The sequence below is a fragment of the Macrosteles quadrilineatus genome, unplaced genomic scaffold (genome assembly GCF_028750875.1).
Source record: "Macrosteles quadrilineatus isolate MER2022 unplaced genomic scaffold, UCM_ALF_1.0 Scaffold_9__3_contigs__length_116548681, whole genome shotgun sequence".
Classification (NCBI taxonomy): Eukaryota; Metazoa; Arthropoda; class Insecta; order Hemiptera; family Cicadellidae; genus Macrosteles; species Macrosteles quadrilineatus.
Genome location: NW_026542602.1, coordinates 57,796,211 through 58,084,568, shown reverse-complemented (window position 1 = coordinate 58,084,568; position 288,358 = coordinate 57,796,211). Strand labels below are relative to the sequence as shown.

Genomic DNA, 288,358 nt, shown 5'->3' with positions numbered 1-288,358 from the left:
GTTGAACTAATGCTATTAAGATAGGGAATAAATGTGATATTTTTAAGAAGATATTTTATTGTAAACCCAATCAGGCAAATGGAAATTCGCTTAGCCTGCAGGTTTGGTGCGGCGGGGGTATTTTGTATATATATACTATTGATATTAAAGATACAATAGTGCATCTTTGTTGACATACATTGTTTAAATACAATACAGTCCCCATAATCAGCTCAGTCACCTATTTTCTTTGTTTGTTCTTTTGTTTGTTTTGTCTGGTGTGCTCGTTTATTTGTGTTTGTGACGCTTCTTCTCAAAGTACCTAATAATAGTACAGTATTGTGTTTTGCATCTTTCAATCCGCATGAAAAAGATCTTTGTTGTTGCAAGATTTTCTGATTAATCGGAATCAAATGATACTCTCGGGTACATTTTACCAATGATAACTGTAGAATTTCAAGTTTGTAACGCGTTTTATACTTCTAAATTACAAGAATAACAGGGAACTATTTGTAATTTACTTCCGGTTGAATAAAACACATTATTATGCATGAATGTAGGTTTATTGTGAAAAGGGTGTTTTTTCTGTATGTATAAACAATGGTGGATGTAACTTGAATGTGATGGATGTATGCTAGATCATTTCCTTTCATGTTAGATTTAGGCCTGAATTGGGGTGAATATTTGTTAGATATATCTGTATATTTGCTGTATATGTTCTATGTACAGCGAGTGTTGAATGATTACCTAGTGATTATACGGTGTGTGGTCAATGTATGCCATATATGTTGCAAGTATGGTAAATGTACGTTTGGATGTTCCATGAATGTATGATTTATTTATGCTAAATACTTTTAAGTATGGTGGATGTGCATATTACTTTTGATAAATACATTTATGGGTTTCGTTGTAAAGTGACTACTAACGTCAATCTTACTGGTACCAGGATTACTCATGTGTATTTAGTTGTAAAGACCAGAAGAAGTGCGTATTCTCCCCCTCCACCACCGGATGGTCTTATGTCCCAGTGCAACACCTTGGCTTTCAAAGTCAGTGTAGTGTTAGGTTAGTGCTGCTGACGATCTGTTCGTATAGGAGAGGGTGTTTCACCTTGCCGAAACTAACAGGTAGTGATTTATACATTTAACCAATTCCATCAACGATAATCTTTGAAATTTCCTTTAAAACCAAAAAAGATTGTTGTGTTCAATGCTTTGCGTTGTTTAATTTTGAGCTTAATTCGTATGGGTTTAATTTAATTATTTTTATGGTGTATCGTTTACAGTTCTTTAAAGTCTACAACGTTTAAAACTGACACTGATGACGTATGATTCTTGAATCCCTATCTTGTAACCTGAAATAATCCTAAAATAATAAAAATATATATTTAAAGAAATTAAACTTTCCCTGTCTTATTTATACTTAGATAGTATCTTTACCTAATCTTCTCAGCCGAACATTATAGAATACTTATTTTTAAAGTTGCTATAAAATATCTATCCCTAAGATTGATTAAGGAGTTAATATTTTCAGAAATCAATGGCATAATTAATTGTAAACTAAGGTTATTTTCCGTATAATTGTACAGTATCCAATATAATGCTTATAAAAAGACTATCACAGTGTAAAATCAATGTAAGCAACACAAATCATAATTCTCTAACTTATCACATAGCTTATAAATTAATAATCTGCTTGGCATGAAAATTTTAAAACTTCAATATTTCAAAGTAATTGAAATTCTCCTATTTCTTTATGACATTGAATTAACCCATATATTTAAACAATAATATACCAACTGGGACGATTATTTTCACTAAGTTGCGTGGTTATGAAAGAATTTTAATTCATATTTTGAATAAATTTAAATTAAGAGATTCACTACCTTTTTGCATCCAATAAAAAGTATTATCCAGTAATTTCATTACCTTGTCGTAGAAGTGGCATTGTGTGCATTATTTTTGAACATGATAAAAAATGCATATGATGACGTCACAATATTTAATTATTTTTGCTAGTTACATCTGTTTCACCGACGGGTCTCACTATAATTACCTCATCAACAGATGTTTGGGTCGGCAGCGAAAAATCAATTGCGAATGCGTCATCTGCTGTCGTTTCACAAATCAATTTGATTGTTAATTAGCAATCAAATGTGACAGTGACAATGTTTTTTTAGTCAATTATAAATTGTTTTCAAAAAGTCCAAGAAAAAAGTGTATCATTTAACAAAACATACATATTTTGCTGTATCCATTTAATAAAATATTAATTCAACATTTTTAAGACCAAGTTATTTTTTTATAACGAAAAAACTTTTACCGTACTAATAAACAACGAACAGAGAAAGCTTAACCCAAAACATAGGGACTGCAAAGATAAACGATCCTCTGAAATTCCTTTTGTAAGGTAAATGAGCGCTGATGTACACTTCCAAGTCTTCAATGGAAATTCAAATTTTCCATATCATCTTTGTGAACATTTGTATTCAAAGTGTACTCTGTAATAGGTATTGTCAAATGAGTTTTGTTTTCCATACTACCAAAAGTTATTAATTTAGCAGTTTATTTTATCTAAAGCTATTTGTAAAATAAAACAAATGTCCTATTACTATTAGAAAGGGAATGGTGCTAAAAAATCACCCTTGCTTGGGAAACCTATCATTTTGTATATACAGGAACCATTGCACAAAGTGGGCTCAAATTTAATGAGTAATTGTCGCATTACATAGCACAAACCTATTGGTATTTAGTGGGATTTTAACCCGTGTCATAGAGATAGAAGGCCCACGCTCTGATCAAACCAGCAGCACCTCTTAAAGATAATTACAATCATAAATAATACTAGCTCATCATATACTTGAATTATACCTGTATAGTTTTCACATCCGAAAGCAGTTAAATAAGTTAGTTTACACTTTTTTAATTGGTTGTATTATAACAAGTGATTAATTGGAGTTTATCGTCGAATAATTGATGTTAGTTGTTTTAACTAACAATTTCATGTCACAGTGGAAAACACACCAATTATATTGGAGTCGTAAAAGTTAACAGAAGAGCTTTTCTGTAAATCATTGCAGTTGTAAGTTCTGCCCGATTAATGCATTACGAATTAAACGAGAGCATGAAGACAATTTTTTACAATGGTCTAACGATAAAGTAGGCAAGCAGAATATAAAGAATATTATAATATATACAAGGTGTTTCAGAATTCGTGACGGATATTTTAGGGTATTATTCCTGAGTAAGAAACATATCCAAGTATCATATTTAAATTGTCCGGAAGTCTTTAGTTACTCACACAGCCACAATTTTTTTCACTTATTAACTGTTTTCTAAAAAGTGGTAAAAATAAAAAAATTAAAACTTTGCACAAACGTTATGACAACTAGACAAACTAATCAGCTGATTTTATTGTTGTCTGAATATGTTATTGTTTATTTAAAGTAGTCAGCTCCTCTAACCTTTCATACTCACTTTTAAAGTGTACACTCAGTGTAAAAAGTTAGTGGAATTGACTACATTGAATAAACAATAACATCTTCAGACAACAATAAAATTAGCTGATTAGTTTGTAAACAAGTACGTTGACTTTCACCACAGCTAATATAAAAAGTTTGGGTGTTTTGTGTGAATTTTAAAGACAGTAAAAAGGTGTGCAATCTTTAAGCCATCTTAATGGTAGATAATTGATAAAAAGACACTATTGGGGTTATGTAATATTTTATTATTGTTTGAAAAATCTAAAATCGCTTAAAACAACTTGCAAAGCGGACGGAGACTTTTGCATTGTTGTGGCTGACTTATAAGCCGCATGCCTCGGCATCCACTACAACTAACCTCCAGAGGTCACGTATTACTAAAGCTACCATATCTTAGTTAATATTCGTTCAATATTTAAAAGTAAGGTGTCAATCGATGTGTAATTAAATTACCTTAAAAAGTTATTCTTGTAAAGTTATGTAAAATCAACGGGTTTTGAATTTTTTTATAAACAAAATTTAAAATGTCCGCCATTTTGTTTTATGAATTTTAAAACTTGTCATTGTTTTGTTGTAGCTTTCTCTAGTTGTCATAAATGTTTGTGTAAAGTTTCAATTTCGTATCTTTTACCAGTAGGCCAGTTCCTGTTCAATTTGGTGTATAACAAAATAATGGACAACTAAATACATTACCCATATTTCTTTTCTTTTGTATCTTATTTATTAAATTAGTTTTAGAATGCATACGAAACTTAGTCTAATATTTCGCCTTTCTAAACAGAAAACATTTGTCAGAATATTTAAGAGTTTATTTGTAACTATTATGAATAGTAATGGAAGAAAATGTATATAAACTCACAAACAAAACGAGCTAAATGCTTATGCTATGCTTTAACTTTGCTGTTAGTGGATGAGTATAGTACTTTCTTCTATAGAATTTACAGACTTCTTGTACGATGTTCAAAACTTATTTTTTTCGTCCACAACACCTCGACTTAGGCTGGGCTATTCTTGGAAAATGTACTCTACCAGTTAACACTTCAATGAGAAGTAAGAGTGAGGCAACGTGTTAACATGTCTTGCGTACAGGTGCGTATGGTAATGTGTGACAAAACTTATGTCTTCTGAAATACAAAGTATACAAGGAATAAATATACAAGAAAATATTTAGTATACAAAAATATACATCGTGTGTATGTATATCACATAGTGTTTACTAAAACTACTCAGAAGGTACAGCGTGATTTAGAGACGCATTTCAATGTAATTTATTTCGTTTTTTTTTTATTATAGTGGATGAAATTTGAATACTAGGGTAGACTAGACATCCCATATGGGCCAGCTGTAACCAATTGTTTTATTAAAATGTTAACACTTAATACTCTTATATGAGCAATGTTTGCTTGTATTTATGTATGTATGCTTGCTTGCACAAAGATCTCTAAAACGGCTTCGACAATTTCCTTCAAATTTTGTAAATAGTTTTTTTTTCTGTTGTTTCATGCAGTTAAAACTTTCAATAAAAATCTAACTACGTAAAAAATAAAATTGAAATTTTAAAAATATTTAACAGTGAGATTTAATGCTTTAATTCGCCTATTCTCTGTGGTTAGGGTTACTACTTTGGCAACGAAATAACAATGAAAATCGTAAACATCAACAAAAGAAAATAAATAAATATAACAGCTGATTATAAACAACCCTTAAACCAAAGAGTTTCTAAATTTACGCCTAGAGGACAGTGAAATGCTTACTTACTTTCGGTGTCTGGAAATCAGACTTCGCTTTTCCAAAAATTAGCTACTGATATTTGTCATTCGCTTGTAAAATATAATCTATTGTGCAAGACTGGTCTAGGCGTGGACAGATCAGCAGATGGCCAGGAAACTTTGATCAGAAGATTTCGAAAAAAAGTGAGATGCTATCTTTATAAACTGGAGTTAGCGCGTAATAGTAAACCGGCGCCACCCTTAAATCAAATTTCATCAAAATCGGACAATAATTACTCGTGTTTCTCTACTTTCCTATAGGGAAATTCGCTAAAAGTACTACGAAGACGAGGGTTTGAACTGTTACCTTATAAAAAAGTTACAAAATACAACCTATAGTGAAAAAATATACATAATAAACAAAGAAGCTCTCTAGATAAGTCTGACACTAATATTTGCCTTTACCTAATCCTCAAGGACGGTGGATTAAGGAGTATGTTCATGTTAACATCTACAACCAACCCGCACAACATAAATGCTGTTTAGAACCGTTGCGACGGCAGCAACAAATTGTGCTTTGTGTCTGCGGCGAGGAACGGAAGCAAATCAAAACACGTATAAATCATCGTGCGTGCCGAGCGTTCGCAAGCGTTGTCGTGCGTCGCGCGCCTTCCTAATTGCCGTGTTCACACTCGACTCCGTGTCAGGGTAGCCCAAATCACTTCCGCGCCTCACATTTAGGTTTTGTATTCTCATTTGTATTGTTTCTCGTGAAGGTTAAAATATAGGTAGTGAAAAGATTATGCATATAGTCGAAGGTAAGGGTTTCAATGAACAGTAACATGACTGAAAGTGGAACTGAAGAAAAATAAACATTCAATTATTGTACGTAGTCATCCGAGGTTGTAAACATAAGGTTGTATTTTTAATATTCAACAGTTTTTCACCTGCTTAACTACTTAACCTTAACCTAATTAACTTAATTTAAAATTACTAGTAATCTATTGTTTTTCCTTCTGTATCATACCAAAGTTAGAAGCTAAAACCTCAAATCGACTCTAAAACAATAGATACATTTTAGACAATATGAATCAACGCCTATCAACACACTCAAATATCACCAAGATGAAACAATCGTCGAAATTGGCTTCATATTTAACAATAGGATGGTTTGTCTACTTGCTCTGCTGTACTAAATCCTATGAAAGTAGAGAGAGGTTCCATCTAAATAGACTAATAACTTCAGTCAATATTTCACTGGAATAGCAAATAGTTAAACAATCCATTTACGGACTGTGCTACTGTCGAAATTGTATGTTTTCCTCCAGTTTATGATAGTTGGTAAAAAAAAATTTAACAAAAGTTCACAATTAAGTTTTCCTGTTAATCCATCATCATTAATAAATATTGGCATATGTGACAAAAATCAATACTGGCATCCTCTGTTACAGTTTCGATTCAATTACGTTTATTTAACAACCCAATTAAAAATAAATTGTGTTTTCCTTGTACGTGGATGCTCACGTTCACTAATAATTGAGTTTCATTCAAAATTCCTTAACGATAGTAAGATACAATGGTTATTGGATTTTGAATGCTTAATTAACATCTTGCGAGTAGTACACAAATATCTACATATTCTGAAACGTCTAGACATTTAATCACGTCTAAAAATCGTCTAAATAACTCCTTGGTCATCATTTTACGTGTTTGAGCTACAATACAAATATAACATAATCTGACACAAGAATAGCAAATTTCACGTGCAAGGTAAAGCCGATGGTTGGAATAATTGGAGCTAGCCGGCAAACCATTTTCGGTACAAGCTATGAACGGTACTTTTCATCAAGACGCTTAAAATACTCACATATAGAGTTAGACTTTAGACTTAAAATTAAAACTCACATCTCATTATCAACTTGTCGTAAACTAACAATTTTTATAAGAATTAAAACAAAAAATTCTGCCTATAGCAAACCTACATAACAGCGCAAAACATTGATGTTCAAGGTAAAGTTCATTATTTTTTATTAAACCACAAACTGCAAGCTAAAATAATAAAAAACACCATAGCTAACTTAATGCATATTCTTGTTCACACTTGTAATGTTAAACAGTAACAACAGCTAATATCATTAACTACAGTTGATTTAAATAATAGACCCATATTGTAAACAAACACTAGCGCGCATAGTGAGCAAATTGAGAACTGATCGAGAGCAAGGAAAAGTAAATTTGGATCAAGGAAAAATCAGCCGATTTGTTTCTCCTTGCTGTAAATTAGAGCTTAAAACATTTACTTTCCTTAAAATCATTTGTTGACGGAAATAGTTAAGTTACATAGGTTAGCTAATAGCATAGACAAAAAGAACTAATAGTAGTTTACGCAACGATCGCATAAAGATAGTGTTAACGAAACGAGTACAAAATTTAAGATACGAGCCTTGGCGAATGCTTTAAAACTTCTACGAGTGTCGTTATAGTAGTTTACGCAGCGATTGCGTAAAGATAGTGTTAACGACACCGGGAAAAAATTTAAGGTACGAGCCTTGGCGAGAGCCTTAAAAACTTTTACGAGTGTCGTTATAGTAGTTTACGCAACGATTGCGTAAAGATAGTGTTAACGACACCAGGAAAAAAATTAAGGTCCGAGCCTTGGTGAGGGCCTTAAAAACTTCTACGAGTGTTGTTAACACTATTTGCGCGAGTCTCGTACACTACTTTACCTACGACAGTGTTTTAGTTACTAACAATCACTACTCATAACTTCTAAGAGAGGTTATGTTTTCGTTTATAACCTCTCATCGCCACTGACTGTGATGCAACGAAACATTGTACCAAACACTAATTACACCACTCATTGACAATTAAATTTGTCTAAACAGCTGATTAGTTGACGCTCGAAGCATTACAATTTTACTTCTTCTCTCTCAATCCTTGACCCTCATTGGTCCATTGCCCGTGTTGTTAAGTAAAACAACAATGCAGTTAAGTGCATCTTTTCAATTCTAAGAACTGAACCGAAACGGCTACATTAAAAACTGTCGTAGGTAAATTAATTAAACGTATTTTTATTTGTCTAAAAACTTAACACGTGTTTGAATTTTCCTTGAACACGGTTCACGTGTGATCATAATGGCAAGCTTGTAATTCACCATGTGAATGTCAAGATCAGTAATTGTAGTGTGGATAGATGAACCGCAAACCTAACCTTAGACTAACCACAGAAGTCCGATGAGGAAAGTCATTTCCAATTATAACAACACTGATATTAGCGGGAGAGGAAATTGGCCTTCACATTATCCTGGTCAAAAAGTGATCAGTTTTTTATCAAATTTCTTCCGTTTATTAGATTTATGGTTACAGGAAGTTTTCAATAAGGAAAGGTTGAAGTGTTTACTTCTTTGGTGTCCTTATTTCTTATCAGTTACTGTACTGCCTCCAGTATCGCACGGTCATGTTGGTGCTGCCAGTTCTGTTGGGTCTGCTGCCTTTGCTGCTGGTAGTTCTCTACCTACAGTTCAGATGGCGACATAGACACATACTATCTGCTGCTAACAAGCTACGGTCGCCGCCGGCGCTTCCTCTTATAGGCAACGCGCTCTACTTCCTTGGCGATATTACAAGTAAGTAGGCCTATGTACAGTGTGATTGAAAAGTCAGACAAAATTCTTAAATAGCAGCATAGGTCGAGTTTGGTATCAAATTAAAGGTCTTAGTTAGTTAAACACATTGCCGTAAACCCGAACCCAAAAGGACAATCGAGTCGAAAGATAAAAAGTAGAAATAGTATAAAGTAGAAAAATAAATTGCAAACCCATTATAAAATAGAACATCATAGTTTTATTCACTTTGGATTGGGTATCCAATTTTGTGATCATTGTACTTTTTTACTAAGTATTTATAGATTAATGTGACCATTATAAGATCAAGATTGTAATACTATTGAGCTATTAGCTTTATACACTAAGTTTACAATGTGGTAGGTTTATTATTAAAGTATTTTTTTACACAATGTTTGACTCATTTTTTACCGTAATGCAAAACAAATAGAAATAAATCTAATGTATATTTCCATTTAGCTATATGCATTTTAAATTATTTTTTTAATAACCTTCATTAACTTATTAAAATATTTTCATACGATTTGTAGACTGTCGCTTTAACGCCAAATCTCCACAAAGTTTCACAACTAGAAGAATATCAATTTATTCTATCAATATTTACAGTTAATCACTTTTGACAGGATAGCTGCATGCTACCTATTTTTATACATAGTGTACGAACATAACTAAACTGTCGACACCGATCACTTTTCAATTCACTCGGGTTTCATAGCCAAAAACAAGAGAACATAAAATGTCGAATGCTCGAATTTAAACGTTTATTTTATTCAAAATACGTTTTTATGCTCAATTAAGAGAGTTTTGTGTATTATTTCAGGTGTAACAAACAACATAGTAAAGTTCACCACTCAGTTCAAAGGACTTTTCTGCCTTTGGGTCGGTCCAGTTCCAGTGTTTGTGGCGACGGATCCGAACGATGTTCAGGTAAAAATCTTGCGAATAATGAATAGTACTAACATAATTTAGGCCAAATCTAACGTAATTATTGCACCTTCAGATGGAAAACATTCATTTCGATACACAGTGAGAATAAAATGTAGTTTCACATATGTGTTGCGATGATAATGTAAATATTTTAATAGCCAGGTAAATAAACCAGCAGAGTCGAGAACGTCGTTCCCACATAAACACATTTGTTACGTAAATACATTTGTTTGATTTTCAGTCAAAATATAACTCACAGTTCAGTTCATAATATTAGTTTGTCTTTATAAATTTAGAAAAAAACACAAGTTCGTTACAGAATATTGTGTGTGATTAATTTACGACCAAATGCTACGATTGTTGCAGACGGTGTTGAACAGTTCCAATACTCTGGAAAAAGACGACATTTATGATTTCTTAAAGCCCTACTTAGGAAATGGATTACTCACAGGGCCTGGTAAGTGATGGAACTCTACTTATAAACTTGTAGAAATACAGTTTCTCATTGGTAAAAATGAATATAGTTTTGTCATTAGAAGATGACTTATAATGAGAACAATGACGGAACGAGCTTTGAAAACATTTTTTTTAGATAGTCACAATCTGTGGCCAATGGCTATGTACTTTTTAAAATAATGTTTTTATGTTGACAATTTTCCATCTAAACCGGAGGGTGGCTTATCAAATAAGTTAGACTTCAGTTTAAGAAGCAGTACCAATATACAAAATCTGACGTTATGTGTTTCAAAAGAGAGGAAATATCTTTTAGTACGCAGTCTACCGAAAGTCATTCAAAAACTGTACAACTAAACTAAAATAGGTTTACGAATCAAGCCTTATTATTATTTAACCCAAATCATAGTGTTTATGTTTTTATCCAATACTGAACTTGCAATCTTTTACTAGAGGATAAGATTTGTTGAATTAAAAAATATTGTGTCTGGAAATTATGTTATGTTCAAACGTATAACTGACGTGAATATAAAATAAATAGCACACAAAAAGGTTGTCAATCCATTTTTATTCAATATACCCATCACATGTGAAGTTCTTTAAAACAGAACATTCACTATGAAATAATTCAAAATGACATGTATTCTTTAAGGCCGTTCAAAATTTAATCACAATACGCTCTACCTATTTTACCGTTAGAAAATGGGAGTGCCTTGAAAGTATGTATTTACCTGGGGTCCACAGGCACGACACTATTGTTAAGGAATTAGAGAAAATCACCAGACTGGGAATCACGGGGATACAAGAGAATAGAATTGTAAGGCAAAACACCCCTTGAGCTTCCAGGGGCCATAAAAAAAGGTATCGAGGTAATGTTTTCCAATTAGATTAAATGTATCAATAGTAGTAACTTATACATTTTGATTGCAGTCCACCAGTGGAAAAAGCAACGTAGGCTACTCAACCCAGTCCTCCACCCGTCCAACGTAGACAGGTTTCTGCCAGAGTTCAACGCCGTTGGAGAGGAGTTGGTGCGGCGGCTTGGTCAGACTCCTGGAGAGGTTGACCCTAGGAAGGGGATATTCAACGCCGCTGTAGATGCCGTCATGAGTAAGTCAAATCAAATCAATCTTTATTTTTTACAAGTAATGATGCAGTACAATATAAAAATTCTAAAATTATTACATAGGCTTCTGTCTGTGCGTGATAAAGAGTTTACACTGGCGTCGTATTGGTTACTTGATTTTAGTATCACACAAAAAAACACAATACACTTTTTAGTCTATTATAAAATAAATACATCTTTGAGGCATCGATTGAGAGCTGTGGGATTAGACAGTAATCAGACTCAGTTTCTTTTGTCAGCCAATCTGTAAATATTAAAAGTTGTACACACTGGATACATAAATTTTAAAAATAATTTACAATAAAAGAATATTAGCATTATTTGGTAGAGGTGAATTTATACGGCAAATGGGGGAAACATGTATTTTAAAAGTTCCATTAATTTCGTAATAACATGGAGATCAAGGGTAGTTGAATTTGCGTGAGAAAAGCAGAATGAATTGTAATGAAAGCAAGTCATGTTGTAAACTTCACAGTGAGTATTACGAGCTCATAGGTGAATCGGCGAGTATACTTTGAAAAGGTAGTGTTTTGGAACTTAGGTCAACAAATCACCTAAACCTATACATGGTAAACTAGCCTCAAGGGATAAATGCCAGATATTTGAATTAAACCCTATGTTTGTAGTAGTAACATTTTAATAGCTTACAGGTGTGCTTACAAAATCAATACAAACGTAAATTAATTTATTTCTCTAACGATACATTACTTTAACATTTGATAAATTAAGTTCCAAAGGTACAAATTTGATATTTAAATAAACCTTTTTCGTAGTTAGAAATCGTTTTATGGGTTTTAAATATACGTTACCAATAATATATTCACTATACAAATTAGGGTACAACAAGCAATACTTTACCACCTTAACAATGTCAATTATTTTATAGGCACCGTCGTGGCAAGAAAACCTCTAACAAAAGAAGCAAAAGAAGATATATTCCATCTTTTAAATAAGTGAGTATACAGTGATGACTTATGTAAAAAAAGTTAAGATGAATGTTTCCTCTCTGAGCTATGCCTTGAATATAAGGATTCCATAAACCGTTATTACTGTCAAAATACATCCAAATGTATTCTAACTAATCGCATAACACGAGGTAAATGTGTCTCAGGTAAAAAAAATAGTAAACAAAGCCCAAATTTTATTTCTGGTGTATTTGAAACCACGCAAAATAAATGTGGTAATTTCACGGTAAAATAACGTTAAAGCAACAGTATACTCAATATTATTTTTATAACTTTTATTAGTTTACTTGCATAAAGTTAATGAACCCAATGAAAATCTAAGCCTTTAAATGTTACAGTGTTGGCAGAATGTTCACCTATCGCTTGTTCAAAGTTTGGCTTCACATTGACTGGATCTTCAATGTTCTCTACAGAAGAGAAATGAAAGAGGCAAATGAGAAATTGGCAGCGTGTGTTCGAGTTTTCAACGAGGTAAATATTTTGTTGGAACATTTCAGAGCACAACACATTGTTGTAGTTGTAGTTCGTCCATTTTGGTTGTATTAGGTGACTAAAATATTCAGTTAACGTATTCTACATAGTGTCTCAGTGAAAATGCTTGTACTCAACACTGAAAATAAAAAACTTCAATTATAACTTACATTTGTTGCGAAAACGTTACCAGAATGGGCAACGAGTTAGTTTTGCCAAATCCACTTCTACGCTATAAACGCTATGGTGGTCAAAGAAAGTGGAAATAGCTCAAATTTTCTGTAGAGAAATGTATACATCTTACTACAATATTTACATCATAATCAAAGATTTTTTACAACGTAAATTTTAGTAAATTTTACTCAACGAAATGCTGTGCTATTTATGTAGGCTTCTATGTCCTCGTAGTTATTTTCTCATCAATTGTTTCAGCACTGGGACGAAGCAGTGCAAGACCGGACCAAGGATGGTGTGGTGAAAGTTGAAAATGAATCAGAAGGTATCATTGTTGTAACTAATCAAAACTAGTCATAATGTTAAATAATTCTTTTAACTGTTGTTGAAAAAATATGAGTTCTGTAAATGTAACTATGGTGGTTGTAATTACTATAATTTTGTTTTATTTTCTCGTTACCAACCACTATTGAAATTAAAAAGCTTTACCTGAAAACTTCACTTCCGTGAAGCGTAGCCTAACCTAATTTTAATGAGATGAATAGACCTGAGTAAAGTTTCATCAGGTTCCGTAGCTTTTGCGTTCACAGACAACAAACACACATACTTCAATGAGAAATCACCTCTTCATTGTAATACATGAGGATGAATACACACTAACGTGTAACGAGTACCTAGTCAAACAACCAATAAGTTGACCGTTTGACTATTTCATTTTCCCATTGTTATGACGTGTCACGTAGTTAAGGTCAAGAGTCACGTCAAGGTCACATGTGACGTCACGTAGAACACACACGTAGCACAGTCTCACCGTTGGAATGTTTGATGAGTTGCGTCATATTTTCGGAATTCAATGATTAAAAATAGTCGCACAGAAGTTAGGGGAGGTTTACAATACTTAGTGGGTGTACAATGGAGAGAGATTATCTGTGTTAGCTTTGTTACTGGCTCAGATCAGCTGTTTTAGGATATTTGTAGTGCCAATTATCAAGGAAATTCTACTTTATACGCTCTAACACACTTAAGGGTTTTAGCAAATAGTTTTACTAACTCTTGGAATATGAAGTAACTTTATAAAACATTTCCTTATTTCAGGATACGCACCGAAGAATATGGTTGACGTCGCTGTCGTCCAGGTCGCCAATGGTGGCTGCAAAAGAGAGTGGTTTGATGAAGTTACAACTATGATTGTTGGGGTAGGTAACCAATTGTAACAGCAACGATTAAATTTAAACATTCGTTTTATGTGTGGTTTTGATTCACAAATGTTTGGATTGGCCAAGTAAATAATATTTATAAATTAATTTAGTTTAAATCAAGTTAAATGTAGATAGCAGGAGAGATGATTCCACTTCCTGTTTCATTATATCTGAATACAAAAAATTATCTAATAAACTTTAAATACGAGATCAGTTTGCAATTTAGACAAAAAGTAGCTCGTTGTGGAATGTTTGCTTGAATACTGTAGCATTCTTTAATATCAGCGTTAGCAGTGGTTAATTATAATATTTCTTACATATTCAACTACTTTTTTATTCTAGACGTGTTTTCTGACGTAGGCCTACACTTTCTATATTTTGGACTAACTTCCAATTTTGATTTAAAACCAATAAATTTTATATTCTAGCTAAACTTATGATTTAATAATTTTATCCAGCAAGATTCACTTTAATTTTCAAAGGTTTAAAACAAATGTATTGTTTATGGTTGAGTTTAAACTCAACCATTAACAATAAATTGTAAAATTGAATAACATTATACTTCTGTAATATTTTTGTACTATTTAAATATACGATGATTCTTTTCACATCTAGGCAACTGACACGGTGGTAGCAGCAATTTCTTTCCTACTGTTCACCCTAGCCAATCATCCAGAAATACAGGTAATTCAAATTATTAACCAACAAGCATGTATGAAAAGTTTAACGTTAGCACGGTAAAACATCTTGATCAGAGCACAGATACGTTTTTCTCTATGTAGTTTAGCATTGCAAGTGTATCAGTAAAAAGAGGATTGAAACTGTATCCAAACAATGCTATGGTTAAGTACTCACATTTGAGTGTGCTAATATCGACTAGATATTTCTCTCTTGTTGAGGACAGATATGAAAACTTTTGGTCTCATACTGGTTTTAATATTATGAAAGAATTAATATTAAAATGATGTTAAACTAAGTAAATAAATGTTACGTTGGGTGGTAAACAGCAAATTGGACATACATGAAAATTTACATTATGTGTAATTAAGAGATTATTGCGGGCTTTAACAAGCAGCTTAGGTTAATTCATAATTTTAATCTTAAGGAGTATTTAATCATAATAAGTTAATCATAAGGATAAAGTTTTTATGAAAATCTGTGGTTGATCGTGTCATCAAAATAAAATGCTGTTAACAAGTTTTGCCATTGAAATAATATTTTTGTGATTTAAACCTGAAGGTTCTCGGAATAAATTTAATAATTACACTGTACAATCCATTACATTAGCCTCAAGCCAAGTTTGCATAGTGCATCACAATATTTTCCAGATGCGTCATAGGTTTTCCAAGGGAAATCACCTGACGCATGTATCATGTAAAACAGCAGCTCTTCCATGTGTACATCTTACAACAAGCAAGGGACTATTTTGAAGTATCCAAAGTCCTGACCATTTTCAGGACAAAGTCCACGCTGAGATCCAGGAGGTCCTGGGAGATTCTGACCGTGAAGTGACTCAAGATGACCTTCGCAGGATGACCTATCTGGGCCAGGCTCTCATGGAGACTATGAGAATACACGGCGTGTTCCCGTGCATCCTGAGGAAGGTCACTAAGGACATAAAGTTGTGTGAGTTAAAAATTACTCAAAACATATGATGGATATATTTCGTTGTACTTCTTTCACATCCTAGGATGATGGTCAAAACAGGGACCGCTGAAGTTAGGTACATGGGTTGCTAGAGCTATTGATCATTGGCGAGATTTGAACCCGGAACCTTGGAGACCGAAACCCGTGTTTACGACTAGACTTGCTCCCTAGTGCTGACTGATGAAACAGCTGATCTTAGTTAGTCACAAAGCTCATATCATCTCACAACATTCTACTCTCTTCCTTTAGTCATATTTGGGTTAAAATACGCACCTAGGTGGCGCCCCCATCTCATAATTATAATATTAATTTTTTCCAGCATTACATGACGTGGGCTCTAGTCCTTTCACATTACTTTAGGCTAGGCCTAGAGGGTTGCAGCACAATCACTTAGACAAAATCCATTTCTGATGGCGATTTAAACCAGAAACCTAAGGAACCAAATCCCTGAACTCTACCACTAAACCAGCTTAACAAAATTTCTAAACAGTTTTATTACATTTTGTCTCTTTCTGTAGCCGAATTCACGTTTATTCATTACTTTTGCACGTTTCTGTAGCCGTTTCACGTTTAGCAATTTACGTGTTTTAGCCGAGGGCACGTTGCCGATTGGCAGCAGAGTGATGGTTACGCTCCACGCCATGGGATGGAACCCTGATACCTTCCCTGAACCTCACAAGTTCGTCCCTGAGCGATTCTGTCCTGAACTTCAGCGAGATCCTGACCACAAGAGACACCACTGCGCTTTCTTGCCCTTCAGTGGGGGACCTCGCAGCTGCATAGGTAAGGGTTTTAAGGTTATGGGTTATATGTTCCTAAGGTAATAGGTTCTTTATATTTACAAGCCATATGTTCACGAGCTATAAAATAGGCCAATAGAACTCGTCTACTATGAATAAAGGTATATCAGGTTTTGGGGACATATATACTTGAGGATTATCATGATTTTAATTATATTTACTTAAGGTTTATCATGTTTTTTGTCAAATAAACTCAATATAAGATCAAATTTAACTTAGGGATAAGTTCTCTAGATTGAGGCTTATTAAGAGTTTATCAAATTTTTGGGTCACAACGTTCTCCAAACGTTTATGAGACTTACGAGATATAGATAAGCTAAATAATAATTTTCAGGTCTATGAGACATATTAACTTACAAGAATTGCTTAACTGGAGACATAGATTGTTCTAGACGCATGAGTTATCCCTACTCAGACTAAAAGTTCATCATGAGTTATAATTTCACGGAATCAAGTTTGTCATAAGGTTGTGAGCCATATCCAATATCCATTCTGCGATTTCAAAAAGAGTTAAAGTATTCTTCACCAAGAATAAAGTATCTAAATGTGCAACAAAATCTCAGGGTCAATAAAAGGTGTCAATAAAATATACTAATTTAAAAACTTAATGATATATTTAATGAACTCTTAATCAACTATCAATTTCAGAACACATCACTACTAAATGTTTATTTTCATGACAACTAATTACATCCAAAAGGTCTTCGAACATTTTGATCCCTCAACTATTTCAGTTACGTATCAGTGATGTCACACACCTATACTAACAATACATATTCAAAACAACCATTTGCAGGCAAGGCGTACGCCATGCAGATGATGAAGACGGTGGCCGTCCATGTCCTCAGGAGGTTCAGGGTCAGGACGAATGTTCGTCTAGAAGACATCCAATACGAGCTGAAGGTTGTCATGCACAGTCGAACACCGCTGTTGCTGAGTTTCGAGACTCTCCAAACGTCTATGGTTTGAGATCAAAAACACGACAATTCTTTCATTGTTAGATACAACGTTCCTTGTGGTTTTGTTGACTTTTGCGGTTTGTTTGTTGATTGTTGAGGGTTTTTGCCACAGTCTTGACTCCTAACTTTATCAAAAGACATATGTATCAATACTCGTATTTATCTAAGGAACTGTCGTGGTTTATAGGCTAGGTTGTTATGCACAGACTATCTAGGACGTATAAGTTCATTTAGCATGAGATAATGCATAGTTTGTAAACTATCACGGTTTCTTGGTAGAATAACCTTCGTGGAAGCCCAAATAATTTGTTGAAGATTAATTTTATTCGTTGCAAGTGTATTGTGAAAAAAATAAATGAAAGTAAAAAAGACTATTGCTCATATTTGCGTGAATACTTCGATAATCGTGGTGGTTTTGTACACAAAGATAGTGGTAAATAAGTGAACATGATTGGCGAGTCCGTGGCTGGATCAGTAATAAAAATGGTTGTGAACCCAAATCACGTGGTATCCCGGTGCTGTCTATAATTCGTCAACGCGGTTAATTAATTATTGCTCTATGTCAGATAAACCCTTGTTTTTATGTTTCACATAGAATATTGATGAGCAAATCAAAGGACATTTTAGGTCACTAGCTTTTTTCACAACTAAAAGAATTGTGTGCAATTTTATATTATAATACAAACATACAGTAAAATACACCTTGTAAACCACATTTTTCATGTGTCGATTTCGTAATTATTTTATGTAAAAGTGTTTTTCAAGCGTTGCAGTAAGGTATCAATTTATCAAGGTCAAAAATATGAATTTCAAGTACATTTTTGAAAATTTTTAATACATTGTATATAAAAGTATAAACTTGATCATAAGTAAGTCTTTAGGCAAACATTTACCCAGACTTTAACCAGAAACAAAATGTACAGTGTTATTTAATTTAATTATAGCTTATTTAAAATAGTAAGAGCTAACTGTTATTTATTAAATAAAACGTTAGATATGAAATATATTGTTATTTACAAACACGATTTACTCTCTTAATTTATGATGCTATGTATTATTGTTTCTTTTAATATCACGGGTTGTTATTTTGTGGGTTAATAGGAGATTCCTCATGGGTTTTTTTATACTAATCCGGGGCTTGATTCTTTAACACTCCCTTAATAGCAATTTTGCACTCAGGTATCTGAGGCCTATGTGGACAGGTAAATGTAAGAAGACAATAATTAGCATCTATATAAATTTTAAAAATCGTATAAATGTTTTGAAATATTGAAAAGCCTATGAAGTTTTTGAAAATATCCAAGTCTACTATCCATAATCAAGTAGACCTATTTAAAGTTTAAAATTACTACCAAAGGGACTTTGTCTGTTTTGTGTACGAATTTATAGTCCGTTACTAATTGACCGAGTTGAGTTAATGACCGAAACTGGTGATCCGCCCCTGGAGTGACCCTTTGGGACATTTATACTTTCCAAGCTAGGAAACGCTGATTATAATACACTTTTGTAAACTATGTTATTGGTTTGTCTTTTACACTTTTAGTTTTTTGTACATTTGGTTTAGTAAAAAAAATGAAAACGTTTTTAGTTAAAGCAAACTTATCAAGATTATATATTTTTTTACTACAAAAACAACGTGTTGTTATTTATTGGCAATTTCATCTTTGTTGAAAAAAAACACCAAAACTCAGGTCCAATAATATTGTAAAAAAAGTAATCTTTTTAATGATTCAGGCCAAATACTTAAATGGGAGTTTAAACCCGGATACTCAAGACACTAAACCTTATCAATTCAGTAGAATAAGACCATTTATCACCCTTATGGACTAGCTTATGACATGTCTCTGATTTTATTTTTTATGTATTTATTTATTGTAATCTCACCAACATTATAACTAGTTTGACATATGGCAATCTATTTGTATTAAAATAGATACTAGTGATAGTCCTCTATTATTATACAAAAATAAGGTTTTAAATCTCACAAGTCAACGTCAGTGTACGAGATATTTTCAAAGTGAAGCAAACCTCAAAGTGGGTGTGAGAAGAATTAGCATTTGGATGTTTTTTTGTTTTGTATTGAAACTACTCAACTTTATTAAACGAAGGTTTTCATCGCAATGGAAATAAAGTGGTGAAAGAAAATCAGCCCCTTTAACCATTTATAAGATTACAATCGCGATCAATTTCATAAATTACGTCGGAACTTTGAGGGTGTATTTCGTCACGAAATAGTTTCAACGCCTTTTTTCGCCTGGTTGCATGTTCACATGTTATCTTGACATGCCATGTTGTAGCCTACGACATTATATAGCTCTATATGTCTACTTGATTTAGTCTATATAAATCTTTTTATTTTTTATTTATTTTTTTTTACAAGTTTTGCCGGAGGCCAAATTTTTTGACGTAAATCCCTTTAGGACGACACCTAATTTTGAAGGTCTCGACAAAAGAATATTATCAGCGAAAATTAAATGTCTCTGTCTCAATTCGATACAACTTAGCGTATTATTTCAATAATACGCCTAAAATACTTCAGGCTAAAGAAAATTTACCAAACAAACCACTCAATAATTATTAATAATTACTGTCATTATTTTCCGACATAAAATACTCTATTTTACGAATTCTAGAATTATTATTTATTAGTAACAATGTAGGCTAAACTAGGATATTACCAGCAACCAAACAACTAGAATAATTGCAGAGTATTGCATAATCTTCTTTTGTTTTTGTTTCTGCAAAAAGTAAGCTCGTTAAATAAACCTAAGTAATTAAAAATACCCGTACTTACTGCAGTGAATCATCTAGTTGCATGTCGTCACAGGAAAATCAGCCTAAAAATATCACAGAATACGTCACTTGAGACTAACACTTTTAAGTAAATGCCTACTAAATCACACTCACAAACTAACCAGACATACTAACACTAACTACACGATCATTACGAACACTACACACGTAATAACATGAAAATAGATCATACAGTTCAACGACGTGAAGAAGAAAAAAATTGACCAATAAGAAACATGCAATTAGAGTGCTAGTGATCAGCTGTCAATAATCAGCTGTTTTTGGTTCGTATTAGCCAACATCTGAATACGCTACAACATACTGTATATAATTACTTGTTGCAATTATACTGTATAATTACGTGTTGTATTATACTATATCAATCAGTATAGCATGAAATAGGTAGGGTTATATAGCTTATGATGGAAAATATATTTTCGTTTCAATTCAGAAATAGTCTAGAGGCTTCATTGGTATTTTGTCTCCTATATTAACTATACTCAATGCATTTTTTTCTCAATTCCTAGTGTTGTCAATAATATTATTGCATATTCATTGATGCAGTACAGCATTAGTACTGTAATTCAAAGAAATGTTCACTTTAAATTATTTAGGTTATCTTCGTGCATAAACAGATCAATATATAACGATTATTACAATCAAAAATCTATGGCAATTTACTTGAAGCAACCATTTTAGATGGTAAGTAAAAAGGTGGATAGGAAGAACGTGGGTATACTGACATAGTTTTTACAATCATTCAATTTCTTTTACAATTCAATGTGTCACCCTAAATATGTGAATAGCTAGATTGATTCGTTACTAGAATGTATTAACAGGTCAACGATCTCTCATATAAAATACACAGAGATTCGTAAACAATTGACAATGAGTCGCTACCTCATTGGCTCAGCTACAATCGGCTTGCAATAAGCTTATTACGGTCATATTACTGAACAGCGATCCCTGCCTCAGAGTATCCAATCAAATGGTCACCGTACATAAAACACACCGAAGATTATTTCTATACGTAACAAATTTCAAAAAGAATTTTTCTAGAAAAGATTTAGGTTTAGCCTTAAGGTTTAGAAAACGATTTAGCCTTAGGTTTTCATGAGATCAAAAATTGAAACGTCGTTTGTTATTTTAAAATATAATTTAATCATATTAAATTACGTACTATTATCATACAAAATTCCTTATAATGAAAAATATCAAAGAAACAAAGTGGTGGAAGAAAATCAGCCACTCTAACCATTTATGAGATTACAATCGGGTTCAATTTGAAAAATTACGTCGGAACCTTTGAGGGTGTATTTCGTCACGAAACAGTTTCAACGCCTTTTCTTTGCCTAATTGCATGTTCAGATGTTATCTTGACATGCCACAGTGTAGCCTACAGCATTCTACATAATATTTATGACAGTTTTGATATGAGAATTCTAACAGATTTAATGTATACTAATACAATTTTCAGCCTTTTTGTTTGAAATTGTTATTTCAATTACTATCATCTCTTTTCTACTGTATGCATAGATTGTGTGTAACATTTTTTTGTAAATGATTGACTATGTTCAGTAGCTACGACTGAAGGTTTTTCAATTCTGTATGCCTTTAGCACTGTGGGAGTGCCCCTGAATGCCAAAAATAATACATATGTTCAGAAGAACTTCGATATTGCTAAAGGTATAATTTAATTAATTATAACACCTAGCTCCATTTAATGTGTAGCAGCTGGTATGTTTTTAGAGCACAGTAGTTCTCTCATAGCTCACCGACCATCAATGATTTTGGCAACGCTATCGTTCTTGGCACTCGGAACCTACCCAGAGCTATGAGTCGACCTTTAAAGTAAAAAGTACAGGTCTTTTGCAAGCAAAGATAACTATCGTCAATTTAAGACATCTGTATACACAAACAACCATCTCATGATAAAATTGTTATATGTAATACTGTATTACGACTTTCACATCCTTAAAACTATCAACTGTTGATGCTTCGCCGAGTACACCACAATGAAGCTCTGGGATTACTTGAAGGACTTAGTGAGATCCGGCTTAGCAGAGGACACTTCTGAGCTACAAAGTAAACCCTTTAAACTATCACTTATAAGTTGGTAAATTTCCCTGGGTTTAAATGCAATTTGTTCTATTTTATGTAATCTCTTAATTTGATTTTTGATTCATTATCATACATTATTTCATTATTACTCATTAATATTCATGATCACTTTGTTTATTTATTTCATTTAGCCCTATTTATTCATCAATTTATTCATGGTACTCTTTTGTATAGTTTTAACTTCATCCAGTAAAAGATGTTTTTGTTGGGTGTACAGTATTGTTGAATGATATAGCCTAATGATAATACTCTCACTCATGTTTTAAATTTATGTTTTCAATTTCTCACAAAATTTGATTGGAATTTATAACTGAGCATTAATTGGAATCTACTTGTAAGTCACTTTGAGATTCAATAGGAAAAATCTAAATATGTTCAATAAAATAAATCAGTACAGTTTAGTTAATTTCTTTAAAAAAAGTTGTTTACGGTTGTTTTTAAATTTTTATATGGTTACTTAGTTACAATTTTAACAATGCAATTTTTCATTACATTATTCAATACAATGTGTAATTTTACCTTTATTCCCACCAAAATTGTATTTTATATTGTTCATTTCATGACCTACCTCTACTTTTACCTCAATCTGTCAAAGGGTTTATCCTTATTTTTATTAAAATATGAAAAGAAAAATAGTACCTATGGAATTAATTACAATAATGGAATATTTTTGTAATTTATCACTCTACGCTCAGTGAATATCTTTTAATTATTATTGATGATAAAATGTTACGAATAACCGTTAATGACTTAGTGCTTCGTTGGGTTCAATTTTTCATCAGATAAATCCAATTAAAATACATAATTAATTACGTCAGATTTGTTTGTAGTATGGTAACAAAGTTATATATCAGCTTAGTTACTCATTGTTATGTATATACAATAAATAATTGAGTATTATGTCTCATATATTTTTCTCAAATTTAAAATTAAGATTGATATCACATTCTGAGTTACACTTAAAGTTCCTACTGCAATATTTAAGTTTTGTCGTGAGAAGGCTTGAAAAATAATAAAAAATATATAGAAACAAGAACTTGCATTTCGAATATAAGCGTCGTATATAACCGTTTATTAAGATATAGGCACTAATCGTAAACAGATAATTTATACATACGATGTAAAGTAGCAATAGTGATTCTTGATACTCTTTTCTATATAAATAAGATGGTAACATACACAAGTTACGCCTTCAAATGTCAGAGACAAGAAGTAGCCATACGTTTATATTGAAGGCGTGCGTTAAACATTATAGGCGTCCTACTGCATCATCATATCCCGTTTGCATTTGAACAACTATATGTTAAAAAAGGCGCTTTCCAAATGTAAACTCAAACATTTAGTCTAACCAAGAAATTCTTAAAAACAAAAAAAAAGTTATCAAGAGTCAAATAAATAGAAAATGAGTAAGGTGCCTTTTGCAGCTATTTACTGACTGAGATCAGCATTTTCTTTTGTCAAACTACTTATTTCAGTCCAATGATCAGAGACAGCTGTGTCCAGTTCCCCTCTTCTGGGGCTTGAACTGGTAGCCTTCTGATTTTCCAAGTAAGCTCGATAAACGATCAACTATTCAGGGTAAAGGGTTAGTAATTTCTATTTTTTTAGATAAGTTTGCATATGATACGCCGAAAACCGGCCTTCTAAGAAGAAACTTCTCAAAGTCCGTTGATCCAAATAATTCCTCTTGCTATCAGCAGAACTTCTAGAGTCATGTATAACTTAGTATACTTTTATATTTCCTTATTTTATCATTATTTAATGAAAATACCTAATTCTTGTTTGAGTAAAAAATTAAGCTAACGTCCATATATTTGGTGGCATATAAAATAGATGATTGGTTATTTTACAATGTTTAACTTTCAACAAATCAACGTAAGGATTTAAAGTTTGAATCTACCTCATAAATAGTATCCAACCTCCATCCTACATAATGTACGACTGTTTGTTTTTAACTTCACTAGCCCAAACATGAAGGTATTAATCTCATTGGAAGCTATCCAGTTGGACGATTTGTTGGAAAACAAGCGTAATACGTCATCATTGGGTTTGTAACTTTCAAAACCACGGCCAGTTATATTTTGTGCTGTATACTTTTAACTGGTACGATGGGTAGTAAGTTCAGGGCTTTGATGGTATATCAGTAGTATAATGTTTTGTTACTTTAAAAACCACGGCCAGTTATATTTTGTGCTGTATACTTTTAACTGGTACGATGGGTAGTAAGTTCAGGGCTTTGATGGTATATCAGTAGTATAATGTTTTGTTACTTTAAAAACCACGGCCAGTTATATTTTGTGCTGTATACCTTTAACTGGTACGATGGGTAGTAAGTTCAGGGCTATGATAGTATATCAGTAGTATAATGTCGATACCAGACAGTTCACTCAACAAAGCCCTCTAAAAGAGGAATTCTCATCATAGATTATGTCCTTGTAAGTCCTTTTTTCCAGTTGTTTACAAATTGCACTATTATTTACTGTTTGTAAAGGTCAAGAGATAAGTAAAGTATAGTTTGATTCAAACCTATGTTAGGATTATTTCCTTCTAAGGCTTTTAGACCGTCTCATACGTTCAATATTCTGAATTTAAGTCTCCTTGTATCATTTATCAATAAAGCTTAACTTTTATACGATATTGTTGCAAACCCAGAAATCCTAACGTCTACCAAACTAAATAGGTTTTAAGTCGTAAAAAATTTTTTTTATTCTTTACATTTAACCGATTTTTAATTGTATTCAACAAAGGTACTATTATTGTTGTCTTCTTGTTTTTCATATTACAAGATCTCCAATAGGTCTACTCTAATAAAAGGGTGGTTCCTTGGTTTGTAGACCTAAAGCTTACAGGCTTTAAGCTAATTATTTAGGGCATGTTAACAGTGTAGTCCCAAAATAATAAAATCCCTACCAAAACTGATATGTAACCCTATTAAAATCCACAGCAACCTTTATATGTCAAAAAACGTATCATAGTGTCAAAAAGTAGAAGAGAAGAAGAGGACATAGAACTTTGACAGTAGCTCACGTTTTGATTGATTCGTTCTAAGTTCTATTTGGATAATCAGTGACAGTTTTTTTACTCATGCTCATGTTAAAATCAGCTAAGTATGGCCGAACATAAAAAGATACTTTGCAGCTACTGTATCAATAACATTACATTACTACTTTAAACTTTAATTTTACTAAACTCTTCACACTCTACGACCTAAAGCTGAGTATCCAAAACACATTATTCAGTTTATGCATGACAAACCCTGAATTCTGAATTCAACTCAAAACTGGGCCATCAAACCCGCAAATAGAATCAGTCGACAATGAAATCAGTGACCATGTTCTAAAGCATCATGTGCTTGTATTTGTACAACAGAAGATTATTCACATTCATGAAGACTTAAAAACTTTTAGTAATTTCAGTATAAGGTAACTAACTCGTATTCAGGATTAATGTGTAGATATTTTAAAATTTCATTTTAATATTATGATTTGTTAGCCTATTTTATTTGCTATATGTATTCTTTTATAGTTATTTTATAGTATTACTTTTGTTAATATTTTACTTACGAAAATAAATAATATGATTATTTACACACTGGAAATATTATGAAAGGAATTTAAAATATGTTTATTTATACGTACAAAGAAAAACTCTTACCTCTTGCATGGGATTGAAAATTATTAAATAGGATTCTTATCACACTTTTATTATTTTTTAACTTTGGTTATTTGTTTAGCAATTTCTTTTAAATGTTAACTTATTAAACATTGTTCGACAGAAGTACAGAAAAGTATGTTTGAAGCATAGCAGCCCTTTTAGGCTTGAGAGATGGAGATCGCGGCAAATTTTCAAAATTACCAAACACCGGAAATGATCTTAGTCACGGACAGGTTTCAACTCCTTTCATTTACTTAAATAGCCACTGTTACCAACAAACAATACGATTGACTTTGGATACTGCAAGTAGACTTTTTAACCGTTGTTCAACAAAATATGGAGCCTGTTTTGATGTTCGTTTCACGACCGATAATGTTTAAATGCCCTTATGTCGTCTAATCGGTTTCCTCTTGAGGTAGGTTTAAAAGTGTGGGACTTCATAATTGCTTTAAGTTTCAGGGAGCAATCCATTCTTCCTCAATATTTTTTAATTGTTTGGAAAAAACTAACAAGAAATAAATAATCAACATGTGTCAGAAGGAAATATTCCTTTAAATTGTCTTCAGCTTAAGGATTATAAGCTTTTAAGCTACTCAATAACCTATTTATCTTTTTCGTTTGGTGTACAAGATTTGTCACATTTTAAAAAAGATCATTTAAAAAATACATTAACTATGTGAGGTTGCACCTGAAATAATTAGGTTTTAATGTTTTCGTGCAAACATAATATTTAAATAACGTGTCTTAAACAACTGTAGCTGTTGCTAGTAATAAGTCCATATGTTTAGTCGATTACAAAGTAAGTAGGTCACAACTGCTATTACAAGACTACTGTTAATAAAGCCAACACAATTAGCACAATACCTGTTGTAATATAGTTGTGACTTTTTATATAAACAGTATTTCATGCTAAAAGCACAGTTTCAGGGATCGTTTACTTTTAACGGTTGTTTCATATTGTGAAGTACTCCCGGAGGCGGCTTTTACGTTTAGTTACTTCTCTTGACAAAAATATGTCTTATATGAAAAAAGATAATAACACAATTTATGTAAATGTGCAATCAGAACACTTACAACTGAGGTATAAGATAGGTAATATGAACATTGATATTTGAAGACTATCTTTAAAAAATAATATATTTAATTGAAGTTATTGATCTAAATGGAGTAATAGTTTTAAGTAACTTGTGTATTGAATCAATTATGTCACTATTTTATGTTCAGAAAATTGTCTTTATAAGACCTTAGAATAATATAATTTTTCGTTTTAGAGTGCCTCAGAAGCCAAAAGTCCGTTCATTCCGAATGCGAATCGGTTACCAAACCGTATGCAGACACGTGATGAAATGTTTGAAAGAGGAAGGAGGTTTCTGATAAAAATTGGGGGTTAAAGCTGTATACCATAGTTAAAAATGTTCACAATTATTACTTTACTGTTAAATTCAGTTAGAGCAGAAAAATACTGCACATTACATTATTAGGTACTTTGGTATTATACCGACTACCCCTAAATTGGGTTAGGTTACCACAACTAGGTTAGATTAGGTTCGGATAGGATACCCGGAAGATAACCTAACCTAACATAGCCTATACCAACCCCACCTAAATTGGTTAACCTTAGGCTAGGTTAGGTTAGGATAGGTTAGGTTAGGACAAGAGGTTTGGTATAACACCAAAGTAAGCATTATTATTCCACTGATTATACTGAGATAATGAAGAAGTTCACATTATGTTGATTATAACAGCTCACTTGTCAATAGCTTAATAGATCTAAGTCATTTTAAGACATGGAGAATGGAATCTCTACTTCACAATCAAAACTGACTTGGTATTTTACTATTTCAGTATTCTTTTAATTTATTTTACAGTCAATAGTAGTATATTCTATTACAGAGTGTTTAGGCGTTGATTATAAGCAGTCATATCAGACGGAAGACAATGTTTTGCTTTATTAAACACAGCACGTCGTCTGTAACCAGAACATTCAATCTTCTTTGCATCATAATAAACTGTAATGAACCTCTGGGAGTTATGAAGCATATTGTGTTTGGTGAACATTAATTAATGTTTTATTAGTCGTAGCTATCAGTGTAGAAAGTGACAGTTTGTGATACAGTAGTATTATCAGGGATTCACTGTATTATTCATTGTTTATTCTAAGAGGGAAATTGGCTTCCTACTAATGACTAAACTTAAATATATGGTTAAATCATCAAATTTTAAAGAGCAAAAAATAGTGGAAATTCTAGTTTTGAACTACAGTACTCATTTGTTGAGTATATACTTACAATTAATTATATTCTCTCTTAGTTATCAATTGACAACCTAAATTAAAGGGCAGCTGTGTCCTAGGACGTAATGAAAGGGGCTTGATGTCGATTGCTAAACTATTCTATTTGATACCACGCTATATGGTCATTAGAAGTAACTCAAGACAATAGGAATGGAGCTTTAATAAAAAGAGGTGTAATACAATCAATAAACGATATAATTTTTCATAAATTTATTACTAATAATTTTAGTATAGGCCTATACAGTATCGTTCCTAATGTTCACTGATAAAATTAACCTACTTCATCAGTTGAAGTAGGTTTTCTAAGTAGTAATTTATCCTAATGACCTATAAATGAGATTTAAATGAAAAAATCTGTAAATTCCTGCCAAAGGAAGCACGAATTTATAGTTGAAAATATTGCATAAAAAGGACTATGATGAAAGCTGAAGCGTTATGTTCTAAAAATTAATGTAATCAGTTTAATTTTTGAATGGCGTTTGTTAACCTGTACAAGAGTTTTTTTTTATTTAAATGTTGTTTATGTAAGGTTGAATAATTATTTAAATATACCCAGGCCTACAACCACATGTAATGGATTGCAGCTTTCTTTTTTTTATTGGAAAGCTAGTCAGTTGCAACAATAAGCAATCTTTACTTTGTTTAAAAAGTGATAAAGGTATTTAATCTATATAAGAGTAAGGCTCATTAGGAGTTATTAAACACATTTTTTCTAGTCTGAAAGAATATCTGACTAAATAAGTTTCAGATTAAGTAAGTGAAGAAACTATGAGCCATTGCATTCTATAAGAAACATTTAAGAAATATTTTCTCATTCCAAGAATTCACAAGATTTGATAGGTTTTAATTGCATTCTTCATCAACTTTGTCGCAAAACTTGAGATTCCAAGTTCTTCTTCTTTCTCTTGCATCTAGTATTATTTAAGAGCATCGAATTTATGTAATGGAAGAGGCAAGGTAAAAAAAAAAACCAATCACCAAAGAATTTTCTATAAGTCTTAAGTATTTAGGAAACGAATAGTATTAAGGGTATTTAGTCCAGGTGATAAAATTGCCTCAATATTAAAAATCCATTCAAACATTTAATTTACGTCATTCTGCAGTAAAACAGTCGTTTTAAATAATGGGAAAGTTTGTCAAGAATTTAATTCCAATTAGATAATTCCTATAAAATTTGAAACTAGCCACTTTTTAAGACATTTTTTACATTTATGGATTGCCATGATGGTGTCTATACTAAAACTTGAATGTAAACAAAATATAAGACGTGTTTACCAACAAGACCATATACGACCTAAATACAGTACAAAGAAATAAAACATTGAAGTGAAGCTCATAGCTCTGAAGACTGACAGATTTACTCAACGAGATCAGCTGGTTCTTCAGTTAGAATTGCCCCATGAAGTAGTTTTGGGATAATGTATGTAAACATGTGTTTATGAGTGTATATACAACATTATATAATTAGCCGAATGTAACGGATATTTGGTATAAAGTCACAGATATTAAATATGCATTTACTTATATTGTTCCGTTTAATCAATCCAAACCCCATGGAATAGCAAAAAGATCCAAACTTACTTAAAACGGCGAACTATTTAGCAAAATCTTCAAACAATTGAAACCCTAAGTAAAGTTACTAAACTGTCCAAATTTCTGTAAAAATGATGAGACTTTAAGTTCTAATACTTTGAAAGTAACGAAAATATTGCAAATCAACCTAACGGAATACATCTTACTGAAAACTAGTTCGTTCCTTTTAAACAACAAAGTAGTAATGAAATTACTTTTATAATATTTTGTCTGTCTATGTCGCTCACTACCTAATCAAACCCGTCAACCATTAACTAATATAAAACCCATTACAGGATTTTAAAGTGCATACGTATCTAGATGCGATGTGCAATTTATGTGTAACATTTCATTTCCAAACAAGCTGGTTTATTGCTTATATTTAAAACACAGATCGGAAAGAGAGACATGTTGTGGCAAGTTTGAGCAAAACGCAAGTCGGATATATGTAATGCATTATTCAGTCTCAGCTGGCAATATTCACCGTATCAGACTCGTCTATGTCGGATGCTGCATAATTGAATATAACCGGCGAATCTGAGGTTTTCCGTCAAAAATCTTTAGTATTCCGTTCATTATTAGTGAATTTCCCATATGGGGAATGAACAATTGCCGTAGGTCTCATGGTAATACCCTAGAGTCGGGACCGATTCGCTTTTTTATGTCCCCTGAGGCAAAACACATCCGTTCAAATTTATTATACATGTACCTAAAAATGTGTGGATGTCCATAACGGCAACTTGAGTGATCATCGATTTTCACTGAATCTGGTAAAATCGCGTAAACCTACTTTTTTGTAACATGATTGGACCATGTGTACTTCATCTATGGTACGAGGTTTTATGTGGGTAAAAATAATGTGTGTTTCTAATTTGTTTACCCTCAAAACATAGCATTTTGTTATTCAAATAAATCCATTTCGTAGACTTGTAGAACTTAATAACTTAATTATTTCGCACATTGAAGCGTTGTTGTAGCCTACAGTTAATGATTGCCGAGGAAATTCAAAGAAAACTGTACATATAAATTCCCATGTTATTGTTATGGAGAAAAAGAAACTGTTATATAGACAAGTTGCCTTTTTCATAGACATATTCTGATTAAATGTCTCATTTTATTTCATAATCTATTGCCGTTTCATAAAAAAAACCTTTTGTTAGGTAACAAAAGGTTTTTTTTGTTACCTAAAACATGTCCGCGATGATCTGTCAGATGTTGTGGCTTTCTTTTTTTAACTAATTATAATTTTAACTAAGTATAACAATTATAAAAATTCAAATGTAAGTCTTTTTTTAGAGTATTTTAAGAAATAACATCTTAAATCTCTGGTTTGACGATTAAGGTGAAGAATGAATAATGCAATCAAAACTTGTTAAATATATTTTATCTCTAAGAATTCATTGCTTGAGAGTCTCTGGCAATTTTCTGTCGAATTGGCTGTCTTATAGAATTCTAGATTACTCCGTTTGAAACTAACTTTCGACTTTTTATAACATTTTTTTCATCCTAACATCTTTTACTTGTAGATATTTGCTGTCTTGTTTTGCAGTATTAGGCCTAAATCTTAGCGTGAATACATAGAATAGTTTTGGAAGACGTATAGTATTTAATTACTTTGAAAACATAGTGTAGTAATAATGAAATCATGACATACAAATAATGCTGACGATAAAATAACAGCGAAATGTATACAGAAATAATCAAACAAAAATAGAGAAATTTCAATCACATGTTTGTTTACAGCGTAGAGTGAAAACAGAGAAGTCTTTACATTACATATTTTTGGTCGAGTTTTCGACCACTGGACGACTTCTAGTATAAAATATCTAGGTAGCCTAGTGGTTATAGTGTTCACCTTCAACAAAATTTCAAAGTTTGATGGTTCGATTACAGCCAAAGTCTTACAACACCAAAGTTAGGACAATTAAATTTTTAAAAGGTCTAAACAAATACTAAAAGGCATTAAAATACACAAAATACAAACAGATCTTCATGATTGAATCACATATTTTTTCAAAGCAGCCTATTAAAAGCTATCAAGAAAGTGGATCTTTAAACAACCTGGATCTGAAAAAAGTTAAATTAACCAACCACAAACTTAGGCTATCAGGTAAGAATGGCAATTAACCCTGCTTTTGTTCGGTTTGTCGACATTTAGATGAGATCTCTGGAGAGAATACTGGGCGGGTTTTAATTACGTTTGAGACAGTTTTTATAATCAAGTTTTAGATGGAATTTCAAGGAATCGTAATTGCTCAAATATCTCATTCATTAGACAAATTAGATTAATAATTTGTTTAGTCAAACATTAAAATGTAATACTTTAATATACAAAAACTAAGTGCCTTTGCATCTAATATTTGGCCTGTTGGTGTTATCATAATGTATACAGGGTGTCACGTAAGTAATCAGACGAAATGGTTCTATGGTTTGAAATAAAGAGAAAATTAAAAATGAATTCTTCAAAAATCGCTTCGTTAACCATACATCCACCATTTTCTGTGTTCACAAGGCATATTTATCTTTAGATTTTTTCAATCTACCTGTAAGAAACTTGGTGTGTATGTTAAAGTAAAAGATACCTACGTTAGAAAAAAAGAACATACTTGGTTTAATTAAAATTTTCAAAATGGTAGCTATTTTAATTTTTATAATTAAAATTATAAACAAGTGGATGGTTTTATAAAAAAAAGTCTGGACACTTTAATTCAGCGCTTTGAATTTCCTATCAAACAGCACCAAGTTTTAAATGGTCAAATTAAAATAGCTATAACGATTTTTAGTTGTATTATGAAGCACAATTAGATTAAACCTGACTAGCGTAGATTCTACATCATTTTACAACTAAAAATCGTGATTCAACTACTTTTTACTGACATAAATTTATGTTTTGTTACGGCTAACCTTGGTTAGTAACGAAAAAATTCACAAGTCATCTTATTACTTTACACACTCGCCCTGCACTCATCCTCATTTCTTTTCAAATTACGCAATACTGTTCAATGAAATGGCGACCATACATAGTAGGTATTTTAGCCAAGTATGAATGGAGATGAGTGTAGGATGAGTGGCGCGATCTTGTAGTCTTGTTAGTGACTAAGGCCGACATTCCTTAGACACAGCTGTTAATTAGCTGTTAATAGCCCATACAGCTAATGGCAACTAAGGGACCTACAGTTTATAGTGGAATCCGAACCACAATTATGTTTGTGTCGCTGACAAAACATGTTGATTTTTGTATTACGTTATCGTACTCACTATCGTACTCTCTTATTCTACAAATTATGAAAGCCTTTCATAAGTTGAAGTAGTATGCATGGGCGAAGTTGTGGGTTGCCGCAGTGTTGAAAACCGATGCCGAGGTTTCAGTCCATTGTATTTTGCACCCGGAGTTGACCAATATTAGTTAATTACAAAGTTAGTGTCATGCTCAAACTCGCGCAGTTTCTGATGGTAAAGTTTCCTGGCTGAAAGTGTTCGAATATCGTATAACGGTTTGTTGATGGAGTAACTTCTATTGGCGAAAGTTGAGAATATTTTGATAATAGGTTATGGTAAATAAATGCAAATAATTTTAGGAGTTTATCATTTTACTCATTTCAACAATACTATTAGGTAGGCATATCTGTCTAATTTAAGATTTTCGGACATTCAAAGCTGCTGTTAGTTCTATACGATTTTTTTTAGGGTTTCATGGAAACCGAAAGAAAGTTACATGCATGTAACCTATTACCGTGTAGAAAACACATTACAACTGGCATCGTATTTTACAGTGGCATGGACAAACTACTTTCAGTCCCAAAGTCAAAGTTCCTAACTAACGAAGCCGTGAAATTTATTACCTTTAGAATATGGTTAGTAATTAACTTTACAAATAACATTAGAATAAAGTAATTAAAATATATTGACGTATTTTTACAAACAAATATTTGTCAAATGACAGTTCAGTTCAGAAGCGAATGATTAAAATAATTCTTCCGTCAATTAGAAATTAATTAGATATCGATTGCATCAAAGATTGGCAATAAGAGACTAGAAGGAATAATGTTTTATCATCAGACCTTGTTTTCAACTAACTAGCTTTAATTTGACAACAAGGAAGTAATACAATTTTCATTCAGTACAAAAAGTGTAGATCTTTGATCCTTATGCAATTTCATTTCATAAAATTGTAATTAGAAAATAACTACTGAATTGTATTGTTATAAGAATTCCCAGTTGGATAAGACAAGAAAGTATAATCTATACAAAATGCCAGGACTTTTTCTGGTACAAATGTTTTAGCTTTAAATTTATTTCAATTTTCTGGTTTTAACACGCAAAATATCTTTTAAATATATTGGTCAAAGTTAAATAGTCCCACTCAATGAATAAGGAAGAATGTTACCTATAACAAGCACAGGGACCATTTTATGTATGTTCCTTTAAATGCTACAATAAAATAAATTATGTATTATAGATACAGTGTGTTACTGTGTGAGCGTCAAAATAAGATAATTACGTAACGACCTTCAACAACTTAAAATTATAATCTTATCGTAATAATTATAGTCTTTGATCATATTTTTAGCTCAATCTTCCTAGTAATCATATCTAGAGCCTAGGTTTCTTATGTTCAATTTACTGCGAATACTTGAATGGAACCGATATCACCATCTACTCATTACTTTAAGTTGTCATTTTTATCTTTGTAGATTAGTAACTTCGAGTGTATACAAGTACTTGTAGCTTTCAATTTCCGCTAGAGATGAGTGGAGAGATCCGGTCATTAAAATCTTCCACGTCACCACCTGCATTTCACCTCAGGAGCAACTTTGTCAAACTAAACAGCTTCTGAAGTATCAAACGCCATCTCATTTTCTCATAGAAATGCTTAGTATTTAATTGCACACAGACTTAAATTAAGATTGAAGCTTATCCCATCAAACCGTATTTACATGAGAGAGTTACCACCATTGCCACCATTACCGCCATTACCGCCATAACATCACTCAATTTATATGAGAGACTTAATGTCACTCTTACCATTGACAATTTTCTGTTTGATAATGTTATGACCCAGGGGTTCAGAGTCCACCTATGCCTAAATACCCACCTTTCAAGTAAACATGTAATATTTCCCTCCCCCCTCTTAGGAGGGAAAGCTTTCTTTTACGGAAATTGCCCTTTGCGAAAAGCTATTAAAAAAATAGTTTGGATTTAATTAATTTTTTTAAAAATTTAGAAGGTGGCCTTGTAAGAAAGCTCTGGTCTATAACAATATTAGCTCTTGAGAATTCTTAATCCTAATTTTTGGAATTTAGCAAAACGGAGTCTTATAGGCTATACGAGAATATAAACGTTGAAAATATTGAAGAAACATTTTAAACGTATAGATTTTATTACTAGGGTTAACAAATACGTTAATAGTATATTTCTAAATTTTTTAATCAACTTTAGCGCAACTGTAAAATTTTGCTTGAAAAAATATTGAAATGAAATACTAATGTTTATTAATTTAATGTATTATGTCAACAAGTTAACAACTTTAGAGTAAAGCACTATGATGGAGGTCTAGCCTACTCTCATACAAATTTCTAAATTTAAAAAAATTTCCCTCGAATGTCAAAATTTTCCCTAACGTCAACGTTTGGTAAGGATTTTGAAGTTGTAACAATTTCGAACAAATTATTTTATAACGTAACTCCTGACTAGTATGTTTTCCGTGACGGAATTGCATTGAGTGTGTTCAGTCTGGAGTCCGAAGGGAAATAAAGGCATTGTTTACAACAGTTTTCATCAATTCTTGCTGTTCCAACCGTAATATAGATATTTCCAACGGTAAACATGATTTCTTGGCTTCGTCTTAAAATTTAATTTATAGAAGTTTACTTACAAGGATTTTATATTAAATCATTTAAGAAGTACGTATTACCAGGTTATTTAAATGTGAATGCTTTAGTAAGTGTATAATTTAGGAAGAATCTTGAGCCATTAAAGTGTTGAATCATGAAGCTTGTTTTTAAGATAAATGCATAACACATATGAATCGTGATAGGAACAGTGTGGAACTCAAACCCATTAAAAATTCTATGGGCCGCGGGAAAACCGGACATAAGTATTTTTGGATGACTTGCTTCATGTCCCTGTGTCTTCTATAGAAAACCTAGAAGTCATCTTGAATCCCTCCGCTTTGAAGGATGACTGCCTTATCTTCTTCTTCTTGACCACGGTGTGTCACAACTACAGAGGAAAACCTAATACAGAACAAAACTGTTATTCTATTTTGAAATGTTATTAACGACTTTAAGAACTGCTAACTGTGATTTTATTTTAAACCTGCATAGCTTTTAGGGGCACATTCATAGTTTACCCGTATGAATATATTACAAACCCCGTACTGTTGAATTGATGTTTGAATTAAAAGAACTTAGTATTGGTAGGGATCGGATTATTTTTTATTTTTCCGTATGTAAATACACTGTACACATTTGGTATGCCTGGATAAAGTTCTGATAAATTATGACACAAAACAATCAACAAACTAACTTATTATTTTCGTCGATTCATCAATTTACTTGCTAAGAAAGCAATACCTTTAGTATTCCAAGATATCAACATCATGCTTTAGTGATCTGTGAACGACGTAAGCGGTTTATTGAAACTCGATACATGTTCAGGACATATTTCAAAGTTATCGTGTGGAAGGTTCAGCAGTCTGTCGTGCATTTACATATCTGTTACAGCTGAGCGGTCCATGAGATAAGCGTGGGATGGCGTTATTTTGCTAACTTTGGCAGGTTATTTTAACTTAATGGATATTTAAATAGTTACAAGAATCCTTGCCCTTTCATTGCAGGGATATTATGGTCTAACGATGGAAAACTCAATTTAAAACTGTAAAACAAAAAAGTTTCAATAGTTCTAATTATTTTCCATATTCAATGGCATCACCGTGCAAAGTAGAAAAGGAAGAAGAATAATGAGACGAAGAAGGAGAGAAAGAAGAAACATACGTCGTACAAAGAAAAACAGAAAATAATTGTTTGCAAAATATTCCATTTGATCAGTGTCAATAATCTGAAGTTACTGGAGTGAAGCGTTCCATGAGTTGTCTAAGAAATATTTAAACAAATTGTTAATCCATCTAAAAAACTATCTGTGGGCGATAGCTTTGATGTTCAAAGAATTGTCTACAAAATTATAATACAGAAACCTCATATTTACAAATAACAGATTTCCAAAATCTGGCCACCCTTTTAATTTACCAACCAACTTATAAAGATTACTTATCTAAATATTTTTTACTTATCTAATGATCGAAAATTGAAATTATCAATGCTAAAAGTATACAAATTGAATGAGCAGAGTTAAATATAAATTAAATTATGAAGGCACATTCACTATTATATTTTTGATTACACATTGCAGCATTATTCACCAATAGTTATCAAAAATTATATTGATTTAACCTTAAAAACTACATAAAAATCAGTGATGTGATAATATGGTGATTTTTCGGTTATCTTTTAAGTTAAACTATAAAATTATAAGCCAACGAACATTTAACTCTATTAATTAGCTATGATTTATAAAATCTGAACAAAATAAAAATAAACTCAAGCAATATTTTTTCAGCTGCTAGTTTTAATAATTTATACAATACACCTAAGGGAGTACACTTTGTCCACATGTAGTCTGGCCACAAAAGTGAACTAGGTGAAACAATTTGTAACTGAATGTCCTGAGGGGGCTAGCAAATAAACCTTCGAAACTAATAAAACAGTGGTCGTGTCTGTTACATAACAACCACTATCACAGTTTCATGTAGAATTTTTTTTAAATGTCATATACATTGAGTTTATGGACAATATTATATCGTATTGTAATTAAAAGCTAATATTGTTAGCTAACAGGAAATTATAAGTATGACTACAAAGCTCAATAAGATTGGTAAAGACGAATTTAAACTTGCTTCAAGGTATATAAACTGATGGAATAAGGAAAATTGAATATTTCAATTAGGAGCTTTAATTGAGTTGGTAGAATATTTATTAAACGTTTCCTTTAAACAGCTATCCGTCTATGATTTATATTATTAAAATCTACCTATCTATCTACTTAATGCAATGAGGATTTTCCATGTAACATCCCTTTTCCAGCTGTCCTACTTAACTAATTTTTACGAATCCATGTTTAAAGATCCCCAACTTTCTTTATAGCAGTTAAAATGTGAATTGTAATTTAACAGCTGCTCCTTAGCAAGAGGAGGAGGCTAAACAAATATGCTGCTTTTAGCGAATTTCCCATATAGGGAATAAGCTATTTTTACTAACTGTGATCTGATTGAGGTAGGTAAATCAGCCTTTGTAGATCCAAAATAAACAAATTTATTATATATTAAAAAAATAGTAGTTGTATTCACCTAACAACTATTCCAAACAAACATAATCTTTAAAAGGTAAATGAGTATTGCACTCGATTCATTTTGCCACGTAAACTAGTTTTTTGTTGCTGTTAAATTGCGCAGTTTGCGAACCGATCCCCTCGTTTTTATTTTGTTTTCACAACATTACAATTAAAATTAATCTGAAAGCCTGGAAACCAAAAACTCGATTTACATAAGATAAACAAAAAGAGATGATATTGTTTTCTCAGTCATCTTGTTGCATATTGATTTAACAAATTGCTTCTGTTCTTTAGGTTTATGAAATTAAACAAACGCTTAGATAAACCCGTTTTTAAATAAACGTACGCTGTTTATTATTATATATTTTATTGTTCCTTTAAGTTAATTAATTGTGTGGAATATTTTTCATAAACATCTGTAGAAGTTAAAGCTAAAGCTCTATGAATGAAAATGCATTTTATGCGGTTTAAACTATCAATTAATTGAGTGTTAAAATTGTTATGTTTATCACTTGTTTCGAACAGAACAAAACTGACGGTATACTGTAGTGGATTCTTTAATACAATAAATAAAACATTACCTTAGCCCAGCAATGAGCTGAAAAATAAGTAAAATAGCGAAGTAGTAGACTTTCTTAAATCGGAACTATTCTTACGACAAAAGTAGTGGACGAAGTTTACAAATGAGAAAGAAGAACATGAACTAATGTCATTGACTGCAGTTGATTCTCCATTACCCTCAGTAATAAAAAATCTGTTTAGTCCTGATATGCATTTGATGAAAACATCAATTTTTGCTGGTTATATTTCGGAAAGTACTTACATATACTACGTCACGTTCAATATAACCTATGGAAATTGTATTAACCAACCAATGTTATCTTATTTTTACAGTAATTAGAAGACCATTGTGTAAAAGTTTACAAACTTAAAACTACTTGTAACCAGAAAACATATAAAATGTGGACACCATTGTCACAGAGAATGTACATTTGATTTGTTATTCAATACAATTTCATTTCCGTTTGGGTACAAACATCTGAATTGTGTTATGCAAATGAGGTGTTGAAAATCACTGACTGGAATTGTGTGGGTTGTCAAATTATTTTATGATTCCCAAGCCGTTTTTATTTTGATTTTTACTCAATTAAATCAAATATTTAAGTTTACAAAATTTGTTCTGAACATCCACTTGAACATATTTGTATGTCAACATTTTGAATGTCCGTGTGTAAAACGTAGATAAAAAATATTAAAAGCCCGTTTTATCCTGTAAATATTTCCTCCTACCGAAAGTTTGTGTTTCAATATAAGTTTTCTCATCCCTCCACACAACTTTGAAATGTATGAATAACTTACAAAATGGGATATCGATCAGTATTCAATGTTCACTTTGCTTTCGTTATCGTGTTTACAGTTATTTTAAATAAAGAAAAATAATAAAATGTAGGTTGAATTTTGCACACAGATTACATCATGACTGATTTCTTAACTATCTACAACACAAATAGTATTTCATACATTGGATTAATGCAATTTTGGATGTTTGGATCCAAGCTGAACGACTAAATTTTAATAAAAGACAATGCAACTATCTATGATGGTTAAACCACAAGATTAAATACGATTTGCGTTTCCAACAGTCTGGATCTGGTCCAATTGTAAGAATATTTATAACATAATACCCAGAATTCTGTGTGATTGCGGGAACTAATAAACTGGTCCACACGAGTCGTGAATCATTTAAACTTGTTCCTTTAATTTGGAACAAGTGCAAAAAAGTTGTGACTTTGTTTAATGTGGGCGATAAAAACCTCTGATAATTTTAAAATGTGTAAGCTCAAATTTATGCATAAACAAAATGGTGGATACAAACTGTGTCGAACGATAATCGATATTAATTAGGCACCTCAATTAACATCATGCCCAATTAGATAGCATAATTCACACATGTTCAAGCAGCAAGTAAAATACAATAATTGCAGGTAATGTGGCTCCATTATGAGAGAAAAACGAACATTTCTAATTGGCTGTTACTAATTATCTGTTTATCTTTTTTGTTATGGATTCAACCAATTCAAATCGAATGTTACTGTTGAGTATTTACAGCCAATGCTTCAATATACAGTATTGTACTCCTAGTTTATTTGAGCCTTTGAAATTAATATAATCACAATGTTTGAAAGCTGCAAATGTGTATCTTTTATACAAGTTTAAATGGAAACCACTCATTAAAAACGGTACTTGAAAACCAAACTAGTTAGTCACCAATCCAATATAAAAATACCCCCGTCACAGCAAACCTGACAACTAAGCGAATTTCCATTTGTCTGAATTGATTTTCAATTAAATATATTTAAACAACATTATAGGTCGAGTACCTAGGTTTGCTGCTACAAGGAAACTAATAAAGTGTGTTTTTTAGTAAAATATTAATAGCTTAGTACAAAATAAATAAGTTTGCCAAGTTTGATCAAAATATATCCATAAACAACCAAACTACAACATTTTACAATATTCTCCATAAGAATAACATGGGAATTTTAAATTTACAATTTTTTAAATTTTCTCCGTTACCAATAACCGTACAAAAATACTTTTATATACTAAATTATTTGTTTTTTTAAGCTCTTTAAAAAGGTATAAAGAGAAATTGTGAAACTTTGTGTTTTGAGGATCAAAAGTGAGAAAACCCAATTTTTACCCCATAAAACCCCCCGTAAAGCCCTGTTCCCATGGTCCGATCATGCTGGTTCGCGAACTCATTCAAGTTTATCCCGCTTTACACCTTTAAACCAAATTTCATCAAAATCGGACAAAAATTACTCAAGTTATCGCGTTCACGGACACATATATATATATATAAATCTATATATATATATATATATATACATACATATATAAAAATTTGAACGAATGGTGTTTTTGGCCTCTGGGGACATCAAAATGAAAAAGTAAATCGCTCCCGGGCTTAGGTCTTACCATGCCACCTACGGTAATAGCTACTTCCCTATAGGGAAATTCGCTAAAAGAAAAAAAAGTGTATTATGTGTGTGTGCTAAAGTGTATTATGAGCGCAGTTGACATTTTGTGATATTGTTATTTGTATATGTTATATTTTGGTAATATTTATTTTGGTTATATTTTATATAAATTATGTTATATTTTGGTAGATTTCTAAACAATGTACCATACACTTTTGTAGTTTTTGTTTTTGAACAAGTGAAATTCTTAACTGTAGACTCTTAACTCCTTTACCCGTTAATAACATTATTATTTACTAATAAAATATTATGTTTTCAGTCCAAACGATGTTTTGTACATTAACTACAGCTGTTTAATGTGGGTGGAAATAGATTAGGATGTCTAGCTAATAATTATCCGTTGTGGATTTCCTGAAAGTATAAATATTGTGTGGATTCTGTCAGTTAAAATGCTTAATACTAAAAAAACAAAGCACGAAACATTTAACAATACTGATCTATCAAACATTAATTTATTAACAGACGCGACGCCGATGGAAGAAGAGTCGCGTCTTATAATGAACCCATAACTAGGTCTTACCATGAGGACTACTATAATAGCATAGATTAAAAGAAGTAGACATGTCTGTACTCCTTTTATCTATGATAATAGCTACTTCCCAATGCAAATTTACCAAAACATTTGATTAGTATGACGCCGTCAAACCAAGATGCGTATTTGGCTGATGTGAGTGAAGGGTAAGATTATAATGGATTAGATGACAAAGCTGACTAAGATTGACTGGTTTTCCAAATTCACTTAAAAAACTCAATGATCAAGGATTATTTGCAGCGACAGAGTTGAATCGAGATGTGACGTGGTGTGGTCCATTTTGACGGTCACGTTCATGTTATACATCTTAGTTTCATTTCCGGTGTTCACTGGTAACTGTCATTTCCGGTTTGGGTTCACCTTGGTTTGAACGAAGGAAAATAATACTGTAAAAAAAACTACTTAGTTGTAACGCCCCAGAAACACAATTTGAATTAGTAGTAATGAACAGTATGTGATTATGGTAGAGAAACTGCTTACTTTAAGTAAAGAATACTTTTCAAACTAAAGTAAAATGTATTTTTAGTTACTTCAAGTCTTTTTAATCCAATTGTTTACTCCAGTGGTAGGCTATCTCTCTTAATACCCTATTAATTTTTTCCCCCGAATTATTGAACCAATTCAATTGAAAAAAAACTATCATTTAAGTAAATGTAAGTTAAAATAATACTGTAATTAGTTCAGTCATAAGAACATATTTGACAATTTAAATGCGTTAAAACTTCAACTACTGCCAAAGCAACTAATTGCCGAAGCATGTTTTAATGAACAAATAAAAATAGTTTTGGTATTGTTACAGGATACTAGATAATATAATATACCTATATATTATATTAATAGTATATTGTATTACCAGGTAGGCCTAGGTAGGATATATTGTAATACCCAAAATGAATCTTAAGATAGGCCTCTAGTGTCCAGTTGGTAGAACTTTAAGACAAACTTAACTCCTTATCTAGCAATAATCTATGGCCTAAAGTCTTAAACAACAATATCCTAATACAGTTAGTAATCCACTATCACAAAGGTTCTTCAATTTAATGGTTTGACCAAACTATTCTGGAAGTTTGGCAACTTCGGTTTCAACCTTACCGAAGTAGTATTTAACTTAAACAAATAATTTTCACATGACGACCAACGCAACTAAACGATCAAACAAATTCTCGACAAATAAGATTTCCGTATTTATTTCAAAAAGACAGTCGAATTTTGCCTGAAGACAAAATAATTTCGCCGAGTGGGTGCGCTCAAGACAGCAGCAAACCTAAGTAACTCGTTAAACCTAATTTTATTTAAATGGAAAATAAATCTGGCAGATTTAAGGAACTATTAGAGTAATAATAAAATCAGGCAAATGAACATTCACATAGTCTGCAGGTTTGCTGCGGCGGGCACATTTATTAGTTTCAAAATAAGTAGTGGTTTGGATAAAATAAGATTAGTATTGGTTCAGAGGTCTCCGATAGGATAGGTAAACATTTATTCGCATCTATTGCGGACCAATGACTGGAAGCGGATATACGAAACAGATTGTTAATATTTCCAAGCAATAAACCAAAAGCATGATACCACAATGAATCAGTTTCACATGAACGGATAGGATTTATTCGGTTTGGAAAAGTGCTGTATGTATTCAAATGCGGAAAGTTAATTCTTATGGTAAAGTAAATCAACTGAATGTAATAAAAAGTCTACGAACAAACTATTTAATCATGTGTATACTTAAAGATGTTGTCGCAAAGCCTATTGATTTTATGGCAACAAAGGAATTTCGATTTACTAATCTTAATTGGAGTTTACACAATAAGATAATAAATAATAATGGCAACTATACTATTGCTAAGTAATTTTAAAGTGACTAAATAAAATTACTCAGTTCTCACATACACTTAGGTTTGTAGTAAATTATGAGGTAGAAATATACAATATATATACATTATTTAAATTAAACAAATATCAAATTTGAAAAAAATAATGAAGTTTGTATATTTGGAAATTTGTAATGTGTGATAAATAAAATATAACAATAACGATGTCTGCAAATAACGTACATTATTTATAACATATTTTGAAATTATTTGTAAAACAAACATTTTGCCAATTATATGAAACCAAGTACTTAATCAGCACACAGCAGTTCAGTTGAAAGCTTTGGTTTGCTCAGCAATAACCAAGACCAATACAACAATCTGATGAGTCAGTCATCCGAAGTTATTGGTTACCGAGATGTGTTTCTGCGAACACTCAACCCACAATTGAAAAGGTATTTGTCTTACTCAAATACAAATAACACGTGAAATAGATGTTACTAAAGTAGGATAAATTGCACTGTTAGTTTATAAAAAAGGTGTTGTTCAAACTGAAAAATTTAGTGTATGTGACAATTTAATGTTGATTTTCTTACACGACATATCTTATACTATTGTTTACAAAATACACTGTCAAACGGAGGTATATGGGGAAGTATTGTCTTAGTTTTATCTACTTTTTGAAACATCAGTCTGTTGAATTATCTCCAAATATTCCAGTTGGCAGATTATATATGTCAGCTATATATGTAAAGAGGCAGTAATATTCTACTGGTTGTAGGATTTATAATTTTTTTAACTTGCTGTTATTCACTTCATGAGAAAACTCCAATGCTACAGTACCCGGTTCAAAATTTACACGTCATACAATCCAAACTTCTGTAGTACCAAAGTATCTGTAGTATCTGTAGTACTATAGTTCGGCCGCTTTGAAAGCGACCTGCGCGCTAATGCTAACCAATGCTAGAGGAGGTCGCTTTCTAAGCAGCCGAACTATAATCAACTGGTATTATTGGAAGTAGTGGGCTAGTATCTGGTACTAATATTCCATATTCCCCCACCACAACAAGCCTGCAGACTAAGTTAATTTTCACCATCTCTGGACCTTTGAAAATGAGTTCTAGAAATAAATTAAACGCCAGAGGTTCGAACTCCTAAAAATAAGCTTTTTAGTTACCATTATTCCCTCCTCTGGATCATAAACTTAAAATTTATACCTAAACTAGCTGTAACCCGCGGGCTTTGCCCCGTTTAACTTCTTAATTTTCAAGATTATCTCGTTCGCATGGCTCAATCACGTCCTGGTTGAAGTTTGTTCGCTACGCTCACTCACCTTTAGGTTGGAGCTCGTTCGCTACGCTCACTCACCTTTAGGTTGGAGCTCGTTCGCTGCGCTCACTTGCCTTCAGGTTAGCTCGTTCGCTACGCTAACTCGCCTCCAGGATGAAGTTCGTTCGCTACGCTCACTCACCTTTTGGTTGCAAATTAGCTGTTGTCATAAATGTAAAAGAAATAATAGTGCTGCACCCTGTTGGTAATCCTTGTAACTTTAATGCTATTGAACATCATAGAACAGAACCAACTTGTTTAATTGAAACAGCTGTTAAGATTCAATAATTCCATTTCTCATAAGGTTAACATGGGAAACTCCAGAGCCACTGGGGCGGAGCCCGAAAGGATTTTTGAAATAAGAATATGCCTATATGTTAATCGGGAATGTGAGCTATCATCATGCCAAATTTCAGCCCAATCCGACCAGTATTTTTCGAGTTTACTTTTCCCATACACACATACACACATACAGCAACCACCTCTTTTTTATAATAGGACTAGCAGAGTACCCGTCCTTCGTACGGGGTTGGCATATAAGTATCAAATGCTTATAGCAGTTATGAGTGAGGACATGGTTTAAGAAATTTAGGTTCTTTTTGAAGTTTGTTCGCTACGCTCACTCACCTTTAGGTTGGAGCTCGTTCGCTGCGCTCACTTTCCTTCAGGTTAGCTCGTTCGCTACGCTCACTTGCCTTCAGGTTAGCTCGTTCACTACGCTCACTCGCCTCCAGGTTGAAGTTCGTTCGCTACGCTCACTCACCTTTTGCTGTTGTCATAAATGTAAAAGAAATAATAGTGCTAGTGCTGCACCCTGTTGGTAATCCTTGTAACTTTAATGCTATTGAACATCACAGAACAGAACCAACTTGTTTAATTGAAACAACTGTTAAGATTCAATAATTTCATTTCTCATAAGGTTAACATGGGAAACTCCAGAGCCACTGGGGCGGAGCCCGAAAGGATTTTTGGGATAAAAATATGCCTATATGTTAATCGGGAATGTGAGCTATCATCATGCCAAATTTCAGCCCGATCCGACCAGTAGTTTTCGCGTTTACTTTTCCCATACACACACACAGACACCACCTCTTTTTTATAATAGTATAGATAGATAGAAGATAGTAAACATCGGTTAAGTAGGACGGGCAAAGAGTGGATGTTGCAGAGACTGTATTAGGTATACAGATAGATGATGAGTGTATTTTGTAATGTATGACATATATTGACACTTTTTATATATAATAGAATAAATATATACAGCAATAAGGCTGAACATCACTGACAAACTGTGGAGCAGATATCCATTACAGCCCCGTATTGAATTCAGGAGCTGTCAACACCAGATTGTTGGAATGAACCCAAAGATTATTCAACATATGGCGTTGGCAGGTAGGTAGTAATTCCTGAGCATGATCTACAGTTGAACTTGTCATCTTCACACTACATTAGACGAGTTTCTCGTAAAGTAATACAAAAAATCATTTTACACTGTTAAAAATGTAATTTAAATTTTAAAGCCGATGAGAGGGATGTACAGGTGTGTTATTCAAATCACTAACAAGCCTTCAGGCTTGTAATATATAATTATTTACTTTGCTTAATTAGGAGGTTTTCAATTTTGTAACAGCTTAGTACATACCTACTTTAACATTTAATTACTGAATCACCTGAATACTTCTTTATTTCGTAGTACCAAATAAAACATTCGTGGTCCAGGATTTGTGTAATGAGAGGTGGTATATTTCTTGTAGCATCAGAAAATAACACAAGTGACAAATTATGTACCTGCTTCGTATCATTATGGTGTAGTCTAACAGTGTTTCCCAGCCACTTAATACACGGCCACCTTAAACTCCAGGCCGCTGCATTCGAAGTGGCAACAAGACTCAAGAATCAAGAATGTATTTGACCATTCAACAATTACATGCTATATCAGTCTCGTCATAAGAAAAATTACAAAATGTTGTAAAATACATAATAAAAGTTAAGTAACCTACAACAAATAAATAACGTCTGCATCATGCATCACATACATAAATTACAAGGAACACTGTCAGTATGATAACTGTTTAACAATGTGAATAACATAACAAGTTACGTGATTGAATGACGGGGGGCCACCTATGTGCCATGTTGGCTTATGGGACATCTGGCTCTAAACCATTAAACACTACTTGCGACGTTGCCAGGCCGCGGCCTATATATGGCCGTGGGTAATAAAGTGAATAAAACCCTACACTTTTATTTGTTTCAGGAGCGAGCTGGCGTAGTGGTTAGAGCGCGGGACTTCAGTCCCTGAGGTCCGGGGTTTGATCCCCACCAAGTCACCAATGGATTTTATCTAAGCGATAATGCCGCAACCCCTAGGTCTCGTCTGAAGTAATGTGAAAAACAATCCCAGGCTCGTGCCTAGCGTCCTGGGATAAAAAAAAACTTAGTTTTGTTTATATATACCGATGACGTCAACATAACACGCTATTGTCACTCACATTAGTGTTATGTTGTAATGTACTGTGGGTGGATGGAGCTTTTCCCCTTTTACTTTCTCCTCCTATACCGCATATGGAGAAAGTATTGTTTTCGTCAACATTTTCGAGTTTGAGTGGATGTATCTAGTCCAGTCAAGGAATGAGGTGTAGAGTGCGTGAGCAGGTAACTAAGCGATTCCTTCAGAAACTTGTTCAGGGGGCTTAGGGTGTTAACATACCAAAAGTCCTGACTCCTAGGTGGTGAGCCAGGGGGTGGAGGGGGGGGAAAGGGGGGGGGATAAGGTACGCGGGTGTAGGCACATGCACCAGGCTTAATCCTCTTAATCACGGTCGGTTGACCTGTCGGTTCTATTGGTTCTAGGTTGGTGTCGAACGCTTCCGCATCATACCGTGCGTAGCCGAACTGTTCGCTTCAAATTGTTAGCTCTATTACTGTCGCTGTCAAAACGTATCGTTTGTCGGTTGAATTTAAATTTAATTTAACTGTCATAACCTAACCAAACTAACCAAACTTGCTGATAATTAAAAAATCGAATGAAGGTTTAATAAAAAAATAGTTCTGTTCATAAAATAAAACTACAAATGCCTAAAATTCATTTTTATAATTTTTAAATTATTGTAAAATTAAACTGTCATAACCTAACCAAACCAACCAAACTTGCTGATAATGAAAAAAATCGTACAAAGGTTTACTAATCGAAAAATATTTCTGATCATAAAATTATAAACGCCTTAAATTCTAGCAAAAGATGTACAGTTAAGAAGTAATCGCATTCTAAGCGAAATCTTTGACAAAAAGTTAACGCCTCCGGTGGGATTCAGAATTCTCGATTCCCCACCCCTCCACTGGTGACCACTACCCTCAGGCCACAAATCAGGGGATTAACCCAAACAAAGATCTGGGACGCTGTCCGTCTCCCAAGGTACGCATTTTGGGTTTTTTGATTATATCTCGAAAACTATCAACTTTTTGTATACTATAGTAAATTATAAAATTGAAGAAGATTAAATTTTCTACAAGAAAAGTATATAATGTGTTTATTTTGGTTCAACAGATTATGAGTTATAACTTATTAATTGATATCTTATTAAAATCTTCTTCCATAAGAAATACATGTAAATTAGTATGCGAAATGGGGCGAATCCTATCCGCCCAAAGGAAATATAAATGATATTCTGGAAATCTTGACAAAATTTCAAGTAATTTGACACTTTAATCATTAAAATTGATCCAAAATTAAGGCGAGGGCGAGGTAACAAAATTTCGAGTTTTGGTGTTTTTTTATTGGAAATATAAAAAAAACCTTAAATCATCGCATTTTTAAACGCTCACCCTCGCTTTAATTTTTGACAAAATTTCATGATTTAAGTGTCAAATTACTGGAAATTTTGTCAATATTTCCAGAATATCAGTTATATTTCCTTTGGGCGGATAGGATTCGCCCCATTTCGCATACTAATTTACATGTATTTCTTATGGAAGGAGTATTTTAATAAGATATCAATTAAATAAGTTATAACTCGTAATCTGTTGAACCAAAATAAACACATTATGTACTTTTCTTGTAGAAAATTTAATCTTCTTCAATTTTATAATTTACTATAGTATACAAAAAGTTGATAGTTTTCGAGATATAATCAAAAAACCCAAAATGCGTACCTTTCCCCCCCCTTTTCCCCCCTCCACCCCCTGGCTCACCACCTAGGAGTCAGGACTTTTGGTATGTTAACACCCTAAGCCCCCTGAACAAGTTTCTGAAGGAATCGCTTAGTTACCTGCTCACGCACTCTACACCTACTTTTGGATCATTCATTGGCTGGACTAATCCGTTTTGGGGCCCCCTCGATCCAAAAAAGTGGTTTTCAAAGTGTGTGTTTGTATGTGTGGTACAGCGAATGTGCCTATTGGGTCTGATGATGATTGGATTGTCCAATCGAAATCGATCACCACTTACCATGTACGTCAATTTAATAACACGTACAAGAAGTTATTTAATAAAAAGTGCTCACCGGCCGGCTTCTACTCCTACTACTATAAACAATTTTGACTTTTCATCACTCACTCAAGGGCTCGAGTTTGAGTGGCTTCTTCTACTTCTTAATTTTAATTATTCTCAATTCTGAGACTGGGCGTTGGGCGTTGGCTGGCTCTTGATTGCGAATTGCGATATATTATCTTCTTCTTATCATCTTGTCCTTGCCGCCGTCCGTGTGCAAAGTAAAAGTAAACACCCCCACCACCACCGGCACCGGCGGCACCACTCCCTCCCGCTTCCCATCCCACTGTCACTGTCATATAAGTTCAAGTTAGTGCTGCGTCATTTATTTCATTATTTTATAACTTTTGAAGTTGTCCACAGTAAATTTACTCAGATTTCAGGTGAGTTACGGTAGCTGTAAGTAGGCCTAATCATTAGAGCTAAGGCACTAAGTACTGTGTCCAAATCCGATTGCCACTGTTGTTAACCCAACCCTCAGAAAATACAAGGCCCCACGAAACACTTGTTACAACTTGTAACTTGTAATATCCATTAGATTTACATTTGGCGATCTACTGATTTACTAATTATTAGATTGTAGTTTATTATGAAACAGACCCCTGGACATTTAAAGCTATTAAGGCTTTGTTGCAGGGCCTATAGTTATCAACCTTCAGCCTAAGTTAGAAACAATTTGCAACAAGGGGAGATATTAAGTTTATCTCAACACCACTGTGGTGGCAAAAACTTAGTGGTTTAGTATTTACAACTTTTCAAGCATATTACACTTAACTTAGCCCTTTTGCAGTCTTAGGCCTACCTTCTTAGGTTTAGCCTGAAGAAGAAACAAAGAGCAAGTGAGGCCTAGCCTATTTTATTTTAAGCCCTGTTTAACTTACACTAGAGTTTGGAACAAAATGTTTGGAAATTGTTGTTGGTAACACTTTTTTTTAACAAAAGTTTACAACAGATAACTTAGTGCATGTTATTTAATCACCGTTCCCGAGAACACGATGTTAGTCCGTGTAGTCACGTGGTGGTGGGTTGGCAAGGGGGTAGCGAAGAAGAGTCATTGTGGAAGGAAAATACATTAGGTGTGCTATTCCTGTCATAGGTGTGCGTCGCTGGTTCATATAAATGAACAATTTTGTACTATTGCGGCAGCAAAGTGCTAACTTAGGCTGCACTTTACTTTACGTCCTACACTCATTCGAATGAAACAACCAAATGAAAATATCGGTTTATCGAGCGTTTCATTCGATATATCGTTTGGTTAGTTAGGTTAGGTTAACCTTACCTAACTAACCAAATGTTATATCGAACAATCGATATATCGATCGATATTTTCATTCGAATGAGTGTAGGACGTAAAGTAAAGTGCAGCCCTAACTTATAACAATAGAAAATTATATGCCTATTGTGTTTCAGATAAGACATGGCACCGAAATACAAGTTGTCTTACTTTAATGTGAAAGCTCTTGGAGAGCCTATCAGGATGATGCTTTCATATATGGGCGAGGAATTTGAAGATCACCGATTTGAATCTGATGAATGGGTTAAAATCAAGCCAAGTGAGTTAAGCCTTCTGTATGCCTACTTAAATTCTAGGGCCTGAAACTTAAAAATCTGACTCCTTTGGCTATCGAACATGAAAGTAAAACCAACTCGATTCGATCAATAACAAAACTTTAAATATCGATTGTACCATTTGATATAAATATGATGGAGTAACTTAGGATATCAAAGTTTTGTCAAATTATAAGTTACGAGTGCGACTGTTAAATCGTAAGTTATTATTTCTAAGAGAAAGCGTTAAAATGTATCGTACCTATTGATTGATAGCCCAATAACAAGTGGGTCCACAGTCGATCCTGTTTAGGATCAAATCGATGGAATTTTCCACCGATTCAATGTTGAGCCTGAGAGAGCATTTAATTTTAGAATCGTGAAAACAGTATCAGCCAGTAGTAAGTTAGTCTTCGTTGGTAATATTTCCAGGTGTTCTCTCCAAGTAGCCTAGTCCTAACCGTACGCTCTCTCATAACCGTCTGTTATGGGACTGGGTCTAGGTCAGGTCAGATAACTCAAAAGGTCATTTAAAATATACTATTATGTGAACACCTCAAATAGGCGCTGTAGGAATAGCACAGATGTTTGGTTCAATGAAAAACCTTGTTCATTTCATTTAACGAGTGTGTGATTTTGTTGTTGTTTTCTAATTTTCAAGAAACAATAACAGTTGCATTCATGCACTTTCATACTAATTCCTTTAGTGAGTTTCATGTGTGGTTCCCAACAAAACACCAGCTTGGTCATTGTTCTATTTATTGCTGTGTTTTGGATAGAAACCGGTATCTCTAAATTCCTAAGGTATAGAGCAGGTAAGTCAACTGCTATTCGTTTTTCTATCTTGTTTAAGACGGTTAATCGTAGTGGCTGATTGATCCAGGGTTGGTTTAGAGAGAATCTACCGTACATTGTTAGGAGCAGTGCTCGATTTGCGGTGGAACGGAGTTCCGGTACTTCTCTTCTGGAAAGATAAAAATATTGGCATAAATAGGTACTGATCACATTAAATAGGTCACAGTTCCGGCAAACAAATTGAGCACTGTTTAGGGGTAAAAACAATGATTTAATGCCCAGAGTAGCATTGGTCCGTGTTCAACCAAAAATTGTTATCTACCTTGTGTTGTTACAGCCACTCCATTCGGCAAGTCTCCTGTGTTGTACGTGGACGGCAACCAGTTGTGTCAATCTCGATCCATCACTCGCTATCTCGGCCGCAAGGCTGGTCTAGCTGGCAAAGACGAATGGGAAGATCTCCAGATAGACATGATTGTTGATGTGATCGATGACTTCAGAGCTGGTAAGTGTTACCATAGACAAAAAGAAATAAATATAGACTGTCAGCTGTGCTGCGGTTAGCGTATATTCCGGCGCCGACCGCTAGGGCTAATGTGTAGTTACAGCGCACACCGCTGCAGCATCAAGCGCTAGCGACCGTTTCCATAACAACTTGGTAGTTGGGAGTAGTGTTGCCAACTTTGGAGGAATTCCCCGGGATTGGAGTTTACTGACTTATTTAATATTAAGTTGTAAATTAATTTAAATGCCATAATTTATGGTTTTTTTAAAACATATATTTGTTATACTTTAGTAGTTTCATTACAATGATTCAAAGTTTTACTTTATTAATCCATAATTTTAGGAAGTGGTTTTGGAAGGTTTTGTTTTATATTTGCAAGGTAAAATCTAATTAACCAGGGTGTCTAGTAGTCGGGGAAAACGGGAATGTCAGGTATTAGTATTGAATTTCAAAATGGTCTTGAAAAGTTGGGATTTAGTCCTTATTTGATATCAAAGTCGGGAAATTTAATGATTTTACCGCGATCGCGCTAGACAACGATCACATTTCCGTGATGGCGCAAGACGATGATGACACGACCGCGGGAGATGTTCTTAAACCGCGACCGTGCTAGACGACGTTTTCGTGACCGCGGGAGAAATGATCACGTCTTTTCTACGATCACGCAAAACGATAATGTCTACACGGCCGCTGAAGATGTTCACGATTTTGCCGCAATCGTCGACGACGATGACGTTTCGGGACCACGGCATTCAATGATGATGTCTACACAGCCGCGGAGGATGTTCATGATTTTGACGCTATTGCAGAAGACAATAATAGCGATATAGTAAGCATTTCGTTTGCAAGAGTGGTAGTGCTGGTAACAGCTGGCGAGTAGTCGACGATGAAACCGAATAGAATACCGATAACCGATATCGAACGGCGATAACGCTCTAGCGGCAGATCGCAAAATCTTTCTTTGACAGTCTATATTTAGCCTACTCTATTGTCTATGGTGTTACTTGACGTAACTATCTTGAGCAAGTAGCCAAGGTGAATGACTGACCGAAAATTTTTAGGTTGTATTGTATGTGTACATTTGCCTCAGTTAGTATTGTTTTGTTTTTTTTACCAGCTGCTTTCTGTACTCATTTTAGATCAGAAATTCGTTCAGTGTATAGTGTATTCGTTCAGCTTTGCAATAGACTACAACAATGCTATAGGCTTTTGACAAAGCCCCCCCCCCCCCCCTCATCACTACCACACCCACTGCAACAATGCTAATATTTTGTTAGTTTAAACGTCAATAACTAACTTAACGACCATTGTGTAGATAGTAGTTAGTTCCCAAACTATGGATTGCGACCCATCAGTAATTTTGGTGGGTCGCAAGAAGAGGCCACACATTAAAAGTGTTTTTATCAGGACTCATGATTTTTCATGATTGCCAGGATATGGTCTTGTGAGCCCCAGAATAGTACCAAGTGGGTAGCAAGGGGCAGGCTGTACATTAAAACATGTACTACACTCATCCTTCACTCATATTTGGGTTAAAATACGCACATAGTGGCGTCCCCATCTTAAATAATTGATAATTGATAATTAATTGATATTTTCAGAATATTCACTGTTAAACGTGATTGATAAGTATGTCTTTTAGCTTAAAACTAAGAACCAACTTAAATTACTAATCGTTTGGGAAATTTGAATTCTCAATTTTATGTAGGAAAATAGGGAAGGCTCAACTTGTCTTCATTTGTGTAATAGGTTCACAAAAACTTATTTGGGTAATCTCCTTGTTGTTGAGAGTAACGTCCTTAAAAAATTATATACAGAAACAAGTCTCAGATTGATATGCCTAGTTAACAAAGTAGGCCGATGTTCTTTTTTTTAGTAAAAACAAGACATTTTCTTTCATCAGAACCAAAAATATCAAATTTTAACTTTGATAGCCTAGATTGAGTACTTTTATTGTAAAGTGGTGGAATGGTGGAACCGTTTAAAATAAAATAATTAAATAAAAGTACTTATAAAATTTTGTTTGTTTTTACAGAACTGGCAAAGTATGAGTATGAGAAGGATGCACAAAGGAAGGCAGCTGTGAAAGGACCTCTGTTCTCTGAAATCGCTCCATTCTACTTGAAGAAGATCGATGCAGTCATCAAGAATAACAACGGTTTCTTGGCCAATGGAAAAGCAAGTTAAAATTAAATTATTTCATTCCCCTATTTTAACTTGATGTTTCACAAGGTTTGATTCACAAATAGTAGGCTACGCACACCTTACTCTTCTATTTTGTGTACAGTAGACTCCCTCTTATCCGGACACCTTTTAACAATATTTCCGATTATTTAAATGATAAGTAAATATATTTTAGTTTAAGCTATGTGGATTTTAGTTTTGTTATGTAACTTAGTGTTTAAGATCTCTGACAATATCACCTGTTTCACCAGCTAACGCTGGATCTGTGAAATGTTTTTGTGATAATAAAGTAATATTTCATTTCATCTGTTACACTCGGCAGAAATACATCTCTTTAACCGGACAATTTTTATCAGCACATTGGTTTAACCGGACTAGATCGGCAGTAAGTGGGCAGTACTGAAACAACTGTTCTCGTGGGAAAGATTTGAGACCAGTGATCTAAATACAATGCTCTCCTAAATTTAAGTCAAATATCACTGTGGCCGTTTACGAGTTTTTGGAGACATCGGTTTAACCGAACCGTTATTCGAACTGGCCTCGGTCCCGAGGAGTCCGGATAAGAGGTAGTCTGTCTACTGTACATCTAATTCACTTTTCAGTTGCTAATGAGAATAGAGACATTGTTGTAAATTTAAACCAAACATCAATATATTCTCAAAACTCAGTTAATTACCTTGGAATTGATATAGATTGGCAACTTAATTGGCAAACAAACATTAAGAATCTATCAAAGAGACTAAGATCAGCTATACTTGTTCTTCGGGTAATTCGACATACTACAAATTTAGACACACAATTAGCAGTATACCACGCTTATTTTTCTTCCATTATGAATTACGGTTTAACGGTATGGGGTTCTTCTAGTCATGCCGAACAAATTTTTATCCTCCAAAAAAGAGCAGTTAGAGTCTTAGCGAAAGTGTCCCAAATTACTCACAGTAAAGAGTTTTTCATTCAGTTTAAAATTCTTACTTTGTATAGTTCTTATATCTTTAAACTAGCTTTAATGGTTAAAAGTGATTTTGACACATTCATGGAAGATCAACATGCCCATCCTCACAACACTAGATTTAAAAACAATATAAAACCAGTTCAACACAGACTTAAAGTATTCCATTTATCTCCTCAGTACATGGGCCCAAAAATATATAACAAATTACCTTCTTCAATTAGGGACACTGATTCATTCCCTAAATTCAAAAAGAAGTTAAAAAACTTTCTTTTGGAGAAGGCCTTCTTCTCATTGGAGGAATATATGGAAGCTATGTAGATGTTTAAGGCTCAACATATGAAATTTATTTTAGTAATAATTTTAGTATAATAGAGACAATAAAATATTGTAACAATGACGAATCACCTGTCTGAATATGATGTTATGTGATTATTGGAAAATAAATAAATAAATAAATAAATGGCTTGTGAGGAGAGCGAGCTGGTCGAGTGGTTAGAACGCGGGACTTTAGTCCCTGAGGTCCCGGGTTCAAATCCCACCAAATCACCGATAGATTTTATCTTAGTGATAATGCCGCAACCCCTAGGTCTAGCCTGAAGTAATGTGAAAGACAATCCAAGGCCCATGCATAGCATTCTAGGAATTGAAAAATGGTTTGGTAATTTGTTTATATTCTCCTGTTGACCTCATCTTCTGTTACAGTTGTCTTGGGCTGACGTATATTTCTTGGGAATCAGCGACTACCTGAGCCATATGTATGAATCGGACATAGCTGCCGACTATCCCAACATCAAGGCTCTCCTTGTCAATGTTTCCTCGCTACCAAAGATCAAGGCTTGGATCGACAAGAGACCTGCCACTGATTTGTAAGCTGTTCTTCCACGACTATTAGGGTCCACAGATTGTCTTCCCTCAAAATTATATTTTGATGTACGTAAAAGTTTATTAAATTTTGTTTTCATTATATGGGTTTTTCATTTACTACCTATAATATCTTTTTAGTGCAGATTATGAGGGTGGTTTTTGCAGATTTTTTTAAAAAACAGCTTCATGTTGATATTAGCTTATCTTCTAAATAGCCTACCTAAATAAACGATATCAGCAACCTTACGCATACGTTCTCCCATTAGGTTGTCAAAAACCCATAGGCCTAATGGGTAAGGGCTGAACACAAAAATTGAAACAACTTTTGAACCCTATTTCTTTATAGCATTAGTAGTTTTACCATTTTGTTTAAAGTTAAATGTGTAATAATACTTAATTGTGATAAAAATATTACCATGTTTGTGATTGTGAAAATCCAGTTTTCCCGGAAAAACAGGATTCCTGCGATTTCATGGAAAATTCACCATTAAAAACCAATATTTAAAAACACAGGGGTAAAAGCCGAATACCAAATTAAGTCAAATCAGACCACATAATATATTGTATATATTATATAAATGTTATCAATTGTTTTTGGCCTCTGGGGACAATGTAATGAAATGTAAATTGGTCCCCAGTCTAGTCTTGCCGTGCCGGCGTAACACCTACGTTAATAGCTACTTCCAATCAGGAAATTCGCTACCTTTATATACTCTTAATTAAATGTGGAAGTGATATAGGTATACAGCGGTAAGAAACCTTCTTTAAACCTACTACTACTAGTTTCTTTTTAACTTTTACTTTTTTTTAAATTTTTTAAGTATGACCTGTCTTATTAGAGTGTAAGAGACAATAAAGAATGGAAAGTAAATAAAAGATTCGTCTTAAAACACTTAAAACATATATTTACGCTTATACTGTTATTCACAATACGGTAAATAATATACAAAAAGGATGGTAAGTGGTGATCGATTTTGATAGGATACTCCAATCATCATAAGACCCAATAGGCGAATGTCGATCAACATCTATCACCTCTTACCATCTTTTTTGTATATTTACCGTCTTGTGAATAACAGTATAAGTGTAAATGTTTTAAGTATTATAAGACGTATTTTTTATTTACTTTCCGTAAATTTAACAACACGTACAATGCTGATCAAGAAGTTATATAATAAAGAAATATAAAAAAGTATCGTGTTTTTTTGTGATAACTGGGGAAAATTGAATGTGTAACTTGCGTGTTTTGCTGCACTCCATTAGGTATTCCGAACTTTTCTTAAGCAGTAAAATGCCATTTTGCACACTACGAGGGTAGTTTTTTTAAGGGCTGTTTTTGCGTATAGCTCTGTAGTTCCTGTGTACGCCACAACGAGGCTCCTCACCACTTACTGGCCTTTGAAAACATTTACCTTTGTGGTCTCCTGTGAGAAGTCTGGGTGCCCATGGACATTTTTACACTCCCTAACCCATTTATGCACTCATCACACTGGCCATAACATCTGGCGGTGAATTTCGGAATTGGATATGTTTCTTGTGGTCAAAAAACATTTCACTAACTTTATCTTGCATGCCGGGAGAGGAAATCATTTTAAAACTTTTCTTGACGCACAGTGAAGCGTACACATCAGCCACAGAGAATCAAATGGTTTTATTCTGTTCACAAATAATCGCAATAAGCAGTCAGAGGTCTCGTTATTCTGGAATTTCGGAGCCATACACAAAAACGGCCCTTTAGTTTATGTTTCACTACCCTGGTATTTACGGAAATAACTCTATTATTTGTAAATCCTCGTGCAAATCACAACTTCCTCTACTTCAAAACACCAACTATCATGAGATCAAATGGATAGTCAAAACACAAAACAATCAGTATAAACGTTGTATTTGCTATGTACATAAGCAAGGCTAACAGTCCAGTGCTTTTGACACTTTTAGTGGATTAGTGACTCGGCTTGTTAACTTACAAAATCTACTGTGCATTTCACATTTAATTACAACGCTTTTCAAATAAACGATTTCATAACGAGAAATTCAACCAGGTTCAATAACGTGTTCTTACTAACCTGACTTAGCCAATGTTACTTGTGATCGTGTAAACCTAAAGCAGGTCATAAAATAAAATTGTACAACGATTTGCAATCTCTTTTAAATTTGTTCTAAAAAATATCGTCTTTCAATAGTTACTGTAATTTTAATCGTTTCACAAACATATTTACAATTTCTGTTCAAGTTTACAAAGATTTACCTCTTCTAGTGCCATTACAAATTTTATATCCACTAATGTAACCCGTTTGTCTGATATCCATTCAGGAACATTCTTTACAATGAACAACCATGTTTTGAAAATTGGCTCTCGATCAACCATTTCCAAAATTAAAGTAAATAAGATAAAATGGTCACACAAATTTATTATATGTGTTTCCGTCGTAATTAGAATTAATTAGTATATTTCATCACTAGGGTGTAAAGTGAATCTTTTCAACCCGAGCTAATGTTTTACAATTGAGGCGAAGCCAAGGTCGGCAAATGAGCGATGGTTAAAAAGACACTTTTTGTCCGTATGATGAACTATATTTTTCGTCATATTGCATCACTTATTAACAAACTAAGCTAGAAAACAAAAAAAAACTGTTTTTGTAAGGATAAACTCTCAAAACGACTTCTAGGTTTTCAATTCAATAAGCTGAAACCTAACCTAATAAATCAATTGATAATTAGTTTAGATCCATGTGATTGCTACGATCGAAATTTACATCTGTATAAAAGCTGATTTTTACTCCCTAGAGAGTATAAGAAGTACTTTAGACCCGCAACGCATGTATAAAAAACGGATGTTTTTGCTGCAGTATGACGAAAAAGGTATTATGAAGGGAGAAAAAATCTCACTGTAAAACTGTTGAGAAACAATAAATGCATAAAAGATAAATAAATATTTCCCACTAAAGGTTTAATCTGAAAAAACGTTTTCTTATTGCCAACCTTAGGACCGTTTTATGGTTTTTTACCCTACATAGAAACATGATATGTCAAATGTTAAAAAAAGATGTGACTTGTAAAAAAATTATATCCGAAACGCCACAATTTTGATTATCATAAAATAAATTTTTTTAAATTAAACATTTTAGAAAAATTTAAAAAAGGCACTGAAAGAGGTTAACCACATGACATGAGATTATGAAATGATTAAAGAGGTTTGTACATGTTAACTATCACACTGTCTTTTAGAAAACTGGACTACTTTGTACTCAAGTGTTTTACTGTACAGCAAGCATTTGACACGAGAAATATATTTTGACAATTTAATTTACACATAAAGTTGCAGTTTATTTACAATATATCAATATCAAACAATTTTTGAATATTTATATAAATTTGACAAAAGCTTTTGACACTTAGATAAACTAGTCAATATTCTGGTAGTTTGATTGTGGGGTCAAATAATTAATTGTAGGAAATTATCTTTTCCTACAGTTACCTAACAATGTACATGTTCTCTCACTGATTTGAGAAAGCAAAGTGGCCAATTCGCTCATCAGTGAGACAATGTTAACATTGTCTCACTCCAGATTTGCAATGTGAAGGCACGAAATAGTGAGCGCGTAACATGCAGACAAGGTCGTATGCGCGCGAAATACGTTGGCAGCACTGGCTGTAAATCAGCTGGTCAGCTGTTGTATTTGTCACTTCACATTAAATGTTATATTAAAAGTTCACTTCTGTGTAAAAATATTTTACGTTTCTTTACTAATTAATTTGTTTGCCTATGGCCTATGGCTCGTGAGTAAGGATTTCTCTCGAATGAGTCAATTGCTCACTTTGCTCACTAGTTGCACAAATAACTATTTTCTACCGTGGACATTTATTTATCCCCATATAGATTTAAAATTTTTATGGATCAGCAGAAGACAATTCAAGACTAGTTTATGTTCAGCGAGTGTGTATTTTACTCACTTTAGAAATATTACGACCAAATTTGATCTACATGTAAGCTACTCAATTATCAATCATTGAGATGGGGACGCCGTCTATGTGCGTATTTACCCAAATATGAGTGAAGGATGAGTGTAGAATGGAGTGTGATGATCTGTGTAGCTTTGCTCAGCTGTTATTTAACTAAGACCGAGAAAGAATTGTTACTGAACAGTCCACACTCGAACATGACCAGACAAGAAACAATCATTGATACAGACTTCAGATTCTGCAATAGGATAAGAAGTCTACTTGCAGCAAAAAACAATGCCAAAATAGTAAAAATTAAAGAGTATTTTCCTTCAAATGAGGCAAAACCCCAAGTAGAGAATCTAAAACAAAAACAAAGCATTTGACACCCACAGTTAATACAATCAGTACATTGACCAGTTTTATTTTACCATTTTAAAGTGTATTTTTATGATATGATTATATAAATTACAAGGAGTAAACATTGATATGAAATAAACTTGGAAGAAAATGAATTAAAATGGGTGGATAAGACAAAGAATGGAAAATTTATTTTGCTAACTACCTTAAAATGTATAACACAAAAAAATGATTTATCAGGAAATGATTCTTTTTTTAATAAATACAATTTGATGAAAAACTGGAAACTTCTGATGTTGTACAATGTATTACTGAAAAATTGCACAAAAAAATAAGAATACACAAAAATCAGAGTAAGTTTATAATTTGATATCTACAAGGAAATAAATAATCTTACAATAATCTTAACAATTGTTTAGGCTAAATTCAATTAACAAAATATATCACATAAAATAAATAAAAAATCTTTAATACACGTCTCGACTTTTTACAATAAATTAACAAATTAGTTTGTCCGAAGTTGTCATGTCCCCTCCGAAATGTTATTTGGTTACTTCTGACACCAATTAACAGTGTTACGATAGATTACAGATGTATTAATAGAATATCCTAGTATAAAACGTATGTCTATATATTAAAAATCTCTCAAAACATCGGGAACTCATATAAAAACTATTACCTAACGTTGCTTTAACAGTGTACAAAAGACGAGTTTTACTCGATGTTTGGTGATGGAGATCCCTCGACAGTGATGACGTCTTATTCTACTTGGTAAAGAGGAATCGGCCAATCACAATGCACGTACACTGATAACAGCTTCGGTGGCAAAATGAAGAACTATCATGATGTGTCGCCCACCTGAGAACAACATCTTGTTATTATTTAGGGAGTGGGGAAAGTATGAGAAATTAAAATAAAACATTTGTAGGCCTACTCATTTTAACAAACTTTCAAAGAACCACAAGGCTACTTAAAATTTTGGAAAAGGTTTTTTCCTTAAACCTACATACCATTTATAGTACAAAATTCACAAGAGCTGGTAATAAATAAGGTCACCATAGAGTTCTTGACGCCAAGCAACCTTATTCAAATCCAGTTGACGGACAAGAATTAAGTAAGTGACGGACGTAAAAAATGTGCGTAAAGGGTGGAGGGAGTTTGGAAGTGGTCGGATAAATTAAATGTTATGTAGACAGCATCATCCTCTTCCGCGACTGAGGCAAAACACTTTTTTTCAATTGCTTCGCAGATCTTTGCAAAATACTCCAAATTACAATAAAATCTCATCAGCAAAATTTCTGACTATCCTAAAGGGGTATGGTCGCAATTCACTCATATAACTGGAGTTGTACTGTAATTTGCTTTGTTGCAACCGGAGACCTTCATTTACGGATCAGCCTTGTAGCTCACTACAATTGCAGCTGAGAACAAAAATAGGTTTTAAAAAACAAGGCTAGAGGAATAAATCGCTATATGATAAATCTTTTATTTAACTCTGTGAGTACAGCCCTTCAATTATGTAAATAGCCTCAGCAAATATATTTCTATTTGAAATAAATAATTGAACAAGCTGCAACTCTGATAATATTTACCTGACGAGGGGCGAGACATGCCTGCTACAAGTCCTTGAGCAAGGCAGACTTGGCGTTCTTGAGCTTGTCTAGCCTCCTCTGCAGGTGGGAGTGAGAAGTCTCCAGCTCCTCTACACGAGACTGAGCTTCCCTTAGCTACAACAATATCACAATCACTACAGGTATAACATGTGACCAATCAATCAATCAATCAATAAAATCTTTATTCAAAACGTACAGATACATTGTACATGAATGCGTCATTATGTTATTTTTAAATAACATAAAGGAATATATTACATAAAGTTAAAAGATTTTTATAATAACAGTTTTTAGATAAAATAATACATTGCTTAAAGTTAGATAAAATTAATACATTACTTAAAGTTAAAAAAATCATCCAGACTATAAAAAGAATTTCCTATTAAAAATTGTTTCAGTTTCTTTTTAAATTTAATTGTGCATTGCTCCTTCCTTATGCCATCTGGGAGTTGATGGATAAATTTAATGCCAATATACTGAGGACTTTGCTTATATTTTTCTTTTTTATGATTTTTAATTGTGAAATTTTGTTTATATCTAGTATTGTAATTGTGGATATCCTGTTGTCGCTCTAATTTTGATTCATTATTTTTTACATAAAGAACTGTTTTATAGATATATAAACACGGAACTGTTAAAATTTCCAAATCTTTGAAATATTTTCTTAAAGAATTTTTGCTAGAGGTTCTTTCTAAATTTAGGATGTGTCTAATAGCTTCCATTTGTAATAATAAAATTCTTTTTAAATTTTGATTACTCGTACCCCCATAAATTTCAATGCCATAAGTTATATGGGAGTGAATGTGGGCATAGTAAACTGTTTTAAGGGTTTTTACATTGCAAAAAGGTAAAAACCCTTAAAACAGTTTACTATGCCCACATTCACTCCCATATAGACAGTTGACAAGTTGTTGTTTTCACAGCTGTGGAGGCTCTTACTAGACTCTGTAGGGTGGTGAATGAATAAACGAGATCTTGTGTGTTATTAGCCTCAAGAGGTCAGGTGTTGTCATGAAAAATAAAATGTTAAACATCAACTTTAGTTCGGCCATTTCATTTTAAAACTGAATGCACTATTTCCGGACATAACTTAAATTTATTACATTGTCCCTGTAGACTTCAAACACTTGACGATAAATGTCTAAAGATTTTATGTTTATAACCAACAAAAACCGTGTAACAAGCAGCACCTAACAACTAGCGGGATTTTCAGTTGCAGCATATTTTTTTCTTTAATATAACATGCAGCACAACCACACTTACACGGTAGGCTAGACAATCGTTGAGAAGGCGAGTGAGTTTGTACTAGAAAGAAGTGTGCGATCGGTCCGCACCTTTCGTTGTGGCCCATAAACATCCCTTGCAAATTTACCATTCAAATTTACCTTCACCACAACTCCCTGGCTTTATTGTAAAATTTCAGATATTTTCAAAACAATTTAAATCAAGTTTATTTGACATCCAGTAAGCAAGCAGCAGAGTGAAATTAATAATCAACTATCACGGAGCAGATAATTTAGGAACACAAAAGTTAATTTTGATCTAAATAAAAAAGATTTATAAACTCAATGTAAGACAGTAAGACCTTTCTTCAATAACTACAAAACTAACTATTAGAGCAATGGCAATGGTAGAGCAATAAACAGGCTTACCTCTCTTTGTAATTTTCTCTTTTCTAATTTTAACTCGTCTTCTAATTTTTCCGAAGTTTCGGCAATAGATTTATACCGAACTACTTGGGTCTCCAATCTTGCGACCTGAAAACCAAACCACATTGAAATACTAAAATACAATGAATTATTTCATTAATAAGTTCTATTCATTAAACCATCTTTTAGACAAAAAATAATTAATAAAATTGTGCTAGGTAAAATGTTAATGACTAAAATCATTGCTGTGGGGTTAAACTCAGCACGTATTTATTCACAGGGATACTAAGTATGGCTTTAAATAACACCTTTAAGCTTCATGAAATATTTTGTATTTAGACAAATATATAAAAGAGATAAACAGAAAAACATATTCAGTTATGTCAAGGCATTGCTGAATATGTTTTTAGGACAAGCCCCAAAGTACATATTTCTGTCCTGCAATTCCAATGGTATAACCTGTGATTCAACGAACTCAAATAACCTTTACTATATCAAGATCGTAACAAAGATACCAAAAGTAGTTTGACTCACATTGGCCTGTAGAGTGTTAACATCTTGTTCAGCCTTCTGCAGTTTGAACTTGTAATCACCTAGTAGTTTGTTGGCTTCTCCTGCAAATGTAAACAATCAATATAAAAACTATAAGCAGGGTGTCTAGTAGTCGGGAAAATCGGGAAAGTCGGGAATTAGTATTGAATTTCAAAATGGTCTTGAAAAGTCGGGATTTAGTCTTAAATTTGATTACAAAGTCGGGAATTTTCATGATTTTGGCGCGATCGTCGTCTTGCGTTTACGTAACTGCGAAAGCCAATGATGATGATGACTACACAGCCTCGGGAAATGTTCACGATTTTGCCGCGATAGTGGACGACGACGATGACGTTTCCGAAACCACGAGAGACGACGAAGACGTTTCTGTGACAGCGGGAGAAGACGATGACGTTACCTTAACCGCAGGAGACGACGATGATATCTGCTCGGCAGCGGGAAATGTTCATGATTTTGTCGCGATCGTGGACGACGACGATGACGTTTCCGTGACCGCGGGAGACGACGATGATGTCTACACGGCCGCGGGAAATGATCATGATTTTGCCGTGATCGCTGACGACGACGATAACGTTTCCGAAACCACGAGAGACGACGATGACGTTTCTTTGACAGGGGGAGACGACGATGACGTTTCCGTGACCGCGGGAGACGACGATGATATCTGCTCGGCCGCGGGAAATGTTCATGATTTTGTCGCGATCATGGACGACAACGATGACGTTTCCGTGACCGCGGGAGATGACGATGACGTTTCTGTGACCGTGGGAGACGACGATGATGTCCACACGGCCGCGGGAAATGTTCATGATTTTGCCGTGATCGCGGACGACGACGATAACGTATCCGTGACCGCGGGAGATGACGGTGATGTCTAAACAGCCGCGGGAAATGTTCATGATTTTGCCGCGATCGCGGACGACGACGACGACATTTCCGTGACTGCGGGAGATGACGATGACGTTTCCGTGACCGCGGGAGATGACGATGACGTTTCCATGACCGCGGGAGACGACGATGACGTTTCCGTGACCGCGTGAGACGACGATGGTATCTGCTCGGCAGGGGGAAATGTTCATGATTTTGTCGCGATCGCGGACGACGACAATGTCGTTTCCGTGACCGCGGGAGATGAAGATGACGTTTCCGTGACCGCGGGAGACGACAATGATGTCTACACGGCCGCGGGAAATGTTCATGATTTTGCCGTGATTGCGGACGACGACGATCACGTTTCTGTAACCGCTGCAGTCAATGATGATGTCTAAACGTACGGTACGCGGAAGATTTCATGATAATAAAAACCAAATTTTATAGTTAGAATTTGTTATTGCTGCATTATTCTTTACTTGAAAACACCACATTATCATAATACTACTTTATGACATAGACAGGGGTTGATGTAGTATTAGTGTCGGTATCAAGAATCGCGAATCGATACATTTTGGTATCAACACCCACTAATTGTTGAAAAAACTAGTCTTGAAAAATCTAGAATTAGTCTTGAAAAGTCTGGAATTAGTCTTAAATTTTATAATGGAAATAAACTAGACACCCTGTATAAGACAAAAATTAAAATTTAATAATTTAAATGGGAAATCTACATCACCAATCAATAAAGGGTTTTAAAGTCCAAAAATGTATGTGTGGCCAGTTAATGTGTGTTGTGACCTCAAATGGGGTATGTGAAAACTGAAGATTCTTTTATGTGGGTCAAAATACTCTAGTTAAATAATAATGTTCTTACAGATCTTTTAATTTTTTTAGATACAGCTGTAAACAATGGAAATTTCTTTAAGTTATTTATAATGTTTCGTTTAGACAAATTTAGTGGTTTTTATTTTCTTGATTTTAGAAGATTTTTTTGAACAAAAAATTACAATAGAATATGACTTTTATTTACAGTAGAGTCCCGCTATTCCACATTAACTATGCAATTTCATGTAAGCATTGATGCTTTGTACTAACGTCTTAAAAAAATTATAATTTCCAAAGTTCAGTTCTGAATAGGCGGATTTCCAGAATAGCCGGGGATATAAATAGTGAGACACTACTGTTTTGAGTCAATTAGAAAACTAGATCCCATCATGTTTACTACCTCAAACAAACGACAGGTAACTAAATACAAGATTCAAAATTTGGTTTTACAGTACATCTAAGAGATTCGGAGGACTTTCAGACTCAACACATCACTAATACTCACGTTGTACGTCGTCCTGGTCGTCGGTGGGTCCGTTGGCATGGCGACCTCGGGAAGCTCTCTCCTCCTCCAACTCCAACTTGACTCGTCGTAACTCGTCCAACAACTCATTGCGTTCCTCTACAAACCGCTTCAACCGAATATCTGCAATAAAACAATCGTGATGATATGGGCGAAATCATAAAGATGTATTGTTAGATGATGTTGTGAAAGTTTGGAAATGATGGAAAACAATATCTTGTTCTGTTGAGCAACAGAAGGCTATTGCTTCAAGTGGGTCAGTTAATGGTGGGATGTGGACAGTAGGGTAGGGCAATACTTTTAAGTTAACAGTGTCAGCGATTGACCATTAGAAGCATGGGGGCAAAACCCACTCGGAAGTCGGAAGGCATGGGGATTTGTTATGAAGATTACATAAATTTATCAACATATCCCATTTTGGGAGAATGGGGTTGCCCTGATATGCCCCTCTTATCACCTTGGTCACAAATACAAACATTGATACTTTGTCCTATATTTAGGATGACTAGCGTCCCATCAAAATGAAAATCAAGGACAATTCCATCTTAAATATCATCTTCTTGATCAGGGTTGTACGTGTTATTACATTTACGGAAAGTCAATACAAATATGTCTAATAACACTTTAAACATATATTTACAATTATAGTGTTGACTCACAAGACTAAATTCACCTATCGGGTCTGATTGTAGTGTCCAATTGTAAACGATCGCCACTTACCATCTTTTATGTGTATTTACCGTCTTGTAAGTCAAGAGAATAAGTCAAAATATACGTTTCACCCGTAGGCTAATTAATTATTGCGGTCTCCTCAACACAAGGGATCATTTTTCTACCACGTTTGTTATCGCGACAAAATTTGTAATGATTTCTCCCAAGTTCATACAATGTACGTGATCATTTCTTGCAATCACAAATTTTGACGGCGTAAAACAAGAACAAACTGCTATTTTGGGCGGATATTTTGGTGATCGGTTAACTTAAATTTTCTGGTTCCATACAATTTAAGGATTTTGTCCCAGTCATAAAAATTCAAGTACAATTCCTAGATTTTCTGGTTACCAAGTCGGCTAAACACCGATATGATTTCATCAGGAAGCAGATGGACTGAAGATGTATTGGGACAAAATATCAGTGTTATGTTATTTGAGACATAAATTTTGACATCCTGCACAGTAGACTTACCAAGAGACCCAGAGCCGTGTTGTAGGACGTCCGCTACCTCAGCTGAGACCAGAGCCTTCCTCGGAGGTTTGGTCCTTGGTTCTCCGTCCTCACATTCGACATCTTCTTCTTCCCCTTCCACCACTACCAGGCCTTTCTCCTACAACAAACACCTCAAATACTCAAAACTGTATTGTATTTTGTAGCAGTTGACTCGTATAAAAATAGTAAAATATCAGTGAATATTTCTACTTATAAAGCGGACGGAAAGAGTATTAGTAGTGAAACACACTATTGTCACTATTGATTAAAATTAGCGACTTGAATGGAAAGCACTAAAGCAAACAGACAAAGTTACTAACTTTATATTTACAAAAATAATCACAAAAACATTCTACATAGTCCTGGTAAACAATATCATTGACTTTAACTGAAGTAGATATCCCATCTATAAGGACCATCTGTAACCAGTGTTGGGGAAGCTACTTTTAAAATGTAGCTAGCTACAGCTACTGCTACATTTTCAAAAAAGTAGCTTAGCTACAGCTACTGCTACATTTTCAAAAAAGTAGCTAGCTACAACTACAGCTACAATAAAATGTAGCTATAGCTACAATTTTAGCTACTTTTTCAAATATATTTTTTTACTCTACGTACATTAGCTACAATTGTAAAAGTAATTCAACAATGCATAAAATAAATTGTGGTACTCCAAATCATGTCCATCTCCTCACACATAATTAAAAATATACTGGCTAAACCTTCTACTACCTTTATGTTTTATTCTAAGAAAGTTCTTTTGGAAGAATTCAGTAATGAATGACAGACAAATAAAAATTTCAAATGAAGGTAAGGTTAGAGCATGTTGAATGAAAATACACTCCTCTTTTTGATGTTTTTAATTTACAAACACCTAAACCAAAAAGTGAGATTGTTCTTATCTTACTTGGAAGAAAATACTTATTTATAAATTCTGTTTGTTGGCTTCTTAACCTAACCTAACATAAAAACAAAACAACTGAAATAGTATAGTAGTATACCAAAATATTTATTTGTAGCCTAGTTATTTTGTAATATTGAATTACAGTACTTAAAATCATCTTATATCTAACATAAATAAATAAATTGAAGTTTAAACGGACATAAAATAAAACAGGCCTATACATAAAGCTTTTACAAAAGTCTTGTGTAAATAACTACAAAAAACACTAAACATGTAAAAATCTAAAAAACAAATCTTTCTGTGTTAAAGAGTTTAGCCTACTGATGTGTAGTTTATCTTTCTTTATTTATGGCTATACTTGTTTAGAGACTGGTATAGAGATTTATTGTGTTATTATTTATTCATTTCACTTCATTTTACATTATGCAAATTGTACTCCACTTGAGTGCTCAAAAAGGTCCTGAAAAAGTATTTTTTAATTTAAATATTCTGAAAATTATACTTTAACAAAAGTTGGTGCTCAAAGTTGCAGTCCGTTAATTTGGACCTTCGTGACCCAAATACATTTCCACCTGCACTGAACAGCCGTTCGACTGAGGCGCTAGAGGGAATTGGTGTGTTCAATTTGATGGATGTTTCCATAATAAATTTATAACCCTGCAAACATTTAAAGGACTTGACACCCTCTTTGAGAAATCTATCAAGCTCCTGATGCCAATCGCCTGGCCCTTCAGAGTGATCTTCAAACGTGAAAAAGCTTTTGCCAAGGCTAGGGTCAACAAGATCATCATCTAAAACTTCTGATGAGGTTTCTAGGGGTTCTTGATGGGTATGTCCAGGATTCTGCTGATTTAAAAACTCCTCCATCCATTTCCGGGCTTCTTCTTTTCTTGTCGGGTCTTTAATCCAAACTAGCTTGAATCTAAAACCAAACAAATATTTTGTCTACTTTCATATGGAGGGGTGGACAAATGTTAAAGAGAACTTTTTAAAATTGGTGTGTATAAGGATGCATTAGTCATTAATTTACCATAACTAGATAAATGTTGTTATGTAATACAAGACCCAATTTGATGCATTTTTTTTTTTATTCTTGACATTTTTGAAAAAGGTGTGCCACACAGAACTATGACAGTGTTGAATATGTATAGCATTAATTATTTATAGGCCTAAACCTTATTTAAACTTATTTCATCAACTGCATGTGTTAAGTGTTTACAAAAACAATCTGTAAATCACTCAGCTATGAATGATTATACATATTTGATTTGAGTGAAAATTTGTTTAACCACCATGAACTGTTTTCTGTTTACGTTGTTTACATGTCAGTAGTTCGTAGCCTGTATACTGTAAATTGCCTGCATTATTTGAAAAAAATATTAGGTATTTAGTTTACGAAAATTATGTGTAAAATCGCTTGGCCTGCATATCTGGAAAAATGCAAAACTTGTTATGCAAACAAACCAGGTTACTGTTCTGAATTAATTAGATTTAAGCTGACTAAAATAGATCCTAGTCTGTATAATGGTCATACTTCCAGTAATAACTATAATAGTTAGTAAACTACAGCTAAGCTACAAGCTACTAGGTTTATACTGACCTTGGATGAAAACAAGAGGCAAGAACTAGGTCCTTGTTCCATAAATCACTGGCAAATCTTCTATTTACACCATCTTTCACAGCGTTTGCCAATACTAAACAATATTTTAAAGTTTGGGACCTGACCTTATCATCTAGATATTGCAGCAACTGATGAAGCGTGGGAAGTAAATATCCAATAGAGATATTCTTATCACCTTGGAGGATGTCAAGAGCTTTAGTTAGAGGGTCAAGAACATCAGCATATTCCTGAAAAATGTTTTATAACTTTTAAAAGCTAAAACTCCAAGGATAAGTTTGATGCCACTGTAAAATTTAAAACTTTTTTTATATGGGCAAAGTTAATCAAAATAATAAACAAAGGTGTACTGGCGTTCTGTTTGATATCATTAGTGAAATTGTTTATGTGAATACTGAGTAAAAACTACCTGGAGTGCAGATATCCAGATAATAACTATTAATAAAGAGTTTAATTATTTCTTAGTTTAAAAATGGGGTTTTCCATAGTGCTTGGCTAAGTTAAGATTGCAAAAATACCAGAAAATTACAGGTTAACAAGGGATCAGACAACCTCCTCTGAGAATATAAAGAAGTAATTACTATATAACTTGTAGTAATGCCCCGAAACAGAAATAACATTTAAGAGCTTACAACTAATTCAATAATTAATGAAAAAAGAATGTGAACGTGTAATACAAACCAATACCACCACAACTTACTTTTAGAAACTCCATGTCAGTTGTTTTAAGTCTTGGGAGACCTATTTCGTCGCAAACCAAGTTCATTTTATCCATATTTACCCCATCACAAAGTTTGCAAAGCCAAGATATTGAGCTGTGAAAAGAGTGCCATCTTGTTACAACTGGTACTTTTAAGTTTACACCCAGGTGTTGTCTTATAGTGTCTGCAGCTTTGGAACTCTGTCTAGATTTGTTCCACAAGCTCTGGCACTTGGAGAACACAGATCGCGACATCTTTTTGTATGCTGCGTCATATTCTGTAGCTTTCTCCACATCTTTAGTTGCAATTAAATTAATCATGTGAGCCGCACATTTTCGATGCGGGGGTAAGGAAATCTCACCAAAGCTTCCTTCGTAGCTTTCCAGAATTTCATTTATAGCAACAGGATTAATGTCAAAGTCATCGCCTTCATCTTCTTCTTCCTCTAAGCCTCTTTTATTCAAATCTTCACTTTCATAGGTCTTGAAGGCTTTGATAAAGTTTGAGCCACTATCAGTTACTGCCATAAGAACTTTGTTTTGGATTTTAAAATCCACCAATGTATCTGAGATGTTCTGTCCTATAACATCATAGGTATGACTACCAATGATACGTTTACATGATAAACCGACATTTTTTCTTTCTAGGGTAGATGGGTCAATCCAATGGCATGTTATTCCAATGAACGACTTATAATGTGCAGTCCAGCAGTCTGCAGTGATGCACACATGATCCACTGAGGAGAGCTTGTTGTTAATGTCATCAATCATGACTTTATATGACTCGCCTATCTTTTTGACTAATGTTTTACGGCACATTATTGGAACATTTGTTAATGTTGACCAAAGCTTTTTAAAAGATGGCCTTTCGACTTCAGAGAAGCAATGCATGCCATCAACTACCCAGTCAACTAGTGCATTTTCGACAGTGGTTTTGCTCGCTGACTTACATGTACTCAGCATACCATCATAGAAGCTTAATTTTGCTTGCTTCGGAATTGATTCTTGGTGACCTGACTGACCCGTTTTACGTTTGGCCTCTTTCCATTTTTGTAAGCTGTCATTCAACTTGTTGATTTGACTGCTGTGTTTGCGCTGAAATAGTTCTATATTCATAAAATCGGTTCATAAAATATTTCCTTTTTTTTAATTAAATTAAATTAATTTTAACCTAACTTACCCAGACAAAGCCCATTGACCAGGTAACAATAACATAAACTTAATTCACTTTATTTCCTTAGAAATAAATTGATATCCTAGAGACAATTTATAAACTGCTGGTAAACTTGTCCACTATTTAGTAACAAGTTTGAGTTGGTTTATGAGTTAGAATCATTAACAAAATTAGCAAGGGATACCGGATTATGTTTAAAATAAACGATGGATAAAACGATAAAAGCTACTGAATCCGGCTTCGTAGGCCCCCAAAGCTAGGCCTACCTATTTTATTTGGAATGCAGCCTGCCTAAGCTAACCAAACTCAATTTTGCAGCTTAACTTAACTACCGTAGGATGGATTTTATTTAGTAGGTACTGCTGAAACTCTACTTGATGTAGTAAAATAAAATCTACTTTTTAGGAGCTTTAACAGAATCCCTGGAACTAAACTTAAATTATAATTTTATTGCATCATAGCCTAAAATTTGCTTCATAGTGAACATTGGCACATAAACCTATTCAAATCACATATGACAGTCCACTCCACCTATTAGGCCTAATGAGCCTACTGGATATAAATAAGGTTACGGTAAATATGGAGATTTCTCAACATTACCTATAAAAAATCAACTGGATGTGACTAGACTAACGGTTAACATCTTGGACTTATTATTCTCATAATATTTCTCAGAAAATAAATAAATAAACATTTGACAGGTTTGGTTGGTTTCCAATTTAAAAAAGTGTTGAAAAACTTTAATAATAAAAAATAAATATATTGCACCATAAAAAAAATAGGCCAACAAAAAGAATGTTTGTTAAAAAATATCTAGCCTATATTGTAAAAAAAACAGATCTGTGGGAAATATGACATCCTAAGTAGCCTAGGCCTATAGATTAATACACGAATCCATAATGAACATCTCTTAACTTAGTTCCACTTTCATTCCATCAAATTCTTAGTTAGGCCTATGGCCTATCTCAAAGACTTAAAGTCCTACATAACATTAACTATAAATTAAGCTAATCGGTTTAGGAACTTTGTAAATGTCGTGTGGATTGCACAATTTTTATTTGCCTAGGCTTGGCTTACCTCAATGTGAAGTTTCATGTTGAAAGGGGAGTTTTTGGTTACACTTATCGTGCAGTTCAAACACATCTTACATTTCATTAGATAATTACCCTTTTCGTTTACTTTATTAAATTTAAAAAACTCTTCATATGCCGGCCAAGGAAGGGGAAGGGTTTGTGATGAATCACAATCAGTAGCGGTTGATGGACCAGCCTGTTCATCGTTTGAAGATCCTGAGTTTGTTTCCATTGAAAAACAAAGTTAAAACTATTGACTCATACAATTTAAAAATAATTGATGATGTAGTGTCAACTCCAACAACTGTCAAACTCGCAAACGTTCAATAGCCTGAAACTGGTGTTCTGTTCGAGGTTCTGTTCTAATAGTTTTAAACGTCGTCTGCGTCGAGCGGTTTGGTCTGATTCGTGACCATAGAGTAGCGAATTAAAGGAATGAGAGTGAAAACTGCCTTTAACATCAACATAATCAATACTCTTTGCCCTCCATGTCCATGCAAAACTACAAAGAAAAATAATAAAACAGCTGCGACTTGATGTTGGCTTCACACAAGTAAAGTAGTTAAGCCTTTTTTTTAACTTTAGTCCAAAAGACGTAGTTGCTGAAGTAAGGTCGTGATCAATTATCACTAGCTCCATCAGTATATAAAAGTAGCGAGGAAAGTAGCTAAAATTCCGCTACAGCTACTTAAAAAAAGTAGCTCGCTACTGCTCTTGCTACAAAATTTGAAAAGTAGCGTAGCTACAGCTAACGCTACAAAAAAAGTAGCGCGCTACTTCCCAACACTGTCTGTAACCAATTTCTTGTGGAAAAATAACATTCCAATGAGCTACACAGAGTATGCTTCAGTCTAAAACTGTATTTTCCCGTTTGGTTTTTGTTGCTGTGGTATTAGAGATGTTCTAGTTCATTCAACAAACATTGGATTGAAATTTACATCAGTAGGCGGCTCAAGTCGGCTATAATCAATAATCACATTTATTCTATAACAGGCTACAACGCATGGAAATTAAACACAAGTTCTCACCACAGTCTAATATAATATCCTGTAAACATAATTTTTTTACTGAACCTACCAAAGCCAGTGGAATTTATAGACGTTTTTTGTAAGGGAACAGTCCAAACCCTGGTTTTGTTACTATCTAACGTCTCCCTGTTGTTAGAAAGCATCATAACCTGATAGCCCAACGACCAATGGCATCTGGCTCTAGCAACGATCTCGCTTTGATCGAACCAACGACCTCCAGATAAGAAGGTGCGCACTATAATCCTGCTGAGTTGAGTCTAGAACTGCTCAGTTTACCTGGATCAGCTGCAATAACTCCTCCAGCTGAGCTCTTGACACGTCCAGATCCTCCTGCAGTTTTGTCTTGCTACGTTTGGTCTGTTCAAACTGTCGGCAGGTCTCTTTGTGCTCTCGCTGTAAGTGAAAATGTCAACAATTAATTGCGATCATGGCACACGGTTTGAAATTACAGTAGAGTTTCTTAGCCAAACCAGAATTAACTATCACTCTAACTAATTAAGCGCCTCAGCTGGCAGAACAGAAATCTCTTGATTCCTTGTAATTTCACTGTTGATTTCACAAGGAATGTAGAGATTTCTGTTCTGATCCTTACTATTTTTCAATCAAATCAATTTGTGTATGTGCAAGTATGTTTTTGTTACTTCCCCCTCAGGCAATGTGTTGGCAAGTCAGAGGTACCACCCTGGGTACCAAGAGCCACAGGACTAAGTGAACACATAAAAAACCTGCTAATCCGACATCCAACAGTTTGTCACTTTTAATAACCCGGAATTGGTCTAAAGGTTCAATGTATACTATTTTAACCCATTTTAGTTTGTTCGGCAGACATCAGTTTCTAACGGCTTAAAGGATTTCAGAAGTGTTTTACTTCTATTTCATTTTATATGACCGACTAAGAGAAAACACAATAAAACACAAAATAATCGCTCGCTGGTCAATAATTTCCTACCACTCTATATTTAGGAGCCCTTGGAGGCTAGGGGCCATCTTGGATGATTTCAAGCAGCAGCTGAAGAGTTATTTATCGTACAAAATTTTTTTTCAAATACCAAAGCGATTATAATTTAAATATCTAGTAAACTGTGGGATTAGAAATGTTCTTTGTAGTTTTGAATTGTTCTCCAAGGGCGTCCATGGAAGCTAACGGCCATCTTGGATTTGTCCGCCATAAGAGCAATGTTAATTTTGTTAATTTCAAACAGCCTCTGAAGAGTTGTTTACCATCTCAAAATATTTTTTCAAACACCAGTGTGATTTTGATGTAAATCTAGTATACTGTGAGATTATAAATTTTCTTTGTACTTTTTTAATTATTCGTCTACATTCCAAGGACTCTTAACGGTGTTTCCACTAGCCTCACAATAACAACTGTTTCTATAAGACGTTCAGTCAAAAGTCAGGCACTGCTAAACACCCAAACGTGTCGAACAAGCAAACATTTATTGTAGCTTGTTTGTTTTACAAAACTTGATATTTTTTGTTAGCAATACAGCTTATCTATTTCTCCTCACCAACAACTGCAGATGTTGTTCCTCCAACTCCTCGTGTTTGTCCTTGAACAGATCCACCTGATACCCGAGTGCAGCCTTCTCATTGTCCAGCTGGGCATTGGCCACCATAGCCTTGCGGAACTTCTCCTCACACTCCCGCAGTTCCATCTGAGACACAGAAAAATTCAGCAGAGAACTAATGGCTATGTTGAATCAATTAACAGTTAGGGCTACTATTAATTCAGTTAAGTTATACTGCTTGCTTACTACCATCTTAGAAAATTCAAACATTGATTTAAAGAAGTAATCTTTATGAGAGTAGAAAAATGAAGTCGGGGCAAATGAAGTCCACGACAGTGGCATTCTGTACGTAAGAAAAATCTTTTAGAGAAAGCGGTTAAAAAAAAAGCTTTGTGGATATGCTTTGAATTGAGCCCTTTGTTCTTACACCGAATTCCAAAACACTACCACAGCTAGCAACATACCCACTTAATAGTAAGTATGCAAACATTACAGGGTTTTAACTTTCAACGATTCATCAATTTGTTACTGTTTCTCACCCTGACATCTCGTATACTGTTGACCTCCTCCAGAGAGTCTTCAGAACTGCGGCGGGACGAGTGGTAGCTGTTGTTGGAGGACAGCAGAGTTCTGGGGTTGGTGACGGAGCTGGCTCTAGCGGGTCTGGTGCCTACCCCATCTACACACAAAGCAACTGTCAAAGTACAGGATGTGGTAGTGAAGGTTGATAAAACAAGGAGGGAAGGAGAGAGATCTGTGCAACTAATGTAACCTAACCTAATGCCTGGCCAAACCATATACCTTAGAATAAAACCTTTAAACCCAGTTCTTAACATAACTTAAACTTTTGTCCAAAATAACATCCAAGCGCTTAAGTCATAACCTAACCTAGCCTAATACCTTACCCCACCTAATACCTTACATAAACTAATACCTAACCTAGCTCAAGGGGGTATTGATTTACAACTTTTGTGTTTACTGACGCTACACATCCGCACAGGTCACCTTGGGACAAACTTTTGGTCATCAACCCAGCGTTGCGAAGTCCCAGGGTTCTAAGAAACAAATATGGAAGGTTCTGAAGCAATCCTGATAAGTTCTGGTGAATCGAAATTAAATTTTTGGTTGTTTCTCTTTCCCTATTTTAAAATTTGTCTTTGTAATATAAATTTTTTTCTCTTAGAAAATATAGAATTAACTCAACAACTGAGCAGTCTATACCCCAGCAAGGAGAAAGATTCATAGGTTGACAGAAGAAATCACAACTGATGTGCAACTAGGAGTTTACCAGTTTGTGGTACTTGGTAGGAGAGATCCATCTACAATTAACAGTGAAAATACAGAATTTGACGAGATTTTTTTATGAATTACACCTCAAATCAGGCACTTTTCTACATTTGTTATCCTTACTGTGAGGTGTGAATCCATAATGTGTTTTTCAAGATCTTTTTGACTGTTCATAGAATGAGGGAAACATATTTTAAATATAACTAAATCACTGATTGAAGAAGTTTTAAGAGTTTAGGTAACACCAACACACCTGGAGTGGAGTATATATCGTAGACCTTATCGTTATCTTCGTTGTCCCGCTGAAGTCTCTCGAGTTCCCTCATTCGGATCTCTCTGGCCTCAGCTCTCGCCTGTCGCTTGGCGGCCAATCGAGCCTCGGCCTGTAACAGAACACCACACCGTGTAACCGATTAAAAAGTCATAACTCAAATCTCAAGTCTTTAGGTGTTAATTTATCAATACCCATTAACTATCTCTAAACACGTTGAAACATCATAAACAGGCTAATGTGTACCTCTGAAAAAGCAATTTTTCCTTCAAACAGTCCATATGCGCATTGGACATTGTATTCTATTTTACATCCTTGTACGAAGAGTCAATTGTCCCCTCAGTCTGGAAACACTGTAAAAAACTGGATTCCTTACAAATTATTATGTAACGTAGTTAAACAATAAACATTCTTCACGACAAACTTATGAATCATTAAGGAACAAATAAAAATAAATTGAAAATATAAATGTCTGAAAAATAAATTATCAAATAACAGAAAGAGTTGAGGAAACGGTGTTATCATGGTTTAAAGTGGCCTTGGTGACTAAGCCATTTGAGATGAGGGCTTGGCAGCTGTTAACTTGATAAGCCGAGAGTTAACTCGGATAACAGAAATGCCTACGTGAGAATGGCTTTGGTCTAACAAATCTTACTTGTAAGATTAAAGCAAGGTGTAGAAATTTGAAACCAAGTTCATTCCAAACCTAACCTTAAACTTATGTCCCTCAGATGACACTTAAACAAATTCCTATGAGAAACTGTGACTATTGTTTTGTATCTCAAACTGTGCCCATCGAATTAAAGTACACGGTGTAACACTGCAAAAGATAAAAATCAACTGCAATTCTAACCAAGCCTTAACCTAACCTAATCTGTCTCATTCAGTAACAAATATAGGGCCTACCCAAGGCATTTTACTCTGTTTTACAATAACTAGGTAGTCATTAGTATTTTAGTTAAGTATCCAGTTGTATCCCCATCTTAAATTGTAAAAATAATAATATGTAGAACAGAAATAAAATCCGGTCATTCAAAACACACTAGCAATAAAATAAGTCAAAAGTCAAAATAGACTGAGTTTTGTATTCAGCTTTTTTACTTATGTATCAAAAATTTACTTTTACAATAAAAGTGTGAATGTAGGGAAATTAGTGTAGCAAATTCTATTAAAAAAATCGGCAATGGTATAGTCATAAATTGAACACTGACTAAGACTATAACATTGACGTCAATTAACAACAGCTGATGGCATAGAAATGTAACAGCTGATCAAACACACATGGAATTAACTTGGTTTGGCTTGAGCAACATATGTGGAATTTGTGACAATCTACTAAAGATTAAACATGCCACATTGTGGATCAGCTGACATGTTTAACAATGGTTATACATAAAGGGTGTGTTTTGATGATCATTAACAAGTCATACTGATAATATTACGACAGTAGTTTTTGACAATGATGGTCAATTGGAATAATTTTGTTTCCTTCTTTCGTTAATAATACATTCCTTTTCTTTCAGGATATTTATTGAGTTTAATTAGTTAATACAGGATGCAAATTTTTGCGTTTTAACCTGAATATAAATGAAGGATGAGTGTAGAATGGAGTGAGATTACATGTGTAGCTTTTTTACTGAATTTTCTTCTAATGGTTCGCTGTTTCTTAGCCAGAACCATTATTAAAAAACCCATTGATTAAGCACAGCTGGTTCCAGTTTTGAACCATTCAAAAGCTTATTGACTTTTTCAGGATCGAACCAACGACCTTGATTTCTAGGCGAGCACTTTAATCACTCAGCTACCGAGCAATACAATTTCCACAGGTACAATACAGTCCCAGTGCTAAAAGCTAATATCATCGAGTTTTGTTATACTAAAAGTATACATCTCATTTAAATAGACCATCTGTAGCCGATTAATTATTTGAACATAATCAAATTGGGCCACTGACATAGTTTTAGTTTAAAATTTATTTGTTATTACAGTATTTGGATATTATATTTCTTACAAAACATATTTCCAAGCAAATTTCTCCTAAACAAATGTATTGGTACCCATTCTCTTGCATTAAAACTTCATTATTTTCAATAGCTCTGAATTTCAAGATTAAATCTACTAGCATAACTTATTTTTAATTCCCTTCTTTGGAAAATAGGAACTAGAATTTAAATATTGTTAGTTTAATTGATCAAACCCGTTGGACAATAAAAAATATAATTGTGGATTAAGGAAGCAGAACAAAATTTCTTACCTTGTATTAAATCTCAACTAATGGACATAAAATTTACATAATTAGAAAAATGAAGTTAAGTGTATTCAAGCAATAGAAGTACTGCCTTATCATATCTGCCCCTCCTCTTGTGTTATCAACAATCCCATGATAATTACACAACAAAACATCCTACCTATGGCCTCTTTGGGTCTAATGGAATAATGGACATTACTATAGGTACTATGTTTCTTTTTTAGTATTTTTCCCTATTTTACTCAACAAAACTTGTTTAATCCTGACCGGTCTTAAATTTTAACAACTATTACAGTTGATATGAAATTTTTCACTAAAGATTTTAGTTTTTAAGTAATAACCGCTAGGGCATTACTCAACTATTAAAACATTCTACACCAATTTATGAGAAAAAATTCTAAAATATTAAACTTAACTAAGGACATTTTATGCCAATTGGTGGGAATTTTCGCAATCATGCTATACACAACTATTAGGCCACTTTACACCCAATTTGACACAATTCTGCAGAGCATTGTGCTCAACAAAGAATTTTCTAGTCTACAAAACCACAAAGCCACATCAGCCGTTTGTCATCGCTTATTGTGCAATTGTGAGTCTGAGTCAGAACTACGACACATCAATCTTGCTGATTCTGATTAGCACAAGTATAAAGTTGACAACAACTTCCCCAGCCAGAACAGTTTATTAACTTGTATTCAATAAATGGTATATTTCTGAACTGGTTAAAATCATCTACAAATCAAATTTATTGGTGCTAGCACATAAATCAACATTTAAATAAATGTATAATTGTTACATCTTTATTTTTGTTTAAACAAGTTTATGTCAGGCTTAGGTATATAGGCAGTTGCCTTTAAAAGGTAGAATAGAAGTGAAAACAACAGGTTTGAACCAGGATGACTGAGGACAAAGTGCATTGTTATCTTTGAACCAGTTTTCTCCATTAGCTGCAGACAAGCCAACATTTCTGGCTTTTGCAAGTTATAAACTTTTGCATAATGTTAATATATATCAAAAATATTTAAAAAATATGGTAATGGTTTATTTTTAACGTTAAAAGTTCATTATATTATTATTCAGCAGTAGAGCAACTTTTCATGGTGATCATTGACGATGAGACAGTTTCAGGTTAAGCTTGGTTTTTTTCACAAAGGGGGGGGTTATACAGATTAAGAATTATTATGAATCTTCAAGTCACAGTATTTTTAAATAGCAAATAATCATTGGTTATTGACAAAATTTTATCCTGAACCTATGATTCACAAGTAAAGAAGCAGTAGAACATGGACATAAAAATATTAAAATGAAACACCTGGCATAGTGATAGAGCATTGTGAATACAATTTTGATTGTTATTACATTGTCTATGAGTCTAATTTAATTTCATTAAATTAGGGAAAAAACTTTAAGCTGAATGAAGAGATGTCCAAGTTTTAGGAAAAGTAGACTACTAATTTATTTTAAAGGAACCTAATGCTATACAGATATGGTCTCAACATTTTTTTTTCAATCCCTCAAAATACCAACGTAATAAAAATGTGATCAACAATTTAAACCCATTGATTGGTTGAAGTAGTTAAAATAATAAAAGAATAAATTAATAAACTAGACTAAATCATTACGGTAGATGGCTAAGTCAGCATCTAAGACACTGTTGTGAGTTGTTCCAGTGTTGCCACTAGGGTACTATTTATTAGTGCAATTCATTCTCATACTGCATCGTCTCATCCCTTGCTTTACTAACAGCAAGGTACAACAAGGTAACCCTGCTTTAGGCAAGTATATATGTGAACGTAGAAAAGCAGAGGTCAAAGAGACCAACAATCTCAAAAAAGCTCTTTCAAAGCATACGTTTAAAATGACCCAACTATAATCATACAATATTTTATACAAAAAATAAACAACAAATAAGTTACATACATCATCGTTGACTTTCCCCAGGAAATAAACAATGGACTGATCCTCTCCATCATCCTGTATCCAATAGTCACTGCTGTTGCTCCGTTGTCTTTTCAGCTTCTCAGGAACGACGGATTCCAACTCCTCTTCGTTCAGTATGAACGACTCGTTCAGAATGCTGTTCTCAAAATCCGGGGGTTCCTGTTTGTTGAAAGGAGTCGAACACCCATTAGGAACGCACACCATGGTATTCGACACAGGACTTAAAATGATCGAGCTATCCTTGAGATTCAAATCAATTCCGGATTTCGAGAAATCCAACGCTTCGCGACCAATCTCACAAGATCTGTTCAAATTCAATCCTCCGTTGACCGTCAACCTACTCACTGAGTGTCCGTTTTCTGGCGTAACGACGATCACACTTTTATTTACATCGTCGTCTACCAACATTTCGTTGATTATTATTTCGTTGCCTCGGAAATTCACACCGTTCAGTTTGACTTGTCCGTTCACCTCGACGTTTTGATTGGATTCTTCCTTGGTGATATACTGAGGAGACGTGAAGCTTACGTCTACGATCGAGACGTACTTTGAGTCGCTTTCCAAGCTATCGCTCAAATGTCCGTTCCCATTGACGTAGTTGTTGTTCTCGTTCTTCTTGTCGGACCCAACTTGCTGGTTGCCCATCGTGGACTCACTGACAATCCCTCCGTCCATGTCTGGGATATCAGTGTTATCACACATTAACACTTATCACTAGAAGGAAACATGTCTTGATACAGTTTATAACTGATTAAAGCAGCACTGCAAAATAAGATTATTGAAACTCATTGCTTGTAAAAATATTTTTATGTCATGTAACTTTTGCAATTGTGAATGACATGTGTTTAAAATGTACAAGTCGTTGTTTTGGTGGTTATAAATTGTATTGGCTTGTGGCAAAACAAATCTATAAAGATAATGTAAGTAATGAAATGAACTATTTATTGGCATTCTATATGTTGGTGCTGTTCTTCAAACATAATAAAAAAGTTTTCCAATACTTATTTAGTTTTATTTGATATTAAACTCCTTTTTCTGTCAATATGTTATCTAGGCCTATTTTTTTATTTTTTTTTATTAGATAATGTCAAAATATATATATATTTGAAAAATATAGCTCCATTACTGCTCAAGAAAATTTACATGTAGGTAAAATAACATGCACAACCTTAAATTTCCTGAAATCAATAAATGATAGCCATTAAAGCCATGTAAGGTTTCATTTTTTTTCGTTAACTATACTAGTAATGAATTATATAACTTAAATAGGGAAATTCTAATCCAAAACATAAAACAAAAAAAAACTAAAAAACAAACTTTTTTTGCTATGAGCAGTAGGCCCCTACCATTAACTGAGGACTAAAATTGAAAGGCGTATCAAACTTAGCAATTGATTACCAAATTGTCAACGTCGCTTGATTCTGCAGGTAAAATATACCAGGACAATAACCATATTGTCACACTATGGTGTGATGTAAACTACCGTGTCGGATGGTGCGTTCACCCTGCAATCATTATATACAGTTGACCGTCAAGAAGGCTGAAGAGGACAAAGTCCTACAATAGCCCCAGTAGGATCATCGACTCAAACCCTTCGGAAAGTCGCTCGGTTATCCTGCGATTATAAGACCAGAAGAGGATCAAATCACCGATATCGCCGTGCGACCAAAAACTTAAGTCTTGCAAAAGTCAACTTGTGAAGTCTTAGATACTTCTTGACTATTGTATGTTTGAATAAAACCGTGTTTATGTTTTTTTTTACGGAGAAAAATTTAGATTTAGCTCATCAACTCTAGATTTTGGCTTAGTCTATATTTCAATTGAATTAGGTCTGAATTTCGTTCAAATCCTTAAGAACTCAGGTTCACAATTGATATAACCAAATAAAACATGGTAATGACGACAATATCATTGTCGTCAAAGTGAGAACCGCATCATATTACACGTAACTTGATCTGACGTTTCGGCCTCGTTGCAGAAGCCATCTTCAGGGCAGAATTGTACCTACACCACACTATTGGGGTAATTGTAACCGTGGAAGATCTACTTTTTGTGTTGAAAGCAAAACAAAGTCGCGAGAGTTTCTTTATGTTTGTAAACGTAACGTGTAAATGCAATTATTAAAATTCACTAATTAGATCACGGAATCTTATAGAACACGGGATTGGAAGCAAGATTCGTGTCACAAGTAAGTAGAATCAAATCGTACACAATATACGTTTTACCGATGTATGTATACGACATATATATGGGCCGATTCAACGCAATGTCTAATTACCGAGTGCTTCGGCCGATTATAGTCTGTATGATGGAACCTGTATCCATCGTAGACGGCGTGACAGGAGGGTCAGGAGACAGGTTCCACGGATCCACCATATTAGCCTGCTGTCGAGGATAAACATTGTCTTTTGTCCGTGACGATCGACGAAGCAAGTGCGAAATACACTAATCTGACAACCCATACAACCAATAATTACAATTTTAATTATAATTTTGTTCTTTGATAACAAAATAGCCTTCCTTACTTCCGTTTATAGTACAAATATTCAACGAAATTGTTTAAATATTATAGGCTAGTTTCGTTTTAAGTGCAACATTAAAGCTTTCAACACATTACATAAAATCAAATAGTTACATAAAAAACTACATACAACACGAAACAACAATACCGCTACAAATATTTACAAACGGTTCCAGCGATGTCAGTAGATTCTTTGTTAGTTTTGAGTAACGTTTGTGTTGTGAGTTGTACCACTACATTGGTGGTCTAATTGTCTGTGACCGCATCTATTTATTTTTTTTCTGCGCATTTCAGGTGAATGTTGACTTGACAACAAAACTAGTCATCACCTTTTGATTGACGAAAATTTGAACTGCACAAGTGGAAATGTATTTTGGCACTTACCTTCGCCTTAAGGCACCGGAAATTTACGTCCGGTCAAAGTCACATATTGGCCTCATAACTAGGCTACTATATAAGGAACTGCGACTCATAGGACGATAACCCCGACCGAGAGCACTTTCAATATCACGTCGTCGCTCGTCAGCGCGACCCTGTGTACAAACACACGGACCCGGCGACAGGGTTTTCCTCTAATACAAACGACGTAGAAAACAGTTGGAAGAGAAGTTGTACATAAACAATATAAGTTAGGTAAACAAAACCTGTAGAAACTACGAAGGTTTCTGTGAAATTTGATAGTGTACATCCTATTGTTTCGTGAAAATGTGGGAAAAGCACTAAAATAAACCTGTCTTGTTATGGATAAAGTCACGGTTAAAACCCGATCGGCAGTCGTTATAATCACCTGGATAATGCCGTATTTTTGTGGTTTTATCAGATTTAAAATTTTATCAGCAATGTTTACTATACTTGCATTTCAACATTAATCGTTATTGGAATTGTTAATGGTAATTCCGCTATTTACGGTCCCAAGAGCTTTTTCACTGGGACGAATTCACGTACAACCCGGAACGGATGGAACCCTTCTGTCCCAAAACTTTAGATGTCGTTTTCCTGTATATTTCCTCAAATGGCTGTAGCTAGAACATTATACGACATGTGTACTAAATAATCCAAACTGTTCAACAACGATGCACAAAATTGTACTATTATTCTACCGCTAGACTGTGTTGCTGTGGTAATTGGGTAGCAGGAACTGGTAACGGTAAAGTTTCGCAGAGCATGGGACCGGTAACGGCGGTAAGCGATGACTCAGGGGCTACTGATATAGACTACTCGCCGAGGGAGACCTGAACTTGACATGAAATGTTCACACCTTTTTTGTGGTTTGTTTTGATCGATTGAAAACAATTAAGTCTCAGCAGTAGGGTTGGGAACATTTTAACACACAATTTAGAAAATCATAAAACGATAAAAGCCACCTACATAGGCCTTAAACCGGATAGAACAAATCTTCGCAACGGGATTAGAAACTTCGCATTTAGTACTACAAGGTCTATATGTTTTTTTTTTTTTAAGTTCCGCGTTTCTAACAATTAATTAGTGGGCCTTTAAAAATTTGAAACGAAAATGTCTATCTATTTATGTAAAATATTTAAAGCTACCCAAGTGTTTTCTAGAATTGCTTTATCTAAAAGCACACAATTCTCCAAACCAAACCTGAGACAACGAACAATTAATGTGAAAATAGTAAAATTTAAAATTGATTAGTAACCCTGTGTAGAACTAACAACTTTATCTTCGTTCTTTATTTTATCTTTATTTCGTTCCAATACGAATCTGCCTAATAAGACTGTACTGAGAATATTTAAGCAGAGGCAAGCCAATGTAGGCGTTAAATATAGACTGGATTCCCAAAGAGAAATTATAATTCCTTTTAGTGTTGATTCGTCAGGCGCCAAAGATGGAGAAAATATTCCACTTGAACAATGCAGTCAGAAGTGTGTGACGTCAGCAATAATTGCATAATTATAAACGCTGACTTTCGTATCCGGTGGTGCTTGAGTCGAATATGTTTCTCGATGATTTCAGGGTAAATTTGACAGCCTGTTTTTACACCATAGGGGAAACGGTAGTTAACAAATATTTATCATGACGAAATAAATGTTAGGTTAGTGAAAGCAAAAACAAAAACAATAACGTTTCCGTACATAAAGTACTTTAATTTTGTGATAAGGATAAAATAAAGAGTACGTTTATTAGAATTAGATTTATCATCTTTGAGTATCAGTTTGAGACTATTTGAGGTCAGTTCTGCCTGGTTTCTATAGGTGTACGTTTTTACTATATTTTGTTTTTTTAACCAGTCATAACTGAATATGTGCGAAATCTACTATTTTTCTCCACTTTTATTTAACCGAAGACGAAATCACAATCTACAAAGTAGACGACACAGGAACACACAAACGTCCCCAAAATTCATACACAGGCAACAAAAAACATACCAACACTGGCTTCCGATTTTACATTACGACAAGATGCCTACTTTTTTAAAGTCTTTGTGTAGGCCTACATTATAAATAGATGTGGCATAAAAATAATTAAGTTTACAATAAGTCGTCAGTTTTGCTACGTCACTCATCGGTTTATATGACAGAAAACTGTAATTGACAACATATTTTGTCGGGGAATCAATCAATCTACGTTTATTTTCATTCTACAACTGGTTAAATTTTAACTTCATAATGGTGTTTCTAAGTTGTCTCCTCATTTGAAAAATGCATCAGATTTCAAATTCCAAAACATCGTGAAACATTCCGTTAACTAAACTGTATTTCAAATTTCCTAAACTACTTAGAAACAAAACCTTTCAAGTCTATCCAAGAAACACTTTAGTAGAAACCCATCACACAGTTTACCGACTCAAATTACAGCTGAAACTAACGGTGTACACGTTGTTGCAATTCTCAGATTCCCAAGCGTCAAAATCAGCTGATTACCTTCGTGTGTGTGACCGGCAGACACACCGAGGTATGTGTCGTGTGTGTGTGTGTGTGCGTGTTCACTGCTAAATGTCAACATTCCACTGACGTGGGAAGACGTTGACACTTAACCCTACGTTGAACATCAATTTACCATCAACTATTACACAATGGTTCGCTGGATCAATAGTGTTCAAAAGCTGAGACATTGGTTAGCAAAGTTTCATGTTAAAATAAATTACATCAGAGATCGTCCCAAATATTGGAGAGGTAAAAGTGGAGAACCTTTCGAAACTGAGACGTTTTTGTATAGATTATACGCAATTTTGTATGAAACTATCTTTTATTGTTAACAATGTTGCAAATAAAAATAAAAATAATATTATGTTTTTTTGTAAAGTATTCCTACATTTCTGTAGGAAATTTTAACCCCCTAAGATAGGTTAGCTTAGGAAAAAAGCTACACAACAAATTGTTTAATTTCACTATTTTATAGCTATATGGTTGTTTATCTCGGTTTACAGAACATTTTTAATAAATGCGGAAATACTCAAAAAATATCTGAAAATATTCCTATTGACAACCCTACTGTGACTCCATACGTCTGACATTTTAACAAAGTTAGCTTTGACTGTTTGAAAAATAAACCATCATATTCGCAGGTTAATTTGAACCACCGTTGCGTTTTAGAACTTTCTTGTGCGTTCAGTAACACCAGAACAATACAACAATTAGGTTCACTTTACAATCCCACTCCCACACTTTCGGCCAAGGCCTTGTAATACGTAGGATTCGCGACAAGGCCTAATTGTGGTAGACAATGTTACAAAAAGAAAAGTGAGTAGGGAATCGAGCATGAATCGTACAAATTCAGCAGCGATTTGATATAGGCTTGTTTAGGCTTTTAAAATATCTAATGGAAATACGCCATTTGAAAACACAGGTGTAAAAGTTGTGATAATTAGGCTACGTACTGAAAATCAGACTGAACACAAAACAATTTGTGTGGATGATTGCTCGTCACGTCAAAGAGTATTTTTAGTTTAAAATTATTAATGTTATAATCGTTCTAATTCGATCAGAGGTCGTTTAGAGATAAACAGTCTATACTCAATACAGTAAACCATTTTCATAAAATTGTATGCATACCTTCGACATGCAATCATAATACACAGGTGTGCAAACAATACTGTAGAGCGTATCAAGAGTGGAAAATTAACAACATCGACAACTTGTAGGAAATTGATAGCTAACAAAATGTACATAAATATATGTATGTACTGTCAAACGGTTGCTAGTGTCTATCTATCGGATCGACTGACTGCTTCTAATGTCAGTAGGATTGTCTGACGATTGCTAAAGTCTATAGGATTGTCTGAATGTTGCTAATGTCTATTATAGGATAGTATGACTGTTGCTGATGTCTATTATAGGATAGTATGACTGTTGCTGATGCCAATATGATTGTCTGATGTTGCTAATGTCTATAGGATTGTCTGAATGTTGCTAATGTCTATTATAGGATAGTATGACTGTTGCTGATGTCTATTATAGGATAGTATGACTGTTGCTGATGCCAATATGATTGTCTGATGTTGCTAATGTCTATAGGATTGTCTGAATGTTGCTAATGTCTATTATAGGATAGTATGACTGTTGCTAATGTCTATTATAGGATAGTATGACTGTTGCTAATGTCTATTATAGGATAGTATGACTGTTGCTGATGCCAATATGATTGTCTGATGTTGCTAATGTCTATAGGATTGTCTGACGATTGCTAAAGTCTATAGGATTGTCTGAATGTTGCTAATGTCTATTATAGGATAGTATGACTGTTGCTGATGTCTATTATAGGATAGTATGACTGTTGCTGATGCCAATATGATTGTCTGATGTTGCTAATGTCTATAGGATTGTCTGAATGTTGCTAATGTCTATTATAGGATGACTGTTGCTAATGTCTATTAGGATAGTATGACTGTTGCTAATGTCTATAGTATTGTCTGACTGTTGCTAATGTCTACAGGATTGTCTGACTGTTGCTAATGTCTATAGGATTGTCTGAATGTTGCTAATGTCTATTATAGGATGACTGTTGCTAATGTCTATTAGGATAGTATGACTGTTGCTAATGTCTATAGTATTGTCTGACTGTTGCTAATGTCTACAGGATTGTCTGACTGTTGCTAATGTCTATAGTATTGTCTGACTGTTGTTAATGTCTATTATAGGATAGTCTGACTTTCTAATGTCTATAGGATTGCCTGACTGTTGTTAATGTATATTATATGATAGTCTGACTGTTGCTAATGTCAATAGGATAGTCTGACTGTTACTAATCTCTATTATATGATAGTATGACTGTTGTTAATGTATATTATATGATTGTCTGACTGTTGTTAATGTCTATTATAGGATAGTATGACTGGTGCTAAAGTCTATTATAGGATAGTCTGACTGGTGCTAAAGTCTATTATAGGATAGTCTGACTGGTGCTAAAGTCTATTATAGGATAGTCTGACTGGTGCTAAAGTCTATTATAGGATAGTCTGACTGGTGCTAAAGTCTATTATAGGACAGTCTGACTGGTGCTAAAGTCTATTATAGGATAGTCTGACTGGTGCTAATGTCTATTATAGGATAGTATGACTGTTGCTGATGTCTATTATAGGATAGTATGACTGTTGCTGATGTCTATTATAGGATAGTATGACTGTTGCTGATGCCAATATGATTGTCTGATGTTGCTAATGTCTATAGGATTGTCTGAATGTTGCTAATGTCTATTATAGGATAGTATGACTGTTGCTGATGTCTATTATAGGATAGTATGACTGTTGCTGATGCCAATATGATTGTCTGATGTTGCTAATGTCTATAGGATTGTCTGAATGTTGCTAATGTCTATTATAGGATGACTGTTGCTAATGTCTATTAGGATAGTATGACTGTTGCTAATGTCTATAGTATTGTCTGACTGTTGCTAATGACTACAGGATTGTCTGACTGTTGCTAATGTCTATAGGATTGTCTGATGTTGCTAATGTCTATAGGATTGTCTGAATGTTGCTAATGTCTATTATAGGATGACTGTTGCTAATGTCTATTAGGATAGTATGACTGTTGCTAATGTCTATAGTATTGTCTGACTGTTGCTAATGACTACAGGATTGTCTGACTGTTGCTAATGTCTATAGGATAGTCTGACTGGTGCTAAAGTCTATTATAGGATAGTCTGACTGGTGCTAATGTCTATTATAGGATAGTCTGACTGTTGCTAATGTCTATTATAGGATAGTATGACTGTTGCTGATGTCTATTATAGGATAGTATGACTGTTGCTGATGCCAATATGATTGTCTGATGTTGCTAATGTCTATAGGATTGTCTGAATGTTGCTAATGTCTATTATAGGATAGTATGACTGTTGCTGATGTCTATTATAGGATAGTATGACTGTTGCTGATGCCAATATGATTGTCTGATGTTGCTAATGTCTATAGGATTGTCTGAATGTTGCTAATGTCTATTATACGATAGTATGACTGTTGATAATGTCTATTATAGGATAGTATGACTGTTGCTAATGTCTATTATAGGATAGTATGACTGTTGCTGATGCCAATATGATTGTCTGATGTTGCTAATGTCTATAGGATTGTCTGACGATTGCTAAAGTCTATAGGATTGTCTGAATGTTGCTAATGTCTATTATAGGATAGTATGACTGTTGCTGATGTCTATTATAGGATAGTATGACTGTTGCTGATGCCAATATGATTGTCTGATGTTGCTAATGTCTATAGGATTGTCTGAATGTTGCTATGTCTATTATAGGATGACTGTTGCTAATGTCTATTAGGATAGTATGACTGTTGCTAATGTCTATAGTATTGTCTGACTGTTGCTAATGACTACAGGATTGTCTGACTGTTGCTAATGTCTATAGGATTGTCTGAATGTTGCTAATGTCTATTATAGGATGACTGTTGCTAATGTCTATTAGGATAGTATGACTGTTGCTAATGTCTATAGTATTGTCTGACTGTTGCTAATGTCTACAGGATTGTCTGACTGTTGCTAATGTCTATAGTATTGTCTGACTGTTGTTAATGTCTATTATAGGATAGTCTGACTTTCTAATGTCTATAGGATTGCCTGACTGTTGTTAATGTATATTATATGATAGTCTGACTGTTGCTAAAGTCTATTATAGGATAGTCTGACTGGTGCTAAAGTCTATTATAGGATAGTCTGACTGGTGCTAAAGTCTATTATAGGATAGTCTGACTGTTGCTAATGTCAATAGGATTGTCTGACTGTTGTTAATGTATATTATATGATAGTCTGACTGTTGCTAATCTCTATTATAGGATAGTCTGACTGTTGCTATTGTCTACAGGTTTGTCTGACAGTAGTTCCTATAGGATTGTCCGTCAGTTGATATTGATAAGGTTCATAGAATCATCTGACGGTGTCTGACAGTATGATAAGAGATTGCACTTAAAGACTGATTACACGTTGCTATTTTACGTTGCAATCCTCAAGTGCGTGACTAACTTTAAAACTAAATAAGATCAATTTGACTAATTTCCCCACTGATGCAAGTAAATTGTGAGTGCTGTCAAAATTGTGACTAAGCCAATACAATTATAACCACCAATATAGAACGTGTAGACACTTAAAGAAGATTTCAGTAATCCAGTATGAGCGTGATTGTATCAAAAAATTAAACTCATCACTCGTTATCATTAACTATAAATACTATTTTTGGCAATATGCGTAGTAATATTTTTACAATCAAGCAAGATCTTGTTAAAACATGACACTACAATCACTCATTTCAGCAAATTACCTATACACTCTTTACACCTTGTTTTATCACTGATTAATTATAAAAAACACACACTGCACAATAACCGCACTTGCACGATCACTTCACTTAACCGGTGCATCTAACTCACGAACTGACTTCACCGACTGACTACTGACTAACTGACTCGGTTCACCCGCATGTACCGACGTACCATGCACCGTGGTGGGGAGGGCGTGGCGTAGGTCTGCTGCAGCGGGGAGCCACAGCTGACAGCAACCGGTTGGCAAGGTCACATGCTACAACCAGTCTTCTGGTAGACGAACCTCGCGAATAACAGTTTCTGGGTTCATATACCATCAGACCGAGTATAAACATGTTTGTAGAGCATGCACGTGGGGAATTGATTGGCCGACAGTTGATTCAGGGGAAGAGTCAACGGTTGTGAAAAATGAAATCAAAGATTTTCCACAGAAATTTTTGTGTTATAACGTCGAAACTCCTACTTAAAGCAAAATATACAACATTTGCAATTGTAGGGAGACAATTAATGCCAGGGTTGTCACCTTAGGTCAGGAAAAAACGGGGCATTGCCTCCATCCCTCCTGGATTAACATAGGTTTAAATACGGGCATAAGGAACCAAAATCGGGACGGGTAGCAACCGATTAATGCTGGGATGCTGCTACCAGTAAAAGGTCGACATGAGAGTAGTAACAAAACAATATCGATGTTTCCTTACAAAAACACCCTTAAATTCCAATAGGGTAGTAAAACGCAAAATAAAAATAAATCTTACATTCTTCTTTGCATCCACTAGAAGATGGATTATGTCACGAAACTCACTTTCAAAATACATGCCTATATAATTTTTCATTTACAATTTAAAGAAGCCGAAACATCCCTAATTTTGTTTAGCCTTGCTCCAGCAAGAAACTTTGACTTCCCTCCTAAATCGTTCAGTATCACGAAAGTCCAGGGAGCGTATGAAAGAACAAGTTCTGTTGTACATGTGGATTTTGAGAAGTCCGTATAAATGGCTAAAATTTTTCGGGAACAAAACTGAAATTCAGTAATGAACTAACACTCGATGCTTTTAAGAACTATTTCTGGTAACAATATCTACAAATGAAAGATGTAGAGAACTCGTACGCTTGAGTTCAAAATTTCCTGACTCGTAAAAAGAAAGAAAAATCTATTTGAGATTCAAAAACAGATTCGATTACGAACTCATGATGGAATAAAACCAACGAAAACTTTGCAACAAATATCCAGCAAGAGCAGTTATCTCCAACAAAAACAATCTCCCTAGTTGATTCAAAAGAAAATATTCAATTCACCAAGACTTGCTCAACGATAATGGGAGCGAAAGATTGGAAATTTCACCAGCTATTTGACTCATTTCGTATAATTTCCAATGAAAACTATAAACCGTTAAGAGTCCAACGGTGCCCAAAAATCGTGAAGAGACTTATATCTACTATCTGATGGAAATGTAAAAACCATTTGTGAAACACTTCGTAAAAAATTTAATTTTATGTAACCTTTTATGTACTGTAACCTAGTTTACAATTAATATTTTAACCCAAAAAGTAAAACCTACGGTAAGAAACCTTTTGTTAATTTGGAATTACAGACGAATCGGTTAAAATTACATATTAGACTAATACTATTAACAATCTTAACATCAAAACTATAATAATAAAACGTAATACGAAAATGATAAAATTATCAATGCACTTGTATCGGTAAGAACATTTTCTAAACAACGTTGTATTCTAAGTGCACGATATATTTTTAATTGATTAAAACAATCTTCAGATTTTGTACAAAACTCACCAACGCCAAAAGTAAACGGCAAACTTACCTGCAAAAAGATGTAACAATTAGACACAAAACATACAAAGTTTTCACTTCACAGACTACTCAGAAAAAGTTAATCAGATTTCCATTGAAATAAATATAACAAATTAATTTGGGATTTTTCTGCCACTCCAAGTACAAAATCTTCAACTGTAAAAAGGACGAAAACTACCAATCAAAGTACCAAAATAATTAAATGGTTATAGAAATTAGTAAGTAAAAATATCACAATCATTTAAACGGAAGGTTTGAGTAAGCTAGCCACCGGCAATTTAAAAGCTTAACAGTATAATCACGTTTCTCGGTAAATAAGTAATTAACAGGTTTTCTCCTTCTCAATAAAAATACCAAGAGTTAAAACACAACAGTGAAGAATTCGACTCATTCAGGATAGCAATGCCAAGGACATGATGTGGTCCTGCCTTCTCCATACCATTGACTTTGGACACTGCTGCAATTATCAATATGCAAGGTTAAGCTTATTCTGGCTATGTACGTATTCGTTGGTTCAAGTGTGTAATTCAATATTTTTATGTAATATCGAGTTTTTCTATACTCTCCGTAACCTTTAATGGTACACTAACGCTTCGATACACAATATTTTTTAAGCTCTACACGATAGTTTTAAATGAAATTATGACACTTGTATATTAAAGGGTAAAAATTGTTTAAATAAATTTTCAAAATCAATCCTCTATAACACCCAAAATGGCCCGATCTTACTGGTTTGCAAACTAATTCAAGTGTTCCAAAAACCTTACACGTTCCAAATTTCACAAAAAAGTCAGCCCACAATTAACTAGAGTTATCGCATTCACGGACACACACGTACAAATTTCATCGAATATTGTATTTGACCTCTGCGAACATCAAAATTAAAAAAATAAATCGGTCCCGGTTCTACAAGTCTTGCCGCGCGGACGGTAATAGATTTATCTTTATTGGGAAATTCGCTGATAAAAAAGAATCGTGTTTAATCAAAGGTAAGCTAAAGAAAAGGCTCTGTACAATAAATGTTTAAATGCATCGAGGTTGCACCACTTCGCTGTACTTCTCAGGATACACAAATTGCGAAACTTTGATTTCTCTACGGAACTCTGTTGTAACAGAATTACTTTGTCTTTTACCGTCGGAAGGAGTCAAGATTTAACATGGACCTTCGCGGGTTCCGTTCCTATTTCACAAGACAGGAGTTCATCCGAAAATACACTGTATAATTTGTTTGCAACGTCCTACCAATTAAACCTACACCTGAGTACTTTAATAGGCCTGTTTAATATATTAGTTTTGAAATAGTAATTCTAATACAAGTATACACTATAAATGAACACTTGGTCAACATAATCGCATTTAGGCATGACCGAATATGAAACACAAATAAATACCCCCGCCACTGCAAACCTGCAGACTAAGCAAATTTCCAATTTTTCTGATTTGATTTGTACCAAAACATTTTCCCAAGTGTACAATGCCGCATGCCTGTAGAGGCTCCGGGGTATCACAGGAATCACCTGGACGCCAGATGGGACATGACGTCACCACCGTTACCGCCACAAGGACGATGACGTAATTGTCTTCTCTCACTCCGACCACTTGTTATGTTAACTACGAGACGAAACTAAGAAATTACGGACATTCATGGGGTAACGTTCCGCTCAAATAAATATCAAATATAATTATTTACAGTTTTTAGACTTCAAATAGAGCTAGACTCAATTTTTAACATGTTTGTTTCAACAGTGTTAAACAAAAATGTCTGAGAAATGTTTCATTTGCTTTTAATTAATGTAGGCCTATAATGTACTGGTGGAGTTAATATATAGTAACAATACAATGTTGTGAGTTTCCGAAAAGTGGGTTAGTTGATTTCAAAAGAAATTCTATACTTCTTCGTCGTTTTCTAAATACATTTATCAAATACACTAAACAGTTTTATTTTACATACAACCGTATATTTTGATGCCAGCGTTAATTTCGTACACGATACGAAGGCGATTATGTACATTTCCGTATGTTATATCATAGCATAGACAAAAATCATAGATAACATATACCCATCTATGGTTATATGTAGTGTATAATACGTTTTTAGTATATTAATTTGGGTGCCTAATTATTATTTAACCAATTTTTTTTCATTATTTTGACTAAAGAGAACGATCTTCGTTACGAACAAGAAAATGTATGACAGTTACAATTACAGAATTAAGGACATATTGTAATATTTCCCCCAATAAAAAGGAAACATGTATTCGAAATCAACGAACCAAAAAGAAACCAATATCAAACATACGTCAAAAAATCATAATTAAAACTTACAGTATACGAATTCAGTAATAGCGATGGTTACTTATTTAAGTTATTATTAAAGCAAGTTATTAGTTAGTATGACCAATGATAATTATATCCTTAGGTTAGTATCCTATGGTTTAGTTGTTGCCGTCAAAAATAGGAAAACATTTTCTCGCTTCTGTCAAAATTGAAATGCAAAAAACGGGAAAGTGTGTCTGCTTATTTGTAGTTTAGAAAAAAACACAATTAAACAATATTTTCAACGACAGTCTACTAATAAATTGTACAATCGCTACACACTAAAGCACAATGTAAAAAATACAACATCTTTAAACAGTCTTTTGTGCCAGATTTATATCTGCCTCGATTCAATTTGTCAACTCCAACGAACCAAAGCAATATTTGGCTAAACAACAGCAAAGACAGCTACTGTACAACATTGCGTGGGGCTGCAAAACGAATACTGTACGTTCAACTCAGAGAGCACAGAATGGGTTCAACTGTACTGTAATTTGAGACTTCTATTAAATAAGTTAGTTAAGTAAATAATTTAGTTAATTAAGTAATTTGGTTTAAGTTCTGTAAACCTATTGCAGCAACAGGCATTGTTCATATTTGTAAATGTTTTAAAAACAAATTTGGCGTTGTATTCATTCATACCGATAGACAAACAGACAAACATTTGAAATTAATATTTTAGGCTTTCCTACGTTGCAAAAACAACAAACATTAGGATAAACTCAAACAATCTGCAGACGAAACTGTTATTTTATTCACATAAGAGATTACTACTTTCGATCGTTCTGGTTTTGCCTAGCGCTAAAACACAATAATGGCTATTGTCTAGTATTTTCTAGTTTTTCTCCTTTCTTCCCAAAAACCTCTAATGTACTCAATAAGTGTGTTTCTCTCTTCTACTTCTATCCCATTCCTTTGAGTGTTTACGTGATTATTTAACGCAACTTAGCTTACAACTCCCAAACATAATGTTTAATAATAACATCCGTTGTTTCGCTACCCTACATTTAATTTTGAAACGGTCCTCTGATTTGATTTTGAAATTGGTAGAATTTTAATTTTTGGAGTTGTTTCCTCGGAGCAGCATCTTCAAAACTGCCCTGGGGCCTCGGGCAGGTCACATTCCAAGCAAGACTGCGCGAACCCCATGATCAAACGTCTGGCACAACTATAGTCTATGTGGTGGAACCTGTCTTCTGACCGTCCGTCTACCTGGTTGTTTGGACTAGGCTTCGTCGTCGTGCATTTCTAGTCCAGGTAGCTAAGACTAGGCTTTAAACCATTGACCAGGTAGACCTCCAGTCGGGAGACAGGTTCCATCTTACAGACTATATAGTCGTGGATAAGGGTTAGTTCCCTGTCTCCAGCTTATTTAATTAATCTAGGTATATGTTGGGACAATAAAAAAGAACCAGTAATACTGTAGGAGCATGGCCTGGTATAGGGGTCTTTTTTACACAATGCTGTGTGTAAATATCGGAAATGCCATCCAAATTGAATATATTTTCATTTAAGAATTTTTTTTTATATTTGTTTGTTAGTGATTTTCAATCAATTTCTTTTGTAACAATGATATTTAAAGTTGTGTCTTGGTAATTAAATTTCCTAACATTTTCAGACCTAAACTTTAAAATCAATACTTCACAGAATGAACGAGATTCCGATCACTGCATTTTGTAGCTTGTAGCAGCTTATACAATGAATTATACTTTGTATTGTTATATTAAACAAGTTTACTGAATATAATTTTTGTACATGCACTTGGATGGTACAAAGCAGGGACTTTATCGCAATTTTAGCTAAATTATTATTATTTTGCAGTTATTGAAGTGTCAACAGAAATCAAGCATTTAAAATCTTAGTAAACTAAACACAAAATACAACTCAAACTTTACCAAAAATCCTCACTTACATGAAAATGTTTACGTGAAGGCACAGTCACATCGCCATCTAGTATACAAGCCCAGGCCGCCCTGTCTCTCATGCTATGTCTCAGTCTTTCATGTTGCCTATCCCACTCATGGAAGTTCCACACATAGTGAATAGCGTTAACCACCAACGCAAACATTTCCCCCCCCCGTCACCAGAAACGCACAATTTTCAGAATGTTTTTAAGAAAAACTTTTGGAATACAGTTTTTGATATATCGATCAGTCTTGAGAATTTGTTGAACAGTCTTGATTGAGTGTCTTCATGTTGATGTCAACGAAACACTGTATTCCATAACACTCACTTAGGGTATCTATTTAATAGAACTAATACTTGTCTAAAGTAATAATAATTAATAGATTTTTGTATAAAATAACTTTTGGGGGAGTACCGCGGTTCAAGAAATCTATATTGTGTTCTACTGGGGCAAAGGCTGGTGGAGTGTTTATGTCAAGGGACCTCTTTCTTCAGACTTTAGGTTCTAATCTTACAAATCACCAATGTTATTTAGGTTTAGCTATTTGTAAATTATAATTGCACCATTTGTAATTGCAGCCTTAAGCAGGTAAGTAAGCTTAAGCTCTCAGTGGCTTCGATTGAGCTATATAAGATCCTCTTTATTAGAAAACAATACTCCCGTCGTACAAACTTGCAGAATAAGCAAATTTTATCTTGTCTCATTGTATTTTAACTCAAATATTCCCATTAACAAGTCACACTTATTCCCCATTTAAATAACAACTTAACGAATACTTAGTTTCGCTGCTACAGGGAAGGGAAACAGTGATTTTTTATAAAAGTTTAAAAATGTAGGCCTATCCACAACCAAGTAAACTACGTAATTTTCCTTTTTCTCCATAAGAATAAAATGAGAATTTTAAGTGTACAGTTACCCTGTAACCTTTAATTGTACAACAATGCTTCAATACAAAATTGGTTGTTATTTTGTGCTCTACATTATGGTTGTACCTTATAAATATTGGGTATTTCCATGTTTTAAAAAGGTAAAAAATTTGAAAACCCCAATTTCAAAAAATTCAAACCTAGGCTATAAACCTTGTTCCCATGACCAGATCTTGCTGGTTTGCGAACCCATTGGAGTTTATTTAGCTGACGATGCTGCATTTACGGCGAAACATGTAGGTTGTTAACCTGACAATCAACATTTGGATTACTTTACGAGTTATTGTAGGTACCATAATTATTAGTACCTAGTTTATTCAGCTCTGCACATTCTTGCCAAATTTCATCAAAATTGGACCAAAACTATCTGAGGTAACTATCGTGAACTATTGTTCACGAACACATTTAAAACATAATCTATCCTATATATTCAGGTATAATCGACTATTTGACAGAGGTATGTAAAACCTATTTTCGTCTGAATTTTAATTTTTTAATCTAGCTGGAGTGATTTCTGTATGGCCCTAATAGTTCAAAAACTCTTGAACACTTACTATAATTTCCTGTCCTTAAAAATGTACTATCTTGTAAAATTTTTAAATCCATATATAAAAACAATTGAACAAATAGTGTTTTTGGCCTCTGAGAACATCAAAATGAAAAGGTGAATCAGTCCCTGGTTTAGGTCTTTCCGTGTCACCTAATTTCTTATTACCGTGGTAATAAGTACTTATTAAAAGTGTTGACGCAAGTACACTCTCTAAAAATATGTAAATAAAGAATATTGTCCATTTTTTATATTATTAGCTTCATCCCTATAGAGAAATTCGCTGAAACTAATAATTATTTTAGGCACAGAATAATGTCATAAATAGAAGAACACCCTCCCCCTCCATTCATTATTAAAACGATAAAACACTTTTTATGGTATAGTCTCTGGATCACTGAGTTTTACAACAAAAGGTTAAAATTACCTGATTGACAGATTGAATTAGCTTGACAGATACAGGTAATGTCAACCTTTTGTTGATAAAATACTTCTTTCAAGAGGCGGTTCAATCTATTTTACTACACCTATAATCATAAAAATTTTTACAAGTCACCTTTGACGCTAGACACAAGAACAAACAGGGTTACAGTAATTTTGACATGTGACATTACAACACCAGACAAAGCAGAAGATATTTGACACCTCTGCATCAAGTTTCACAACACATGGTCTGTTCTCATCCCTGTCCCTGTCCTTGGGTGTTAGATTCCAATACCACAAGACTGGTTGAAAAAAAGAGAATGACCTTTTGATATTTGCACTACCTAACAGCTGTTCATTCTGCAGTTTGTATACAATTAACTGTATCTGAGAACTAATAAAAGTGAAAAACTGAAATAAAGTAAAACTATCCTTTTAGCCAATACTATTGAAATATATTCCAATTAAGGTACTATAAGTTAATTTAACAAACAATGGGATGGTAAAAATTGTCATTTTGTTTTTTGCCACAGCAAACCTGAAGACTAAGTGAATTTCCATTTACCTGGTTGGATAACATTCAAATTTTCCCTTAAATTATAACTCGTTTTATTTCCGATAATATAATATATAATATAACGATTTAGTTCCTACAACAATAATATCAGTGAGTACTTAGATTTTATGTTAAGGGGAGGTAATAAAGTATATATATATTTTTAATAAAATTATAATAGCTTAGTTTGAAATAATAAAAGTAAAACAGGTTAATATATGTTCATAAGAATAACATGGGAATTTTTAAGTTAAAGTGTTTAGGGATTTACTCAGTAACCTTTAGGCGTACAACAACGTATATCTACTATTTATTTTTATTCCACAAAATAGTTAGTAGGCTTAAACAAATTGCAAAAGTTTTTTTTTTTTTTTAAGTTAGAAAAACAAACTTATATTCCATAAGTTTGAATAGTCCAATCATGCTGGTTGGCAAACTGGTTAGAATAAATGTATATTTACAGGTTTGAGCAGAATTTCATCAAAATCGGATGATTTTTACTCGTGTTATTGTGCTACGAGCATGTCATATGAATTTGAGCGAATGGTGCTTGTGGGCTCTAAGGACATCAAAACGTTAAAGTAAATCGGTTTCCGGATCTATACCAGGTATCCATCGGTAGGTCTTACCATAATGCTAACGGTAAAAATTAAATCCCTTTAAAGGAAATTCTATAAAAGATTAGTTACAATCCAAAGAGTATCATGATCGTTTAAAAAAGATGTGAATTAATTTCTTCACTAGTTTAAAGTTGTTTAAAACTTTCCCTTGAAATGTTCGGAAGGAACTAAACTAGTCGTCATACCAACCACTGTGGTTGGATAAGGTAATCATTTTATTTTATCAATATTTTTGGATTTATATAATAATTTACACTTATAATCAAATAGGTAAATTGTAAAAGACATTGTCAATCACACTTCTACAGAGGTGGTCCAAACTACTACATATGTATAACCATTTAGCCTAGCAAGCTTTGTAACACAGGTAGGAGAAGTGTTGGAATGTGTGTGGCACTAACCCAAGTGTTGACAACATGGACCACTCACTAGCATATATCGTTTCTTCCCCTTACTCACTCATTCATTGTATTTTATAATCTTTGAGCAAATTTCCCAATAGGGAAGAAGCTATTTTAGATTCATTCAATACATTTTTTCAAACTCTTTCTCATAAAAAAACTTTTAAGTAAGCATACAAGTGTTAAAAGGAAAATGCTGAAAATGTTTCTGATGTTTCCCATATAGCTTATGGGGAATCAGCTTTTACCATTGGACTCATAGTAAAACCTAGTAAAAATGTATGAAATTTGTAACGTGTAAACCTACATTTATCTAAGCATTCTGCGAACCAGAATGATCGGACTATGGGAACGGGGTTTTATGGGGTAAAAATGGGGTTTACCCATTTGTGACCCTCGAAACATAAAACTTGACAATTTCTGTCCAAACTACAGGGTTTTCATAAAATAATGGTGGGGTTTAATTATTAAATAAAAATAAAACGAGAAAGGATACTAAAAATCTACTATCTTTGTTGGATTCCTGACATCATAAAGATTTTATACATAACTAATAAACTTAAACATGGTCACCATTTCTTGCATTACAGATGTCCAGACGATGATCAAGTACAGCCCGTTTATTGTGCAGCATGTATTTTTCTTACATCAGAATATACAATTAATTCCTGTACATATTTAGTAGTGTCAAAATCCGTTAGGTCTAAATATTTCTGTATAGAAAATAGCCAAAATAAATCTGATAAATTTAGAGCTCAGCCTCTACAAGACAAGATACTGCAGATTGTACACTTTAAGTTTTGCTTTGTGAAATAATTTTGGAGGCTGGATGAGGTATGATGTCGGCCAAAACATACTTAAGCCAAGCCATTGGCCTTCTATTAATGAATGTGTTATAGCTGATATTTGATACTGTTACAAACACATGCTATGATAGTAAGCCACCTTTCCATTTAATACAACCAACACCAATAATTATATGTGTTTGCAGTTCTTTGTTCTATATTTCATACGTATACAACAAGTAGAGAGAATGGATTTCATAGTTTGTTAAATTTTTATCATTATCTCATTACAATACTAACATTTCGTAAGCTCAAGGAATTATCATTTTTAACCGACTTCCCCACTACCAACAAAGGAGGAGGTTCTCAATTTGTTTGTGGCGATGTTTTTTTTTTCTATGTATGTTCACCAATTTCTCTGTGATTCTTTTACCGATCAGTGTGGTTCCACCACCAAAATAACCAGGAGGATTTCTATTTGGTACCTTATATATTATGTTTAAGTATAATATTTGTTTCGGTGAAATATTCTGAAAACCTTAAATATTCAACATTTGTTTTGTTTACATTTGTGCAGATTGTTTACATTTGTGCAGAGAAGGCAATAAAAATAATAATAACATTCCTACAGCTGTTAGTTGAAACCATTTAATTGAAGCCACAGACAATTCTTCATAAAACAGTTGCTTCATACTGATCAATAAACTATTTCTTGCCATGGAGCCTTTGAATTACATTGAGAAAAATGCATTTTGTTTTGGTTACTATAAAAAATGTATTTTAACGTTTGACCTGATTTGTGTATACAGTAATTCTGTTATTAGTATTGAATATTCTGGCTTACAAAAACATATATGTTTCAGTGAATAGCTGTATGATATTGACAAATAAAGGTGTATTGTGAAAACCAAAGCATTCGTAAAACAGGTCTAAATATAAATTAAATGCAATTATTCCTTACACAACCTAAGAAGTGTGACAGTGCATAATCGTCAATTGTCTTAAAAGTGATAAATATTTTAATTACTAAACATGCATTTGCAGATGTGGAATGTTTATTGGTATTCTCTACCCAGTTACTATATCATATCAATACTATTATGCCTGCTTCGGAAAGTCCTAGAGGAAGATGATTTGCAATTTCGACTAGGCTATATCTTGATCAAACAAAACCACCTACATGGCTTGCACCACTTTTACCTGAACCAATCTTTCATATACATATTTCATTTGCAGATGTGGAATGTTTATTAATATTCTCTACCCAGTTACTATATCATATCAATACTATTATGCCTGCTTCGGAAAGTCCTAGAGGAAGATGATTTGCAATTTCGACTAGGCTATATCTTGAGCAAAGAAAATCCCCTACATGACTTACACCACTTTAAGCTGAACCAATCTTTTATATAATATTTTCCAAAGGTACTATACGTGTTAACGACCAATTTTCCACTTTTGAGAGATTTTTTAGTGCTGGTAGCTGAGGAATAACTTTCATTCCAAAAGGCTTGAGACGTTACTGTATTTCTTTTTATAATGTAGAAGTACACCGATTGCAGGAAACGATGATGTCTGACATGTCAATGTATCTAGAAAAGACAATTAGTTTTTCATTAGGCCTAATGTAATGGACAACTCTTTCTTTCTTAAGGAATATCTAAAAATGTTTATTTTCATACCCATTGATTATGTAACCTGAACAGGTGACTCAAGCAGTTTTAAAATAATGATTGTTCCGTGGAACTTTTGATTGTGTCAAACAGTTTTGCTTATCAAAAATCCTCAAGTAATTAATATATAAAAATTATACAGTCACTAAAAATCATGAAATAATTTATTTTTGTAAAAAAATACAACCGACTTCAAACGCTCTAAAAAGAATGAAATAATTTCAATAAAGTAAACTTTTGTATTAGGCAAGCTCACGTATTTCAAGTCGGCGCGGCTCAAACTGCAAATATGATTGAAACTAAATATTGTGTGTGTATTTTGAAAATTAATAAACTGTAGCTGGATAACATAAATATATAAAAAAAACATACTGAACTGTTTTGTTTATATATTAAAGGAAATATCTTCTTGGATTTTATGTTTAGGCCTACTTCAGAATAAATGCATTATGAAAATAACACACACAAATGTTCTATATGAATAGGAAAATAATTTAGTTTGATATTATGATAGGGAAAAGAAGCTAGTTTAGTATTAAAACGTTACTTTTCCAATTAAGAAACATTTAAATGCGTTATACGCTTTTTAAAGATACTCGTTAATACCACTATAATGCCGATCTCTGATTACGGTAATAAAATAACACTTAACGCATAACTATGAAAAAGACATGCAGATTAACACCTTTAGTTATATATAGTCACCTGCAATATGGACACCCTCTTTCAATTTTGTATCAAAAATCATCATAGAGCCGCGCCGACTTAAAATACGAGAGCTTGCCTAATACAAAAGTTTACTTTATTGAAATTATTTCATTCTTTTTAGAGCGTTTGAAGTCGGTTGTATTTTTTTACAAAAATAAATTATGTTTTGGTGGTAAAATCATAACATTTTTGATATTTTTTGTTTTTCCCTCGAAAACTTTCAATTAGAAGCAATAATATCTAATATTACAATTATTTCAACCGTTTTAGAGAATTTCCCATATAGGGAATAAGCTAATACCGTAGATCTCATGGTAAGACCTAGACCCGGGACCGATATACTTTTTAGTTTTGAGATTCCCAGAGGATAAAAACATTATCCTTTCAAATTCATATACATGTCCCCTAGTGCTAACTCAAGCAAAAAGATTTGATTTTGATTAAATTTGGTACAAACATGTTTAAGCCTATGTTTATTCAAAAAAGTTTGCAAACCTGCATGATCACACAAAGGGAAGGGGTGAAAATTGGGTTTTCCAAATTTTTAACATAAAAACAAAAAAATTCAACTTCTTCCAAACCTTTTTGTAGAGCTTAAGAAAACTAATATTTAGTACTCTAAAGGGTTGTTAATAAGGAGAAAATTGCATTTAAAATTCCTATGTTTTTCTTATGGAAAATACGTGAACTGTTGTAGTTACTTTATGAACCAATTTTGATCAAATTTGGAAAATGTATTTACGATGTATTTTTATGTGGGCTATTTATGATATTTTAGTCATATAATGAGGAAAATGAAATTCGCTTATTCTGCAGGTTTGCTGTGGCGGGGGTATATTTATAAATTAGTAAAAGATTAAAATTTCCAACAACCTCTCTAACAACCATCTCACCAATAAACTGTTTCTTCTAAAACAAAAATCGGTTCATCTAATTAACCACAAGACATAAATTTCACAGGAGCGTATGCAATCAGGAGAACAAAGACGGACGAGAGGAAAGACTAGACCAGTCTACATTCCACGGTCTATAGACGCTCAAAGCTATTATGGAGGAAAGGGGTGGTTATTTCTGTAACTGTCGATGCAACCATCTTGGAGATGCAACTCCGACTAACTCGCTTTACTTTTGAAAAACCATCGGTTTCCACAGATAAAAAATGTTCTTCTTGTGAAAAAAGATTATCAAATGCATATGTTGGGGTTGATAGAGTGATTGATTTTATTCTTAGGGTAAAAATAATCAGCTGGAGACAATCAGCTGGATAAGGACAAACTGTACATTTTTCACCTGTGAAAATCGTCAGCTGATTAAGTTTATAAGTCATTGGTTTGCTTGCAGTGCCGATCCTATCTCTTTAGACGTTGTGGCACAATCTGTTTACAATTAACATTCGTTTTATATATAAAAACATATTTTAGTTGATAACTGGAAAATAGTTTTGGATAAAGTTGTAATTTTACAGTTTGTTAGAATCACCGTCCCTTTAAAATGATACTGTTTGACATAAGATGATATTTGGCATTTTTTTGTTTTGACTATGTTTAACTATTTTTTAAACTAACCTTGATTTAAAATAATCTGAATTTGATGGAATTTGGTAAAATGTGAAAACCTACATTTATTTGAAAGATTCCGCAAACCATCATGATCGGACAATGGGAGTTTCTTTTTTCCCATTTTTTACCGTAAAACATAAAATTTTACAATTTCTTTCAGGACTAGTACGCTAGAGTAAAAAAAAAACAAATACAGTAATTAAGTATATTGATGTTGTTGTGCACTTATTGATTATGGAGAAAATTCCAAAAGACTGTAACCGTAATTAAAAACCGGGTTTGCTACTACAAGTACTCATTTGACCTAATGATATTTATGGAATAAATTTGTCATGTTAAAGAAAGTCTCCTGTTGAAAATGCAATCAGAAAAAATAAATTGGCTTAGTCTGCTGGTTTGCTGCTATAAGGGTATCTTAGGTACAACTTGAGGAGGGCTCTAAACCTCTTGAGTCACTGTACATCTATCATTAGCTAAAAGCTAAATCAATTTAGAGGTTAACTGTAAGAAAGGACCATGAGGTCCTAAGTTTGTCTCAATAAAGAAAGATTTTCATTTAATTTCAAAAACCATTGCTGATTAGCAGGATTCGGACCATGAACTCTCAGCCATAAGTTCCAAGTTTTAGTCACTAGACCAGACGTACTTAAATCTTTGAATGGTAGAGATTGTCTAAACATTGTTAATCCAAACGTTATTTCCTATAGTTACTATACAGTAGTTTAATTAAACTCTAATGAAGTAACGGAAATGACTTGAACACAGTCTAAACTAAAAGTTTTATAGTAACAACTAAATACTGATTTGTTTAAAGTAAATTTTTAGTAGCAAGTTTACTTTGTTTGAGAGTATTTTGTGGACCTTTGTGTAATATTTTTTATGTTTTAAGTACAGTACATTTAAATCTGATAAGGAACCTGAAACATTGGTTTGTCTAATTGCGGTGGAGGATGCCTGTTTTATTCTAAAAATTACAGCTTCGATCAATCAATTATTTTTGAATTATTATAAATAAACATTAAAATTGAAGAGTGTACATGTATAGGAATATACAGGAGTGTTTTTTATTTCATATTAATTCGGAAAAACTTTATTTTCTACTGTTATAGGCCAAAATATATTTATGAAGACAACTTTCTTAAAAGATTTAAAGAAATTAAATTTTAAAAATTATAAAGTAGTTTTTAGCAACTGGCATTTTTTTTTTTTTTTACAAAAACCTTTAACTTTTAGAAATGATTTTGAAAACAAGTAAATCTAGTTAATGTTTAAAATAGCAGCAAAAATAATTCACTGAAAATATCTAATATATCAACAGCAAAAATTTTACTTATGTACATCCAATAATCCCACCACTAAATGCTTTAGAACTAATCACAATTACAGTATTATATATAGTTTTCACAGATAAAAATCTAAATATTTCAACACTATTTTTAAAGAATACGATTGCGGGTCGCGGCACAACACTGATCACTGTTTAAACCTTCTGGAGACCGAGAACGAAGAACGCGAGATTAGAACTGAAGACACGTGGAAACATTCAGTCACAACAGAGGGACAAAACACAAAAATACACACTCTCACACATACACACTACACACACTAACACATGCTACTTGCAGGTATTAATACTGAACGCTCTGTTAGAAAGACGGTTGACTCATTCCATCTCATAAGAACCAGAAATACTTTGTGTCTCATTATTAGATGTGAAAACAACATTTTTGTTAGAAATCTGGCAAAACTCCATTTTGCAGGTTGCTTATCCAGGGTTTATTTGATTCCATAAATAATACGTCAAAAATACTGAAGCAAACATACAAGTTGTTAGTTCTTCACATTAATCACTTTAAAATTGAAGATATTCACAGATAAGAGAAAATAAAAGTGTTTCCTCGAATAAATAATGATATAGGCCTGCCTATTGAATAATAAATTATATTTTTAGCAAATTTCCCCTGTAGGGAAGAAGCTTTTGTTATCATAGGTGGCATTGACTAGACCTAGACCCGGGACAAATTTCCTTTTTCATTTTGATGTTCGATTAAAGAAAAACACTATTCGTTCAAATTTTTATATCCATCTATACATTAATCGGCAAGCATGTTTCTTTAAATCCTTTTTTCTCAGCTGGTGTGCATCACAGGGAAAATCTACGCATACTGTTAGAAAGATATTTGCCTGTAGATGTGCAAAATCCCTATAGATTAAAATAGGCCAAAAAATAAGCACAAAAAATGAATTTACAATTTTCAAAAAATTAACATGGGCTTTATGCGTTGCCATGCTAGTGATGAAATAACAACTAAATATAAACAGAAAATCAAAACAAATGAAAGAAATTCCAATCACATGCTATGAAAATACAGAAGTTTGCACTTTTGGTCGAGTTTTCGACCACGAGGTGACCACTATCAATACTTACACACAATAGTGGTTTACTCTGTACCTAACATCATCTTTTTTACCCACCCTACTCAACAGATTTTTACGATTTATTTGTCATTAAGCTTATGATCTAGCAAAGTGACAAATGGTAACTGAAACGGGGAGGATTTCTTTTAGATCTTTATCCCCCAAGAGTTTGATTTATTTCTAATGTTTGCTAACAGAGATCTAGTGATTCTGACCAACTTTCTTAATAGTGTGCTTAAAGTAAATTTTAATTTAACAGATGACCGTTCAGTTAAATGTTTGAGTCAGATTGGAAACAAGAGAAGAAACAGTTTATGAAAATGAACAGCTGGGTCTAGTTTTCAACCATTAAAAAGCTAGTGACTTTTCCCAGAATCAAACCGGTGACCTTTTGATTGTGAGGCGAGCACTATAACCACTCGGCTACCCATCCAATTTTAACCAGGCTAATTTTATTATGATTGTAGCCTGATCAAAACAAAAAAGTAAATCGGTCCTGGGTCTAGTAGGTCTTACCGTATGACCTACGGTAATAGCTTATTCTCTTAGAAATTTGCTTGTGAGCCAATACAATAACAAACATAAATTAAAAACTTCACAAACATACAAAAAGAGTTATCTTTTGAACAGACTCCAATAAAAATGTCATCGCTAGTCAGATCTGATCTTCAATTAGATATGCACAATTCATAGGTAGGCCTACTTCCGATTCCACGGAACAGTATGTTCCGTTCCACAAACTGCAATGCTCTATAAACATGCCTAACTGTTCTACATGTAGATAATTGTTGTCCTTGACTTATTAACCTGCTAATGATAGTGCTGTGGTTACTGGAACTCTAATCTCTATAAGCACCCCCACCAAAGCAAACCTGTAGACTAAGCGAATTTCCATTTTCTTTATTTAAGTTTCAGAATAGTTAGTTTTTTTTCAGAATTACGTTTTAAAAACGTTTTTATGCCCAGTGACTATGTACCAAGTTTTGTTGCTCTATTGTCATTTTGGAATATTTAACTGTTTTGGGACTTCTTTCTAGCCTGTATTATAAATACCGGTACCGTAAATATATATATGAATGTGAACAGATGGTGTTTGTGGCTTCTGGGAACATCAAAATTAAAAAGTAAACAGGTCCTAGGTCTAGGTCTTACCGTGCTATGGTAATAGCTTATTCCCTGAATGGAAAAATCGCTAAAAGGTGTATGTCGTTTTGTAATACAAAAACCACCAAATAAAATTTAAGAAACTTAGCACAAAAATAATCTATGTATTTATGATTACTATAGGCCTGATCCGCCTTGCTATCACTGCAGGTTTTGGACTGAGATAGAGTTTTAGGAGTAAATACTGATTGGTCACCAAGGTACAAAATTAAAACCACTAATTTAAACTAGGGATTAATGTCAAACAGATGTCTGGATAAAACAAAGTCCCTAATAATGGGGTGCAGATTAAAAAGGTTCACTGTAGGAAAAGATTTATAAAACGCTTGGCTTACATGATGACAAAGTTCAATCAACTAATTAGTACTTATGTAATTAATTTTTTAATAATAATTAGTAAATGACATTCAAAACTTATGGATGTTAAAAGTTAGTTTATGTTATTTTATGCATAAGAGAAAGAAACTATGTTAAGTTCCTGATAATCATTTTTACACAATTATTCAACTCAGTCCTAATCGAAACTTATCTTTTTCACTTGATGAATTTTCTTTGTTGGATAAAATACAACCAGTTAAATAAAAGCTTAAGAATAAATTTCCTGCATCTAGAAAAAATACTTTAAAATAATATCCAACTGATTCAAAGTAATATGTAATGATTGTTTAACATTTTAATCAATTAATTCAATTCTACACATATGAGGAGAGCCTTACAGTTTTAGACTGCACCAAGTCTTACAGTGGAGTATAATAACAGCATCAGCAGTTTTGAAGGAGTCTCCAAAAAAGCCTTTGATTATATTGCTTAGAATCCAGATTTTGTTCTAAACCGTTTTGTTTGTAGATTATTAATTGATAATTTTAAATTATATTATTTTATCCTATATTTGGGATTTATTAGTTAGTTTTAAACACATTCAGTAAGAAAATAATAATTGTAACAAATAAAAGCACTTAAAAATTACATATAATTTCAGGGACTTGTTGAACATTAATCCGATAAAAAATATGACAATCAAGACAAATTATTTGAATCCAGCCTCAACAATAAAACTTAGTTAATAATTCCCCTGTTACGCCTGTACTTTATTTATCTTACAGAAAGTATTGTGTGTTTAACTTAGGATTAGTGAAATAGTTTTCCAGAGTAACTATGCAATAAAAATGTATTCTAAAAACAAAATGTTAGAGCATTCACAACATCAGTGACATTTTTTATAGAATTGTGAGAAAAAATTATAATTCAAAATATTTTTTACAGTACCAATTTACTTTTACAACTTTTACTTTTACCAACTTACATTATCGTTTACATTTTCATTGTATAGAGTTGTGAGTGGTTTAGTTTTGGCTAAACGGGACTGTAAACTAAAAAAATTAATTTGGTATTTTTTATTTTTATTTTTATATTTTTTTAATAAATTTTTAATTTTCTTTTGAGTTATTTTGTTTGCAAATTTTAGGGATTAAGGCATGTCCTCCTCTAATACAAGGCCAAGTAAAGAAAAAAAGTGGCAATGTCACACTCCCAGCCTACCAAAACAGCTGTTGCACTAATTAATTTTTTTAACAGCTGTCTATGCAATGTTTAAGTTTACATGTTTGTTCCTTCTGTTATTTCCATGGAAAAAGGCCGGCCACACACCATAGCCACGGTCTTGTATAAGAGGAGGCTATGATTAAGGATTATTTATTCACCTAAAAAAATAGAAATACCAAAAAGTGTTAATGGTGAGACATTGCTGTATAATAGTAAGCTATTTCAAAAAGTTCAAATACCAAATTCCATTAAGTATTGAACCCCTAATATCAGACCTCGAAATTTCCGGTCCTCGGTTTATCCGGTCACTTCCCAGAATCAATACCAAAAATATTTCCCACAGCTGTACACGTAGTCTCCATTATTTGAGCATTCTCACGGTTTATCTGTTTCCTGTTCAATACATTTTTAATGGGTTCACTACTCTGTTGAGCTAGTAGATTCCCAAAAGAGACTTAGCCACTTCTTTTAACCAATCACAAGTTGTTATTAGACACAAATTATCGTTTTAATGGTTGGTTTATCAGGCAAAAATGTTACCCGGCCCAAGGGCTCGGTCTCACGTAGGCCAGATATGAGGGGTTTTACTGTAGTCTTTAGCTGTGTACATTCATTCAACATCAATTTTAGGTCACTGCAATTTTAGGTTAGACTCAATTTGATTTTCTAATTTCACTAATAATTCTCTCCAAACCATTCAATTTACACTAACGTCTAATAGTATTATGAGGTTGATACGTACATCTAGAACTTATTAAAGTACTTACATTCTTCTTCAAACTAAAGCGTAAATTTGTTAAGTGTGAAGCATACAACAGACTACCACAAATAACACTAAAACACAGTCACTGTTGAGATTTTAAATGACAGTAAATGACAGCTAGAGAGCTGATGGACTATTTGGCCACAAAAAGTGCACTCTGCTTATCAACAGATAACATTGAGGTTAGGGACACTTCCGACTGCTGCATGCGGTTGAGGTTTGTTAATGTTGAGATAAAATATAAAAAATAAATAGCCTATTTTAGAACTACGTAAAAAGCGCTACTGAGAAAATAACATAAATTATCACTCAACAATTTTCTTAACATTGTCAGCTTTATTTTCTATTTAAATAACATTAAATATGGACATAACAATACTAAGGTTTAGTATGATGTAAATAGATTTTATTAAATGTTAACGAACTAACAGGCAATTTGCAACAGTTTATGAAGGGTACAGTACCTAACGTGGGTATTTAATTTTTTTTTTTTACTTTTCTCTGTAAGACATAAGACATAAGACATATTTTATTTACACAATACGTTCTTTATAAAGTACATTTCATACATAAGAACAGGTGTTTCGTCATAGTGATGTATTTTATAGTAAAATTAATAGTTAAAATAATTAAAATAAACTCATGTAGGATATCAGAGAATTTTTATCTACATTATAGGGTTCTCCAAAAATTCGTCAAGTGAATAGTAGGCTTTCTCAATTAATTTATCTTTTATTTTATCTTTGAATTGAGTAGCATTTAAATTTTTAAGATACAGGGGTAATTCATTGTACAATCTAAGTCCCATATATTGAGGGCTGTTCCTAAAAGTCGTCAATTTGTGATGTGGTAATCTGAAATTATATTTATTCCTTGTATTATAATTATGTGTAAATTTGACTACATCTGACAAATTTTCCTTAGTGTTATGTATCCAATTTAGAATTTCATTTATGTATAATCCAATAATGGTGTGAATTCTAAGATTTTTAAACAGGTTTTTACATGATTTTCTCCTTCTTGATTTGGTTAAGATCCTAATAATTTTTTTCTGTAAAATTAGTAGGGATTTGACTTCTGTTGACACTCCCCACAGTATGATTCCATACCTCAAGATGGATTCAACGTATCCATAGTAAACTGTGATACATGTATCCTGAGGTACACAGTTTATCAGGTGAAAGAAAGCAAAAGAAATAGATCTTAGTTTGCCTTTCATCTTATCTATGTGAATCTTCCAATTAATATGAGTATCAAGCAATACACCCAAAAATCTATGAGATTCTACTAAATTTGGAATTTTATCAAGAATTACATTGTTTTTTAAAGAAAATTTAATTATATGAGTTTTGTCAATATTCAGCTTTAAACCATTATCTGTAAACCAATTTTTCATACAATCCAAAGTGTTTTCTATTGATACAATTAAGTTATTTACTGAATCCTCTCTTATGATTGCTGTTGTATCATCAGCAAATAAGATTAAATCTCTGCCAATAGCTTTTGGAAGGTCATTAATAAAGATCAGGAAAAACAGAGGGCCCAATATTGACCCTTGAGGTACACCATAATTAGATAAATTCCAGTTTGACATATGTTTCACACCGTTTTTGGTCACTATTGTTCTATACTTTCTGTTCTGTAAATAAGAGTCTAATAAAGAAAAACTTTTACCCTTTATACCGTAGTCTTTTAATTTAGAAAGCAAAATTGAATGATCCACACAATCAAAGGCTTTAGACAGGTCACAGAAAACACCAGCAGTAGTTTCAGACCTGTCCAAAGCCTTTGTAACATCATTAATAAATTCAATCAGTGCACTGTTGGTGCTGAATGTCTTTCTAAACCCAAACTGTTTTTCATAAAACAAATCATTGCTGTTAAAATAGTTTACTAGCCGGAAATTGATAACTTTTTCAAATATCTTTGAAAAATTACTTAAGACAGATATTGGGCGGTAGTTATTTATATCGGTTCTAGCCCCTTTTTTGTATATCGGAGTAATATGAGAGTATTTCAATTTTTCCGGGAAAATACCACATTCAAAACATTTATTAATTATATCTGAGAGGGGTTCAGCAATTTTATTTGCTACTGCTTTGATGAGTGAAATGGGAACTTCATCCCAACCCACCGATGTCTTATTTTTCAAAGAAAATATTATTTTTAAAATTTCATTTTTGTTGGTTGGTTCAAAGTTGTACAGTGAACACCCCTTTATATCCACAGATATTTTCATATTTGGATGGACACCCTTTACAATAGGATTTGGCAAGTTTAAGCTATTAACAACATTCAAAAAAAAAGAATTAAAAGTTTTTGCAACAACATTTTGGTCTTCAATTAATTCATTATTAGAGACTTTTAATGAAATATGATTGCCACAACTATCCTCTTTTCTAATGCCTAATTCGTTATTTACAACTTTCCACATAGCTTTTGGTTTATTTAATGCATTATTTATATATTTGCTGTTAGACCTTTTTTTAGAACTGTTTACAACTTTACGAAAAATCTTTTTATAAGACTTTACATAGTTAAGAAAAATTGGGTCTGTACTGGTTTTGGCTTGCCAATGCAACTCACGCTTTCTTTTGCTAGAAACCTTGATACCTGTTGTTACCCAATCCAATATAACAGTTTTTATCTTAGATTTCTTTTTTACAGCCTTTAGTGGGAAATAATGATTCAACTGCCCTATAAAATAACTCAAAAAATGGTTGTAACTATCATTAACATTACAATTATCCAAACATAATTGACTTTTGTCAATTTCAAAAGCTTTTACATATTCGTTCATAGCATTTTCACTAAAAGTTCTTTTATAAAAAACCTTTTTGTTGTTGTCATTTATCAATTTGTTAGGTAGATTTATAAACAGTGCATTATGGTCAGATACACAAAGACCAATATTATATTTACAGATAACCTTGAGTTTTGTTTGAGTCGCAATGTTATCAATGCAAGTGCGAGAGTTACCTGATATTCTTGTTGGTTCATTGAAGTTTAGATTAAATCCATTACATTCAATAATATCATAGAATTTTGAAATTAAGTTGTTACTTTTGAGAATATCTATATTGAAATCAGAGGCCAGTATGATAGATTTAGTTTTGTTTTCATTTTTTAATTGATTCATTAAAAGTTCTAGTTTAGTGAGGAAAAGCTTTCTTATGTTTCTGTAGGCCTAGACCTAGCCATATAGTGTACAACGCTTTAAAGTACCGGTACTAAATTATTTGTTTTGTTATTCTAATCTCTACAAAATTATTTGTAAATACATTGCTAAATTTTATGTTTTGAGGGACAAAAAATAGAAAACCCCTATTTGTACACCCCATACTTCCTATAATGATCAATTACAAGCTTGTTTAAATAAAAAAGGTCCAATCATTAATTACCAAATTTCTTCAAAATGGGATAATTTTTACTTCCGAGTTTTAGACCCATATATTAATTTAAACATGGTGCTTTCGGCCTCTGGGGACCTCAAAACAAATAAGTAAATCGGTCCTGTGGTCATAGAATGATTTTATAGAATTTACCTTCACTTTACCAACTACCTACTTCATCAGTAACAAGGCTAAGTCTTCGGTTGAGGTAATTCATTGTAAAGTTAATTCAATGAGAATCAAAATCAATCCACTCTAAACTCTACCCTGTAATTTATTTGCTCTACGTTATTTTTATAAGTGGACTTTCACTTCATACTTTAGGCCTATGTCACCGAAAACTGTGTGTACTTGTGTAGATTACAATTTCAACATTTGTTTTGAAACCACCCTGCAGATAAGTACAGATAATAGGACGAGAGGGGGAGGTTGCAAATGGCCAAAATAAGTATCATTTTGCTAGTACAACTAAATTCATGTTTAAATTAGGCCTACTTACACTGCAAACACTTTGCAATTAAATGTCAATAGGAAAACAGTTTCTTGATTTCTCACAACTTTTAACAGCACAGTACCAAATCTACAGGTAGGTACAAAGCAGTCACTGTCCATACTTTAGGCCTAACTTGAAAATGAACTTCCTCGTTATTCCTGGGAAATCCTGTATTTCTTGAAATTGAGTGGGCTTATTTTGGGTACAGGTGGTATCACAGCAGTATAGGCCCTACATCAGAAGCAAATTGAAAAATACTCAAAGCCATGTTCAGACAAAAACCAACAAAACGATCTGATGCGGTTAAATTGAGTAAAGAAACACATAATATTTGTAAAATTTTAATTTCTGTAGTCCAATTAGCGAATTTCCCATATAGGGAATATTAGCGAATTTCCCATATAGGGAATAAGCTATTACCGTAGTACTCATGGTAAGACCTGGACCCGGGACCGATTTTTTTTTTCGTTTTGAGGTCCCTAGAGGCCAAAAATAGCATCCGTTCAAATTCATATATATATATATATATATTTATATATATATATATTTATATATATATGTGTCCGTTAGCGCGATAACTCGAGCAAAAATAATCCAATTTTGATGAAAATTGGTAAAAACGTGTAAACCTACGTTTATTCGAACGAGTTCGCGAACCAGCATGATCGGACCATGGGAATAGGGGTTTATGGGGGCTTTTATGGGGTAAAAATGGGTTTTTCCCATTTTTGACCCAAAAAACTTAAATTTTTGCAATTTCTTTCCAAACTATTTTGTAGAGCTTAAAAAAACAAATAATTTAGTATATTGAAGCGTTATAATGCGCCTAATGGTTGCGGAGAAAATTCAAAAAAATTGTAAATTTAAAATTCCCATGTTGTTCTTATGGAGGATAAGTAAACTGTTGTAGTTTGCTTATTTATTAACATATTTTGCCCAAATTTAGAAAATGTTTTTATTTCTTACTAACTATTAACATTTTACATAAAAAAACACTTTAACGCTCCCTGTTGCAGCAAACCTAAGTATGTGTGAAACTGATTTGATTTAAATAGGGAATAAATGTGATATTTTTAAGGAGACATTTTAGTGTTAATCCAATCAGGCAAATGGAAATTCGCTTAGTCTGCAGGTTTGCTGCGGTGGGGGTATTTTAATAATTCCGGTATTTCTTTCATAGCAGGTACCGTACTGCTATCGCAGGTCATGGCAATTGTTCAAAATGTATAAAACCTCTCCTTGTTACCAAATTATAAACTCTAAGGTCACCTCAGGGAGCGAGCTAGTCTAGCGGTAGAGTCCACGACATCAGTCCCCTAGGGTCCCGGGTTCAAATTTAGCCAATCACCGATTTTATCTATGTGATGAATCCGCCACCCCTCTAGACCTATGCTGAATTAATGTGGAAAACAATGTGGGACAGAACCTAGAGGAATACAAAAAAAGGTTACCTAGGAGCTCAATAACTCAATAACTCATTTATTTAACCAAAAATAACAATTAGGGTCAACCGGGGCTAATATGAACAAAAAAGTAAACTTTTGACATTAACTCAAAAATGGTAAATGACAGAAGAAAAGAAAAAATAGTAGTGTATACAGCTCTTTTAGCTGAATCTATTTATTTACTAACAAAAACCATAAATGTAACCATTATTAAAAAAAAAATTAAAAACCACTGTTCACATTAGCCCCGCTAAAAGGGGCTAATGTGAACAGCCCATGGGGCTAATGTGAACACTCTTAATAACTCTGTTATTTACAACACTAGGCATATGTGGGGGCTGTTGTGAACAAGCCTAGGGTCTAGTCTACCAGTTGCAATAAGTCTCAATATTTTATCTTAAATAGTTTTTGAGATATGAAGGTATCTTTGGAGAGCCGCGGGTCGCCCTACGGTAACCCTTTTTTTTAAACCATTTATAAATATTATACAGGGCTAATAATAAGATATAAACAAGAAAAAAATTATCTGTCAACATACCTGAGTATTTATTAAAAATTTCTTCCACATACAAATTGTTTAAAGCACTTAAAAAAACAATAGCCTAATTTAAGACAATGCAAATTGTTCGTTTAGGCAAATGACAGTTTATTGCACTTTTAGGCCTATTAGGTAAATATAAAAATGTGGGCTAGGCCTATTCAACACCTTAACTGTTGTCTTTGTAAAATTAAAACTGTTTTATCACTGTAAGGCCTTCAAAGAAGTTTATTGAGGAACTTACGCCTCAAAAACTTTGACAATTTTGTCGAAGACATACTTATGTCTATCACTGGTTCCACATACATTAGGGGCTGGAAGTTTCCCCAAAATGTCAGTGGTAGAAACAATAAATATATCATCTTCTTTTTTCAGGAATGATTTTTTTTCCTCATCACAGGATTTAAATCCCATCACTTCGATCTCCCCGTCAGCCCCAGTGTTTTTAACACTGTAGCGACATAGCGGAAGGTGGTACTGTTTACAATAGCCCCCATTCACTGTTCACATTAGCCCCCCAACTTTGAAAGCTTATAACTTTGGCTGTTATTAATATATTTTAACTTTGGGAAAAGAAAAATAATCCCCAATTCTTATTTAACAAAATTCAGGCTTAAGATTATTCCTACAACCAATATAAAAATTGTTATAACAAAAGTTTTCACTTTGCGCGGAAAAGTTTTTTGGGCGGAAAAAAAGTGTTTTAACAAAGTATTTTTTTAAAGTACCTAAAAGTCAAATTTGAAGTTTTCTCATTATGGACACAAAAAATACAATAAATTTCCTTTCTAATTATATTTTTTTCATGATTAAAAATCCCAGATAAATGACTTTTTAAGTCATTGTTCATATTAGCCCCAATATTTTGGTGTGTTCATATTAGCCCCGGTTGACCCTACATGCATTGGTCATGTCATTTAGCAAAACATACAGTTTCTTGACTTAAATAAGAAATAATAACTGTTCTTTTTTTTACACTAAGGATACCTATGATCAAACAAGTTTGATCATTTGTATAAATTATTTAGCAGTATTTGTATAAATGTCACAAAACCTGGTAGGCCTAAATTATGATTTGCTGTTAGGTGCAATATTGTGAGGTTAGCTAAAACTAACCTCTTTTGCAATTTGGTCGAGTGCCTGATCCTCGAGCGCCGAATGTTTTGAGCCATTCCTCTCGCGGCGCCGGCCTCCAGCATTGTCCATGATGGCTCGTGTCAATGACTCGCATTCCACCGAGTATCCATCTGACAAACACATTAAGAGGTTAGAGCCAAAATCACAATATTGGTGAAACATTTTAAAGAAATTGAAATCCATGGTGATGGTTTTAGGTGTCAAGCGTGTCGTCAGTTGTATTTATAATAATACAACTGACGAAGCAGTTGATGCCTAAAGCCTTCACCATGGATTTCAACGACACTGGCCGCCAAAGCCTACGCATGAATATTTTAAAGAAATGTTTAGACGAGGGGTCACAAAATCTTTGTTTTGAAAGAGCTGGGAAAGTGAAAGAGGATTAGATATTTGTTAAGTACCTAGGCTATATTTGTTGATATGTATGTTAAATAGTAGCAGTATTTGTATAAATGTCACAAAACCTGGTAGGCCTAAATTATGATTTGCTGTTAGGTGCAATATTGTTAGGCTAATAAATTATCTAATTGCCTAAAATCATAGCCTTCCCTGTTGAAACAAGGACACAGTGTTGTTGTCTGGCATTATCGTGCTAGCCGACCTGCTGCTGTGGTAATAACAAAAGTGTATACGGGTACATTGAGCAGAAGCTCCATTATAATTTAGTGTGCAAGGGCTCTTTTGGTGCCGGGATAGCGGCATTCACACTTTTGTCTCACTACAGCCTTGTATTAGAGGAAGTGAGCTACTTCCGAGTAGTAGCATTTTAAATTGGCCTATAATTAATTTACAGAATTAGGCAAGTTTAACTAGGCCTATATGTTTATTTATTTACGATTAGCCTATAGCGCTAGACGAATAAATATAATTACATTTCATTTCAACTTACTGTAGCCTAAAGGTTTATAACAGGATTTTGGTTATCTGTCTATTTATTCATTAGGCCTATGCGGTAAGTAACTTAGGCCTAGATATGCCTATATTAATTACCGAAGGTGACAGTCAACACAGGTTCTTACTGTACTGTACGTCAAATATGTACCCACACTGGATTGAATGACAAAATTCAAAAGCGGGATAAAATGGTATTTTCTCGACCAAGTAAGTGGAATTAACTTATTGTTTTGGTAGTTTGGATACACTGCTAGGGATCCTTCAGATGTTATGTAGGCCTTTGGCAGGGACCCATGCAGAGTGATTAGCCTATGTTACAGTAGCCTTGCAAACAGCTTAGGCCTACTGGCGTAACATTTATTTGTTAACCAGCATTTTAACCTAGACCAGTAGTGTTGCCTACCAGCTGCATCAACTAAGTAGGCCTATGTCTTAACTTATGATCATCTTATCTAAAAGAGTTGCCGGGTGCAGTTTCTTAACCGGGCTACGGTAATATCGATAGCCTATAGGTAACTAACCAAACTTGCTGATATGATTAAATCGAATAAATTTGATAGTTTACAAATCAATTCGATAGTTTCAATCGATATTAGCTTAGCCCAGTTAAGAAACTGTACTGAATCTAAAGGGTTAGGCCTAACTGCTATAAATGTAAAGGGTACTGGTATCTTTCTTGATATTAAGTTACCTCAAAATATTGAGGGTAGTCTGTTACTGTTCTTAGACGGAAGGCCATACTTTATAACCAAGCTAACCTAATTTCAAGCTTAAGAGGGTCACAGTTCAACCTAAACATTTTAGGTTATACAGACTGAGATGACTAAACAGTTTTTAGGGCTGCACTTTAGTATCTGTCCTACACTCATTCAAATGAAAAATTTGTAAATCCCTTCAATTGGGTTTAGTTTTAAAACAATTTCTCAAGTAAATAACTTAGATAATAATATGCCTAGGATGATGATAAATAAAATGAAAGACGTTTAGAAAGTAGGATTGAGTGAACTTGTCCTTTTCTAAAGGTTAACAAGTAAAAGGCATGTAACTTTCCTCCCCATTGCTGGTATCTTATCACACTAACCTTATTATTAGACGAGACTTACTATAAATAGAACTAATTATTTTTTAAATAAGTCTAGGACATTGGCCAAAGTAATGAGCCAATTGCCAAAGGCGCACCTTGCTTACTTGAGTGATCTTTCTCCTTCGATTCACGTAAAATAAAGCTAACAAATTAAAAACAATTGTTCCGAGTAAATATTTTTCAACTTAAAATTCATTTCGCACAGAAAATAAAACACCTAAAATTTGACAAAAAACATTAATTACGACCGTTTATCACATGTGACATTCCAAGTTTATGACAACTAACGCCATCAAACTCACCGTGGTCGTTTTCGGAACTACTTGACCACTGCCTGCCTGATAGACCACGGCCACCTTTTACTCTTCCTTCTTCCCAGTTTTTACTTTCTCCCCCTATACCATAGTATATGGAGAAAGTATTGTTTTCGTCAAAATTTTTGAGTTTGAGTTTTGAGTGGATATATTCGTTTTGGGTCCCCCTGGACCCAAAAAAGTGGTTTTCGAAGTGATGTCTGTGTGTGTGTGTGTGTGTGTGTCTGTGTGTCTGTGTGTCTGTGTGTCTGGATGTGTACAGAGCTAGAGACTACACCTGTGGTCCGATTTCGATGAAATTTGGTATGTAGGTTCTAATCCATGGTATCTCCAGGCGTTTTTTTCATTTTTTTGAAATTTTGATTTTTAATGGGGATTTTCCCATAAAAACCCATAAAAAACCGGAAAAATCGTATTTTCTCAAAAATGGCCCGAACGATTTTGATAAAAATTTAGTATGTTGTAGCCCTTTAAATTCTGAACAAAATAGTACAAATCCTATTTCTGTAAAAATTACGGTTCAAAAGTTATGGTAAATTATGTTATTTTCCCATAATAACCCTATAAAATAACGAAAAATAGGATTTTAGACAAAAAAATCTGTTTTTATTTAACATAGTAGGTTATGGTCCTTACAATTTTGATAGTTTTTCTCATTTCTTAGAAATTTTTATTTTTAATGGGTATTTTACCATAAAACCCCATAAAATGACGGAAAAAAAAAGATTTTCCCAAAAATGGCCTGAACGATTTCGATAAAAATTTAGTATGTTATAGTCCTTTATATTCTGAACAAAATGGTACAAATCCCATCTCTGTAAAAATTACGGTTCAAAAGTTATTGTAAATTATGTTATTTTCCCATAAAACCCCATAAAATAACGGAAAATCATATTTTCCCAATATTGGCTCGAACGATTTTGATAACAATTTAGTATGTTATAGTCCTTTAAATTCTGAAGAAAATCTTACAAATCCCATTTCCGTATATTTACTCTCACCGCTTACACATGATAAAGGTTTTTGACAAACTTATGGGAGAAAGTATGTGTCAGAAAGCTGATACCGTTTATTATTTTATTGGAATAGAGATAACAGTCATGAATCATGATTATGAAAGAACTTTCTCTTTTTCTACTGAGCTTTGGTTTTGGCTTTGGCCAGTAGTGGAATATTTAATTAATTATCGAACACAATGCAAATCCGAAATAAAACATAACCAACTTTGGCAACTTATATTTTAATTATGATTGCCTCAAAAATTCGTTAGTTTTTATTTAGTACAATTTTAATAAATCTATTAAAAACTGTGGGATGTTTTTACCTTAATTAAGTTACTCCTGTAAGAATAATTAATTGTCCAATTTTCACGCGCAAAAAATATAAAAATAAAAATGTATAGGGACTACAATAAAATTTAATAGATTAAATAAATAAAGTTGAAAACAAGAAAAAAATGTAATATTATTTACAGTAGCTCTAATCAACTGAGTTTGATGTGAAATTTAATGAAATACAATTCGATATCTTTGTGCCGTCTTATCAAAAGCAGACGACACAGAGATGCTTACAAAAATAGCCGTTTGGAGCAGCACAAGACAATGACCGCAGCCACCAAAATAACATTGACCGATATAATAACAAACGAACTACTTGATACCTTGATACCTAATTCTAATTAATGACAAAAATATTATTAACTTGGAGTGGAAATTGCTTGTGTTTTGTGTGGCACTCGTAAACTTCTTTGGCTGTATTAGTTTTTTGCTCCTTATTAACTATTCCCGAAAATTAAAGTATAGAGAAAAATCCAGTCCCAGTGTGTCCATCATCAATTAAATCACTGATTTTTTTAGTACAGTACCTAGGCCTCCCAATAAGTTAGTATTTAATTTGCAATACAAATGCCAAATTTGAGTACAGGGAACTAATGGTTTCCAAAGAGGTAGTGACTTCATTTGTTAGTGGGTGTTTTCCCGGAAATTTTATTCTTGAAAGAAACTAGAAAGTTGATTTCCCTACAAAATCTTGACACATTCATAAATTCCAAAGACACTTCTATAAAAACTACAATGGAAAGTTGTCATTAAAAATTTATTTTGCAATGGGGTTATTGCTGTTTTGGACGCCCGATTAATCTAAAACGATCTAAAAAAACTCGTCTAAAACTGTTCTTTGAATTGAAACACTACTATGCCTAGCCTGATTTGTAAAGCATGGAGGATGGGATGGGAACTATATATACCCCGGACTCCAGTATAATTGGCGATTCATGTTCCTTGGCGTTTCATGTTCCTTATGGTGATCGTTCCAGTACAAAAAATGTACAACCACTGATTATAACAATCTAGTTTTATGTGCAATGCACACAAAAAAATGTATACCTAAATATAAAAATGGGAGAAAAAATCCACTTTTTAATGAAAAATTATTTATTTTTAGAAGCAGAAAATAAACCCGCCGCAAGAAGGTAGATTGAAATTCCTTTTTTAATATTATTCATTATTGTTGACATCACTGGCAACAGTGGCAACGTAGATTACAGGGTTGCGTTCAATTAAGTCGATATCCTTTTCCAAATCCTTCAGCTGTTTTTCAAGCTGTGTTTTCCTTTTTATCTTTGGCACTGTGTCAGTCACCATTGGTAGAAGTTGGAACTCTTTCTGTAGCTCTTCCCAGTTCTTTTTTAATCCCTGGAAACATAAGAATTATGTATGATCATGTTCCAACCATTATGGCCATGCCAAGCTGTGAAACCATGGTCTGAGTGTTATTTCTGTAGAAGTGTTAAACCTAACATAATCTATTTTTTTTATTATGCTAATGCAATTATTTTGTTAATCTTTTAGCTGAATAAACGAATTTGAATTATCTCTGCAACTAAAAAAATATCATATTACTATTTTTAATTATTGGACACTAGCCTTTATTACCCATGCTTCGCAACAAAAATGGTAACCGGAATAGAGTAATGTGGTCCTTATAGATCATCTCCGCTTTTGTTATTTCATTTAGTCATCTCAACAAATAATTGCCGTAGGATACCACTATAGCGTCCAGTGAGTTGGACTCTCTTGTGGTATTAGGAGTAATTCCTCTACCCTCTCAACACGCCATCCTAATTGGTACAACCTTTGCCTGACAAAGTGTATACTCTAGTACCAGATACACATAAGGTTACACTTATACAAAAATTAGAATATTTCTCTGTCGTAGTCACTATTTTTAACTGAGGAAGATTTTGCTTGGTTAAAAATGCTTCCAGGGACTTGGAAATATTCTGAATTTTTGTGTAGAGAACAAAGTGTTGTGTTTTTTGTTTCAGACTGGACTAATTGCCTTTTGGGTAAACCCAGCTGATCCTCACCAAAAATTGTAAAAATGATTTATGCAGTTATTTGTAATTTCTACCTGTAACATTTCTTCTCTTTCCTCTTCAGTGACATATCTCAGAGGTGGTTTAGTCTTCTTTTCTTCCTTTTCCTCCTTATCTCTCTGGGTAAGAGATCCACCTTTCCTGAGGTATTTTGGAACTTTCCCAAACTCCTGGAAATACACAACTTGTGTTAGTTTGTTTGTAACGAACACCTTTGCATTTGCATCTACCTGGACATTTATGTTTTAGGAGCAACTTCATAAGATATCAGATAGCAAATTGATATATTTTCTCCTGGTTGGAGTTTTGAATATCAAGATCAGTATACAGTAATGAATTAATTGTGTAAAACCGTGAAGAGAGAGAGAGAGAGACGGCCACGAAACTAATTGTATTCTAACGCAAAAATAAGTTAATGACGAACGTAGAATTAATTGAGAGGGATGTTCTTCAAAAAAATCAAACAGCAGTTGCTGAAAAAAAAGGTTTAATTTCCATAGTTGTAGGATCTAAATTATAACTAACATTTTTAAACCATAGTCATCATAACTGGATCTTTGTAAGCAAACTCTAGAAATAAATTAAACGTGAGACGGCAAAACCCAAAAGGAAATTGCATTTTAGTTATGCTTTCAAATTATTCCGCTAGATTATAAGCTTGAAAATGACACATTGTAAAGATAGGTTTAGTAGGAAGGCTGGAAAAGGAATGTTACAGATTTAACCGTGTATTTTAGTATGTAAGATTCTGGTAAAGAAACAGGTGATTTGATCAGTAACAAACAACACAGATAACTCACTCTATTCAATACTCACCCTATACAGTATACATACACAAAGTACAATGTTGTCATAGTGAAGTGGTAAGAGGTAATGAAGAGGTAATGAATAACTCGTAAATTAAACTAAAATTGTCATTGCTAAATTTTTAGAATATTTCTAATCTCACAGGAACATGAGGATATATTTCTCAATTCTATCAGATTGACCCTTGCAAGACAAAGTGTACTTTATGAAAATGTTATGTACTTAAGTTACACACCTTAGCCTTGCTAAGATACATTTCTGTGAAGAGCTATAGATGATTACCTTGCTGTATATGTACTTGGGCTGTAGTCCCGATGGTTCTAAAGACTGCGTGTGGCCGGTCCGAGTGTCTACAATCTGTGGGACTGGTTGTTTAGGCACAGCGCGCACCACTCTCACTATGTTGTCTCTTCTAAAATTCTTCTCTTCTTTTTTATCCGTTTCTTTTTGGCTCATCCGATTTGGCAGTCCAGGCTTTGGCTCTCCAACGTATTTATGCTTTTCTGCAAACATGGACAGTAATTCTTACTCTTTTTAATGTAGTCATCTAACACACCATGGGGATCTGCGCTGCAACGCTTTGTTGAATCTCAGAAACTGGTTAAGTTTAGACATCTCATGAATTAGCTAAGTCTACTAGTTAGATCTTCTCTAAATGGACGGTTTGTTTCTTGATGAAATGCCAGATTGCTGGAATTAGATCATCAAGTTTTTCTTCTTTACAACTTACTTACTATTCCTCACTACTTACCTCTTAATTCACTATCTTACTACTTACTAGTAGTACGCTTATTCTGCACGTAACAGGATGAGTGAACATGAGCGCAATAATGAAAGAGTTTACCCACACCTAGCACACTTACCGGTGTCACTGGTGTACACAATAATGTTATTTGTATGGGCAAATCGACCCATGAGTCGGGGCAAATAATGGTGAGTCGGTGACTCAAGTCGGTAGCGTCACGCGAACTTCGGGCCCAAGGCAGCGATGTCGTGAGTTCGGATCCTGGTCACTGCCACTAAATTTTATCAGTACAGTTCACCTTTGTACTATACCGGCTCACCAATTGCTTTGCTGTAAACGATCCACGCACGGGCGAGGTTAAAAGAGGCTGGACCAACCTCTTAAAAAAACCAAATCTCAGTCAACAACAATCCTAACTTCTCGTCCATTAATTAACCAAAGTCATTGGTAATATACGTAACGTATTTCCTGTTTCCCTCTCTTCTCATAGCATTTTAATATTGCAGATACGTTAATCTAACTGTCACAAAGAGTTCCCACACTCTGGACTGTTCACCTTGACTACTTCCTTTACCACTTCCTACGTCGTGGACCTGTTTCCCTCTCTTCTCATAGCATTTTATTATTGCTGATACATTAATCTAACTGTCACAAAGGGTTCCCACACTCCGGACTCCTCGCCTCGACTACTCCCTTCGCCACTTCCTACGTCGTGGACCTGTTTCCCTCCCTTCCTATAGCATTTTTAGAATTGCAGATACTGTACATTATTCTAATTATCAAAAATGGTTTCTACACTCCGGAATGCTCGCCTTAACTATTTCCTTCACCACTTCCTACGTCGTAGACCTGTTTCCCTCCCCTCCTATAGCATTTTATAATTTCAAATAGATTAATTTAACTTTCACAAAGGGTTCCCACACTCCGGACTGTTCACCTTGACTACATCCTTCACCATTTCCTACGTCGTGGACCTATTTCCCTCCCTTCCTACAGCATTTTAGAATTTCAAATATATTAATTTAACTTTCACAAAGGGTTCCCACACTCCGGACTGCTCACCTTGACTACATCCTTCACCACTTCCTACGTCGTGGACCTGTTTCCCTCCCTTCCCATAGCATTTTAGAATTGCAGTTACATTGATCTAACTATCACAAAGGGTTTTTACACTCCAGAATGCTCGCCTCAACTACTTCCATTACCACTTCCTACGTCGTGGACCTGTTTCCCTCCCTTCCTATAGCATTTTAGTATTGCAGGTATATTAATCTAACAGTCACAAAGGGTTTCTACTCTCCGGACTGCACGCCTTAACTACTTCCATCACCGCTTCCTTCGTCGTGGACCTGTTTCCCTCCCTTCCCATAGCATTTTCAAATTGCAGTTACACTAATCTAACTGTCACAAAGGGTTTCTACACTCCAGGATGCTCACCTCGACTACTTCCATTACCACTTCCAACGTCGTGGACCTGTTTCCCTCCCTTCCTATAGCATTTTAGTATTGCAGGTATATTAATCTAACTGTCACAAAGGGTTTCTACACTCCGGACTGCTCGCCTTGACTACTTCCATCACCGCTTCCTACGTCATGGACCTGTTTCCCTCCCTTCCCATAGCACTTTAGAATTGCAGTTACACTGATCTAACTGCCACAAAGGGTTTCTAAACTCCAGAATGCTCGCCTCGACTACTTCCATTACCACTTCCTACGTCGTGGACCTGTTTCCCTCCCTTCCTATAGCATTTTAGTATTGCAGGTATATTAATCTAACTGTCACAAAGGGTTTCTACACTCCGGACTGCTCGCCTTGACTACTTCCATCACCGCTTCCGACGTCGTGGACCTGTTTCCTTCCCTTCCTATTGGAATTTAGAATTGCAGTTATATTAATCTAACTGCCACAAAGGGTTTCTACACTCCGGACTGCTCGCCTTGACTACTTCCTTTACCGCTTCTTACGTCGTGGACCTGTTTCCCTCCCTTCCCATAGCATTTTCAAATTGCAGTTACACTAATCTAACTGTCACAAAGGGTTTCTACACTCCAGGATGCTCACCTCGACTACTTCCATTACCACTTCCAACGTCGTGGACCTGTTTCCCTCCCTTCCTATAGCATTTTAGTATTGCAGGTATATTAATCTAACTGTCACAAAGGGTTTCTACTCTCCGGACTGCACGCCTTAACTACTTCCATCACCGCTTCCTTCGTCGTGGACCTGTTTCCCTCCCTTCCCATAGCATTTTCAAATTGCAGTTACACTAATCTAACTGTCACAAAGGGTTTCTACACTCCAGGATGCTCACCTCGACTACTTCCATTACCACTTCCAACGTCGTGGACCTGTTTCCCTCCCTTCCTATAGCATTTTAGTATTGCAGGTATATTAATCTAACTGTCACAAAGGGTTTCTACACTCCGGACTGCTCGCCTTGACTACTTCCATCACCGCTTCCTACGTCATGGACCTGTTTCCCTCCCTTCCCATAGCACTTTAGAATTGCAGTTACACTGATCTAACTGCCACAAAGGGTTTCTAAACTCCAGAATGCTCGCCTCGACTACTTCCATTACCACTTCCTACGTCGTGGACCTGTTTCCCTCCCTTCCTATAGCATTTTAGTATTGCAGGTATATTAATCTAACTGTCACAAAGGGTTTCTACACTCCGGACTGCTCGCCTTGACTACTTCCATCACCGCTTCCGACGTCGTGGACCTGTTTCCTTCCCTTCCTATTGGAATTTAGAATTGCAGTTATATTAATCTAACTGCCACAAAGGGTTTCTACACTCCGGACTGCTCGCCTTGACTACTTCCTTTACCGCTTCTTACGTCGTGGACCTGTTTCCCTCCCTTCCCATAGCATTTTCAAATTGCAGTTACACTAATCTAACTGTCACAAAGGGTTTCTACACTCCAGGATGCTCACCTTGACTACTTCCATTACCACTTCCAACGTCGTGGACCTGTTTCCCTCCTTTCCTATAGCATTTTAGTATTGCAGGTATATTAATCTAACTGTCACAAAGGGTTTCTACACTCCGGACTGCTCGCCTTGACTACTTCCATCACCGCTTCCTACGTCATGGACCTGTTTCCCTCCCTTCCCATAGGACCTAAGAATTGCAGTTACACTGATCTAACTGCCACAAAGGGTTTCTAAACTCCAGAATGCTCGCCTCGACTACTTCCATTAACACTTCCTACGTCGTGGACCTGTTTCCCTCCCTTCCTATAGCATTTTAGTATTGCAGGTATATTAATCTAACTGTCACAAAGGGTTTCTACACTCCGGACTGCTCGCCTTGATTACTTCCATCACCGCTTCCGACGTCGTGGACCTGTTTCCTTCCCTTCCTATTTGAATTTAGAATTGCAGTTATATTAATCTAACTGCCACAAAGGGTTTCTACACTCCAGAATGCTCGCCTCGACTACTTCCATTACCACTTCCTACGTCGTGGACCTGTTTCCCTCCCTTCCTATAGCATTTTAGTATTGCAGGTATATTAATCTAACTGTCACAAAGGGTTTCTACACTCCGGACTGCTCGCCTTGACTACTTCCATCACCGCTTCCGACGTCGTGGACCTGTTTCCTTCCCTTCCTATTGGAATTTAGAATTGCAGTTATATTAATCTAACTGCCACAAAGGGTTTCTACACTCCGGACTGCTCGCCTTGACTACTTCCTTTACCGCTTCATACGTCGTGGACCTGTTTCCATCCCTTCCTATAGCATTTTATTATGGTAGATACATTAATCTAACTGCCACAAAGGGTTCCTACACTCCGGAATGCTCGCCTTGACTACTTCCTTCACCACTTCCTAAGTGTCGTGAACCTGTTTCCCTCCCTTCCCATAGCATTTTTAGAATTGCAGATACATTATTCTAACTGTCATAAAGGCCCCCCACACTCCGCAGCGCTCGCCTTGACTACTTCCTTCTCTATTTCCTTCACTACTTCCTACATCGTGGACCTGTTTCCCTATCTTTCCATAGCATTTAAGTATTACAGATACGTTAATTTAACAGTCATAAAGGGTTTCCGTACTCCTTTCTTTTCACTGCTCACCACGGGGGAGCGAGCTGGCGTAGTGGTTATAGCGCGGGACTTCAGTCCCTGAGGTCCCGGGTTCGATCCCCGCCAAGTCACCAATGGATTTTATCTATGTGATAATGCCGCAACCCCTAGGTCTAGCCTGAAGTAATGTGAAAAACAATCCCAGGCTCGTGCCTAGCTTGAATATTTAATAGGTATTCAATGCCAACATTAAATTGAATAATGTAAAAAGCTACTTTGTTCTAAATACATACATACCTATATACTTTTAATTAAAAGGCGAAACTTTAATACTGAACATAAACGGGATATAACTGCCGACTAATATTGTTAAGTTCAATTTATTATTATGAAAGTTGTGAGATTTAGTTAGCTTAAATAACATTATTCTGAAAGCTGTGAAATTATAATGATATATATTCATAGACGCCAAACTGTTTACTCCATGAATGAAAGAGCTTAGAGTATAAGTCGTTCTCTCTGTCTTAAGTAGACAACAAAATTGTTGGTCGCAAAACGTAAACAAATAAAAAGAAGAAGAAGGTAGCTCCTAATGTTATTCTTATGGGACAAATTTAAAAATGTTTTTTAAGTATTTTATAATTACTACTGAGCGGAATCGTCTAGAATTTTAATGGTGTCTTTACACTGGTGTCATAACTATTTGTGCAAAATTTGAACGCTATAAGTGCAACGGTTCTTGAGTTTTAGGTGCGAACACACACACACACACACATACTCCAGCGGACAACTTTTCTCCGACTCCGCTATACACGATACATAGATTCGTTCACTTCGTTCACTCATCTATTACTCAGTTATTTCCTATGCTAACTAAATTTGTGGGACAAAAAAATGTCAACTTGTTGCTGAAAATCATACCTTTTTGGGAATTATTGGCTTAAAATTATAGCATTTCTATATAGATACCTCTTGTTAATCTCAGACATATTGGTTTTCTTTGGTGTATTTATTATCCATATATTTTTTAATGTGTTGTTCTTAATTAGAGGCGAAATATAATAGACAAGACTGATTATTTAAGTAAAAAAAATATTTTTTTCCTGATTACTGCAATAATATTAACATTGACAATTATTTTGTAGTAAAACTGTCTGTCCATCGAATTATCAATTTATAGAAGAATTAAGGGAAGTTTTTTTAGCATGTTTCTTAAAAATCTGAATATTAAATAGCTATTCGATATTTTGATCATCTAAAACCAATCATCAATGTATTAGTTACAGTTCCTTTATTCATTGAACCATCTACTAACTCTTACCTATTCATTGTCTGGTAATTTAGCTTTTATCAAGCCTTCTATTAACTCCTCAAGGTGTTAACTATAACTTACCAACCAATGGTCTCCTAACAATGCGAGTTTTCTTTTTCAAAAAATTTGTCGGAGGTTCAAGAGGGACTTCGGCATAACCAAAAGTCTTATGACAATCCTTAACCTTTCTTGCATCTTCACGGACTTTACTGCTGAATTTTGAGTGGTACATAGGAATTTTTTCTTCGACTGGAGGAGGATGGTAGATAAGATTACGGATGTCTTCATCCCTAGGTAAATCAGTGCTCGGTTTCTTGTCTTTCTGAAATGAAAAGAATAAGAGGAAATTATAAATTTATCATGGTTTTGTCGAAATCACAAACAAATTTCTTACTCTTGTTTATCGTGGAATTTTAAACTGGTAGCTATCTTACGATACAATAAATCTTTCAATTTTGTCTATTAGTATTGCGAAGTTCATTTTAATATGTGTGGTAAATTATTATATAGATAATGCATACCGGTAGACAATATTAAATAGTCTAATTGCATTCTGTGTTTTGGTTTAAATGAACTTAACTTTAATTTAACTTAACCAGCAATTGTTTAAACAAATTTTTCTACTTTGCTACCAAAGATCACCAAAATTGGACAATCTGTGAGGTCTTTTTAAAGCTAATTTTATGATGTAAATCCCATCGGGTTATCGACCAATATTTATATGTTTAAGGATATTTAGGCGAATAAAAATAATCTAACTCTAGAATAAAAATAAACAACATTAATAAAGGCTAAAAACGTGATGCCAAGTATTTTACTTACTAAGATTGCTTTTTCCCAAACAATATAAAAAGTGTAAACAAAAGCTAAGGTAGGATTTGGAATTCCACTTTCAATTGCACAAAAAGTATTTTAGCTTGAGACTTAAACTTACCATGTTTTAGAAAATTTTAAATTGTCAATTATATAAAAATAATGTTATTCTAAAAGCGGATTCTGGCTATGTCAAAATCTTAAACAATAAATTACTGACAGAGTATTTATAATTCAAGGTATACAAAATCAAAACTAACACATTTTGCCATATGTTTTAGAGGCAATTTTATGCCTAATTTAAATCACTGATTTAAATGCAGAATAATGTCACTGCTGATTTAAACATTTCTGTCAGACTTCTCAATACTCTTCAGCAAATTAGCAGTTCTTGCTTTGATTATAGATACATTTTACTTCATCATGAAATAGATGTCCCCTTTTAAATTGTAACAAGTCTACTCAAAGGCTTGAAATAAAAATATAAGTTATCAAATTTTCAATCACAAAATATAAAGCGAGCACTGTTTAAATCTATTTTTTTTTCAAAATGTTTGAGGTTGAGTTTTGGGTGGAAATAATATCAGTTTTCGGTACCCCTGAACCCAAAAAAGTGGTTTTTGAAGAGATGCCTGTGTATGTGAATGTGTAGGCCCACAGAGCTACAGACTAAACCTGTGGTCCGAATTTCACGCAATTTGGTATGTGAGACTAATACCATAGATTAAACATACTCCCTAAGGGAGTATGTTTAATCTATGCTAATACAGTACATAGTATCTCCAGGTATTTTATTATTTAAATATTGATCAATTAATGGAAAAGTTGGATTTTTTACAAAAACGAATAACGATTTGAACAATTTTGGATAAAATTTATTATGTTGAAATCCTTTCAACTGTAAACAAAATGGTACAACCCCCAATGTTGTAAAAATTGAGGTTCAAAAGTTACTGTAACCTTTGTGAACTTCCCCATAAAATATAGTTACTCCCGTCTCACCACTTGCCCATAATATGTTGTTGGGCTGCTAATCGGAGAAATGATGAGTAAGATTTCTGATTCCTTTTGTTTATTCCTAACAGCTATGATTTTAACATGGGGATGGATTGTCTTTCATTCTGGCAAATACTGATACTCAAAATAAGTAGCTAGTTCCAGGATATAGTAGGTAGTGTGCTTAAGATCCTTTGAGTGGCTATCTTTTTATTAAAATACAAATATCAATTGTACTAAATTTTCATAAATATAAAAATGTATGTACTGTGCACCATTAACATTTTAAAATTCCAATACATTACAGTAAGTATAATAAAATAATACAGTAATATAAAAAAATACTGTCTTTATATTCATACTTATGAATAGATAAATATGAATTGACAGAAATTGAATTTACTAAGGTGTTTACCTACCTCATCAACACACATGGCTCTCCTTTATAAAATTTAGATTCGTGAATATAACTGAACAATTTCACAATGTTATTCTGTAATTCACAATTACACAACTTCACTAGGTCGATCCAGCAATTATTTTAATATCTATAAGAATGAATTCACACACACAAGCCACTCGATGTAAGTGTATCCACTTAGAAACAGCTGCACAACAATCGGCCGTTGCTTAGCAACGCTTGATGGATCCATGCCTCTTCCAAAACACTCTTTTGCCACTGCCACCTCTATTTCTAGACACCTCCGTGTTTGACTTTCTTTCTTCATCTTTTCGTGTCACGACACATTTTTATTTCTCTCTGACAATTTAAAAGTTTTCATTTCCCTTTCCTTTTGCATGTTTAAATATTGAGGCCATGCTCTAGGTGTGTTATTTATACTGTATAAGTCAGGTGTGCCGATTCCCACAAAATATAGGTACATAATATTGTTATTGTAAATTCCTTAACTATATACTAGTTGTTTTAGTGATACTCACAGCAGTGAATAGTTAATTACGATACGATAGTAACGCTTTAAAAATGTACCCTCATTGGAAACAAATTTTTAATTTAGTTCCATAATATATGTGCTTATGTTGTAAAATTTACTATTTATCCAACTTATATAGAGTCAATTCGAGAAGAAATTATATTGAAATTTGAATCATTTTAACTGAAGTAAGTAACAATTTTTTTTTTAAACAACATCAGTATACTTGTCTCAACTATCATTCATATATTAGAAAGTAGAAACTGAAGAAATAATAATTTACATGGCATTTAGCAAAACATTGTTTATACATCAAAGCACTTTATTAAAAGTTGTTTTTTAGTTTGTTATCATATCTTAGTCACTTGCTGTCTCAGGGAACAAGAAAATTATGACATAAAACAGATTTAAAAATATGTCATTAAGGATCCAAAAGATGCCCTAATGTCCTGATGCCCTGACAAAAGGATATTCGTCAAATAAGGGGAAAACATACTGTAAGGCTGAAGTTACCTACAATCTTTCTGCAGCAAAATGATTGCAGATAGTTAGTAAATTTTCTATCTGCCTTAGTATGGTATTACTTTGGCACGGTACATATTCTGAATAATACTACACATATACAATAAAAACCTGAAGAATTTGATTTTCATAAAGTATTTTGTTTCAATAAAAATTCAGTACTGGTACTGTTAGTTAAAAAATAAATTATTTTAATGTAATAAAAAGTATAGTATGTTAAATTACAATGTAGTACTGTATTTTAATTGGTTAACATTTTATTTAATTTTAAGTTATATTTTGGCTTGTATATACAAGTTTGTATATTGTTTCTGTATTGTAGGGTAAAAAATGGATAACAAATCATAATCACCTTTCTGTATTGTATTTCTTATAAATAAAGTAAAAAATATATAACCTAACAATGTATGTACAAATATCACTTTGGAATGAAAACTCAGACTTCAGTAAAACTACATTTCTAGTCTTATAAATAATAAATAAATAAATGATTATAGACAACATTATGAAAAATATGAATGGTCCTAACTTTTAGTTTTGACTATATCAATCAAATTAAGTTACATGTTGATCTAATTCATCTAATGATTTAGATACTAACTAAAGCTTTGAGGTGGATTTTTTGTTTGATTTTCAAGACTACATACTTTTTTGTGTTATATAAAAATATTTTTAAATTGTAAAGTTCATACGCCAATTCGGTTTGTTCAGGCTCATTCATTTGCCCTATCCCAATCTTCTTTGATCATATCACTCGCTTTTTCTGCTATCATTACAACAATCGCGTTGGGATGCGACGCAGGAATTTCTGGGAAGATGGACGCATCGACAACCCTAAGGCGAGAAACGTTATGAACTCTGAGTCTAGAGTCCAAACAATTCTTCGGCCCCATTGCGACAGTTCCAGATTGGTGGTAAATGGTGAAGCTCAAGTGCCTCGCATGACACTTCCAATACTCATCGCTGTCCATCTTCAAATGTCTACATCCAGGAAGAGGGATATTGTGACGCTTTGGCTTGAGTTCTTCAAACGCTTTTGTTTCAACAAGTTTTGAAGACAGCCTGACCCCTTTCACTAAAACCTCAAGATCTCTTTTGTCTTTAAAATAACCCAGCTCTATCGCAGGAGCTGCCAAAGGATTCAAGGACTTTAAATACACTCTTCCTTTACTCTTTGGTCGTAAAACCATAGGCATGATCATAAATCCATCTTGGCCTTTGATGGGCTTGTAAACTGAGTTGTAGATGTTATCCTTGATTCCGAAGTTTTCTTTGAGTGTGTCTTCTCCGGAGAGAGTCGCTGAGGTGAGTAAAAGTTCCAGATCTGGGTAGCCAGCAGGATCCCTAGGGTTCTTCAGGTCAATGAAAGCTAACGCCTCGGTTCCTCCGGGAATAGCAATGACTCCTTCACGATGTTTCATAAATCTATAAATCATATCAGGGTCGTCCATGATTCTTTCACTGATAATGGAAGAATTTGATTTGATCAGGAAAGTCATTCCACCCAGTGCAACATGATCCATGAGGTTATACCCCACAGGGAGGTTTACTAGACATTTCACCCCCATCTCTTCCAAGTGGTCTTTGGGACCTATTCCACTCAGCATCAGAAGCTGAGGGGAGTTTATTGCTCCTGCGGAGAGAATAACTTCTTTCCGAGCTAAAATTCGGTGCTTCTTTCCTCGCATGATAATCTCAACGCCCTCAGCGGTGTTGGTGTCTTTGTTAATCAGTATCTGAAAAAAAAATTGAAAACAAATATTTACTTTGACAAGACAAGTTTGTATATATAATTAGCACATTTAAAAATTGATTAGGTGGATTCCTTACATCCAAAATTAAAGCACACTTTTAGCAAATAATTTGAGGTAATTAAAAAATCACATTTCAGTTCAGTATTACCATTGACTTTTGTATACTGAAGCTCTAGTACCTTTTTAATTTCCTGTGTTAAATATGTCCTTTGTTGGATTGTAACAATATCATGTCACAAATTGATACTGGTTTTTGATATTGATATTGATTTCACAAATTATTTAAATCTATATATTTAAGTCCGTAAGCGAATCAGTCCCCATGAAATATCTTGATCTAGGTAAAAGGTAGCACGGCTGTTGAAGATTAATTTTAAAGCTCAAGGTCCAAAGATAGTGGGAAAAATATCAGAAGTGTCAAAAATAACCCCTGCTCTGCCCCACAGGCCGTCAAAGATTCAGTAATGTTCTAATGGAATTACTGCTACAGTGTTTCTATAAGCTGTTTTTTAAATATACCAGCTGATGTAAACATTGCGTATTTATTTGTTCTGTTTCAGGATAGAATGGCAATGCAGTGTGGATAGTGTTAGGGTGAACCGCGATTACAAAGGAGAGTATTTAGGAATGGTGCACAGCATAGAAAATGGTTAAGGGCAAATCACAATGGAGGTGAAGGGCAGCAATTGCAGCTATGGGCCCCTATAGTAATAGTTTATTCTGGTTGAAACAAAACACTCTTTTACTATGAGTGTTTCAAATTTAAAATGCTATAAATCTAGTACACAGATGAGGACTTACTTTTGTAACCATTGTAGATTTAAGGACATGAAGGTTCTTTCGGTTCCTGATGGGATGAAGGTAGGCTCTTGATGTACTCATTCTTGTTCCATTTTTCATTGTTACCTGTAGAAGAAAGTATATTGAGTGTGCTGTCAATTTTTTTTTACTCTCTCTTAGTTATTGATGATTACATCATTTATGTAATATAAAACAATGTTAGGAAATGTTCAAATACTTTTTAATGGTTCAAAACTGGGTTCCTTGTGTTTAGCCAGTGGTATTTGTATAGAATTCAGTCGATTCAAATGCTTTAATATCAAACCTCTCCTTGTAGGGCCGTCCGAATGCCCCAGGCGACGTGGCAGAGGGGGCGCCGCGAAGCGGCTACTATTGTATTAACGTAGTATTAAAATATGCGAATGCAATTATTACTGGGGGGGGGGGCGCCAAGACTACGTTCGCTACGGGCGCCACCAACCCTGGGGACAGCCCTATCTCCTTGATTGGGAAGAAGGTCTCTTATGGGTGGGGTCCGCACGGATCAATTTGACCTAGGTTCGCAAGCACCCTTTTTCTGCCACTAGAGGCTGCAATAAAACAATTGACCAATCAAAGTTTATCTTACCTGGTGGTAGGAGAACCCTTGCTGGTATTGACCATTGTAGTCGACTTGGTCGAACCCGAGCTCCTGGCCTGCTTCTACGAACGCTCGAGCTACGGCTGTCCGTGTAGGAATGTCAGTCACTGTCAAGTAGCCACCACGAGAATGATACCTCATGTCCATCTCCTCATTGACCTGTGTACAATCACTAGTTACACTTTTCACTTTCGGATACGTAAACAGCCCATTACATGGATCAGCTGAGCCATTATTCTAAAAGAACAAAGTAGACTGAGCCACTCACATTGCTGATGACGACATTCTATTTTCTCTCTTGGTTGTTGTTACCGTAACAGTTGATGTGACGCAACATGCTTCAGTTTACAATTAGTTGTTGTTTCAAATTAGTTTGGTTAGAAAGTAGGCACACTCTTATCAGTGGATCTATTGAACTATGCTCTTTAAGACAATAAGAGTTCAACAATTATTCAGATTATCCAGAAGTTCATAGGTTTTCATGTGGAGAGAACATTTTCAAAGTTTGCAACTCGTCAAATACACAATAGCAACATAAAAATGGAACATATGTACAAAAATGTAGATAGAGCTATCTTGATAATACTATGGTTTATTAGTCCACGTTGTTAGCAGACTCTGAGTCAATGAGTAGAATTTATTTCTTTTACAATAATACATAAAAACCTTATATAGTTTAACCCAAAATCACATCAGTCTACCTGAAGATCCTCCAGTTTCAAGAAGTACGGCATGACATCCCGGTAGCCCCAGCCTGGATTGCCAAGGTCTCTCCAGTGATCGTAGTCTCTGGGATGTCCTCGGTTGTATATCATGTAGTTCAACACAGACGATCCACCCATCACTTTGCCCCGGGGAATGTTGCATTGGTTCCTGTGAAGACCTGTGAATTACACACTCAATAGATTGTCAGGTTGAAACATGTATGAGTCAGTTGATCTTCTAAGTGTGATCATTGAATAACAGCTAGATAAAATTTTTTTTTAGTTTTTGTTTCGGTGCCACTACTTAAAATTTGTCAGTACTATTTTGTGCAAAATGAGTGTAGAATAGGGTTAAATTATTTGAGTAGCTTTGTCCCTGACTATAGTATGTATAATGGAAGCTGCCGTCTGATACTCTGTCTACCTGGGACTGTCCTACGCCTTTAACCATTGGTCAGTCTCCAGGTAGACGGAGGGCAAGAACACAGGTTTCATAATACAGACTATATATTCAGCTGTTTGTTAAGCCAGAGGTTGATTTTGTAAAAGCCTAATAATTAATGACAGCTGTTCCCAGTTTGATTTTTTTCAAACTAAAGCTACTGAAATTTATAGGACAAACCAACAGACTTTTGGTCGTAAGCTTAAGGTGAGCACTTCGTTGTTCACACATCTTTGTTCTAGAAGCAAACTTTTATCAAATTGTGGAGTGCAATATCCCGTCCCTTACAGCCCCAACATTATTAATTAGAGGCGGTTCCAAGGGGGTTTACAGGGGCTAAAACCTTCCCCATTGGACCCTGGAAAAATAAATGTATACATATATTTTGTCATAAAAATGTAACAGAGGTTTTTCAATGCAGTTCAAGGCGTTAAACATGGCATTAAAAAGTTACCCAACGGGTTAAAAACACGAATTTTTACCCCGGACCCCCTCCTTTCTTGGAGGTTCACTCTCCACCAAACCATCTCCCTCCCGTTAGACACTCCTTGACAAGATTGTAAAACCACCACTGATCCTTAATAGTCCTTGTGTTTGTTGCTCTTACTAGTGAGAGGGGATCACTACCCCTTCAGCAGTAAGGGATGTTTACAGTGAAATAAAATCTAAATTTGGAGGTGTTTTCAAGAATAACTTAACTGATCCTCACCTAAACAGTAGTTTTCTGAAGGTACGCTCTTGTATTTCCAGTTGGCATCTGTAAACTGAAACATGTTCGCAAGGATGGGAATGTCCATGAGAAAGCTTTCCTCTCTACCAGCCTCTATGAGGAGGACCTTCCAGTCCGCTACCTGAGATTACAAATGAAGACGATGAGTAAACAAAATACCCCCCTGTGCAGCAAACCTGCAAACTAAGCTAAATTCAATTTGTTTAATTGGATTCATACTAAAAATATTTCCATAAACATGACATATTTATTTCACATTTGAATAATATTAATTAGAACTCAGGCAAAAACAAAGATAAATCTAATATTATTCAAGTTCTAAAGACTGGGATGACAAAATAAACCACCTCAGTGAGCCTGTTGGCTATGACACAGCCCGCGCTGCCAGCTCCAACGATGATAAAGTCATAACTGCTGAGCGGACGAGGGACCGAGCGAGGCTCATTGCTGCTGTGTTGGTTAACATCTCCCACGAAGCTCATCAGCGCAGGAAACAACGGAGGATAGTCATCAGCAGCTGCACTCAGCAACAGTGCGGTGAACAAAAGTATCTGCATGCTCGAGCCTGTTGAAACATGCACGAACAAGTGTGGTCAGGTTATGTTCAATTATCTCATGTGGATCATGATGTCTCAGCAAAGTTGGGTTGTATTGAAATTATAAAAAAAAAGATTGGATTGATAGGGATAGAGAAAATATAACGATTTTCTCACTTTTGAGGTAAAAATGTTTCACTCGGATCTGAACACCTACTAAACATTTTGACATAAAAACATAGAATAAAAGCCTGTAAAGTGGAAAGCTGTCACAATCAGACGTACTGCTTTATCCCATCTCCTATTTGTTTAAAAAAATTTTTATTATATTAATGAAGTTATCTTTTTTCGCTCAATCATGCAATATCATAAATCATTATAATGCATAATTATTTATTTAAAATACTAATCACTACAAGAAGTATATGTGTGTTTACGTCTGGTAAAGCTAGAGCTAGAGTTATGTGTTTAAGTAGACTAAATGATCATAATTTATTTGAAAAAAAAATTACAGTGCATGTATATTTACTCTTTGGTAGTACAGTAATACTAAATGACAAGCGATATTCTACAAAACATTCAAACAATGCTAAAACACTTGCACAGTAAAGTGTTATACAATTTATTTAATTTTGCTAACAAAAACTTGTTAGCACAAAACAACCAAATAAACCAGTTTACATCTCCAACGGTTTATTCTAAACCAGTTAAGATTACTTGTTAATATTTTAGTTAAATCCCAGGTATATTACCTTAAAAACTTTTTTTTTAATTCTTCCTTAAAATTTTCCCTGCAATTATCAATGTATTTTTTTAACTTTGTATACTTTAGGAAAAATTAACCCAGTTATTGTCTTTCTATTTCAGGTGGATATTTCAATTGAATGGAGATACCAATATTTCCTTGACCCTAACCTTGGTTGTTGACTGGTCATTCCTTCTACGCTTGACACTAAATGTGATATCATGCAAATTTCAGCCTGGAACGTGACCCCAACTGGCAATGTCTGTGGGATGTTGTTCCTAAGCCTTACACTATTGTAGTAAGCTTGTGAAATTCAAATTTTTGAAAACATTAAGATGTTATCTTTGTATTTGCCATTCAGTAAAAATCTTTAAGATTCGTTAGAAGTCTGCATTTCAAAAATTAAATCTGTTCTTCCAAAAAGATTTTGTAAGAACAGCATGTTCGGGAATAGTGAAGTAGAAATATCTGGATCAGGTAATAGTCCTGGTACCGGTACCATTGTTCAATGATCCGTAAACTATTGATTTCACAGAGGTTTCAAAATAAGAAAATGATTAATAATGCAAGATTATACTTCAAGGAGAACATTATAGTTCACCATTATGTGTTAGGTTACATGAAGGACCTCCTGTATAAAAAACCGTCCAGCTATTAATCATAGATCTATAGTCTTAGAGACATAGTTATAGAGGAGATAGTTACCTTTGGAAGTGCATAGTAAGAATAAATACACTCTATTGTCTTCAGATGATTTATAAATGGATAAAATACCTATTGAACCTACTGCAGCCTTCATATAGCTGGTTCATGTATTTTGTGTTATTGGACTTTGTAGATTTTTAGGAATTTTGTTATCATTTACAGAGGTCATATAGTTTCTTAGGTTGATTAGTGGGTTTGTTTTATCTTTAACCAAATGGGCATTCACAAATTTTAAAAAACTACCTTAAATAAGAGCTAAAGAAACATTGTCATTATAATGCATCAACAAACACGATTTCGCCAATATGAAACATGCACAAAAAATAAAATTTTACTATACAAGAGGACCAGTTTGCAAACTACGCATTTGAAGAAAGTTTAAAACTTGTTTCCGAGGCAAACATAAAAATGCAATACCCTTACCTTTTAAAGATTATGTTTGTTTAAGACAATTATTACCAAAAACTAATAATTTACAATACTTAATTTAAATTAATAATATTGTAGATCTATACCATAAAGAGTAGTTTTCCGACCTCAATCAGGTTACAAATATAAAAAAGTAATTTGTTTAAAAAATTTAACTGAACGATTAGCTGTTCACATTCAACTTCACAATCTAAACCTTATAAAAAAAAGGTAAGTCAGCACTGAATCTTAGCAAACTCTAAAAATAAAATAAATCAAACACTATCCTATACCTTTTTAGTTTCCATTTGTCACTCTGCTAGATCATAAGCTTTAAAATGACATCTCAATTGTAAAAATCTGTTAAGCAGGATAGCTGAAAAATGGTATTAAGAATGTAGATGTGAAGACTACTAGACTATTTAAATTCAAAGACTTAATTTTGACAGCTTAGGAGAAAGTATTGTTTAACATAAACAGCTGATTCCTCAAAAACTAATCCTAGGATTTCAGAAACAGGTTAGAAAGCAGCAAGCACTATGAAGTTGTCATATCATTAACAACAAAAACAACAACAAATGTCATATTTCTGAAGTGGCTTTATCATATAGTTTACAAACATCAAACCAATCTAAATTTAGAGTATCGGTGGCCGAAATTCTTTTAGGTAAAATATTATACCAATTTTCAATTTTAGGACATAAAGACACTTACTCCTTATTTTTATTTTAAATAAAGGTTTAGATCAATAATTTGTACTTGCTATACAAGCTTTTGTAGAAGGCTACTCTGCCTTGTTTAATATGCCAAAACATTGTCTTTTAATTTTGTTTTAGTAAGCGAGTCATTCAAGGTTAATTAATTTCAAATAAATGGTGGAAAATTATTAACTGTGGCAAGAAACAAAAGTTGAATGTTTTGGTGTAAATCAAAGTATAAAAGCTACAATCGTGTGATTTTTATTTAAGAGACTTCTCTTGTATAGAGGCAATTCTCTGTACTAAGGAATGTGTTTTTTGTTTTCTTGACAGGCGAACCTATAAGGCAATAAGATCAATTTAAACCTTAAGAGCCACATGAAAGAAAATCTCTAGTACAAGTTAAGTGAGACGATTTCGGCCCAAGACCATTGTCCATTCCATCAGTGGGACATATATAACTTAACTCCATCACGGAAGTTTTGTAAATATTGTAAATATTTACATAATTATTCTTTTGACTGTTTATCCAATAAAAGTTGGTCTCAAGCAAAGGAGGAGGTAATGAGGTATATCTAAAAGGACTCTGAGCCACCAGGAGTTATCACAAAGCTAAAGAGACTTTGGTAACTGGCAGGATTTGAACCTAGGACTCCAGAGTCCCAGGTCTAACCACATTAAAATTAGCTGCCCCTTTTACAAATTTATAAGTAAAACCTGGCTACTTAAAACAGGTACAAGTTTCTAACATTGGTGGAACAAATATTTTTTAGAGAAACTATTTTGTAATTTTTTAGTTTAGATTTACAAATAATAGGTACAAGATTCCAAAAATTCAAAATGACGAATTTCCTACTATTCTTGATGTAAGTGGAAAATTTTATCATTCTACAAAAAGGCAAAGGGTGTTTAATTATACATTGACCATACTAGCAAGTTTATTTTTCAAGAGACTAAATAATATTTCATTACAATTTGTTCTGTTGCAACTTAACTTGTTAACTTGTTACAATTTGTGTTGTTGTAAGAGTGTAGGCCTACCAGTGGTATTTTTCTAGGCATGTAAATATATTATGAAACAGTAGATTATAAAATGTATAGATATTGTATCTAATTTGTATTATTCATTGAATTCTGTAATACTTTTTGGGTATGTAATTCATTGTAGCATGGGTGAGTTTAACATCAGTCAAACTCAGAAAATTAATAATACAGTAGCTTGTCAAGTTATGTATTTGATGATAACCACAAGATAAAAACTTATTTTAATTTTCTAAAAAAAGTTGATAAACCTTAAAACAATACACACAATATTAGAATTTTGTTTAATGAAAATCAACAATTAATTTAAAACTATAACAAAACACAATTTAATACCTCAAAACATAATAGTCCCATATCCAATGCAATTTTTATGTCAACCCTACTAAACAGAAAACAGCATTTTCATAATTTTCAAAGGGGCACTTATTTTTACATCATTAAATTCCTATTTCACAAAATTGCATGAGTTCAATTATGTTTAATTGATTAATGTACCTACACCTAACACTAAAATGTATTACAACTCTATCATGTAACAAAACATGAAGTTTATCTATATGTTAAATTACCATGATTGATTAACCTGAATAATGAAATACACACAGCACTCACCTCCGTGTGATGCGAAGGACGAAGTGGACAGCGTGCAACTGTCTGTATGGCTGTCTCCTCAAGGACTAAGGACATTACCGCCTAGTACCGTGGCCGTGCGTAGGTGAACGCCTGAACGAAGTGCGCTGGATAACCCGTCCATTAACCAGAAGGCCGCCAGTTCGATCCCAAAATGTCAGTAGCTTTTTGACGGTTCGAAACTGGACCTAGCTATCCTTGATTTATGGGGGTTTTAATTAATCCCTGGCTGAAAAAACAGCTGGTCAATAAAAAGTAACTCAAAGCATTTTCCCTCAAGTCTACAATCAGTCTGAATTCATTATTTAGCATCTCAAAATAAGTTGAGCACTTTAGATGCCTTTGCAAATTAATTGACAAGTTATGGATCCGGCTAGACAATTTTGAATGCACGGTTTTAGCGAATTTCCCTATAGGGAAGTAGCTATTACCGTAGGTGGCACGGTAAGACCTAGACTCGGGACCGATTTACTTTTTCATTTTGATGTCCCCAGAGGCCAAAAACACCATTCGTTCAAATTTTTATATATGTATATATATATATATAGAGATTTATATATATATATATATATATATATACGTCCGTGAACGCAATAACTTGAGTAATTTTTGTCCGATTTTGATGAAATTTGGTTTAAAGGTGTAAAGCGGGATAAACTTGAATGAGTTCGCGAACCAGCACGATCGGACCATGGGAACGGGGCTTTACGGGGGGTTTTATGGGGTAAAAATTGGTTTTTCTCACTTTTGACCCTCAAAACACAAAATTTACCAATTCATCTTTAGACCTTTTTAAAGAGCTTAAAAAAACAAATAATTTAGTATATAAAAGTATTTTTGTTCGATTATTAGTAACGGAGAAAATTTAAAAAATTGTAAATTAAAAATTCCCATGTTATTCTCATGGAGAATATTGTCAAATGTTGTAGTTTGCTTGTTTATGGATATATTTTGATCAAACTTAGCAAATTTATTTATTTTGTACTAAGCTATCAATATTTTACTCAAAAACACACTTTATTAGTTTCCTTGTAGCAGCAAACCTAGGTACTCGTTAAACCTTATGTTATTAAAATATATTTCACTGAAAATAAATTCAGACAAATGGAAATTCGCTTAGTCGGCAGGTTTGCTGCGGCGGGGGTATTTTGTTGAATGCACGGTTTTTTGTTGAATGCACGTTTTTTACAGTTTGATTCCCTTATTTTGTGTTAGTCGAAAAATATAAATTCCTTGTAAAATATGTTCTAAAGAGAAAATTAGTCGACATTCGGACACTCAAACATTACCAAAATGAAACACAGGCTTCAGATAATTGACTTTGAATATTTTAAGTAGACTTCTTATCCAGTTATGTGAGAAATGTTTTTACGTATCTTACATATTAACCTACCGTATATTGGTGACGTTTGATTGAGCTGATTATTGAATTATTTTCTTTTCTATTAGGCAGATTTTACAATTTTTGTTTTAGTCTTTATGGCAGAAAATAGATTATAAATATTTCGTTTTCTTTTGTTAAACTACTATTAAAAACTTAGTTGAACTTGAACACAGGAGTATCTATAAACAAGGAGTAACCAAAAGTCGTCTGCATATACACTGTCTTCAGCTGATCATAATGATGATGAATATAAGGGAGCGCGTGTTTAAATCTATTCTACAGATTTTCAATAGGATGTGAAATCTACTTGCTCTCACTATTCAAAGTCATGGTCTGAATAAGGTTGACCTCGGCGGCTCAAACAAAAGTCCTACCAAAAGATATATTGTCACATGTCACAAGCTTAGTGTTCAAAACGTTACATTTCCCGTTCATTGTTATTTGAACTTTGATTAATTAGCTGAAGAGTCAGCTGGCGTTTGTAGCAATACTATGCAGGGTGTCCCCGAACACCGAATTTTAAATTTAAAAGTCGTCACTCCTCGCCTAAAGACAAACTTTAATTTATGAATGCAAAATGCTGACTGAATGTACTACTTAAATAGCAAAAGTTCGTAAATTACAGTAAGTTAGTGAAACAAAAATACTCAAGTGAAAGATAAGTAAAATCAAGACTCACGTTCTACACACAGTCCGTTATGTCAAGTCACTGAGTTGGATCCCCACACAGGACAACACAATGATTAATAGATGTTTTGTTAAGGATAAGGAAACCCCGACTGATCCGGTACTGAATGGAACGTGTTTTCAGATCTACTCGTCCTCTGAGAGAGACAGTGGAGATTTTAGGTAAAAATTTTACTTCGGTCTTCGGTATATGACCATAGACCACGTCATTTAGCCGGCAAATGTTGGCCGACGTTAGGAAAATTTAACAATAGGTTACGTAAACTGAAACTACAAATTGCAAAAGCAAACACATACTTGTAAATACAGTTAGATACCTCATTTTTCGTGTTGAGGTACTTTATAATCTCTAAAGTACTGTATAAGATTTACTGGAGATAACCAATTAAAGTAGGCATTTTATATTATGTTATGTATTAAAAATTAAACGTAAACAGAAATTTTCAAAGGTAAACAAAATTAAATGTATTTATTCTATAACATGTGTTTCTACTTGTATGAATGCGATAAGTTAAGATCATTGATTCCTTTAAATAAGCGGGAAATTTATTATTCAATTTCAATGTCAATGATTTGGCCAACGGGAATGTTATGGGTATGATACGTCCTTGAGACCTCCGTCTAAGGTTAACGATTGTAGAGATAAACTCGGCCGTTGTCTCCATTTAAGCCTGAAGCGTCTTAACACCTTGTTTGTTTGTTTTAATTTTGTATTGAAATACATTCTGGTTATTGATATGCTAAGGAAATTACAAGCTGAAAATATAGATTAAACACAGTCCTTTATCTATTTATGATTTTCATGATAAACCAATAATACATTAAAAATTGCCTTCATTCATAAGAAAAGATAAATAAATCGTACATTAGGGTGGCTGTTAACAATCTATCTTTATCCTAGACAAAAACCAGGGAGCTCTATAAGTTTTATAATGAAGAGAATAATTAGGGAAACGTTTCACCAATTCGGTGCTCTACCTCTACCCTTGAAACGCAAACAACAGGGCCCTTTCTTTAGGCCTACATGCAGCCAGACAGATGAAAATCTAGTTTTGGTAAAACGGCAAAAATACGTAAAAAGCTAATTACATTATTCTGATCAATATCATACAGACAAAACTATATTTTAGCGAATTCCCCATAGTGAATCAGCTATTACCATAGTACTCATGGTAAGACCTGGACCTGGAACAAATTTACTTATAAATTTACCTTAGAGGCCAAAAACAACATCCGTTCAAAGTCATATATATATATATATTGTATATGTGTGTGTGTCCGTTAGCACGATAACTCAAGCAAAAAATATCAGATTTTTATGAAATTTGGTAAGCGTGTAAACCTGCGTGTAACCTACATTTATTCGAACGAGTTCACGAACCAGTATGTTCGGACTATGGGACAGGGGGTTATGGGGGTTTTATGGGGTAAAAATTGGTTTTTCCCATTTTTTACCCAAAAAACATAACATTTTGGAATTTATTTCCAAACCATTTTGTAGAGCTTAAAAAAATGATTTAGTATATTGAAGCTTTATTATGCGCTTAATGGTTCAAGAGAAAATTACAAAAAAATGTTAAGTTCCAAAAATGGAGAATAAGTGAACTGTTGCTTGTTTATCAACATATTTTGATCAATTTTGCGAAATGTATCTATTTAATACTAAACTATTAACATTTCACACAAAAAACACTTTTAACCCTCCCTGTTACAGCAACCTAAGTACTCATTAAACTAATGCATTTAAGTAGGGAATAAATGTGATATTTTTAACGAGATATTTTAGAGGAAATCCAATCAGGCGAATGGAAATTCATTTAGTCTGCAGGTTTGCTTCGGCAGGGGGAATTTATACAGATGCAATAGTATATTTCATCACTAGGGCGTAAAGAGACTCTTTTTGACCCTAGACCAAGTTTCAAGACCGAGGCGAAGCCAAGGTGGGAAAATAAGCGAGGGTTGAAAAGACATTTTTTGCCCGAGTGATGAACTATATTTTTCATCGTATTGCATCATTAAATATAAAAAAGTTAGAAAACAAAAATAATTTCCAAGTAAAGACCTCTTAAAACGACTTCCAACTTCGTTTCAATCCTGGTAACACAAATAAGCAGCTGTTTAATAAGCGGCTCGATTATTCCGTCAATTGCGATAGTGTTAGTGAACATAAAACTGTCCATATGTCGGGCTATTGAAAAAAAATTGAGCTAACAATAAGTTACAACTGATTAAATAAATCAAGTTCATAACAATAAGTTTACATCAGCTGATTTTTACTCCCTAGGGAGTAAGCAATGCATGTATAAAATACCCCCGCCACAGCAAACCTGCCGACTAAGCGAATTTCCATTTGTCTGAATTGATTTTCAGTTAAATATATTTTATAACATTAGGTTTAACGAGTACCTAGGTTTGCTGCTACAAGGAAACTAATAAAGTGTGTTTTTGAGTAAAATATTGATAGCTTAGTACAAAATAAATAAATTTGCCAAGTTTGATCAAAATATATCCATAAACAAGCAAACTACAACATTTGACAATGTTCCCCATAAGAATAACATGGGAATTTTAAATTTACAATTTACAATTTTTTTAATTTTCTCCGTTACTAATAATCGAACAAAAATACTTTTATATACTAAATTATTTGTTTTTTTAAGCTCTTTAAAAAGGTCTAAAGAGAAATCGGGAAATTTTGTGTTTTGAGGGTCAAAAGTGAGAAAAACCAATTTTTACCCCATAAAACCCCCCGTAACGCCCCGTTCCCATGGTCCGATTGTGCTGGTTCGCGAACTCATTCAAGTTTATCCCGCTTTACACCTTTAAACCAAATTTCATCAAAATCGGACAAAAATGACTCAAGTTATCGCGTTCACGGACGTATATATATATAAATCTATATATATATATATATATATATATATACATATATAAAAATTTGAACGAATAGTGTTTTTGGCCTCTGGGGACATCAAAATGAAAAAGTAAATCGGTCCCGGGTCTAGGTCTTACCGTGCCACCTACGGTAATAGCTACTTCCCTATAGGGAAATTCGCTAAAACAGCTGTTTTTGTTGCAGTATGACAAAAATATAAGTGAACTGAGTTATTTTTATTTGCTGATTATCGTATTTACCTTAACCAGCTGTGGAAGTTCAAGCAATACAAACATAATATTCAGCAGAGATAATAAATTTCCTGACAAAAAGATGCATGTTACAACTTGCTGTAGAGTTACACTTGTTATTTAACAATATCATTACTGAAGACATTCCTTATATAATATTTCAAGCTGGAAGCAATATTGAATTTCTTTGACCTTTCTTATCCCCAAAGGCAAGGTAAGCTACAGTCTGCTCTTATTGTTGCCATCTGTATTTTAAGACAAGGAAAATTTGAAGCCAAAATTAGACGATAGATTTATTAGGTATTGCTTAAGTATGGGGATTAACATTGGTTGTAAAAGTTAATTTGATAACTATCACTAAAAATCCAGGATTTTGAAGGTTATTGAATTATTTTGACTTTCTCAGTTTATGTAATAGTAGTTTAAAAAATACAGTAACTAACCATAATGTTTAAATATTTTAATATACACTGAATGAAGGTTATTAAAGTTACTCAATAGAGATATTTTTATATTGTTTATATACATCGTACCTTTTTTAATTATGTTATGCAATTCATTCAATTTGTGCAGTTCGCTCAATCAGAATGTTTATTTGTTATCTATTTTTTCAACAGACATAATCTAGGAAATACAAAGTATGGCGGCCAAAAACAATAATATAATCAGCTGATTCTTAAAAATGTATTTACATACATTATTAATTTCAACCAGGTGGATGAAAATGGTAAGGGCTATTCAAATACAATTACATTATTTAACAATCACAAGGAGAAAACAAGTAATTATGTCACAGCTAGAGCTGAGTTGATTGTTGAACTAACAATTATGTTTGAATCAGCTGATTAGAAAAACAAAGCTAACCTTATTCTACAGTTATCCTTCACTTTTAACAATGCACAATAAAAAAAGATAATCAATTACAAACTATTCAAAACTGTAAGAACAATATAGAACGGAATATAAGTTAAAAGTTGCACAAAGTTTAGTGTAAAAAGGTGTGTAGTACAATTTGTGTTTTGTCACTCACTTGGAACTGAAAGTAAAAACCTTGAAAATCAGTAACAAAGATATAAATCAAGGTTATTAGACATCTCATTGAAATAATTAGTCACACTTCTCAAAAAGGAAGGCTGTTCTTTGAGTCATCATTAGTGCTTGAGTCATAGAATAAAAAAAGAGTACCCCCACCATAGCAATCCGGCAGACTGAGAAAATTTACATTTGACTGGTTAGGTTTCACAAAGTAGTTTATCGTCACAATAGATACATTTCATAAAGCCAGCACAGCTGGAGAAACAGGTGGTAGTCAACATTTTCCCACTTAATTGGGAGCAAATGCTCCATTTTAGAGTGCACCTTTTGTGAAGTGAAAATACATGCATGAAGATGTCATTTGCTATGTCTATTTGAGTAGAAAATAAAAAAGTATTGAAAAGTGCCAGAAATAATTTTTTTATTTTTTTTAGCGAATTTCCCTATAGGGAAGTAGCTATTACCGTAGGTCTCATGGTAAGACCTAAGCCCGGGACCGATTTACTTTTTCATTTTGATGTCCCCAGAGGCCAAAAACACCATTCATTCAAATTTTTATATATCTATATATAGATATATATATGTGTCCATCCGCACGATAACTTGAGTAATTTTTGTCCGATTTTGATAAAATTTGGTTTGAAGGTGTAAGGCGGGATAAACTTGAATGAGTTCGCAAACCAGCATGATCAGACTATGGGAACGGGGGGTTTTACGGGGTAAAAATAGGTTTCTCCCATTTTTGACCCTAAAAACACAAAATTTCACAATTTATTTTTAAACCATTTTGTAGAGCTTAAAAAAACAAATAATTTAGTATATTGAAGTGTTATTATGCGCCTAACTGTTACGGAGAAAATTCAAAAAAATTTTAATTTTAAAATTCCCATGTTATTCTTATGGAGAATAAGTCAACTGTTGTAGTTTGCTTGTTTATGAACATATTTTGATCAAATTTGGAAAATACATTAATTTCTTACTAAACCACAGTACCTTTTAATATTTTACATAAAAAAAACTTTTTTACCCTCCCTGTTGCAGTAAACCTAAGTACTCATTAAACTAATTCTGTTTGAATAGGGAATAAATGTGATATTTTTAAGGAGACATTTTAGTTTAAATCCAATCAGGCAGAAGGAAATTCGCTAAGTCTGCAGGTTTGCTGCGGCGGGGGTATTTATTATAAAACATTGCCAGCTGATCTCTAAGGATGGAAAATGTTAATGGGTTAAAATTATAAAACAGTCGAAGTGAAAAATAACTTTTAGCTTTACCAAAGATTACATATGCTAACGCAAAATATTTTGCGTTAGCATATGTAATCTTTGGCTTTACTAATGACCAAGACCAGCTGATTTTAAACCAAAAACATTAATCAAAAGCCCAATCTTTAAGGACAGCTTTATTATAAAGCCACCAATAAGTTTATTTATTTTTCTGGATGAAACCAGCATCATTCCATTTTTTTCAGAGTTTTGTTTGGATATCATAGTAGAGATGAAAAATTGAATAGATAATAAATTTCCTGTATTTTAACAACTTCACTCAATCTCAAAACAACAACCCTGAAATACTAGTTTGTAAAATTAACTGCACCTACATTTGTTTAACATTCGTAATTCTTTCATATTTTTTTATTCCCAATACCATCACATCACATGTTTAACTTGACAAATTAAAGTTTATTTGCTTCTAAGTGCAGGTGTTCTGAAGAGGCTGTTTTTATTGAGTTGTGCCTGCGACTATTGTCCCTGAATATTGATCAGTTTGGCAACATAGGAGGGAAAGTGACACCCAATGTCACAGCTGACTTGACTTCTGATTGTTGATTGTTATGTCAATCAGCTGATAAATGAAGTCATCATCAGCCTTGTTTATTACTTGATTTCTCCTGCATTTTGTTTTGGTAGGAATATTTTCCAGGAAGTTGTGCAGTAGTTACAAATCTATAAAGATGTAAACAATATTTGGGGTTTTAGTTGTAACGGGCACTTACTTGGATGGAAAAATATACTTGTGCAAGAAACACAAAACTTTATTAACACAAATTGAAATTATTCTTGAGTGTGAAAGATAGCGCGAAAATATACAAAATATATTTAGTCCTTACCATGTGCACTGTAAGGGATGAAGCACTACAGCATTTGGGAGATTACTCTATCCTTGGTAAAATAATAAGGAAAACACTGACTTCTAAGTTAACTACAGTGTTAAGAACCATTTAGTAGAACAATACACAAGAACAAAGGGAACTTTGGACGGTAAAAATATGGTAGCGGTTAGTATCACTTTTAAGAGTTGTGTTAAAACAGAACTATTTCAAGTTAAACAACAAATATTATCTACAAGAACAAGGATTAGCTACGAGTTTAATGTTATCCCTAATTTTATCGGAAATCTTTCTTGAAAATATAGAACACCAGCGCATTTTGGACATACAGATTTTTTACTAGCATTGATATGTTGCCGCCGTGCTTTCCTTATTCAAAGGCAACAATAACAAATTGACTCGTTTGGAAAGTATTCGAATAACTTACATATTCCAGGCTTAAATTCACAATAGAACACGTGAACAACTCTCAACTTTCTTGACCTGACAATAACTAAGTCACATAAAACCCACCTATTTAACATCCATAGAAAACCTACTAGTATAGGTAAAACCATTCATCGTAATTCTAACCCCCCCCCCCTCACAAGGTAGAAGCCTGCAACTCAATGCTACATAGATTAGTTAATGTTAAATATACCTCTGAATTATAGTAGTGAAATAAACCAGTAAATATGTTGCTCGGAATACAGCACTGACATGATTGATAAACTGCATAGGAGATTCAAGAGGAATGCTAACAATAAAATTATAAATGTCTGGTGTACATGAGCTCAAGTGGGGAGAATGTGACTCCTATTATCTAGGACACACTGGTAGTTGTTTTAAAACCAGAAACACAGAGCACATTTAAGCACTATAAAGAAACACAACCCTTTCTCAAATTATGCAGAACACATTTAACAGTATTGCTACGATTATTGATAATTGAGATGGGTACACAACTGAGCACATTTGAAATAAACATGAAGGAGAAACTTGTGTAGTATGGATAGAGATGCCTTGTTACTGACTAAAATCAGCTGTATTTTTACAACAATCTTAAAAACAAGAAGAATCTATCTATATATTAATAGGCAAGCATGATTCTTTAAAACCCTTTTTCTCAGCTTGTGTGTATCGCAGGGAAAATCTACACATACTGTTGGAAAGATATTTTCCTGTAGATGTGCAGAATCCCTTTATAAATTTAAATAGGCTCAAAAATAAGCACAAAAAATGAATTTAAAATTTTGAAAAAATTTACATTGATCTTATGGGTTGCCATGCTGGTGACGAAATAACAACAAAATATAAACAGAAAATCAAAACAAAAATGGAAGAAACTCCAATCACATGTTTTATTTACAGTGTGGGGTGAAAATAGAGAACTCTGTACATTACATATTTTTGGTCGAGTTTCGACCACTGGACGACCTCTAGATAAAATAAAAGCACAATGATCAATAATACTAGCTGATAAAAATCAGCTGTTGTAAGCTTTAGTTGTAATAAATCACATGTATCGAAAGTATGTATCGATTGCATTAATCAATTCTAGCTTATTGTTGCATTATTTTCAATAGCTTGTCATATCGATGGTATAACGTACACTAAAACTAAAACAATCGTAATAGACAAAATTATTGAATCAGCTGCATGTTTGTATTAGGCCTAGCAAAATTGAAAACAAGTTGAAAGTCATTTTGAGAGCTTACATGAACAGTATTTTTATTTTAAATGATGCAATGGGACAAAAAATATAGTTCATCACTAGGGCGTCAAGTGATTCAGGTAATTTTAATTTAAGAGTTGGTGTAGTATGTGTGCTTGTATACCAAAAAGTAACATTGATTTAATTTTTTAAATTTGTATTACACCGGTTTTACAGTGTTTTCGACACTTTTGAGACAGGGGGTTCTATCCATAATGTAGTGGTGTTGACACCACGGGGGCGTGTAGTTGTAAACTAGCATCAGCTGACTAATAGTTTGTTTATGTTTACGTTTTTGGCTATTTTTGGTTGTTATGGTGATGAATAATTGGAGAGTGGGATTATGTTTAAAAGTTGAGATAGAAGGTTCCTTTTTTTGTTGTTGTGAAAATATAAGTAAGTTAAAGAAAGCCCTGAAAGGTGTTATTTACTCATTTATTTTCCCACACATAACTTGATGAGAAGGTGTGGTTAATGAGTTGTCAAATGAAACTTTAATGAAAGTAATCTTCATTCGTAAAAATTCCCTTAATCTGGTCAGAAGTTTAAATAAAACTCTTAATAACAAAAAATACATTTATTGTACAACATTGTATTTATCACATAAAAACCTTTCAGGTTAAAATGAAACAAGGCTGTTAACTTAAATACTAAGCCATTTATTGCTTATGTACACAAATCACAAGAAATCACTCAAGTCTTAATCTTCAGTCCTCGATGTATAATTGGGAAGGTCCACATACTGTAAACAAAATGTTCATTATTGTGTTGCAGCAAAATCCAGCTTTGAAACAACATACAAAACATATCACTAGTTTGGTGCTTGATGAACGGAGGATATATTTCTTCCTGGAAGGGGAACCAGTTTTACTTTCAGCCTTTTCAAGGCATTGGAACAGCAATAAAAAAAAACATTTTGAACGTATTTTGGAGTAAAAAATAATTATAACTTGCACTGACTCGTTGCATTGCCGATGGTCTCTCAAGAATTAAAACTAGTGGTCAACACAGAATTAAAAAATTGCGAAGGATTGTTTGCAGGTTCGAATAATGGAGGCTAAAAAACTTGTTATATACACAGGAACAAACTCGCAGGTATCGTATTATATACTACAATTTGCACACCTCTAATCGATAACAAGTAATAGGCCTAATTCTAACTGAACTCTTATCCCAAACCTCCCCTTTTTTTGGTCCTAGCGATTAAAAGTCTTTTTAAATAGGCATAGAAGGTTACCTAACAAATTAACTTACCTTTTTAGTACTTGTTGATACCAAACAGCCGAACTTTGTGGAACTGAGGTAGTTTGGGCAGAACTACGGCCACGAGGGAGACAAAGTTGATGACAAAGTAGTGAGACGCATTCCTAGTGTAGAAACATGTCAGCAAAAATCTGCAAAACATAAACGTATATTGTAATGTTTTACAATTTGGTGTTAGTGTTTTTGTAATCTATACAATAAAACTATTTTTTAATGAGCCTACTAAACTGAACCCTTAGTAAAAATCAAAAAAACTTGGAAAATTAACGAAGCAACGGGAATTGCCTGCCACACTAGCATTTGGCCCAGCTTAGCTTGAGTCATTATCGCGGCAACCACTGTGAAGATTTAAGTCTGAAAATAACGGTATTTACTCAGGGGAGGTATAGAAGAGGCTACGATGACAGCTGTGGGCTTCTTATTAGCTGAGGGAACGCCATTACCGTAACAAAACGATCGGTAGCCATCGGCCTCGGTGGTCTATTGGTTAGCGTGCCGGGCCGATATACTGTAGGTCCCGGGATCAAATCCCGCTCGTAGCATTAACTTTTTGTCCAAGATTTTTTTATTATCAGCAAGTTTGGTTGGTTTGGTTCGGTTATTACAGTTTAATTTTATTATTAAGTCATTATACAATTTTAATTGAGCAAATTCTAGTTTTATTTAATAAACAGAATTATTTTTCTGATTACTAAACTTTTGTTATATTATTTCTTTATCAGCAAGTTTGGTTAGTTCGGTTAGGTTATGATAGTTTAATTTTATAATTAAAAAATAATAAAATTGAATTTGAGACATTTATTAACTTATTTATTATTTTATTAACAGAACTATTTTTGCGATTAGTAAACCTTCATTGCCAAAGTTCTCTCTACTACAGCGCTGTTCACGGAGGAATTTTGAACTAAATGCCTCATTCGTACCTCCCCTAAGTCAGACCCGAAAATCACCATCGATTATCTTAAGAAATAGATTTTACATGTACAGTTGTAGATTTTAAGAAGACAGGAAAAATATAAAGAATAAACAAATGATGTAGGTAGATATTTTTGAACCGTAGAAGCCATTGAATTTCAACCATTCCATACTACTGTAACTGAAAAAAAAATCTTTATATCCAATACTGCCTTCTTATATTTATTTCAGTTAGTTGGGGTTGTACTGTAGTTATTTTGACACCAGTCATGATTCGTCCGGATTCCTTAAGAATAACTTAATCTTACCTAAACTAAATTTAAGCTTGTTAGGCCCTATCTGAATTTAAACTGTGGTTGATAGCGACTCTCACTCAGCCTAACTAAATAGCTTAAAGCTTTGGTACATAAGCTACCGTACTGAATATACAGAAAGTATGCAGCCATTTCCCGCTTTTTTGTGCACAGGTATGCCTACCGGTACCTTTTTACTGATAACCAAATGTTCTTATTTAAGGTACGACAAGGGGCAAAAATTATAAGTTCTTTAAGATAATTACAAATAAGAACTACCCTATACACTAAATCAATTAGAACTACAAAATCTCTCAATAAACAGGCCTAAGTCATTGATGTATATATAATTTGTGTACGGTATGCATTCAGTTTTCAAAATTCACTCTTTCTGGCTGTTTTGCTACGGTTTTACCAATTCATTGTAAATCCTGTTAGGCCTAAAAACACTATGTGTACAAGTTATATTCGTATTGCATCGAAACAACACGGTATAGCCTATTTCAGGCAAAGAGATGACTGAACTATGGAGTGTTAGATTTGCGAAATGACATCTTTGTTAGGTACTTGTAATTAGACCAATCGGTTCTTCAGCCAAAGTAATTAAAAAGCCCAACGATCAAAAACAGCTGTATCCACTTTCGAATCATAAAAGACGGTTTTACTTTAAAATTCTCAGGATCAAACTGATAACAATCTGACTACTAGAGAACCATAACTATTTAGCTACCCAATACTGATAGTATTTAACTTAACATAGCCTATCGAAGAACCAAAACCAATTGCACAAAGACTCACACAGCTATGGGGGCGACAGTCAGGAACTTCCTTGTGGTGGTGAACTGTTCTCCGTAGTCAATCTGCTCCCAATGAGTCAACACCCTGCAATCGCCTTGGTCTTGAGGTATCCACGGAGCTCCCTTTAGTGTATGTAAGAAGATCAGCTGTAGCTGTGAAGAGTCAAATAGTCAAGAAAAGGCAAGATCTAAACATTTGTTTGATTTACCTAGCAATAAGTTTAGGCTGCACTTTTTTCTCTGAAAGATTTTCACTTTCATTGTTTCATTTCATTAACAAAACATAGCCTAGGCTTTAACTTACTTACCGGTATGTAAAAAAGTTGAAATTGGAAATAACTTAACAACTTAAGGTGTGCCTTTTTCACAGGTTAACTGTTTATACAATGTTTGTGAATCTTGACAACAAACTGGACTGCTGCAGACTTTAAATTTTAGCTTGAATGGTGTTAAATCTTAAGCAACTAGGCCCCTAACTTACTTATGTCTTTCCTATGCTGATTTGCTCATGTGGTCTAACATATTTTCTGGATAATAAATTAATGAGTTCTGAGCAAAAGCTAAAAACTACTTACAACTGTATGTATCTGATGTGTGAGTGTCCAGGCGATCGGAATGCTGAAGATAGGAACGGACAGGAGGACAAGGTGAAGAGTGAGCAGACCGAGTGTGTATGCAATCCAGAAGCCACGACTTTGTAACCAGGTTGTGTTGGGGTTAGGTTCCCCGTGGCCACCCACTAACATGGCTCTTCGACTGAACAAGGAAAATTCATAAGAATTTATTGGTTGGCATGTTCAGTTTCTTTGAAAGAGAAACACAAATGAAAAAGCATCAAAGGTCATAAGTTAAAAACTAAGTAGGTAACAAGTCTGATGTGAAGAACTCTTAACCAGGGTACACTTCCATATCTGTTGGCACAAACGAAACGACGGAATGAAAATATCTATCGATAAGTTATATCATTTGGTAAATCATTTAGATCATTTTATTTTGCCATTAAGTTAAATACACATTATACAATAGGCTGTTAGGTAAGGTTAGTTAGGGTTAGGTAGGTAAGGTTAACCTAACCTAACTAACCAAACGATATATCGAATCAAACAATCGAATAATCAATATTAAGTTACTCATTCGGTTGTTTGTGCCAACATATACTTATGGAAGTGTGCCCCTTAACCAGCCAACAATTTTTTTTCAGAACCATTTGAAACCAAACTAAGGCTGCACTTTACTTTAGGTCCTACACTCATTCGAATGAAAATATCGATCGATAGTATCATTCGATATATCGTTTGGTTAGTTAGGTAAGGTTAACCTAACCTTCGATATATCGAATGAAATCGAACAATCGATATTTTCATTCGAATGAGTGTAGGACCTAAAGTAAAGTGCAGCCCAAACTAAGTAAACCTTTACTTTTATTAGGCCTAGAAACTCGACAATGGCTAAGTTATGGGTGACATGGTTAAGTGTTCTACCGGTTTTTAAACATGTTCAAATAACTTAGGTAAAACAATAAGTAAAACCCTAGGCCTAGGCTAACATCTACAAGACTAAATAGGCTAGCCTAGTCTAAGTTAATTGTTTTACAAAATGAAAGACTCTCATATTTTTGTAACATTGATTCTCTAATGCATTTTACTTTTATATTGTAGCGGTACTCACTTTGTTATAAATAGGTCTTACACAAATTCCACTCCACTAGCCTAAGCAACAGTTAACAGTTGTCTTACGTGTTTAACCTAATTTCGCGGGAATATGTATGTTGTATGTAACTATTAACTAAAAAGAAAAAAGTAATCGACCAACAACAAAAATTCTAAGTGCAAAAAAGTGAAACGAAGTGAACGACAACAACGAAGAGGGAAGACGAAGACAGTGACAGATGTTTTTTAGTTGTTTATTCAACCAATTATAAACAACAACAAATTTACCTTCTTTTTCTTACATTTCTTTATCAATAAACAGTGTTGCCATGTCTTTACGTTAAGGTATTTATTCATCTCAAGGCTGGCTACAGACGTTGACTGTGATACAGTTAATAAATATATAAGTGATGAAATTAGTGGTGATTACAAAGTCACACAAATGAGGAACAGGTTCCCAGGCTATCGGACATTTAAGGTAGGGGTTCCTGCTCACTTGTGGGACAAAATATATTTGCCTGAATTCTGGCCTACTGGGGCATATATAAATGCCTTCAGGTTTGCTAAAAAAGCAACAAGCACTGCTCAGTGTCAGGAGAATTTTTTAGAAACTCCCCCCAACTCTGTAAATTTAACGTAGAGTCTGAAGTGACAGATAATTCTGACACACAACTCTCAACGCATAACAAAGCGATTGGGAACTTCTCTAACATTTGCTTACAGCAGTCGTCTAATAAAATACTATCTAGGTCAGCTAAAAAACTAAACATCCTCCTGTGGAATATTCAATCCATTACTAACAAACTAGATTACCTACGTTTGCTTGCGTATGACAGTAGTGTGGATGTGATTTGTTTGACTGAACACTGGGTCTCACAAAATGATATTAACAACTTAAGCCTAAGAGGCTACTTAGTTGCAACCTCTTTTGCTAGATCAATGTGTAAACATGGTGGATCTGCAATACTTGTAAAAGAGAACCTAGACTTTATAATTTACAATAAGTTAAATTTGAGTATATTAGTGGAAGAACTCACGTTTGAAGCCTCAGCGGTGTACATCGTTAAGCACAAAACAGTGATCGTAAACTTCTACAGACCACCCTCAGGTAATGTTTATTTATTTCTGGATAAACTGCATGATGTCTTCTCAACTATGCATGGTGTGAAACTTGACTTCTTTTGCACAGGTGATTTTAACATAGACTTTCTGTCTGACAGCATTGAAGTCCGGGAACTTAAAAACCTAATATCTAGTTTTGGTCTTCACACTGCAATTAATGAAATCACTAGGCCTAATGTCGCAGCTGGAAGTGTAAACAAAGGTACCTGCTTGGACAATATTGTGACCTCAGTACACCCAGATAGATGGGAAGCCTCAGTTATACACACTCCTGTCTCAGATCATAATGCGGCCTTTCTGTCAATGAACATCGAGTCATATTCTAAATCTAATCCAATTTCTTTACCGAGAAAAGTTACTAGGAAATTAAATCCTCAGAATTCCTTAAAATTCTTATCCAACCTTAGTCAGTTGAATTGGTTTGAATTATATGACCATAGCCTAGACTTAAATGCTAAATTCAAAGTGTTTTTTGACAAACTGTTGTGGGCCTTAAATGGTTCGATTCCCTTGAAAACTACTGTCGGTTTTAACAACAAACCTAACAAAAGGTGGTATCATCAAGGACTTGTAAATATGAAAAATGAGCTGGACCGGCTATATTTTTTGTTTTGTAATGCAGGGACTGCTGAAGTTAAAACTAAGTACAACTCATTAAAGTTGCAGTACCGCAAAGAAATCAAGAAAGCCAAACTTGACCATAACAACAGTTTACTGCTAAACTCTAGTAATATTTCTAAAACATCCTGGTCAATCATTAATGAAATAAGCAACTGTAATAGTAAGCCTTTGTCTATTCCTGACTGCCTAACTGCCGATGGACTGAACTCCTACTTTGTCGACTGTGTTGAAAACCTGAGAAGTAATGTTCCCGCCTCTTCAAATGGTCCTGAGCAATATCTTAAAAATTTGACCTCTTGCAACGCTCTTCCGACTATTGAGGACAACAATGCTTTTAGGATTGGACTATTTACTGTAGAAGAGGTGTATGCAGCCATCAACAGTCTTAACAATAGCTCTTGTTTAGATATTTACGGAATTAATGTCCCCATCTTGAAGTTAGCTTCTAGTTACATAAGTGAAGTTTTGACTTACCTATTTAATCTTTGTATAACACAAGGCTGCTACCCAAACAAGTTCAAGATTTCTAAGGTTATACCAGTCCATAAAAAAGGGCCTAAAAATGTCATTGCTAACTATAGGCCTATATCTATTATCCCTGCAGTGTCGAAGGTCTTGGAACATCTCGTACATCGTAGATTTTCTCAGTATCTTGAGGATAGTAACCTTTTAGCAAGTAGTCAGTTTGGCTTTAGGCCCAAACACAGCACTGTCCAAGCAACCCAGGCACTGATATCAAATTGCTTTCAAAGTTTAGAGGCCAAAAGTGGTATAGTGTTCAGATCGTACGACATGTCTAAGGCCTTTGACACAGTGGCTCATGATCTCCTTGTGAATAAGCTTTCTTGCTATAACCTTGATGATGTTTTGGTTAGGTTTTTTCAATCTTATCTTAGTGACAGATGGCAAAAAGTCTATCTAAATGGCACTTATTCTAGTCCTGTTCGAGTGCCCCACGGAGTGCCCCAAGGCTCTATATTGGGCCCTACCCTGTTTATACTGTATATAAATGACTTACCTTGTAATATTAATGACTTATCTGTAAAAAGCTTTCTTTTTGCTGATGACTTGGCCTTGTGTGTACGGGGTAACTCTTTGAATGATGTTACAGACACATTGGACACAAAATCTGCTGTTATTAACGACTGGTGTAATGCAAACAAGTTATGTCTTAATGCTGATAAGACTCAGGACCTGACTATTAGTCTAAGCAGTAATGGTAATGATGTAAACACTCTGAAGTTTTTGGGTTTTCATTTGCAGTCAAACTTGAAGTGGTTTTCACATGTAGATTTTGTAGCATCTAAAATTGTAAAAGGCATATTTATGATAAGAGCACTTAGGTCCACTGTTTCAGATGATGTCCTTATTTGTATATATTATGGCCACATTCATAGCTATTTGTCCTATGGTACCTCACTGTGGGCCAACAGTTTTTATGCTAACAGGCTGCTTTTTACTTTACAAAAGAAGGCGGTGAGGTTAATTTGTAGTGTGAATAGAAGAACACATTGTAAGCCCCTTTTCGTGAGTCTTAACATTCTCTCATTTCCATCCTTGTATGTTTTGGCAAGTTTGTTGTATGTAAAAGAAAACATTTCTCACTTTGAAAAGATATCTGATGTTCACAACTATTGTACTAGATCTAAAGATAATCTGTCTACACTAAGGCATAAGTATACAGCCACTCAAAATAGTTTTGAGTACCAAGGTGTTAAAATGTACAATTTCTTGCCTGCATCCATCAAAAACCTGTGTGTTTCAAAATTTAAACATGTTTTAAAAACTACTCTAACCCAGGCTTGCCTGTATAAACATGAAGAGTACTTTGGTTTAGAGTTTTAGTTTTAGTTGCCATCTTGATTGTTTTCTTGATTGTTTTCTTTTTCTTTTGACGATTGTCATGAACTTTGTACTCAGTTTTAACGACAATAAAGCATTTCATTTCATTTCATTTCATTTCATTTTAAGTGCAAAATGTTTCTATACTATAATATTTTCATATAAATAAATCACTGAGATTTGGGTGAGTCAGTGTTCGGTGGTTGTCATATATCATAGATTTTCTATGATTTTGCTTTATAATTTACATTTTACTTTTATAATACATTTATAATTTACATTTTTGATAGAGTGTATAGGTAGTCTACAAATCAACTTCAATTTTATAACTATGTTTTTGTTACCAGCCTCTTATTTTACGAGTATAAAACCCTAATATCCAAAGAGAGTATTATTTATAAAGGATTGTATTATCGTTTCATGTTTGTATTTTATGAAAAGTGGTAATTTCGTGACAACAACTTTACACACCATCACTTTTAAGAAAATTTCAGTAAATGCTTATATTTATTTATTGGGTATACAAATTTCCAAGCTCCCTTGGCCGTGTGTTTTAGACTTGGCTGAATACAAAAGTCGTGAATGCAGCAAGCCTGCAGAATTTGTTTGCCGTTTTCCACATACAGGGAACACTATCACATGCGTGATCGTTTGGGGGAGGGGGGTTATTACCATTGACTATTGGATACTATAAAATTACTATGGTAAGACCTAAACCTCTGGACTGATTTTTTGCTAATCTTTGATGAAATTTTGTAAAACAGATCGGGAACCAGTATGATTGGACTATGGGGTGGTACATTTTTTTATAACGTTTTGCTTTGTTTGAAGTAAAATACTTGTTAAAAAGGTATAATGAATATAAAATATATAAGTTGCTGTGCACTGAATTGTTATGGAGACAATAAAAAAATAAATTCCAATGTTATTCTCTAATGGAGAACAAAGTAAACTGTTGTGGTTTTCTCCTTTATTAATGATGCACTTTTGTCAAATGTGAAGGTTTTCTGTGGAACTAGTATTTGTTCAGATTTAACACCAGTGATCTTTTATTATTGATAACACTTATCATTTTAAGATTTTAATCATTTTAATCGTACACCAAGGAAAAAACCCATAAGTTTGTTTTCTTTATAATGCTAAGAAAACTAATCTATTATCTTATATGTTTATTGTCTAAAATATCTTATTTATTTTATTTCCCAATGGCATAGCCACTTTAAAATGAAAATACATTTACAACTTGAAATAAATAGTAACAATTAACAATATAAATATTTAAAAATTATAAATAGAAAGTATGAAGTGCATGAGTGAGATCAACGAGTACAGTGTAAAATTATTCCACAAAAAATATAAACATATGATGGATGCAGGAACAAACATAAATACACAGTTTTACAAATTTTGCATTGGCTACATCAGAGACAAGAAAAATAAATATTTGTGAAAATCTAGCGTCAGGTGGTAGGCCTAGTTATGCTCGTGCAGGTTCAAGGTGTGAAGTTTTACATATCTTCTGATGTGAGAAATTGTGTCACAGAACAGGTCACAGTCCAGAGCAACTCGGTTTCCAAGCTATTTTTTTTTTAGATACTAAGTTTTATATTTACTCACCGAAGCACCACCTCAGATATTTGATGGCCTGAAAAAGCCATTGAGACTTTTACCACACTGACACAGTTTTTCTCCTGTGACACGGTTTTTCTTGTCTAGAGATGATGCCTGAAAAATACTCAGAAACCGAAACCATTTCTCATTACTGAAGAGTATGCCTCAGTAGTAGTTATAATGTGAGCTAGTTAAGCTGTGATTGTTTGTACAAACACCACAGAGACTAGTTGAGTTACAGCTTTAAGTTGTCACAGTTGAGTGAGTTATGCTGCACAACAGTGAAAATGAACGATTTATAATCTTTTGAAAATGCATTGGAATAAACACTAGCACACAGAGTGGACAGTTGGGAAATTAAGATAGCCAGGAAAAATCAGCTGATCATTTCTCTTGCTCAAAATTAGGTCTTGGGAAATGGTTATTTCTTTGACATCAGCTCCTACTTAAAATAAGTATTTTTATTTGGTGACTAAACAAAAATATAGCTTATCAATAAGGCAATAACACCAACTTCACCGACTGATAAAGACTGTTTATTTTCTATTTGTACAAGCCAGACTTATATGTAAGGTTGAAACATAGCAAAGTTTAATAACACTAAACACATTCTCTGATGACACTTCAGCCTTGGATAATTATTGCATAGGCTGTGTTCATACCAGTGTTTTACACAGGGTAAGTTTTGCTCTTGAAGACTCTCAGTGTGTTATCCGATCCTCCTGACATCATGTACTTGGGAATCGTCCAATCACAGCACAGCACTTTGTCTTCGTGGCCCATCAGGTCGTACAACGGAACTTTTGGGCTGCAACAGATTTTGTGAAATGGTAACAAAATTTCAAAAATTACAGAAGGGCTATCAAAACCCCTGTTAAGGTGTACTACATTAAAATGAAGTGAGATCCAAAGCAAATTATTCCAAAAAGAAAAATACTAAAAATAGTTACACAAACGTAAGAAAATTAACAAATTAGATAGGTCCACAAATAGGCGAAGCCTGTCATGGGGAACGAGTTAATTGACATGGGTGCCTTGGAATCTAATTAACTACGATAGTAAAAAATCTCTAACATTTTTCTATTTTTGTACCAAGGCCAAGAACGGAAAATAACCTTAAACACTCCTTATTTTAATATTTTACCATCAAAATGATCATTTTGTGCTAACTCAACTGCAAAGCTTGAATTTTGCTTTACAGATTTCCTAAAAACAAGTTTTAAAACAGCTTGTACCTTCTACAATCCCACAGTTTGAGGGCGTTGTCATACGCTCCGGATATGAAAAGATGTTGATCGGTAGGCGACCATCTTACGGCCTGAACCCACTGAGTGTGAGAGGTGAAGGTACACTTGACGACACTGCCCTCTGTAAAATAGATCAGCCATTCGTTATAATTAAGTTCATACTTATTTTTGATCAGTGGAAGTGGTAAAAATGTTAAGGTAATAGGATGAATATACTGCAGTGTAACCTATTACCCTGATAATATATTACTAAAAATACCCTATTATTTTAGTAACACAATCTAAGCTGTTTAAATGAACAAATGAAACAACTATCCCGCTGATCGAGTCTTCTGTGCGTGTCTTCTGTCTTGTGTTTAATCGTGCCCGAAAACGTCCACAATAATGTCCTAAAAAAGCACATTCACCAAAACTGAACTTTTACACAAAGGATTAAAACATTATGTTTTGAACGTAAAACTTTGAATTTACCTGAAGAGCGAGGGTCGTAGAGACGCACGTGTCTGTCGGCCGAGGCTGTGATGAACATTCCCGACAAGGGAGAAACGTGAAGATCAAAAAAGCTCTTGTTGCCGCACAGCTCCGAGACGAGTGCGCCAGTGTCAATGTCCCACGTGCGCAGAGTGTGGTCCCAGCTGGCCGTGACGACCTGTGCACCATCGCGCAGCCAGCAGACTGCCGACAGCGCCTCACGGTGGCCTTTCAGAGTCACCAGAGGCGTCTGAAACAAATAAAAATTACATGAAATCTCTTAAAAATCTCAGATTAAATTTATGTGGCAATGATTTTAGGCAAAAATGTGGTTCGGATTCCACTATAAACTGTAGGTCTTCCTTATTTTATAGGAAGTCTAACATACACTGTCACAAGCTAAGGTTATGTATACTGTAAATTTGAAGTGACTGAGATGTATTAGACCCTATGAAGTCAGTTTAGTTGGATAAGCTGATTTTATTACTTAGGCTATTTATTTTAGGGAGAAAAAGGAAAATGCTTATACCCACACAAGTGACCAGCCTGAAGTATAAGACCCTGAATTGATCACACTACACACTAAAAATAACACTACCCTACTATGTTAGAAACGGACCTTGTTTGTCACATTTCTTCAAGTCAACACCTACCTAAGCCCTCAGGGCTCGCACCTCTACTGGTATTCAAGTCTTTTATGACTTGCACAACAACGGTCAAGGTCATACTGCTTGGTGTAGAAAATACCCTGAAAAACTGTGACCAACAGATCCAATTTTCCTCACTGTGTCCACCGACAGCAGTCCTACAGCCTCCAGGCAAAACCTTTCCCAACGTGGGAAATATATCTACCATATAGAATATGGGAACAAAATGAGTTAATATCCTTTGTATGAATATTGTTTTGTATTAAAGGATCTATACATTATTGAGATAACGTGTCCAGATTAATGGGAACATTTATTAAGCCTCCGATGCTTACTAACTAGTAGCCTAGGATACTTACTCTCACTTGTGATTTATTTCCCTCGTGTTTGGCTTTCTTGCTCACGCTCTCACCATCATCCCCATCAGACGCAGAATGGACGCCTGAAACAGTTCAGTTGGTTTCATTAGCTTACACTTTCCAGAGTTTAAATATTAAAATAAAATAAAATAGACATAGGCTACCAACTATTTTTCTTGAATCAACTTTTGAATGAATATGAAGAATTTGTCTCTCAAACTAAAAAGTTCTTGATCAAACCATAGCTCTTGAAAAACGAGGATTATTTTAAAGCAAACTTGTAGGTGGACCTAATTATAAGATTTGATTATTGACACGTGGTGACTTTTCAAAGGGCAATAAGCGGAAAAGGAGTTGTTGTAGGACTCTGTTCTCTTCAGCCTTGGTAAGCGTAATTTCATAAAAGAAAAAGTTAGGAACATAAGACTTCACATTTTCCTGTCTAATGTGAGTAATATTTTAATTAAAAAATTTAAAAACATCGTCCTGTAGCTCCTAGTAGCTGGATTACAGCCTGTAATCCAGCTACTAGGAGCTCACGAATTGTGGAAATTTATAGGCATGCACTGTGGATGCGATACTCCCTGGTGTGGATTAACGTCCGCACTAGTGAGTATTACGACTATCCGCATTACTATCGTGATAATTAGACCAATTTGTTAATTACAAGGAAAAAAATCTGGTTCGGATTCCACTATAAACTGTAGATCCCTTAGTTGCCATTGGCTATATGGGCTATTAATTAACAGCTGTGTCTAAGGAATATGTCGGCCTTAGTTACTAGACTACAAGATCGCGCCACTCATCCTACACTCATCTCCATTCATACTTGTCTTAAAATACCTACTTTTGTATGGTCGCCATTTCAAAGTAAAGTACAAAGTTACAATTCCACAACCCTCAAGATACCCCTTTGCCAAAAGTGTGTAGGCTAAACGATTCTGGGCTGTAAGCCTAGCATGAAGGTAGGGAAAACGTTACTGATTAGTAGGATTTTTAGATAGATACTGAAGCCCCGTGCTCCAATAAGACAGATCACTTACTTACTAAGCTAGTACAGTGCTACAGTTACTTGAGGCACAAACATTTAAACTCACAATAATGCACTACTTGTTTTGTTGTTACAAAATTGGCAAACAAACACCAAGCATCCAACAACAAATGTAAACACTAACTGCTAAACTCACCAGCTGACCAGATCTTGAGCAATGCGTCCCAACCTCCTGTTGCGAACTTGGCTGCGTCCTTGCTGACAGCCACACACTCTAGACCACGAGCATGGCCACGACACACGTGTACACACTCCACCGCGTTGGTCGCGACATTCCACTCCCACAACATGGCTGTCTGGTCGTGAGATGCACTGAAACAATACGCTGAGCAACTCATATGCTTGTTTTGCACCAGTGGCATTTTTACATCTTTAGTAAGCGAACGGTTAAAACTCTAGTCTTGTTACTATCTAATGTCAACCTTTTGTTAGACAGCATCATTAATAGATAGCCCGATGACAAAAAGTATATAGGTCTAGAACGATCTCGCTTGGAATTGAACCAGCCACCTTCAGATTTGAAAAAAAAACACCATAAGCATTATAACATGAATAAGCTAGCAGACAATTGAGACAAAAAAGAAATAAATGATTATACCTACCATATATTTTTACAGTTCCCATTTTTACTTAAAGGAGAGTAAAATATATTTTTATTGAAAAAACCGAATTTGAGGATCAAGTGAAACCCCTCAGCCATGATATTTTTTTACACAATTTTACATTCACATCATTGACGCTAGTGTCAATATAAGATCCTGATTTCTCCTAACGTCCATACCTTACGAAGGATGCCATAGTGTCTGAGACAGAGACCCATGCGACAGCCTTCACTGGAGCCGTGTGTCCAGGAATCGTCAATTTGTGTTTCCCCTTCACCGTCCATAAGTGTAAGGTGTTGTCATAACACCCAGTCAATATCCTGCAACCAATTAGTCAACATTTGTTTAAGGTGGAAAACAAATCTTGAATCAAAGTCTTTCACTAATGAAGTATATATCCGATCCATACGACCAAGAATATAAATGAATTAGCCATTGACTGAGTGATACACAGTAAATTTTTTTGGGCTTTTGCCAATAGTTTCCAATGTAATTTTAGGTTTAAATGTTACAACTCTCTACAAATTCTGGTTAAGGTTTATTTAAGGTTGGTTTGATACCGAGGCATAATTTAAACTTTAAATTGAGTTTTGTTACATGCAACTTAAAAAGAGATAGGCCTAGTAGGCCTAAATTAACAGAAGATGTCTACAAAATTAGGCTATAGTTCTTCATTTAAATTTGGTAAGTTACTTTGATAATTGATAGGAGTAAGACATAAAATATGTACATAGCTTGGTGCATAATAAGTTGTTCTTCCAGTTTGGCTTGGTTAGAAACTTAATCTGTACTTAACCTGGTTTTAACCTAGTAGTCACAAGTTGTAAAAAACCAGCAGCACCCTAGTTGATCTTACCACATCCTAACTTTTCCAAAAATGGTTCCATAGTACAGAAGTAAATTCTATCCATTACTAACTTTAAGAAAACTGGTACCTCAGTACCATGGAAAATCATATCAAATCTAACTAATAAAAAAAAATTTAAAAAACTGGCAGTACTGTGGTGAACAATATATAATCTAACTTTTATAAACCAGATTTAAAGGCCTACTGCACTGACCACTTATCCCTGGCATTCAACGCAGACACCCAGTCATCGTGGAGTAGACAGTCCGAGGGTTGTGGAGCCGGCAGTCGCTCCACGTACTCCACGAGAATAACTCCCTCAGGGGACACTCCTCGCTCAGTGACATGCTCGCTGAGTCGGGACCGCAGAAGCTCGCCGGCTACTATAAAGTCAAACTCAACGGCTGTCTCTGGCGCATTGGGCAACTCTATTGACACAAATAAGAAACTTACTAAACAAAAGAAGTTTTATGGTTGAACTAGTAGTAAAATAATTGAAAAATACCAAAGACAATTTGAGCCAGATTAGGCTTACGGATGAGTAAAGGATTCTTATAGATTTGTTTACAAGTTTTTTCAGTTAGAATTATTTTATTAAATTCATGTAGAAACTTAAATGTGTGTACCTTAAAAATGACATTGGTGTGGAAAGACTTAACCAAGAGTGTGTAGCCTACATATGGATGTGAGCTTGCTCAAAATCTACATATTAAAGGGTAGACTTTCATAAGTGGGGCCAAAACAACCGATTGAAAATATCATATCAATTATTTGTATATCGATCGATATATTCATTCGGTTGTTTTTGGTTCCACTTATGAAAGTCTACCCATATTAAAACATACAACGGTACTTTGGTATTCTCCGGAGGCCACCCTTATACAGCATGGCTGCGGCGGTTATGTAAGGTTACCGGAGCACGTGCATCACCTGTCACCGCCTGTATCTGGTGTGGCAGCTAGGGGCGGCGACGCATTCAACTCAATCCTCGCCGACATCGCTGCCTTCTGCCGGAGGCAGAACTCAAAGGCCGCTAATTGTAATCATATCAAATATGGACAGAAAGTCAATTAAAGTGTGTTCTTTCCATTTATGATAACCCAACCTAACATAACCGCCACAGCGCAAAGGTGGCCTCTCTCTGGATAATACCAAAGTACCCATACAACTTTGAATTGTCTTTGTCGATAGTAAATAGGGCCTAAGTAATATTTTATTAATCTGCAGAAGTACTGTAATATTGTGTAATGCTGGCTACTGTTACTGTCTTTCAGAGCATTAAGATTATTTATTTATTTATTTCATTCCAACAGCAAATAGGCTAAACTTAACACCAATACTTAATAGGAATCATGATGCAACATGGCTACATACAAAAAATATACAGCAATATACAGAGATAAAATACAGAATATACAGAATACAAATGCAGAAATATACAGAAATACAATTAAGGATACAGAATATAGAAATTAAGTAATAACAAAAAAAACCCTTACCTTTAATGAGTTCATTAACAAGCGTATTCAACTGGGTTGTAGAAATATTAGCCTGCACAGCAAAAGGTGCATCAGGAACAGAATATCTAGAATAGCAAAAGATCTTGGATTAGGTTGGGTTTTATTTAGCCTACTATGTGTAATAGGTCTAGCGGACTAGCCTACATTAATCCTTCACTCTAACTTGATTAATTAATTACCTTAATTACCTCCTTCACCACCAAGACCAGCGATGCCGGATAGGTTGTGTGACAATTACATATTTACTGAAAACATAAACTTTTCTCTTTAGATAAAACTTTTATGTCATGGCGGTGGATGCACCCACACTTTCAAAAAAATCTTTCAGGCTATAATATGGCCTATCTTTTAGCCATGTCTTCAGAGCAGTGCTAAATTTAGGAGGTTCCAGGTTCTTCAGTGTTTGGGGTAGGTAGACTATTGTAGATCCTGAGTGTCATGGTCGGGTATGATTTTTTTTGTTTTTGAGAGTCTGCAGAAAGGGATGTCTATTTCATTGTTACGCCTGGTTTGATGTGCATGTATGGTACTTCTTGTAGGGAAATTTAATAGGTTGTCTTTAACATGGATGGAACATAGAAGGATATATTGGTTATAGACTGTTAGGACCTTTGTTTTCATGAAGAGCGGCTTACGGTGATCCAGTCTCTTACTAAAAGTAATCACACGAACTTGCCCTCTTCTGGAGTATGAGGATATCCTCACAAGCAGGCCCGTGCCCCCATAGCATTAGACCATAGCTCAATACACTATGGAAGAGAGCGTGGTATATCACCAGCAAATAGTGTGGACTTATCATATGGGTGAGTTTTCTAAGTAGGTGTACAACTCTTGATAGCCTTGTGCTGACCGATAATAACTTAAAAGCATTATATATATTTAGTATTGAAATTCGGTCATCCAATAACTTATCTATAGCTTAAGTAAAGTTATATTAATTGATAAGTTGCACCTGACCAGACTAGGCCTAGGCCTATATGATACCATCGTTTTGGTTTGATATTTTTATAAATAGGCAACAACTGAGCCGGACGTCGAAGTTTCCCTCATGTGATCATCGTAAAACCAGCATTTAGCTGAACGATTGTTGTTGTTTTAAGTTATCTCTCGAATGAATAGGCCTAACTTACATGCATTTCAAAACAGGGAGGCTAGGTTATGCTTCCCTAAGATCTGAGTTACGTAGGCCAAATACTGGCAAACAATTACAATTATTTTTCCAGAACTATAAAAATAAAACTAGGCCTACTCAAATTAATAGATGAGTTAGGCCTAGTTAGAATTTTTCCTTCGTGGTTTATTTAACTTGAAGAAATAGGAAGGCAGCATGTTGATAACATAGGCTACTTACTGTTCTTGTTTTGTAATGAAACGGATTTGAAGTTGAGAGTTGGAATTTAAAGAAGCGTCAGTTTCCATGATGTCATAAATGTCTTATTACTTGAATTTCTTCGAGTAATTACTAGTGTATACTTAAGAACAACAACAGTTTACGTTAAGGGGTTAAGTTTGCTTTCTATTACCCAAACCTAACCTACAAATTTGTGGACAATCCGTCACCGGCACAAAACAAAATAAACTTCTTCTTCCCCTTTTCAAGTTAGCGTTCAACAAGCTAAATGCCATGTAACTTAATGAAGTGTGGTTTTACACAGTGAAATATGTATAGTAGATTTCAACACTAATCCCCCCCTATTATTATGTTTCCTAATTATGTTGGTGTTAAAAAAAATCTACAGGGGAGTTTCGGTTCAGAATATCTAAACGTACATACTAACTTTAGTGTAATGGTAATGTCTTTCTGTCATTATCCTACTATTGTTTTTCAAACACGATAAATTGTCTTACAATAAATTATTTATGTCAGAATCTTAAAATAGTTTGCGTAAGCATGGTTACTTTACTCTATGTTTGTTTTGTTTGTGTTGTTATGGTTGTTCAACATCAACCTTTCTAACCTCAATCAATTTCAGATTTTAGGTTAGGTTAGATGTAATACCGTAAGCTTTCAAATTACATTTTAATTCAAAGTTTACAACAACAGCTATTCATTAGTTTTAATTAATATTTTATTTTTGTATGATTTCTTTGATTAAAGAAGGTGGCTTCTAGTGTGTGTTGTGAGCCAATAGTTTATTAGTGGAAACTGTTTATGATCTCCATTTTACAATTTATTCTTCTGGGCCCCTATTCAATTTTAGGAATTAATGTTGTTACCCTTAAACGTGTTTTAAACCTTACACTCTGGATTTAAATTCACATCCTATAAAAATGAGTGAAGATACTGAGATAAAAAGACCTCAGTTTGGTGCCAGACAGTTGAAAGATGGAGAATCTGCTTTGAAACATAATTGTTGGTAAGTTAGTATGATAAGTATTTTGTCTGCCTTGCATCATCACTTTTTCACCAAGTTAGTTAGTCTTGGTTTTGAAACAATGGGTTTACAGTTGCGTATAATTTTAAAAAATCTTGAGAGGAAGCCGAACAATGATAGTTGGTCTGGTTCCAGTTCTGTTTCTGTTAAGGATCCAAAATTTAGTCATCATCATTGGTCAGTAATAAGGGACTAGGTTTTATCTGTAATATGATAAAGATAGGCTTGATTGGTGTGACTCTAGTCACAATCTTTTCTGTGGTAGTTATTGTACTTTTCTGCATGTCGGCTGAACAAAGTAAGTTCAGTAGAAAAGTTGAATTGAGCCATTTGGAGATGCCTAACTTAAGTTAAAACTTATGAAGAAAAATGAAAAATAAGTTAACTTCATTTAAGAAACTCACTGACTCCCAATAGGTATAACAAACTTCTTGCCAACCACGAATACTAGAAAAATACCCCGGTATGGATCATAAACATAAACAAATGACGTTGTTGGCCCGAATCCTATAGCCTACTAATAGATTAAACATATGTTTTGGCAGTTCCATTAAAGCAATGTTAAATAAGTTAATGTTTATTTTCGGGCTAAAAACGTAATTTGTTTATGTTTATGATCCATACCGGTATTTTTCTAGTAATCGTGCTGCCAACCCTATAATCCCTGCCATTAGTCTGCATTAAGTCTACCCTACCAAGTTAAAGCGAATAATCTCCACTATAGTTTGACTTACGTATAGCCAAACTATACGTTAGTACATACACAGACATTTTTTGTAGCCCTATCTGGAAAGGACGTTTCATGGTGAGAAAACATGTCATCCACATTAAGTTAGGATTTATGCACACTCCTCTGACAAACCATGTTTCCTTCAGATAGGCCTAGCGCACATCTTAAAATGTTACATCCTGTTCTATGCTTTTATCCTCTGAACCTAATCCGTTAGGCCTATTTGGTAATCAGTCCAATTGTTTGTCTCATCTTGACCTCCCAAAACAAAGCCCCAGAGAAAACCTTCAGGATCAGATCTATCAGATCAGTCAGGAAACAGGCTGATTTACTCTCACAAGGAAAGTCCTTCCACCTTTTGCAGTGTTCTCTGGTACAGCCATGTTTTACCTGCACATTAGTTTGAGACAGAAAGGCTGTGTAGCCTACCAGATTAATATTTTTCCCAGTTTAGGTACCTACTACCGAAGCTGATGGTTCTAGTCAGTTTTCATTAGCTTGTATACTGTTAGGCCTACAGGACTTTTCATCTATCGTATTAGCCTAATGTGTGTTAAGAAGAAATTAATTTTAAATTTTGTTTTCTGTGATCAGTAACTTAGGCCAGGGACACACTTACCGGCCAACGCTGGAGGTTGAGGGTCAGAACTCAGAACACACTTGTTCCGGCGAAAACTATTTTTGCCGGAGCCGGCGACAGTAAATAGAGTGCAATGAACTCTGAATGAGTTTTGTCTTACACTAGTTCTATACACATATAAGATATATAGTTCTTACACAGTTCTAGTACAGTTTAGTCTTAGAAATGGTGCTGTCAAGACCTCAAACGTTGGCCTTGCTGTGTTTGATCCACCACAGAAGGAAGAGAAAACACCACCGAACTGTTTGGGTACATCCTATTCTGGAGAACAAACAGATACATGGAGCTTTTTACACTCTATTTTTACAGTTGAAATTGAAGAAAATAGGTTTTTTTTTAATTATTTTCTAATGTCTGTCCCCTCATTCGAAAGTAATATCGAAGATTTCAGTGCAAATACAAGGACAAAACACATACACGAGACGCTGGAAAGGCTGGATTCAGTGCGGCACAAATTTCTCGCCAGCTGCTGCTGTTTCTCGATTTGTTATTGTCTTTGTAAATTTCCAAAGACCTATCACAAAGTTCTGGTTCCTCATAAACCAAACTAATAAGTAAATCCATATCAACATCTACTATGATGATATAGAAAACTAAACAGACTAAAAATAAAAACTAAATTAACTAAATAGCAAAACAAAACTAAATACACCACTTGGAAACTGATTTAAAATCATAAACAACCACCACTCTCGAGGGTTGAACCACGACTGAGGAGTGGGGGCAATGGCAGTCCGGCTGTTTCGCCGGTAAGTGTGTTCATATCCATAAGGCACAATGCCCCGCTACCCACTGCTCCGGCGAAACCGCCGATCCGGCGGAATAGAGAATATCCGGCGGTTACGCCGGATCGGCAGATTTGCCGAACCGGAGAAGTGTGGCCTGCCCCATGCCTTCCTGTGTATCTCAACTTGCTCCGGCGCCGCCGGATCCGGCGTCCGGCGGTTTCGCCGGTAAGTGTGTCCCTGGCCTTAGATGGAAAAAAAATTGATTTAGTCTTGTAAAAATTTAGTTAACATGACACTCAATATTTTTTGTATTTTTCATCACCTTCATCGTTTCAGGGACAACGTTGAATGGGAACCAGAACTCTTGGAGGCTGCTCAAGAAAAAATTAAAAAGCAGTCAGAGAAGAGAATCCCTGATGAGGCCAAAGAACACTTGCAGAGGGATACAGGAAACCGCTGGGATAAATTTTATGGTTATCATCAAAACAGGTATGCATGATGGCTGTTTATAAGTTAATTTCATTATTATTGGTCCCTCCCTTCACAGGATTATTGGATGATGCCCTTTTAAAGTAAGATATTTAATTTAAAAACATTGAATTGCAATGAAATGGGAATTATTATTTGAAGGTAGGCTGATAAACACCTTGAATGTAGCGATTATCCTAAACAATTTGGGGCTAACTCTTTATCTTATTATTTATGAGGTACCTACCGTAGCCTACTGTATTGTTTACCTGATTTGTATGGGGCCAGCGTACAAGATCAATACTTTTTTAAAGGTTTTATCTTTTATGCTCTCGTCTTAATGAACAGTAGGAAGAGCAGCAACTTAAAGAGATAACAAAACAAAAAAATAGTAGAAATTGTTGTAAATACCTGCTTTGTAGTAATCCTAATTGTTGCTAATGTCGCAACTAGTTTAGACTTTCTACAAAGACATCTTCAGACGTCAAGGATGTCAACAGGGTGGTCACTTCATATGAAGCTCGTCATTACACACAAAGTACATAAAAACACGAAAACGAACATTAAAATGGTAATATGCTGTCTAGTAGGCTAATTTAAAGTTGCTGAAAAACACAATTTGTCATCAGAGCTAATTCTTACTTACTTTTCAGATTTTTCAAGGATCGACATTGGCTTTTCACAGAATTTCCTGAGCTTGCTGGGACCCCAAAGCCAGAAACTCCTGAAAGAGTTTTTCCTGCAAACTCAGGAAAGTTGTCAGAAGAATCCAGCGTAAGTAAAGACTCAGAAGTAGAATGTCAACCGGAGTCATCGGCAAAGGAAAGTGAAAATGTGACTAAAGATTCAGAAAGCGAGCATGTTCCAAACTATGTGAAATGTGAGAATGACAATAAATCCAAAGTTGAAGAACAATCTGTAGAAACTGGTGTTGAGTCACTAACTTTACAAAACAAAAAGGAGGAAGTTACTGATAAAACTGAAAAATCACAGAGGTTAATTCTTGAAATTGGATGTGGAGTAGGAAATACCATTTTCCCAATTTTGGAGTACAATATCGACCCAAATATTTTTATTTATGGCTGTGATTTCTCCACAAATGCAATTGACATTTTGAAGAGTAATCCAGAATATGACTCCAAAAGGTGAGAATTAAGAATACTGAAATAATGTCAGATTAACTATTACCTTTACTCGTGCTTTCTACAAAGACAAGGACCTAGCCTAGAGTTTAAGTGTTAATAGAATTTTACATATTTTCTCCACTCAATGAATTGCCAAGCAAATCTAAGAGATTTAATGAAGATTTGGAAATAAATACGTATTGTCAACGTGATTCGGAATAAACAACATAACATGAAAATAAATACGTTTTCAAACGCTCGTATCGGTTTATACAAATATTATTAAAAAAAATTAAGTAGGCAGGCTGGACTTTTTGCAGCCCTCCTCTTCTTTTTGCGACAATGTCATACTGTTGCCCGTAGTTATGCTTTGGGGCTGCTACAAGCTTAATAATATGGTAACCTTGAAAGCCATGGGCTAAATCCTAGGTCAATATCAATACGGAAAGGATCCTTCCTAAACAGAAGTGCAATCATACTAATATGTTTAGGCTATAATGTTTATGGGAAAGATATCAAGCCTGATTACTATAGACTCCGGATTATCGAGTACCGGTACCAAATTTTCGAGGGACTACTGTATTGAATTGTTTGTGTATATATATTTTCAAACATTAAAGCAATTTGCAATGTTTCTATGTAGGAGTACAAAGGCAATGTTTAGACTTGGGAAGAAGATGCTTTCTAACTGACAATCTCAGATGTAGTGATGTAAAATACGTAGGTATTCGTAATTGCATCACACCTGTCCAAATAATTCCTAATTAATAAATTAATTTTAACTGTGAGATGAGGCGTCAGAACCACTACTAATGTACAGAACAGTTTCCTAAAGTTTTACAGCGATTGGATTTTGCTTGAAATTAAAATTGTAGGCTATCTTGTTTATAGAATGTTTATTAACATAATTAAAGGCTTACAGCTAAGTATTTGAACAGTTCCAATAAAAACTGCCAATATTTTTTAGATGTCATGCTTTCGTTTGCGACATAACTGCAGATGACTGGAAGGCGCCTTTCCCCAAAAACAGTTTGGACACGAGCACTTTGATATTTGTGCTTTCAGCGATTCATCCACAAAAGTAAGCTAAAATAAGCTAATCAATAGCTTAGCTAATTTATAGAAACTAAGGCATGATGGCTAAGTAGGGCCTACTTTTGTTTTTGAAAGTGGTCACTCAACAGTCTTATTTTACTAGTTTTTTACATCATGATTCTTTAAACAAGCTTATTCTTACTAGGTTTTCAAAGTTTTTCAAATGAACATGTTCGTACCGTAGTTCAATTGAGCTGACACATTGTGATTAAATACAAACTTTTGATTAGGGTTCGTTCACTTAAGGTTGGGTTTTCCCAGGCGTGGAAGCAGAACCAGGAGTGCGGAGAAGCCATTTTAGTAACCCTTCTTGGAAAACAGTACCATTAAATTACCTAAGATGTGACGTATTTTTGCTCAAGTGAGATTTTTAAGCAAAGGGTAACGTCTTAAAGAGGTTGCCTGGATGAAAACTCGAGCTGGGTTTAGTTCCAGAGCTCAAAATCAAAGTTTTAAAAATAAAAAGTATTTTGGACCAAACTCTAGTTTTGCCACTACTGCTATTTTTCCAATAAATTTTGTTTGGGTCTATAAACTCAGACAAAGTTGGAATTCACAATCCGAATGATCAGTGATCATTCGCTATCAATAATGATCAATTCAAGGATCAATTATTGTATCATCACAGTCTTAAACCCAGTTGACGTTGTATTCCAGTGTTATTGTTTGACAGAAATTATCAGTGTTGAGGATAAGCGAAAGATAAGAGTGCAACTTTTGGTTAACTGAATAGAGGGTTAGCGTCCGTGTGCCACGAACTGAGTAGAAGTTATCTTAGTGGTTAGAAAGAGATAGAGATAGTCCTAGCTCTTGACAGACTACTAACTATGTATGTCCGCCTTGCACGAACATAGATAAAGTATAGTACCAGAAGTTGTATATAGGGAATTAGTATGTGATATTCGGTTAATTGAATGTTATAAGTCAGTATGGCACGAACATAGCAGCAGAATAGATGGTTAGATAGTTAATTGGTAGTTAACTAGGATAGGTGTTAACAAAGAGTTAGTCCTAGCTATAATTAAGTATGATAGTATAGATAAGAATATCAACAGAGAAGAGAGCCAGTTAAGGTAAAGTTGTGGTCTTACAATAAGACTGGAATAATTTGATATGATTTTAATTGTGTTTCAAGATTCCCAGAAAATAAATTCTTTTAATATTTTTCAATATAAAATTGATACTTGGTGGCTCTATGGGCACTTACTGTTATTGGCAGTTAATATTTCTAGCTTGCGTTGATTTTCCAAAGTGTCAATGTCACAATTGGTATTGACGGTACTGTGTATTGTATAATCGGTGACAGTACAAGGTAGTAAATAATTGTTGCAGTACCAAAAGTGTAGGTGTCAGTGTAACAATCACTACTACATTTAACAACGTGCAATTGATGTAAGCAAGCAAGCAATAAGCAATAATCAATAAGTACCGTGTTCTCACGGACCTCCAATTATCAAGATCTTTATTAAAGTGGCAGGAACCGTTTTGTCACGGACCTAACAATGCCTTGGTGTGTATGTAAATAATGTTCTAACGTGAAATCAATTATTGATGTTCAGTTGTATGTAGCCAGAGTAACTTCAGTATATATAAAATAAAATATTTGATTCTTCTGTTCCAATTACTATTTACTAATTACCAGCTACTATTTATTAATTAGTGTCTTCTAACAGTTTAAGACAATAATTAAAGGATAATAATCGTATGTTTCATTAATCACACTCTTGGTCAAGTCCTGGGTCGGGTACCTTGTTATCTTAACGATATCTCACTCTGGAATGTCACTGGGTTTACTGTTGATTTATTGTAAGCTTGTGTTTAAAACTATTGCCTTCAACTTGTTAACAAATATATCCTACTTCACACAGTGAATTATTAATGCTTTATTGTATTAATCAAGTTTATAGTGGTTTATACTTTTATGAATCCATCAGACAGATCCAACACTAGTCCTATAGTACCGTGTTCGCACGGACCTGGATTTAGTTTACTCACAAGGGTGTAATTAAGTTTACTTATTATTGGTAATGGATTAATGACACGATGTATCAAAGCCTAGGGTATATTTATAGTACCGTGTTGTCACGGACCTGAATATGGCTTATTATTGGGCTTAAAATTCACCAGAATTGAATTAAGTTATTTAGCCTTATTTAGGCGTTTAAATTATTAATTTATGATTAATCACACAAAGCCTACACTATTCCAAAAGTACCGTATTGTCACGGACCTGAATATAGTTATTTATAAGGCTTAAAACTTCTCCTGAAAGTAATTCAGCTATCTAGATTTATTTAGACGTTTATTACAGATTTTTTATAAGTTCAATCACAGCCTAAACTATTCCTACAGTACCGTGTTCTCACGGACCTGGATTTAGTTTTTAATAACGGCTCTCAGTTAGCAAGAATAATTAATTATTTTAGGGCACCGTGTTCTCACGGACCTGCAGAGGATTATTACCAACTTTTTATTTATCTATTTATTTAAATATACTGCACCTATCCTTCAGTATTCTTTACACGGATCTTTGGTTTAAGCTGTTATCAACAATTATGTGATTAAACTAGACTTAATTAACCTTCCGTGATCTCACGAACCTGTATTCGATGGTTTAATAATTATTTTACCGACGATTTACAATGATTATCTGCTGATTAAAGGTTACCGTGTTTGCACGGACCTGTATGATTTAAGTTTGCCTCTATTCTGCGAGTACAATACTTAATTAATCATCCGCCACTACACTAACCTTTCCAGAATCATTTAGTAAATCTTATTTATCCCAAAAATCAATACTCAAGGTATTATTTAGTCAGCACGGGCCTACTCTGATTTTAGGCTATTTCAACTATCTAAAATTAGTCCGTGTCTGCTATGAACCTCTATTTTACAAATGTTTAATTGGTTATTATTCCTCTGATAATTAATATTCTATAGGCCTAACTGGATTGATTTATTACGTAATCCCTATGGTACCGTGTTCTCACGGACCTGTATGATTTAAGGTTTGTTCCTAACTTTGAGCAAAACACTTAATTAATCATCCGTGCTTGCACGAACCTATAGAGATTAGTTTAGTTGTTTCTTTAAACGTTAAATAAATTGACTGTTACTGTTTAGCAATTCCCTACGGCACCGTGTTCTCACGGACCTGTATAATTTAGGTTTAATTCACTATTTTAGCTTTTATTAAAATACTGATTTAATCAACCGTGCTCGCACGGACCTGAATGATTGTGGTTTAGTTGGTTTATTTTTGACGTTAACTGAGTTATATGTTACTGTTTAACAAATCCCGAGGGTACCGTGTTCGCTTGGACCTGAATAAGATTGTTTAAAGTAAAAGAAACTTTAATTTACTGTTAATATTTATTTAAATATTTTAAATAAGATTTAAATACTGAAATTAATTCAAAAGTTAAATGATCGAAATATTAATATTAAATTTGATTTCAACTTTGACTTTCAACTGATTAATTTTTACAAGTCCTAGACTATTAAGAGTAATTACCCAGAGTGAGAGTGACTTTCCAATGCGTGATGCGTGGCCAGGAACTGATCGAGAGGCCAGGTCCCCGTGGTTTTGTTGGCCATGCGTACCTTGGTGCGCATGCGCGCCGTGCCCACTCCTTGGTGGAGGGGACAGACCAGTACTCAGTGAGACATCACGGAGCTCATGCAGCCGTCCTGACTGATATTGACTATGGCCCTTGACCTCCGACTTGAGGACTGATTATCTTACTGATTGTTAAAAATTGGCAATCTGGCTACTATTACTTCGTTAAAAAAAATATATGCTCAGTTTATAATTCAAATCCCCTTCACATTATGTTGATTAAAAAAAATACATACCTAAATTTTACTACCGTTACAAAGATAAGAGAGGAGCGAACTCTGCACTTCACACCTAGGAATACCCAGCTTTAGGAGAGGGTTTATCGAACAAATAATAGCCTATATATATTTTTTTTGGAAAATTTCTCTACAAGACGTTTCATTCTAGTATGCGGTTGATGGGTGTATGGCTTAAACATTTTTCTCAAAGTTCCTGTTTCCTAATTAACTTTTTATGGGCCTAAGGATAAACATCTACTTGGGGTTTTTATTAACCAAGCAAAATTAGAACAAATGCCTGTCTTCTGTAGGGGGTGTACGACCCTTGAAGGAACATCCCTCATTCGCCTAGGTGGGGAAAGAAAGTCTTTTCTAAATTCCACCCTGCACTTCTCTATTGGCGAATATTTAAAACATATAACTTTTTACTACATGTTAGAGAAAACAAAAATTTCCAAAACAAGGATGGAAAAAATATTTTAATTTATTTAGAATCACCTACTTTGGGGGTTCTTGTATTTGGGTAGGTTAATTGTGTATTCATTCTCTCTTCCTTAGTTTATTTCTGAGCCAAGTGTTCTTTCCTCCAATGAGCAGAATTGTAGAAACATCAATATTTGATTCAAACAAATTAATGTTGAACCTATACATTTTTACCCTTATTTATATTCATTACTGATACTCAGTGATACTTGTCTGCTGTAGGATGTCGCACGTAATTCGGCAGCTTTACGATCACATGCGGCCAGGAGGTCTAGTGTTGTTCAGAGATTACGGACGTTACGACATGGCTCAACTCAGGTTCAAACCCGGCCAGATGATGGAGGACAACTTTTACGTGAGGAGTGACGGAACGTTCGTCTACTTCTTCACTCAAGGTTGGGATTTGCCTATAGTTTGTAAGATTCATATTTCCTCTTGATATGGATTCTTTGGTATCTTTGCAGGAGCACAACTGGCTTGTTACTTAGAAATTGGCATTTTGATTTTGAGTATATCTTGGCATTCGGTTTTTTTACTTTTTTTATAAGGCAATTTTTCCCTGGTCCTGTTACTACCCTGGTATCTCACATAGATTTTCAATCACCTAGCTTTACAACCAAGAGATCAAAATTGTAACTACTGTGCTGTACTTGAACCTTTGCTTGACCAAACTTCTTAGGCCTGTGGTGTTGTATATCTAGCCAGGAGACAGTGACTGTTGAGAGTTTGGATTCCGCCTTGGTCAGGTCAAGAGTTGCACCATTTACTTTTTAAATTTGAAGTAAACATCCCATCTATATGGACCAGCTGTACCTTTTTTTTAATTAAAAAATTACATTGTTGAATGTGCAAATCACAGAGTGATTCTCATCTATGTTGGTCAGGAAGGTTAGCCTGCTGTTGTATCCATCCACCTTTATCCATTTTAAATAATATTTCTTTAGGTTTGATCTTGTTATTAAAAGGAAGGGGTGTTGCTAGCCTAGTGGTTAGCGTCTCGGACTTCAGTGAGGGAGGAACACTTTCAATTCCAGGCACAGCTACTTAACATTTAATATGGTTTTGGACCGCTTTCCCTAAAAGAGTTTGTAATCACAATGAATCCTAGTAAAAATGCCACTGTCATAGAAAAAGAACAAGCAGGCTTACCGTTATATTGGGCGAGGAATACATCTATATTTGCAAACAAAATTTAAAAGGTTTTTGATCAGTAGGCTAACTACTTTGCTAATCACAAAGAAAGGAGTTGGTTTATGGTTATCCATAATTCTTAGTTAGTTGAAGCTTAAAAAAATTCAATTCTCTAGTGTTTAACCAACTTAACGTTGCTTTCAGAGGAAGTGACGAAGTTGTTTACCGAAGCTGGTTTCCAAGAGGAGATGATCTACACAGACCGGAGGATGCAAGTCAACAGGTTACGGCAACTCAAGATGTACAGAGTCTGGGTCCAGGCCAAGTATAGAAAACCTCTGGAGAGTTGATAGTAAATCACGATTACAAAAGAAAAATCACAGGTGTTTTAATTTCCTTGAGCCAAAAGTCAATTTTGAAAATTAGTTTTCATCACTCCGTACAGAGTAGCTATTTTTGATTATAGCTGATTAAGAAAATATTTTTTACCAAGATCTAATTTAGAGAAAATGAAAGTGGTGCTAAAAGCACAATCAGGTGTTATTAAATACTAGCTGTTACCCACGGGCTTCAACCCGTTTGACTGCATAAGTATTATAAAAAACTATTGATTGGTTATAACATAATACAGCATTACAAACAAATAATCACAACAGATTTTAATGAGGTAATAACTTGAAAGAATAACATACAAATAAGAACAGCTGAGGTATTTTTAACATTAAGTATATGGAAAGTTCCCTTTGGAAAGCAATTATAACCTTAAAGGGCAATTTATGAAAAAAATGGATAATTTTGCGCAAGGTTTCTCGTCATGACGAACATTTTAAGTATATGGTTTATGGGGGTGTGACTTGTAGTTTTCTCAAAAGTTCATGGGTACTTTTGGCTTTATATATAGACTAGCTGTACCCGCGGGCTTCGCCCCGTTTAACTTCATAAGTATTCGCATGGCTCATTCACGTCCTGGTTGAAGTTCGTTCGCTACGCTCACTCACCTTTAGGTTGGAGCTCGTTCGCTGCGCTCACTTGCCTTCAGGTTAGCTCGTTCGCTACGCTAACTCGCCTCCAGGTTGAAGTTCGTTCGCTACGCTCACTCACCTTTTGGTTGGAAATTAGCTGTTGTCATATATTAAAAAAAAATTAATAGTGCTGCACCCTGTTGGTAATCCTTTTAACTTTTATGCTATTGAATATCATAGAACAGAACCAACTTGTTTAATTGAAACAGCTGTTAAGATTCATTAATTCATTTTAAATATGAAAAATCATAAGATTAACATGGGGAACTACAGAGCCACTGGGGCGGAGCCCGAAAGGGTTTTTGAGATAAGAATATGCTTTAATGTTAATCGGGAATGTGAGCTATCATCATGCCAAATTTCAGCCCAATCCGTCCAGTAGTTTATGCGTGATTGAGCAACACACACACAAACACACACACAAACATACACACAAACATACACACAAACTCACAAACTTTCAGATTTATAATATTAGTAAGATAAGATGTATACGAGGTTCTGAAATCCTGTCATATCACAGGCAAAAACTAATATTTCGAACTGTGCAACAAAACTGTTCATTACAATAAGTCCATCCTTAGTTGTAATTGTTGGTGTATGGTAGACAAAGAAAAAAAACATTATCTAATTAACAACTTAATTTTGTTTTAATTCAACAAGATCACAATTGACCACAGAAATATAAATTTGGTTTAACCAAAAAAGACAAAACTTACACTAAATGTGGCACATTAATACCATTGCAAATGCAAAGCTATTATAATAAACTAAAAACTAAATACAATAGGCCCTCTAATAACCATCTTAGGCAAGCATAGGTCTGATAACGTATAAAGTTGATTAAAATGTTTTGTTAAATTACAGAAAGGGTCATTGGTTTCAACAAATTTGAATAAAACTTGCATGTTGCTTTATGGTCCAAGAAGACCATCACTTTATGGTCAATAACAATGACTTAACCCCAAAACCTGAAAGTGTATCAATAACAATAACACCCACCAAACATAATCATTCACTGAACATATACCACAAACTGGTTATACAATCAGAATTTTAGTCTAGTAAAAAAAACTGTAGACCTGCAAAGTAGAATGTTTGGTTGAGCTAGAAAGACTGCTACGAATCCAAGAAAATTTCAAAACCAATAAGTGTTCAATCCACAATGACCTTAAACTTTTCAAAGCAAGAGCAAATAGTCTAATCACCGGCTAAAAAGGGGTCGGTTAATAGAGGGACTACTGTATATAAAGGGAATGTGTTCTTGGAATTGTCACCTTCTCTTCATATTACAACAAAGGAACTAGAAAAACATTTGCATACATTGTTCATGCTACATAAACATACTGATTTAAACGTAAATAATGTTAATCAATGTTTATTATGGAACTAGTGTCCCTGTTGCTCGAATTCGAGCAATTTCTAAGTATTAGAGGCGTTATTTGAAAAGGAATGACGTTCATAATTTCTGAATACTTTAAAGGATTCGATCCAAAGATTATGGAAATATTCAAGATGTAAATAACAGAATATATCAATTTATCCAGGCTCTCTCGCTTTTTCTATTGTAATATTTACGCCAACCCGAATTCAAATACAGTAGTAAATATTTCATTTCAACCAAGTCAGTAAATGTTAGTAGCAAACTGTAAAATTAGCCAACTTATTGACTGTTTAAAATTAACATATGTTTTTCTTCTCACTTTTAATTTTTGACAACAGCTAGAGTTGCATAACAATTTTTGTTTCCCATGTTAATCTTATAAAGAATTACGAAACTTTAAAGGGCCCCAGGGCCTCACTCTCTGATTATTTCCATAAAAAGAAAGTTTCCTGCACAACTTCACGTTACGCTCTTTCCAATGACACCAAAAATATGTCAATCGGTTCAGTAGTTTCGGAGGAGTAATTGTCACAAAAAACATGCTTGCGTATTAAATAAGTATAGATATGTTAACGTTAACCAATACAGAATACTTTTAAAAAGTTAACTCATGCGTCAAGATAAAATTTGAACTCATTTTTGTTCAGTTTGTAAGATAACAGTCAATTTAATTATAAATTATCCAGTTGGTACCCCTGGCTTGGATTCTAGAGTTTAAAACATCTCAAGACCTTGAGCAGTTTATAGTTAAAAATCATACTTATATACTTATTAGTATGTGTATCTTATTTGAAAACATAAGTGTAGTAAAAAAATATAACGCAATATATCACATGATTTTTGTAAACTGAAACTTGGCAAGACTCTTTGACCGTAAGTTCTCACAAAGAATCTGTTTTGCAAAATTCCAAAACAACTACCACATAAATCTGAAAGCTTTAAATCCATACATACATTTCAAATACCAACAAAACCTCACAAACACTCCTTCAAAGACAAAACAGTCCACCTCAATCGACCCAAACAGGTTTATTTACAAATCATAACTAATGCCAATCACAACCGATGAAACGATGAAAATTTGTCCTTGAAATCAATTTTGATCACAGATAAAGGAACACGAGTTTTTTTTGTATAAAATAATATCAATAATGTAGGTAAGACTTAGAAAATACCAATAATTATAAGCATAATGTCTTTAATTCCTCTAAATAAAACCTTAAAAAGAACTCATCAATTTCTTGAGAAGGTATTTCTAAAATACCATAGCTTTATGGTAACTACAAGCGCTAAAAGATATACTTTGACAAGCTAAACTAATTCACAGTAAACATATTATGGAATTCCAGTTTTCCTTATATGATAGACAATAACTAGTCTACATATTCAAAGAAAAATCTCTTGTCTTACCTAGCAAACCCCTGTAACTAGGCATTGCAACAAATCTTAACAAACTATTTTGTATTTTCTAAAAATACATATATGTAGTTAGAATATTTAATACTAGATATCAAACCTAGTAACTATATAAAATGTAGTAATAAACTCTACGGTACCGCTAAAATTCTTGTACTCAATTCCTGAACGGTTCTAAACCATTTTGGATGTTAAAATCATTATCTAAGGCAAGTCGCGGCAATACTTCTCTGCAACATCTAGTTTTTCTTCTTCTCTTGTTTCTTGGGAGGCGAACTCGGATAGATTACAAATAGAGATAGCTGGACCACTGAGAGGATTAGGGCTATGACGTTTTGGACCTGCAAACATTGATTCGTAAGCAACATAACTATTTAAGCACCAAAGGCCGATATTTCAGAACACTACAACTCTACGTTTCTCTGCTTTGGCTTTTCGTTGACCAGTGTTGATTGAATCCCATCTCGGGTCTGGTCTGGTGTACAACAGGATTTCACCTGTCTGTGGTAAGGCTTGGTGAGTGAGAGGTGCAAAACAAAAATCGGTGGATGATTCAGGCGGAAGTTAGCGAGATGGTTGGATTCTTTTCGAGTTGCACTTCTTGTCAAGAGCTTTAGTTTTTGCTTATACTCGCTGTTTATTTCTTCGCCAAAACTTGTTTCAAAACAATTTTGATATTGTGTTATGTCCAAGATAAGAGAAAAGTGGAAAAGGAAAAAACGACAACCGATTTGTAAAAACCTAACCGAAACTGAACCGATAAAATCAGCAACCAACCCATTACTATAACTAATTGTACTGAAGTCTATTGATGTTATTCATGTATAAAAAATACAATAAAAGGTCTTTTAGAACAGAACAACTATTGTCAATTAATCTAATGTTACATATGTACATATAACTAAACATTCCTCTCTTTATGTTTTAAGTTAATTTTATATAGTACTAATGGGAGCCACGGTGAATACCTCCTTGGTACAACAGAAAGAAAATAAGAGAACTTAGAAATGAAAAAAGTACGGCCCCAAGCAGCTACCTTGAGGATTGCCTCAATTTTTAATGAGAGGTTTAGATGTCTGACTGCGTAATCTGGTATCCTTTAGTTGATCAATAATGTAAGAACAAATCCAAGTAGCGATTCTATCAATAAATAATTGTCTGGGTAGCCGAGTGGTTATAGTGCTCGCCTTCAAATCTGAAGGTCGCTGGTTTGGTTCCAAGCAAGATGGTTTGCAGACCTAGATGCCATTTGTCATTGGGCCATAATGATTCCAACAAAATATAAGAATAAAACCTATGTAGTTTATTTTGCAATCAACAATGGATTTAAAATTGATCAAACTTACCTTCATAAACACATTGTCTATGATGATGCCGTATAGAAGCCACAGGAGTGTGACGACAGTACCAGAAGCTATCAGTGGGAATGGTAAACTTTCCGTGCTTTTGGTCCTGATTATCTCTTTCTGTAACAGTTATTTGATACTTTGAATGGAGATAAATCTACTTATTGGATTTAAAATATAATTATCAAACTATAAAATAATACAATAATTATGCAAAAATTATCTTAAAATTAATTTGTTACTGTTGAGATAAGGCCTGCGGGAGTAAATTTTTTTTTGTTTCAGCATTTAGGATTTTGAGCCATACTTTTTAAATTTAAAATGTATGAGGGTTGTATGTAAAATAAGGTTTCCACCAGCTCCTATCTCGGTCAAACTCTGAGACCGACACCTCGTTCTTTAATTTCATTATTAGCTACAATTTTAGACATTTTCCACCTCCATTTGACTATTATTCTCTCTATAGTGGCCAGAAGCCATGAGAAGAAAATCATCGCTCCCGCCAAGTATGAATCAGGTTCCCGGATTAGATTCCTGTGAATTTAGGAAGGATAGAGGCTCTGAAGGACCTGAATGGAATAAAGTGTTTAGGCTTAGAATGTGATGTACCTATGTAACTGGTGAAGAGTGCTTGAAGATTGTCATAAACATTTATACTATGCTTTTCATGGTGTATAGAGCTCTGATTGTTTCTTCAGTCTTGTTTGAGGCAGAGGCCAGAGTTAGAAGGAACTTTACATCCGGATTGTGATGTGACTGAGTGAGAGACTTCCGACTGATAAGGGACACCTCTGCAAGGCCATCAAGGACTACTGTATACTCTGGTCTTAATCACACAGATCAGTGAGTGACGTTTCCACAACATTAACCACTGTCTTGATGAAAACTGATGAACGCTTGCTACGAAAATGTTTAAGACTATCTGAAAAATTCAGTCACTGTAAGAAACTTCTAAACATGTTTTGTGCTACTTTGACAAATCTAATTGTTGCACCGGAGTGAGAACTGGTTAGAGTTGAAGCAAATCGTAAAGAATACAGGGTTAGTCTCAGATTTTAACTAGCTCTCTCGGCTGCGACGGTACGTTAATGGAGACCTTATTTTAGGGACCTCCTTTGTATTTACCAGCAACACAAGCATTTTTTACAAAGTAAAAAATCATTAATCAATTTGGCTTAAACTTACCAATGACAAAAGGGGTGATCCAATGAGACCCAACATGAGAACTGTTACGATGAGGCCGAACCTGAACTCTACATGTTCCTGGGCCTCCCACTGTGTGTAGCCTAGTAGTACAGCCACCAGCGCTGTAGCCTTGCCTAGTGCTGAGAACAGCTGAGACTACAACACACAAGTTAAACCTTGATAACATGAGGACTGTCATGATCAGTGGCGGATCCAGCTTTAGATTGAGGGGGGGCGAGATTAGAGATGGAGCCCCCCTACATAGTTATTGTCGGCACAGCCCTGAATAACCCCCGTGGTAATGCAACATCATTGTCGTCTTCCGTGATCGCAGCAAAATCATTAACAACTCCCGCGGTCCTGTAAACATTATCTTCGTCTTCCGTGTTCATGGCAAAATCCTGAACATCTCCTGCTCCCACAGTCACAGAAAAGTCATCATCGACTTCATTGTTCACGGCAAAATTTAGTTCATTTCCGGCGGTGTTATAGACACCATCATTGTCTCCCACGGTCACTGCAAACTCCTGAATAATCCCCGTAGTAACAGAACATCATCATCTTCTTCGCCGATGGCGGCAAAATTTTAACATTATATGCAGTAAAAAAAATTATACATATGCCTGAGGGAGGGGCTGTCGTCCGCTTTCCCCCTCTGGATCTGCCACTGGTCGTGATGAGGCTTTTAGAGAACTTCCCGTAGAGGGAACAAGCTATTAGCGTAGGTCTCATGGTAAGACCTAGACCTAGGACCTTTTTATTTCGTTTAGACATCCCCAGAGGCTTAAACACCACCTGTTCAAAATGCAAAATCATTCGATTTTGATTAAATTTGGAGCAAACGTGTTAACCTATGTTTATTAGAACGAAAGCAAATCAGCATAATCGGAGTACGGTATGGGAACAGGGTTTATAGAGTAAACATTGGGTTATCCCATTTTTTACCATCAAAATATAAAATGTCGCAGATTCTTTCCAACTCATTTTGTAAAGCTCAAAATAAAATCTCACTTAGTATATTGAAGCACCTGTCATTGTACATCTAAAGGTTACGGAGAAAATTCCAAAATACTATAAATTTTAAAAATTCCATGTTAATCTCAAGCAGAATAAATAAACTGGTTACTTTGCTTGTTAATGAATATAATATATTCATTATTATTATAATTATATAAATTTGGTAAATTTATTATTTTTACCAAGCTATTAACATTTTAATAAAAAACACATTAGGCTAGGCATATTTAAAAGACGTTCCGTGTAGATAGCAGCAAACCTAAGTACTCGGTCGCCATTTCATAAGAAAATATTAAAATATTACTCACTAAACCTTATTTAAAAGGGGAATAAATATAAAATGTTTAAGGGAATATTTCTCTGGAAATCTGTCAGGCAAATGGAAGTTTATTTAGTGTGTAGGTATGCTGCAGTGGGGCTATTAATTAATTTGTCTCAGGAAGTTCAAATACAAGACATAAAATAACAGCAAACATTAAAATATGTACAAGTACAATTTCCTATTGGATAGAGGCTGAAAGCTCAAATGTTTCATAATTAGTTGACAGTTTCAGGGAGGTCATGAGTTTTATCATTGATGTCACGATACCTTATCTAACTACTTTACACAACACTTATCCAATACTCAGAAATCACGTTTAGGTAGGAAATATTAATGAATGGATAGAATTTATGTTAAACTAGTGTCCCTGTTGATCGAATCCGAGCAATTGCTAAGTATTACAGGCGTTATTTTAAAACGAATAACAACAATAATTTCTGATGACTTTAAAAGATTCGACTCAAAAGATTATGGAAATATTCAATATGTACATAACAGATCGATATAATCATAATTTCTTTTAAATATCTTATCATTTTTCAAAAGCTGGTCTTGTTAATTTTGTGTTTTCTACAAATAGCCTTACTCATAGCCGCATTAGGTTGTCCATAATAACGATTATAAACTCTAAAAAAACATTATTTCTATTTCTTCTCCTTGGTGGTGTTCTATGACTTTCATATGTTTCCAATATCGGCAAATCAGCTCTTAAATATGGTTACTAAGAAATGCAGCACAGTGTTAACTCAGTTTTTTTTAGTATATCAATTTATCCAGGCTCTCTCGCTTTTTTCCATTGTAATATTTACGTCAACCCAAATTGAAATGGTAAATATTTAACTTCAACCAAATCAGTAAATGTTTGTTAAATTAAATTAACTGTTAAATTAGCAAACTTATTGACTGTTTACAATTAAGATACGTTTTACTTCTCACTTTAAATTTCTGACAGCAGCTGGAGTTTCATAACAATTGTTGTTTCCCATGTTAATCTTATGGAGAAATACGAAACTTTAAAGGGCCCCAGGGCCTCACTCTCTAATTATTTCCCTAAAAAGAAAGTTTCCTGCACAACTTCACGTTACGCTCTTTCCAATGACACCAAAAACATGTCAATCGCTTCAGTAGTTTCGGAGGAGTAATTGTCACAAAAAACCTGCTTGCGTATTAAATAAGTATAGATTTAATAAAGTATGAAAGCAGAGAAAAAGTTTGCTTCGATTTGCCATGTTTTGATTTAAAAAATTAATCATTATCACTGATAGTAAAAAAATGAATTCAATTGCAATTGACAAGTTATATGTAGGACTATAATTTTTTTTATTTGAATCATAGATATTATCTTGAATCAAAAAAATAAGTTAAAAAATAGAAAATAAATTAGGTAGGAATAAGGTTCAGGATTTCCACCCCTGGAAATAATCCTGTATGTGCTATTAAATATTTCACACCTTTTAAGTTTGGATAAGGCTACATCCTGAGGGGTCCAAACAAGAAGTCTACTGTATCCTACAACTTTTTAAACCTTTAATGATAAATACAATTTTGAATTATGAAAGGCCTACAACTCACCGTTTCAGTTGAGTATACGTAGTAGCAGATTGTGTAGCCGAAGTTGAGAGCAAATGCAAATATGTTGACTGGAATCATAGCAGGATCGTTTAAGATCAGGCCGTACTTCAGAAATAACACTGCCCTGCAAAACCAAACAATGAATTCAGATTGGTCACTTTTATGTATGTATCTGTATACATATGTATGAAATCGTATGTGTCTCTATGTGGTATGAATTTACCAACCATCCATCCAATTATTGTACCATACGAGTCCGGTAAACACATTTTGGACGAGTGGCGTACAATATTTAACACCATACTACTCTAAGCTAACATAACGATAAAAATCTGTACAAATCCTTATATATTCTTACCGACTAAAATCCACTACTTATAACCTCCAAGAGAGGTTATGTTTTACTTTTTTATCACTCATTGTCAAATATAATCAGCTGATTTGTGATCACTCCTCATTACAGTACAGTAGTAGGTAATGAAACCCCATTTGATTAAGGATCTGGACTAAATCCTTGAGAAGTCTCTTGATGAAGTCTGTTAAAACAGTGTAGTGTGGTGTAAAAGAATTAAATGTAAGATAGAAAATACTCACAACGCCATACCCCCAATGAAAGGCATTGGGTCGGTTCCTTTCGACGTTCCACTTTGAACAATTTTCTTGCACATGAATCTGAAGATTAAACATATAAGTTATTGACATAAACTTGCTATCAAAAGATTTCACTTGGGTATTTTCCTCAAGATTTAGTTGATTTTAGCACAACAGGCTACATGTTTAAACCTCTAATTAATAATTATATATAGTTCTAACAACAGATTATTTTAACTTACAATAGAAACCCCCTCTTATTTAGGTTTAAATAACAATCAATTATCAATCAATTATCAATTATTTAAGATGGGGATGCCACTATGTGCGTATTTTAACCCAAATATGAGTGAAGGATGAGTGGCGCGATCTTGTAGTCTTGTTAGTGACTAAGGCCGACATGTTCCTTAGACACAGCTGTTAATTAATAGCCCATACAGCTAACGGCAACTAAGGGACCTACAGTTTATTGTGGAATCCGAACCACATTTTTTCCTCGTAATTAACGAATTGGTCTAATTATTTAGGATAGTACTGCGGATAGTCGTAGTACTCACTAGTGCGGACGTTAATCCACACCAGGTAGCATCGCATCCACAGTGCATCCCCTATAATTATCCACAATTTGTGACCTCCTAGTAGCTGGATTACAGGACGACGCCACCCGTCCCAGTCTATGCACTTTCTTCTTTCCTAATGCAGATTCTAATGAATATAAATACCGTACATTTAAAATCCCATATATTTGAGACAATAAAAACAATCATAGGCCTAAATAATTAGTTAACCAAAGGTAACTAAGATTCTTAATAATTTAAAAAAGTAAGGTAAAAGGTAAGGTTCTTCGAATTAAAACAATAGGACTTACAATAGGAGTCAATTTAAATTATGAAAATAACAATAAAACTACAGTATTTACTTTCACATATTTTGGAGGAATAGGCTTAAAAAATACTGAAACACTAAATATTTATTCAATTATATTGTAGATTTTGTAATTTGTAATTTTAAAAAGCAAACAAACTTACATTGGAGAAAAACATTGCGCTACAGTAGTAATACCAGCTGCAGTGGCCACGAGATCTTTGTATTCTTCGAGGACCATTTTCCCTGAAAATTTTAAATCATCAACAAATTTTGTCAACAACTTGATAAAAGTTATGACAAAAACTCTTCAATAGTTAACATAGGATAATAGCATTTCCTAATAATTTGTCATGTAACTTAAATAGATTTTTACATATTGGCCATTCTTAAACCATGTTTACGCCGGAGTTAGGAACACTTGTTAACAACTAGTTCCTATAAAACAAGAAACACTACTTTTGGAACAGAAACATTTTGATGTAGTAAAGTAGTGTTAGAAACCGTTTTTCAGTGTTTAAAAGTACATCAGAAATTTTGCTTCCCACCAGGGGTCGGTAGAGATCGAAGGGTGTTTAAAACATTAGGAAACAGTTTTGAAACAAATGTTTCCGTACTTCTACGCCGTTTACAACACTTCCCTGCCACACAACAATATCTCAAGAGGGACTGATCTCGTGTTCTCGGGAACGGTGATTAAGTTAAATTGTTTCCAACCAAATTAAAGAAAATTGCACTATCGGTTTTAAAATTTTGTTTAGATAAGCGTTACCAACAAAAAGTTCCAAAAATTTTGCTCCAAAACTCGGGTGTAAACATGGCTTTAGTTATATTTAAAATTGAAACGTTAAAGTTGTTGATTTTATTTTACTAGGTAACGATAAATGAACATTTTAATTGGGTAGTTGGGTAAGGTCAGGTTAGATTGGTTTGTTCAAACTAGGCCTAAGTTACTTGCAAGTTCTTACATTTGCTCATTTATTTAATGATATGATTATCGAAAGTAGAGCAACTCAGTCAAGGTTGATTTAATTGAAAAAATTACCTTTCCACTCCTCAGTCAAGTCCAAAACTTCATTTCATACACTTTTTACACAGCTTCACACTTCAGGAAGTGCGTTTTTGTTTGAAATTACGATGGGGCGGAATCTAAGTTTTGTCAAACTCGTTTTAAGAGAAAATAACTTACAGTTGGAGTAAATGAAATGAAATTAAATGAAATTATATTTATTCGTCTATAGACATTATATAAATGCATGAGACACAGTTAAATTATATAAATACATGCTGGAAAAGGCACAAGTCAAGTTCAGTCAACTAATAATAATAGTAAACAATTAGTGTACAAGGTCTTAGGATACCCCTACACCTACACATCATGCAAATAAATAATGGTACAAAAACAGATAAGCTTAGACAGGCTGAAAAAGACATTCAAGGCTGGAATAAGATAATCAAATGTTATGTTATCAAAGATAATATGTCATTGGTTGTAAAGCAAACAAATCATCAATCTTATACAGGTGGTTTCTGACAAGCCATTCATAAATTGCATTCTTAAAAATATTGTAAGGGTAGGTTAGGCCTAGGTTAGGTTAGCTGTGTTACATAACCCTAATGTAGTAGGCTGTTGTTATTTTTGTAGTGATGGTCCACTTATACAGAGAATTAATAATTCAAAGGTCTACGAAAAATAAAATGACAACTTAAAATTACAATAAAATTAATTTTTTGCGTCGGCCTAGTCCTACCTTAATTTTAGGTTATCCTGATCTCTCTCTTGAGATGACAGACGAGTGACGTGAAGTTAGGTGATGAGAGTGGGTGACAGTGACAGACGACGAGACGAGAGGAGGACGAGGACGAGACGTTGGAATGGAATGGAAAATTGGAAAGGTCTGCTAGATACGCTGCTGTCTTGATATTTTATTGAATGTTAAATGTTACCTTGATCTTCTAAAAAAAACCTTTAGCGATATACTTTGAAATATATACTTAAACATTTCATGTTCAAAATAGGCTATCAAATCAAATCAAATCAATCAATCTTTATTACGAGACAACAATGTACAAAAATCATACAATGCTGTATAGGCTGCGTCAATATGTAAATTAATAAAACATTTCAAAGGTCAAACCAATTGTCAAACTTGCTAACTTAACAACATTCTCAAACAATTTCTAGACAGAACCCATACTAAGAAATAATTTAAAACTATTCTTCATGAAATGCTTTATTATTTCTTCAATTTCAAATTATAAATATCAATATTATGTCTTTTGATCATTTATGTATAGCCACACCGCCACACCACAGGTAGCATGATAAAACTGTAATTCATAACCAACTGAGCTATGTATAATCTTTTTATCTCATAACATGGATATTCTCTCTTCTCTCTCCAGTGACAGTCGAACGTGTGTTTGTGATAAAACGTTATAAAAATTGCTGATGGTAAGGCATTCAACAAAAACTTCAAAGTGATACAAAACAATAGTGAATATACGTAGTATTTCCAACTTTATGGTTCGGATGAATCTGTGGAGGCACGTTGTCAGGGTGGTGTACACTCCAACCATCGAAGTTTCCAACCCGTTAAACCACTGAGCTAAAATTATAACTGGAGGTAGCACTGCCATGGCAGAAGTCTGTCAAAAGCGAGTCGCTGATTTTGTTAGGTTGGTATAGCAGTAAGTTTTCTTACCATAGCAATAACATGGCTTCTTATAACTAGGTTGGTATAGCAGTGAGTATTTTTGTCATACTTGAATACTTTTAATACTTTAATAATTTTCTTTGAAATGGTGACCATACAAAGTAGGTATTTTAAGCCAAGTATAATAATAGTTATAGCAATAATATGGCTTCTTATGGACACCCACCTCACGCAAACATGGCGGCTGGCGACACGCATCTTTGACATTCAGTGCTACCTCCAGTTAGAATTATAGCTCAGTGCGTTAAACCGAGTAGGTATATTTTGGTGGGTGGGTGGTTGCCTTCGACCGAAAAACAGATGTGGTGTTATCTTGATGGTGGCCATGGCTGCCTTTAACCATTGACTTTTAACTCCGTAGTTAAAGGGGACCGTGCGGCGACTTATTTTTTTGATACATTTTTTTCATACTATATTATTGTATAACAAGTTTTTCAAATAAAACGTATACCAAATTAGATCACTGAGTTACATTATTTCTTATTAGTTCGTTTATCAACTGCAATAATTAAGTAAAAACATCAAAATAATAATTTGTAATTTAATTTCTCGATTAAGAACTCCCCAAACATCAAATAATACTTTTAATAATTTTGTAACGTAAAAATACTAATCATGAACACAAAATACTAACTTTCGCAGGTAAATTTATTTTCTTCATTTGAATAAGAATAAGAATAAGAATAAGAAAGTTTATTGCCATTGACCAAGTTGTACATAGGAATAGGCATTGTCAAATTACATTAAATAAAATAAAATATCACTAAACATGTTCATGGTTCATACCATAAAAAATCAAGCACAAGCAAGGTTTCATAATCAATGGTTCAGACTCGAAGTCGTTTCGATTAATTGCTCTCCTTCGGCTTTCCTAAACTTGGTTGAGCGTAAGGTATTTTGTATTTTACATGTTTACATGCTTCCGGTTCCATAAAGCGGTTGAAAATTTACCACCTCAACCTCAAAAACCAATTACAGACATTACAATAAGCGTATTTTACAGTTGTTTCCTACTAGATTTCCCTGTTTTATGTTTTATGATACTATATCTTCTCAAAATTGCAATCAAGGTGGAAGAAAACTAACTCTTATTATTAATAGTGTGTATTCAAGACAAAGCCAAGAAACTACTTAGTCCTAGGCCTAGTAAGTATCTGACAGGGGAAAAAAGTATGTAGCCTAAGTGTAATACTTTAGTACTATTATTTTATTTATCATCCATACCATTCTCGGTAAAACTTTTATATCCGACTTCATTCTTATTTTTGAGCATATGGTATCGATATGTTCTTATCGGGCGTAAGTTATGGTATCGATTCGATCAATAAACAAACCTAACCTGACTTAAAACCAAACAACTTCTATAATGGGCATAAGTTACCATCCTATCCATTGTATCAAACGATGGAATTGGATATCAAAGTTCTGTCCCAATCTCAAGCAGATAATTTTTCCACAGAACCTAGGCTATAAGTTAATTGACAGGCGAAAAAGCGACTCTTAACTTAACTTAGGCTATTTTAAGTTACTACGACAATTTGTTACGAGCGTTCCCGCAAAGGAAAGTCTACGACTAAGTTACACCACTGATTATGAGGGTTTAATAGGCCTACATTCACTTCAATGCAGGCTAACTTGCAGCCCACACCTTATGAAAATCTAGCAAATCTAGTAACTTAATTTAGCCTACTTTATAACTTAAGTAGGCCTATAAAAACTGTACTTCATTTACAAAATTTGTTAGGCGGGGAAGTTCCCCCACCACCTTTTTCTGCTTGATGTAAGTTATGTTGCACCAAATAACTTAGGTACCATACTTTAATATCTATCAGAATACCGGTAGAATGATAACAAAGTGTTAAAATTCAGCAATCTGCTAAGTTATCTAGAATTGCTATTAAAATGATGAAATTGCCTAACTTAGTCCAACTTGCAATGTACATTTCCTATAAAACTTAGCATCCCATGTAGCACAGATGGTTGGGCCAACGTTGGCCAACTGTGGGACAGTTGGTTGATGGTTGGTTGGAGCCTCCACAACCAACCAACCGTTGTCCAACTGTATATCTCGTAGTTGGGCCAACCAATATTTACAACTGTGGACCAACATTGGTTCATTGTTAATGAAATACATTAATATGCATTGCTGGGTATCATACATCAAGCCAACCGTTGTCCAACCGTTTTTCACTCCGTTGGACCAACAAAAGATACTTTTGTTAGACCAACGATGGTCCATAGTTGAGTTTACACGACTTTCATTCTCTGGGTCTAGCTTTCACAACATAATTATAATAAAATATCTGGTTTTACAATACCTTTATCAGTTCCAAAAGTTTCCAAAAGTTTTTGGAACTGATAATGGTATTGTAAAACCAGATATTTTATATATTACAGTTCTGGGGCTCCATAATGAATTTTAATAATTATAAAAATGCAAATATTTTTTAAATTAATATTCTTTAACTTATTTGCAACAATTTAAAGGGAAAGAGTAATTAATCATATAACAGGCTATTATAATAGCATTAATAATCTAACGGTAATTAATTAATCTATATTCAAATACCAGTATTCTCTCTAACTAAAAAAAAAACTACTTTTGATGCCTTAACAGATTAACAGAATCATATTATACTGTGTAGTATCAAAAATGTTTGAAGTATTGCGACCATTGCAACTGTCGGCTACTCTTTCACCACTTGAAAACTCTCTATATCAACAATTACAGATAGCTCAGTGGTAAAGTAAGAGGCTCATAAGTCGAAGGACCCGGGTTCGAAACCCGTCTGGGTCAAAAAATTTTGTTCTAGCTTTTTTTCAAGATTTGTTTTTATGAACTATTTAATCAATTTACTCAACTAATAATTATGCTTTTCGTACTAAATATTTATTATTTTGTGTGAAATAAAACGGTTGGACAATGGTTGGCTGGAAAACAGTTTAAAGAGGTGACATTTCTACCGTTGGCCAACTGTGTGGCTCCACAATTTACCAACGTTGGCCCAACCATCTGTGCTACATGGGATGGTTGTTTTAAATAAGTTAAATAAGTAATTTATGCAGCATAGTTTTTGATCCGGGAACAAAAATCGAGTAGGCCCAATAATTGTTCACCGTCCGAACAGTCAGGTGGGTATTTACCAGAATAAGTTTAGAGTGGGCCTAGAAAGTTATTAGTCTAGGCTCAGGGCTGCAGTTTTCATGTGACACGCTACGGTATGGACCGGGGATTTAATTGTGCCCTCTTCCCCTTTCTTTGCGGAGGATTTTTTCTCATCCTCACACCCCCGACCACTTTTTAAACCACTTCTGCCCTTTTGCCTGACTAAGTTATTTACTATGTGTGCCTGCCTGGATCTACTTGGTCTATTTTAAACTAAAAATAACTTATTAATATCCACAGCATCTAACTTAATTTACTGATTATTAAATTCATTTGGGTATTATAGACGTAACTTAGCGTTCACATTTCGTTTCATGTCCTCAGTTGAATTAGGTCAGATCGTGTACATGTAGACAATTTTATACAGTTTGAATGGTTGACTTACTTCATTTAAATATTTATTTACTACACAGGTTTTGTAATTAAAACAATTTACTTAGTTACTCTATAGGGTCTTTTCATGACTTTACAGTACCGGTACTTAAAATAAAAACTTTCTAATTTGTAGGCTTAATGATCACATTTACAGAAAATAACGCATCATCTCTCGCAGTATAGTACTTAAATCTACTTGTTTTTGTTTAGAGTGTTAGGCCAATAAAATCAGTTGCGCTGTTGATTCCACCCCCCCCCCCCCCCCCACCAGTGTTGATAGCCCAGTGGTTTGCATGTGATGCGCTATGGCCCTCGGAGATGATTGCGCCCCTCTCCACCTACCTTGAGGGTAATGTTTTTCTCCTTGCGCCCTCAACAAACTTAAAACCTCTTGAACCCTTGCCCCAAGCCCATCGGGCCCATTTATAAAAACGGCCCTCTCCACCCAGCCTTTACATATAGACAAGGAAGTTTTTAGCTTGTCAGGATATAGTGTTTAACTTATGGAGCGGTCAACTTTGGTATTGGGAGTGGATCGGTGGATGTTTAGGCTAATAACATTTGTGCAGTTTCAAGTTCTAGGTTAAGTTTGTAGTGTTACTTAAATATGGTTGAAATAAATTAGCAGTTCCCAATTATCTTATCATGGAACCCATCATCATCCTGGATTTTTTAATGACCCAACAAAATAACAGCACTCTTGACTGGTAATCGTTAGGAACAGTTCATCTTCAACAATCACGCAAACTATGTAGTTAACGTCTACAATCGCAATATTAGTTTGAGATTTTCGTTCCAAATAATCCCAAAGTTATTTAAAATCCACCTTGAATCATGAATAATAATAGGCGTAATATTCAAGTGATTTTATATGCCGGTAGGTACCCTAGTTTAAAGCAAAAAATAACTGTTTAGTTGTGAATATACTGAAGATTCAAAAATGTCAGGTGCTACTGTATTTGTATCACCCTACCTGCCTGTTCGGGCAGAGAAAATTACCAAGTTTTTGGGCCTCAAAAACCTTGATGAATATCTTATTTTATATTCAACTGGGTTCCGCCATTGACTATATATACCTGTTCCGTCCAAATTGATGCCGGGACACACCAGTTGGGAAATAAATAACTGACATGATGTAATACCAACCTATTGGATTGAATGCATTTATGAAAGAATCGCTTCAGTAAAAACACAAAACATATTAAAAGTCTTGGCTAATTTTGTTTTTGAATAATTGCCAATAATCACAGATCGTCCTATATTTTATTTTCCGTGTAAAGTAAAAGATCAGAATCACTGAACAAAATCAAGATGTTTCTCTACTCACGGGAGTCGCTGCGATTGTAAAAATCATCACCATTGTTGTCGTGCATGATAGATGATGGTGGATGTTGCCACGATTGCAATAATTTATCATTCTCTGAGCATGAGCAACAATGGGACAACAATATAATGGTGGAGAATTTTGGGTGACTCTGGTTATAATACCGGGTGTACATAAAAGAACTAAACAACTTTGTACATCAATTTAACACGCTATGTGTCCCACATCGGTTTGGTTGGTATCACTGAGTTATTAAACACCTAAAGTTTTTCCCCACACAGCTGACTGTTAACAATGCCAGTAATTTGGTAAAATTGTTATTTATTGATTTAGTCTTCTTGTATGCTAGAGTTTGAAAGAACTCGATCTGCTACCACTGTTTAACATCGTTTTCATGTACGCATTATCATAGAGACCCTCCAAATAGAAAGTCACATTGGAAGTTATGGCCATGGGTTACTTAGAAAAAGGAAAGAGCTCCGGGAAAACAGCAATGTCTGATGATCAGGTTGAGTTAATCTGTGCAATGGTCCCGGAGGGTGGGTATGGAGATTTGTCTTTAACGTGTGTATGCTTTGCTTGTGGGGTTATGTCAAAGACAGAGTTGTTGTACCTCCTTTGCTGTTGAATCTCTTTGGAGCTCAGGCATCACATTACTGCTGCAGTACAAAATGTTGATGAGGCCCCACCAACATGTTGCATGTAATGCGCTATGGCCCTCGGAGATGATTGCGCCCCTCTCCACCTACCTTGAGGGCATAGGTGCTGTCTTCAAAACGTTTGGTCAGAATTTGATTTTAAAATAGATGTCTGCTAAGCTCACAAGGTGGACATATTGATCACTTATTGTAGTATATAGAAAAAAAACTTGAGGTTTTTATCTTTCTAATGGTGTATGTTACTCTTTATAAGTCGGTAACACTTCACAGTAATTTTTAAACAAAGTTGTTTACCGGTGCTTCTTTTGTGTACTTCCTGTACAAATTGTTTGCTTTTCAGCCATGTCTTCAAGGCAGTGCTAGATTATTTAACTTCCAGTTTTTAATGGTTTGAGGCAAACTATCGTGGATGCTCAGAGGAATGTTTGGGTGGCAAGGTCTTTGAAAGTCCTATAAAAAGTAATGTCCTATGTTAGAATACCTCCATATTTCTACAAATATTTAATTTGTAATATAACCCAGTTTCAAGAACAGTTTGCGCATCAGGAATCAAAAACATCAGGAACTTCAAGGCAACACAAAACAAATAGGTAATACAAATATTTATCTATTGGGTACACTTATGGAGTGTCCAATTGGCTGTTACATTCCATGATAGGTTTATATTTAACTAGCTGTACCCGCGGGCTTTGCCCCGTTTAACTTCACAAGTGAGCTCGTTTGCATGGCTCAATCACGTCCTGGTTGAAGTTCGTTGAAGTTAATTGAAACAGCTGTTAAGAAATTCCTTTTAAATATGAAAAATCATAAGGTTAACATGGGGAACTCCAGAGCCACTGGGGCGGAGCCCGAAAGCCCGATCAGAATAAAAACTACTTAGTTTTCCTATTTAATGCCCAAAGAATCGGTGTACCGAATTTCAGCCACCTAGGTAAATGGGAAGTGGGAGAATTAGTGATGAGTGAGTGAGTCAGTCAGTCAGTGAGGGCTTTGCCTTTTATTTATTTTCTACAAATATTTAATTTGTAATATAACCCAGTTTCAAGAACAGTTTGCGCATCAGGAATCAAAAACATCAGGAACTTCAAGGCAACACAAAACAAATAGGTAATACAAATATTTATCTATTGGGTACACTTATGGAGTGTCCAATTGGCTGTTACATTCCATGATAGGTTTATATTTAATTGTTTTGTACATCACATTAAATCCAATAAATAGGTGGATTTCTCTTGGATATGCAATTTGTCAAATCAACAAAGTAAGAATTACAGATACATAATTAGAAGCTACAGATCCAGCCACTATACGTGTGATCGTTGATGCAGTCTTCCTATTCAATCTAAATAACTATCGACTGCCCTGATCTATTAACGAATATTGATCTTGCTGTACCTAGAGCGACACGCTCCAGAACCTCCTTCCAGCGTTGCTCCCAGCCGACACTTTTTGCCTACCACAGCGGCCTGTCCAGATTGCATTGACTGGGGAGCCAAATCGTCCGCTCATCGACTTCTTCTCTGGTACAACTGCCTCCTTCAGAAGTCGGGTCGGCGCTGTGCTGAGTGACGTTATGTGAAGGCTTTATTTACCTTGGTAGTGCCACTAATGGGCCACAAAAAAAAAAAACCAAAAAGTTAAAGAAATGACCTGTTATTGGTATTGTTATTCTACATATCTTGCTGTTTATTATCTGTTTATGCTGTTAATTGCTGTTTCATTTTTATATTCACTGTTATTAATTATTATTGTATTTTTTCATATTTATTGTTGGTTGTTATTTCACATTTTTATCATCTCTGTTATACACTGACTCAATTCTATTCTAAATCTCTATTCTTGTTATACATTGTGATTTCTTGTTTCTTGTATCCATTTTGTTTTCAAATTCAAGTTTCAATCTACTTGTTTATTATTCTTTACTCATAAGACTGACTTGTCTGTACCATATATATATTTATTATTGTAAAAATGGTGTTTACCGTTGGAAATAAATGAAATGAAGAATTAAGTCACATTATATAAGATGTAAGATTCAAAAGTAAGCTTGTGTTACTGTTAGGAACGATATTCAGGGCCAATTTAATGAATGGACAGGGTGGGCTCTGGTCAAGGGTCGTATGAGGTTTTAGGTGTGTTGGTTGCACAAGGAAGTCAAAAATTCCCCCTCAAATTAGATTGAGAAGGACACAATTATCTCTCAGGGCTCATAGTGCATCACATGCAAACCGCTGGCCGCTGGCCTGAAGATATTGAGCTTAAAAAAAAGATATTGTATTTTTAAGTCAATAGCATTTTATTGTCCACGCAAGTGGCATTTTCAAAGAAGGAAATTAGTGTCAATTAGAGTGGCAAGTGGGATGCATATATGCCCACTAGACCCCCTTCCCTTCATTGTCGCTTTTGTTATTTTGTACAGTCATCTCAACAATTAGTTGCTGTTGGATAAATTTTATACCTAGCGTCAAGTGAGTTTCAGTGTTTTTTTGGGAGTCTCTTACTCATCTCTCCTACACCCAATCCTATTTGACGTACGTAATACATCACAAACGTTTGAAAGGGAAACCTGATCAAAACCCATCTGATTTTTGCGGTTGTGTCGGGGTTGGAACTTATCCCTACTTCTCTCACCAAAGTCTAGTGGAAACGGATAACCATAGTTGAAAAGTTTTGCGTATAATTTCATGGGGTGCTACACCAAACTGTGGGATGTTGCAATAAATGCAAAATAAAAACTGTCTGATGCAATAAAAAAATTGTGGTAAAATGTCAACCGTCCATAGAACACCCACACAGCTAGTCATCATTCTAAAAATAAATGTACAGGCCTTCATCAAAGCATTTTATATAATATTAATATTAATTTTTATAACATTAATGGTAATACTTTTTTGCAGATCCTCACTAACTATCCATTCACTCTTTGGGATACAGCAATGGATGATCTCGGAGACCAACCCGTATCCAGTGATATAATACCTGAGGAAGTTAACGATATACCAGTTGAAAACTGGTGCTGGACTGATGTGAGCTTGGATAAGTTCAACTTCTTGTGGACTATTTTCAACTTCAGTTACTGCAATCAGAAAACGGGAGAGCATATTAAATCTCCATTGTTCAGTTCCAAATGTAACGATACAGAGAAATGGTGTTTAAGAATTAATCCAAGAGGAGAAGACAAAGAAAGCAAAAACTACATCTCAATTTTTCTTATTCTGGCTACATCTAAGAAACTGGAAGTGATGGCCCGTTTCAAGTTTTCAATTGTAAACGGCTTTGGAAAAGTCGTGAAAGAAACGGAAAGCCAAAGGGCATATAGATTTGTTTACGAAAATGGTTGGGGTTACAAAAAGTTTATAAAGAGAAAGAGGGATACATTTTTTGATAAAGAAAATCAAGTTCTCAATGATGACAAGCTCACAATATTTTGTGAAGTAAGTATTGTCACTGCTCCTGTCAGTGTTTTTGGAAAACACAAGGAAATCAAATTCAAAGTCCCTGAACCTAAGTTGGAAGACGACTATGAGCAGCTTTTGTCAGATCACAGGTTTTCAGATGTCACCCTATCTGCTAATGGTAAGCAATTCAAAGCTCACAAAGCAATCCTTGCTGCTAGGAGCCGTGTATTCGCAGCAATGTTCGACCATTGCATGGAAGAAGGTCAGTTGAATCATGTTACTATCTTAGATGTTGATCATGCAACTTTAGGTGAACTGTTGCGTTTCATTTACTCAGGAAGAGTAAAAGACATCAACAAAATAGCATTCGACCTCCTCGCAGCAGCGGACAAATATGACTTGGAGAGGCTTAAAATCATGTGTCAGGAAACCTTGTACAAGAGCATATCGTTTGATAATGTTCTTGATATTCTAATACTGGCCGATCTTCACTCGGTGGTAAATTTGAAATCACAAGCAATTAAGTTTGTGTGTGAGCATGCAAAAGACATCATAAACACGGAAGGATGGAATTTTATGGTGAAGTCTCATCCCCATTTGGTTGCCGAAGCTTTTGCTTTTCTGTCTGGCAAAGAAGTTTTCTTTTCACCTCCTCTTTCCAAGCGGATTAAGCATTGGATTAGATATTACTTCAAATGCCAGATTCAGTAACTAGAATATAATTTAGAGTCTAGCCTATATGTAATAAAACACAATTTATGGGCAGCCCTTCTGTTAGGTGTGTTAGGTACAGATGTAATAGAACTGTTACCGTAGTGTAAATTACTAAAATGAATGTAAAGTAACATGTTTAGTGTAAATTACTGAATCAAATCCAAAATAACATTTTTGTATATAAACTACAATTATTGAAAGTTAATTTTTATTTTATTCAACCAAATATGTGTGAATTGCATTTAGAAATCAATGACATTATTTTAGTTTGTAATTGAATACCTTTGTAAGATGCAAATCCTTGATAAGATTAAAACATTAGAATAATTAGATTTAATAATCGAGTAATGTTTTATGGTTTTAAATTCAGTATTTTGTTTTAGTCTGTAAATTTTATAATTTTAATAAAACTTCTGTAGTGTTTTGAATTTTCTCAGTCATTGAATCCTTTTTACTTTTACAAAGCAGAAATACAGTAAATCATATAAAATAATTTCAAAAAATAGTTTTTGTGTGATGTAGTACATGAACATCTTGTAAATTATGATACATTGTGGTGTTTATGTAATTTGTTAAGATATATTAAATAAATTTTAACCCTTTATGGTGACAGTTGCATTTTGAAATCTTGAAAACAGAATGTGTTCTGTATGGTTTAATTTTAAATTAATAAATTTATTGTTATACACAGTTGTGGCTCCAAGATGGATTCTCAACAGGGGGGGGCTCACCTCATCCCCTTACTTGATAATACCATAATACATATTTATTGATTAAAAGGGTACAGTACATGCTTAGAGTATTTTCTTTCAATATCAAATTAATCACAAATAAATAGCAATTAAACACTATACAATTTTTTTATGAATACGGTTTATAAAATCCTACAGCTTTTAGGAGGGACCTAATTTGAACTAAATTAGCGCGCACTGGGAAGTTAAAACTCTGGAATATGATAATGGCACTAAGAGCTCTTTAAATTTTGAAATACATTGTACAATAAAAAAAATATATTTTCATTAAATATTTGTTATCTTTTATCGTTATTAAATATATGTCATGCAAGATGTTTTGAAGAATTAATTTAGTGAATTACGATGACAGAATGGACAAATAAGAAGAAACTTGCCCCAATGTTGTATTGACTTGTAGAACTGATCTAACTTTTGTCAACAATTATACCTAAATACAGGGTCCCCAAAAAGATAATTTAAACATTATATTGAAGGGAAGTGGCGTCACTGGTCTTGCTGTTTATCACTCACATTGAAACACTACTTTCACAAAGAACTGTATTCTAAACCATCACCTCATATATTCACAAATCTTACATTGAAGACACTGTTTGATTGTATACTAGTGTACATGTTGTTCGAAATCGAGCAATTGCAAAGAAGTAAAGTAGTTATTTAAAAACAAATAACTTATTTAAAAACGAATAAAAGTCATAATTTCCAATCAGTTTAAAAGACAACTCATAGATTACGTACCTAACAGTTTTACTGTATATAATAAACATTTCTCGTAAATATTTAATCATTTTTCATAAGCTGATATGGTTTTTAGTGTACTGTATTTTACAAATGTTTCCCACTTATAGCCGCATTAGGTTGCCCATGCCCATGTTGATCTTCGTCAATGATATTGTAGTCAGCATGGTACCACCCATTGTCGCCAGTACGTTAGTTTACAAATTTCAGTCATTTTTTGTAGTACGGTAATAAAATTTTGTTTACATTACTTAAGAACTGCCTGATTTTCTGCATAACCTCTCTGTTACAATTTTATTTGCTTCAATTGGCATTTATTTGGCTTGTTACTATTATAAAGTAAGTTATATTTACCTTAAAAAAATTAAGAATTGAAAGGGTTCAGATTGTTTTTTGTTTCCCTTGAATGTGAATAACAATGTGAATAATGCGAATCCTTCAATGAAAGTTGTATTAAGGTTTCTTGGATGTAGTAATATTATTTTAAAATCACTTGACTTTTATGAAAACATATATTTAATATCCTTGACGTACCAGTTTAATTCAGCCTTAGAGGGGTTTCCTTTGCCAATCATCATAAAGTTAAGTCCGTGTTTCCTACAAAAAAGTAGCACTTCAGCTAACATCCTTGTTTATTGTTTGTGGGAATCTTCATATTGTAGGTGTTCTTCATTATATAGGATGATAACAATAGTAGTTTTTTTATTTAAGCTCTGTTTCTTCTACTTGATGGCGTTCTATTACTTTCCTAGTTTCCTATGTTTCCATGGTCAACAAATCGGTTCTTTCAATGATTGCTCAAGAATTACAGTACCCTGTCAATTAATTTTTCTTATTTGGTAAAATATATCAAATTGGCTTTCTCAATTTTTTACATTGTAATATGTACGAACTTAAATTAAAATAGTAAATATTTAATTTCAACAAAATCAGTAAATGTACCCAATGCGTTTCGTTGAATTGAAAAATAAATAACAGCAACTAAATTATACAGCTGATTAAAATGTAAAAAATTATGTTCTTCATAAGGATAACATGGGAACTTTCAAAGCCACTGGGGCAGAGCCCAAGGGACTTTTTCAAAAATGTAAGGCCAGTTTGCAAATCTATGTGACACGCTCAATCTGTGAGACGTCAATGGATAAAATCGGTTAAGAAATGGCGGAGGAGTTCAACCGACTAAGTTTCATGTAGCGTAATAATTATATAGATAATTTTTTTTTTTTATAGTTGAATATAAAAGCCAGCTGTTTTGGAAAAAGTATTATCTTTGAAAATAAAAACAAAACCTTTGACAAAACTTTAAGAAAAAAACTCAATCATTATTTTGTAATTTCTTAGTACCTAGAAAAAATTAAAAAAAAAAAAAATTATAATCATGAGAAAATATAATTTGACATCTTACATCACTTCACCATCAAGTTGCAGCTTCAGCGATGAAAAAAAAAACAATTATCATGACGTGTAATAAACAATGTGAAATCTCACAGCCCTTAACCGTCCCAAAACTGATTATAGTCTCAAAACATATTGCATCTGCAAACAAGCATTTTTTTGACGAGAAATTATAATGTGACATCTTGGCGCTACACAATTACGCAGAAACCTACATCGTTGTATGAAAATATCACTAGAAATAAATAATACGGAAAGTAAATAAAAGAAACGTATAACACTTAAAACATATATTTATGCTTATACTGTTACTCACAAAACGGTAAATATACAAAAAAGATGGTAAGTGGTGATCAATTTCGATTGGACACTCCAAATCAATCATCATCAGACCCAATAGGCGAATGATCAATCCAATCGAAATCGATCAACACTTACAATCTTTTTTGCATATTAACAGTCTTGTGAGTAACATTATAAGCGTAAATATATGTTTGAAGTGTTATAAGAGGTTTCTTTGATTTACTTTCCATAAAATTAATAACACGTAAATGCTGATTAAGTAGTTATTTAAATAAAAAATGTAATATCTCACAGAGCTTTATTTATTTATACACAGCAACACCATTTTACATTCAGTTTCTTGATATTTGATACAACAAATAAAAATATGCAACATGCATGGCTTAATTAATTTGACTAAAAATAAAACTTGAAACAAGAAAGAGTAACAACAATTGAAAGAAATTTATAAATTAATAACATGATATATAAATATTTAAATGGCAATAACAGTGATAAAAAAAAGTAAATTTGGCAGAATATACAGGGTGACCGTTAAGTCTTAGGAGGACTTTATAACTTTTTAACGACAAACGATATCACAACCACATTTGGTATACCGTTACTGGAAATTTTAAGCTACTTTTCTGTGTACATGGTGGTCGGATATCACCTTTGGGGGACGGCCCGTCGGGGGTCAGAAGAGAATCTTTAATGACAGCCTATGTTCAGTTGTACATCATTTCAAAGGTCTACTTCAACTGAAAACAATGCCGCAAATCGCACTTCAAAAGGTTGATCCTGCGCAAAATGGCAGATGTTCAAAGATTTTCAAAATTAGCCAATTTCTAAATTAAAACACTTTTTTAAATCTTTAAGCAACTGTCATTTTTTAACGGATGGTCCTTTTGAAGTACGGTTTGCGGCATTCTTATTTGCTTAAAATTCCCTTTAAAATGATCCCCATAACTTTACATTCAGTGATCTAAATAACTCTTCAGGGCGACGGCCCACAAGGAGTCGGAAGTAAATCTTGAATGGAAGCGTAGGTTGATATGCACATCAAATAAAAGGTATTTATTAGTAGAATACAATGCCACAAACGGTACTTCAAAAGGACCATCCGTTAAAAAATGATAGTTGTTTAATGATTTAAAAAAGTGTTTTAATTTAAAGAAATTAGCTAATTTTGAAAATCTTTGAACATCTGCCATTTTGCGCAGGATCAACCTTTTGAAGTGCGGTTTGCGGCAATGTTTTCAGTTGAAGTAGACCTTTAAAATTATGTACAACTCAACATAGGCTGTCTTTAAAGATTTTCTTCTGCCCCCGACGGGCCGTCCCCCAAAGGTGATATCCGTCCACCATGTACACAGAAAAGTAGCTTACAATTTCCAGGCGCGGTATACAAAATGTGGTTGTGATATCGTTTGTCATTTAAAAGTTATAAAGTCGTCCTAAGACTTAATGGTCACCCTGTATAATAATACTAACATACAGCACTTGTTTACTGATTATGTGGCCCTTTAGAGGCACCACCAAACACTCGATTACTCCACTGGACGCGGCACTGAGATTGTAGCCCTTTAAAGGCACCACCAAAGACTCGAGCACTCACTGGACGCGGCACTAAGAGTGTGGCCCTTTAAAGGCACCACCAAAGACTCGATCACTCAACTGGACCCGGCACTGAAAGTGTGACCCTTTAGAGGCACCACCGATGACTCGAACACTCCACTGGCTGCTTCATTAAAAGTGTAGATCTTTAGAGGCACCACTGATGACTCGATCACTCCACTGGACGCTGCACTGAGAGTGTGGCCCTTTAAAGGCACCACCAAAGACTCGAACACTCACTGGTCACGGCAGTAAGAGTGTGGCCCTTTAAAGGCACCACCAAAGACGCGATCACTCCACTGGACCCGGCACTGAGAGTGTGGCCCTTTAAAGGCACCACCAAAGACTCGATCACTCACTGGTCACGGCAGTAAGAGTGTGGCCCTTTAAAGGCACCACCAAAGACGCGATCACTCCACTGAACGCGGCACTGAGAGTGTGGCCCTTTAAAGGCACCACCAAAAACTCGATCACTCACTGGTCACGGCAGTAAGAGTGTGGCCCTTTAAAGGCACCACCAAAGACGCGATCACTCCGCTGAACGCGGCACTGAGAGTGTGGCCCTTTAAAGGCACCACCAAAGACTCGAACACTTACTGGTCACGGCAGTAAGAGTGTGGCCCTTTAAAGGCACCACCAAAACGCGATCACTCAACTTGACGCGGCACTGAGAGTGTGGCCCTTTAAAGGCACCACCAAAGACGCGATCACTCCACTGAACGCGGCACTGAGAGTGTGGCCTTTTAAAGGCACCACCAGAGACTCGAACACTCACTGGTCACGGCAGTAAGAGTGTGGCCCTTTAAAGGCACCACCAAAGACGCGATCACTCCACTGGACGCGGCACTGAGAGTGTGGCCCTTTAAAGGCACCACCAAAGACTCGATCACTCACTGGTCACGGCACTAAGAGTGTGGCCCTCTAAAGGCACCACCAAAGATTCGATCACTCCACTGGACGTGGCACTAAGAATGTGGCCCTTTAAAGGCACCACCAAAGACGCGATTACTACACTGGAAGCGGCAATGAGATTGTGGCCCTTTAAAGGCACCACCAAAGATTCTATCACTCCAATGGACGCGGCACTAAGAAATGTGGCCCATTAAAGGCACCACCAAAGGCTCGATCACTCCACTGGACACGGCACTTAGAGTGTGCCCCTTTAAAGGCACCACCAAAAACGCGATTACTACACTGGATGCGGCACTGAGATTGTGGCCCTTTAAAGGCACCACCAAAAACTCGAGCACTTACTGGACGCGGCACTAAGAGTGTGGCCCTTTAAAGGCACCACCAAAGACTCGATCACTCAACTGGACCCGTTACTGAAAGAGTGACTCTTTGGAATCCCCACCGATGACTCGAACACTCCACTGGCTGCTGCATTAAAAGTGTAGCTCTTTAGAGGCCCCAACGATGACTCAATCACTCCACTGGGCGGTGCACTGAGAGTGTAACCCTTTAGAGGCACCACCGATGACTCGAACACTCCACTGGCTGCTTCATTAAAAGTGTAGATCTTTAGAGGCACCACTGATGACTCGATCACTCCACTGGACGCTGCACTGAGAGTGTGGCCCTTTAAAGGCACCACCAAAGACTCGATCACTCACTGGTCACGGCAGTAAGAGTGTGGCGCTTTAAAGGCACCACCAAAGACGCGATCACTCCACTGAACGCGGCACTGAGAGTGTGGCCCTTTAAAGGCACCACCAAAGACTCGATCACTCACTGGTCACGGCAGTAAGAGTGTGGCCCTTTAAAGGCACCACCAAAGACGCGATCACTCCACTGAACGCGGCACTGAGAGTGTGGCCCTTTAAAGGCACCACCAAAGACTCGAACACTTACTGGTCACGGCAGTAAGAGTGTGGCCCTTTAAAGGCACCACCAAAACGCGATCACTCCACTTGACGCGGCACTGAGAGTGTGGCCCTTTAAAGGCACCACCAAAGACTCGATCACTCACTGGTCACGGCAGTAAGAGTGTGGCCCTTTAAAGGCACCACCAAAGACGCGATCACTCCACTGAACGCGGCACTGAGAGTGTGGCCCTTTAAAGGCACCACCAAAAACGCGTTTACTACACTGGATGCGGCACTGAGATTGTGGCCCTTTAAAGGCACCACCAAAGACTCGATCACTCAACTGGACCCGGCACTGAAAGTGTGACTCTTTGGAGGCACCACCGATGACTCGAACACTCCACTGGCTGCTGCATTAAAAGTGTAGCTCTTTAGAGGCACCACCGATGACTCAATCACTCCACTGAAAGCTGCACTGAGAGTGTGACCCCTTAGAGGCACCACCGATGACTCGAACACTCCACTGGCTGCTTCATTAAAAGTGTAGATCTTTAGAGGCACCACTGATGACTCGATCACTCCACTGGACGCTGCACTGAGAGTGTGGCCCTTTAAAGGCACCACCAAAGACTCGAACACTTACTGGACCCGGCACTGACAGTGTGCCTCTTTGGAGGCACCACCGATGACTCGAACACTCCACTGGCTGCTGCATTAAAAGTGTAGATCTTTAGAGGCACCACTGATGACTCGATCACTCCACTGGACGCTGCACTGAGAGTGTGGCCCTTTAAAAGCACCACCAAAGACGCGATCACTCCACTGAACGCGGCACTGAGAGTGTGGCCTTTTAAAGGCACCACCAAAAACTCGATCACTCACTGGTCACGGCAGTAAGAGTGTGGCCCTTTAAAGGCACCACCAAAGACGCGATCACTCCACTGAACGCGGCACTGAGAGTGTGGCCCTTTAAAGGCACCACCAAAGACTCGAACACTTACTGGTCACGGCAGTAAGAGTGTGGCCCTTTAAAGGCACCACCAAAACGCGATCACTCCACTTGACGCGGCACTGAGAGTGTGGCCCTTTAAAGGCACCACCAAAGACTCGATCACTCACTGGTCACGGCAGTAAGAGTGTGGCCCTTTAAAGGCACCACCAAAGACGCGATCACTCCACTGAACGCGGCACTGAGAGTGTGGCCCTTTAAAGGCCCCACCAAAAACTCGATCACTCACTGGTCACGGCAGTAAGAGTGTGGCCCTTTAAAGGCACCACCAAAGACGCGATCACTCCACTGAACGCGGCACTGAGAGTGAGGCCCTTTAAAGCCACCACCAAAGACTCGAAGACTCACTAACCGCGGCACTTTGATTGTGGCCCTTTAAAGGCACCACCAAAGACTCGATTACTCCACTGGACGCGGCACTGAGAGTGTGGCCCTTTAAAGGCACCACCAAAGACTCGATCACTCAACTGGACCCGGCACTGACAGTGTGCCTCTTTGGAGGCACCACCGATGACTCGAACACTCCACTGGCAGCTGCATTAAAAGTGTAGCTCTTTGGAGGCACCACCGATGACTCGAACACTCCACTGGGCGCTGCAATGAGAGTGTGACCCTTTAGAGGCACCACCGATGACTCGAACACTCCACTGGCTGCTTCATTAAAAGTGTAGATCTTTAGAGGCACCACTGATGACTCGATCACTCCACTGGACGCTGCACTGAGAGTGTGGCCCTTTAAAGGCACCACCAAAGACGCGATCACTCCACTGAACGCGGCACTGAGAGTGTGACCCTTTAAAGGCACCACCAAAAACTCGATCACTCACTGGTCACGGCAGTAAGAGTGTGGCCCTTTAAAGGCACCACCAAAGACGCGATCACTCTACTGAACGCGGCACTGAGAGTGTGGCCCTTTAAAGGCACCACCAAAGACTCGAACACTTACTGGTCACGGCAGTAAGAGTGTGGCCCTTTAAAGGCACCACCAAAACGCGATCACTCCACTTGACGCGGCACTGAGAGTGTGGCCCTTTAAAGGCACCACCAAAGACTCGATCACTCACTGGTCACGGCAGTAAGAGTGTGGCCCTTTAAAGGCACCACCAAAGACGCGATCACTCCACTGAACGCGGCACTGAGAGTGTGGCCCTTTAAAGGCACCACCAAAACTCGATCACTCACTGGTCACGGCAGTAAGAGTGTGGCCCTTTAAAGGCACCACCAAAGACGCGATCACTCCACTGAACGCGGCACTGAGAGTGTGGCCCTTTAAAGGCACCACCAAAGACTCGAACACTCACTGGTCACGGCAGTAAGAGTGTGGCCCTTTAAAGGCACCACCAAAACGCGATCACTCCACTGGACGCGGCACTGAGAGTCTGGCCCTTTCAAGGCACCACCAAAGACTCGATCACTCACTGGTCACGGCACTAAGAGAGTGGCCCTCTAAAGGCACCACCAAAGATTCGATCACTCCACTGGACGCGGCACTAAGAATGTGGCCCTTTAAAGGCACCACCAAAGACGCGATTACTACACTGGATGCGGCAATGAGATTGTGGCCCTTTAAAGGTACCACCAAAGACTCGAAGACTCACTGGACGCGGCACTTATATTGTGGCCCTTTAAAGGCACCACCAAAGACTCGATTACTCCACTGGACGCCGCACTGAGAGTGTGGCCCTTTAAAGGCACCACCAAAGATTCGATCACTCCACTGGACGCGGCACTTAGAGTGTGGCCCTTTAAAGGCACCACCAAAAAGGCGATTACTACACTGGATGCGGCAATGAGATTGTGGCTCTTTAAAGGCACCACCAAAGACTCGAAGACTCACTGGACGCGGCACTTTGATTGTGGCCCTTTAAAGGCACCACCAAAGACTCGATTACTCCACTGGACGCGGCACTGAGAGTGTGGCCCTTTAAAGGCACCACCAAAGACTCGATCACTCAACTGGACCCGGCACTGACAGTGTGCCTCTTTGGAGGCACCACCGATGACTCGAACACTCCACTGCCTGCTGCATTAAAAGTGTAGCTCTTTGGAGGCCCCACCTAAGACGCGATCACTCCACTGAACGCGGCACTGAGAGTGTGGCCCTTTAAAGGCACCACCAAAAACTCGATCACTCACTGGTCACGGCAGTAAGAGTGTGGCCCTTTAAAGGCATCACCAAAGACGCGATCACTCCACTGAACGTGGCACTGAGAGTGTGGCCCTTTAAAGGCACCACCAAAGACTCGAACACTTACTGGTCACGGCAGTAAGAGTGTGGCCCTTTAAAGGCACCACCAAAACGCGATCACTCCACTTGACGCGGCACTGAGAGTGTGGCCCTTTAAAGGCACCACCAAAGACTCGATCACTCACTGGTCACGGCAGTAAGAGTGTGGCCCTTTAAAGGCACCACCAAAGACGCGATCACTCCACTAAACGCGGCACTGAGAGTGTGGCCCTTTAAAGGCACCACCAAAAACTCGATCACTCACTGGTCACGGCAGTAAGAGTGTGGCCCTTTAAAGGCACCACCAAAGACGCGATCACTCCACTGAACGCGGCACTGAGAATGTGGCCCTTTAAAGGCACCACCAAAGACTCGAAGACAAACTGGACGCAGCACTTTGATTGTGGCCCTTTAAAGGCACCACCAAAGAATCGATTACTCCACTGGACGCGGCACTGAGAGTGTGGCCCTTTAAAGGCACCACCAAAGACTCGATCACTCAACTGGACCCGGCACTGACAGTGTGCCTCTTTGGAGGCACCACCGATGACTCGAACACTCCACTGGCTGCTGCATTAAAAGTGTAGCTCTTTGGAGGCACCACCGATGACTCGAACACTCCACTGGGCGCTGCACTGAGAGTGTGACCCTTTAGAGGCACCACCGATGACTCGAACACTCCACTGGCTGCTTCATTTAAAGTGTAGATCTTAAGAGGCACCACTGATGACTCGATCACTCCACTAGACGCTGCACTGAGAGTGTGGCCCTTTAAAGGCACCACCAAAGACGCGATCACTCCACTGTACGCGGCACTGAGAGTGTGGCCCTTTAAAGGCACCACCAAAAACTCGATCACTCACTGGTCACGGCAGTAAGAGTGTGGCCCTTTAAAGGCACCACCAAAGACGCGATCACTCCACTGAACGCGGCACTGAGAGTGTGGCCCTTTAAAGGCACCACCAAAGACTCGATCACTCAACTGGACCCGGCACTGACAGTGTGCCTCTTTGGAGGCACCACCGATGACTCGAACACTCCACTGGGCGCTGCACTGAGAGTCAGACCCTTTAGAGGCACCACCGATGACTCGAACACTCCACTGGCTGCTTCATTAAAAGTGTAGATCTTTAGAGGCACCACTGATGACTCGATCACTCCACTGGACGCTGCACTGAGAGTGTGGCCCTTTAAAGGCACCACCAAAGACGCGATCACTCCACTGAACGCGGCACTGAGAGTGTGGCCCTTTAAAGGCACCACCAAAGACTCGAAGACTCACTGGACGCGGCACTTTGATTGTGGCCCTTTAAAGGCACCACCAAAGACTCGATTACTCCTTTGGACGCGGCACTGAGAGTGTGGCCCTTTAAAGGCACCACCAAAGACTCGATCACTCAACTGGACCTGGCACTGACAGTGTGCCTCTTTGGAGGCACCACCGATGACTCGAACACTCCACTGGCTGCTGCATTAAAAGTGTAGCTCTTTGGAGGCACCACCGATGACTCGAACACTCCACTGGGCGCTGCACTGAGAGTGTGACCCTTTAGAGGCACCACCGATGACTCGAACACTCCACTGGCTGCTTCATTAAAAGTGTAGATCTTTAGAGGCACCACTGATGACTCGATCACTCCACTGGACGCTGCACTGAGAGTGTGGCCCTTTAAAGGCACCACCAAAGACGCGATCACTCCACTGAACGTGGCACTGAGAGTGTGGCCCTTTAAAGGCACCACCAAAAACTCGATCACTCACTGGTCACGGCAGTAGGAGTGTGGCCCTTTAAAGGCACCACCAAAGACGCGATCACTCCACTGAACGCGGCACTGAGAGTGTGGCCCTTTAAAGGCACCACCAAAGACTCGAACACTTACTGGTCACGGCAGTAAGAGTGTGGCCCTTTAAAGGCACCACCAAAACGCGATCACTCCACTTGACGCGGCACTGAGAGTGTGGCCCTTTAAAGGCACCACCAAAGACTCGATCACTCACTGGTCACGGCAGTAAGAGTGTGGCCCTTTAAAGGCACCACCAAAGACGCGATCACTCCACTGAACGCGGCACTGAGATTGTGGCCCTTTAAAGGCCCCACCAAAAACTCGATCACTCACTGGTCACGGCAGTAAGAGTGTGGCCCTTTAAAGGCACCACCAAAGACGCGATCACTCCACTGAACGCGGCACTGAGAGTGTGGCCCTTTAAAGGCACCACCAAAGACTCGAAGACTCACTGGACGCGGCACTTTGATTGTGGCCCTTTAAAGGCACCACCAAAGACTCGATTACTCCACTGGACGCGGCACTGAGAGTGTGGCTCTTTAAAGGCACCACCAAAGACTCGATCACTCAACTGGACCCGGCACTGACAGTGTGCCTCTTTGGAGGCACCACCGATGACTCGAACACTCCACTGGCTGCTGCATTAAAAGTGTAGCTCTTTGGAGGCACCACCGATGACTCGAACACTCCACTGGGCGCTGCACTGAGAGTGTGACCCTTTAGAGGCACCACCGATGAATCGAACACTCCACTGGCTGCTTCATTAAAAGTGTAGATCTTTAGAGGCGACACTGATGACTCGATCACTCCACTGGACGCTGCACTGAGAGTGTGGCCCTTTAAAGGCACCACCAAAGACGCGATCACTCCACTGAACGCGGCACTGAGAGTGTGGCCCTTTAAAGGCACCACCAAAAACTCGATCACTCACTGGTCACGGCAGTAAGAGTGTGGCCCACGCGATCACTCCACTGAACGCGGCACTGAGAGTGTGGCCCTTTAAAGGCACCACCAAAGACTCGAACACTTACTGGTCACGGCAGTAAGAGTGTGGCCCTTTAAAGGCACCACCAAAACGCGATCACTCCACTTGACGCGGCACTGAGAGTGTGGCCCTTTAAAGGCACCACCAAAGACTCGATCACTCACTGGTCACGGCAGTAAGAGTGTGGCCCTTTAAAGGCACCACCAAAGACGCGATCACTCCACTGAACGCGGCACTGAGAGTGTGGCCCTTTAAAGGCACCACCAAAAACTCGATCACTCACTGGTCACGGCAGTAAGAGTGTGGCCCTTTAAAGGCACCACCAAAGACGCGATCACTCCACTGAACGTGGCACTGAGAGTGTGGCCCTTTAAAGGCACCACCAAAGACTCGAACACTCACTGGTCACGGCAGTAAGAGTGTGGCCCTTTAAAGGCACCACCAAAGACGCGATCACTCCACTGAACGCGGCACTGAGAGTGTGGCCCTTTAAAGGCACCACCAAAGACTCGATCACTCAACTGGACCCGGCACTGACAGTGTGCCTCTTTGGAGGCACCACCGATGACTCGAACACTCCACTGGGCGCTGCACTGAGAGTGTGACCCTTTAGAGGCACCACCGATGACTCGAACACTCCACTGGCTGCTTCATTAAAAGTGTAGATCTTTAGAGGCACCACTGATGACTCGATCACTCCACTGGACGCTGCACTGAGAGTGTGGCCCTTTAAAGGCACCACCAAAGACGCGATCACTCCACTGAACGCGGCACTGAGAGTGTGGCCCTTTAAAGGCACCACCAAAGACTCGAAGACTCACTGGACGCGGCACTTTGATTGTGGCCCTTTAAAGGCACCACCAAAGACTCGATTACTCCTTTGGACGCGGCACTGAGAGTGTGGCCCTTTAAAGGCACCACCAAAGACTCGATCACTCAACTGGACCCGGCACTGAGAGTGTGGCCCTTTAAAGGCACCACCAAAAACTCGATCACTCACTGGTCACGGCAGTAAGAGTGTGGCCCTTTAAAGGCACCACCAAAACGCGATCACTCCACTTGACGCGGCACTGAGAGTGTGGCCCTTTAAAGGCACCACCAAAGACTCGATCACTCACTGGTCACGGCAGTAAGAGTGTGGCCCTTTAAAGGCACCACCAAAGACGCGATCACTCCACTGAACGCGGCACTGAGATTGTGGCCCTTTAAAGGCCCCACCAAAAACTCGATCACTCACTGGTCACGGCAGTAAGAGTGTGGCCCTTTAAAGGCACCACCAAAGACTCGATCACTCACTGGTCACGGCAGTAAGAGTGTGGCCCTTTAAAGGCACCACCAAAGACGCGATCACTCCACTGAACGCGGCACTGAGAGTGTGGCCCTTTAAAGGCACCACCAAAGACTCGAAGACTCACTGGACGCGGCACTTTGATTGTGGCCCTTTAAAGGCACCACCAAAGACTCGATTACTCCACTGGACGCGGCACTGAGAGTGTGGCCCTTTAAAGGCACCACCAAAGACTCGATCACTCAACTGGACCCGGCACTGACAGTGTGCCTCTTTGGAGGCACCACCGATGACTCGAACACTCCACTGGGCGCTGCACTGAGAGTGTGACCCTTTAGAGGCACCACCGATGACTCGAACACTCCACTGGCTGCTTCATTAAAAGTGTAGATCTTTAGAGGCGACACTGATGACTCGATCACTCCACTGGACGCTGCACTGAGAGTGTGGCCCTTTAAAGGCACCACCAAAGACGCGATCACTCCACTGAACGCGGCACTGAGAGTGTGGCCCTTTAAAGGCACCACCAAAAACTCGATCACTCACTGGTCACGGCAGTAAGAGTGTGGCCCACGCGATCACTCCACTGAACGCGGCACTGAGAGTGTGGCCCTTTAAAGGCACCACCAAAGACTCGAACACTTACTGGTCACGGCAGTAAGAGTGTGGCCCTTTAAAGGCACCACCAAAACGCGATCACTCCACTTGACGCGGCACTGAGAGTGTGGCCCTTTAAAGGCACCACCAAAGACTCGATCACTCACTGGTCACGGCAGTAAGAGTGTGGCCCTTTAAAGGCACCACCAAAGACGCGATCACTCCACTGAACGCGGCACTGAGAGTGTGGCCCTTTAAAGGCACCACCAAAAACTCGATCACTCACTGGTCACGGCAGTAAGAGTGTGGCCCTTTAAAGGCACCACCAAAGACGCGATCACTCCACTGAACGTGGCACTGAGAGTGTGGCCCTTTAAAGGCACCACCAAAGACTCGAACACTCACTGGTCACGGCAGTAAGAGTGTGGCCCTTTAAAGGCACCACCAAAGACGCGATCACTCCACTGAACGCGGCACTGAGAGTGTGGCCCTTTAAAGGCACCACCAAAGACTCGATCACTCACTGGTCACGGCACTAAGAGTGTGGCCCTCTAAAGGCACCACCAAAGATTCGATCACTCCACTGGACGCAGCACTAAGAATGTGGCCCTTTAAAGGCACCACCAAAGACGCGATTACTACACTGGATGCGGCAATGAGATTGTGGCCCTTTAAAGGTACCACTAAAGACTCGAAGACTCGTTGGACGTAGCACTTATATTGTGGCCCTTTAAAGGCACCACCAAAGACGCGATCACTCCACTGAATGCGGCACTGAGAGTGTGGCCCTTTAAAGGCCCCACCAAAAACTCGATCACTCACTGGTCACGGCACTAAGAGTGTGGCCCTTTAAAGGCACCACCAAAGACGCGATCACTCCACTGAACGCGGCACTGAGAATGTGGCCCTTTAAAGGCACCACCAAAGACTCGAAGACTCACTGGACGCGGCACTTTGATTGTGGCCCTTTAAAGGCACCACCAAAGACTCAATTACTCCACTGGACGCGGCACTGAGAGTGTGGCCCTTTAAAGGCACCACCAAAGACTCGATCACTCAACTGGACCCGGCACTGACAGTGTGCCTCTTTGGAGGCACCACCGATGACTCGAACACTCCACTGGCTGCTGCATTAAAAGTGTAGCTCTTTGGAGGCACCACCGATGACTCGAACACTCCACTGGGCGCTGCACTGAGAGTGTGACCCTTTAGAGGCACCACCGATGACTCGAACACTCCACTGGCTGCTTCATTTAAAGTGTAGATCTTTAGAGGCACCACTGATGACTCGATCACTCCACTAGACGCTGCACTGAGAGTGTGGCCCTTTAAAGGCACCACCAAAGACGCGATCACTCCACTGAACGCGGCACTGAGAGTGTGGCCCTTTAAAGGCACCACCAAAAACTCGATCACTCACTGGTCACGGCAGTAAGAGTGTGGCCCTTTAAAGGCACCACCAAAGACGCGATCACTCCACTGAACGCGGCACTGAGAGTGTGGCCCTTTAAAGGCACCACCAAAGACTCGATCACTCACTGGTCACGGCAGTAAGAGTGTGGCCCTTTAAAGGCACCACCAAAGACGCGATCACTCCACTGAACGCGGCACTGAGAGTGTGGCCCTTTAAAGGCACCACCAAAAACTCGATCACTCACTGGTCACGGCAGTAAGAGTGTGGCCCTTTAAAGGCACCACTAAAGACGCGATCACTCCACTGAACGCGGCACTGAGAGTGTGGCCCTTTAAAGGCACCACCAAAGACTCGAACACTCACTGGTCACGGCAGTAAGAGTGTGGCCCTTTAAAGGCACCACCAAAACGCGATCACTCCACTGGACGCGGCACTAAGAGTGTGGCCCTTTAAAGGCACCACCAAAGACTCGATCACTCACTGGTCACGGCACTAAGAGTGTGGCCCTCTAAAGGCACCACCAAAGATTCGATCACTCCACTGGACGCGGCACTAAGAATGTGGCCCTTTAAAGGCACCACCAAAGACGCGATTACTACACTGGATGCGGCAATGAGATTGTGGCCCTTTAAAGGTACCACCAAAGACTCGAAGACTCACTGGAAGCGGCACTTATATTGTGGCCCTTCTAAGGCACCATCAAGGACTCGATTACTCCACTGGACGCGGCACTGAGAGTGTGGCCCTTTAAAGGCACCACCAAAGATTCGATCACTCCACTGGACGCGGCACTTAGAGTGTGGCCCTTTAAAGGCTCCACAAAAAATGCGATTACTACACTGGATGCGGTAATGAGAATGTGGCCCTTTAAAGGCACCACCAAAGACTCGAAGACTCACTGGACGCGGCACTTTGATTGTGGCCCTTTAAAGGCACCACCAAAGCCTCGATTACTCCACTGGACGCGGCACTGAGAGTGTGGCCCTTTAAAGGCACCACCAAAGACTCGATCACTCAACTGGACCCGGCACTGACAGTGTGCCTCTTTGGAGGCACCACCGATGACTCGAACACTCCACTGGCTGCTTCATTAAAAGTGTAGATCTTTAGAGGCACCACTGATGACTCGATCACTCCACTGGACGCTGCACTGAGAGTGTGGCCCTTTAAAGGCACCACCAAAAACTCGATCCCTCACTGGTCACGGCAGTAAGAGTGTGGCGCTTTAAAGGCACCACCAAAGACGCGATCACTCCACTGAACGCGGCACTGAGAGTGTGGCCCTTTAAAGGCACCACCAAAAACTCGATCACTCACTGGTCACGGCAGTAAGAGTGTGGCCCTTTAAAGGCACCACCAAAGACGCGATCACTCCACTGAACGCGGCACTGAGAGTGTGGCCCTTTAAAGACACCACCAAAGACTCGAACACTTACTGGTCACGGCAGTAAGAGTGTGGCCCTTTAAAGGCACCACCAAAACGCGATCACTCCACTTGACGCGGCACTGAGAGTGTGGCCCTTTAAAGGCACCATCAAAGACTTGATCACTCACTGGTCACGGCAGTAAGAGTGTGGCCCTTTAAAGGCACCACCAAAGACGCGATCACTCCACTGAACGCGGCACTGAGAGTGTGGCCCTTTAAAGGCACCACCAAAGACTCGAAGACTCACTGGACGCGGCACTTTGATTGTGGCCCTTTAAAGGCACCACCAAAGACTCGATTACTCCACTGGACGCGGCACTGAGAGTGTGGCCCTTTAAAGGCACCACCAAAGACTCGATCACTCCACTGAACGCGGCACTGAGAATGTGGCCCTTTAAAGGCACCACCAAAGACTCGATCACTCACTGGTCACGGCAGTAAGAGTGTGGCCCTTTAAAGGCACCACCAAAGACGCGATCACTCCACTGAACGCGGCACTGAGAGTGTGGCCCTTTAAAGGCACCACCAAAAACTCGATCACTCACTGGTCACGGCAGTAAGAGTGTGGCCCTTTAAAGGCACCACTAAAGACGCGATCACTCCACTGAACGCGGCACTGAGAGTGTGGCCCTTTAAAGGCACCACCAAAGACTCGAACACTCACTGGTCACGGCAGTAAGAGTGTGGCCCTTTAAAGGCACCACCAAAACGCGATCACTCCACTGGACGCGGCACTAAGAGTGTGGCCCTTTAAAGGCACCACCAAAGACTCGATCACTCACTGGTCACGGCACTAAGAGTGTGGCCCTCTAAAGGCACCACCAAAGATTCGATCACTCCACTGGACGCGGCACTAAGAATGTGGCCCTTTAAAGGCACCACCAAAGACGCGATTACTACACTGGATGCGGCAATGAGATTGTGGCCCTTTAAAGGTACCACCAAAGACTCGAAGACTCACTGGAAGCGGCACTTATATTGTGGCCCTTCTAAGGCACCATCAAGGACTCGATTACTCCACTGGACGCGGCACTGAGAGTGTGGCCCTTTAAAGGCACCACCAAAGATTCGATCACTCCACTGGACGCGGCACTTAGAGTGTGGCCCTTTAAAGGCTCCACCAAAAAGGCGATTACTACACTGGATGCGGTAATGAGAATGTGGCCCTTTAAAGGCACCACCGAAGACTCGAAGACTCACTGGACGCGGCACTTTGATTGTGGCCCTTTAAAGGCACCACCAAAGACTCGATCACTCAACTGGACCCGGCACTGACAGTGTGCCTCTTTGGAGGCACCACCGATGACTCGAACACTCCACTGGCTGCTGCATTAAAAGTGTAGCTCTTTAGAGGCACCACCGATGACTCGAACACTCCACTGGCTGCTTCATTAAAAGTGTAGATCTTTAGAGGCACCACTGATGACTCGATCACTCCACTGGACGCTGCACTGAGAGTGTGGCCCTTTAAAGGCACCACCAAAAACTCGATCACTCACTGGTCACGGCAGTAAGAGTGTGGCGCTTTAAAGGCACCACCAAAGACGCGATCACTCCACTGAACGCGGCACTGAGAGTGTGGCCCTTTAAAGGCACCACCAAAAACTCGATCACTCACTGGTCACGGCAGTAAGAGTGTGGCCCTTTAAAGGCACCACCAAAGACGCGATCACTCCACTGAAAACGGCACTGAGAGTGTGGCCCTTTAAAGACACCACCAAAGACTCGAACACTTACTGGTCACTGCAGTAAGAGTGTGGCCCTTTAAAGGCACCACCAAAACGCGATCACTCCACTTGACGCGGCACTGAGAGTGTGGCCCTTTAAAGGCACCATCAAAGACTCGATCACTCACTGGTCACGGCAGTAAGAGTGTGGCCCTTTAAAGGCACCACCAAAGACGCGATCACTCCACTGAACGCGGCACTGAGAGTGTGGCCCTTTAAAGGCACCACCAAAGACTCGAAGACTCACTGGACGCGGCACTTTGATTGTGGCCCTTTAAAGGCACCACCAAAGACTCGATTACTCCACTGGACGCGGCACTGAGAGTGTGGCCCTTTAAAGGCACCACCAAAGACTCGATCACTCAACTGGACCTGGCACTGACAGTGTGCCTCTTTGGAGGCACCACCGATGACTCGATCACTCCACTGGACGCTGCACTGAGAGTGTGGCCCTTTAAAGGCACCACCAAAGACGCGATCACTCCACTGAACGCGGCACTGAGAGTGTGGCCCTTTAAAGGCACCACCAAAAACTCGATCACTCACTGGTCACGGCAGTAAGAGTGTGGCCCTTTAAAGGCACCACCAAAGACGCGATCACTCCACTGAACGCGGCACTGAGAGTGTGGCCCTTTAAAGGCACCACCAAAGACTCAATCACTCACTGGTCACGGCAGTAAGAGTGTGGCCCTTTAAAGGCACCACCAAAGACGCGATCACTCCACTGAACGCGGCACTGAGATTGTGGCCCTTTAAAGGCACCACCAAAACGCGATCACTCCACTTGACGCGGCACTGAGAGTGTGGCCCTTTAAAGGCACCACCAAAGACTCGATCACTCACTGGTCACGGCAGTAAGAGTGTGGCCCTTTAAAGGCACCACCAAAGACGCGATCACTCCACTGAACGCGGCACTGAGAGTGTGGCCCTTTAAAGGCACCACCAAAGACTCGATTACTCCACTGGACGCGGCACTGAGAGTGTGGCTCTTTAAAGGCACCACCAAAGACTCGATCACTCAACTGGACCCGGCACTGACAGTGTGCCTCTTTGGAGGCACCACCGATGACTCGAACACTCCACTGGGCGCTGCACTGAGAGTGTGACCCTTTAGAGGCACCACCGATGACTCGAACACTCCACTGGCTGCTTCATTAAAAGTGTAGATCTTTAGAGGCACCACTGATGACTCGATCACTCCACTGGACGCTGCACTGAGAGTGTGGCCCTTTAAAGGCACCACCAAAACGCGATCACTCCACTTGACGCGGCACTGAGAGTGTGGCCCTTTAAAGGCACCACCAAAGACTCGATCACTCACTGGTCACGGCAGTAAGAGTGTGGCCCTTTAAAGGCACCACCAAAGACGCGATTACTCCACTGAACGCGGCACTGAGAGTGTGGCCCTTTAAAGGCCCCACCAACTCGATCACTCACTGGTCACGGCAGTAAGAGTGTGGCCCTTTAAAGGCACCACCAAAGACGCGATCACTCCACTGAACGCGGCACTGAGAGTGTGGCCCTTTAAAGGCACCACCAAAGACTCGAAGACTCACTGGACGCGGCACTTTGATTGTGGCCCTTTAAAGGCACCACCAAAGACTCGATTACTCCACTGGACGCGGCACTGAGAGTGTGGCCCTTTAAAGGCACCACCAAAGACTCGATCACTCAACTGGACCCGGCACTGAGAGTGTGGCCCTTTAAAGGCACCACCAAAGACTCGATCACTCACTGGTCACGGCAGTAAGAGTGTGGCCCTTTAAAGGCACCACCAAAGACGCGATCACTCAACTGAACGCGGCACTGAGATTGTGGCCCTTTAAAGGCCCCACAAAAAACTCGATCACTCACTGGTCACGGCAGTAAGAGTGTGGCCCTTTAAAGGCACCACCAAAGACGCGATCACTCCACTGAACGCGGCACTGAGAGTGTGGCCCTTTAAAGGCACCATCAAAGACTTGATCACTCACTGGTCACGGCAGTAAGAGTGTGGCCCTTTAAAGGCACCACCAAAGACGCGATCACTCCACTGAACGCGGCACTGAGAGTGTGGCCCTTTAAAGGCACCACCAAAGACTCGAAGACTCACTGGACGCGGCACTTTGATTGTGGCCCTTTAAAGGCACCACCAAAGACTCGATTACTCCACTGGACGCGGCACTGAGAGTGTGGCCCTTTAAAGGCACCACCAAAGACTCGATCACTCCACTGAACGCGGCACTGAGAATGTGGCCCTTTAAAGGCACCACCAAAGACTCGATCACTCACTGGTCACGGCAGTAAGAGTGTGGCCCTTTAAAGGCACCACCAAAGACGCGATCACTCCACTGAACGCGGCACTGAGAGTGTGGCCCTTTAAAGGCACCACCAAAAACTCGATCACTCACTGGTCACGGCAGTAAGAGTGTGGCCCTTTAAAGGCACCACTAAAGACGCGATCACTCCACTGAACGCGGCACTGAGAGTGTGGCCCTTTAAAGGCACCACCAAAGACTCGAACACTCACTGGTCACGGCAGTAAGAGTGTGGCCCTTTAAAGGCACCACCAAAACGCGATCACTCCACTGGACGCGGCACTAAGAGTGTGGCCCTTTAAAGGCACCACCAAAGACTCGATCACTCACTGGTCACGGCACTAAGAGTGTGGCCCTCTAAAGGCACCACCAAAGATTCGATCACTCCACTGGACGCGGCACTAAGAATGTGGCCCTTTAAAGGCACCACCAAAGACGCGATTACTACACTGGATGCGGCAATGAGATTGTGGCCCTTTAAAGGTACCACCAAAGACTCGAAGACTCACTGGAAGCGGCACTTATATTGTGGCCCTTCTAAGGCACCATCAAGGACTCGATTACTCCACTGGACGCGGCACTGAGAGTGTGGCCCTTTAAAGGCACCACCAAAGATTCGATCACTCCACTGGACGCGGCACTTAGAGTGTGGCCCTTTAAAGGCTCCACCAAAAAGGCGATTACTACACTGGATGCGGTAATGAGAATGTGGCCCTTTAAAGGCACCACCGAAGACTCGAAGACTCACTGGACGCGGCACTTTGATTGTGGCCCTTTAAAGGCACCACCAAAGACTCGATCACTCAACTGGACCCGGCACTGACAGTGTGCCTCTTTGGAGGCACCACCGATGACTCGAACACTCCACTGGCTGCTGCATTAAAAGTGTAGCTCTTTAGAGGCACCACCGATGACTCGAACACTCCACTGGCTGCTTCATTAAAAGTGTAGATCTTTAGAGGCACCACTGATGACTCGATCACTCCACTGGACGCTGCACTGAGAGTGTGGCCCTTTAAAGGCACCACCAAAAACTCGATCACTCACTGGTCACGGCAGTAAGAGTGTGGCGCTTTAAAGGCACCACCAAAGACGCGATCACTCCACTGAACGCGGCACTGAGAGTGTGGCCCTTTAAAGGCACCACCAAAAACTCGATCACTCACTGGTCACGGCAGTAAGAGTGTGGCCCTTTAAAGGCACCACCAAAGACGCGATCACTCCACTGAAAACGGCACTGAGAGTGTGGCCCTTTAAAGACACCACCAAAGACTCGAACACTTACTGGTCACTGCAGTAAGAGTGTGGCCCTTTAAAGGCACCACCAAAACGCGATCACTCCACTTGACGCGGCACTGAGAGTGTGGCCCTTTAAAGGCACCATCAAAGACTCGATCACTCACTGGTCACGGCAGTAAGAGTGTGGCCCTTTAAAGGCACCACCAAAGACGCGATCACTCCACTGAACGCGGCACTGAGAGTGTGGCCCTTTAAAGGCACCACCAAAGACTCGAAGACTCACTGGACGCGGCACTTTGATTGTGGCCCTTTAAAGGCACCACCAAAGACTCGATTACTCCACTGGACGCGGCACTGAGAGTGTGGCCCTTTAAAGGCACCACCAAAGACTCGATCACTCAACTGGACCTGGCACTGACAGTGTGCCTCTTTGGAGGCACCACCGATGACTCGATCACTCCACTGGACGCTGCACTGAGAGTGTGGCCCTTTAAAGGCACCACCAAAGACGCGATCACTCCACTGGACGCTGCACTGAGAGTGTGGCCCTTTAAAGGCACCACCAAAAACTCGATCACTCACTGGTCACGGCAGTAAGAGTGTGGCCCTTTAAAGGCACCACCAAAGACGCGATCACTCCACTGAACGCGGCACTGAGAGTGTGGCCCTTTAAAGGCACCACCAAAGACTCAATCACTCACTGGTCACGGCAGTAAGAGTGTGGCCCTTTAAAGGCACCACCAAAGACGCGATCACTCCACTGAACGCGGCACTGAGATTGTGGCCCTTTAAAGGCACCACCAAAACGCGATCACTCCACTTGACGCGGCACTGAGAGTGTGGCCCTTTAAAGGCACCACCAAAGACTCGATCACTCACTGGTCACGGCAGTAAGAGTGTGGCCCTTTAAAGGCACCACCAAAGACGCGATCACTCCACTGAACGCGGCACTGAGAGTGTGGCCCTTTAAAGGCACCACCAAAGACTCGATTACTCCACTGGACGCGGCACTGAGAGTGTGGCTCTTTAAAGGCACCACCAAAGACTCGATCACTCAACTGGACCCGGCACTGACAGTGTGCCTCTTTGGAGGCACCACCGATGACTCGAACACTCCACTGGCTGCTGCATTAAAAGTGTAGCTCTTTGGAGGCACCACCGATGACTCGAACACTCCACTGGGCGCTGCACTGAGAGTGTGACCCTTTAGAGGCACCACCGATGACTCGAACACTCCACTGGCTGCTTCATTAAAAGTGTAGATCTTTAGAGGCACCACTGATGACTCGATCACTCCACTGGACGCTGCACTGAGAGTGTGGCCCTTTAAAGGCACCACCAAAACGCGATCACTCCACTTGACGCGGCACTGAGAGTGTGGCCCTTTAAAGGCACCACCAAAGACTCGATCACTCACTGGTCACGGCAGTAAGAGTGTGGCCCTTTAAAGGCACCACCAAAGACGCGATTACTCCACTGAACGCGGCACTGAGAGTGTGGCCCTTTAAAGGCCCCACCAACTCGATCACTCACTGGTCACGTCAGTAAGAGTGTGGCCCTTTAAAGGCACCACCAAAGACGCGATCACTCCACTGAACGCGGCACTGAGAGTGTGGCCCTTTAAAGGCACCACCAAAGACTCGAAGACTCACTGGACGCGGCACTTTGATTGTGGCCCTTTAAAGGCACCACCAAAGACTCGATTACTCCACTGGACGCGGCACTGAGAGTGTGGCCCTTTAAAGGCACCACCAAAGACTCGATCACTCAACTGGACCCGGCACTGACAGTGTGCCTCTTTGGAGGCACCACCGATGACTCGAACACTCCACTGGCTGCTGCATTAAAAGTGTAGCTCTTTGGAGGCACCACCGATGACTCGAACACTCCACTGGGCGCTGCACTGAGAGTGTGACCCTTTAGAGGCACCACCGATGACTCGAACACTCCACTGGCTGCTTCATTAAAAGTGTAGATCTTTAGAGGCACCACTGATGACTCGATCACTCCACTGGACGCTGCACTGAGAGTGTGGCCCTTTAAAGGCACCACCAAAGACGCGATCACTCCACTGAACGCGGCACTGAGAGTGTGGCCCTTTAAAGGCACCACCAAAAACTCGATCACTCACTGGTCACGGCAGTAAGAGTGTGGCCCTTTAAAGGCACCACCAAAGACGCGATCACTCCACTGAACGCGGCACTGAGAGTGTGGCCCTTTAAAGGCACCACCAAAGACTCGAACACTTACTGGTCACGGCAGTAAGAGTGTGGCCCTTTAAAGGCACCACCAAAACGCGATCACTCCACTTGACGCGGCACTGAGAGTGTGGCCCTTTAAAGGCACCACCAAAGACTCGATCACTCACTGGTCACGGCAGTAAGAGTGTGGCCCTTGAAAGGCACCACCAAAGACGCGATCACTCCACTGAACGCGGCACTGAGATTGTGGCCCTTTAAAGGCCCCACCAAAAACTCGATCACTCACTGGTCACGGCAGTAAGAGTGTGGCCCTTTAAAGGCACCACCAAAGACGCGATCACTCCACTGAACGCGGCACTGAGAGTGTGGCCCTTTAAAGGCACCACCAAAGACTCGAAGACTCACTGGACGCGGCACTTTGATTGTGGCCCTTTAAAGGCACCACCAAAGACTCGATTACTCCACTGGACGCGGCACTGAGAGTGTGGCCCTTTAAAGGCACCACCGATGACTCGAACACTCCACTGGCTGCTTCATTAAAAGTGTAGATCTTTAGAGGCACCACTGATGACTCGATCACTCCACTGGACGCTGCACTGAGAGTGTGGCCCTTTAAAGGCACCACCAAAGACGCGATCACTCCACTGAACGCGGCACTGAGAGTGTGGCCCTTTAAAGGCACCACCAAAAACTCGATCACTCACTGGTCACGGCAGTAAGAGTGTGGCCCTTTAAAGGCACCACCAAAGACGCGATCACTCCACTGAACGCGGCACTGAGAGTGTGGCCCTTTAAAGGCACCACCAAAGACTCGAACACTTACTGGTCACGGCAGTAAGAGTGTGGCCCTTTAAAGGCACCACCAAAACGCGATCACTCCACTTGACGCGGCACTGAGAGTGTGGCCCTTTAAAGGCACCACCAAAGACTCGATCACTCACTGGTCACGGCAGTAAGAGTGTGGCCCTTTAAAGGCACCACCAAAGACGCGATCACTCAACTGAACGCGGCACTGAGATTGTGGCCCTTTAAAGGCCCCACAAAAAACTCGATCACTCACTGGTCACGGCAGTAAGAGTGTGGCCCTTTAAAGGCACCACCAAAGACGCGATCACTCCACTGAACGCGGCACTGAGAGTGTGGCCCTTTAAAGGCACCACCAAAGACTCGAAGACTCACTGGACGCGGCACTTTGATTGTGGCCCTTTAAAGGCACCACCAAAGGCTCGATTACTCCACTGGACGCGGCACTGAGAGTGGGGCCCTTTAAAGGCACCACCAAAACGCGATCACTCCACTTGACGCGGCACTGAGAGTGTGGCCTTTAAAGGCACCACCAAAGACTCGATCACTCACTGGTCACGGCAGTAAGAGTGTGGCCCTTTAAAGGCACCACCAAAGACGCGATCACTCCACTTGACGCGGCACTGAGAGTGTGGCCCTTTAAAGGCACCACCAAAACGCGATCACTCCACTTGACGCGGCACTAAGAGTGTGGCCCTTTAAAGGCACCACCAAAGACTCGAAGACTCACTGGACGCGGCACTTTGATTGTGCCTCTTTGGAGGCACCACCGATGACTCGATCACTCCACTGGACGCTGCACTGAGAGTGTGGCCCTTTAAAGGCACCACCAAAGACGCGATCACTCCACTGAACGCGGCACTGAGAGTGTGGCCCTTTAAAGGCACAACCAAAAACTCGATCACTCACTGGTCACGGCAGTAAGAGTGTGGCCCTTTAAAGGCACCACCAAAGACGCGATCACTCCACTGAACGCGGCACTGAGAGTGTGGCCCTTTAAAGGCACAACCAAAGACTCGAACACTTACTGGTCACGGCAGTAAGAGTGTGGCCCTTTAAAGGCACCACCAAAACGCGATCACTCCACTTGATGCGGCACTGAGAGTGTGGCCCTTTAAAGGCACCACCAAAGACTCGATCACTCTCTGGTCACGGCAGTAAGAGTGTGGCCCTTTAAAGGCACCACCAAAGACGCGATCACTCCACTGAACGCGGCACTGAGATTGTGGCCCTTTAAAGGCACCACCAAAACGCGATCACTCCACTTGACGCGGCACTGAGAGTGTGGCCCTTTAAAGGCACCACCAAAGACTCGATCACTCACTGGTCACGGCAGTAAGAGTGTGGCCCTTTAAAGGCACCACCAAAGACGCGATCACTCCACTGAACGCGGCACTGAGAGTGTGGCCCTTTAAAGGCACCACCAAGGACTCGATTACTCCACTGGACGCGGCACTGAGAGTGTGGCCCTTTAAAGGCACACCCAAAGACTCGATCACTCAACTGGACCCGGCACTGACAGTGTGCCTCTTTGGAGGCACCACCGATGACTCGAACACTCCACTGGCTGCTGCATTAAAAGTGTAGCTCTTTGTAGGCACCACCGATGACTCGAACACTCCACTGGGCGCTGCACTGAGAGTGTGACCCTTTAGAGGCACCACCGATGACTCGAACACTCCACTGGCTGCTTCATTAAAAGTGTAGATCTTTAGAGGCACCACTGATGACTCGATCACTCCACTGGACGCTGCACTGAGAGTGTGGCCCTTTAAAGGCACCACCAAAACGCGATCACTCCACTTGACGCGGCACTGAGAGTGTGGCCCTTTAAAGGCACCACCAAAGACTCGATCACTCACTGGTCACGGCAGTAAGAGTGTGGCCCTTTAAAGGCACCACCAAAGACGCGATCACTCCACTGAACGCGGCACTGAGAGTGTGGCCCTTTAAAGGCCCCACCAAAAACTCGATCACTCACTGGTCACGGCAGTAAGAGTGTGGCCCTTTAAAGGCACCACCAAAGACGCGATCACTCCACTGAACGCGGCACTGAGAGTGTGGCCCTTTAAAGGCACCACCAAAGACTCGAAGACTCACTGGACGCGGCACTTTGAGTGTGGCCCTTTAAAGGCACCACCAAAAACTCGATCACTCACTGGTCACGGCAGTAAGAGTGTGGCCCTTTAAAGGCACCACCAAAGACGCGATCACTCCACTGAACGCGGCACTGAGAGTGTGGCCCTTTAAATGCACCACCAAAGACTCGAACACTTACTGGTCACGGCAGTAAGAGTGTGGCCCTTTAAAGGCACCACCAAAACGCGATCACTCCACTTGACGCGGCACTGAGAGTGTGGCCCTTTAAAGGCACCACCAAAGACTCGATCACTCACTGGTCACGGCAGTAAGAGTGTGGCCCTTGAAAGGCACCACCAAAGACGCGATCACTCCACTGAACGCGGCACTGAGATTGTGGCCCTTTAAAGGCCCCACCAAAAACTCGATCACTCACTAGTCACGGCAGTAAGAGTGTGGCCCTTTAAAGGCACCACCAAAGACGCGATCACTCCACTGATAGCGGCACTGAGAGTGTGGCCCTTTAAAGGCACCACCAAAGACTCGAAGACTCACTGGACGCGGCACTTTGATTGTGGCCCTTTAAAGGCACCACCAAAGACTCGATTACTCCACTGGACGCGGCACTGAGAGTGTGGCCCTTTAAAGGCACCACCAAAGACTCGATCACTCAACTGGACCCGGCACTGACAGTGTGCCTCTTTGGAGGCACCACCGATGACTCGAACACTCCACTGGCTGCTGCATTAAAAGTGTAGCTCTTTGGAGGCACCACCGATGACTCGAACACTCCACTGGGCGCTGCACTGAGAGTGTGACCCTTTAGAGGCACCACCAAAGACGCGATCACTCCACTGAACGCGGCACTGAGAGTGTGGCCCTTTAAAGGCACCACCAAAAACTCGATCACTCCACTGAACGCGGCACTGAGAGTGTGGCCCTTTAAAGGCCCCACCAAAAACTCGATCACTCACTGGTCACGGCAGTAAGAGTGTGGCCCTTTAAAGGCACCACCAAAACGCGATCACTCCACTTGACGCGGCACTGAGAGTGTGGCCCTTTAAAGGCACCACCAAAGACTCGATCACTCACTGGTCACGGCAGTAAGAGTGTGGCCCTTTAAAGGCACCACCAAAACGCGATCACTCCACTTGACGCGGCACTGAGAGTGTGGCCCTTTAAAGGCACCACCAAAGACTCGATCACTCACTGGTCACGGCAGTAAGAGTGTGGCCCTTTAAAGGCACCACCAAAGACGCGATCACTCCACTGAACGCGGCACTGAGAGTGTGGCCCTTTAAAGGCCCCACCAAAAACTCGATCACTCACTGGTCACGGCAGTAAGAGTGTGGCCCTTTAAAGGCACCACCAAAGACGCGATCACTCCACTGAACGCGGCACTGAGAGTGTGGCCCTTTAAAGGCACCACCAAAGACTCGAAGACTCACTGGACGCGGCGCTTTGATTGTGGCCCTTTAAAGGCACCACCAAGGAATCGATTACTCCACTGGACGCGGCACTGAGAGTGTGGCCCTTTAAAGGCACCACCAAAGACTCGATCACTCAACTGGACCCGGCACTGACAGTGTGCCTCTTTGGAGGCACCACCGATGACTCGAACACTCCACTGGCTGCTGCATTAAAAGTGTAGCTCTTTGCAGGCACCACCGATGACTCGAACACTCCACTGGGCGCTGCACTGAGAGTGTGACCCTTTAGAGGCACCACCGATGACTCGAACACTCCACTGGCTGCTTCATTAAAAGTGTAGATCTTTAGAGGCACCACTGATGACTCGATCACTCCACTGGACGCTGCACTGAGAGTGTGGCCCTTTAAAGGCACCACCAAAACGCGATCACTCCACTTGACGCGGCACTGAGAGTGTGGCCCTTTAAAGGCACCACCAAAGACTCGATCACTCACTGGTCACGGCAGTAAGAGTGTGGCCCTTTAAAGGCACCACCAAAGACGCGATCACTCCACTGAACGCGGCACTGAGAGTGTGGCCCTTCAAAGGCCCCACCAAAAACTCGATCACTCACTGGTCACGGCAGTAAGAGTGTGGCCCTTTAAAGGCACCACCAAAGACGCGATCACTCCACTGAACGCGGCACTGAGAGTGTGGCCCTTTAAAGGCACCACCAAAGACTCGAAGACTCACTGGACGCGGCACTTTGATTGTGGCCTTTTAAAGGCACCACCAAAGACTCGATTACTCCACTGGACGCGGGACTGAGAGTGTGGCCCTTTAAAGGCACCACCAAAGACTCGATCACTCAACTGGACCCGGCACTGACAGTGTGCCTCTTTGGAGGCACCACCGATGACTCGAACACTCCACTGGCTGCTGCATTAAAAGTGTAGCTCTTTGGAGGCACCACCGATGACTCGAACACTCCACTGGGCGCTGCACTGAGAGTGTGACCCTTTAGAGGCACCACCGATGACTCGAACACTCCACTGGCTGCTTCATTAAAAGTGTAGATCTTTAGAGGCACCACTGATGACTCGATCACTCCACTGGACGCTGCACTGAGAGTGTGGCCCTTTAAAGGCACCACCAAAGACGCGATCACTCCACTGAACGCGGCACTGAGAGTGTGGCCCTTTAAAGGCACCACCAAAAACTCGATCACTCACTGGTCACGGCAGTAAGAGTGTGGCCCTTTAAAGGCACCACCAAAGACGCGATCACTCCACTGAACGCGGCACTGAGAGTGTGGCCCTTTAAAGGCACCACCAAAGACTCGAACACTTACTGGTCACGGCAGTAAGAGTGTGGCCCTTTAAAGGCACCACCAAAACGCGATCACTCCACTTGACGCGGCACTGAGAGTGTGGCCCTTTAAAGGCACCACCAAAGACTCGATCACTCACTGGTCACGGCAGTAAGAGTGTGGCCCTTGAAAGGCACCACCAAAGACGCGATCACTCCACTGAACGCGGCACTGAGATTGTGGCCCTTTAAAGGCCCCACCAAAAACTCGATCACTCACTGGTCACGGCAGTAAGAGTGTGGCCCTTTAAAGGCACCACCAAAGACGCGATCACTCCACTGAACGCGGCACTGAGAGTGTGGCCCTTTAAAGGCACCACCAAAGACTCGAAGACTCACTGGACGCGGCACTTTGATTGTGGCCCTTTAAAGGCACCACCAAAGACTCGATTACTCCACTGGACGCGGCACTGAGAGTGTGGCCCTTTAAAGGCACCACCAAAGACTCGATCACTCAACTGGACCCGGCACTGACAGTGTGCCTCTTTGGAGGCACCACCGATGACTCGAACACTCCACTGGCTGCTGCATTAAAAGTGTAGCTCTTTGGAGGCACCACCGATGACTCGAACACTCCACTGGGCGCTGCACTGAGAGTGTAACCCTTTAGAGGCACCACCGATGACTCGAACACTCCACTGGCTGCTTCATTAAAAGTGTAGATCTTTAGAGGCACCACTGATGACTCGATCACTCCACTGGACGCTGCACTGAGAGTGTGGTCCTTTAAAGGCACCACCAAAGACGCGATCACTCCACTGAACGCGGCACTGAGAGTGTGGCCCTTTAAAGGCACCTCCAAAAACTCGATCACTCACTGGTCACGGCAGTAAGAGTGTGGCCCTTTAAAGGCACCACCAAAGACGCGATCACTCCACTGAACGCGGCACTGAGAGTGTGGCCCTTTAAAGGCACCACCAAAGACTCGAACGCTTACTGGTCACGGCAGTAAGAGTGTGGCCCTTTAAAGGCACCACCAAAACGCGATCACTCCACTTGACGCGGCACTGAGAGTGTGGCCCTTTAAAGGCACCACCAAAGACTCGATCACTCACTGGTCACGGCAGTAAGAGTGTGGCCCTTTAAAGGCACCACCAAAGACGCGATCACTCCACTGAACGCGGCACTGAGAGTGTGGCCCTTTAAAGGCCCCACCAAAAACTCGATCACTCACTGGTCACGGCAGTAAGAGTGTGGCCCTTTAAAGGCACCACCAAAGACGCGATCACTCCACTGAACGCGGCACTGAGAGTGTGGCCCTTTAAAGGCACCACCAAAGACTCGAAGACTCACTGGACGCGGCACTTTGATTGTGGCCCTTAAAAGGCACCACCAAAGACTCGATTACTCCACTGGACGCGGCACTGAGAGTGTGGCCCTTTAAAGGCACCACCAAAGACTCGATCACTCAACTGGACCCGGCACTGACAGTGTGCCTCTTTGGAGGCACCACCGATGACTCGAACACTCCACTGGCTGCTGCATTAAAAGTGTAGCTCTTTGGAGGCACCACCGATGACTCGAACACTCCACTGGGCGCTGCACTGAGAGTGTGACCCTTTAGAGGCACCACCGATGACTCGAACACTCCACTGGCTGCTTCATTAAAAGTGTAGATCTTTAGAGGCACCACTGATGACTCGATCACTCCACTGGACGCTGCACTGAGAGTGTGGCCCTTTAAAGGCACCACCAAAGACGCGATCACTCCACTGAACGCGGCACTGAGAGTGTGGCCCTTTAAAGGCACCACCAAAAACTCGATCACTCACTGGTCACGGCAGTAAGAGTGTGGCCCTTTAAAGGCACCACCAAAGACGCGATCACTCCACTGAACGCGGCACTGAGAGTGTGGCCCTTTAAAGGCACCACCAAAGACTCGAACACTTACTGGTCACGGCAGTAAGAGTGTGGCCCTTTAAAGGCACCACCAAAACGCGATCACTCCACTTGACGCGGCACTGAGAGTGTGGCCCTTTAAAGGCACCACCAAAGACTCGATCACTCACTGGTCACGGCAGTAAGAGTGTGGCCCTTGAAAGGCACCACCAAAGACGCGATCACTCCACTGAACGCGGCACTGAGATTGTGGCCCTTTAAAGGCCCCACCAAAAACTCGATCACTCACTGGTCACGGCAGTAAGAGTGTGGCCCTTTAAAGGCATCACCAAAGACGCGATCACTCCACTGAACGCGGCACTGAGAGTGTGGCCCTTTAAAGGCACCACCAAAGACTCGAAGACTCACTGGACGCGGCACTTTGATTGTGGCCCTTTAAAGGCACCACCAAAGACTCGATTACTCCACTGGACGCGGCACAGAGAGTGTGGCCCTTTAAAGGCACCACCAAAGACTCGATCACTCAACTGGACCCGGCACTGACAGTGTGCCTCTTTGGAGGCACCACCGATGACTCGAACACTCCACTGGCTGCTGCATTAAAAGTGTAGCTCTTTGGAGGCACCACCGATGACTCGAACACTCCACTGGGCGCTGCACTGAGAGTGTGACCCTTTAGAGGCACCACCGATGACTCGAACACTCCACTGGCTGCTTCATTAAAAGTGTAGATCTTTAGAGGCACCACTGATGACTCGATCACTCCACTGGACGCTGCACTGAGAGTGTGGCCCTTTAAAGGCACCACCAAAGACTCGAACACTCACTGGTCACGGCAGTAAGAGTGTGGCCCTTTAAAGGCACCACCAAAGACGCGATTACTCCACTGGACGCCGCACTGAGAGTGTGGCCCTTTAAAGGCACCACCAAAGATTCGATCACTCCACTGGACGCGGCACTTAGAGTGTGGCCCTTTAAAGGCACCACCAAAAAGGCGATTACTACACTGGAGGCGGCAATGAGATTGTGGCTCTTTAAAGGCACCACCAAAGACTCGAAGACTCACTGGACGCGGCACTTTGATTGTGGCCCTTTAAAGGCACCACCAAAGACTCGATTACTCCACTGGACGCGGCACTGAGAGTGTGGCCCTTTAAAGGCACCACCAAAGACTCGATCACTCAACTGGACCCGGCACTGACAGTGTGCCTCTTTGGAGGCACCACCGATGACTCGAACACTCCACTGCCTGCTGCATTAAAAGTGTAGCTCTTTGGAGGCCCCACCTAAGACGCGATCACTCCACTGAACGCGGCACTGAGAGTGTGGCCCTTTAAAGGCACCACCAAAAACTCGATCACTCACTGGTCACGGCAGTAAGAGTGTGGCCCTTTAAAGGCATCACCAAAGACGCGATCACTCCACTGAACGTGGCACTGAGAGTGTGGCCCTTTAAAGGCACCACCAAAGACTCGAACACTTACTGGTCACGGCAGTAAGAGTGTGGCCCTTTAAAGGCACCACCAAAACGCGATCACTCCACTTGACGCGGCACTGAGAGTGTGGCCCTTTAAAGGCACCACCAAAGACTCGATCACTCACTGGTCACGGCAGTAAGAGTGTGGCCCTTTAAAGGCACCACCAAAGACGCGATCACTCCACTAAACGCGGCACTGAGAGTGTGGCCCTTTAAAGGCACCACCAAAAACTCGATCACTCACTGGTCACGGCAGTAAGAGTGTGGCCCTTTAAAGGCACCACCAAAGACGCGATCACTCCACTGAACGCGGCACTGAGAATGTGGCCCTTTAAAGGCACCACCAAAGACTCGAAGACAAACTGGACGCAGCACTTTGATTGTGGCCCTTTAAAGGCACCACCAAAGAATCGATTACTCCACTGGACGCGGCACTGAGAGTGTGGCCCTTTAAAGGCACCACCAAAGACTCGATCACTCAACTGGACCCGGCACTGACAGTGTGCCTCTTTGGAGGCACCACCGATGACTCGAACACTCCACTGGCTGCTGCATTAAAAGTGTAGCTCTTTGGAGGCACCACCGATGACTCGAACACTCCACTGGGCGCTGCACTGAGAGTGTGACCCTTTAGAGGCACCACCGATGACTCGAACACTCCACTGGCTGCTTCATTTAAAGTGTAGATCTTAAGAGGCACCACTGATGACTCGATCACTCCACTAGACGCTGCACTGAGAGTGTGGCCCTTTAAAGGCACCACCAAAGACGCGATCACTCCACTGTACGCGGCACTGAGAGTGTGGCCCTTTAAAGGCACCACCAAAAACTCGATCACTCACTGGTCACGGCAGTAAGAGTGTGGCCCTTTAAAGGCACCACCAAAGACGCGATCACTCCACTGAACGCGGCACTGAGAGTGTGGCCCTTTAAAGGCACCACCAAAGACTCGATCACTCAACTGGACCCGGCACTGACAGTGTGCCTCTTTGGAGGCACCACCGATGACTCGAACACTCCACTGGGCGCTGCACTGAGAGTCAGACCCTTTAGAGGCACCACCGATGACTCGAACACTCCACTGGCTGCTTCATTAAAAGTGTAGATCTTTAGAGGCACCACTGATGACTCGATCACTCCACTGGACGCTGCACTGAGAGTGTGGCCCTTTAAAGGCACCACCAAAGACGCGATCACTCCACTGAACGCGGCACTGAGAGTGTGGCCCTTTAAAGGCACCACCAAAGACTCGAAGACTCACTGGACGCGGCACTTTGATTGTGGCCCTTTAAAGGCACCACCAAAGACTCGATTACTCCTTTGGACGCGGCACTGAGAGTGTGGCCCTTTAAAGGCACCACCAAAGACTCGATCACTCAACTGGACCTGGCACTGACAGTGTGCCTCTTTGGAGGCACCACCGATGACTCGAACACTCCACTGGCTGCTGCATTAAAAGTGTAGCTCTTTGGAGGCACCACCGATGACTCGAACACTCCACTGGGCGCTGCACTGAGAGTGTGACCCTTTAGAGGCACCACCGATGACTCGAACACTCCACTGGCTGCTTCATTAAAAGTGTAGATCTTTAGAGGCACCACTGATGACTCGATCACTCCACTGGACGCTGCACTGAGAGTGTGGCCCTTTAAAGGCACCACCAAAGACGCGATCACTCCACTGAACGTGGCACTGAGAGTGTGGCCCTTTAAAGGCACCACCAAAAACTCGATCACTCACTGGTCACGGCAGTAGGAGTGTGGCCCTTTAAAGGCACCACCAAAGACGCGATCACTCCACTGAACGCGGCACTGAGAGTGTGGCCCTTTAAAGGCACCACCAAAGACTCGAACACTTACTGGTCACGGCAGTAAGAGTGTGGCCCTTTAAAGGCACCACCAAAACGCGATCACTCCACTTGACGCGGCACTGAGAGTGTGGCCCTTTAAAGGCACCACCAAAGACTCGATCACTCACTGGTCACGGCAGTAAGAGTGTGGCCCTTTAAAGGCACCACCAAAGACGCGATCACTCCACTGAACGCGGCACTGAGATTGTGGCCCTTTAAAGGCCCCACCAAAAACTCGATCACTCACTGGTCACGGCAGTAAGAGTGTGGCCCTTTAAAGGCACCACCAAAGACGCGATCACTCCACTGGACGCGGCACTTTGATTGTGGCCCTTTAAAGGCACCACCAAAGACTCGATTACTCCACTGGACGCGGCACTGAGAGTGTGGCTCTTTAAAGGCACCACCAAAGACTCGATCACTCAACTGGACCCGGCACTGACAGTGTGCCTCTTTGGAGGCACCACCGATGACTCGAACACTCCACTGGCTGCTGCATTAAAAGTGTAGCTCTTTGGAGGCACCACCGATGACTCGAACACTCCACTGGGCGCTGCACTGAGAGTGTGACCCTTTAGAGGCACCACCGATGAATCGAACACTCCACTGGCTGCTTCATTAAAAGTGTAGATCTTTAGAGGCGACACTGATGACTCGATCACTCCACTGGACGCTGCACTGAGAGTGTGGCCCTTTAAAGGCACCACCAAAGACGCGATCACTCCACTGAACGCGGCACTGAGAGTGTGGCCCTTTAAAGGCACCACCAAAAACTCGATCACTCACTGGTCACGGCAGTAAGAGTGTGGCCCACGCGATCACTCCACTGAACGCGGCACTGAGAGTGTGGCCCTTTAAAGGCACCACCAAAGACTCGATCACTCACTGGTCACGGCAGTAAGAGTGTGGCCCTTTAAAGGCACCACCAAAGACGCGATCACTCCACTGAACGCGGCACTGAGAGTGTGGCCCTTTCAAGGCACCACCAAAAACTCGATCACTCACTGGTCACGGCAGTAAGAGTGTGGCCCTTTAAAGGCACCACCAAAGACGCGATCACTCCACTGAACGTGGCACTGAGAGTGTGGCCCTTTAAAGGCACCACCAAAGACTCGAACACTCACTGGTCACGGCAGTAAGAGTGTGGCCCTTTAAAGGCACCACCAAAGACGCGATCACTCCACTGAACGCGGCACTGAGAGTGTGGCCCTTTAAAGGCACCACCAAAGACTCGATCACTCAACTGGACCCGGCACTGACAGTGTGCCTCTTTGGAGGCACCACCGATGACTCGAACACTCCACTGGGCGCTGCACTGAGAGTGTGACCCTTTAGAGGCACCACCGATGACTCGAACACTCCACTGGCTGCTTCATTAAAAGTGTAGATCTTTAGAGGCACCACTGATGACTCGATCACTCCACTGGACGCTGCACTGAGAGTGTGGCCCTTTAAAGGCACCACCAAAGACGCGATCACTCCACTGAACGCGGCACTGAGAGTGTGGCCCTTTAAAGGCACCACCAAAGACTCGAAGACTCACTGGACGCGGCACTTTGATTGTGGCCCTTTAAAGGCACCACCAAAGACTCGATTACTCCTTTGGACGCGGCACTGAGAGTGTGGCCCTTTAAAGGCACCACCAAAGACTCGATCACTCAACTGGACCCGCCACTGAGAGTGTGGCCCTTTAAAGGCCCCACCAACTCGATCACTCACTGGTCACGTCAGTAAGAGTGTGGCCCTTTAAAGGCACCACCAAAGACGCGATCACTCCACTGAACGCGGCACTGAGAGTGTGGCCCTTTAAAGGCACCACCAAAGACTCGAAGACTCACTGGACGCGGCACTTTGATTGTGGCCCTTTAAAGGCACCACCAAAGACTCGATTACTCCACTGGACGCGGCACTGAGAGTGTGGCCCTTTAAAGGCACCACCAAAGACTCGATCACTCAACTGGACCCGGCACTGACAGTGTGCCTCTTTGGAGGCACCACCGATGACTCGAACACTCCACTGGCTGCTGCATTAAAAGTGTAGCTCTTTGGAGGCACCACCGATGACTCGAACACTCCACTGGGCGCTGCACTGAGAGTGTGACCCTTTAGAGGCACCACCGATGACTCGAACACTCCACTGGCTGCTTCATTAAAAGTGTAGATCTTTAGAGGCACCACTGATGACTCGATCACTCCACTGGACGCTGCACTGAGAGTGTGGCCCTTTAAAGGCACCACCAAAGACGCGATCACTCCACTGAACGCGGCACTGAGAGTGTGGCCCTTTAAAGGCACCACCAAAAACTCGATCACTCACTGGTCACGGCAGTAAGAGTGTGGCCCTTTAAAGGCACCACCAAAGACGCGATCACTCCACTGAACGCGGCACTGAGAGTGTGGCCCTTTAAAGGCACCACCAAAGACTCGAACACTTACTGGTCACGGCAGTAAGAGTGTGGCCCTTTAAAGGCACCACCAAAACGCGATCACTCCACTTGACGCGGCACTGAGAGTGTGGCCCTTTAAAGGCACCACCAAAGACTCGATCACTCACTGGTCACGGCAGTAAGAGTGTGGCCCTTGAAAGGCACCACCAAAGACGCGATCACTCCACTGAACGCGGCACTGAGATTGTGGCCCTTTAAAGGCCCCACCAAAAACTCGATCACTCACTGGTCACGGCAGTAAGAGTGTGGCCCTTTAAAGGCACCACCAAAGACGCGATCACTCCACTGAACGCGGCACTGAGAGTGTGGCCCTTTAAAGGCACCACCAAAGACTCGAAGACTCACTGGACGCGGCACTTTGATTGTGGCCCTTTAAAGGCACCACCAAAGACTCGATTACTCCACTGGACGCGGCACTGAGAGTGTGGCCCTTTAAAGGCACCACCGATGACTCGAACACTCCACTGGCTGCTTCATTAAAAGTGTAGATCTTTAGAGGCACCACTGATGACTCGATCACTCCACTGGACGCTGCACTGAGAGTGTGGCCCTTTAAAGGCACCACCAAAGACGCGATCACTCCACTGAACGCGGCACTGAGAGTGTGGCCCTTTAAAGGCACCACCAAAAACTCGATCACTCACTGGTCACGGCAGTAAGAGTGTGGCCCTTTAAAGGCACCACCAAAGACGCGATCACTCCACTGAACGCGGCACTGAGAGTGTGGCCCTTTAAAGGCACCACCAAAGACTCGAACACTTACTGGTCACGGCAGTAAGAGTGTGGCCCTTTAAAGGCACCACCAAAACGCGATCACTCCACTTGACGCGGCACTGAGAGTGTGGCCCTTTAAAGGCACCACCAAAGACTCGATCACTCACTGGTCACGGCAGTAAGAGTGTGGCCCTTTAAAGGCACCACCAAAGACGCGATCACTCAACTGAACGCGGCACTGAGATTGTGGCCCTTTAAAGGCCCCACAAAAAACTCGATCACTCACTGGTCACGGCAGTAAGAGTGTGGCCCTTTAAAGGCACCACCAAAGACGCGATCACTCCACTGAACGCGGCACTGAGAGTGTGGCCCTTTAAAGGCACCACCAAAGACTCGAAGACTCACTGGACGCGGCACTTTGATTGTGGCCCTTTAAAGGCACCACCAAAGGCTCGATTACTCCACTGGACGCGGCACTGAGAGTGGGGCCCTTTAAAGGCACCACCAAAACGCGATCACTCCACTTGACGCGGCACTGAGAGTGTGGCCTTTAAAGGCACCACCAAAGACTCGATCACTCACTGGTCACGGCAGTAAGAGTGTGGCCCTTTAAAGGCACCACCAAAGACGCGATCACTCCACTTGACGCGGCACTGAGAGTGTGGCCCTTTAAAGGCACCACCAAAACGCGATCACTCCACTTGACGCGGCACTAAGAGTGTGGCCCTTTAAAGGCACCACCAAAGACTCGAAGACTCACTGGACGCGGCACTTTGATTGTGCCTCTTTGGAGGCACCACCGATGACTCGATCACTCCACTGGACGCTGCACTGAGAGTGTGGCCCTTTAAAGGCACCACCAAAGACGCGATCACTCCACTGAACGCGGCACTGAGAGTGTGGCCCTTTAAAGGCACAACCAAAAACTCGATCACTCACTGGTCACGGCAGTAAGAGTGTGGCCCTTTAAAGGCACCACCAAAGACGCGATCACTCCACTGAACGCGGCACTGAGAGTGTGGCCCTTTAAAGGCACAACCAAAGACTCGAACACTTACTGGTCACGGCAGTAAGAGTGTGGCCCTTTAAAGGCACCACCAAAACGCGATCACTCCACTTGATGCGGCACTGAGAGTGTGGCCCTTTAAAGGCACCACCAAAGACTCGATCACTCTCTGGTCACGGCAGTAAGAGTGTGGCCCTTTAGAGGCACCACCAAAGACGCGATCACTCCACTGAACGCGGCACTGAGATTGTGGCCCTTTAAAGGCACCACCAAAACGCGATCACTCCACTTGACGCGGCACTGAGAGTGTGGCCCTTTAAAGGCACCACCAAAGACTCGATCACTCACTGGTCACGGCAGTAAGAGTGTGGCCCTTTAAAGGCACCACCAAAGACGCGATCACTCCACTGAACGCGGCACTGAGAGTGTGGCCCTTTAAAGGCACCACCAAGGACTCGATTACTCCACTGGACGCGGCACTGAGAGTGTGGCCCTTTAAAGGCACACCCAAAGACTCGATCACTCAACTGGACCCGGCACTGACAGTGTGCCTCTTTGGAGGCACCACCGATGACTCGAACACTCCACTGGCTGCTGCATTAAAAGTGTAGCTCTTTGTAGGCACCACCGATGACTCGAACACTCCACTGGGCGCTGCACTGAGAGTGTGACCCTTTAGAGGCACCACCGATGACTCGAACACTCCACTGGCTGCTTCATTAAAAGTGTAGATCTTTAGAGGCACCACTGATGACTCGATCACTCCACTGGACGCTGCACTGAGAGTGTGGCCCTTTAAAGGCACCACCAAAACGCGATCACTCCACTTGACGCGGCACTGAGAGTGTGGCCCTTTAAAGGCACCACCAAAGACTCGATCACTCACTGGTCACGGCAGTAAGAGTGTGGCCCTTTAAAGGCACCACCAAAGACGCGATCACTCCACTGAACGCGGCACTGAGAGTGTGGCCCTTTAAAGGCCCCACCAAAAACTCGATCACTCACTGGTCACGGCAGTAAGAGTGTGGCCCTTTAAAGGCACCACCAAAGACGCGATCACTCCACTGAACGCGGCACTGAGAGTGTGGCCCTTTAAAGGCACCACCAAAGACTCGAAGACTCACTGGACGCGGCACTTTGAGTGTGGCCCTTTAAAGGCACCACCAAAAACTCGATCACTCACTGGTCACGGCAGTAAGAGTGTGGCCCTTTAAAGGCACCACCAAAGACGCGATCACTCCACTGAACGCGGCACTGAGAGTGTGGCCCTTTAAATGCACCACCAAAGACTCGAACACTTACTGGTCACGGCAGTAAGAGTGTGGCCCTTTAAAGGCACCACCAAAACGCGATCACTCCACTTGACGCGGCACTGAGAGTGTGGCCCTTTAAAGGCACCACCAAAGACTCGATCACTCACTGGTCACGGCAGTAAGAGTGTGGCCCTTGAAAGGCACCACCAAAGACGTGATCACTCCACTGAACGCGGCACTGAGATTGTGGCCCTTTAAAGGCCCCTTCAAAAACTCGATCACTCACTAGTCACGGCAGTAAGAGTGTGGCCCTTTAAAGGCACCACCAAAGACGCGATCACTCCACTGATAGCGGCACTGAGAGTGTGGCCCTTTAAAGGCACCACCAAAGACTCGAAGACTCACTGGACGCGGCACTTTGATTGTGGCCCTTTAAAGGCACCACCAAAGACTCGATTACTCCACTGGACGCGGCACTGAGAGTGTGGCCCTTTAAAGGCACCACCAAAGACTCGATCACTCAACTGGACCCGGCACTGACAGTGTGCCTCTTTGGAGGCACCACCGATGACTCGAACACTCCACTGGCTGCTGCATTAAAAGTGTAGCTCTTTGGAGGCACCACCGATGACTCGAACACTCCACTGGGCGCTGCACTGAGAGTGTGACCCTTTAGAGGCACCACCGATGACTCGAACACTCCACTGGCTGCTTCATTAAAAGTGTAGATCTTTAGAGGCACCACTGATGACTCGATCACTCCACTGGACGCTGCACTGAGAGTGTGGCCCTTTAAAGGCACCACCAAAGACGCGATCACTCCACTGAACGCGGCACTGAGAGTGTGGCCCTTTAAAGGCACCACCAAAAACTCGATCACTCACTGGTCACGGCAGTAAGAGTGTGGCCCTTTAAAGGCACCACCAAAGACGCGATCACTCCACTGAACGCGGCACTGAGAGTGTGGCCCTTTAAAGGCACCACCAAAGACTCGAACACTTACTGGTCACGGCAGTAAGAGTGTGGCCCTTTAAAGGCACCACCAAAACGCGATCACTCCACTTGACGCGGCACTGAGAGTGTGGCCCTTTAAAGGCACCACCAAAGACTCGATCACTCACTGGTCACGGCAGTAAGAGTGTGGCCCTTTAAAGGCACCACCAAAGACGCGATCACTCCACTGAACGCGGCACTGAGAGTGTGGCCCTTTAAAGGCCCCACCAAAAACTCGATCACTCACTGGTCACGGCAGTAAGAGTGTGGCCCTTTAAAGGCACCACCAAAGACGCGATCACTCCACTGAACGCGGCACTGAGAGTGTGGCCCTTTAAAGGCACCACCAAAGACTCGAAGACTCACTGGACGCGGCACTTTGATTGTGGCCCTTTAAAGGCACCACCAAGGAATCGATTACTCCACTGGACGCGGCACTGAGAGTGTGGCCCTTTAAAGGCACCACCAAAGACTCGATCACTCAACTGGACCCGGCACTGACAGTGTGCCTCTTTGGAGGCACCACCGATGACTCGAACACTCCACTGGCTGCTGCATTAAAAGTGTAGCTCTTTTCAGGCACCACCGATGACTCGAACACTCCACTGGGCGCTGCACTGAGAGTGTGACCCTTTAGAGGCACCACCGATGACTCGAACACTCCACTGGCTGCTTCATTAAAAGTGTAGATCTTTAGAGGCACCACTGATGACTCGATCACTCCACTGGACGCTGCACTGAGAGTGTGGCCCTTTAAAGGCACCACCAAAACGCGATCACTCCACTTGACGCGGCACTGAGAGTGTGGCCCTTAAAAGGCACCACCAAAGACTCGATCACTCACTGGTCACGGCAGTAAGAGTGTGGCCCTTTAAAGGCACCACCAAAGACGCGATCACTCCACTGAACGCGGCACTGAGAGTGTGGCCCTTTAAAGGCCCCACCAAAAACTCGATCACTCACTGGTCACGGCAGTAAGAGTGTGGCCCTTTAAAGGCACCACCAAAGACGCGATCACTCCACTGAACGCGGCACTGAGAGTGTGGCCCTTTAAAGGCACCACCAAAGACTCGAAGACTCACTGGACGCGGCACTTTGATTGTGGCCCTTTAAAGGCACCACCAAAGACTCGATTACTCCACTGGACCCGGCACTGAGAGTGTGGCCCTTTAAAGGCACCACCAAAGACTCGATCACTCAACTGGACCCGGCACTGACAGTGTGCCTCTTTGGAGGCACCACCGATGACTCGAACACTCCACTGGCTGCTGCATTAAAAGTGTAGCTCTTTGGAGGCACCACCGATGACTCGAACACTCCACTGGGCGCTGCACTGAGAGTGTGACCCTTTAGAGGCACCACCGATGACTCGAACACTCCACTGGCTGCTTCATTAAAAGTGTAGATCTTTAGAGGCACCACTGATGACTCGATCACTCCACTGGACGCTGCACTGAGAGTGTGGCCCTTTAAAGGCACCACCAAAGACGCGATCACTCCACTGAACGCGGCACTGAGAGTGTGGCCCTTTAAAGGCACCACCAAAAACTCGATCACTCACTGGTCACGGCAGTAAGAGTGTGGCCCTTTAAAGGCACCACCAAAGACGCGATCACTCCACTGAACGCGGCACTGAGAGTGTGGCCCTTTAAAGGCACCACCAAAGACTCGAACACTTACTGGTCACGGCAGTAAGAGTGTGGCCCTTTAAAGGCACCACCAAAACGCGATCACTCCACTTGACGCGGCACTGAGAGTGTGGCCCTTTAAAGGCACCACCAAAGACGTGATCACTCCACTGAACGCGGCACTGAGATTGTGGCCCTTTAAAGGCCCCTTCAAAAACTCGATCACTCACTAGTCACGGCAGTAAGAGTGTGGCCCTTTAAAGGCACCACCAAAGACGCGATCACTCCACTGATAGCGGCACTGAGAGTGTGGCCCTTTAAAGGCACCACCAAAGACTCGAAGACTCACTGGACGCGGCACTTTGATTGTGGCCCTTTAAAGGCACCACCAAAGACTCGATTACTCCACTGGACGCGGCACTGAGAGTGTGGCCCTTTAAAGGCACCACCAAAGACTCGATCACTCAACTGGACCCGGCACTGACAGTGTGCCTCTTTGGAGGCACCACCGATGACTCGAACACTCCACTGGCTGCTGCATTAAAAGTGTAGCTCTTTGGAGGCACCACCGATGACTCGAACACTCCACTGGGCGCTGCACTGAGAGTGTGACCCTTTAGAGGCACCACCGATGACTCGAACACTCCACTGGCTGCTTCATTAAAAGTGTAGATCTTTAGAGGCACCACTGATGACTCGATCACTCCACTGGACGCTGCACTGAGAGTGTGGCCCTTTAAAGGCACCACCAAAGACGCGATCACTCCACTGAACGCGGCACTGAGAGTGTGGCCCTTTAAAGGCACCACCAAAAACTCGATCACTCACTGGTCACGGCAGTAAGAGTGTGGCCCTTTAAAGGCACCACCAAAGACGCGATCACTCCACTGAACGCGGCACTGAGAGTGTGGCCCTTTAAAGGCACCACCAAAGACTCGAACACTTACTGGTCACGGCAGTAAGAGTGTGGCCCTTTAAAGGCACCACCAAAACGCGATCACTCCACTTGACGCGGCACTGAGAGTGTGGCCCTTTAAAGGCACCACCAAAGACTCGATCACTCACTGGTCACGGCAGTAAGAGTGTGGCCCTTTAAAGGCACCACCAAAGACGCGATCACTCCACTGAACGCGGCACTGAGAGTGTGGCCCTTTAAAGGCCCCACCAAAAACTCGATCACTCACTGGTCACGGCAGTAAGAGTGTGGCCCTTTAAAGGCACCACCAAAGACGCGATCACTCCACTGAACGCGGCACTGAGAGTGTGGCCCTTTAAAGGCACCACCAAAGACTCGAAGACTCACTGGACGCGGCACTTTGATTGTGGCCCTTTAAAGGCACCACCAAGGAATCGATTACTCCACTGGACGCGGCACTGAGAGTGTGGCCCTTTAAAGGCACCACCAAAGACTCGATCACTCAACTGGACCCGGCACTGACAGTGTGCCTCTTTGGAGGCACCACCGATGACTCGAACACTCCACTGGCTGCTGCATTAAAAGTGTAGCTCTTTTCAGGCACCACCGATGACTCGAACACTCCACTGGGCGCTGCACTGAGAGTGTGACCCTTTAGAGGCACCACCGATGACTCGAACACTCCACTGGCTGCTTCATTAAAAGTGTAGATCTTTAGAGGCACCACTGATGACTCGATCACTCCACTGGACGCTGCACTGAGAGTGTGGCCCTTTAAAGGCACCACCAAAACGCGATCACTCCACTTGACGCGGCACTGAGAGTGTGGCCCTTAAAAGGCACCACCAAAGACTCGATCACTCACTGGTCACGGCAGTAAGAGTGTGGCCCTTTAAAGGCACCACCAAAGACGCGATCACTCCACTGAACGCGGCACTGAGAGTGTGGCCCTTTAAAGGCCCCACCAAAAACTCGATCACTCACTGGTCACGGCAGTAAGAGTGTGGCCCTTTAAAGGCACCACCAAAGACGCGATCACTCCACTGAACGCGGCACTGAGAGTGTGGCCCTTTAAAGGCACCACCAAAGACTCGAAGACTCACTGGACGCGGCACTTTGATTGTGGCCCTTTAAAGGCACCACCAAAGACTCGATTACTCCACTGGACCCGGCACTGAGAGTGTGGCCCTTTAAAGGCACCACCAAAGACTCGATCACTCAACTGGACCCGGCACTGACAGTGTGCCTCTTTGGAGGCACCACCGATGACTCGAACACTCCACTGGCTGCTGCATTAAAAGTGTAGCTCTTTGGAGGCACCACCGATGACTCGAACACTCCACTGGGCGCTGCACTGAGAGTGTGACCCTTTAGAGGCACCACCGATGACTCGAACACTCCACTGGCTGCTTCATTAAAAGTGTAGATCTTTAGAGGCACCACTGATGACTCGATCACTCCACTGGACGCTGCACTGAGAGTGTGGCCCTTTAAAGGCACCACCAAAGACGCGATCACTCCACTGAACGCGGCACTGAGAGTGTGGCCCTTTAAAGGCACCACCAAAAACTCGATCACTCACTGGTCACGGCAGTAAGAGTGTGGCCCTTTAAAGGCACCACCAAAGACGCGATCACTCCACTGAACGCGGCACTGAGAGTGTGGCCCTTTAAAGGCACCACCAAAGACTCGAACACTTACTGGTCACGGCAGTAAGAGTGTGGCCCTTTAAAGGCACCACCAAAACGCGATCACTCCACTTGACGCGGCACTGAGAGTGTGGCCCTTTAAAGGCACCACCAAAGACTCGATCACTCACTGGTCACGGCAGTAAGAGTGTGGCCCTTGAAAGGCACCACCAAAGACGCGATCACTCCACTGAACGCGGCACTGAGATTGTGGCCCTTTAAAGGCCCCACCAAAAACTCGATCACTCACTGGTCACGGCAGTAAGAGTGTGGCCCTTTAAAGGCACCACCAAAGACGCGATCACTCCACTGAACGCGGCACTGAGAGTGTGGCCCTTTAAAGGCACCACCAAAGACTCGAAGACTCACTGGACGCGGCACTTTGATTGTGGCCCTTTAAAGGCACCACCAAAGACTCGATTACTCCACTGGACGCGGCACTGAGAGTGTGGCCCTTTAAAGGCACCACCAAAGACTCGATCACTCAACTGGACCCGGCACTGACAGTGTGCCTCTTTGGAGGCACCACCGATGACTCGAACACTCCACTGGCTGCTGCATTAAAAGTGTAGCTCTTTGGAGGCACCACCGATGACTCGAACACTCCACTGGGCGCTGCACTGAGAGTGTGACCCTTTAGAGGCACCACCGATGACTCGAACACTCCACTGGCTGCTTCATTAAAAGTGTAGATCTTTAGAGGCACCACTGATGACTCGATCACTCCACTGGACGCTGCACTGAGAGTGTGGTCCTTTAAAGGCACCACCAAAGACGCGATCACTCCACTGAACGCGGCACTGAGAGTGTGGCCCTTTAAAGGCACCTCCAAAAACTCGATCACTCACTGGTCACGGCAGTAAGAGTGTGGCCCTTTAAAGGCACCACCAAAGACGCGATCACTCCACTGAACGCGGCACTGAGAGTGTGGCCCTTTAAAGGCACCACCAAAGACTCGAACGCTTACTGGTCACGGCAGTAAGAGTGTGGCCCTTTAAAGGCACCACCAAAACGCGATCACTCCACTTGACGCGGCACTGAGAGTGTGGCCCTTTAAAGGCACCACCAAAGACTCGATCACTCACTGGTCACGGCAGTAAGAGTGTGGCCCTTTAAAGGCACCACCAAAGACGCGATCACTCCACTGAACGCGGCACTGAGAGTGTGGCCCTTTAAAGGCCCCACCAAAAACTCGATCACTCACTGGTCACGGCAGTAAGAGTGTGGCCCTTTAAAGGCACCACCAAAGACGCGATCACTCCACTGAACGCGGCACTGAGAGTGTGGCCCTTTAAAGGCACCACCAAAGACTCGAAGACTCACTGGACGCGGCACTTTGATTGTGGCCCTTTAAAGGCACCACCAAAGACTCGATTACTCCACTGGACGCGGCACTGAGAGTGTGGCCCTTTAAAGGCACCACCAAAGACTCGATCACTCAACTGGACCCGGCACTGACAGTGTGCCTCTTTGGAGGCACCACCGATGACTCGAACACTCCACTGGCTGCTGCATTAAAAGTGTAGCTCTTTGGAGGCACCACCGATGACTCGAACACTCCACTGGGCGCTGCACTGAGAGTGTGACCCTTTAGAGGCACCACCGATGACTCGAACACTCCACTGGCTGCTTCATTAAAAGTGTAGATCTTTAGAGGCACCACTGATGACTCGATCACTCCACTGGACGCTGCACTGAGAGTGTGGCCCTTTAAAGGCACCACCAAAGACGCGATCACTCCACTGAACGCGGCACTGAGAGTGTGGCCCTTTAAAGGCACCACCAAAAACTCGATCACTCACTGGTCACGGCAGTAAGAGTGTGGCCCTTTAAAGGCACCACCAAAGACGCGATCACTCCACTGAACGCGGCACTGAGAGTGTGGCCCTTTAAAGGCACCACCAAAGACTCGAACACTTACTGGTCACGGCAGTAAGAGTGTGGCCCTTTAAAGGCACCACCAAAACGCGATCACTCCACTTGACGCGGCACTGAGAGTGTGGCCCTTTAAAGGCACCACCAAAGACTCGATCACTCACTGGTCACGGCAGTAAGAGTGTGGCCCTTGAAAGGCACCACCAAAGACGCGATCACTCCACTGAACGCGGCACTGAGATTGTGGCCCTTTAAAGGCCCCACCAAAAACTCGATCACTCACTGGTCACGGCAGTAAGAGTGTGGCCCTTTAAAGGCATCACCAAAGACGCGATCACTCCACTGAACGCGGCACTGAGAGTGTGGCCCTTTAAAGGCACCACCAAAGACTCGAAGACTCACTGGACGCGGCACTTTGATTGTGGCCCTTTAAAGGCACCACCAAAGACTCGATTACTCCACTGGACGCGGCACAGAGAGTGTGGCCCTTTAAAGGCACCACCAAAGACTCGATCACTCAACTGGACCCGTCACTGACAGTGTGCCTCTTTGGAGGCACCACCGATGACTCGAACACTCCACTGGCTGCTGCATTAAAAGTGTAGCTCTTTGGAGGCACCACCGATGACTCGAACACTCCACTGGGCGCTGCACTGAGAGTGTGACCCTTTAGAGGCACCACCGATGACTCGAACACTCCACTGGCTGCTTCATTAAAAGTGTAGATCTTTAGAGGCACCACTGATGACTCGATCACTCCACTGGACGCTGCACTGAGAGTGTGGCCCTTTAAAGGCACCACCAAAGACGCGATCACTCCACTGAACGCGGCACTGAGAGTGTGGCCCTTTAAAGGCACCACCAAAAACTCGATCACTCACTGGTCACGGCAGTAAGAGTGTGGCCCTTTAAAGGCACCACCAAAGACGCGATCACTCCACTGAACGCGGCACTGAGAGTGTGGCCCTTTAAAGGCACCACCAAAGACTCGAACGCTTACTGGTCACGGCAGTAAGAGTGTGGCCCTTTAAAGGCACCACCAAAGACGCGATCACTCCACTGAACGCGGCACTGAGATTGTGGCCCTTTAAAGGCCCCACCAAAACGCGATCACTCCACTTGACGCGGCACTGAGAGTGTGGCCCTTTAAAGGCACCACCAAAGACTCGATCACTCACTGGTCACGGCAGTAAGAGTGTGGCCCTTTAAAGGCACCACCAAAGACGCGATCACTCCACTGAACGCGGCACTGAGAGTTTGGCCCTTTAAAGGCACCACCAAAGACTCGATTACTCCACTGGACGCGGCACTGAGAGTGTGGCCCTTTAAAGGCACCACCAAAGACTCGATCACTCAACTGGACCCGGCACTGACAGTGTGCCTCTTTGGAGGCACCACCGATGACTCGAACACTCCACTGGCTGCTGCATTAAAAGTGTAGCTCTTTGGAGGCACCACCGATGACTCGAACACTCCACTGGGCGCTGCACTGAGAGTGTGACCCTTTAGAGGCACCACCGATGACTCGAACACTCCACTGGCTGCTTCATTAAAAGTGTAGATCTTTAGAGGCACCACTAATGACTCGATCACTCCACTGGACGCTGCACTGAGAGTGTGGCCCTTTAAAGGCACCACCAAAACGCGATCACTCCACTTGACGCGGCACTGAGAGTGTGGCCCTTTAAAGGCACCACCAAAGACTCGATCACTCACTGGTCACGGCAGTAAGAGTGTGGCCCTTTAAAGGCACCACCAAAGACGCGATCACTCCACTGAACGCGGCACTGAGAGTGTGGCCCTTTAAAGGCCCCACCAAAAACTCGATCACTCACTGGTCACGGCAGTAAGAGTGTGGCCCTTTAAAGGCACCACCAAAGACGCGATCACTCCACTGAACGCGGCACTGAGAGTGTGGCCCTTTAAAGGCACCACCAAAGACTCGAAGACTCACTGGACGCGGCACTTTGATTGTGGCCCTTTAAAGGCACCACCAAGGAATCGATTACTCCACTGGACGCGGCACTGAGAGTGTGGCCCTTTAAAGGCACCACCAAAGACTCGATCACTCAACTGGACCCGGCACTGACAGTGTGCCTCTTTGGAGGCACCACCGATGACTCGAACACTCCACTGGCTGCTGCATTAAAAGTGTAGCTCTTTGGAGGCACCACCGATGACTCGAACACTCCACTGGGCGCTGCACTGAGAGTGTGACCCTTTAGAGGCACCACCGATGACTCGAACACTCCACTGGCTGCTTCATTAAAAGTGTAGATCTTTAGAGGCACCACTGATGACTCGATCACTCCACTGGACGCTGCACTGAGAGTGTGGCCCTTTAAAGGCACCACCAAAACGCGATCACTCCACTTGACGCGGCACTGAGAGTGTGGCCCTTTAAAGGCACCACCAAAGACTCGATCACTCACTGGTCACGGCAGTAAGAGTGTGGCCCTTTAAAGGCACCACCAAAGACGCGATCACTCCACTGAACGCGGCACTGAGAGTGTGGCCCTTTAAAGGCCCCACCAAAAACTCGATCACTCACTGGTCACGGCAGTAAGAGTGTGGCCCTTTAAAGGCACCACCAAAGACGCGATCACTCCACTGAACGCGGCACTGAGAGTGTGGCCCTTTAAAGGCACCACCAAAGACTCGAAGACTCACTGGACGCGGCACTTTGATTGTGGCCCTTTAAAGGCACCACCAAAGACTCGATTACTCCACTGGACGCGGCACTGAGAGTGTGGCCCTTTAAAGGCACCACCAAAGACTCGATCACTCAACTGGACCCGGCACTGACAGTGTGCCTCTTTGGAGGCACCACCGATGACTCGAACACTCCACTGGCTGCTGCATTAAAAGTGTAGCTCTTTGGAGGCACCACCGATGACTCGAACACTCCACTGGGCGCTGCACTGAGAGTGTGACCCTTTAGAGGCACCACCGATGACTCGAACACTCCACTGGCTGCTTCATTAAAAGTGTAGATCTTTAGAGGCACCACTGATGACTCGATCACTCCACTGGACGCTGCACTGAGAGTGTGGCCCTTTAAAGGCACCACCAAAGACGCGATCACTCCACTGAACGCGGCACTGAGAGTGTGGCCCTTTAAAGGCACCACCAAAAACTCGATCACTCACTGGTCACGGCAGTAAGAGTGTGGCCCTTTAAAGGCACCACCAAAGACGCGATCACTCCACTGAACGCGGCACTGAGAGTGTGGCCCTTTAAAGGCACCACCAAAGACTCGAACACTTACTGGTCACGGCAGTAAGAGTGTGGCCCTTTAAAGGCACCACCAAAACGCGATCACTCCACTTGACGCGGCACTGAGAGTGTGGCCCTTTAAAGGCACCACCAAAGACTCGATCACTCACTGGTCACGGCAGTAAGAGTGTGGCCCTTGAAAGGCACCACCAAAGACGCGATCACTCCACTGAACGCGGCACTGAGATTGTGGCCCTTTAAAGGCCCCACCAAAAACTCGATCACTCACTGGTCACGGCAGTAAGAGTGTGGCCCTTTAAAGGCACCACCAAAGACGCGATCACTCCACTGAACGCGGCACTGAGAGTGTGGCCCTTTAAAGGCACCACCAAAGACTCGAAGACTCACTGGACGCGGCACTTTGATTGTGGCCCTTTAAAGGCACCACCAAAGACTCGATTACTCCACTGGACGCGGCACTGAGAGTGTGGCCCTTTAAAGGCACCACCAAAGACTCGATCACTCAACTGGACCCGGCACTGACAGTGTGCCTCTTTGGAGGCACCACCGATGACTCGAACACTCCACTGGCTGCTGCATTAAAAGTGTAGCTCTTTGGAGGCACCACCGATGACTCGAACACTCCACTGGGCGCTGCACTGAGAGTGTGACCCTTTAGAGGCACCACCGATGACTCGAACACTCCACTGGCTGCTTCATTAAAAGTGTAGATCTTTAGAGGCACCACTGATGACTCGATCACTCCACTGGACGCTGCACTGAGAGTGTGGTCCTTTAAAGGCACCACCAAAGACGCGATCACTCCACTGAACGCGGCACTGAGAGTGTGGCCCTTTAAAGGCACCACCAAAAACTCGATCACTCACTGGTCACGGCAGTAAGAGTGTGGCCCTTTAAAGGCACCACCAAAGACGCGATCACTCCACTGAACGCGGCACTGAGAGTGTGGCCCTTTAAAGGCACCACCAAAGACTCGAACGCTTACTGGTCACGGCAGTAAGAGTGTGGCCCTTTAAAGGCACCACCAAAACGCGATCACTCCACTTGACGCGGCACTGAGAGTGTGGCCCTTTAAAGGCACCACCAAAGACTCGATCACTCACTGGTCACGGCAGTAAGAGTGTGGCCCTTTAAAGGCACCACCAAAGACGCGATCACTCCACTGAACGCGGCACTGAGATTGTGGCCCTTTAAAGGCACCACCAAAACGCGTTCACTCCACTTGACGCGGCACTGAGAGTGTGGCCCTTTAAAGGCACCACCAAAGACTCGATCACTCACTGGTCACGGCAGTAAGAGTGTGGACCTTTAAAGGCACCACCAAAGACGCGATCACTCCACTGAACGCGGCACTGAGAGTGTGGCCCTTTAAAGGCCCCACCAAAAACTCGATCACTCACTGGTCACGGCAGTAAGAGTGTGGCCCTTTAAAGGCACCACCAAAGACGCGATCACTCCACTGAACGCGGCACTGAGAGTGTGGCCCTTTAAAGGCACCACCAAAGACTCGAAGACTCACTGGACGCGGCACTTTGATTGTGGCCCTTTAAAGGCACCACCAAAGACTCGATCACTCACTGGTCACGGCAGTAAGAGTGTGGCCCTTTAAAGGCACCACCAAAGACGCGATCACTCCACTTGACGCGGCACTGAGAGTGTGGCCCTTTAAAGGCACCACCAAAACGCGATCACTCCACTTGACGCGGCACTGAGAGTGTGGCCCTTTAAAGGCACCACCAAAGACTCGAAGACTCACTGGACGCGGCACTTTGATTGTGGCCCTTTAAAGGCACCACCAAAGACTCGATTACTCCACTGGACGTGGCACTGAGAGTGTGGCCCTTTAAAGGCACCACCAAAGACTCGATCACTCAACTGGACCCGGCACTGACAGTGTGCCTCTTTGGAGGCACTACCGATGACTCGATCACTCCACTGGACGCTGCACTGAGAGTGTGGCCCTTTAAAGGCACCACCAAAGACGCGATCACTCCACTGAACGCGGCACTGAGAGTGTGGCCCTTTAAAGGCACCACCAAAAACTCGATCACTCACTGGTCACGGCAGTAAGAGTGTGGCCCTTTAAAGGCACCACCAAAGACGCGATCACTCCACTGAACGCGGCACTGAGAGTGTGGCCCTTTAAAGGCACAACCAAAGACTCGAACACTTACTGGTCACGGCAGTAAGAGTGTGGCCCTTTAAAGGCACCACCAAAACGCGATCACTCCACTTGATGCGGCACTGAGAGTGTGGCCCTTTAAAGGCACCACCAAAGACTCGATCACTCACTGGTCACGGCAGTAAGAGTGTGGCCCTTTAAAGGCACCACCAAAGACGCGATCACTCCACTGAACGCGGCACTGAGATTGTGGCCCTTTAAAGGCACCACCAAAGACTCGATTACTCCACTGGACGCGGCACTGAGAGTGTGGCCCTTTAAAGGCACCACCAAAGACTCGATCACTCAACTGGACCCGGCACTGACAGTGTGCCTCTTTGGAGGCACCACCGATGACTCGAACACTCCACTGGCTGCTGCATTAAAAGTGTAGCTCTTTGGAGGCACCACCGATGACTCGAACACTCCACTGGGCGCTGCACTGAGAGTGTGACCCTTTAGAGGCACCACCGATGACTCGAACACTCCACTGGCTGCTTCATTAAAAGTGTAGATCTTTAGAGGCACCACTGATGACTCGATCACTCCACTGGACGCTGCACTGAGAGTGTGGCCCTTTAAAGGCACCACCAAAACGCGATCACTCCACTTGACGCGGCACTGAGAGTGTGGCCCTTTAAAGGCACCACCAAAGACTCGATCACTCACTGGTCACGGCAGTAAGAGTGTGGCCCTTTAAAGGCACCACCAAAGACGCGATCACTCCACTGAACGCGGCACTGAGAGTGTGGCCCTTTAAAGGCCCCACCAAAAACTCGATCACTCACTGGTCACGGCAGTAAGAGTGTGGCCCTTTAAAGGCACCACCAAAGACGCGATCACTCCACTGAACGCGGCACTGAGACTGTGGCCCTTTAAAGGCACCACCAAAGACTCGAAGACTCACTGGACGCGGCACTTTGATTGTGGCCCTTTAAAGGCACCACCAAAGACTCGATTACTCCACTGGACGCGGCACTGAGAGTGTGGCCCTTTAAAGGCACCACCAAAGACTCGATCACTCAACTGGACCCGGCACTGACAGTGTGCCTCTTTGGAGGCACCACCGATGACTCGAACACTCCACTGGCTGCTGCATTAAAAGTGTAGCTCTTTGGAGGCACCACCGATGACTCGAACACTCCACTGGGCGCTGCACTGAGAGTGTGACCCTTTAGAGGCACCACCGATGACTCGAACACTCCACTGGCTGCTTCATTAAAAGTGTAGATCTTTAGAGGCACCACTGATGACTCGATCACTCCACTGGACGCTGCACTGAGAGTGTGGCCCTTTAAAGGCACCACCAAAGACGCGATCACTCCACTGAACGCGGCACTGAGAGTGTGGCCCTTTAAAGGCACCACCAAAAACTCGATCACTCACTGGTCACGGCAGTAAGAGTGTGGCCCTTTAAAGGCACCACCAAAGACGCGATCACTCCACTGAACGCGGCACTGAGAGTGTGGCCCTTTAAAGGCACCACCAAAGACTCGATCACTCACTGGTCACGGCAGTAAGAGTGTGGCCCTTTAAAGGCACCACCAAAACGCGATCACTCCACTTGACGCGGCACTGAGAGTGTGGCCCTTTAAAGGCACCACCAAAGACTCGATCACTCACTGGTCACGGCAGTAAGAGTGTGGCCCTTTAAAGGCACCACCAAAGACGCGATCACTCCACTGAACGCGGCACTGAGAGTGTGGCCCTTTAAAGGCACCACCAAAAACTCGATCACTCACTGGTCACGGCAGTAAGAGTGTGGCCCTTTAAAGGCACCACCAAAGACGCGATCACTCCACTGAACGCGGCACTGAGAGTGTGGCCCTTTAAAGGCACCACCAAAGACTCGATCACTCACTGGTCACGGCAGTAAGAGTGTGGCCCTTTAAAGGCACCACCAAAACGCGATCACTCCACTTGACGCGGCACTGAGAGTGTGGCCCTTTAAAGGCACCACCAAAGACTCGATCACTCACTGGTCACGGCAGTAAGAGTGTGGCCCTTTAAAGGCACCACCAAAGACGCGATCACTCCACTGAACGCGGCACTGAGATTGTGGCCCTTTAAAGGCACCACCAAAACGCGATCACTCCACTTGACGCGGCACTGAGAGTGTGGCCCTTTAAAGGCACCACCAAAGACTCGATCACTCACTGGTCACGGCAGTAAGAGTGTGGACCTTTAAAGGCACCACCAAAGACGCGATCACTCCACTGAACGCGGCACTGAGAGTGTGGCCCTTTAAAGGCCCCACCAAAAACTCGATCACTCACTGGTCACGGCAGTAAGAGTGTGGCCCTTTAAAGGCACCACCAAAGACGCGATCACTCCACTGAACGCGGCACTGAGAGTGTGGCCCTTTAAAGGCACCACCAAAGACTCGAAGACTCATTGGACGCGGCACTTTGATTGTGGCCCTTTAAAGGCACCACCAAAGACTCGATCACTCACTGGTCACGGCAGTAAGAGTGTGGCCCTTTAAAGGCACCACCAAAGACGCGATCACTCCACTTGACGCGGCACTGAGAGTGTGGCCCTTTAAAGGCACCACCAAAACGCGATCACTCCACTTGACGCGGCACTGAGAGTGTGGCCCTTTAAAGGCACCACCAAAGACTCGAAGACTCACTGGACGCGGCACTTTGATTGTGGCCCTTTAAAGGCACCACCAAAGACTCGATTACTCCACTGGACGCGGCACTGAGAGTGTGGCCCTTTAAAGGCACCACCAAAGACTCGATCACTCAACTGGACCCGGCACTGACAGTGTGCCTCTTTGGAGGCACTACCGATGACTCGATCACTCCACTGGACGCTGCACTGAGAGTGTGGCCCTTTAAAGGCACCACCAAAGACGCGATCACTCCACTGAACGCGGCACTGAGAGTGTGGCCCTTTAAAGGCACCACCAAAAACTCGATCACTCACTGGTCACGGCAGTAAGAGTGTGGCCCTTTAAAGGCACCACCAAAGACGCGATCACTCCACTGAACGCGGCACTGATAGTGTGGCCCTTTAAAGGCACAACCAAAGACTCGAACACTTACTGGTCACGGCAGTAAGAGTGTGGCCCTTTAAAGGCACCACCAAAACGCGATCACTCCACTTGATGCGGCACTGAGAGTGTGGCCCTTTAAAGGCACCACCAAAGACTCGATCACTCACTGGTCACGGCAGTAAGAGTGTGGCCCTTTAAAGGCACCACCAAAGACGCGATCACTCCACTGAACGCGGCACTGAGATTGTGGCCCTTTAAAGGCACCACCAAAGACTCGATTACTCCACTGGACGCGGCACTGAGAGTGTGGCCCTTTAAAGGCACCACCAAAGACTCGATCACTCAACTGGACCCGGCACTGACAGTGTGCCTCTTTGGAGGCACCACCGATGACTCGAACACTCCACTGGCTGCTGCATTAAAAGTGTAGCTCTTTGGAGGCACCACCGATGACTCGAACACTCCACTGGGCGCTGCACTGAGAGTGTGACCCTTTAGAGGCACCACCGATGACTCGAACACTCCACTGGCTGCTTCATTAAAAGTGTAGATCTTTAGAGGCACCACTGATGACTCGATCACTCCACTGGACGCTGCACTGAGAGTGTGGCCCTTTAAAGGCACCACCAAAACGCGATCACTCCACTTGACGCGGCACTGAGAGTGTGGCCCTTTAAAGGCACCACCAAAGACTCGATCACTCACTGGTCACGGCAGTAAGAGTGTGGCCCTTTAAAGGCACCACCAAAGACGCGATCACTCCACTGAACGCGGCACTGAGAGTGTGGCCCTTTAAAGGCCCCACCAAAAACTCGATCACTCACTGGTCACGGCAGTAAGAGTGTGGCCCTTTAAAGGCACCACCAAAGACGCGATCACTCCACTGAACGCGGCACTGAGAGTGTGGCCCTTTAAAGGCACCACCAAAGACTCGAAGACTCACTGGACGCGGCACTTTGATTGTGGCCCTTTAAAGGCACCACCAAAGACTCGATTACTCCACTGGACGCGGCACTGAGAGTGTGGCCCTTTAAAGGCACCACCAAAGACTCGATCACTCAACTGGACCCGGCACTGACAGTGTGCCTCTTTGGAGGCACCACCGATGACTCGAACACTCCACTGGCTGCTGCATTAAAAGTGTAGCTCTTTGGAGGCACCACCGATGACTCGAACACTCCACTGGGCGCTGCACTGAGAGTGTGACCCTTTAGAGGCACCACCGATGACTCGAACACTCCACTGGCTGCTTCATTAAAAGTGTAGATCTTTAGAGGCACCACTGATGACTCGATCACTCCACTGGACGCTGCACTGAGAGTGTGGCCCTTTAAAGGCACCACCAAAGACGCGATCACTCCACTGAACGCGGCACTGAGAGTGTGGCCCTTTAAAGGCACCACCAAAAACTCGATCACTCACTGGTCACGGCAGTAAGAGTGTGGCCCTTTAAAGGCACCACCAAAGACGCGATCACTCCACTGAACGCGGCACTGAGAGTGTGGCCCTTTAAAGGCACCACCAAAGACTCGAACACTTACTGGTCACGGCAGTAAGAGTGTGGCCCTTTAAAGGCACCACCAAAACGCGATCACTCCACTTGACGTGGCACTGAGAGTGTGGCCCTTTAAAGGCACCACCAAAGACTCGATCACTCACTGGTCACGGCAGTAAGAGTGTGGCCCTTGAAAGGCACCACCAAAGACGCGATCACTCCACTGAACGCGGCACTGAGATTGTGGCCCTTTAAAGGCCCCACCAAAAACTCGATCACTCACTGGTCACGGCAGTAAGAGTGTGGCCCTTTAAAGGCACCACCAAAGACGCGATCACTCCACTGAACGCGGCACTGAGAGTGTGGCCCTTTAAAGGCACCACCAAAGACTCGAAGACTCACTGGACGCGGCACTTTGATTGTGGCCCTTTAAAGGCACCACCAAAGACTCGATTACTCCACTGGACGCGGCACTGAGAGTGTGGCCCTTTAAAGGCACCACCAAAGACTCGATCACTCAACTGGACCCGGCACTGACAGTGTGCCTCTTTGGAGGCACCACCGATGACTCGAACACTCCACTGGCTGCTGCATTAAAAGTGTAGCTCTTTGGAGGCACCACCGATGACTCGAACACTCCACTGGGCGCTGCACTGAGAGTGTGACCCTTTAGAGGCACCACCGATGACTCGAACACTCCACTGGCTGCTTCATTAAAAGTGTAGATCTTTAGAAGCACCACTGATGACTCGATCACTCCACTGGACGCTGCACTGAGAGTGTGGTCCTTTAAAGGCACCACCAAAGACGCGATCACTCCACTGAACGCGGCACTGAGAGTGTGGCCCTTTAAAGGCACCACCAAAAACTCGATCACTCACTGGTCACGGCAGTAAGAGTGTGGCCCTTTAAAGGCACCACCAAAGACGCGATCACTCCACTGAACGCGGCACTGAGAGTGTGGCCCTTTAAAGGCACCACCAAAGACTCGAACGCTTACTGGTCACGGCAGTAAGAGTGTGGCCCTTTAAAGGCACCACCAAAACGCGATCACTCCACTTGACGCGGCACTGAGAGTGTGGCCCTTTAAAGGCACCACCAAAGACTCGATCACTCACTGGTCACGGCAGTAAGAGTGTGGCCCTTTAAAGGCACCACCAAAGACGCGATCACTCCACTGAACGCGGCACTGAGATTGTGGCCCTTTAAAGGCACCACCAAAACGCGATCACTCCACTTGACGTGGCACTGAGAGTGTGGCCCTTTAAAGGCACCACCAAAGACTCGATCACTCACTGGTCACGGCAGTAAGAGTGTGGCCCTTTAAAGGCACCACCAAAGACGCGATCACTCCACTGAACGCGGCACTGAGAGTGTGGCCCTTTAAAGGCCCCACCAAAAACTCGATCACTCACTGGTCACGGCAGTAAGAGTGTGGCCCTTTAAAGGCACCACCAAAGACGCGATCACTCCACTGAACGCGGCACTGAGAGTGTGGCCCTTTAAAGGCACCACCAAAGACTCGAAGACTCACTGGACGCGGCACTTTGATTGTGGCCCTTTAAAGGCACCACCAAAGACTCGATCACTCACTGGTCACGTCAGTAAGAGTGTGGCCCTTTAAAGGCACCACCAAAGACGCGATCACTCCACTTGACGCGGCACTGAGAGTGTGGCCCTTTAAAGGCACCACCAAAACGCGATCACTCCACTTGACGCGGCACTGAGAGTGTGGCCCTTTAAAGGCACCACCAAAGACTCGAAGACTCACTGGACGCGGCACTTTGATTGTGGCCCTTTAAAGGCACCACCAAAGACTCGATTACTCCACTGGACGCGGCACTGAGAGTGTGGCCCTTTAAAGGCACCACCAAAGACTCGATCACTCAACTGGACCCGGCACTGACAGTGTGCCTCTTTGGAGGCACTACCGATGACTCGATCACTCCACTGGACGCTGCACTGAGAGTGTGGCCCTTTAAAGGCACCACCAAAGACGCGATCACTCCACTGAACGCGGCACTGAGAGTGTGGCCCTTTAAAGGCACCACCAAAAACTCGATCACTCACTGGTCACGGCAGTAAGAGTGTGGCCCTTTAAAGGCACCACCAAAGACGCGATCACTCCACTGAACGCGGCACTGAGAGTGTGGCCCTTTAAAGGCACAACCAAAGACTCGAACACTTACTGGTCACGGCAGTAAGAGTGTGGCCCTTTAAAGGCACCACCAAAACGCGATCACTCCACTTGATGCGGCACTGAGAGTGTGGCCCTTTAAAGGCACCACCAAAGACTCGATCACTCACTGGTCACGGCAGTAAGAGTGTGGCCCTTTAAATGCACCACCAAAGACGCGATCACTCCACTGAACGCGGCACTGAGATTGTGGCCCTTTAAAGGCACCACCAAAGACTCGATTACTCCACTGGACGCGGCACTGAGAGTGTGGCCCTTTAAAGGCACCACCAAAGACTCGATCACTCAACTGGACCCGGCACTGACAGTGTGCCTCTTTGGAGGCACCACCGATGACTCGAACACTCCACTGGCTGCTGCATTAAAAGTGTAGCTCTTTGGAGGCACCACCGATGACTCGAACACTCCACTGGGCGCTGCACTGAGAGTGTGACCCTTTAGAGGCACCACCGATGACTCGAACACTCCACTGGCTGCTTCATTAAAAGTGTAGATCTTTAGAGGCACCACTGATGACTCGATCACTCCACTGGACGCTGCACTGAGAGTGTGGCCCTTTAAAGGCACCACCAAAACGCGATCACTCCACTTGACGCGGCACTGAGAGTGTGGCCCTTTAAAGGCACCACCAAAGACTCGATCACTCACTGGTCACGGCAGTAAGAGTGTGGCCCTTTAAAGGCACCACCAAAGACGCGATCACTCCACTGAACGCGGCACTGAGAGTGTGGCCCTTTAAAGGCCCCACCAAAAACTCGATCACTCACTGGTCACGGCAGTAAGAGTGTGGCCCTTTAAAGGCACCACCAAAGACGCGATCACTCCACTGAACGCGGCACTGAGAGTGTGGCCCTTTAAAGGCACCACCAAAGACTCGAAGACTCACTGGACGCGGCACTTTGATTGTGGCCCTTTAAAGGCACCACCAAAGACTCGATTACTCCACTGGACGCGGCACTGAGAGTGTGGCCCTTTAAAGGCACCACCAAATACTCGATCACTCAACTGGACCCGGCACTGACAGTGTGCCTCTTTGGAGGCACCACCGATGACTCGAACACTCCACTGGCTGCTGCACTGAGAGTGTGACCCTTTAGAGGCACCACCGATGACTCGAACACTCCACTGGCTGCTTCATTAAAAGTGTAGATCTTTAGAGGCACCACTGATGACTCGATCACTCCACTGGACGCTGCACTGAGAGTGTGGCCCTTTAAAGGCACCACCAAAGACGCGATCACTCCACTGAACGCGGCACTGAGAGTGTGGCCCTTTAAAGGCACCACCAAAAACTCGATCACTCACTGGTCACGGCAGTAAGAGTGTGGCCCTTTAAAGGCACCACCAAAGACGCGATCACTCCACTGAACGCGGCACTGAGAGTGTGGCCCTTTAAAGGCACCACCAAAGACTCGAACGCTTACTGGTCACGGCAGTAAGAGTGTGGCCCTTTAAAGGCACCACCAAAGACGCGATCACTCCACTGAACGCGGCACTGAGATTGTGGCCCTTTAAAGGCACCACCAAAACGCGATCACTCCACTTGACGCGGCACTGAGAGTGTGGCCCTTTAAAGGCACCACCAAAGACTCGATCACTCACTGGTCACGGCAGTAAGAGTGTGGCCCTTTAAAGGCACCACCAAAGACGCGATCACTCCACTGAACGCGGCACTGAGAGTGTGGCCCTTTAAAGGCACCACCAAAGACTCGATTACTCCACTGGACGCGGCACTGAGAGTGTGGCCCTTTAAAGGCACCACCAAAGACTCGATCATTCAACTGGACCCGGCACTGACAGTGTGCCTCTTTGGAGGCACCACCGATGACTCGAACACTCCACTGGCTGCTGCATTAAAAGTGTAGCTCTTTGGAGGCACCACCGATGACTCGAACACTCCACTGGGCGCTGCACTGAGAGTGTGACCCTTTAGAGGCACCACCGATGACTCGAACACTCCACTGGCTGCTTCATTAAAAGTGTAGATCTTTAGAGGCACCACTGATGACTCGATCACTCCACTGGACGCTGCACTGAGAGTGTGGCCCTTTAAAGGCACCGCCAAAACGCGATCACTCCACTTGACGCGGCACTGAGAGTGTGGCCCTTTAAAGGCAACACCAAAGACTCGATCACTCACTGGTCACGGCAGTAAGAGTGTGGCCCTTTAAAGGCACCACCAAAGACGCGATCACTCCACTGAACGCGGCACTGAGAGTGTGGCCCTTTAAAGGCCCCACCAAAAACTCGATCACTCACTGGTCACGGCAGTAAGAGTGTGGCCCTTTAAAGGCACCACCAAAGACGCGATCACTCCACTGAACGCGGCACTGAGAGTGTGGCCCTTTAAAGGCACCACCAAAGACTCGAAGACTCACTGGACGCGGCACTTTGATTGTGGCCCTTTAAAGGCACCACCAAAGACTCGATTACTCCACTGGACGCGGCACTGAGAGTGTGGCCCTTTAAAGGCACCACCAAAGACTCGATCACTCAACTGGACCCGGCACTGACAGTGTGCCTCTTTGGAGGCACCACCGATGACTCGAACACTCCACTGGCTGCTGCATTAAAAGTGTAGCTCTTTGGAGGCACCACCGATGACTCGAACACTCCACTGGGCGCTGCACTGAGAGTGTGACCCTTTAGAGGCACCACCGATGACTCGAACACTCCACTGGCTGCTTCATTAAAAGTGTAGATCTTTAGAGGCACCACTGATGACTCGATCACTCCACTGGACGCTGCACTGAGAGTGTGGCCCTTTAAAGGCACCACCAAAGACGCGATCACTCCACTGAACGCGGCACTGAGAGTGTGGCCCTTTAAAGGCACCACCAAAAACTCGATCACTCACTGGTCACGGCAGTAAGAGTGTGGCCCACGCGATCACTCCACTGAACGCGGCACTGAGAGTGTGGCCCTTTAAAGGCACCACCAAAGACTCGAACACTTACTGGTCACGGCAGTAAGAGTGTGGCCCTTTAAAGGCACCACCAAAACGCGATCACTCCACTTGACGCGGCACTGAGAGTGTGGCCCTTTAAAGGCACCACCAAAGACTCGATCACTCACTGGTCACGGCAGTAAGAGTGTGGCCCTTGAAAGGCACCACCAAAGACGCGATCACTCCACTGAACGCGGCACTGAGATTGTGGCCCTTTAAAGGCCCCACCAAAAACTCGATCACTCACTGGTCACGGCAGTAAGAGTGTGGCCCTTTAAAGGCACCACCAAAGACGCGATCACTCCACTGAACGCGGCACTGAGAGTGTGGCCCTTTAAAGGCACCACCAAAGACTCGAAGACTCACTGGACGCGGCACTTTGATTGTGGCCCTTTAAAGGCACCACCAAAGACTCGATTACTCCACTGGACGCGGCACTGAGAGTGTGGCCCTTTAAAGGCACCACCAAAGACTCGATCACTCAACTGGACCCGGCACTGACAGTGTGCCTCTTTGGAGGCACCACCGATGACTCGAACACTCCACTGGCTGCTGCATTAAAAGTGTAGCTCTTTGGAGGCACCACCGATGACTCGAACACTCCACTGGGCGCTGCACTGAGAGTGTGACCCTTTAGAGGCACCACCGATGACTCGAACACTCCACTGGCTGCTTCATTAAAAGTGTAGATCTTTAGAGGCACCACTGATGACTCGATCACTCCACTGGACGCTGCACTGAGAGTGTGGCCCTTTAAAGGCACCACCAAAGACGCGATCACTCCACTGAACGCGGCACTGAGAGTGTGGCCCTTTAAAGGCACCACCAAAAACTCGATCACTCACTGGTCACGGCAGTAAGAGTGTGGCCCTTTAAAGGCACCACCAAAGACGCGATCACTCCACTGAACGCGGCACTGATAGTGTGGCCCTTTAAAGGCACCACCAAAGACTCGAACGCTTACTGGTCACGGCAGTAAGAGTGTGGCCCTTTAAAGGCACCACCAAAGACGCGATCACTCCACTGAACGCGGCACTGAGATTGTGGCCCTTTAAAGGCACCACCAAAACGCGATCACTCCACTTGACGTGGCACTGAGAGTGTGGCCCTTTAAAGGCACCACCAAAGACTCGATCACTCACTGGTCACGGCAGTAAGAGTGTGGCCCTTTAAAGGCACCACCAAAGACGCGATCACTCCACTGAACGCGGCACTGAGAGTGTGGCCCTTTAAAGGCCCCACCAAAAACTCGATCACTCACTGGTCACGGCAGTAAGAGTGTGGCCCTTTAAAGGCACCACCAAAGACGCGATCACTCCACTGAACGCGGCACTGAGAGTGTGGCCCTTTAAAGGCACCACCAAAGACTCGAAGACTCACTGGACGCGGCACTTTGATTGTGGCCCTTTAAAGGCACCACCAAAGACTCGATTACTCCACTGGACGCGGCACTGAGAGTGTGGCCCTTTAAAGGCACCACCAAAGACTCGATCACTCAACTGGACCCGGCACTGACAGTGTGCCTCTTTGGAGGCACCACCGATGACTCGAACACTCCACTGGCTGCTGCATTAAAAGTGTAGCTCTTTGGAGGCACCACCGATGACTCGAACACTCCACTGGGCGCTGCACTGAGAGTGTGACCCTTTAGAGGCACCACCGATGACTCGAACACTCCACTGGCTGCTTCATTAAAAGTGTAGATCTTTAGAGGCACCACTGATGACTCGATCACTCCACTGGACGCTGCACTGAGAGTGTGGCCCTTTAAAGGCACCACCAAAGACGCGATCACTCCACTGAACGCGGCACTGAGAGTGTGGCCCTTTAAAGGCACCACCAAAGACTCGAACACTTACTGGTCACGGCAGTAAGAGTGTGGCCCTTTAAAGGCACCACCAAAACGCGATCACTCCACTTGACGCGGCACTGAGAGTGTGGCCCTTTAAAGGCACCACCAAAGACTCGAAGACTCACTGGACGCGGCACTTTGATTGTGGCCCTTTAAAGGCACCACCAAAGACTCGATTACTCCACTGGACGCGGCACTGAGAGTGTGGCCCTTTAAAGGCACCACCAAAGACTCGATCACTCAACTGGACCCGGCACTGACAGTGTGCCTCTTTGGAGGCACCACCGATGACACGAACACTCCACTGGCTGCTGCATTAAAAGTGTAGCTCTTTGGAGGCACCACCGATGACTCGAACACTCCACTGGGCGCTGCACTGAGAGTGTGACCCTTTAGAGGCACCACCGATGACTCGAACACTCCACTGGCTGCTTCATTAAAAGTGTAGATCTTTAGAGGCACCACTGATGACTCGATCACTCCCCTGGACGCTGCACTGAGAGTGTGGCCCTTTAAAGGCACCACCAAAGACGCGATCACTCCACTGAACGCGGCACTGAGAGTGTGGCCCTTTAAAGGCACCACCAAAAACTCGATCACTCACTGGTCACGGCAGTAAGAGTGTGGCCCTTTAAAGGCACCACCAAAGACGCGATCACTCCACTGAACGCGGCACTGAGAGTGTGGCCCTTTAAAGGCACCACCAAAGACTCGAACACTTACTGGTCACGGCAGTAAGAGTGTGGCCCTTTAAAGGCACCACCAAAACGCGATCACTCCACTTGACGCGGCACTGAGAGTGTGGCCCTTTAAAGGCACCACCAAAGACTCGATCACTCACTGGTCACGGCAGTAAGAGTGTGGCCCTTTAAAGGCACCACCAAAGACGCGATCACTCAACTGAACGCGGCACTGAGATTGTGGCCCTTTAAAGGCCCCACCAAAAACTCGATCACTCACTGGTCACGGCAGTAAGAGTGTGGCCCTTTAAAGGCACCACCAAAGACGCGATCACTCCACTGAACGCGGCACTTTGATTGTGGCCCTTTAAAGGCACCACCAAAGACTCGATTACTCCACTGGACGCGGCACTGAGAGTGTGGCCCTTTAAAGGCACCACCAAAGACTCGATCACTCAACTGGACCCGGCACTGACAGTGTGCCTCTTTGGAGGCACCACCGATGACTCGAACACTCCACTGGCTGCTGCATTAAAAGTGTAGCTCTTTGGAGGCACCACCGATGACTCGAACACTCCACTGGGCGCTGCACTGAGAGTGTGACCCTTTAGAGGCACCACCGATGACTCGAACACTCCACTGGCTGCTTCATTAAAAGTGTAGATCTTTAGAGGCACCACTGATGACTCGATCACTCCACTGGACGCTGCACTGAGAGTGTGGCCCTTTAAAGGCACCACCAAAGACGCGATCACTCCACTGAACGCGGCACTGAGAGTGTGGCCCTTTAAAGGCACCACCAAAGACTCGAACACTTACTGGTCACGGCAGTAAGAGTGTGGCCCTTTAAAGGCACCACCAAAACGCGATCACTCCACTTGACGCGGCACTGAGAGTGTGGCCCTTTAAAGGCACCACCAAAGACTCGATCACTCACTGGTCACGGCAGTAAGAGTGTGGCCCTTTAAAGGCACCACCAAAGACGCGATCACTCCACTGAACGCGGCACTGAGATTGTGGCCCTTTAAAGGCACCACCAAAACGCGATCACTCCACTTGACGCGGCACTGAGAGTGTGGCCCTTTAAAGGCACCACCAAAGACTCGATCACTCACTGGTCACGGCAGTAAGAGTGTGGCCCTTTAAAGGCACCACCAAAGACGCGATCACTCCACTGAACGCGGCACTGAGAGTGTGGCCCTTTAAAGGCCCCACCAAAAACTCGATCACTCACTGGTCACGGCAGTAAGAGTGTGGCCCTTTAAAGGCACCACCAAAGACGCCATCACTCCACTGAACGCGGCACTGAGAGTGTGGCCCTTTAAAGGCACCACCAAAGACTCGAAGACTCACTGGACGCGGCACTTTGATTGTGGCCCTTTAAAGGCACCACCAAAGACTCGATTACTCCACTGGACGCGGCACTGAGAGTGTGGCCCTTTAAAGGCACCACCAAAGACTCGATCACTCAACTGGACCCGGCACTGACAGTGTGCCTCTTTGGAGGCACCACCGATGACTCGAACACTCCACTGGCTGCTGCATTAAAAGTGTAGCTCTTTGGAGGCACCACCGATGACTCGAACACTCCACTGGGCGCTGCACTGAGAGTGTGACCCTTTAGAGGCACCACCGATGACTCGAACACTCCACTGGCTGCTTCATTAAAAGTGTAGATCTTTAGAGGCACCACTGATGACTCGATCACTCCACTGGACGCTGCACTGAGAGTGTGGCCCTTTAAAGGCACCACCAAAAACTCGATCACTCACTGGTCACGGCAGTAAGAGTGTGGCCCTTTAAAGGCACCACCAAAGACGCGATCACTCCACTGAACGCGGCACTGAGAGTGTGGCCCTTTAAAGGCACCACCAAAGACTCGAACACTTACTGGTCACGGCAGTAAGAGTGTGGCCCTTTAAAGGCACCACCAAAACGCGATCACTCCACTTGACGCGGCACTGAGAGTGTGGCCCTTTAAAGGCACCACCAAAGACTCGATCACTCACTGGTCACGGCAGTAAGAGTGTGGCCCTTTAAAGGCACCACCAAAGACGCGATCACTCCACTGAACGCGGCACTGAGATTGTGGCCCTTTAAAGGCCCCACCAAAAACTCGATCACTCACTGGTCACGGCAGTAAGAGTGTGGCCCTTTAAAGGCACCACCAAAGACGCGATCACTCCACTGAACGCGGCACTGAGAGTGTGGCCCTTTAAAGGCACCACCAAAGACTCGAAGACTCACTGGACGCGGCACTTTGATTGTGGCCCTTTAAAGGCACCACCAAAGACTCGATTACTCCACTGGACGCGGCACTGAGAGTGTGGCCCTTTAAAGGCACCACCAAAGACTCGATCACTCAACTGGACCCGGCACTGACAGTGTGCCTCTTTGGAGGCACCACCGATGACTCGAACACTCCACTGGCTGCTGCATTAAAAGTGTAGCTCTTTGGAGGCACCACCGATGACTCGAACACTCCACTGGGCGCTGCACTGAGAGTGTGACCCTTTAAAGGCACCACCAAAGACTCGATCACTCAACTGGACCCGGCACTGACAGTGTGCCTCTTTAGAGGCACCACCGATGACTCGAACACTCCACTGGCTGCTTCATTAAAAGTGTAGATCTTTAGAGGCACCACTGATGACTCGATCACTCCACTGGACGCTGCACTGAGAGTGTGGCCCTTAAAGGCACCACCAAAGACGCGATCACTCCACTGAACGCGGCACTGAGAGTGTGGCCCTTTAAAGGCACCACCAAAGACTCGAACACTTACTGGTCACGGCAGTAAGAGTGTGGCCCTTTAAAGGCACCACCAAAACGCGATCACTCCACTGAACGCGGCACTGAGAGTGTGGCCCTTTAAAGGCACCACCAAAGACTCGAACGCTTACTGGTCACGGCAGTAAGAGTGTGGCCCTTTAAAGGCACCACCAAAACGCGATCACTCCACTTGACGCGGCACTGAGAGTGTGGCCCTTTAAAGGCACCACCAAAGACTCGATCACTCACTGGTCACGGCAGTAAGAGTGTGGCCCTTTAAAGGCACCACCAAAGACGCGATCACTCCACTGAACGCGGCACTGAGATTGTGGCCCTTTAAAGGCACCACCAAAACGCGATCACTCCACTTGACGTGGCACTGAGAGTGTGGCCCTTTAAAGGCACCACCAAAGACTCGATCACTCACTGGTCACGGCAGTAAGAGTGTGGCCCTTTAAAGGCACCACCAAAGACGCGATCACTCCACTGAACGCGGCACTGAGAGTGTGGCCCTTTAAAGGCCCCACCAAAAACTCGATCACTCACTGGTCACGGCAGTAAGAGTGTGGCCCTTTAAAGGCACCACCAAAGACGCGATCACTCCACTGAACGCGGCACTGAGAGTGTGGCCCTTTAAAGGCACCACCAAAGACTCGAAGACTCACTGGACGCGGCACTTTGATTGTGGCCCTTTAAAGGCACCACCAAAGACTCGATCACTCACTGGTCACGTCAGTAAGAGTGTGGCCCTTTAAAGGCACCACCAAAGACGCGATCACTCCACTTGACGCGGCACTGAGAGTGTGGCCCTTTAAAGGCACCACCAAAACGCGATCACTCCACTTGACGCGGCACTGAGAGTGTGGCCCTTTAAAGGCACCACCAAAGACTCGAAGACTCACTGGACGCGGCACTTTGATTGTGGCCCTTTAAAGGCACCACCAAAGACTCGATCACTCCACTGGACGCGGCACTGAGAGTGTGGCCCTTTAAAGGCACCACCAAAGACTCGATCACTCAACTGGACCCGGCACTGACAGTGTGCCTCTTTGGAGGCACTACCGATGACTCGATCACTCCACTGGACGCTGCACTGAGAGTGTGGCCCTTTAAAGGCACCACCAAAGACGCGATCACTCCACTGAACGCGGCACTGAGAGTGTGGCCCTTTAAAGGCACCACCAAAAACTCGATCACTCACTGGTCACGGCAGTAAGAGTGTGGCCCTTTAAAGGCACCACCAAAGACGCGATCACTCCACTGAACGCGGCACTGAGAGTGTGGCCCTTTAAAGGCACAACCAAAGACTCGAACACTTACTGGTCACGGCAGTAAGAGTGTGGCCCTTTAAAGGCACCACCAAAACGCGATCACTCCACTTGATGCGGCACTGAGAGTGTGGCCCTTTAAAGGCACCACCAAAGACTCGATCACTCACTGGTCACGGCAGTAAGAGTGTGGCCCTTTAAATGCACCACCAAAGACGCGATCACTCCACTGAACGCGGCACTGAGATTGTGGCCCTTTAAAGGCACCACCAAAGACTCGATTACTCCACTGGACGCGGCACTGAGAGTGTGGCCCTTTAAAGGCACCACCAAAGACTCGATCACTCAACTGGACCCGGCACTGACAGTGTGCCTCTTTGGAGGCACCACCGATGACTCGAACACTCCACTGGCTGCTGCATTAAAAGTGTAGCTCTTTGGAGGCACCACCGATGACTCGAACACTCCACTGGGCGCTGCACTGAGAGTGTGACCCTTTAGAGGCACCACCGATGACTCGAACACTCCACTGGCTGCTTCATTAAAAGTGTAGATCTTTAGAGGCACCACTGATGACTCGATCACTCCACTGGACGCTGCACTGAGAGTGTGGCCCTTTAAAGGCACCACCAAAGACGCGATCACTCCACTGAACGCGGCACTGAGAGTGTGGCCCTTTAAAGGCACCACCAAAGACTCGATTACTCCACTGGACGCGGCACTGAGAGTGTGGCCCTTTAAAGGCACCACCAAAGACTCGATCATTCAACTGGACCCGGCACTGACAGTGTGCCTCTTTGGAGGCACCACCGATGACTCGAACACTCCACTGGCTGCTGCATTAAAAGTGTAGCTCTTTGGAGGCACCACCGATGACTCGAACACTCCACTGGGCGCTGCACTGAGAGTGTGACCCTTTAGAGGCACCACCGATGACTCGAACACTCCACTGGCTGCTTCATTAAAAGTGTAGATCTTTAGAGGCACCACTGATGACTCGATCACTCCACTGGACGCTGCACTGAGAGTGTGGCCCTTTAAAGGCACCGCCAAAACGCGATCACTCCACTTGACGCGGCACTGAGAGTGTGGCCCTTTAAAGGCAACACCAAAGACTCGATCACTCACTGGTCACGGCAGTAAGAGTGTGGCCCTTTAAAGGCACCACCAAAGACGCGATCACTCCACTGAACGCGGCACTGAGAGTGTGGCCCTTTAAAGGCCCCACCAAAAACTCGATCACTCACTGGTCACGGCAGTAAGAGTGTGGCCCTTTAAAGGCACCACCAAAGACGCGATCACTCCACTGAACGCGGCACTGAGAGTGTGGCCCTTTAAAGGCACCACCAAAGACTCGAAGACTCACTGGACGCGGCACTTTGATTGTGGCCCTTTAAAGGCACCACCAAAGACTCGATTACTCCACTGGACGCGGCACTGAGAGTGTGGCCCTTTAAAGGCACCACCAAAGACTCGATCACTCAACTGGACCCGGCACTGACAGTGTGCCTCTTTGGAGGCACCACCGATGACTCGAACACTCCACTGGCTGCTGCATTAAAAGTGTAGCTCTTTGGAGGCACCACCGATGACTCGAACACTCCACTGGGCGCTGCACTGAGAGTGTGACCCTTTAGAGGCACCACCGATGACTCGAACACTCCACTGGCTGCTTCATTAAAAGTGTAGATCTTTAGAGGCACCACTGATGACTCGATCACTCCACTGGACGCTGCACTGAGAGTGTGGCCCTTTAAAGGCACCACCAAAGACGCGATCACTCCACTGAACGCGGCACTGAGAGTGTGGCCCTTTAAAGGCACCACCAAAAACTCGATCACTCACTGGTCACGGCAGTAAGAGTGTGGCCCACGCGATCACTCCACTGAACGCGGCACTGAGAGTGTGGCCCTTTAAAGGCACCACCAAAGACTCGAACACTTACTGGTCACGGCAGTAAGAGTGTGGCCCTTTAAAGGCACCACCAAAACGCGATCACTCCACTTGACGCGGCACTGAGAGTGTGGCCCTTTAAAGGCACCACCAAAGACTCGATCACTCACTGGTCACGGCAGTAAGAGTGTGGCCCTTGAAAGGCACCACCAAAGACGCGATCACTCCACTGAACGCGGCACTGAGATTGTGGCCCTTTAAAGGCCCCACCAAAAACTCGATCACTCACTGGTCACGGCAGTAAGAGTGTGGCCCTTTAAAGGCACCACCAAAGACGCGATCACTCCACTGAACGCGGCACTGAGAGTGTGGCCCTTTAAAGGCACCACCAAAGACTCGAAGACTCACTGGACGCGGCACTTTGATTGTGGCCCTTTAAAGGCACCACCAAAGACTCGATTACTCCACTGGACGCGGCACTGAGAGTGTGGCCCTTTAAAGGCACCACCAAAGACTCGATCACTCAACTGGACCCGGCACTGACAGTGTGCCTCTTTGGAGGCACCACCGATGACTCGAACACTCCACTGGCTGCTGCATTAAAAGTGTAGCTCTTTGGAGGCACCACCGATGACTCGAACACTCCACTGGGCGCTGCACTGAGAGTGTGACCCTTTAGAGGCACTACCGATGACTCGAACACTCCACTGGCTGCTTCATTAAAAGTGTAGATCTTTAGAGGCACCACTGATGACTCGATCACTCCACTGGACGCTGCACTGAGAGTGTGGCCCTTTAAAGGCACCACCAAAGACGCGATCACTCCACTGAACGCGGCACTGAGAGTGTGGCCCTTTAAAGGCACCACCAAAAACTCGATCACTCACTGGTCACGGCAGTAAGAGTGTGGCCCTTTAAAGGCACCACCAAAGACGCGATCACTCCACTGAACGCGGCACTGATAGTGTGGCCCTTTAAAGGCACCACCAAAGACTCGAACGCTTACTGGTCACGGCAGTAAGAGTGTGGCCCTTTAAAGGCACCACCAAAGACGCGATCACTCCACTGAACGCGGCACTGAGATTGTGGCCCTTTAAAGGCACCACCAAAACGCGATCACTCCACTTGACGTGGCACTGAGAGTGTGGCCCTTTAAAGGCACCACCAAAGACTCGATCACTCACTGGTCACGGCAGTAAGAGTGTGGCCCTTTAAAGGCACCACCAAAGACGCGATCACTCCACTGAACGCGGCACTGAGAGTGTGGCCCTTTAAAGGCCCCACCAAAAACTCGATCACTCACTGGTCACGGCAGTAAGAGTGTGGCCCTTTAAAGGCACCACCAAAGACGCGATCACTCCACTGAACGCGGCACTGAGAGTGTGGCCCTTTAAAGGCACCACCAAAGACTCGAAGACTCACTGGACGCGGCACTTTGATTGTGGCCCTTTAAAGGCACCACCAAAGACTCGATTACTCCACTGGACGCGGCACTGAGAGTGTGGCCCTTTAAAGGCACCACCAAAGACTCGATCACTCAACTGGACCCGGCACTGACAGTGTGCCTCTTTGGAGGCACCACCGATGACTCGAACACTCCACTGGCTGCTGCATTAAAAGTGTAGCTCTTTGGAGGCACCACCGATGACTCGAACACTCCACTGGGCGCTGCACTGAGAGTGTGACCCTTTAGAGGCACCACCGATGACTCGAACACTCCACTGGCTGCTTCATTAAAAGTGTAGATCTTTAGAGGCACCACTGATGACTCGATCACTCCACTGGACGCTGCACTGAGAGTGTGGCCCTTTAAAGGCACCACCAAAGACGCGATCACTCCACTGAACGCGGCACTGAGAGTGTGGCCCTTTAAAGGCACCACCAAAGACTCGAACACTTACTGGTCACGGCAGTAAGAGTGTGGCCCTTTAAAGGCACCACCAAAACGCGATCACTCCACTTGACGCGGCACTGAGAGTGTGGCCCTTTAAAGGCACCACCAAAGACTCGAAGACTCACTGGACGCGGCACTTTGATTGTGGCCCTTTAAAGGCACCACCAAAGACTCGATTACTCCACTGGACGCGGCACTGAGAGTGTGGCCCTTTAAAGGCACCACCAAAGACTCGATCACTCAACTGGACCCGGCACTGACAGTGTGCCTCTTTGGAGGCACCACCGATGACACGAACACTCCACTGGCTGCTGCATTAAAAGTGTAGCTCTTTGGAGGCACCACCGATGACTCGAACACTCCACTGGGCGCTGCACTGAGAGTGTGACCCTTTAGAGGCACCACCGATGACTCGAACACTCCACTGGCTGCTTCATTAAAAGTGTAGATCTTTAGAGGCACCACTGATGACTCGATCACTCCACTGGACGCTGCACTGAGAGTGTGGCCCTTTAAAGGCACCACCAAAGACGCGATCACTCCACTGAACGCGGCACTGAGAGTGTGGCCCTTTAAAGGCACCACCAAAAACTCGATCACTCACTGGTCACGGCAGTAAGAGTGTGGCCCTTTAAAGGCACCACCAAAGACGCGATCACTCCACTGAACGCGGCACTGAGAGTGTGGCCCTTTAAAGGCACCACCAAAGACTCGAACACTTACTGGTCACGGCAGTAAGAGTGTGGCCCTTTAAAGGCACCACCAAAACGCGATCACTCCACTTGACGCGGCACTGAGAGTGTGGCCCTTTAAAGGCACCACCAAAGACTCGATCACTCACTGGTCACGGCAGTAAGAGTGTGGCCCTTTAAAGGCACCACCAAAGACGCGATCACTCAACTGAACGCGGCACTGAGATTGTGGCCCTTTAAAGGCCCCACCAAAAACTCGATCACTCACTGGTCACGGCAGTAAGAGTGTGGCCCTTTAAAGGCACCACCAAAGACGCGATCACTCCACTGAACGCGGCACTTTGATTGTGGCCCTTTAAAGGCACCACCAAAGACTCGATTACTCCACTGGACGCGGCACTGAGAGTGTGGCCCTTTAAAGGCACCACCAAAGACTCGATCACTCAACTGGACCCGGCACTGACAGTGTGCCTCTTTGGAGGCACCACCGATGACTCGAACACTCCACTGGCTGCTGCATTAAAAGTGTAGCTCTTTGGAGGCACCACCGATGACTCGAACACTCCACTGGGCGCTGCACTGAGAGTGTGACCCTTTAGAGGCACCACCGATGACTCGAACACTCCACTGGCTGCTTCATTAAAAGTGTAGATCTTTAGAGGCACCACTGATGACTCGATCACTCCACTGGACGCTGCACTGAGAGTGTGGCCCTTTAAAGGCACCACCAAAGACGCGATCACTCCACTGAACGCGGCACTGAGAGTTGCCCTTTAAAGGCACCACCAAAGACTCGAACACTTACTGGTCACGGCAGTAAGAGTGTGGCCCTTTAAAGGCACCACCAAAACGCGATCACTCCACTTGACGCGGCACTGAGAGTGTGGCCCTTTAAAGGCACCACCAAAGACTCGATCACTCACTGGTCACGGCAGTAAGAGTGTGGCCCTTTAAAGGCACCACCAAAGACGCGATCACTCCACTGAACGCGGCACTGAGATTGTGGCCCTTTAAAGGCACCACCAAAACGCGATCACTCCACTTGACGCGGCACTGAGAGTGTGGCCCTTTAAAGGCACCACCAAAGACTCGATCACTCACTGGTCACGGCAGTAAGAGTGTGGCCCTTTAAAGGCACCACCAAAGACGCGATCACTCCACTGAACGCGGCACTGAGAGTGTGGCCCTTTAAAGGCCCCACCAAAAACTCGATCACTCACTGGTCACGGCAGTAAGAGTGTGGCCCTTTAAAGGCACCACCAAAGACGCCATCACTCCACTGAACGCGGCACTGAGAGTGTGGCCCTTTAAAGGCACCACCAAAGACTCGAAGACTCACTGGACGCGGCACTTTGATTGTGGCCCTTTAAAGGCACCACCAAAGACTCGATTACTCCACTGGACGCGGCACTGAGAGTGTGGCCCTTTAAAGGCACCACCAAAGACTCGATCACTCAACTGGACCCGGCACTGACAGTGTGCCTCTTTGGAGGCACCACCGATGACTCGAACACTCCACTGGCTGCTGCATTAAAAGTGTAGCTCTTTGGAGGCACCACCGATGACTCGAACACTCCACTGGGCGCTGCACTGAGAGTGTGACCCTTTAGAGGCACCACCGATGACTCGAACACTCCACTGGCTGCTTCATTAAAAGTGTAGATCTTTAGAGGCACCACTGATGACTCGATCACTCCACTGGACGCTGCACTGAGAGTGTGGCCCTTTAAAGGCACCACCAAAAACTCGATCACTCACTGGTCACGGCAGTAAGAGTGTGGCCCTTTAAAGGCACCACCAAAGACGCGATCACTCCACTGAACGCGGCACTGAGAGTGTGGCCCTTTAAAGGCACCACCAAAGACTCGAACACTTACTGGTCACGGCAGTAAGAGTGTGGCCCTTTAAAGGCACCACCAAAACGCGATCACTCCACTTGACGCGGCACTGAGAGTGTGGCCCTTTAAAGGCACCACCAAAGACTCGATCACTCACTGGTCACGGCAGTAAGAGTGTGGCCCTTTAAAGGCACCACCAAAGACGCGATCACTCCACTGAACGCGGCACTGAGATTGTGGCCCTTTAAAGGCCCCACCAAAAACTCGATCACTCACTGGTCACGGCAGTAAGAGTGTGGCCCTTTAAAGGCACCACCAAAGACGCGATCACTCCACTGAACGCGGCACTGAGAGTGTGGCCCTTTAAAGGCACCACCAAAGACTCGAAGACTCACTGGACGCGGCACTTTGATTGTGGCCCTTTAAAGGCACCACCAAAGACTCGATTACTCCACTGGACGCGGCACTGAGAGTGTGGCCCTTTAAAGGCACCACCAAAGACTCGATCACTCAACTGGACCCGGCACTGACAGTGTGCCTCTTTGGAGGCACCACCGATGACTCGAACACTCCACTGGCTGCTGCATTAAAAGTGTAGCTCTTTGGAGGCACCACCGATGACTCGAACACTCCACTGGGCGCTGCACTGAGAGTGTGACCCTTTAAAGGCACCACCAAAGACTCGATCACTCAACTGGACCCGGCACTGACAGTGTGCCTCTTTAGAGGCACCACCGATGACTCGAACACTCCACTGGCTGCTTCATTAAAAGTGTAGATCTTTAGAGGCACCACTGATGACTCGATCACTCCACTGGACGCTGCACTGAGAGTGTGGCCCTTAAAGGCACCACCAAAGACGCGATCACTCCACTGAACGCGGCACTGAGAGTGTGGCCCTTTAAAGGCACCACCAAAGACTCGAACACTTACTGGTCACGGCAGTAAGAGTGTGGCCCTTTAAAGGCACCACCAAAACGCGATCACTCCACTTGACGCGGCACTGAGAGTGTGGCCCTTTAAAGGCACCACCAAAGACTCGATCACTCACTGGTCACGGCAGTAAGAGTGTGGCCCTTTAAAGGCACCACCAAAGACGCGATCACTCCACTGAACGCGGCACTGAGAGTGTGGCCCTTTAAAGGCACCACCAAAAACTCGATCACTCACTGGTCACGGCAGTAAGAGTGTGGCCCTTTAAAGGCACCACCAAAGACGCGATCACTCCACTGAACGCGGCACTGAGAGTGTGGCCCTTTAAAGGCACCACCAAAGACTCGAACACTCACTGGTCACGGCAGTAAGAGTGTGGCCCTTTAAAGGCACCACCAAAGACGCGATCACTCCACTGAACGCGGCACTGAGAGTGTGGCCCTTTAAAGACACAACTAAAGATTTGATCACTCCACTGGACGCGGCACTAAGAATGTGGCCCTTTAAAGGCACCACCAAAGACTGGAGCACTCACTGGACGCGGCACTTAGAGTGTGGCCCTTTAAAGGCACCACCAAAGACTCGATCACTCACTGGTCACGGCACTTAGAGTGTGGCCCTTTAAAGGCACCACCAAAGACTCGATCACTCACTGATCACGGCACTAAGAGTGTGGCCCTTTAAAGGCGCCACCAAAGATTCGATCACTCCACTGGACGCTGCCCTAAGAATGTGGCCCTTTAAAGGCACCACCAAAGACGCGATTACTCCACTGGATGCGGCATTGAGAGTGTGGCCCTTTAAAGGCACCACCAAAGACTCGATTACTACACTGGATGCGGCACTGAGATTGTGGCCCTTTAAAGGCACCACCAAAGACTCGAGCACTCACTTGACGCGGCACTAAGAATGTGGCCCTTTAAAGGCACCACCAAAGACGTGATTACTCCACTGGATGCGGCATTGAGAGTGTGACCCTTTAGAGGCACCACCGATGACTCGAACACTCCACTGGCTGCTGCATTAAAAGTGTAGATCTTTAGAGGCACCAGTGATGACTCGATCACTCCACCTGACGCTGCACTGAGAGTGTGGCCCTTTAAAGGCACCACCAAAGACTCGATCACTCACTGGACGCCACACTAAGAATGTGGCCCTTTAAAGGCACCACCAAAGACGTGATCACTCCACTGGACGCGACGCTGAGAGTGTGGCCCTTTAAAGGTACCACCAAAGACTCGAGCACTCACTGGACGCGGCACTTAGAGTGTGGCCCTTTAAAGGCACCACCAAAGACTCGATCAATCACTGGTCACGGCACTGAGATTGTGGCCCTTTAAAGGCACCACCAAAGACTCGAGCACTCACTTGACGCGGCACTAAGAATGTGGCCCTTTAAAGGCACCACCAAAGACGTGATTACTCCACTGGATGCGGCATTGAGAGTGTGACCCTTTAGAGGCACCACCGATGACTCGAACACTCCACTGGCTGCTGCATTAAAAGTGTGTATCTTTAGAGGCACCACAGATGACTCGATCACTCCACTGGACGCTGCACTGAGAGTGTGGCCCTTTAAAGGCACCACCAAAGACTCGAGCACTCACTGGACGCGGCACTAGGTGTATGTCCCTTTAAAGGCACCACCAAAGACTCGATGACTCCACTGGACGCGGCACTGAGAGTGTGGCCCTTTAAAGGCACCACCAAAGACTCGAGCACTCACTGGTCACGGCACTAAGAGTGTGGCCCTTTAAAGGCACCACCAAAGATTCGATCACTGCACTGGACGCGGCACTAAGAATGTGGCCCTTTAAAGGCACCACCAAAGACGCGATCACTCCACTGGATGCGCACTGAGATTGTGGCCCTTTAAAGGCACCACCAAAGACTCGATCACTCAACTGGAACCGGCACTGAGAGTGTGGTATTTTTAAATTCAATAAAACTAGTGTACCTGTTGCTCGAATTCGAGCAATTTCGAAGCATTACATGCGACTCAAAGATTATGGAAATACTCATGATCTACACAACAGTTAGATATAATCAAAATCTTTTGTAAATATCTTATCTTTTTTCAAAGAGCTGATCTTGTTTTTTAGTGTTTTTAGTGTAAAAAAAAAACCATTAGCCTATTTCTATTTATTTTACTTAAAGCCGACTACATATCATTATGGTTCATTATGGTTGAAAAGCTTATAAAACGCCGCAGATTTTAACATATTCCGACACTTTCTTGTATACAGGGTGTGAAAAATGCAATAGACCATTGTTTTATAAATTTTTATCAAACATCTTAATTTCTATCTTTATATCCATTTACAATGGAGGTTTTACAACTGTACCTCCGTCATTTTTCTATTATTCTTGTTCAAAATTTAATGTAGAACACGAAAATGACATTATCTACTCAAATCCATATACAGGTAATAATAAATTGCTGTATTACGTTTAAAAGCATGGTTATTTAAAATACCCCCGCCGCAGCAAACCTGCCGACTAAGCGAATTTCCATTTGTCTGAATTGATTTTCAGTTAAATATATTTTAATAATATTAGGTTTAACGAGTACCTAGGTTTGCTGCTACAAGGAAACTAATAAAGTGTGTTTTTGAGTAAAATATTGATAGCTTAGTACAAAATAAATAAATTTGCCAAGTTTGATCAAAATATATTCATAAACAAGCAAACTACAACATTTGACAAATTCTCCATAAGAATAACATGGGAATTTTAAATTTACAATTTTTTATTTTTCTCCGTTACTAATAATCGAACAAAAATACTTTTACATACTAAATTATTTGTTTTTTTAAGCTCTTTAAAAAGGTCTAAAGAGAAATTGGGAAATTTTGTGTTTTGAGGGTCAAAAGTGAGAAAAACCAATTTTTACCCCATAAAACCCCCTGTAAAGCCCCGTTCCCATGGTCCGATCGTGCTGGTTCGCGAACTCATTCAAGTTTATCCCGCTTTACACCTTTAAACCAAATTTCATCAAAATCGGACAAAAATTACTCAAGTTATCGCGTTCACGGACGTATATATATATATATATGTCTATATATATATATATATATATACATATATAAAAATTTGAACGAATAGTGTTTTTGGCCTCTGGGGACATCAAAATGAAAAAGTAAATTGGTCCCGGGTCTAGGTCTTACCGTGCCACCTACGGTAATAGCTACTTCCCTATAGGGAAATTCGCTAAAAAAAAATAATCTTTTGGGAAGCTAATTTTTAGACTTGTAACATTTGATATGCATCATCACACTTCATTTACTTTGTACTTACACAAAAAAAGTTTTGTCACACTGAGTACCAATCACCCTGTATACATTTATACTTCCACAAAATGTCGTAGGCCTATTCCGACACCTAATTAATGAGCTCTACATAAATTACTACAAGTAAAGTTTACTTTTGCCACTGCACTTAAAGGAAGGTCATGTTTGCTCCATTGTGTTGGGCGTCTTACTGACTGCTTTCCCGTCAGTCTAAGCCGCAAAAATTAGAACGCGCATATTAGTTATGCGCGTATTTAATTCACAGTCTAGGAAACCCCATACATGAAACTTCGTAAGACAAATTGTGCTGCGGCTTGGATTTGGATACGAATCCGCAGCGTATCTGGTGAAAGGGAATCACCTTCCTGAGGAGGAAGTGAACTACAGGCATTATCAGGTGCTTGGATATTGGTCTCTCAAACACAACACTTTATTGGGCTGCGCAATCACTCACAAATTTGAATTAAGTACTTTTGTGGCTCCGGCCCACCCCTACAAGATAAGATAAGTTCACCCCCATCAGATTCCTAACTTTGACAGATGTAGATTGTCTCTTGGTCTAAATGAAGTCCAAACACTCCAAACCAACACAAGGCATCACACAAAGTTCTTACCTTTGGTACGTCCGCAATCAATAACCTGTAAACAAAATAACTTAATTATTTTTCTCGCTTAAACTTTTTCAAACTTGTATATAAGAGTGAGATATTTTGTGTTTTAAAGCTAGAAGTTCATATTAATTAAAAACTTTTTTTGGATCTCCAGGATAAAAACTGTATAAAATTTGTTCATTGTTTCAAATTTT

At 39.2% G+C, this 288,358-nt stretch overlaps 11 protein-coding genes across 17 annotated transcripts; 4 read left to right on the top strand and 7 right to left on the bottom strand.

Annotated features, from left to right (window-relative positions):
- The first annotated feature begins 8,626 nt into the window (after nucleotides 1-8,626).
- Nucleotides 8,627-17,747, top strand: LOC129003477 (cytochrome P450 4C1-like). Its single transcript, XM_054431773.1, has 12 exons — nucleotides 8,627-8,795; nucleotides 9,613-9,719; nucleotides 10,086-10,176; nucleotides 11,103-11,282; nucleotides 12,185-12,251; nucleotides 12,602-12,734; nucleotides 13,167-13,233; nucleotides 14,004-14,104; nucleotides 14,723-14,791; nucleotides 15,565-15,733; nucleotides 16,346-16,537; nucleotides 17,351-17,747. The coding sequence occupies exons 1-12, from the start codon at nucleotides 8,627-8,629 to the stop codon at nucleotides 17,521-17,523; spliced, it is 1,518 nt and encodes a 505-aa protein (XP_054287748.1). The 3' UTR covers nucleotides 17,524-17,747.
- A 32,042-nt stretch (nucleotides 17,748-49,789) lies between these two features.
- Nucleotides 49,790-56,487, top strand: LOC129002192 (glutathione S-transferase-like). The gene is made up of 5 exons (XM_054429825.1): nucleotides 49,790-49,919; nucleotides 50,947-51,089; nucleotides 52,217-52,384; nucleotides 54,420-54,562; nucleotides 56,226-56,487. Exons 2-5 carry the CDS (start codon nucleotides 50,954-50,956, stop codon nucleotides 56,391-56,393), a joined length of 615 nt encoding a protein of 204 aa, XP_054285800.1. The 5' UTR covers nucleotides 49,790-49,919; nucleotides 50,947-50,953; the 3' UTR covers nucleotides 56,394-56,487.
- Nucleotides 56,488-58,255: 1,768 nt separating this feature from the next.
- On the bottom strand, nucleotides 58,256-121,323 carry LOC129002987 (leucine-rich repeat flightless-interacting protein 2). Of its 6 annotated transcripts, none has more exons than XM_054431153.1 (12): nucleotides 121,128-121,323; nucleotides 119,034-119,164; nucleotides 77,476-77,605; nucleotides 76,475-76,614; nucleotides 75,936-76,082; nucleotides 74,701-74,817; nucleotides 67,910-68,048; nucleotides 66,707-66,847; nucleotides 64,486-64,565; nucleotides 63,955-64,059; nucleotides 62,282-62,416; nucleotides 58,256-61,547 (listed from the first exon to the last, which is right to left on the bottom strand). In XM_054431153.1, the coding sequence occupies exons 2-11, from the start codon at nucleotides 119,121-119,123 to the stop codon at nucleotides 62,306-62,308; spliced, it is 1,200 nt and encodes a 399-aa protein (XP_054287128.1). In that variant the 5' UTR covers nucleotides 119,124-119,164; nucleotides 121,128-121,323; the 3' UTR covers nucleotides 58,256-61,547; nucleotides 62,282-62,305. The 6 variants fall into 6 exon arrangements, with proteins under 6 accessions (XP_054287128.1, XP_054287129.1, XP_054287130.1 ...); XM_054431154.1 differs by having other exon boundaries at nucleotides 121,137-121,323; XM_054431155.1 differs by lacking the exon at nucleotides 121,128-121,323 and adding an exon at nucleotides 121,030-121,047.
- Nucleotides 121,324-123,774: 2,451 nt separating this feature from the next.
- Nucleotides 123,775-134,353, bottom strand: LOC129002997 (enkurin). Of its 2 annotated transcripts, none has more exons than XM_054431175.1 (5): nucleotides 133,848-134,353; nucleotides 131,701-131,941; nucleotides 125,812-126,032; nucleotides 124,758-124,892; nucleotides 123,775-124,039 (listed from the first exon to the last, which is right to left on the bottom strand). In XM_054431175.1, the coding sequence occupies exons 1-5, from the start codon at nucleotides 133,860-133,862 to the stop codon at nucleotides 123,842-123,844; spliced, it is 810 nt and encodes a 269-aa protein (XP_054287150.1). In that variant the 5' UTR covers nucleotides 133,863-134,353; the 3' UTR covers nucleotides 123,775-123,841. The 2 variants fall into 2 exon arrangements, with proteins under 2 accessions (XP_054287150.1, XP_054287151.1); XM_054431176.1 differs by lacking the exon at nucleotides 133,848-134,353 and adding an exon at nucleotides 132,554-132,616.
- Nucleotides 134,354-135,350: 997 nt separating this feature from the next.
- On the bottom strand, nucleotides 135,351-144,816 carry LOC129002989 (glucose dehydrogenase [FAD, quinone]-like). Its single transcript, XM_054431158.1, has 7 exons — nucleotides 144,681-144,816; nucleotides 140,280-140,497; nucleotides 139,912-140,053; nucleotides 138,758-138,939; nucleotides 138,045-138,215; nucleotides 137,438-137,542; nucleotides 135,351-136,618 (listed from the first exon to the last, which is right to left on the bottom strand). The coding sequence occupies exons 2-7, from the start codon at nucleotides 140,487-140,489 to the stop codon at nucleotides 135,596-135,598; spliced, it is 1,833 nt and encodes a 610-aa protein (XP_054287133.1). The 5' UTR covers nucleotides 140,490-140,497; nucleotides 144,681-144,816; the 3' UTR covers nucleotides 135,351-135,595.
- Nucleotides 144,817-155,295: 10,479 nt separating this feature from the next.
- LOC129002999 (ORM1-like protein) lies at nucleotides 155,296-159,838 on the bottom strand. The gene is made up of 5 exons (XM_054431178.1): nucleotides 159,670-159,838; nucleotides 158,577-158,757; nucleotides 158,003-158,154; nucleotides 155,988-156,127; nucleotides 155,296-155,475 (listed from the first exon to the last, which is right to left on the bottom strand). Exons 2-4 carry the CDS (start codon nucleotides 158,745-158,747, stop codon nucleotides 155,992-155,994), a joined length of 459 nt encoding a protein of 152 aa, XP_054287153.1. The 5' UTR covers nucleotides 158,748-158,757; nucleotides 159,670-159,838; the 3' UTR covers nucleotides 155,296-155,475; nucleotides 155,988-155,991.
- Nucleotides 159,839-165,366: 5,528 nt separating this feature from the next.
- On the bottom strand, nucleotides 165,367-173,161 carry LOC129002992 (ribosome biogenesis protein WDR12 homolog). Its single transcript, XM_054431167.1, has 9 exons — nucleotides 172,942-173,161; nucleotides 171,570-171,655; nucleotides 170,285-170,498; nucleotides 169,403-169,543; nucleotides 168,758-168,933; nucleotides 167,571-167,653; nucleotides 166,565-166,814; nucleotides 166,082-166,214; nucleotides 165,367-165,654 (listed from the first exon to the last, which is right to left on the bottom strand). Exons 1-9 carry the CDS (start codon nucleotides 173,007-173,009, stop codon nucleotides 165,516-165,518), a joined length of 1,290 nt encoding a protein of 429 aa, XP_054287142.1. The 5' UTR covers nucleotides 173,010-173,161; the 3' UTR covers nucleotides 165,367-165,515.
- Nucleotides 173,162-173,560: 399 nt separating this feature from the next.
- Nucleotides 173,561-184,572, top strand: LOC129002996 (tRNA N(3)-methylcytidine methyltransferase Mettl2). The gene is made up of 6 exons (XM_054431174.1): nucleotides 173,561-173,947; nucleotides 176,400-176,552; nucleotides 177,185-177,676; nucleotides 178,623-178,736; nucleotides 183,293-183,465; nucleotides 184,406-184,572. The coding sequence occupies exons 1-6, from the start codon at nucleotides 173,862-173,864 to the stop codon at nucleotides 184,549-184,551; spliced, it is 1,164 nt and encodes a 387-aa protein (XP_054287149.1). The 5' UTR covers nucleotides 173,561-173,861; the 3' UTR covers nucleotides 184,552-184,572.
- A 1,274-nt stretch (nucleotides 184,573-185,846) lies between these two features.
- Nucleotides 185,847-196,781, bottom strand: LOC129002998 (sugar transporter SWEET1-like). The gene is made up of 7 exons (XM_054431177.1): nucleotides 196,672-196,781; nucleotides 195,085-195,166; nucleotides 194,060-194,137; nucleotides 193,466-193,589; nucleotides 190,555-190,710; nucleotides 189,370-189,489; nucleotides 185,847-188,364 (listed from the first exon to the last, which is right to left on the bottom strand). The coding sequence occupies exons 2-7, from the start codon at nucleotides 195,159-195,161 to the stop codon at nucleotides 188,263-188,265; spliced, it is 657 nt and encodes a 218-aa protein (XP_054287152.1). The 5' UTR covers nucleotides 195,162-195,166; nucleotides 196,672-196,781; the 3' UTR covers nucleotides 185,847-188,262.
- A 1,815-nt stretch (nucleotides 196,782-198,596) lies between these two features.
- LOC129002995 (speckle-type POZ protein B-like) lies at nucleotides 198,597-207,562 on the top strand. Its single transcript, XM_054431173.1, has 2 exons — nucleotides 198,597-198,807; nucleotides 206,059-207,562. The coding sequence occupies exon 2, from the start codon at nucleotides 206,098-206,100 to the stop codon at nucleotides 207,268-207,270; it is 1,173 nt and encodes a 390-aa protein (XP_054287148.1). The 5' UTR covers nucleotides 198,597-198,807; nucleotides 206,059-206,097; the 3' UTR covers nucleotides 207,271-207,562.
- Nucleotides 207,563-213,366: 5,804 nt separating this feature from the next.
- LOC129003476 (uncharacterized) lies at nucleotides 213,367-287,944 on the bottom strand. The gene is made up of 10 exons (XM_054431772.1): nucleotides 287,836-287,944; nucleotides 285,632-285,817; nucleotides 285,156-285,341; nucleotides 241,997-242,182; nucleotides 229,425-229,610; nucleotides 225,853-226,038; nucleotides 218,082-218,267; nucleotides 215,340-215,585; nucleotides 214,506-214,631; nucleotides 213,367-213,617 (listed from the first exon to the last, which is right to left on the bottom strand). Exons 1-10 carry the CDS (start codon nucleotides 287,942-287,944, stop codon nucleotides 213,367-213,369), a joined length of 1,848 nt encoding a protein of 615 aa, XP_054287747.1.
- Between the last annotated feature and the right edge of the window lie 414 nt (nucleotides 287,945-288,358).

Bases quoted from the DNA above. Each gene is read 5' to 3' on its own strand.
- LOC129003477 (XM_054431773.1), top strand. From the start codon at position 8,627: ATGTTGGTGCTGCCAGTTCTGTTGGGTCTGCTGCCTTTGCTGCTGGTA. The intron at 15,734-16,345 runs GTGAGTTAAAAA...TACGTGTTTTAG, and splicing joins CACTAAGGACATAAAGTTGT to CCGAGGGCACGTTGCCGATT. The intron at 16,538-17,350 runs GTAAGGGTTTTA...AACCATTTGCAG, and splicing joins GGGACCTCGCAGCTGCATAG to GCAAGGCGTACGCCATGCAG.
- LOC129002192 (XM_054429825.1), top strand. From the start codon at position 50,954: ATGGCACCGAAATACAAGTTGTCTTACTTTAATGTGAAAGCTCTTGGA. The intron at 52,385-54,419 runs GTAAGTGTTACC...TTGTTTTTACAG, and splicing joins GATCGATGACTTCAGAGCTG to AACTGGCAAAGTATGAGTAT. The intron at 54,563-56,225 runs GCAAGTTAAAAT...CTTCTGTTACAG, and splicing joins GTTTCTTGGCCAATGGAAAA to TTGTCTTGGGCTGACGTATA.
- LOC129002987 (XM_054431151.1), bottom strand. From the start codon at position 82,387: ATGTGTGATAACACTGATATCCCAGACATGGACGGAGGGATTGTCAGT. The intron at 68,049-74,700 runs GTAAACTGAGCA...TGTTTGTTGTAG, and splicing joins AGTTATTGCAGCTGATCCAG to GAGAAAGGCCTGGTAGTGGT. The intron at 66,848-67,909 runs GTAAGTCTACTG...GTTTTATTGCAG, and splicing joins ACACGGCTCTGGGTCTCTTG to ATATTCGGTTGAAGCGGTTT.
- LOC129002997 (XM_054431175.1), bottom strand. The intron at 124,893-125,811 runs GTAATCATCTAT...GTGTATTTCCAG, and splicing joins CCAAGTACATATACAGCAAG to GAGTTTGGGAAAGTTCCAAA. The intron at 124,040-124,757 runs GTAGAAATTACA...TTATGTTTCCAG, and splicing joins AAAGAGAAGAAATGTTACAG to GGATTAAAAAAGAACTGGGA.
- LOC129002989 (XM_054431158.1), bottom strand. From the start codon at position 140,489: ATGCAGATACTTTTGTTCACCGCACTGTTGCTGAGTGCAGCTGCTGAT. The intron at 140,054-140,279 runs GTGGTTTATTTT...TTGTAATCTCAG, and splicing joins TAGCCAACAGGCTCACTGAG to GTAGCGGACTGGAAGGTCCT. The intron at 136,619-137,437 runs GTAAGTCCTCAT...TTTTTTTTTCAG, and splicing joins AATCTACAATGGTTACAAAA to ATACTGATTAACAAAGACAC.
- LOC129002999 (XM_054431178.1), bottom strand. From the start codon at position 158,747: ATGTTAGTGGGTGGCCACGGGGAACCTAACCCCAACACAACCTGGTTA. The intron at 158,155-158,576 runs GTAAGTAGTTTT...GACTCTTCACAG, and splicing joins CACATCAGATACATACAGTT to CTACAGCTGATCTTCTTACA. The intron at 156,128-158,002 runs GTGAGTCTTTGT...TATGTTTTGCAG, and splicing joins ACTGTCGCCCCCATAGCTGT to ATTTTTGCTGACATGTTTCT.
- LOC129002992 (XM_054431167.1), bottom strand. From the start codon at position 173,009: ATGGAAACTGACGCTTCTTTAAATTCCAACTCTCAACTTCAAATCCGT. The intron at 169,544-170,284 runs GTCAGTGCAGTA...AATTGGTTGCAG, and splicing joins TTGAATGCCAGGGATAAGTG to GATATTGACTGGGTGTTATG. The intron at 165,655-166,081 runs GTACAAGCTGTT...AATCTGTTGCAG, and splicing joins AAACTGTGGGATTGTAGAAG to CCCAAAAGTTCCGTTGTACG.
- LOC129002996 (XM_054431174.1), top strand. From the start codon at position 173,862: ATGAGTGAAGATACTGAGATAAAAAGACCTCAGTTTGGTGCCAGACAG. The intron at 173,948-176,399 runs GTAAGTTAGTAT...TCATCGTTTCAG, and splicing joins GCTTTGAAACATAATTGTTG to GGACAACGTTGAATGGGAAC. The intron at 178,737-183,292 runs GTAAGCTAAAAT...TGTCTGCTGTAG, and splicing joins TCAGCGATTCATCCACAAAA to GATGTCGCACGTAATTCGGC.
- LOC129002998 (XM_054431177.1), bottom strand. From the start codon at position 195,161: ATGGTCCTCGAAGAATACAAAGATCTCGTGGCCACTGCAGCTGGTATT. The intron at 190,711-193,465 runs GTGAGTTGTAGG...TGTGTGTTGTAG, and splicing joins ACGTATACTCAACTGAAACG to TCTCAGCTGTTCTCAGCACT. The intron at 188,365-189,369 runs GTAAGTTTGATC...CAATGTTTGCAG, and splicing joins TAGACAATGTGTTTATGAAG to GTCCAAAACGTCATAGCCCT.
- LOC129002995 (XM_054431173.1), top strand. From the start codon at position 206,098: ATGGATGATCTCGGAGACCAACCCGTATCCAGTGATATAATACCTGAG.
- LOC129003476 (XM_054431772.1), bottom strand. From the start codon at position 287,944: ATGCCTGTAGTTCACTTCCTCCTCAGGAAGGTGATTCCCTTTCACCAG. The intron at 218,268-225,852 runs GTTGAGTGATCG...CTCTCAGTGCAG, and splicing joins CACTGTCAGTGCCGGGTCCA to CGTCCAGTGGAGTGATCGAG. The intron at 215,586-218,081 runs GTTGAGTGATCG...CTCTCAGTGCAG, and splicing joins CACTGTCAGTGCCGGGTCCA to CGTCCAGTGGAGTGATCGAG.